General features: G+C 43.9%; 6 protein-coding genes, 1 long non-coding RNA gene, 1 pseudogene and 1 gene segment (V, D, J or C); 3 read left to right on the forward strand and 6 right to left on the reverse strand.

Moving 5' to 3' along the window:
- Positions 1-9,397: 9,397 nt before the first annotated feature.
- Positions 9,398-16,065, reverse strand: APEX1 (apurinic/apyrimidinic endodeoxyribonuclease 1). The gene is made up of 5 exons (XM_040352688.1): positions 15,960-16,065; positions 13,541-13,657; positions 13,286-13,458; positions 11,646-11,838; positions 9,398-10,105 (listed from the first exon to the last, which is right to left on the reverse strand). Exons 2-5 carry the CDS (start codon positions 13,593-13,595, stop codon positions 9,591-9,593), a joined length of 936 nt encoding a protein of 311 aa, XP_040208622.1. The 5' UTR covers positions 13,596-13,657; positions 15,960-16,065; the 3' UTR covers positions 9,398-9,590.
- Positions 16,066-16,088: 23 nt separating this feature from the next.
- On the forward strand, positions 16,089-35,564 carry LOC120940067 (O-sialoglycoprotein endopeptidase). Its single transcript, XM_040352674.1, has 12 exons — positions 16,089-16,203; positions 19,576-19,698; positions 20,175-20,294; positions 24,890-25,065; positions 27,695-27,790; positions 30,013-30,062; positions 31,277-31,355; positions 32,706-32,771; positions 33,029-33,119; positions 34,355-34,430; positions 34,813-34,911; positions 35,026-35,564. The coding sequence occupies exons 2-12, from the start codon at positions 19,584-19,586 to the stop codon at positions 35,063-35,065; spliced, it is 1,008 nt and encodes a 335-aa protein (XP_040208608.1). The 5' UTR covers positions 16,089-16,203; positions 19,576-19,583; the 3' UTR covers positions 35,066-35,564.
- Positions 35,565-53,414: 17,850 nt separating this feature from the next.
- On the reverse strand, positions 53,415-68,816 carry PIP4P1 (phosphatidylinositol-4,5-bisphosphate 4-phosphatase 1). Its single transcript, XM_040352701.1, has 7 exons — positions 68,536-68,816; positions 65,267-65,451; positions 65,043-65,149; positions 61,210-61,315; positions 59,237-59,289; positions 59,051-59,141; positions 53,415-55,033 (listed from the first exon to the last, which is right to left on the reverse strand). The coding sequence occupies exons 1-7, from the start codon at positions 68,690-68,692 to the stop codon at positions 54,890-54,892; spliced, it is 843 nt and encodes a 280-aa protein (XP_040208635.1). The 5' UTR covers positions 68,693-68,816; the 3' UTR covers positions 53,415-54,889.
- Positions 68,817-77,414: 8,598 nt separating this feature from the next.
- On the forward strand, positions 77,415-87,262 carry EMC4 (ER membrane protein complex subunit 4). Its single transcript, XM_040352713.1, has 6 exons — positions 77,415-77,536; positions 81,886-81,977; positions 84,165-84,276; positions 84,382-84,535; positions 86,776-86,936; positions 87,106-87,262. The coding sequence occupies exons 2-6, from the start codon at positions 81,895-81,897 to the stop codon at positions 87,139-87,141; spliced, it is 546 nt and encodes a 181-aa protein (XP_040208647.1). The 5' UTR covers positions 77,415-77,536; positions 81,886-81,894; the 3' UTR covers positions 87,142-87,262.
- Positions 87,263-98,154: 10,892 nt separating this feature from the next.
- SLC12A6 (solute carrier family 12 member 6) lies at positions 98,155-209,077 on the reverse strand. Of its 6 annotated transcripts, none has more exons than XM_040352733.1 (26): positions 208,978-209,077; positions 203,419-203,691; positions 180,330-180,374; positions 180,150-180,238; positions 178,030-178,152; positions 177,801-177,947; positions 177,658-177,712; positions 176,426-176,556; positions 169,171-169,412; positions 167,097-167,311; positions 166,836-166,994; positions 162,065-162,163; positions 145,486-145,543; positions 142,611-142,785; positions 142,364-142,482; positions 138,291-138,389; positions 135,873-135,992; positions 133,513-133,617; positions 133,260-133,428; positions 130,172-130,367; positions 129,853-130,022; positions 129,445-129,576; positions 121,606-121,713; positions 108,320-108,504; positions 108,093-108,226; positions 99,187-99,278 (listed from the first exon to the last, which is right to left on the reverse strand). In XM_040352733.1, exons 2-26 carry the CDS (start codon positions 203,651-203,653, stop codon positions 99,187-99,189), a joined length of 3,402 nt encoding a protein of 1,133 aa, XP_040208667.1. In that variant the 5' UTR covers positions 203,654-203,691; positions 208,978-209,077. The 6 variants fall into 6 exon arrangements, with proteins under 6 accessions (XP_040208687.1, XP_040208667.1, XP_040208658.1 ...); XM_040352724.1 differs by lacking the exon at positions 208,978-209,077 and adding an exon at positions 208,425-208,854; XM_040352743.1 differs by lacking the exon at positions 208,978-209,077 and adding an exon at positions 208,259-208,358.
- Positions 103,542-103,676, forward strand: LOC120925195 (annotated as a pseudogene).
- A 1,249-nt stretch (positions 209,078-210,326) lies between the features above and the next one.
- LOC120924883 lies at positions 210,327-210,979 on the reverse strand. The gene is made up of 3 exons (XR_005746461.1): positions 210,870-210,979; positions 210,492-210,746; positions 210,327-210,369 (listed from the first exon to the last, which is right to left on the reverse strand). It is a non-coding gene; the product is annotated as an uncharacterized LOC120924883 (long non-coding RNA).
- Positions 210,980-225,462: 14,483 nt separating this feature from the next.
- NOP10 (NOP10 ribonucleoprotein) lies at positions 225,463-231,179 on the reverse strand. Its single transcript, XM_040352784.1, has 2 exons — positions 230,976-231,179; positions 225,463-225,800 (listed from the first exon to the last, which is right to left on the reverse strand). Exons 1-2 carry the CDS (start codon positions 231,027-231,029, stop codon positions 225,660-225,662), a joined length of 195 nt encoding a protein of 64 aa, XP_040208718.1. The 5' UTR covers positions 231,030-231,179; the 3' UTR covers positions 225,463-225,659.
- Positions 231,180-280,582: 49,403 nt separating this feature from the next.
- Positions 280,583-288,358, reverse strand: part of LOC120940130 — a 9,689-nt gene continuing 1,913 nt past the window's right edge. Inside the window, 4 exon segments of the C gene segment in view lie at positions 280,583-281,340; positions 283,801-283,905; positions 284,725-284,784; positions 286,616-286,897. Of these exon segments, the coding sequence occupies positions 283,802-283,905; positions 284,725-284,784; positions 286,616-286,897 (446 nt within the window).

Consider the following 288,358-nt stretch of genomic DNA (forward strand, 5'->3'; position numbering starts at 1 on the left):
AATACCCCAATACTCTGCAATACCCATTTTTTTAAAGCGCCTCTGTCCCTGTGTGCTCGCATGCAGAAGCGAACGCATACGTAAGTCCCGCCCACATATGAAAACGGTATTCAAGCTACACATGTGAGGTATCGCTGCGAACGTTAGAGCAAGAGCAATCATTTTGGCCCTAGACCTCCTCTGTAACTAAAAACATGTAACCAATAAAAGTAATTAAAGCGTCGCCTATGGGGATTTTTAAGTAGCGAAGTTTGGCGCCATTCCATGAGTGTGCGCAATTTTGAAGTGTGACATGTTGGGTATCTATTTACTCGGCGTAACTTCATCTTTTACATTATGAAAAAAAATTGGGCTAACTTTACTGTTTTTTTTTTTTAAGCACAAAACAGTTTTTTTTTAAAAACACGCATTCAAAAAATTTTTGCGAAAATACCATGCGAGAAAAAAGTTGTAACGGCCGCCATTGTATTCTCTAGGGTCTTTGCTAAAAAAGCATATATAATGTTTTGGGGTTCTATGTAATTTTCTAGCAAATAAAATGATGATTTTTACATGTAGGAGAGAAATGTCAAAATTGGCCTGGGTGCTCCAGAACGCCTGATGGTGCTCCCTGCATGTCGGGCCTCTATGTGGCCACGCTGTGTAAAAGTCTCACACATGTGGTATCGCCATACTCAGGAGGAATAGCAGAATGTGTTTTGGGGTGTAATTTGTGGTATGCATATGCTGTGTGTGAGAAATAACCTGCTAATATGACAGAAACTCGATTTTTTTTTTTTTCATTCGTTTTTCTTTTATAGCACAAAAAATAAAAAACCCAGAGGTGATCAAATACCACCAAAAGAAAGCTCTATTTGTGTGAAAAAAGGACAAGAATTTCAAATGGGTACAATGTTGTATGACTGAGTAATTGTCATTCAAATTGTGAGAGCACCGAAAGCTGAATATTGGTCTGGTCAGGAAGGGGGTTTAAGTGCCCAGTGGTCAAGAGGTGAAACCAACCCCAACGAGCCTATGGGGCACACGTATACACAAACATACCAAAAAAGCATGAAGTTTAGTGAAACACCAGGAAAAAAAATATTTTTAAAAGTCAGATGGTGCCAGTTTAGTTACCTGTAATGATCGGTATTGTACCTTCTGGCTGGCTGCTGGGGGGTGCAAATATTTTCAGTTGTAGTCCATGCGACCCACAGCAAGACCTTTGATCTTCCTACTATACTGCAGCGACTTCCAGTCTCTTACGAGGATAGCACTTACAGGGGGAGATTTACTAAAAATGGAGCACACAGAATCTGGTGCAGCTATGCATGGTAGTCAATCAGCTTCTAACTTCAGCTTGTTCAATTAAGCTTTCATTTAAAAAAAAAACTGGAAGCCGGTTGGTTTCTCTGCAGAGCGGCACAGATTTTGAATGCTCCAGTTTTAGTAAATCAACTATCTTCTTTTCATTAAATAATAGTCATTCTACGATTGGATGAGTGTAGATAGTGCCATTAATCTTCCCCTCCTCTCCATCTTGTCCAATCAGAAAATGCCTTTTATTCATTGAAATTAATACAGTTTCTGAATGGAGGAGGTGCACACTTACACTATTAGGCCTGAATCACACTAGTGCGTTGCGTTTTGGAGCTCCGTTGTCTTTGCAAATTTCTCTATAAGGTGTTCTGCAGATCAACTGCGTTTTAGCTGCAGATCAGGTGCGAATTTGGAGACCTGGGAGAGGGGAGGGGGAGGGGAGAAGTGTATTGAACTGAATGAGACAAATACTGAAGAGAAATGAACACATCTGCGAATTCAGCTGCGTACCCATAGAAGATAATGGGACTGAATTCGCACCTGAGCCGCACCGCAAGACATAAAAACCGCACACGGTTTGGAGGCAATGCGCAGTGCGGATGCATCGCACATATGTGAACCAGCCTCATTGAAAACAATGTATTTTGAAATGTCCTGCGAATTAGATGCGGTTTAAGCCGCACACAATTCGCATAGGTGTGAACCTGGCCCAAGAGAAGGGAGAAGAATAAATGTATGAGAAGTACGACAAAAAAAAAAAAATGTCTGCACCCTCCAAGCATTACATACCGATCGTTACAGGTAACTAAGCAGCCCCAATCTAATGTTTAAAAAACATTAATCCACTTGATTTAGACCTGGAGTAATTCAAGCCACGGAGAAGCAGGATTTGAATGACTGCCCTATCATTAGATGAATTTGTTGATGCCAGTCTTCTGTGACCTCCTGAACAGCAATACTCAGACTGGAAAGAGAAGGCCAGCACTGGGTCCCAATCAGGCTGCAAACAAGTGTAGCTCATAGAGCGGGCAGAGGAAGGATCCATCTATACATTTCCATTTAAGGCCTGGTTCAGACCTATGCATTTTTTGCGCATTTTCCAGAAACACATGTTCATATATGTGCATTGTATGAAAAGGGCCAGGGACTTTTTTCTGGTTTTTGGTTCCATAGACTTTAAAGGATCAAAAACATGTATTGAAAAACACAAAATGCACCCGAAATATGCAAACTGCAAAGGTGTGAACCAGACCTTAGTATCTGTTCAGCAAGCTGGATTTGTGTTTTGATTCGGCAAATTGTTGCTCGAGTGTTGATCAATGATCTGGATGCGAGATCTGGCAGGTGTGCCTGGCTCATAAACTGTAAAGCCATTGGCAAGGTAAACAATTCCCATTATTCAAATTAATATTTAGCCACTTGTCTGAAGCTTTTCTAATATACTAAACATGTTCACAGACTCTAAACCAATAAAAGAAAAAAATATATATATTTTTAAGTTTATTATGTTGGTACATATTACAGAAATCTCTGTATTTAAAAGCATACAGTATAAAATTCACAGTGCCTCTTTTACTACAGGTTAATCTTTAAAACACTTACAAATGCAACAGGTTAAAAAAAATAAACAAGTAAAAAAAACAAGTGGATGTAAACCCTCCATACACCCAGTGAAGTGTACAGCCTCAGATGATACACAGGGATGAAACCAATTTCCCTACATAGGTTTTACACTTATATACCGTTTAGAAAGTTCATATCATGTTAGGAGATTTTTTTTCTACCTGTTTAACACAGAGTGTGATGTCTGGGCATACAGCCAAGATAGCCAACATTGCTGATTGGAGGAAAGGCACACCCCCTCCCCCTGTCTTCATATGCAGAGACTCTTAGGCCCCATACACACGAGAGAATTTATCCGCGGATACGGTCCAGCGGACCGTTTCCACGGATAAATCCTCTCAAAGATTTCCGCAGATTTCTATGCGATGGAGTGTACTCACCATCGCATTGAAATCCGCGCGGAAATCCTCTGGCGATGACGTGTCGCGCCGTCGCGATTATGACGCGGCGACGGGCGCGACGCTGTCATATAAGGAATTCCACGCATGCGTCAAATCATTACGACGCGTGCGGGGAATCCCTTTGGACGGATGGATCCGGTGAGTCTGTACAGACGAGCGGATCCATCCGTTGGGATGGACTTCAGCAGATGGATTTGTTGAGCATGTCAGCAAATATTCATCTGCTGGAAATCCATCCCAGGGGAGATTTATCCGCGGATAAAGATCCGCTGGCGTGTACACACCATAGGATCTATCCGCTGAAACCCATTTGCTGGGATTTATCTGTGGATGGATTCTATGGTGTGTATGGGGCCTTAGAGGTGTTTTGTAATAGGACCTGCTCCCTGCTAATCTGTTTTAGCAACCTCCCCAGACAGAAGATTCAGGCTGCTTTTGTCTAAAAAGTCTGAGAATTTGTCAGGAGTTATCAAGGCTGATAACAGGGGAGCAGGTCAGCAGAGAGCTAAGGGACTTAGCTCATTGAAAAGAGATAACAAAATACTGCAGATATATGTGCCCAGCTCAAATTTCATGAATCGGGTTTACATCCACTTTAAAGTTTACATTTCAACCAAATGTATCTCTTCATATTGAAAACGGTTAACTAAAGAACAATAGTCAGATGTTAAATCTGCAAATATGGCTGTGTAGAGCACAGAGAATGATGGGAAAGCGGGCAGTATTTTACACTATCTAGATATCGTGAATTTTCAGGTTCAAGTATTAGAAATTACACCAAAAGACTGGTAAAATCTATCCAACAGCCGAGCAAAGTTGCAATTGCCTTCTCTTCTTTTGTCAATGCTCCCTCCAATGTACAGCAGTATACAGGTGTGTATACCGCTTCTCCACCACTCATTCCCATTGAAAGCAATGTGAAACCGCCGGATATACCGCCAGCAATGTGCCTCTACAGAGGCGCATTGCGGGCGCTATTGACCTTTTTCAGCCGCTAGCGGGAGGTAAAACCGCACCACTAGCGGCCGAAAGGCGCCACAATTTTGACAGCAAAGCGCCACCACACCTCCCGCCCCAGTGTGAAAGGGGCCTAAAGACATTTTCCATTTTTTTATTTCTCTAACATAGCTATATTTTAGCCAATGTATGCATGCACATTGGGAGTTTAGAGCAGTGTTCAGGGGCATAAAAATGCCCCACTTACTTTAAATGGAACTTACGGTCACAGCATATGCAGAAATGCATGTACATGTGCACATACATTTGTTTTAGTGGCCAATAGAATGAGTATACACGCACATGCCTCATGCATGTAAATGTGTATACATGTTTAAGCATTAAAAAAATCACTTTAAGGGCTTTTACCCCCTACCTGACATGAAGTCATTAAAGCGGTAGTAAAAAAAAAACTGTAATGCAATTGCATAATGTGCTAGTATGCATCACATACTAGCACATTATGAAATACTTACTGTTTATACTCAAGTATAAGCCTAGGGCAGCAGCTACAGTAAGTGGAAGAGGGTCAACAATGCCCATTTGCAGCCTCACGTACCTGATCTCCCGCTGTGTCATGAAGTCTTAACTGCAGTCGGTGGCCATCCACTGTAACAAAGTCCCGCCTTCTCCTCGACCGTGATAGACGGAACACTGATTCGGTTTCCCAGCAGTGAGTCAGTGTTCAGTATTCTGTCTATCACGGACAAAGAGGAGGCGGGGCTTTGTTGCAGTGGACAGCCGTTGACTGCAGTTAAGACTGCATGACACAGCGGGAGACTCGAGTATAAGCCTAGGGGGGCTTTTTCATAAAAAAAAAATTATAAAAAATATGCTGAAAAACACGGCTTATACTCGAGTATATACAGCACCTTACAAATGAAGCCTTCCGTCAGGCACGCAGGCACCGAAAAGAGGGCTCACATCTTCCCCCGGTCTTTCTTCTGGGTTTGTGCATTCCAGCTATGTGATTGGCCGCAGCCGGGATGACATCACTCCATGGGTGTGGGTGCCTCGTTTCCGGCACAAAGCAGTGAAGTCCCGGGAGGATATGCAGGACCTTCAGAGCGCATGCACCAGTAACGTAACTGGCTGCATCCAGGCTGAATATCTCCTAAATGGTGCATGTTTAGAAGAGACTTTACCTACAGGTAAGCTTACCTGTAGGTAAAAATTTCCAAGCAGGCTTTACTACTGCTTTAAAGTGATACTAAAGGCTCCTTTTTTTTTCTCATTTAAAAATAACAAACATGTTATAATTACCTGCTCTGTGCAGTGGTTTTGCACAGAACAACCCAGATCCTCATCTTCTCAGGTCCCTCCCTCCTGCCCCCACAGCAAGCAGCTTGCTAGGGGGGGCACCCGTGCCAAGCCACTGCTGTGCGTGTCCATTCAGACATGGAACCACCACTCCGGCTTGCCCCCTCTCTCTTCTCATTGGCCCACTGACTTTGATGGACAGTAGCGGGTGCCATTGGCTCAGTCAATGAGGAGGGAAGTCCCAGATAGCCGAGACTCTTGTGCAAAATTGCTGGATCGAGATGGGACTCGGGTAAGTATTGGGGGGAGGTGCGCTGCTGCACAGAATTTTTGTAACTTAATGCATCGAATGCATTAAGATAAAAAACCTTCTGACTTTAAATTTTAGCACCTGGACTACCAGGGCAGGAAGGAGTTCTGTCTAAAGCCTTGTACACACAATCGGATTTTCATCAGACAAAACGTAGGACTTTTTTTCCGAAGGGCGTTGGCCGTGAACTTGTGTTGCATACAAAACGGCAAAGAATTGTTGGCCAACAAAATTACGTGGTTTTTCAGCTCTTTAGCGCCACCCTTTGGGCAACTTCTGCTAATGTCGTGTTATGGTTAGCATTGCTTCTGAGCATGCGTGTTTGTACTTTGGATTATTTTCCGAAGGACTTCTGTACACACGACCGGATAACGATTTGAAAGCATGCTATCCAACATTTGTTGTCGGAAAATCCATCTGATGGGAGGAAAATTGTCAGATAAAGCATACAAACTGTCGGATTTTCCGACAACATCCTGCCATCACACAATCCCCAACGGAAAATCCTATCATGTGTACGGGCCTTAAGAGTCCTCACAGTGGATATTTTGGGAAGCTTCTGGCAGAAAAATCAAGTGTAGATGGAAATATTTTAATACACCTGTATTCATGCAACCCTATACTGTGCAGCTAATGTGGTCGATCTCACTGGAAAGACAGTTTCAGGAGGCAGATAAAAACAAGTAGCTAATAAACCAGGCCACCATCATGATAAATCCACAAGTCATTCCCATTTATTTTATTCACAACAGGAAAATATACAGCTCTTTTCATATGTCTCTTGAGGTGGATGCATAGAGAACAAATGTATACCTTGATGAAAAACCGTAAGGTTCACCCAAAACTGTCAGCGATAGAGATTGATCTTCTGTCATCTGGGAGCCCAGCACAACTAAAGACCTGGCTTAAGAATGAAGCGCGCCCTATTCCACAGAAAGCAGATGCCGTACTATAGTATTTTATATATATAATCAGCAGTAGGGACACATTTGTAAACAACGTTATTCGGTGACTCATAGCACCCAGGTTTTAGTGTAGTCAGAACATTTGATTGGTCTGTACGAGTTAACAAAACTTCACTCTCTCCTGCTAATTATCTGACCAGTCAAATGTATGTTTTAACAAAGAGGACATAAACATTAATATCATTCCTTTGTTAAAAATTCTAACATAGGATAACTTAGTGTGAAGTTGCATAAATTACAAGTGATATAAAACAGTTTGGTCACTAAATCTCAAACTTATTCAGAAAGGGCAGAGACAAACTAGGAACAAGGTAGGATATTCAGGTATTCAGTGCATGTATAAAAACTACAAAGCTGGAAAAAGGCTACAGTAACAAAAACGCATTGGAACAGAGTACCCTAAAACACCCCAGTAAATCAAAAACATTAATAATCTCAAACCAGTCTATGGTTTCATTTACACTAATAGTGTAGCTTTCAAGTGTTAACTACAGCAGCCAATCCCAGACGACGTCAACATATGACGAAACGCATAGGTGTGGCCTGCGTCCCGACGTCATCACGTTTTTCTGAACGAACTGACCCAGGAAAAGGAATCAAAGAGGACGCTGAGATCCCGTTTTTAACCGCACATGGTGCACTTTATTGGGCTTGAATTTCTTCGAATACCTACATCCATTCGTTTTGGTTGACCGCATCTGATCCAAGGCAGCTCCAGCACACAGTCGTTTGTGTGACTTTAAAATAACCCATGCTCAGTCTGACCGCCGTTGTGGTCAGTATATCTGGTAAGGAGATTTTACTTCTGTCACTCGGGTGTGCCCTTGGTGGAAGGTGGTGTCAGTTTTAGAATACCCTCTATTGGAAGACCTGCTTGGAATTCACTTTTCACGAATGTTCTCTATAGACACTTGGGAATTTTTTTATGGACATACACCTTTTTATTTTACCTCAGTTTGGAGCTATTTAATTTTTTCTTGTACCAATTGTTTATTCATATAACTTTACGGACAGTCATAATTTCTTATATTGTTGACACATACTTATGTAGTCACTCAGGATCATTTATTTGTATTTGTAGTATTATTTATCAGTATCAACTTTTCGGATTTGTATATTTTTCACAGCTAATCATGTTCACAGTAATTGGTGTTTAGTGATTCATTCACCACTTTTCTAATTTTGGATTAATATCAGAATCTCACTCATATAGTTTTTGCGCTGTACCTCACTTTTTACCTACAGCATTAAAACCCCATCAGCACTCCATGCAGCTGGCTTCGTTTAAGCTGCTGCAATAAATACTTTAAAAAGCAGTTTGACCTAAAGGAAATCTGTCATGAAACAAAAAGGGAGACTGCCACACGTGACTTATTTTGAAAATGCTAGTTGCCTGGCTATTATACAGGTACATTTTTCATCTGTACATTAGATCCAGGTCAGTGACTATAAGTGACTGAAGTTGGAGACAGCCAGGCAACTAGCATTTACTGATGGTGTTCAGCAATGGCAGCCTTCTTATCCGTCTTGGTACAGGCTTCCTATAACAAAACACAGATCCTCTAATCACCATCAATAAAAGGTAATGAAACAGTTTTAAGCTGCATTATAATGGAAGTGTATGACGTAGCCCAATTGAAGAGAAAGCACCATCAAGTTTGGCTTGTCTAGGGGCTCGGACACTCACTTCTATGACCATATGAAGAAAAGAACTGGCCTGGAAGGACCAAATGGGGGGGGGGGGGGGGGGAAAGAACAAGGGTGTAGATTCACGTAGCTGCGCACCTTTTTACGGCGGCAAAGCGTATCATATTTCCGCTACGCCGCCGCAACTTACAGGAGCAAGTGCTGTATTCACAAAGCACTTGCTTCGTAAGTTGCGGCGGTGTAGCGTAAATGGGGCCGGCGTAAGCCCGCGTAATTCAAATGTGGAAGGGGGGGGCGTGTTTTATGCTAATATGTGATGACCTGACGTGATTGACGTGATTTATGAACGGCGCATGCGCCGTCCGTGTACATATCCCAGTGTGCATTGCTTCCAATGACGTCGCAAGGACGTCATTGGTTTCGACGTGAACGTAAATTACGTCCAGCCCTATTCGCGAACGACTTAGGCAAATTTTAAAGCAGGAACGACGTCCATACTTAACATTGGCTGCGCCACCTAATAGCAGGAGCAACGTTACGCCGAAAACGACTTACGCAAACGATGTAAAAAACTACCGCCGGCCGCACGTACGTTTGTGAATCGGCGTAACTAGGTAATTTGCATAATCTACGCTGAAAACGACGGGAGCGCCACCTAGCGGCCAGCGTGAGAATGCACCCTAAGATACAACGGCGTAAGAGACTTATGCCAGTCGTATCTTAGGCTAATGTCGGCGTATCTTGCTTTCTGAATACAGAAAGAAGATACGCCGGCGCAGATTTGAATTTACGCTGCGTATCTATAGATACGCCGGCGTAAATTCTCTCTCAATCTAGCCCAAGGTCTTGTGGTTATATTTGAATGGGCCCTGGCTAGTCAACAAAAAAACTTTTCTTCATGCTTTATGTTGGTGTATCTAGGAGAAACACTTATTCTTCGAGCACACGTTTAACTGAGAAACTACATTTCTATAACCATGTATAACAGACAATTATCTGGTGCTAGGGCCATGTTATGTCACATTTAAATGGCCATAGTACTAGGTAAATGACCATATACTGAATTCAGGTAGTAACCACTTATTTCCTTTATATAGCAATATAAAGGGTTATAGGACAGTGGTCACTCCCAAGAGCTTTGCTCCTGATCTTGCTATCACACAAGGATGGCCGCAAGGCTTTTGACAGGACAAAATAATCCAATCTCCAGCCAACATTCTTGCCCCGAGCATTCATCATGTAGGTCCAGAAGGTGTAGGCATATGGCTTGTCGGGATACAGCTCACGGAAGCTGTCCAGGAAGCCTTCAGCCAACAGAGCTCCAAATCCCTCTCGTTCCTGTGGGGTGAATCCAGGGGTCTTCTTGTTAGTTTTGGGATTTTTTAGATCAATCTCCAGGTGAGCAACATTTAAGTCACCGCACAAAATAAGTGGCTTTTTGCTGTCCAAATCTTTCAAGTAAGCACGAAAGTCTACATCCCAGCGTTGACGGTAATCTAGACGTACCAGGCCGCGACTGGAATTGGGAACATAAGCAGTTACCAAGTAAAAGGATTCATACTCTGCAGTAATCACACGGCCTTCCTTATCATGCTCTTCAATTCCTAATGAAACAAAAGACAAGCACAAAAAGTTAGGAGCTGCATTAACAAAAAACAATATGCCCATTTTTACAGGGAGGGGGATTACCAAGATTCAAATCAAATATCGTATACAATTATTTTGTGTTTTCCTTTCTAGTAAACAGGTTTAAAATAGATCTAAGCGCCTTCTCATATTTACTTATCCATTCTTAAACTGGCTATACACGGATCACATTTTGGCCAGTTCCTGATTAACTAGATGGAATTTGCACTGTCACCCTCCTGCCCGACATCCTTTAAAAAAAATCAACAGGGGCCAGATGGAAATCCGTTGTATGAACAACGACTGCATACAATGGAATGCAGCCACTATTCTGGTATTTTGACAGGCACCAGCTGTCAAAGCACGATAGCTGAGGTGGAAGATTAGTACATCAGTGCTTCATAGCGTGGATGCAGGAAACATTTATTTTTTTGGTTAACCTACAGGCTAGCGCTGCATGATAAAAAAAAAAAGGAGAATCACAAAAAACCCTGCAAGACAAAAAGGCATAATGAGCTAGTATGCATCGCATACTAGCTCATTATGAAATACGAACCTCAGAGCGATGCCCTGAATCGGCATCGGCACTCCCGAGTACACAGCGAACATCTTCCATCAAAGTTATATTCGGGTCCGTGGCTCCGGCACTGATTGTTAGAGCCGCGATGACATCACTCCTGCGCATGTGCACGGGAGCAGCCGGTCGCGGCACAAGTCCTGAAGAAACAGCACCAGTTGCCCGTTTCTTCAGTGAAGATGCGTCGATGACATCGGCAGCTGCGCATATACTGAATATCTCCTAAACTGTACAGGTTTAGGAGATATTCAAGGTAGCTACAGATGAGCCTTGTTATAGGCTTAACCGTAGGTAAAAGTGGTGTAACAGAGTTTACAATCACTTTAAGATCGTGGGGGGGTTGAATCGAGATTGCAATTTTTTAACGATTAATCGTGCAGCTCTCCTGCAGACACAACGAAAAAAAAAATTGTTAAAAGCGAAAGGCTTTTTGGACCTTGTTGATTACTACACAGGCTATTTTTGTGCATGATTATTATATCAACTTGCCTTTAAAGGACTTTTTGATTAATGCAGACTTTTTCTTGTATGAGGATTATTGGGTTCACGATTCATTTGCTATGCTCTCTAATTTGAATTGTGCATCACTCAATTACTGAATTAGGTGTGTTTTATTGCCATTTTCGTTAATTATTTTGTATACAATAATGTGCAAGCTCCTTTTTGCATAGATTTTTTTTGTTCTGCCAAAAGCAGTGTCAGTTTTATTTTGTGCTACCAACACAATTGAATGAGTCTGATCATTGATCTCTCCTTCTCAATGCTATGTTCAGGCACGCACGCACACACACACACACACACACACACACACACACACACACACACACACACCTTTTGCTGTGGAGGAGGAGGATTAATCCCAAGCCATTGAGGTATCTCTTAAAACTTTTTTTAAACCACACATTACATATGAATTCCACTGTAAAGAAATGTAAACATACCAATGCCATAGGAGACATTTACAGGCTTCTTCTTGCACAGCATTGCCACTCCACTATAGCCTTCCTTTTCATTAGAACAAGCCCAGTACTTGTGAGGGTACTCAGGCATGTCTTTAATGTCTGCAGGAAGGGATTTTTCTGCACACTTTGTCTCCTGCAGACACAGGACATCAGGATCCTCCTCCCGTACCCACTAAAAAATAAATAAAAATAAAAAAGTGTTACTCTGTTATAAGAAATACATAATGCAAATGCTACATTGCAAAACATTTGAATAAACACTGTCCATTGTCAAATGTTTAACACCAAATTTACCAATACATTCACTTTGCCCATTCAGGGCAAAATTAGTCAGTGAGTCCTGCGGAATAAACTAAAATTGCACATGTTCCTGCCATGCAGGCACCTAGCAAAACACTTTGAGTAATATGGATAATGTTGCCCTGCAATCACTCATATCAGGACAGTTTTCAGTGACTTTTATACCCCTTTTATCACTGTCAGCTGTATGTCCACTAATGGTTTTGTCTAAAAAAATAAAAAAATTTTTTTAATGAAAAGGTATTATACTTGCCTGTGCTGTTGCCAATGTCTTGGACCTTTGCTGTCTTGAGGAGCTATACCAGCCAAGGAATCTTCTGTATCTGTCAGTTCTGGAAGTGTGGATGCCTGGCACCCTGGTGCTCACTGTGGTTTCACCAACTGTCTGCTACGTCACTACAGGACAGTGATGGACTGGCCATCGGGACCACCGGGAGATTCCGGGTGGGCCGATGGCTCAGTGGGCTGGTCAGAGGTCTGCGGTGATCTACCCGTCAATCGCCGACAGTTGGCGCCTGACAGGTAGATCAAAATTTAGATAGCATGCAGAGTAGCACAGGAAGCGTGTCTAATAAGTTCTCTCTCATGTCACGGCAATGCACGGCCGTCACACTGCACCCCGGCGGCCCCTCCTCTCTTCTCGTCCATCCCCATTTGCTTGTGACATCCTCTGGGATGGACGAGAAGAGTGGAGGGGCAGCCGGGGTGCAGCGTGACTGCCGTGACATGAGAGAGAACTTATTAGACCCATGCCCTCATGTGCTATGTGCCCCATGCCCTGATGTGCCCTATGTCCTGATGTGCTATGTGCCCCATGCCCTGATGCGCCCCATGCCCTGATGTGCCATGCGCTATGTGCTCCCTGTTCTGATGTGCTGTGCCTCAATGTGGTGGGCCCTGATGTGCTGTGATGGGCCCTGATGTGATGGGCCCTGTACGTGTTGTGCCCTGATGTGCTGAGCTCTGTATAGTGCCCTGATGTGCACTGTACCCTGATGTGTTGTGCCCTGGGTGGGTCTGGATAAAGTCCAGGGCCACATTTCTGTCCCAGTCCAGCTACAGGACACAAATGTACTAAACCAGCCAGCCGATGGAACCACAGAAAGCAGCAGGGTGCCAGGCATCCCACATTCCTGGGAGTATGTTAGACTGAAGATCCTACAGTTGATGTAGCTCTTGAAGAGAAGGAAATCCAAGGCTTGGGTGGCAGGACATGCAAGTATAATACCTTTTTTTTTTTTTGCAGTTAATGGATAAATTAAATAGGAGACTTTTTAATTTTCCACCTTGCTATGAACAGTAGCTATAAACATACTCACATTTACACCTTCTTTTTTGACCCATGCTCTGATGCCATCAACATTCCATGAGCTTATCTTCCATGTGTACTTCTTGTCATCATCAGAAGTCAAATTATCAGGAGCATCCTCGTACACCGGAACAGGTTCTGCATCCTTTGCTCCTCCCTTCTTCCCCTTCTTGTTCTCAGGTTCTGAAAGGCATACAGGGATATATGAGGAAAAGTGAAGAGAACAAGTCCCTGACCAGTTGTACATGGCCATCATTGTACCTACCCTCATCCTGCACAGCTTCACTCTTGACATCCTCCTTCTTCCCACGTTTTGGCATTCTGGCGGTGACAGAAAACAGACGCACACAGAACAAAGCACGGATCGTCTTGAATGCTCTACCTGCACACACAAAGGGAGAATGTTCAACCCAACTTCTGTCTCTCTTCTTAACAAGCAGCAAAACATAACCATAATAAAGTACCAGTATTTTAAAGACCATATCCAGGAAAATGAAAATGATGCTGCCTCCACACTGCAAGGTTTAAATGTTTGTTTAGCTTCAGGGGCCCACAAAAAAAACAATTTTATTTACCTGATCCTCCACTTCCCCCATGCTCTCCTATATATAGGGGTGAAAGGGTTGTAGAGATCGGTTTTACAGTCTGGTGGGAGCCTGAGGATCAGGTTAAGAAAAATGCTTTTTCCCTTTACGGGACTTCATCCAAATTGCAACCCGTCCATGCGGACCGATTTCAAAGTGCATGTTAAGTTAACGACAACCCGCAGCTCGATTTGCAGAATCGGATTGCATGGGTGAGAGCACCCATGCAATCCGATTCTGGTGCAGACAAAAAAAAAGGATTCTGCACCAGCTTGGTGTGATTTGAGCCATACAAATCCATGGCTCAAATCACACCCCAGATACACAGTGTGTAATTCGCACAGGAATGTGCTGCGATTTCTGTGTGCCTCACATGCGGTGTCTCGCACATATTGTGCACGAACCCTTATTCGAGATATTTCTGCCAGCAAGATCCTGTGTATAAACATCAGTTAGGCCCTGTTCAGATCTCACATTAGCACGAACTAGCGTTCCTGCTCGTGACTTACATGCATTTCTGTGTGTTGCACATTCGCTTTAATAGGCTGCCCTATGCATGTTTGTTGCCCCAAAAGAATTTCCTGCACCTTTTTTTTGGGGTGCACAATTTTTAACCACTTCCCGACCGCCTCATGTAGATATACGTCGGCAGAATGGCACAGACAGGAACATCAACGTACCTGCCTAGACGTGGGTCGGGGGTCCGATCGGGACCCCCCCCCCTCCGCTACATGCGGCGGTCGGATCCCCTCGGGGAGCGATCTGGGACGACGGCGCGGCTATTCGTTTATAGCCGCTCCGTCGCGATCGCTCCCCGGAGCTGAAGAACGGGGAGAGCCGTGTGTAAACACGGCTTCCCCGTGCTTCACTGTGACGGCGTATCGATCGAGTGATCCCTTATATAAGGGAGACTCGATCGATGACGTCAGTCATACAGCCACACCCCCCTACAGTTGTAAACACACACAAAGTGAACACTAACTCCTACAGCGCCCCCCTGTGGTTAACTCCCAAACTGCAACTGTCATTTTCACAATAAACAATGCAATTTAAATGCATTTTTTGCTGTGAAAATGACAATGGTCCCAAAAATGTGTCAAAATTGTCCGAAGTGTCCGCCATAATGTCGCAGTCACGAAAATAATCGCTGATCGCCGCCATTAGTAGTATAAAAAAAAAATTTATAAAAATGCAATAAAACTATCCCCTATTTTGTAAACGCTATAAATTTTGGGCAAACCAATCGATAAACGTTTATTGCGTTTTTTTTTTACCAAAAATAGGTAAACAAATACGTATCGGCCTAAACTGAGGAAAAAAAAAATTTTTACATATGTTTTTGGGGGATATTTATTATAGCAAAAAGTAAAAAATATTGCATTTTTTTCAAAATTGTCGCTCTATTTTTGTTTATAGCGCAAAAAATAAAAACCGCAGAGGTGATCAAATACCACCAAAAGAAAGCTCTATTTGTGGGGAAAAAAGGACGCCAATTTTGTTTGGGAGCCACGTCGCACGACCGCGCAATTGTCTGTTAAAGCGACGCAGTGCCGAATTGTAAAAACCCCTTGGGTCATTTAGCTGCATATTGGTCCGGTCCTTAAGTGGTTAAGCACATTTTGCAGCAGTTCTGTTGCACTGTGTTAAGAACAATAACACCCAATCATGCATCTTTGGAATCATAGCGATTCTGCCCATAGTTCCAAATCGCCCTAGTGTGAACGGGACCTCAGTGATTAGGGCTGTGTGCAAGCATGAACAGAACATTTTCTTTTTAGGGACTTATTGCCTCCTGAACATCTCAACCACAAGTCAGCAATCACAATATTGTGTATTCATTTTCTTTTTCTCCCTCTCCTTACCCCAGTTTAGAGATCCATCTCTCTCACACATATATATATATATAAGATCTATATTAGGATGGAAGATATGCAGTGTTACACTACTGTAGTGGAAGCCATTGTTTAGCACATGTGTCTGCAAACTGTATGGCCGCTCAGGATGGAGTAGGAGATCCCTCGGCACCATACAAGCCCCCCTGTTTACACACACAGTACATATATACGTTATATTTCCGTAGCCGATCCCCTATGTACATACCGAACCCGGACACAGATCTCCCTCTGCAGCTTGATCACACAGAACACAATAGACACCGGACCGGAAGTTCCACGCGCTGCTGGCCGGAAACACGTAGAGGCACACACAACACAGACACGTGGGATCGGTGCGCTGGGGGGGGGGGGTCACGTGACGCTCCAGCACCCGGGGAGGGAGGAGAAGGTGCTGTACATGAGGCGTGCTCTGTGACATATCTGAGAAGGAAGGGAAAGGGATATAGAAGGTGAGTGCGTATAGTGATAGCATACATGAAAATGGTGCACAGCATTGTAGAAGAGCTCCAGTTTTGTATATCCTGACTGACATGTGTTGGGAATGACAGAGGGGATACAAGGGCTTATAGGAGAGCTGCTTCCTCTTACTATACAGTATTAGCTAAAGTTGAGGCTCAACACAGCCCTAGGGAAGAGTTCTACTTCTTCAGCAGGTGGCACGCTGCCTTGTTCCAGCTTTGGAATGTTCTCTCTGTCAGAGGTCCCCAAGCAGTGGTCTGTGTACTACAGAAAATGTTGGGGGTCCCCAGGGTTTCTGTCGCAAAATAACATTGTGGCAGGTGTATACCACCTGGTGTTGCTAACAGTTTTCCCAATGCACGCTGACTGTCATTACTGTTAGCGCACATTGATACCCGATGCAGGGCCACCAGCCCTCCTGTAGGGGGCCCGGGCACACAGGGGGGCCCAAACAGCAGGAGGAATTAGTGTAGTTTGGCGGAGGGACAGTAGGATGCCCTGTGCAGCTCTCTGCAGCAGCTGAAAGCCAATTTCTCCCCCTCCTGCCGGCTTTCAGCTGCTGCTGCAGGGAGAGACACTGACGCAGGGCATCATTCCTGTAATTGCTCCCCCGACACTGATTCCCCTCCCTGTTCTGCCTGCTTCTGATACCCGTGTGCCCCCTTGTCACTGTGAATATTATAATTTGTATTTGTAGAAAACAAATAAAAAAGAGCTAATTCACACAGGTTCTCTGTTACGTTTGTGTCTACTAATAATGATTTTAGTGTATTTTTTGTGAAAATATGGTCTTGATATATTGGGGGGGCCCTGCCATGTAGGCTGTACGAGTCCCCATGATTTCTAGCAGCCATGTAGTTTTGGCTCCGTTGGACTCAGAGGGAGGTGCTGGGAGTAATGCAGAGAGCTGGAGGTGGAGGAGGATCGGACTTCCAATGGCAGAGCTAATCGCAGACTGTAGGAGGGAGCACAGAGCTCAAGCACATGGTTGGATATGGAGGTGACAGTCAGCGATGAGTCTGTGGAAGGCAGCAATGTGATGCAGAGAATAAGAGCATTGTGTGTGTAAAAATCATGTAAGTAGTCAGTGGGATTCAAAATTGTGACTTTAGTGGTCCAAAAGTTTGGCGACCACTGGTCTATGTCACCATGTTCAGTGCAGGGCTATGGACCCTCCTCTTGTCCTGATGACGTCAGGAACCTAGACCACTGGAGTTTGGGGGATAAGGGGCTGCAGGGATTGGTCTAGGAGCAGAGGATCGTGTAAGTAAATCTTTTTTTTTTTTTTCTCCCTAGAGCAGGGGTCTCCAAACTTTCTAAAGAAAGAGCCTGTTTACTGTCCTTCGGACCTTGAAGGGGGCTGGACTGTGCTCTATGGGAGTAAACAATGCCCAATCTTAGCTATTAGGGGGAGAAATAGTTGGTGTCAGTGGGAGCAATGGCGCCCCGTGGCTGGTGTCAGTGGGAGCAATGGGGCCCCGTGGTTGGTATCAGTGGGAGCAATGGGGCCCCCGTGGTTGGTGCCAGTGGGAGCAATGGGGCCCCCGTGGTTGGTGCCAGTGGGAGCAATGGGGCCCCCGTGGTTGGTGCCAGTGGGAGCAATGGGGCCCCCGTGGTTGGTGCCAGTGGGAGCAATGGGGCCCCCGTGGTTGGTGCCAGTGGGAGCAATGGGGCCCCCGTGGTTGGTGCCAGTGGGAGCAATGGGGCCCCCGTGGTTGGTGCCAGTGGGAGCAATGGGGCCCCCGTGGTTGGTGCCAGTGGGAGCAATGGGGCCCCCGTGGTTGGTGCCAGTGAGAGCAATGGGGCCCCCGTGGTTGGTGCCAGTGGGAGCAATGGGGCCCCCCGTGGTTTGTGTCAGTGGGAGGAATGGCGTCCCCCGTGGCTGGTGTCAGTGGGAGCAATGGGGCCCCCGTGGTTGGTGCCAGTGGGAGCAATGGGGCCCCCGTGGTTGGTGCCAGTGGGAGCAATGGGGCCCCCGTGGTTGGTGCCAGTGGGAGCGATGGGGCCCCCGTGGTTGGTGCCAGTGGGAGCAATGGGGCCCCCGTGGTTGGTGCCAGTGGGAGCAATGGGGCCCCCGTGGTTGGTGCCAGTGGGAGCAATGGGGCCCCCGTGGTTGGTGCCAGTGGGAGCAATGGGGCCCCCGTGGTTGGTGCCAGTGGGAGCAATGGGGCCCCCGTGGTTGGTGCCAGTGAGAGCAATGGGGCCCCCGTGGTTTGTGTCAGTGGGAGCAATGGGGCCCCCGTGGTTGGTGCCAGTGGGAGCAATGGGGCCCCGTGGTTGGTGCCAGTGGGAGCAATGGGGCCCCCGTGGTTGGTGCCAGTGGGAGCAATGGGGCCCCCGTGGTTGGTGCCAGTGGGAGCAATGGGGCCCCCGTGGTTGGTGCCAGTGGGAGCAATGGGGCCCCCGTGGTTGGTGCCAGTGGGAGCAATGGGGCCCCCGTGGTTGGTGCCAGTGGGAGCAATGGGGCCCCCGTGGTTGGTGCCAGTGGGAGCAATGGGGCCCCCGTGGTTGGTGCCAGTGGGAGCAATGGGGCCCCCGTGGTTGGTGCCAGTGAGAGCAATGGGGCCCCCGTGGTTTGTGTCAGTGGGAGCAATGGGGCCCCCCGTGGTTTGTGTCAGTGGGAGGAATGGCGTCCCCCGTGGTTGGTGTCAGTGGGAGGAATGGCGTCCCCCGTGGTTGGTGTCAGTGGGAGCAATGGGGCCCCCGTGGTTGGTGTCAGTGGGAGCAATGGGGCCCCCGTGGTTGGTGTCAATTGCAGGAATAATGCCTCAAGGGTTGGCTAAAGGCAAGCAAAGGGTTGCAGTTTGGCACCCACTGCCCTAGACCAAAAATGTTTTTATTTTTTAAGCTAATTTTATTATATGTATTTATATAGCGCCAACAGTTTACATCTATATTGTAACATTCACAGCAGTCTCTGCCCTAAAGGAGCTTACAATCTAAAGTCCCTAACTCACATTCATACATATACTAGAGCCAATTGGCATATCTTTGGGGTGTGGGAGGAAACCCATACAGGCACAGGGAGAACATCCAAACTGAACAGATGACACTAGCGCTGCCAGGTGGAAGTGCAAATCACTTGGCCACAAAACTGCTTGACTAGATCTTGGCTTTACACACTCATTTAGTCTAGAGGTACAGGGATAAGCTTCCCTTACTCCTCACTCCATCACTGCTGTCTCTCTAAGGTGCTCTCAGCTGCGGTTGCATGTACAATACAGGCCTCCTAGCCTGTGTGTGTGTAAAAGATGCCACAGCCACCAGCTTTACGTTGGTGGCAGCGAAGGGGTTAAAACCCACCCCAAAAATATTATTCATGAAATTTACTAACATTTTTCCACTTCTTCTTTTCCTTCTAGTGGTAACAATGACTATTGTACTTGGATTTGAAGGCAGTGCCAACAAAATTGGTGTTGGGGTTATTCAGGATGGAAAGGTTCTCAGCAACCCAAGAAGAACCTATATAACACCTCCAGGACAAGGTAAGATTATAATGGTGTGCTTGCTCAGGATGGTAACAGTTACCATGATTAGTGAAAAGTTAGCAGGTAGTGGTCACAATTGAGGAGCCTGGGATTTCAATGCAGCCATGATTGCAAGATATTTTACTATACAGTTTTAGCTGCATATTTTACATTACAGAGGATTATATTACAAAGAAAACTCCAGGAGTGAACAAAGTGCTTCAGAAGCTCTATATGTGTGGATGCGCTCTCAGCTACAACCCTCACATTTTAAATTGGTAGTGACCCAGTATGCTTTTACCCCTTGCCTTCCTTTTTAGCTTTGCAATTATACATATATTTCTATATGTTCTTTTGGATAGAGGATTGAAACCTCTATTTATTTACCCTCTTATTTTAAAATCCTGTGCTAGCCAGTGAAGAGGTATGCTATATATCAGTGTATTGGAGAAAGGAAATATACGGTAATGCTAGATACTTCTACCATACTGCAGGTTTCCTTCCTAGTGACACAGCTCGTCATCACCGCTCCTGTATACTGGAAGTGCTACATGAAGCTCTAGAGGAAGCAAAGATACAACCAAAGGATATAGACTGTGTGGCTTACACTAAAGGTAAGACTAAGTAGAAAAATAAGGGTATTTTAAACCCAATGAACGCCTCCAATGCAGTAAAGATGGTCATAGATGAGATTTTTTTTCCTGTTTCAAAGACTTTCAGCCCAACTGTACAAAAATATCCCCAAGGAGTGTAAATAAATCGGTTAGAAGTTCTCAGCAGACGATCATTGACCTGGAATGAGCTTGTTCAGCTTTTTATAAAGTATTGCTGATTAAAAAGGGGGGGGGAGCAGAGGTGTCCATAGATTGCCCATTACTCCACTTTACTGCCTTACAGGCAGAGTATAGATCCTTCTATTATGGCACAAGCTGATCGTTTTTATGTCTTATTTTTTTATATTCATAATAAACTGTCCCTGCCAATGTAGAAAGTGCAGTAACACTCAGCAAATTAGTGGTTCTGTTTTTTTCCTGTTTGTCGTCCTTATCTAATAATAGTAGAAACCTGATCACCATGGGCTATTGTTCATCATCATCTTACAGTGAGGGTCAGCAACCAGTAGATCGCGGGCAGGTGACTGGTAGATGGCGGCCTGGGCTTGCTGGCCCTCCATCCAAGAGGGTCTACTTGTAAGGTTGAATCTGTAGTAGGGAGCAAGTGCCGCATGAGCAGATGCCTCCTCTGTAGTGCTGGCTCCTGTCCCATGCGGAGTGATACCAACTGCACTCCTCCTCTTATCCCGGCTAACAGTCTCCAGAGTGGTGCCAGTAGCAAGGAAGAAGAGATCTTAGGTCAGTGTGAAACAATACACTGGGCATAATGGTATAGGGCTGTTTCACACTGATGTGCTGCTGTTTACCCACACCGTTGATGCAGTGCAGTGTACCTGCAGTGCCCATGGTGCAAGTAAACAGCAGAACATCCTTGTGAAAGCAGCCTTATAGGGGGCTTAGAACAGCAAGGGTTCATTTACATTTTCAGTTTGGGGGTTGATAAAACCTCATAGTTAAGACGAGTTTTAATCACCCATGCCCCAACCGCACCCCCCTTTGGCTTCAGTGGCCAGGGGTGTACACATGCCGCAGCAAGAGTTATATGCCCTGTCATGGTTGGTGGGTGTAGCACCTGCCAATCATGACCCATTGAAGTTAATGATGCCCCTGCAACCTTGTGCAGTATAGCAAACAAGGGGTTCAAGCAGGCAGCGTTGTTGCTTTTTCACCATTTGTTTTAACCCCTTGGACCCCACAGAAACATGCAGTTGCAGGGCACTTGCAGAGAGGCCCCACTTGAATGGGTTGTGATTTGGCAGGTGGTAGCATCCACCAAAATCACAAGGGGGGACTTAGTTCCTGCTGTGGCATGTGTACTCCTTTTGGCTGCTGCCTTAGCAGCTAAAGGGGGTAGGGATTGGGGGTGGTAAAAACCGCAACTCAACCACAGGGTTTTAGCCACCCCCCTCCTTAACTTTACATGTGAATGAGCACCAAGGGTACTGCTGCTGAATGCACCTAAGTGCACTCATTCACAAGTGTAACAGGCAATGCAGCTCCCATGAAGAGCGATCCAAGTGTGTTTTGACAGGTGGTAAGAAGGCGATGTGTTGCCACCTGATTTAAACCTATAATTGCAGTGCAATTGCGAAACGGTAGTACGGCAATTACAGGTTTAAATCAGGTGTGAGGAGGCGCAAATTAAAGATCGCTGTGCCTGGCGATCTTTGATTTTTCTATGTTCAGGTAGATCTTCACCTCTTTAAGGTTCCCTACACCTGTCTTACAGTAAAGCAACCACGCACACTGCTGCTGCCCCTACTTTGGTTAATCAGCAGTCTGGGACAGGGAAGTGATCTAATCTCACTGGTTACTTTTAAAGGTAAGTTCACTGTTAAAACGGAGGTTCACCCTAAAAACATGTATTTAACATTCCATTCATCATAATTCCAACATTTACACTATGCTGTTTTTTTTTTTTATTGATTTTTGGCTGTACATACCGTCTTATTGTTATTTTCCACCCGGCTTCCGGGTTCTCACTCCCGCGGGAGTAGGCGTCCCTATGCAGAGGCTAGTTGATTGATGCCTTGTGAAAAATTTCCCCCCGGTGCATAAGGCGCGTCACCAGTTTTCCGAAAGTAGCCGACTCTATACGGCACCTGCGCAGTCAGCTCTACACGGCAGGCGCCGTATAGAGCCGACTAGCAGTTTGGCTACTTTCGGAAAACTGGTGACGCGCCTTATGAGCCGGGGGGAAGTTTTTCACAAGGCGTCAATCATCTAGCCTCTGCATAGGAACGCCTACTCCCGCGGGAGTGAGAACCCGGAAGCCGGGTGGAAAATAACAATAAGACGGTATGTACAGCAAAAAAAACGGCATAGTATAAATGTTGGAATTATGCTGAATGGAATGTTAAATACATGTTTTTAGGGTGAACCTCCGCTTTAAAGCGGAGATCCAACCACAATTAGCATTTTTTAAATGTATGTCCTTTCATCCTGCGTTTTTATAATATAAATCTGGTCACTTACTATTTTACAATCCGCCGCCGATCCGCATAGATATTGCTTGTGGACATTGTGAAGCCTACAGGCACTTACTTCCTGGAAGTCTTGGATGGGGAGTGATAATTGGACAGCGCACTGCATCCTGGGAAATGATGACACACATTTCCCAGGAGCATTAGAGGGAGATGATGTCAGAATCCTAGGTGGTTTCAAAGGCAGATTTCGTGGGACCGCATAGCAACAGGCATTTCCAGATGAGTAAAAAAAAAAAATATTATTTTTTGTTTGTCGTAAGCTACAGTTTAAAGCAAAATAGTTTTTTTGATGGAACCTCCACTTTAAGTAAAAAAAAAAAAAAATGCACACATTTTTGCAGGTAAAAAATGTGCCCTTATTATTTTTTTTTACACAAAAGCCTGCAAAGAATTGCACCGACTGTTGGTGGATCGCGGGTGCCGTGTCGGGCTCTTTCACATTCTCCCTCCAGCTTTCTTCCTGTACCTTTTTTGCATGGACTTTCAGTTAGAAACCTGAAGGAAGATTCAATAAACTATGCGGTCCATTGAAAACTACAAGCTGTCTGCCATTGTGGCAGATGAGACTTTTAGTTTATTCAGTCCTACATCCCTAAAGATTTTAAATGTGACAGCAACTGTGGGGAGAGAAACAATCACCTTCTGTCACATAGGATGGGGACTCAGGGGGCAAGGGGGATGTGCTTGAACATGTGACATGTTACACCCCAAATACGGGTGTAACGTGTTCTACTGCAGGGCTCGACAAATCCCGGGCGCCAGGTCGCCATGGCGACTAGAAATGGTGTCCTGGCGACTTGGCTTGGAAGGTAGGCATCTGGCGCCATATGGTGGTGAGCCGTTGGTATTACAAGTTATTACCACCAGATGTGTGAGCTGGCGTCATCTGGTGGTGGCCGTTGGTATTACAAGTTAAGCATTACAAGTTAAACAGCAATTCTAATGTCATTTTTCACAATTTTTCACTGCCATCTTCTTCCCTCTAATTAGAACCCCCAAACATTATATATATTTTTTATCCTAACACCCTAGAGAATAAAATGGCGATCGTTGCAATACTTTCTGTCACGCCGTATTTGCACAGCGGTCTTACAAGCGCACTTTTTTGGGAAAAAATTACACTTTTTTTAATTAAAAAATAAGACAACAGTAAAATTATCCCCATTTTTTTTTTTAATTTTATGAAAGATAATGTTACGCCGAGTAAATTCATACCCAACATGTCACGCTTCAAAATTGCGTCCGCTCGTGGAATGCCGACAAACTTTTACCTTTTTAAAATCTTCATAGGCGACGTTTAAAAAAATCTACAGGTTGCATGTTTTGAGTTACAGAGGAGGTCTAGAACTAGAATTATTGCTCTCGCTCTACCAATCCGGGGCGATACCTCACATGTGTGGTTTGAACACCGTTTACATATGCGCTTCTGCGCGCAAGCTCGTCGGGACGGGGTGCGTTTTCTGGCTCCTTACTTTTTTAGCTGGCTCCTAGATTCCTAGCAAATTTGTCAAACCCTGGTCTACTGGTAGACCTATCCTTTTAAATAGAAAAAAAAAATGAGGCCAACTGGCTATGCACTGTGTTTCCCCGTAAAGAAGACCTACCCATAAAATAAGCTGTAGCAGGATTTCTTGTAAGCATTTGCGCAATATAAGCCATACCCCGAAAATAAGACATAGTGATTCTGTGTGTGTGCTGCAAGCTGAGGCATAGAGGGAGAAATAGAAAGTGAAAGTAAGTCTCCTCAGTGAAGTGAGGAGCAGGACACTCTGCTTTAGGTATTGTGTATCCTCAGGGGAAGAAGTAAAGCTGTGGCTCCCGTTTTACTCAGCAGTGTTGGTTTCTCTCCCCCAGCAACAGTCTGTGGGTCTTTCTCACCCCCCACAACCACCAGTAAAGCTGCTGCTTAATAAAAATAAGGCATCCCCTAAAAATAAGACATAGTGTGTCTTTTTGAGGAAAAATAAATATGACCGTGTCTTATTTTCGGGGAAACACGGTATGTATCAGTTTCAAGCGTAGTTGAATAGAACCAAAATAAGAGCTGCTTTGTTTATTTCTTTCTGGCATTGTTCTGTTTTCATGTTGTCATCGATCCTCTCTTTTTAGGACCTGGAATGGGAGCACCTTTGGTTTCAGTAGCCATAGTGGCGCGCACAGTAGCACAGCTCTGGAATAAACCTCTGTTGGGAGTAAATCATTGCATAGGTCATATTGAAATGGGGCGACTGATTACAGGTGCTGAAAACCCCACTGTTTTGTATGTGAGTGGAGGCAACACACAGGTAGAGTATTGCAAAAATTATCAGTATTTGAATTTTATATATCATTGGTGGGAAAATGTATGTACTCGCATCATAAGTGAGCAGTGAAAGCTAATGTAGTTGAGACCGTGGATAGCCACGCTAATCATGTGTTATTGGGTATAAAAAAATTGACCAAAAGGTGTACCGAACAAGCAGATTTGAATAGATGAGTTACAGTAAACTTAACAGCAACAGGTTAACTTTGATGTTGACAACCACAGCTTACCTTCATTCTGTGATTCCATTCAACTACTGGGATTGAAGAGAAAAAAAATACACTGTCCCATTGGAAGAAGTCACATATGCTCTAAACCTGCAAGTTCTGGAGAGCAGTTAAAAAAAAACTATGTAAAACAGCTGATTGCCATCCTTAAAGGCTGCTGATCCATGATAACTGTGGTCAGCTTACTTGCCTCCATCAGCCTGCTGCTCTCTTCTCTCCCCCTCCCTCCCTGCCTGTCCGCTTGGGAGTCTTTAACGTTACTACTGACAAATCCTGTAATTCCCTCTAGCAGGATGATATAATGTGCAGTAACTGTGTGCATTTTCTCCCTTTTTTTTATTTTTTATTATTGTGCAAAATACTTTATTTACAGTGTTTCTGGGTGCTTATCTGACTTTGTCGTAGCCCCCCCCCCTTTTGGCTGATGTCAGCAGGGAATCTCAGGCCCTCATGTTGTAGTGCTCGGAGCAGGAAATTAGAGAGCCGGCAGGTCACGTGAGCACCAAGTAATGTAATTAAGGTATTTTGAGCAATAAAAAAAAAAAGATACTGCACATTATAGCATCCTGTAAGAGAGGGGATCACAGGATTTGTCAGTAGTGACTTTACAACCACTTTAAGTTCCATGTTCCCCCTACTCTTGGGAATGCTGCAGCTTACAATAGTACCTATGCAATACTTCATATAAATCTGTATATTTGGACTTAGGCATACACTCCCTCCTCATGTCACTGCTCAGGACAGGCATAATGTGCACTTGGTGGAGACAGGTCAGGTAGTATGCATCCTATCCTCATACCCTGAAAGTCAGCAATGCCACTGGAAGGAGGAGGGCACAGAATGAAGAGGTACTTTCATGCATTTTTTAGTGTGCACTGTCCTGGAGGAGGGACCAATTGTATTTACTTTTAAAGGAAATGTTTTCTCAATAGGCAATCTTGTATTTTTTTTTATTTTTTTTTGGTGAGTTAATGATTTTAAACTGGAGCTACGACCATAATGATTTACTTTACATTCTGGATATAGCATGGAAGGGAAAAAACCTAGTTATTATCTGTGTGCCAGTTAGGAAGATTCTACCCTCACTTCCAGTAAGTTTGCATGCGTAGCTCATTGTACAATCACAGTATCTCAAGTGCATGCGCAGGAGTTGTAACATCCTAGCTTGGCCAATCAAGATGGCTGAAGATCAAGAAGCCAGTGAGAAGATACTATTGACTGAGCTCATGGGTTCAGTTCTAACTCCTTCTATTGCTTGTATTGCTGCTTTGCCATTGCAGGCATTGGCTTACTTCATGCCTTGCTTCATGGTCACCAACGAGATGCAGACAGCTTTTAAAATCTGACAGTCTAACCTTTCCTCGCTCTATTGTAAGCTAAAGAAAAACTGTTTTGGCTGCAGTTCCCTTTTTATTGAAATATTATCATTGAATGTTAATGTTGTAAATATATACAGTATGTGTACTTTGGGCTGTCATATTTTCACATTACGTAATTCAGACTCCGATTCCAGCTTGGTAGTACTTCACAAGGATTGTTTTATTGCTTTTTAATATAAGTCTATTGCTGGGTTCACACCATCGCCACATGCGGCTCACAGCAGGGGTCCGGTGTGTCCTGGTTCACCGTTTCAGGTCCAACTTTAGCCCAAATGTTTGGTTAAATTTTGGACCAAAAACATGCACAGGACTCCTATGCAAATTCGCACCCTAGAGGAGATATGTGAACTGGCTCCGGAGCCAAGGTTTGACACAGGCTGGTCTTTAAACATGTCTTATGCTGCGTACACATGATAGGTTAGTCTGATGAAAACAGTCTGATGGACCGTTTTCATCAGACCAAACCGATCGTGTGTGGGCCCCATCGGTTATTTATCCATAGGTTAAAAAAATAGGAACTTGTTTTAAAATTATCTGATGGATAAAAAAACGATCGTCTGTGGGTACGTCCATCGGTTAAAAATCCACGCATGCTCAGAATCAAGTGGACGCATGCTTGGAAGCAGTGAACTTCATTTTATTCAGCACGTCGTTGTGTTTTACGTCACCGCGTTCTGACACGATCGTTTTTTTAACTGATGGTGTGTAGGCAAGACTGATCATCAGTCAGCTTCATCGGATATCTGATGGAAAAATCCATCAGACCGTTTTCATCAAACTAACCTATCGTGTGTACAGGGCATTAGCCTAAAAAAAAAAGAACAAAGGCAGCCACCACATTTGAGGACAGGTAAGCTACGGTATATACAATTTTTGGGAGGTTAGATATGCTTTGTTTGAGCTCATCTTAACAAAGGTGATTAAACAGCTTAATGAAAACAAGCAATGTAAATGACAACCTGCCAGCAAGCAAATGTCACATATTCTGTGATTCCTGTCCCTACAGGTCATTGCATACTCTGAACGTCGGTATCGGATATTTGGTGAAACAATAGATATAGCTGTTGGAAACTGTTTGGACCGCTTTGCTAGAGTTCTAAAGGTAAGACAATTTACTTATCCAACAGCACACATAATGACACAAAAACAGTGCTGTTAATGGCCCCAGATTGTGTTGTAGAGATGTGTAATTAAGGGTATAATACCTGCTGGACTCAACCATTTCCTGGGGCACTGAACTGAACTTTTACTCTGAATAACTTCCTGGAATAAATACAAAGCTAAGGAATGGCTGCTTTAATCTAAGCCCGATCACCTGAGTGTTTTCCTCTTCTTGACAGTGTCACTTCAGGTGAGCAAAAGAGATTAGATATTTTCAGTTTATAGCTTATACATCCAGATTCTTGTTTGTACTGCTAGTACTTGACATTTGTAAGTACTGTAACATTTTTTTAAAGCGCCCCGTCGAGCTCGCGCGTAGAAGCGAACGTATACGCGTGTAGCGCCGACATATGAAAACGGTATTCAAACCACACAAGTGAGGTATCGCCGCGATCGTTAGAGCGAGAGCAATAATTTTAGCCTAAGGCCTACTCTGTAACTCAAAAAATGCAACCTGTAGAATTTTTTAAACATCGCCTATCAAGATTTTTAAGGGTAAAAGTTTAACGCCATGCCACGAGCGGGCGCAATTTTTAAGCGTGACATGTTGGTTATCATTTTACTCGGCGTAACATTATCTTTCACAATATATAAAAAAATTGGCCCAAATTTATTGTTGTCTTATTTTTTAATTTAAAAAAGTGAATTTTTTCCAAAAAAAGTGCGCTTGTAAGACCGCTGCGCAAATACGGTGTGACAAAAAGTATTGCAATGACTGCCATTTTATTCTCTAGGGTGTTAGAAAAATAAATATATATAATGTTTGGGGGTTTTAAGTAATATTCTAGCAAAAAAAACTGTTTTAGTCTCGTAAACACTGAATCTGAAAAACGGGCTCAGTAACGAACTGGTTAACCACTTCCAGACCTTAGGTGTTTTTCAGATTCGGTGTTTGCAAGACTAAAACAGTTTTTTCTGCTAGAAAATTACTTAAAACCCCCAAACATTATATATTTTTTTTTTCTAACACTCTAGAGAATAAAATAGTGGTCATTCCAATACTTTTTGTCACACCGTATTTGCGCAGCGGTCTTACAAGCGCACTTTTTTTGGAAAAAATTCACTTTTTTGAATTAAAAAATAAGACAACAATAAATTTGGCCCAATTTTTTTATATATTTTGAAAGATAATGTTACGCCGAGTAAAATGATGCCCAACATGTCACGCTTAAAAATTGCGCCCGCTCGTGGCATGGCGTCAAACTTTTACCCTTAAAAATCTCGATAGGCGATGTTTAAAAAATTCTAGAGATTGCATTTTTTGAGCTACAGAGTAGCTCTAGGGCTATAATTATTGCTCTCGCTCTAACGATCGCGGCGATACCTCACTTGTGTGATTTGAACACAGTTTTCATATGCAGGCGCTACTCGCGTATGCGTTCGCTTCTGCGCGCGAGCTCGTCGGGACGGGGCGCTTTAAAAAATTTTTTTTTTTTGTTTTCTTATTTATTTTTATTTATTTTATTATTTTTTACACTGAAAAAAAAAATAATAATAATTTGATCACTTTTATTCCTATTACAAGGAATGTAAACATCCCTTGTAATAGAAAAAAGCATGACAGGTCCTCTTAAATATGAGATCTGGGGTCAAAAAGACCTCAGATCTCATATTTTGGGCTTAAATGCAAAAAAAAAAAAAAAAAAAAAAAAAAATGTCATTTTTTCAAATGACCAAAAAAAAAATTTGTCTCTTTAAGAGGCTGGGCGGGACTGACGTTTTGACGTCACTTCCGCCCAGCCGAGCTATGGGGACGGGCGAAGGAGATTTTTCCTTCAGTCTCGTCCCCGCTCACCAGCCGACAGCATCCGATCGCCTCCGCCGCTACCGACGGCTCCGGTAAGCGGCGGGGGGGCCCTCTCCCGCCACCGATAACGGCGATCTCGCGGTGAATCCGCCGCGGAGACCGCCTTTATCGGATTCCAGACCGCGCACACTAAAGATTGATACCTCGGTTGTGACAGCAGCTGCTGCCGTTACCGAGATATCAATCTTTAAAAATAGGACGTACATCGTCGTGCGCAGGTCTGGAAGTGCAAGGTCAAGGAAACCTTGCACTGGGAGAATATGGAGGCAGCTATTTTTAACTTCTCTTCTTGAAATGCTAGTTTGGCTGTCATGGTTCCATTGTGAATTTATTTTTGTTTTTGTTTTTTTCACAAGATCCCAAATGATCCCAGTCCTGGATATAATATTGAGCAAATGGCCAAGAAGTAAGTACTTCATCTAAATGTATTGATGTATTGTATGTATGTTTCTAAAGCATTGTTTTCTATCTTTCCCTATTTTTTTTTTTTTTTTTTGCAGAATTGTATTACCTGTAATTGTCTGGCGACCTTTATAGCTACATGCACACAGACATTTGCAAGCATTAAATATGCCTAGCGTAAAATTATCTGATTTTTTTTTTTTTTTTTTATTATTTTTTTCCCCCCCCCATCTCTGGGGAAGCTGCAGGTGGGGCATACAGCGGACCATAGAAGTGAATGGCTGCACTCCTCTGTATTAGTTTAAACACTGATGCTCCTAAGCCCACTAGCAACTGTTGTTACTGCCAGCCCTTCTTCTGAATTGGAGATGAGCTTGGACATCTACCAAACGCTTCTCTTTTGAAATGTAAAAATAAGTAAATAAAAAAATAGAGAATGCTGGTGACATCAGTGCATAGACATATGTTAATATTTAGTTGATGTCATTGGCAAATTATTAGTTATGAAAGGGGATTTTCAGAAGCAGACTGGTTGCTAGAGACTTTGTTCCCAAACAACCAGCATAGATCAATTCCCAGCATCATGAGCCGCTGGAAAAACAAGCTGATTGATATTATGCTGATACATGCCTTAAAGTGGAGTTCCACCCATAAATATAACATTACATCAGTAGTTTTAAAAAAATGTCATTAGTCCTTTACGAAAATTTTTTTTTTTTTTTAGATGCCTTCAAAGTGTTGTTGCTAGGCAGAATAGTTAATCTTCCCACTTCCTGCACCTAGGTGCTTAATGCTTCCTATCCTACACCGCACAGACTCCTGGGAATGTAGTGGGTGTAACTTTCCATGAGTCTGCATTCCCCAGTCTCAAAGAATCATGTGACTTGGACAGCACAGGTGCTGAAACCTGATCTGACACTGCTTGTGCAGCACTGAGCATGTGCGAGATCTGCAAGGCTGAAATCCAGGAAGTCATACAGTCTGGCTTCATGATGCCCACACTTAAGATGGCCCCAGTCAATTTCTATTTTATAAAGTGTCTAAATGCTGTAACAACCTAACAAAACGGACCTTGGTTTACAGACTAACTTTACTAGAATACATTAAGCTTGTGTATTACAGGGGTATTTATATTTAAAAAGTGAAATTGTGGCCGGAACTCCGCTTTAATCTGTACCTACTTTTCAACTAAAGTTTTTTTAACGGTTTTGAATTTAGGGGCAAAAAATTTGTGGAGCTGCCATACACAGTGAAAGGAATGGATGTGTCCTTCTCTGGCATACTTTCTTACATTGAGGTAAGGACGTTTGGGATAAAAAAAATGTCATGAATAGGATAGAATTCCAACTTAACATTTCTTGATTTATTGATTTATAATCTCTTCTCAGTGTATGACTTATTCATAGAACAAACATTTTAAATTTTTTACTTTAAAACGGTGTGATTGACCCTTTTGAAATGTGCCCTGCGGATTTTCTGTACTTGAAGAGTACTAGAATACAATACCAAATTTGTATTGGAATACATTACTGAATTTTCTTGCACGGTTATATATAATATGTTTTTGTATTTAATAAGATTAACAAAGTACCGTGTATGCAGTTGTGTAGCCTATCAAAAATGCTAATATCCGATAAATAGGTGGTATAGAGGTGACTTAATATAATGAAAGCATAGTTCAAGACAGTCAGATATCTGTGTACAGAAATAGGAACTTTCATATTTATGTTTATGAACCTCAGAAGATTTTTCTTGTAGAGAAGCTCGTTTTGTCTTTTACCAAACTGAGCAGAACATTAGCTGATGTCATATCTGTGATGAGGTGACTTGAGATGCCTCGCCTACAAATTGTTACCATTACGAACATCATCTTCTTTCCTCAGGCATCCCTAGCAGCTAAAGTGGTCCTTCTTGATAGAGATGTTTAGTATAAAGCAGCATGCAGTCTCTCCCAACATGTTGTAAGACAGGGGAAATGCCAAAAAAAGTAAAAGCCAGGTGCCCAATCTCTAACATGTGCATTTGGTTCAGTGGGCTCCCCAGAACTTAAAGTGGTTCTAAAGGCAGAAGTTTTTTTTTTATCTTAATGCATTCTATGCATTAAGACACACTTTCTGTGTGCAGCATTCCCCCCTCTAATCCTTGCCTAAGCCCCATCTCGATCCAGAGATGTTGCAGGACTCTGCTGTCCAAGACGCTCTCTCCTGGTTGGGGCCCGCTGCTGTCAATTAAAGTCAGTGAGCGAATGTGGAGAGAGGGGACGCTAAATGTCTGAATGGACACACAGAACAGCAGCTCGATTTGGATGCCCCCACAGCAAGCTTCCTGTGGGGGAAGAAGCACAGACTGGGTACACGAGAAGAGGAGGATCTGGGCTGCTCTGTGCAAAACCATTGCACAGAGCAGGTAAGCATAACATGTTTGTTATTTTTATACAAAAAAAAAAAGACTTCATCACTTTAAGTATTATTACCTTACCTAATTTTTGCGTTTAAATTTTATCCGCTGATAGGTTCACTTAGAAAATGGTGGTTGCAGAGCTAAGAATCCCTACAGTGACTTTACTAGACGTCCATCTCTTGTAACACTCTTGGCTGTATTTATATTGCTACCATTATTTGAGCTTTTTTTTCCATTTCCTTTATAGGACATGGCTCACAAAATGTTGTCTTCAGGAGACTCTACACCAGAGGACCTCTGTTTTTCTTTGCAGGTTTGTAAGATGCACATGAAAATTTTACCAGTTGTGTGTCTCCAGATTACTATTTGCCAACATCATAGGGATATAATATCTCTGTAGTCTAAGCATCTAAAATTACTGAGATGTTTACATTAATCACTGTGCTGTAATACCATATCTTGTATGCATTGAGATTGCATACATTTCCCATATTTAACTGTAAGCCCCTCTCCCACTCTTAACATCTGTGCTGCTAAGATTTAATTTACTAAGCTTTTCCATTCTGACAGGAGACTTTGTTTGCCATGCTTGTAGAGATCACAGAACGGGCTATGGCTCATTGCGGCTCAAAAGAAGTACTAATAGTTGGTGGCGTTGGATGTAAGTTACATACTGACTTGTATATTTTTGAAAACTGCTCTACATTCCAGCTGTTGAGAATAAGTGGTGTTAAAATGTTGGCTATTTTTCTCTTGACATAGTAGAAAATAACAGTACTCCATTTGAAATGTATACACAAAGAAAGCATGCTTACTTCTAGATATGCACAATGAACATTTAGCAGGGTAAAAAAAAAAGAAAACTACAACATAGGGTTGATTTTGGGTAATTCCTGGAGTTGGGCTTTAAAGTATTCCAAAAATTCACTAAACGTTGAAAACGCCTAAAGCACATTTGCTTTTCAGTGGTGTTTGTCCTTGTAGAATAATAACTTTCTCCTCAGTAGGAGGCTGAGCAATAGCCAAGTGGTTTAGCTGCATAGAGATGGCCCAGTAGCAGAATCCCTGCTGGGAGAGTTTGTTTGGTTGTACTGTTTAACTACACTGCTAGGTATTTCAATTTAGTTCCACTCTTTTTAAAAGAGAAGTTTGGGGTTTACAAAAAAGTATACTTGCTCAGGAGGATGCTGCATCTGTCACCTGCCGCCTCTGCACTGAGAACTAAATGATCAAGCACCACTGATCCCTCAGTTCTCCCCTCCGAGAAGAGAGCTGAGACTGTCAGTAACCATCTCTCTGCTTTGACTCTCCCAACGCTCACTGGAGCGCTGGCGTAGGAGCGGCTAGCTCAATCTCCCAGTGGCACAGCTCAGAAGCCAAGCCAGCTGCCCGGTCCAGGCATCTGGGTGGACCCCGACTGTAAAGTCTGAATCTTCCCCGCCCCAGCCTGGACCAGCTGTGTGACCTCTGCTGACTGGGCTTCAGCCTGCTTATGGCCGAAAATGGGTCACAGGAGTGCAGAACAAACTGCACTTCTGTGATCCATAGGAGAAATACAACCAAAAAAAGCTTTGGCTATACTTCTTTTGATTTTTCACCACTAATTACCTACTCTATGCTAGCTATTTTATGTGTGTAATATACTTGACTGGTTTAATTTTACTAGTGTTATTTGGGAAGGCAGTATCTTGGATGGAATTATAACATTAATCATGCACACTTAGATGACAATTGTCAGACAACATATCTACCATGTTTGAGCGCTTCCTCATTTAACGCCGTTTACAGCAATTGGTAAAGCAGCAGACTCCAAAACGGCCTCTGTTTACTTGAAAGTTTAACTTGTGGAGTCAGACTCTAAATTTAACTTTGTAAATGTTCTGTTTCTACACTTAGGTAACATTCGCTTACAAAAGATGATGGAGATTATGTGCAAGGAACGAGGTGCCAAATTGTTTGCAACAGATGAAAGGTAAGTATTGGCCACTATTCTAATTTTATTAGGCCTCGTTTATGCGGATGCATGGACCGGTAGATCCATACACCCATGCAAAGAGCCATGTTCCCACGGAAAGCATAAATGCTCTGTGCAGCCAGCCTGTCTGTTAGTTAATAACAGGTGTACAATTGCAAGGATCTTCATGTGCATCCCTGAGTGTATATCTATGCAGGACCAATGCACTGCTCAGAACGTGAACTGTCTGTGCTGTGTTTCCAAGGCGGATAAACATGGTTCACTGCATGGGTTTGTGGGTCCCATGTAAATGGGTTTGATTCTCATTTATTTCTCTATTCATGTATTGACTTGAATGTAAATCATGGTTCTTCAGTATATTTGTGTCTGTACTTTTAAGCTTTTGCATAGATAATGGTGCCATGATTGCTCAAGCTGGATGGGAAATGTTTCGCTCTGGTCACACCACACCGCTGCAAGACTCCTGGATAACTCAGAGGTTAGCTTCTGCTGTCAATACTATGTTATGCTCTCATTGGATCGGATTATTTTGTCACCTTTCTAGACTGGTGGTTTTGGTTTAATTTGTTTTTTTTTGCTATCCTCTCTACAGGTTCAGGACAGATGAGGTGGAGGTTACATGGAGAGACTGAAACCTGGAGGGCTTCTAAAAAGATATTGGAATAGTTTATTATTTCAAGTTTGTTTTATTGACCTGTCAAACCCTGAAGAGTCATAGAGGGCAGATCTGTGGATCAGGCAGTGCTGTGAAAAATACATTTTTATTTGTGTATGTGATCTGCCTTTAAAGCGCCTGTTATAGTGAACCCCCTAGATGCTATATGTTCTGCCTTTTGCCTGTGTGTCAGGTTTATAGAGGTGTACAAGGAACTCACAACAGGTGGAAGTGCCCATAATTTTCAACTTGCAGCTTAAAGCATCAGGACCCAAAGAAAACTGCAGTTAAAGGAAATGTGCTGGCTACCATTGCTGACTTTCTGGAAACCTCGCTGTCATGTTGACAGACTAAATGAAGTACTTTGAGTGACCAACGTACAACAAGAGTGCAGATCAAGACTTCACTCCAATACTCCTTTTGTCAAGGTTATTGACTCAAATCGTGAAATTAAAGGATCACAACGACGCACTACACTCCTGTTTGACAGATTTTTAAGTAATGTTGAATGCTCTCGGCTTATGTAGAAAGACAGTGCACAGAGCAGTAGTGCTATGCGATGTACAGGAACCCTTAGAGTGCTTTTACACTGAAAACCCCCTGGGCGTCGGCAGTAAAACGCTGCTATTTTTTAGCGGCACTTTACCGTAGTTTTTGAGGCACTTTTAACCCCTGCTAGCAGCCAAAAAAGGGTTAAAAGTGCGCTTTGCCGGCGGTTCAGCAGGGCTGCCCATTGATTTCAATGGACAGGGGCACTTTAGGAGCGGTATATACACACTGCTCCTAAAGCGCTGCAAAGAAGCTGCTTGCAGGACTTTTTTTTGACGCCCTGCCAGCACAGCGCCCCAGTGTGAAAGCACTCTGGCTTTCACACTGGGATTGCAGCTGAGGCTAAAAGTGCCTGAAAAACACCTCCAGTGTGGAAGGGTTCTTAGTAGGGTTGTACCGATACCGAGCATTTGTACTCGGGCAAATGCTCCGATGCTTCACCCGATACCTGGACAGTCAGCGGTGACCGGTGCAGTTGGGGAGTTACAAGTAGCGATCACCCTTTATAGATTTCAATAAAGCCTGACATCCCTAAACCCCCCCCCGTTCAGCTGCTTTAGTGAAATCTATACAGGGTGATCGGGGCTTGTAACTCCCCCACTGAACCGATCACAGCTGACTGTCCTTGTATCGCTGTGTCCTCCTCCGCCCCCTCTGTCCTCGATCTGTCCAGGATAGTGAGTGGAGGTAAGAGCTGGTAAACCCGGCTCCTTCCTTTTGCGAATGAACAGAGTCAGTGATCACTGACTCTGTCCAGTCACATAACTTAAACATCGTAACCTGTGATTCCAATGTCTCCGTTTATGAATGGAGAGGAGCCGTTGTCTTCTTTCCATTCATTTTCAGTGCTGCTGAGAAAGGGACTGGGGAATCTCTATCCTCAGTCCCTTTCTCTGTCTCAAAGGGGAGATGTCAGCGGTCTTTTAAGACCCCTGATATCTCACCAAAGCCCCCCAACAGGGCTGATAAAAAAAAAATTGCAATAAATTTAATTAGAAAACAAATAATAACATTTTTAATAAAAAAAGACACTGGAGCACCGACTGTAGATGGGGGCAGGACTGGCTGGCAGTCGACCATCTGGGCGGATCGTGACCATATTGCTGGGACCCCTGCAGAGCCGGAACTGTTTCCAGCAAATTCCTTTACCTGTCCAAACCTGGGCTGCAACAGCCATGCCGTTAAAGCCAGAGACTGAGAAGCAAGATGGATGAGAGAGCCCTGAAACAGCAGATCTGGCCTACTGGAAAGATGCCAGAGGTTGTTGGATGTCTGTGTACCAGGTTCTTCTGGGCCTGTTTGGTGGAAGGAGAGTTGTCATTTTCCTCTCTTACTCTATTGTTTTGCGCAGCAGAGGAAGAATTCACACTGGGGGAAATGCATAGATTGGTCTGAACTGAGGCCATGGAATTACCAAGGCATTTGAAGCCAGTGGTAGAGGTTCCTTGCTCCTGGCTACAGACAAGGGGGTGTTTGTTGTTGAATCTGGAGGCTAGGATATCCAAATCCAGTCCTCCATTTCTGACGTTTTAGATTGAAGAGGCTTGGATGAAGGGCTCATTACCCATGGTCCAGGTGGTGGCAGCTAAAGTAGTCCACTTCTCACTTGTCCACTACTTGTATGTAGACTGTAAAAATCTCTGGAAAGTGAGATTGTCTGGCTTGCTTCCTCGAAGGCTGCAACATGCCTGGTGCCCAGTTGATGGTCTGACTGTACTTGTGGCAGAAGTGGAGTCCAGTGTTGCAGAGCAATTTTGTATTTCTCTGAGTTCCAAGGTGTTAATAGGAAGCTTGAATTCCATGGGTGATCATGTTCCATAGGAAGGTCGAGAGAAGCCTAATGTTTGCTTCAGGTGGACAAGATGTTGTATTGGAAAGGTCTTAAATAAAACTGGTCAAGTGGCACAACCCTGAAAGAGGCTACTAGAGCTCTCATGGAGAATTTCATTGTGCGATGTCTCGGAGCTCAAGCATGGGCTGTGAGAGAGAGATTTTTTCCTTTGTGGAAAGAAAACCTTCACTTGGGATGCGTCAAGGACCAGACCTAAGTATTCCCGGTGCAGAGAAGGCTGGAGGGCTGATTTTTGGAAATTCATCACCCAACCGAAGGCCTGGAGCATCTGAATTGTCTTGTGGACAATTGCAGACAACTGTACGGGATAGAAGTTCATCAGGGAAAGGTAACCTAAATCAAATTCATGTTTCGCAACTCCAGTCCTCAAGTACCCCCAACAGGTCATGTTTTCAGGCTTTCCATTATCTTGCACAAGTGATTTGATCAGTTTCACTGCCTTTAGTAATTACCACAGCAGTTTTCATCTGAGGGAAATCCTGAAAACATGACCTGTTGGAGGTACTTGAGGACTGGGGTTGAGAAACCCTGACCAGTGGTTTTCAACCCTGTCTTCAATTACTCCCAACAGGCCATGTTTTGGGAATTTCTCTTAGATAAAATAGCTGTCCAAAATACCAAGCCATTGACTGATTTAAAGCACCTGTGCAAAATAAAGGAAAACCTGCAAACATGCACTGTTGGGGGTACTTGTCCTAACCACTGTCCTAAATAACCTATGACCTGGATGCCCTGAATTCTGGGCAAGAAGGGGTGCTAGGACCTTGGTGAATACTGTGGGCGCAGAAATTAAGTCAAAAGGCAGTGTGACAAACTAGAAATTGGCATCTGCTACAGCACAGTGTAGAAAGAGCTGATGAGTATAAATAAGAATTTGCAGATGGGCACCTTACATGTCCACTATTCTCAGAGAGGCAATTACTGACTTTGCGGTTCCATGTGAAATTTTGGAATTTGAAGTTATTTGTTGAGGCATTTTAAGTCCAGAATAGGAAGAATACCCCTGTTGGGCTTAGGTTCTGTAAACAGTTTTGAGTAAAATCTTTTGAATCTGTCTTGTGGGGGTACCGATACAACTACTTCCTGAAACAAGATATGTCACTGTGAGCCTGCCCCTGTGTTTACTTGCTCTTCTGAATGAAGAGAAAGATACATTGTATCTTCCTCTTCTTGGAGGAGAGGAAATGTAAACAAACCCAAGTGTGTGTGTGTGTGTGTGTGTGTGTGTGTGTGTGTGTATAAAAAAAATAGGATCAAAATTAGTGTAATTGGGTCAAAGGTCATGGTCAGCATGTTTTGGGTGAAATTCAAATTTGTTTTGGGCAGGATAAAAAAATCCTGTTTCTGGGCTGTACTGCATGCCCAATCAACAACTAACATACACATGTGTGGTAGGTAGGGGGCGCTAGTAAGAAAATTAATCAAAGGTGATAGCAATTACAAAATTCATGTGATATCAATTAAAATAAACAACTATCAATCAGAGCTAAATAGCAAAGACCCAGTTGGATCAATAGTGAAAGAAATAGATTCACAAGAGAACCTCTACTTAGAAAAGTCATGTGCTCCCAAAACCTTATATCAAGAAAAAATAAATAAAAATAAATTCTCTAGTGATATTGATAATGTCCATAAATTTCTGTAGTAGTAGTGAGCCACTTAGAAAATAACGGAGTGAATCTTGCAATGGACCAGAAGATAAACATGCAATCTTCTCATTAACTGCAGTGCTTCAAAATCCTTCCACCAATTCCGCAAAACGACACCCAAAAGTGAATATAATATATGCGCTTACCACAGCGCTTTGACTCCTTTAACTAAAAAGAAAGTCAAACACGCTTGTGCAGTTATGAATGTCTGCAAACATACAGGGAGTGCAGAATTATTAGGCAAGTTGTATTTTTGAGGATTAATTTTATTATTGAACAACAACCATGTTCTCAATGAACCCAAAAAACTCATTAATATCAAAGCTGAATATTTGTGGAAGTAGTTTTTAGTTTGTTTTTAGTTTTAGCTATTTTAGGGGGATATCTGTGTGTGCAGGTGACTATTACTGTGCATAATTATTAGGCAACTTAACAAAAAACAAATATATACCCATTTCAATTATTTATTTTTACCAGTGAAACCAATATAACATCTCAACATTCACAAATATACATTTCTGACATTCAAAAACAAAACAAAAACAAATCAGTGACCAATATAGCCACCTTTCTTTGCAAGGACACTCAAAAGCCTGCCATCCATGGATTCTGTCAGTGTTTTGATCTGTTCACCATCAACATTGCGTGCAGCAGCAACCACAGCCTCCCAGACACTGTTCAGAGAGGTGTACTGTTTTCCCTCCTTGTAAATCTCACATTTGATGATGGACCACAGGTTCTCAATGGGGTTCAGATCAGGTGAACAAGGAGGCCATGTCATTAGTTTTTCTTCTTTTATACCCTTTCTTGCCAGCCACGCTGTGGAGTACTTGGACGCGTGTGATGGAGCATTGTCCTGCATGAAAATCATGTTTTTCTTGAAGGATGCAGACTTCTTCCTGTACCACTGCTTGAAGAAGGTGTCTTCCAGAAACTGGCAGTAGGACTGGGAGTTGAGCTTGACTCCAACCTCAACCCGAAAAGGCCCCACAAGCTCATCTTTGATGATACCAGCCCAAACCAGTACTCCACCTCCACCTTGCTGGCGTCTGAGTCGGACTGGAGCTCTCTGCCCTTTACCAATCCAGCCACGGGCCCATCCATCTGGCCCATCAAGACTCACTCTCATTTCATCAGTCCATAAAACCTTAGAAAAATCAGTCTTGAGATATTTCTTGGCCCAGTCTTGACGTTTCAGCTTGTGTGTCTTGTTCAGTGGTGGTCGTCTTTCAGCCTTTCTTACCTTGGCCATGTCTCTGAGTATTGCACACCTTGTGCTTTTGGGCACTCCAGTGATGTTGCAGCTCTGAAATATGGCCAAACTGGTGGCAAGTGGCATCTTGGCAGCTGCACGCTTGACTTTTCTCAGTTCATGGGCAGTTATTTTGCGCCTTGGTTTTTCCACACGCTTCTTGCGACCCTGTTGACTATTTTGAATGAAACGCTTGATTGTTCGATGATCACGCTTCAGAAGCTTTGCAATTTTAAGAGTGCTGCATCCCTCTGCAAGATATCTCACAATTTTTGACTTTTCTGAGCCTGTCAAGTCCTTCTTTTGACCCATTTTGCCAAAGGAAAGGAAGTTGACTAATAATTATGCACACCTGATATAGGGTGTTGATGTCATTAGACCACACCCCTTCTCATTACAGAGATGCACATCACCTAATATGCTTAATTGGTAGTAGGCTTTCGAGCCTATACAGCTTGGAGTAAGACAACATGCATAAAGAGGATGATGTGGTCAAAATACTCATTTGCCTAATAATTCTGCACTCCCTGTATATGCGTCCTCCAGTGGTTGACACAGGCAAATCTTCTCCCAGTATTCTCAGAAATGGAATAAAAAACAGAAAAACTCCATAGTGCAACCGGTTTTTAATAAAAAATAATAAAACAAAACATGGGCCAAGTGGCCACTTACATTAAAAGGTGCCCATCCCGGCACTGGGTCTGCGGGCCTTTGAAATGAGGAGGTAAAACCTCAGTTTGCGTGCGGTGTGTGTCTCCTCTCGCCTCGCCAGCTCACATGCGTCGGATGATGGGGGAAAGTAAAAAGCGTGACCAGGCTACGCCGCCGACGATCGTTTTGTGTAAACGTCTTCAGGGGGGCGTGCCTGGTCACTGGGGTCACGTTTACTTATTTTGGAGCAATCGGATGTACTCCGCTTGATTGACACACAATCTGGCCAGTTACAGCACAGTTGCGGTCTAGATGGAACCCGGAAGTAGCCAAAGTTAATGGACAGATGCTGCGGCCAATTACAGCGCGGCATCGAGACACTGGGGGCCGGAAAGAAAGGAAGAATGATGGACACAAATTCTAGTCAATCACAGCGCAGTCCCAGTGTTGGCTTCGGCACTTACATATAGGAATTTGTTAATTAAAAAAACGACATTGCATAACAATATCTCTACTCATCAACAAACTAGTTCCTGATGATAACCACATTTACTCCTAAGTCTCTATCTAAAAAAATTTGTAACTTTAAACATAAAACGGCGATTGTATTGAAGATATAAATAATGGGATATAAATAAATAGTGTAAGGCTGTCTTCTAGTAAAAAACCACAAGATGACACCCTATATTTCACTAGAAGAAAAACCCCAAATAAATAGGAAAATTGATCTTAAAATAATTTAAAAAGAACAAAATCTCATTAGATTTTAATGTCAATGAAAGACAAAAATTTTTATATATATATATATATATATATATATATATATATATATATATATATATATATATATATATATATAAATATATAAATATAACTAGCTACCTTAATCCAATAAAGGAAAAAGATATATAATATGTAGATGATATTGCACATATGACTATATTATATAAATATAGAAATATATTAAGGGGGCCCACCCAAGAGCTAATAAGGCCTATAGACTAACTCACAAATTGAATGTGGTATTTTAGACAATTGGCTTAGTTTGCGAACTGGTGGCACAAACAAAAAATCAAAAAGATATAAAAGATGGACTTAATGAACTTTATACATAACAAGGAAGAGGCATACACAAAGCTCAGTCGTTGGATAAAAAACAGTTAAGGTCGAGTTCGATGTTCAGGCCCAAGGGCTGCATACTTCTGAGCTTGTGTATCCACATGGTCTCATTCTGAGAGATGGCTCTTCTCATATGAGTACCCCGCCAGTGGTTCGATATCTTGTCAATTCCGTAGAACTGACAAAGAGATGGATCACTTTGATGATATTTTTCAAAGTGTCTAGAAACACTGTGGTTCGGAAATTTCTTTTTAATATTTGCTAAATGTTCGTTTATCCTCACTCTGAGTTTCCGAGTGGTACGGCCTACGTACTGGAGCGAGCAAGGGCACTCCAGGACGTAGGTAACATGATCAGAATTGCAAGTGATTAATGGTTTAATTTTGAACTTATCTTGAGTTACATTAGACTGGAAATGTGTTCGTTTCTTTGTGGCTCCAGGTTTTCTTGTAATCTGGCAGGCCTTACAGCGTGTACAATGATGAAAGCCAGAGCCATCTAAGAAAGTACTCAATTTTTTGGGGGGATCTGGTACATTTTGGGCTATCCGATTTCTAAGCCCCGGCGCTCTTCTGTATATGAATTTTGGTTTTGATGTAATCGATGTCATCAAATCGGGATCTTTTAGAAGTAGTGGCCAGTGCCTTTTAAATATGGTCTCCACCTGACGATATTGTCGATGAAATCCTGAGATGAAAGGAACCTGGCTCTCAAAAAACTTTTTCGGCTTGGTGGTAAGTAAAGATTCTCTTTCCATTGCAGACACTTGGGTCAACACTTTATTTAAATTTACTTCAGAGTAACCTTTTTCTAGAAATGTATTTGTCAATACTTTTGCTTGTGCTTCAAAATCCCTTTGTGTAGCACAATTGCGTCTTAGACGCATGTATTGGCCTTTTGGAATGGCTCCTACCCACTGGGGGTGGTGGCAACTAGTGGTTGGCACGAAGCCATTCCTATCAGTTGCTTTGAAGTATGTTTTTGTTTCAAATAAAGTTGCATTTTTTGTGATGGTGAGATCTAGGTAGTTCACTGTCTCCATACTTGTCTCAGCTGTGAATTTGAGGCTATACTTGTTGGCATTCATCTGGGCAAGAAAAACTTTTAAACCACTTTCTGGACCTTCCCAAAAAAGGATCACATCGTCTATATATATCTCCGGTAGAAATACAAAGACTGATCTCGGTTGGAAAAAATGCTTTCGTGTTCCCATTTATTGAGAACTACATTGGCTACACTGGGAGCGTATCTGGCTCCCATAGCCACTCCGCTGGATTGATTGTAGTACTGTTGATTTGCCCAGAAGAAATTGTTAGTCATAGCTAGTTTAAGACCCTGCACTAGAAATTTGATCTGAGCTTTTTTCAGGACAGATTGTTTGGTCAGTGCCCATTTTATTGCTTGTAGTGCATCTGAATGCGTAATGTTCGTATACAACGATTCGATGTCAACTGTCACTAGAATGGTGAGTTCTGTGGCTGGAAGGTTTTTAAGTGCAATTATAAGGTCCTTGCTGTCTTTCAAGTAGGAGGGACTTAGTGGGACCAGTGATTTGAAAAAACTATCTAAATATTCTCCCAGTCGGGAGAAAAGCGATTCTATGCCGCTGATTATTGGCCTGCCGGGAGGGTGTTCTCTGTCTTTGTGCACTTTGGGCAAAATATACATGACAGGAACTTTGGGTGCATGGATTATCAAATATGCTGCCTCTTTCTGATTGAGAATTTTACGAGCCACTCCTTCTTTAATCCACTCAGAAAGTAGATCTTTTAATTTCATTGTGGGGTTCCCATACAAAGGTTGATACGTTGATGTATCCCTCAGTAATCTATCCATTTCTGAATAGTACATTTCTTTATTCAAGATCACTAGGCCTCCGCCTTTGTCGGCGGGGCGTATCACAATTTGTTTATTTGCTTCCAATAGTTTAATCCCTTCCCAAATTTTATTGTTAGATGCATGTTGGGACACTTTAAGTTCTCGTACATCTTCTTGAACCATAGTTTTAAAGGCCTCAATCTGATGGTTCATACCTTTTTTAGGATTGAACGTTGAATTATTTTTGAGTCCACTATGTTGATAGACGGGGTCCTCATTATTTCCCTCATTCATAGTGCTCTTGCCAGCAAAATATTTTTTTATGTTTAATTTGCGAATATATTTTTCCACATCGATAAAAATTTCAAACTTATCGATGTTTTTTTCAGGTGCAAATTTTAGTCCTTGTTGTAGTACTTCTAATTCGGGTTCCGAAAATTCTACCCCTGCTAGATTGAAGATACCATCATTTAGTCCACTCTTTTTCGTTCTGCCTCGTCCTCTTCTACCTCTTTTTCTTTTTGATATTGAGGAGACTTGGGAGGGATGCGATAGGGCTCTTTCCATCCCCTCCATTCCCCCTGATATTGATTTTGATAGGGGGCTGGTCTCCCTCTGAAATTTCCTCGAGACCCACCTCTTGGAGGTCTGGGCGGATTGGAATATCTATTTGGATCATAGTAACCGTTATCTGTCTGTCGAGGATCAGGAGCAGGATATCTATGATAGGCATCCATAGGATACGGTTGTGGATATGGTTGTGGATATGGGTAGTAGGGAGGAGCCGGAGGTTTTGGAGGGTTCGGCTGAGATCTAGCAGCAGATTTAGTAGGCTGTGGTATCACACATGTGGTATCGCTGCAATTGCCTGGAGGAGAATTTATTTGGGGCTCTTCTTTGGTAAATTCTGATAATGGCAACAAACATACAGCTTCATTTAATGTTTTAACTATTTTGGGCCAGTTTTCCTTTGATATAAAATAAGGAGATATCCATTACTATTTACCACCAAAATAAATCCCAAACAAACTAGGTATAATCCACCTGGATCCACAAAGTAGTTGTGGTGCTATGTACAGTTTTAGTAACACATGTCACATTTTGCCTAGGCATTTACATTTGTTTTACCCTTGGGCGTGAAGGGGTTAAAGACAGAGAGAGAAAAATATTTTGCAGCCTCCTCAAAAACGCTGCGTCTCCATCTCACTCATTCCATTTTTGTGTTTGCCTAGTCTAGGCAAATATGGATCTGACTCGGGTAGACAGAGGAGTTGGAGAAGGAACAAGTGTAATCTGCCGTTTTTTTTTTTCTTCAGATTTACCAAACCAGGTAGTGCAAGGGCCTACCTGATTGCGTACAAATTGAAACTCCTTAAAGAGAAAGTAAACCCTGGTGGGTTTTACTTCCCTGCAAAGGTAAAGCATAATGGGCTACTATGCATCACATAGTAGCCCATTATGTGTCACTTACCTGAAACCGAAGCCTGCCATGTCACCGCTGTCCCCACTAGCAGCGAGCGCCTATCTTCACCCCTCTTCCTTCCAGGGCCGCAAACTCTGGCTCTGTGACTGGCTGGAGTTGCGTGACGTCACTCCTGCCAGTCACGGCATGACCGCGTGATCGCCATTTCTAAAGTGCGCCATCGGCGCATGGCTCTATTGTAAATATGGAGGTATAGGAGATGTTTCCAGCAACTACAGGTAAGCCTTCATATAGGCTTACCTCTAGGTAAAAGTGGTACAAACACTTTAGGGTTTGACCTCATATATGGTGGTTTTGGAGAATCTAAAAAACAAAAATCTGCACAAGGTTCGAGACTATGGAACGCTTTGCCAACCAGCATTCGGTTGGAGGAAAACCACCTGACTTTCAGAAGACAGATCAAAACTCTGCTCTTCTGATGTCATGAGACACGAACAACTAGCGCCCAGAAGCGATTCAGTTCGCATGCGCCGCGCTTTATAAGTTTTTCATTCATTCATTCATTCATTCATTCAAATCTAATGGTGTGTATGGGACCTTAGACAAATATGAATGTAGCAGTTGGTTGTCTGAGAACGTGTGGCAAAGCTGCAGAAAATTAATCTTTTGTCAAGTAGGACACTTGTTGAGTGGCTGAGATGGGGCTAGAATTGGATGCAGAAATCATCACTTCATGTTGTGTGGACCTTCAACAGAGTGAATATTCACTTCAGGATTAGCCATGACTAGGGGGTGAGGATATAATTTACCCCTGTGGAATACGCATTTAGTAGTGTGTGGAATGTAGGAGTTTGTCCGGAGCAACACTCCAGGACACTAGCAAAAAACTGACGGTAGAGTTAGACCCCTTTCACACTGGAGTTTTTTGGGCGTTTTAGCGCTAAAAATAGCGCCTAAATACTGCATGAAAAACTCCTGCCTTGGAGTCTCAATGTGAAATCCCGAGGGCTTTCACATTGGAGCGGTGCGCTAACAGGACCGCTCCTAAAGTCCTGCTAGCAGCATCTTCGGAGCGGTGTGTTTACCGCTCCTTCCCATTGAAAGCAATGGGAAACGGCGACAATACCACCGGCGGTATTAATCCTTTTTTCGGCCGCTAGTGGGGGCTCAAACTGCACCGCTAGCAGCCGAATACGCCGCAATTTCGACGGTATAGTACCGCTATACAGTCAGCGCACCTCTTGCCCCAGTGTGAAAGGGCCTAAGGGTACTTTCACACTGCAGTGTTTTTCAGGTGTTTTAACACCAGAAATAGTCTCTTAAAAAAAGCTTCCCATTCATTGCAATGGGTCTTTTTCACACTGGGGTGGTGTGCATGTGGGACATTACAAAGAGTCCTGCAAGCATCTTTGGGGCAGGTTGGGAGCGTTGTAAATAGTACTCCCAAAACACCCCTTCCCATGAATGCCTGAAAGGTGCTTTGGTCGTGGTTTTTTTTTTTTAAGGTCATATCACATGACCTAAAAAAGGGCCGCTAAAGCAGTGCAAAAACGACCACTGCTTTCGCGGTGCTCAGGTGTAAAAGAGGTCTTATAGCAGGGGTGGCCTGCGGAGCCCTCTGATGTGGCCCGCGACCTCCTGCTCTGGAATGGAATGGAATGGAATAGAATAGAAGACTGTTATAAAAGGTAAGTGGTTACTGGGCTGCTTTTAAACTGATCTGCAGAGCAGTGCACCTGCGGGTTACCTGCACCGAGCCATAGACTTCTATTACCTGTGAGCTTTCTGAAAGTGCACTACACCTACAGGATATAATAGAAGTCTATGGCAAAGTACAGCTAACCTGCAGGAAAGCCACAGGTGAACTGTGCTGCACTTGCCGTGCGGGTAAAACAGTGCATCAGTGTGAAAGCAGCCTTAGGCCCCTTTCACACAGTCATTCCAACCCAATCGGACCCTCCATTTACCTCTAAGGAGTGGCAGATGCAAATAGACTTGTGTCCGTTTACAAACCCCCTACCTCCAATCCGGTCCGCTAAAAAAAGAGAGTAGAGTAGGCTCTATAGCAGGGATATGCAATTAGCGGACCTCCAGATGTTGCAAAACTACAAGTCCCATCATGCCTCTGACTCTGGGTGTCATGCTTGTGGCTGTCAGAGTCTTGCTATGCCTCATGGGAATCATAGTTCTGCAACAGCTGGAGGTCCGCTAAATGCATAACCCCGCTCTATAGCATGGGTGCTCAACCTGTGGCTCTCCAGCTGTTGCGGAACTACAATTCCCATGAGGCATTGCAAGCCGCTGACAGGTACAAGCATGTCTCCCAAAGGCTGAGGCATTATGGGAATTGTAGTTTTGCAACAGCTGGAGAGCCACAGGTTGAGCACCCATGCTCTATAGAGTAGAGTGGGCTGACATCCACCTGCTCCGCTTATTGTGGCCCGCGACCGGTTAGCAAGTCGCTTAAGTGGCTCTTGCTCTTCAAAAGGTTGGGCACCTCTGTCTTATAGGGAAGATGCCCTGGAACGCTTAGCCAGTGTCACTTGAAGCTATGGACCTGAAACACAAGATATATGAATACATTGCCCATGTCCTGTAGTGTACAATTAAGAAAATTGATTATTACTGTCTGTAATTGTCCTTTTCAGGTGCCTCACCATGTCAGCAAGTGTGCTCCCTTTTTTTTTTTTTTTTTAGGTGCTTCCCCATATCAATGGAAAGCATACTTGCTGACAAGGTGAGACGCCTGAAAAGGAAAACTACAGAAAGTGTCTTATAACCCATTATCTTAGTTGTACAGGACATAGGCAATGTAGTCATATATCCTATGTTTTAGGTTCAAGTGACCCTGGCTAAGCTTTCCAGGGCATCTTCCCTATACGACCTCTTTCACACCAGAGTGCTGCTAAAGCAGCGGTTGTTTTTGCTGTGCTTTAGTGGGTTGTTTTTATTTTTTTTTAGGTCATGTGATGTGACCTAAAAAATTATTTTTTATGTCCTGATTGGAGAGATTTGCCATCAGCTTCTATCTTGGCATCTATCCAAACTTTCCCCACTAACAAAATAGAAAGTGGATCCTGCTGCAGTATCCTATGCATTAGCACAGATGATGGAAGTTCCCACCCTCCCATAATCTTTGCTACACTACCGCTTGACTAAATCTATCCAGCTATAGATGCTGGGGAAAGAGAACAAAAAAAAAAAAAACATTACTTTTATAAAAACATAAACCTTTTGTTGCAGTTTTCAGTTACGTTGCTTTTTCCACAGTTTAAAAATTATTTTCTGTGCAGTGCTTCTGGCCTTCACACTTGGCTAGTTTTCATTGGTGATCTTCGAAAGCATGTTGGCAGCGGGATTTTTTTTTCAAGCTTCATTGTAATGGTCGTGGTGAAGTGCAGTACAGCTCACATGATTCTCAAGGAAGTTAATTGGCTGCTATAGACATGAAAGGTGTGTTGGGGGGTAAACCATTTTTATGTTCACTGCTAGGAAGGAGCACTTTTAAGCATGTTCCATAAACCTGAGTGTAATTACTGTTTTGTCAAAGTAATGTTTAACCCTTAGCCAACCGCACGCAAATAGGCTGCCTCTCGTTGGATGGGTGTTAGCACCAATAGAGCTGTACCGAGAGCACGCACCCTGTGTGCTCCTGGCAGCTCACAATTGTGTCCGATGATTGGTAGTTTTCTGATCACATGACTGCCAATCACAAGCCCCGCCTCCCAGAATGCCAAATCCCTTAAAGTACTGGCGCCAAGGGGCTAAACGTACTGCACTGTGCTCATTCTGATTCATTCACGAGATGCTTTGCTGTGGTTAGAGTATCATTAAGTAATAATGGCACCACAAGTGCAATTTTTTTTTTTTTTGTGTGTTTCCCACAAAGGTGTGATAAAATGCTGCCTACAAGTGGATTTTTAACTCGCAGTCTGCCTGTAATTAACCAGTGCTTGGCTGGACACTGATTGAAGTCATAAGACTGCTATATACTTCTGATGAGAAAAGGTATTTAGCAGTTTATATTTGCAAAAACAAAATGCATTTCTGTGTACTGTGGGAAACCAGATAGAGTGACTACATAGTCCTGGTTTTAGAAACACTTAGGGGAGATCCTTGCAAGGGAGCAAGTACCTTTTCCAGAAGCCACTTGCTCATATTTCCTTATTCCTCACTTATCGCAAGGATGACATCTGTGCACTCCAACACCCCCTACCTGCAGCCTCCTGAGGCATGCCTAGTCTCCACCTGTCCGTGCCTCATGCATGTGCATTAAGGGAAATTGCTGTGGATCATCAGGAAGTCACAGTTGCCTTCCAAATCCACTATGCTGTTTAAAGTGGTTGTAAACCTCAGACATGAAATGTGAACAAAGAATATCCTCCTGGAATGGGATAGGCAACATTAAAGAGGTGGAGAACTACCTGAACAACAAAGATCACCAGGCACAGTGTTACCCCCTCACACCTCATTAAAACCCCTAAATGCTGTAATACCGTGTTGCAATCATGGGTTTAAATCACCGCCGGTCAAACCCGCTCGGAGCGCTTTTTGAGAGGAATGGCTTCTGCACTTGTGAATGAGCCTTAGGGCTCATTAACACAAAATTGGGTGGTAAAACCCTGCAGTTGTTACTGTTTTACCATCCCCCAATCTCTACCTCCCTTAGCAGCAAATGTGTAAACATGCCACTGCAGTAATTAACCCCCCCCCCCCATTGCTTTTAGTGGGTGCTACTGCCTGCCAATCGCAACCTATTTACCCAAGTAAACGGGTCCCCTTTGAAAGTGCCCTGCAACTGCATGCTTTCACAGGGTTAAAGCAGGGAGTGAGAACGCAACACAACTCTGCCTGCTTTAACCAATTGATTTCTGTACTGCACAAGGTTGCAGGGAATTTGCAGAGCAACCTCTTTCACTTAAATGGGTCATGCTTGGCAGGTGCTACACCCACCAACTCTGACAGGGCATATAACACCTGCTGAAACATGTATACACCCCTGACCACTGCAGTTAAATGGGTGCAGTTGGGGCAAGGGTTTTAAAAACATCTTAATTAAGTGGTTTTACCACCTCTCAAACTAGAAATGTAAATGAACCATTACTGAGCCCCCTATAAAGGCTGCTTTCACACGGATATGCTGCAGTTCATCTGCACTGCAGGCGGTGTGCATCTGTGACTTTCCTGGGTTAGCTACGCTATGCCATAGATATCTATTGTACCCTGCAGGCATGGTGGACTTTCTGAAAGTGCACCAAAATCTCCTGCATTCAGAAAGTACAGCAACCCCACACGATATAATAAAAGTCTATGACTAAATGCAGGAAAGCTACAGGTACACAGCCCTGCACGATCGGTGTGGGTAAACCATAACACATCAGTGTGAAATCAGCCCTATACTAATATGCCCAGTGTATTGCTTTACATTGACCTGAAGATTTCTTCTTTCCTGCTGCTGGAGACTGCTAGGTGGCATAAGAGGAGTGCAGTTGGTATAGCTCCACATGGGACAGAAGCCAGCTCTACAGAGGAGGTATTGGCTCATGTGGCTCCCCCTACTACAGCTCCAACCTTACAAGTAGACCCTCTGCATTGCAGGACAGCAAGCCAGTCACCTGTCCACATTCTACAGTTAACTGACCCTCTCTCTAGTGTACTTGTCTCAATTAAAAGCACTAAATGTAATTTGTGTCTGCTGCTTTGTTCCTCTGCTATCAGCATGAGTCACTTCAAAATTATTTCTTTTTCTGAAGCCAAGTGCAAAAATGGTGACAGGGGAGGGACCACCAGCAGATTGACAGCCTCAGCTCTGTTCCTGTGTGAAGGGGAGGAGCGTCTCTTCCCTCCAATCAGCTCTCAGGCTTCTCACTGAGCTCTGCTGAGTGAAACTTCAGCTCTCCACCCATTTTTCTGAACGCTCAGACACACTTATAATTTCAGCACTTTGAATGGAAGAGAAGAGTGTAGATAGATACAACTTGTATAGGCCTTATTTCATAGATATGTGTAGCACCTGAGGATCGTCACCTTCACTGGGTATATGAAAGGGTTTACAACAACTTTAGTAAGCCTGTTATAACAGGCTCATGAGGGCAGCCATTCCTCTTTTTTTTTTCACCCTGAAAATACTGTTACCTGGCAATTATTTTAATACAGAACATACCTGTAATCCTTATCTGCAAACATATTCAGTATTAGTGATTCAGAGTAGTGTAGGCAATGGGTAAGCATGGCAGTCAGCATTTTTGCTAGGAATGGTCAACAATTTCAGCCTTTAAAAAAAAAAAATCCCCCTTTTCCTTACAACAGGTTTTCTTTAAAGCAGCATTCTGCCTAAAAAAAAAATAAAAAAAAATAAAGAAGTCAGCAGCTACTTACTGCAGCTGCTGCCTTTTAGCCTAGGTTCACACTGCTGCGAATTCTAAATCGCGGTAAAATGCACAAATTTTACCGCGATTTCGGCCGCAATTTAATGTAAATCGCGGCCCGAAATCGCAAAAAGTAGTACAGGAACTACTTTTTGAAATCGCAGATGCGGCGTCGCACTGATTAGGACAGTGCCATTGCCGACAATTGCCGCCGATTTGAGATGCGATTTGACATGTCAAATCGCATCTCAAATCATTCCAAATCGTACCCAGTGTGAACCAGGGCTTAAAAGAAGGACACTTGCCTACCTGTCCTCACCCAAAGGCGATCCCATCCCCTCAGCTCCAGGTGTCGGCATTGCTAGTAAGCGAATCAGGAAGTGAAGCCTTGCAGTTTCACAGCATGGTTTCCCTGCTGTCTTCTGGGACCTGTGTGTCTCCCAGCAGACAGCAGGGGTGAGCAAATACCCCTATTAAACAGGTATCTGCTCCCCCTGAAAAAGGATTCCAGACAGCGGAAATGCAATTTTTGGGTATCTGAACCCAAATATAACATTGCAGCTTTCCAGTCCTTAGATGGTGTGGCTGCAATTAACCCTTTGGTGCCAGCACCTCCCAGCCCTGAAAAAAGATTTAGGATGCTGGGAGGGGTTTATGATCATGTGACCACCGTGATTGGCGGTCACATGATCAGAAAGCTCCCGAGCATAAGCAGCTTTGCAATAGCCGTCAAGAGTGCGCACTCTTGGCCCAGCTGTATTTGCACCAATGTATGCAAATATGCAGCAGCTCAGTGCCACCATGTACCTACTGAGAGGCTGCATATTTGCACGCTACCATCGACCAAAAAGTTAATTTTCTTTATTTTATTGTTTCAGGCTTGTTTCCCTTTTCACCAGGATAATCCAGAGAATAACACTCCCTTGAGTGGTTAGCGTGTGCGCCCCCCCAATATCCTTCATTATAGTATGTGGAGCAGCGGATGTAAAAACGGACATATGTCTATTTACACCTGTCCACATTCTATCTGCTAAAAAAAAACAGGACAGATAGGGATCTGTTCCCCCATCTAGCAGATCGGATGGCAGAAGAACAGGCGGTCTGTTTACATTTGACCACCCATAGAGGACAGCGCACTGTGTCTGTTCTGCATAAGTAGAGCGGACACAGATTAGACATCTACTTGCTCAGCAGGCAGATTTCCTGTTCAGCAAGTAGACACCTGGCAGTATCCACGCTGTGTAGAAGGGGGCAAAAAAAGGACATAGCCATGGTTCTCATCCAGGCTATACTTCAAACAAGCCTGCATCGTTTCATGTCCATTACATGACTACTGATGGGATTAGTAGTTGCTGAAAATATTCTTAGCCTAAAAAAAAAATATTATAATATAAAATTACAGTTATCCTATCTAGTAAGCTGCATTATATTGCTTTTTGGGTTTAGTTATCCCTTAAGTACACTTTCTTTTTTGAGTGTACTTTACATGGATGGCAAGCAGCAGCCCTAAAGTTCACATTACTACACACCTGAGAAAACCTGGACTTTGCAGTCCCAGCTGAAAGCTAGATTCTTCACTGGATACATGAAGGGGTTTCAAACAAGAACATAGAAATATCAGGAATCTATATCTGTAAATACATGATTAAAAATTAAAGTGGCATCTCCTCTTTAATGTTTTGTCCGCAAAGGCCAAGGAACAATGCTTCACAGAGTCAAAAATAAGAAGGAAAAACAATAACATTTATATTTTCAAGTGAAATAAAATTTGCAGGAAGCACAGCAGCAACAAAAAGAGAAAATTACAATTATTTACAACTCAGCTGCACAGATAAAAGAACAGATTGGACCCTGCAGTAGTCACAATGGATTTCATCTTCGTGGTTACACCGAAGTTACCTCCCACCCCAAAGTCACCTTTTCTGCAATCAAAAGTATTCCTCCCTATAAAATTAGGATAATGCCCTCCTTACAGAACAATTGGATAAAAACATGAAAAGAGGCGTCTAAAGCACCAAAATCTAATGGAGAGTACATGTGGTTCTTCTATGTAGTGTCCTAGAGGTAGCAACATAAAACATTTAGGTTTTCCAGGATTGGTAATGGAGAAGGCTACTAAAACATAAAATTCCAGTGTGTTCTAAAATATTAGCCTAATGCATAACCAAGGACTGAAGTGGTCTTCACACCATTACAAGACACTGCAGCGCATTGGCTTTCCATGTATAATCCTACAACGTCAAATTATTTTTGGTTCATTTGTACTGGCTGCTGCTTTAAGTCACACAGTCAGGTAAATGAATGAACCGGTGGTGAAAAGGACTGGGTAAATGTACTCTTTCTATACCTAACAAAATTAGATGCGACGAGGACTGTTCAATTCATGCAGCCATTTTGTAATAGGTTTCGGAAAGAAAGCAATATTCTACCTCACGCTTCCAGACCGACTAACAGCAGGTCCTTGTCCTAAATAAAAGTTATAGTGTTCTGAAGGCCTCTCTGGAAAGGCTGAATGGGAACTATTCTCCTTTAGGTATTGGAAAAACAAAAAAAAAACCCACACTCTTTCCAGTAAGTAAAAATGGATTTAAGGTGCAACAAATAGGAGGATATGACGCTATGAGGAAAAACATCCTCCCAAGGCTGGCTCTCCATCCTGGCTTCCGCTGCCTTACCCTTGTATATGCCATGACTGTTTTGTACAATTACCCCAAATTACTATGACACATATTTAAAGCCCCCTGCTCCTCCTTCATGTAAACATATCCCTGCATCTGCTACAAGGCGCACGTAACTTGCAGCATGATCAGGAGTTCGTTAGTTTCCCTACAATTGATTTTAAAAACAACAAAATGATTAAAAAGCAATCAACCCCTTTGCAGCTCCAGGATCCTGCAGTGCTTTGCAGCCCCTGGTGGTGAAGAGGTTAACCATGGGCAGCGGTAAACATTAGCAGGTGGATTAAGAATAGTGGAGTTATAGTCAGCACTGCTTCATAAGGCAGCATGGATTCATTCCGCTGGTCAATGGCCACTGCAATGACTCCGCCTTGTGCCTTCCAGAGGTTACTTCCATTCTGGCCACCAAGGGAGGAGCTAAGGGAGGCAGGTCTAGACAGGCTCATGAGAAGCTTTGGATGGGGTGACTGACTCGCATGCATGCCCAATAAATGGCACGCCCAATGCATATCAATGCCAACAGCAGCACTATCGCCCAAGAGGCATAGATTCCACCAAATCTGCGTGCCAACGTCCAAGTGCCTGCCTGCAAGACAAAACAAACACCATAGTGTAAAAATAGGTACCTAAACATAGGAAACATGACAAATGTTGCAGCACCGACTATAGAAGCTATGGCTAAATTCCAACTTATGCCTTTTCTTTAATGTTAACCATTTACAAAGCGAGTATACAATGGATATAAAAAGTCTACACACCCCTGTTACAAAATGTCAGGTTTCTGCGATATTAAAAATTAAATATGAGACAATCATTTCAGAACTTTTTCCACCTTTAATGTGACATATAAACTGTTGCACAGTTGAAAAACAAACTGAAATCTTTTAGAGCAAAAATAAAATTGTATATCTATGCCTTGGAAATAAGTGTGCACACCCTCTTATAACTGGGAATTGTGTAGCCGTGTTCAGAATTAAGCAATCACATTCAAACTCATGTTAAATAGGAGTCAGTACACACCTGCTATCATTTAAAGTGCATCCGATTAACCCCAAATAAAGTTCAGCTGTTCTAGAAGGTCTTTCCTGACATTTTCTTAGTCAAATTCTACAGCAAAAGTCATGGTCCTCAGAGAGATTCCAAAGCATCAGAGGAATCTCATTGTTAAAAGGTATTAGGAGAAGGGTACAAAAGAATTTCCAAGGCATTAGATATACCATGGAGGACAGTCATCAGGGCTTGACTGGGACAAAAATTTGGCCCTGGGCTTCATCCAGACTGGCCCACTTTACATTTTGAGTGTCGTCCCCCCCCCTAGCATCAGAATGTGCCCCCACATGTACTCACTCACAGCTCTCCAGAATGAAGGCAGCTTCTCGTTCCTCTCTCCAGTCATGTGATGAGGGCAGAGAGGAAGGAAAGACTGCCAGCTGTCTATCTCCCCCTGCAGGCTGGAGGGAGCAGAAAGGCCAATACTCACTTCAGCAAGTGCTGGCAGCTGTTCCTCCCGACAGGAGTGAAATCGCAATCAATCACCATCAGAAAGGAGCGGCTCCAGGACTGCACCTGACCGGCACACTAAGCCATCAGCCCACTGGGAAACTCCTGGTAGTCCCGATGGCCAGTACATGCCTGGTCATATAGTGGAGAAAATATGGCACAACAGTGATATTACCAAGAACTGGACGTCCCTCCAAAATTGATAAAAAGAAGAGAAGAAAGCTGGTCAGGGAGGCTGAAAAGAGGCCTACAGCAACAGTAAAGGAGCTGCAGGAATATCTGGTATGTACTGGTACATGTGACAACAATCTCCCATATTCTTCATATGTTTGGGATTTGGGGTAGAGTGGCAAGACGGAAGTAATTTCTTAAGAAAAACATCCAACCCTGGCTAAATTTTGCAAAAACACATCTGAAGTCTCCCAAAAGCATGTGGGAAAATATGCGTTATGGTCTGATAAAACCAAGATTGAAAATTTTGGCCATAATGCCAATAGATATGTTTGGCACAAAAACACTGCACATCACCAATAGAACACCATAACAACAGTGAAGCATGGTGGTGGCAGCATCATGCTTTGGGGCCGTTTTTCTTCAGCTGGAACAGGGACCCGAGTCAAGGTATAGGAAATTATGAACAGTTACAAATATCAGTCAATATTGGCACAAAACCTTCAGTCTTCTGCTAGAAAGCCAAACATGAAGAGGAACGTCATCTTTCAGCATGACAATGACCTAAAGCATACAACCAAAACAAGGAATGGTTTCACCAGAAGAAAATAAAGTTTTGGAATGGTCCAGTCAGAGCCCAGACCTGAATCTGATTGAAAATCTGTAGGGGTGACCTGAAGAGGGCTGTGCACAGAACATGCCCTCGCAATCTGACAGATTTGGAGTGTTTTTGCAAAGAAGAGTCAAGATGTGCCATGCTGAGAGACTCATACCCAAAAAGTATGTGCTGCAATAGAAGCAAAAGGTGCTTAACCTAATACTTTGTTGAAGGGTGTGCACACTTATGCAACCATATTTTATTTCTACTTCCCTCCACCTAAAAGATTTCACTTGAGTTGTACAGTTTATAGGTCACATTAAGGCCACTTTCACATTGAGGCACTTTAGCACAAAAAAAAAAAAAAAAAAAAAAAAAAAAAAAGCACCTTCAAACAGCCTCTCTTTTTTCTCCAATGTGAAAGCCTGAGGGCTTTCACACTGGAGCGGTGCGCTGGCAGGACGGTAAAAAAAAGTCCTGATAGCCGCATCTTTGCGGCACTGTAGGAGCAGTGTATACACCACTTCTCAACTGCCCCTGCCCCATTGAAATCAATGGGTAGCGCCGCTAGCGGCCGAAAAAGCTTTGCCGCTAACGCTACTCAGTGTGAAAGCAGCCTAAAAAGGTGGAAACAGTTCTGAAATTATTTCTTTGTCTCATTTTTTTACATCACAAAAAGCTGATTTTAACAGGGGTGTGTAGACTTTCTATATCCACTGTATGCCTTGCATACTCACTTAATAGTCATTTACAGTGGATATAGAAAATAATTACCCCCTTTAAAATAATCATATTTTGTTGCTTTGCAGCCTGAAATGAAGATATTTTTCATTTTATCCAGCTGTATTTTAGTCATTTAAACATCCAAGTGAAAGATAAAAATAAGAAAAATAAAATCACTGAGTTGGAAAAAAGGATCACCCCCTCCTAAAAACGCCTTGTAAAATCAGGTGTAACTAATCACCTTCTCAATGGCACACAAAGTCATTTGGACTTTCAACTGTGATCATTTTGATTAGCTCAGCATGAAAGAAAGCTTTCATGGAGCATTTCAGTCCCTGGTAGTGCAACTGAAGCAATCAACTATGGGTGGCAAGGCACTGTCAAAAGACCTCTGGGATAAAGTTGTGGACAGGCACAAGTCAGGAGATGGATACCAAAAAAAATCTCAAAAGCTTTATCAATGTCAAGAAGCACAGTGAAGTCTACTATTAAGAAGTGGAAGGTATTTGGTACAACACAGACTCTCCCTGGATCAGGACGTCGCTCCAAAAAAGGAGGAAAGAGACAGCAAATAACAAGATCAGAGAGGCTACCAAGAAGCCTACAGCAACTCTGAAGCAGTGGCAGGAATTTATGACAAAGAATGGTCAATGTGTGCATGTAACAATATCACAAATTCTCCACAAATGTGGCTTGTATGGGAGGGTTGCAAGGAGAAAAAAAAAAAAAAAAAAAAGGGGGAAAGGCCACATGCAGTCATGACTGCGCTTTGCCAAAACACATCTTGAAGATTCTGAGGCCACATGAAAAAAGGTGTTCTGGTCAAATGAGACTAAAATTGAATTATTTGGCCTTAAATGACATGTCTGGTGGAAATCCAATACAGCTCACCATCCAAATAACACCATCCCTATAGTAAAACATGGAGGTGGTAATATCCTCTTATGGGGGCGTTTCTCTGCAGCAGGGACTGGAGCACTTGTCAGGATAGAAGGAACAATCAATGGGGCAAAATATCATCAAATTCTTGAGGAAAATCTGCTGCCCTCCACCAGAGAGTTGTCAGTGGGAAGAAGGTTTACCTTCCAACATGACAATGACCCAAAGCACACAGCAAAAATGACCACACAGTGGTTGAAGGAGAAAAAGATGAATGTCCTTGCATGGCCAACTCAGAGCCCAGACTTAAACCCCACTGAAAATGTGTGGAATGACTTGAAGACTGCAGTCCACAAACATTCACCATCAAATGTAACGTTGAGCAGTTCTGCAAAGAAGAGTGGGCACATATTGCAAAGTATAGATGTGCAAAGTTAGTAGAGACTAAAGGTTGTAATTAAAGCAAAAAAGTGGTTCAACAAAATACCATCACAAGGGGGCGATTCTTTTTCCAACTCAGCAATTCTGTTTTTGAATAGAAAAAATAAAATACAAATTCTGACCTGGTGTTTTATCTTTCACTTGGATGTTATAAGTTGCATTAGATAAATACAGCTGGATAAAACCGAAAATAGTAATTTTATCCTGGTGTGTTAGCCTTGTTAATTGAGCCTTACATTTAAATAAATAATAAAAATGAAACCAAGTATTCCATTCTAGATAAATATTTACCACAAGTCCAGCGGCAGCCACAGCAAAGACGAATCCCAATAAGAAGCAGCACACACATCTCCTTCGTGGGTACCTCAGTCCAATAGAGGAGCTGAAGACAAAAATAGATATGGTAAAATTGAGGGTTAAGTCTAGTGCCAGCATTCTTCCCCATCCTGAACCAGCTTATCATTCTCTGACACTTACACTTTCCGGCAGTGCGGGCAGCGTGCCAGCGTCCGGTCTGAAAAATCTGTCCACTGAGAAAAGAAGAAGGTGGTTAAAAATAACCCTTTAGAATGACAAAAGCAAGAATTCAAGACAGATGCAAACTGCACATGAGAAACGCACTATAGCATTGGTAAAAGCACGCGATTAGCTGCACAATCACCCATCGGGGTCACATAACCCAGCAGACATTAGAATAAATTGTCTCCATTCTATGTAAACCACAAGGCACTCAGGCAGCAACTAGTAGGGGTGGCATAAGGCAAAGTCATTATTTTGGTCCTGCTACCGATGGGGAGTATTCAGAACCATCATCTCAGAGATGCAGAACCCCTGAACCCGATATGACATTTGACACAATTACATTCCCAGTTTTTCCTATTAGAGCAACAAGTGTATTCCCTGAGTGCTTAGAAATATGTCTGCAGCGCAATGCTTTTATTACACTACATCAGGGTTCCATGGAAGAGGGGAATTCTTCTCAATGACCACAAATGTCAGAAGGGTCTTCCCAGAGACCATAACACTAATGTACTGTGAGCTATAGGTATAATTATTTCCAGTTTCCCTCGAAACTGGAAAGTTGTATAGGGGAGGTGAGCTGTCCAACCCAAGCAGCTCAGCAACAACAGCACAGATTATTACCATTATTATTATTAAAGATTTATGTAGCGCCAACCGTTTACGCAGTGCTTTACAACTTGAGGGTAGACAGTGAAAATACAATAGACTTTAATACAGTAGGAATCAGAGGGCCCTGCTTATTAAAGCTTAGTTTACAATCTAAGAGATTGGAATCAGGCCCAAGTGCTCCATGCAATAGGGCTTTCAATAAAACTTCTAGATAATTCTGAGAAAGCTAGAGAAACACTGCATTAGAGGTTTGATTGGCAAGGAAAAAAAAAAAAGCACATGCAGAAACCAGAGGTGCTAGTTTATATGTTGTATAAATACTAATTTGAAAACCGAACACCATTACAGGATCTGTTCCATAGAAGTAAATATAAATAGTAGATGCAAGAGTTCTGCTCCGCACTCTTAATTTATACTATTGTAGAGATCCAGGAGTGAGTAATTGGATGTGACCGTGTGCCGATAAGTTAACACCTAAACATGCACACTACAGCCGTACACAGCACCCCTCAGGCTACATTCACACCAGCGACCAAGTCCGGTGCAAATTGTGGCGGCATTTTAGATTTAGATTCCTGCTGTATCTATGTGCAGCTGGCAGCCCCTATCACTATTACAGGTTGCAGATGGCCACAGATATCTGCACAGACAAGCGATTGCCTACGGTGAACGCTGCTGGACGAACGCAAAGTGGTAGTAGCTGTGGCTGCTGGCGACCTGTTACTAGAGTAAACAGGGGCACCTAACCTCTCACAGCCACAGCTAAAAGATTCCTGCCATTACAGTTCGCATCAGCCTTAAAAAGAGGAAGTTCAGCTTTCTAAAAAAAAAAATTTTTTTATAAAAATACTACACTTTATTTAGGAACCTGTAAAGCATTGCACCCACGATCAGACCAGGCTCCTGCAAACTGTCAATTTAAACTGTCTGTACGGGGGTAGGCAGTTACACTAGTGCCCCGCTAATTCATTGAGATATCTACAAGTCATCAGCTGCAAAGACTGTCAGCACTAGTCGTTCATTCAGTCACGGATCTCTGTGAATGAATGATGCGCCCATGTGGAGAAGCTTCCATAGGTAAACTTATTGTTTAATCACCGGTGTGAATGTAGCCTTAATAAAGCCAAGACAGACCTCTATGGAAAGCAGCCTTATAAAATTAAACGCAATTTAGGCAATTACAAAACTGCAAGTCGCATCATATCCATAAAAATCCACATACAATAAAATTACCCCACACTTGAATTTTGTTTAAAAAAGCACGATTTCCAAAAGGAACACTCCAATTCAATGGCATAACATTATGAAATTTTGCATACCAGAAAATTGTTCTTGCAATGTCCACAAATGACTCGTACTCCGACAGGCTGTGGCTCTGGGCTGAGGGGACCAGCATGGACTGGGCCAAGGTTAATGATTCGTTTACTGGGGAAAAAAATCAGACAAACATTAGTTATTCATTCAAAATTATGCGAGAGTTCATTACATGTACACTGTTATATGTTCAATAAATCTATAGCAAAGGAAGATAGTTGCAGTCTCCAATGCAATCTAACAGTCCTCACTTCAGAGAATGTAACAAACATAGGGCTGCAACTAACGATTATTTTCATAATCGATTAGTTGGCCGATTATTGCTTCGATTAATTGATGAATCGGATAATAGCCTTTAAAAAAAAAATGAATTTTTACATTTTTTTGGGCCAATTTGTTGTTGGGCAGATTATAAAACACAATTGCCGCAAAAAACACATTACATGCTTTTATGCAGCTTCTTCATTGAAGTATATTGAAAAAAAAAAAAATATGGCACCATTTTGTGTTAAAAAGTCCTTGCCCTTTCCAAATACGCAGCAGCTGAAAAAAAATCATGGATGTGAACGTGTCCCATAGGAAAACATGTAAATGAACTGTAGTGTGTTTCTGCAAAAAGCACAAAAAAAAAAACTGAGGTGACCCCGGCCTGAGATGTTTAGTAACATAATGGGGTTAAAAAAAAACAAAAATGTGTACAAAAAGAGCAAATAATTGCTACTGTAAGGGGTTCATTTTTTTACTGTGGGACAGTGAAAGTAATATTTACAGTGGTGATTTGCTTTTTTGTACTATATTTTAGTTCTTTTAACCCCATTATGTTACTGGCCGATTAGTCGATTATGAAAATTGTAATCGATTAATTTCATAATCGATTAGTTGTTTCAGCCCTATATATTACCATCACAAAGCATCCTTTAGAACATGGCATGTACTGCCACTAACAACCAGTGATATACAGCAGCCAAAGATTAAAGAAGAACAAATGGAACAGTCCTATGTGTGCGCAGGTCCCTTCTGCACGGGCACGGTAGCCCATTCGTTTGCATTTCCGGAAGACAAAAAGTGGTTGAACCTTTTTCAAAACGCAGTCTGCAGGGAAAAGGCATGGTCATTTTGACCATGTCATTATCCTGTGGTTCCTGCACCCGCAAACGTGCTGCGGTTTTACATGCATGGGGGGGGGGGGGGTGCCATTCAGAATGAACGGTAGCCCACACATTTTTACTGCAGGTGGTTGAGAGTATCTCTGCAATGATCACCAAACGTTAAAGTGGTTGTAAAATTAACTAAAAAATAGCAAACATGTTATAACTGCGTGATCTGTGCAATGGTTTTGCACAGAGCAGCCCCAAAAAACAAAACAAAATAGCACTGTTTTGCATTAAAAAAAGTCCTTGCCCTTTCCAAATACGCAGCAGGTGAAAAAATCATGGATGTGAACGTGTCCCATAGGAAACCATGTAAATGAACTGCAGTGTGTTTCTGCAAAAAGCAACAGAAAACAGAGGTGTGACCCCCGGCCTGAGTAGTTTATTAACATAATGGGGTAAAAAAAAAAAAAATATATAGTACAAAAAGAGCAAATAATCGCTACTGTAAGGGGTTCATTTTTTACTGTGGGACAGTGAAGGTAATATTTACAGTAGCGATTTGCTTTTTGTACCATAAAGGGATAATTGTAGTTTGTTTTTAAAGGGGTTGTAAAGGGGAAAAAAAAAAAAGTTCCCCTAAAATAGCTTTCTTTACCTTAATGCAGTCCTCCTTCACTTACCTCATCCTTCCATTTTGCTTTTAAATGTCTTTATTTCTTCTGAGAAATCCTCACTTCCTGTTCTTCTGTCTGTAACTACACACCGTAATGCGAGGCTTTCTCCCTGGTGTGGAGAAAGCCTCTTGAGGGGGAGGGGCGAGCAGGCAAGTCAGGACACTCTCTACTTTGCAGATAGAGAAAGGAGCTATGTGTTAGTGGGCGTCCTGACCCTCCTGCTCGCCCCCTCAAGAGGCTTTCTCCACACCAGAAAGAAAGCCTTGCATTACTGTGTGTAGTTACAGACAGAAGAACAGGAAGTGAGGTTTTCTCAGAAGAAATAAGGGGCCGGATTCAGATACGACGGCGTATCTCCGGATACGCCGTCGTATCTCTGAGTGCGGGCCGTCGTATTTATGCGACTGATTCAGAGAATCAGTTACGCATAGATTTCCCTAAGATCCGACCGGTGTAAGTGTCTTACACCGTCGTATCTTAGGCTGCATATTTACGCTGGCCACTAGGTGGCGCTTCCGTATATTTACGCGAGGAATATGCCAATTAGGTATATACGCCGATTCAGAAATGTACGTCCGGTGCATTTGTTTACGTCGTTTACGTTAGGCTTTTTTCGGCGTATAGTTACCCCTGCTATGAGGCGTAGCTAATGTTAAGAATGGACGTCGTTCCCGCACCGAGTTTTGAAAATTTTTACGTCGTTTGCGCAAGTCATTCGCGAATAGGGCTGGACGTCATTTACGTTCACGTCGAAACCAATACGTCCTTGCGGCGTACTTTGGAGCAATGCACACTGGGATATTCCACGGACGGCGCATGCCCACATCATCCCCATTTGAATTAGGTGGGCTTACGCCGCCACACATACGTTACGCCGCCGTAACTAAGGGTGCAAGTTCTTTCTGCATACGGAACTTGCGCCCTAAGTTACGGCAGCATACCGTATCTGATATACGTTACGCCGCGCCGGCAGATACAGCAATGTATCTGAATCCGGCCCAAGGACATTTAAAAGCAAAATGGAAGGATGACGTAAGTGAAAGACTTCACTAAGGTAAAGGAAGCTATTTAGGGAAAAAAAAATGTTTTCCTTTACAACCCCCTTTAACCCCATTATGTTACTGGCCACTCGATTATAAAAATAGTAATCGATTAATTTCATAATCGATTAGTTGTTTCGGCCCTAGCTTCCAGTGATAAAAACTGACCACTGCTCTCTCTCCCTGTCCAGGGTGACTGGTCTTGTGCGTTTCTGGACAGGGTCAGGGACTTTTTTTTTTAAAAAGCAACAAAAATATTTTTTTTTGGTTCAATATACTTCAATGGGGAAGCTGCAGAAAGGCATGTAGTGCATTTTTGCTGCAATTTGCGTTTTTACGCACCACAAAAAAATAAAAATAATGTAGAAATGGATGTGAACAAAGCCTACGTTTCCCTTAAAGCGGGAGTTCACCCATAAAAAAAAAAAAAATTACCCGCCGATTGATGCTCATTTTGTCTAGGGGAATCGGCTAGTTGTTTGAAAATCCGAGCAGTACTTACCATTGTAGAGAGCGATCTTCTCCGCCGCTTCTGGGTATGGGTCTTCGGGAGTGGGCGTTCCTTCTTGATTGACAGTCTTCCGACAGGCTTCCGACGGTCGCATCCATCGCGTCACTCGTAGCCGAAAGAAGCCGAACGTCGGTGCGGCTCTATACTGCGCCTGCGCACCGACGTTCGGCTACTTTCGGAAAATTGTGACGCGATGGATGCGACCGTCGGAAGCCTGTCGGAAGACTGTCAATCAAAATAGGAACGCCCAGTCCCGAAGACCCATACCCGGAAGCGGCGGAGAAGATCGCTCTCTACAACGGTAAGTACAGCTTCGATTTTAAAACAACTAGCCGATTCACCTAGACAAAATGAGCATCCATCTAAGGGTAAAAAATGTTATTTACGGGTGAACCTCCACTTTAATAACAGAGGAAATGTTGTCACCTGACTTTTAGTTCATCCTTGCAAGTCTAGTCAACAGTAAGACATTGTAAATAACATGCATTCATTTGCCCTTCCCGTGTGGTTTCTTCTCACCAGTATGGCCTGGGGCAGGCTATCCTCTGGGAGGTGACTTTACAAATTAGCAGACAGTTGCAGGGACAACGAACATACTTCTTCCCCTGGGGGGCATTCTTTATGGGCTGCAGGAATGAATGAATAACCGTTAGGCAGACATACAGGAATAACAACTCTTCTCACAATCTAAAACGGACAACTAAAACAGATCCTCTGTCCTACTGACATGCTGCCTTACTTACTGTGGCCTCGTTGCAGACTCCACATTTTACTACATGCTGATGCATTTTGCCCTCCACATTGATGAGTGACTGGCACACCCTGCATGTTATCATAGGAGCAGAGCCACTTTCAGGACTTGTCAGTGGTGAATAAGGTGGAGGGTCCTCATTAGGTAACGCATGACCCGCTGGGAACACAGGAAATCCTGATAAGGAAGGAAAAAAAAAAAAAAAAAAAAAGTTATGAACACAATCAAAACAAATATTTAGCAAGAAGAACAAATAGTTACAAAATAAACTGTTTAACTAGCAATCCAGGTATTACAAGAAGATTCAGGCAGTAAAGGATCACAAGAATGTTATCTGCTGATAAAAGGCACTCTACTTTCATAAAGCTAGGAGCAAGAACATAGACACACCTAAGATGGGCGCAGAGAGGCGGAAAACAATATAAAAATGGCTACAATGTCTACACAGTGACAAGCATTCTATACATAGGGTATGACTGTGTGATATTACATAATAATTAGACCAAATTGAGAGAGATATTATGCATGGCTCACAAGTACTTTGCCTAACATACAATAAAGCCACAGCATTACTGAACATGGCTATAAGTGTCATAAAACAGACCTGCATTGTGCAATTCTAAACAGATGGGGGGGGGGGGGACTTCCCTTTGTGGGTGAAGTTTGGCTTTAAAGGGGTTGTAAAGGTTTGTTTTCTTATTTCCTAAATAGGTTCCTTTAAGCTAGTGCATTGTTGGTTCACTTACCTTTTCCTTTGATTTCTCTTCTAAATGTTTTTTTTTTTTCCCCCCCATTTGTCTGTATTTCTCACTTCCTGTTTCTCCTCAGTAAGCTTGCCCCCATTATCCATGGGGGTTAGTCAGCCAGAACAGCCTACTGAGGAGGAACAGGAAGTGAGAAATTCAGACAAAGAAAAAAAACATTTAGAAGAGAAATCGAAGGAAAAGGTAAGTGAACCAACAATGCACTAGCTTAAAGGAACCTATTTAGGAAATAAAAAACTAACCTTTACAACCCATTTAACATACTTAACAAGGTGGGAATCCCCAATTGGACACATCCCACAGAGGGCAGTACATTAAAGAAGAAGTTTATTTTATTTTTTTATTTGCCAACAGGCAAGGTAATGACCCAATCGGTCTCTTCAATGCATCCTCCTGCCTGTCAGCTGTCATTTACACTGAGCAGTGCCTGCGCAGCTCAGTGAACATTTACGGCCCTGACTTGTGCCTCAACGATGCGACTCCTGTGCACATGTGCGGGAATGATGTCGTCATCATCACGGCCCGGCCTATGAAATAGCTGAAGGCACAGAACCTGAAAGGAAGACCGGGTGAAAATGGAAGCACTGGGGGCCCGCCAGATCGGTCCAACCGCATCGCTGGAGGGCACCATCTGACAGGTAAGTTTGTCATAATGTACCAATATGCTGTGCATACTAGCACATTATGGCATAACCCATCTGGGGACCCCTAAAAAGAAAAACAGAGTTAATTACCACCTAACAGTCAGATCCCTTTGGTTAGTAAATAGTTCTCCTGGGTGCTGGACTTCAGCCACCTTGATTGGCCAGTGTGAAATTACATCACTCCTGTACTGAAGTACAGTCATGCTGGCAAGTGTGCCAAAACAAACTGCGCCGCTCCAGTTTAGATACTACAGGGCATTGCTGGTCTCCCTTTTGCAAAAAAAGACCTGTTTACGATTTTTTTACTTTTTGTCTTCTATTGCTTTTCAGTCCTAAACCCTGAGTTGGCATACTCGCCCACACAGAAAAGCCAGTGTGGTGCTGCTGTCTGATCCACGTACTGATCTCCTGTGCCCATCTTCCTCTCAGACATCAGGAACCAGCTGTCTTTGCCCGGTTCTTGCATCCGGCTCCCTGATGATGCGCCGACCAGTACCACCCTCCTCCACATGCTCTCTGTAAGCTGAAGCCTCCTGGGATATCCGATGTGGATATCCCAGGAGGCTACTGGGGCAGAGTAGACTTCATTCTTGCCTAGGCAAGAATGAAGGAAAGGGGGGTGGAGCCAGACTAGAAAAATAAACAAGGTAGGAAAAAATATGGATTATAGGATTGTGGAGGGCATGAGGATTACGATTACCTGCAGGAAAGCATTTCTTACCCCAACACTTCATATTCCTGTATCATGAACTTGTATGAGAGTCTCCTGCTCTCTTTCTATTGCTCTCTTTATGTGAAGTCCCTGGTGTTCCTAAAAACTAACCACACTAAGCAGAAGAGCACATCGTGGTCAGTTCTCAAGCTATGCTGGAAACTCAGCTGACTCTCCTCCAATGATCAGACTTGTACTGACGCGTCCTCACTGCACAGCCATTCACTGGGAAGCTCAGTGTGCTGCTGCCTCTTCTCCAGCTGAGAACAGATTGCATTTCATCTGTTGTATTCTTTTTTAATCTATAAAATGTTTGCCTTCAATTTCAATCTGAATGGGTTGTTTTACAAGGCGATCATTTACAATAGAGTAAAGATGTCATACTAGTGATACTGCCCTTAAACACATACCTGGCTCCTCTCACTGATCCAGTGCGCTCCCCCTTCCTGATCTCACAGGGGACACAGACAGCAGTAGAAGCCATTGGCTGCTGTCAAACCCAAAGAGGGAGCAGGGGGCGGGGCCAAGCCACACTGTGTTTCTATAGACACACACAGCTCGGCTCCAGAACAGGTGCCCCCTCAGCACACTGCTTGCTATGGGGACACCCGTAGGAAGGGGGAGCAGACAGACGATAGGACTCCAGAAGAGGAGGTTCAGGGCCACACTATATAAATTGTACAGGGCAGGTAAGTATAACCACTTAGTCAATTTAAAATTTCTCTTAAACTTTTTTTTTTTTGCCTGACACGATAGATAGATATATATATATATATAACACACATTGCCCCCTGGAAGTGTATTTTATTAGACTGTGGCCTGCCTCCATCTCTTTCTCAGGGCCCCAGTGAGGCACACTTTATAATCCAGCCTGATGACCACTAATACAACCAAATGCACCCCATGCTGCTCACTGACCATTACATACATCCCATAATCAGACCACGCCCCTGGTTTGCTAGGGATCCAGACCCCTTCACCTTCTCCCCACTTGCCCCCATTAGCCAATCACCTCTGCCACTCACAGGCCCCGCCCATCGTGTGTGGGCTTCAGCTGATCAGCAGCGCACACCGACTACGAAGGATGTGGGCGTGGCAGCCAGAGCTCGCCAATAAACAAATGATTTAGGCTGGGTCTTACCTTGCGGCTTGTTGCTGGGGGTGGGTCCAGGACCACCGTACGGAGGAGCAGAGGGAAGACCGCTACCCGGTGACATGGCTCCGGGGCCCACTGCTGCCCCCATGCCGCCTCCATCCCCGAGATCCGAGAGGAGAGGGGAGCGCTCTCCATCCGCCATGTCCCTCTCTCCCACCTATCACCGGCACACTCGACTGCTGCTGCTTCTCCCGTCTGCTGACGCACCTCTCACTGCGGCTGCGCACTACGCTTGCGCAGGAGGTGGATCGGGAGGATTCTAGAGCGCGCATGCGCAGAGAAGGGTTTACGTCTTATCACGTGCTCCTAAATTGCAAACAAAGGTCCCCCGCTCATGTGACAATCACCTGATTTAGTGGGTCAGGTTTTTTTCCCCCTCTCGTATAGCTTTATTTACAACACTAACTGAGTAGCGCATGTAATGTTCTGTGTGCTGAGCTGAACTCTCTGTTATCAGGTTTCGTCTATTGACTACGTAATAACTCCAGGGTGACAACGCTGCTCCTGTATAGTGAGTGAACGTTGTCAGTATCACCCTAGGACAGGAAGAGTGTCACTGGCAGGATCACCAGGAGAAAACGAATGCAGACTGCACATCTAAACACTGATAACATGCAATATATAAAAGGGTTTGTTTACCTTTAATGGTATTTGCAAAAAAATAAACCTTTGCACTACAGCTTGCCCTGAACATTAAAGCAGTAATAAACCCAAGAGCAAACATTTATTATTTTGCAGCTCACCAATTCTGAGATGTGATTGCTGCATTAGTTTTTTTTTTAAGCTCTATTTTCTTTATATCTGATGATCCTGACAGTAATTCTCTTTCTTTTTTTTCTTTTTTTTAAGAGCAAGCTGGTCTGCAAATGTACAGGGCTGAGAAGATTTTTTTTTTTTTAACACAGGCAAGGGTGCTTGCAATAGTCAGCCTTTATTTATTTATGAAAAACCGTCATCCCAAAAGGAACTGTAACGGATTATAAAGTGTTAACTGGAGTTCGGCTTCAATCTGTTAGTGTGTCTAAATCTGCTAGTACATCTAACACTCCCTTTCCCTCCAGACTGACAATGCTGCTGTGCCTCCTGTTCTCCTTCAGGCTCCATTCACACCTAGGCGACAAAACGCCCGACGCTCGATACGATGGAGGGGCGAATTTCCATTGCTGTCTATGAGATGGTTCACATCTCACGCCGAAGCGCCGTACGCCTGCTGCCTGAAAACAAGTCCCGGACCCTTTTTTTCAGGCGGCATTGGCGTTCGGCCATAGACAGCAATGGAAATGATTTGTGAAAAAAAAAAAGTTACACAAATCGTGGCAAAATACGCCGCATACGCGGCGTTACAATGTGAATGCAGCCTCACCCAGAGTGGGGGCAGTCTAATACAGGAGGCGTGTTACTGGCCAGATCACCTAATGCAGCCACCACATCTAAAGCTGGATACACACTATACAACGTTTGTCTGATTTCCTTTAGATTTACATGTAGTGCAAGGGCCTGCCTGATTGTATTCAAAAACAACTTTCAAGGTTTGACCCTGATATTATTATATGGTTTTGGTAAATCTGAAGGAAAAACAATCTACAGAAAATTGTATAGTGTGTAGCCAACTAAATGATTGGTAAGCTGCAATATATTACATTTTTGGTTTGGGAATTAATATCTCTTTAACCACTTGCCGACCAGCCACCGTCTTTATATTGCGGCAGGTCTGCTCGTTCGCGCGAATCGCCATAGCTGTACTTCGGTCCGTTTTACAGCTATAGCGCCAAGTGTCCGCTGTGCGGCGGGGGAGCAGATGCGTGTGGCCGGTAGCCGCGATCGCTCCTGAGAGAGACAGAACAGGAATCCGTCAATGTAAACAGACAGATCCCCATTCTGACAGGAGAGTAGAGAGAGATCTGCTGTTCCTAGTGATCAGGAACAGCAGTCTCTCTCCTCCTCCAGTCAGTCCTATCCCCCCACAGTTAGAAACACCTCCAAGAGAACACATTTACTTCTTCTTTTTTTTTCTCAAAAAAGGATGTTTATTGAATAATATGGCAATAAAAAGACATGGTTACATACATTTTGTTTTTGTCATTATTCATCCATCCTTACACATTCTCATAAAACAAAAAAGGAAATAACAGAAAATCCACACAAAACTTCTGGAATGCTACCTCTTCCTCCTATAAAAGTCACCACAGTTTATAGTACCACAAAACACGACATTTACTTCTTGATCACCACAGGTGTCAACCGCTTCCCTGGCAGTGCCATTTATACAGTAATCAGTGCATTTTTATAGCGCTGATCGCTGTATAAATGTCACTGGTCCCAAAAAAGTGTCCGATCTTGCTGCTGCAATTTTGCAGTCCTGCTAAAAATTGGAAGAGCATTACATGTGTGTGTATGTATGGGGTAGTGAGTGGTTGATACTTTTAGGGGAAGGCCCCCCCCCCCCCTTTTCTTTTTTCCCCTGTCTATTTCTCCTCTCTCTGGCTACTATTACTCTCCCTGGTTTGCCGTCCAAAATATTTGGACTATTTCTTGTTGACGAACATGCTATTCCAACAATGGTCTAGAATGTGTTCTCCTGTTCTGTAATTTTTGATGGGTTCTGCATTCTACTACTGCCATTGTTTAAAGTGAAAATGATAAATAAATGCCTTTAAAAAAAAAAATCGCTGATCACCACTATTCCTAGTGAAAAAAAAATAATAATAAAAATGCAAAAAATCTATCCCCTATTTTGTAGACTATAACTTTTGTGCAAACCAATCAATATACACTTATTGCGATTTTTTTATTAAATTTTTTTGGATATTTATTATAGCAAAAAAGTAAAAAATATTGTTGTTTTTTTTTTTCAAAATTGACTGTGTTTTTTTGTTTATAGTGCAAAAAATAAGAACCGCAGAGGTGATCAAATGCCACCAAAAGAATACTCTATATGTGGGACGTAAATTTTGTTTGTGTACAACGTTGCACGACCGCGCAATTGTCAGTTAAAGCTGTTCTCCACCCTAAAGTGGAGTCCCGCTGATCGGAACCCTCCCCCCCTCCGGTGTCACATTTGACACCTTTCAGGGGGGAGGGGGGTGCAGATACCTGTCTAAAGACAGGTATTTGCACCCACTTCCGGCCACACGCTACGGGCAAAAGACGGGTTTTTCTGTTTTCCCGTCTGTCGCCCGTTGTGTGCTGGGAACACTCGGCTCCCAGCACACAGCGTGTGAGCCAATCGGCGGGCGCAGCGCGACTCGCGCATGCGCCGTAGGGAACCGGGCAGTGGTTCCCTCAGCGTGGATGGCGGGGGGAGCAGCAGAAAGACGAGCGATCGCTCGTGCTCTGCTGCGATCAGCGCTGGACTCCAGGACAGGTAAGTGTCCTAATATTAAAAGTCAGCAGCTGCAGTATTTGTAGCTGCTGGCTTTTAATATTTTTTCCCCATGGCACATCCGCTTTAATGCCACACAGTGCCGATTCGCAAAAAATGGTGGGGGTGGGGAAAATCTTCTGGTCCTTAAGGCCCCTTTTACACGGGCGTTCCGATCAGGTCCGCCTGTCAGCTTTTCCCCTATGGAGCGGTGGATGTCTGCGGTGACATGTCCGCTGACACCCTCCGCTATCCGATCTGATCCTGTCTGTGAAATCCATCCGGGCAGTCCGTTTTCATCCAATCTCCATAGATGGGAGGGCGGGGCTTTGACAGGTTCATCTCTGCACAGTGAGCGGAGACAGGCCTGTCATCCACCGGCTCAGCGGGGGGATCAACTGAGCGATCCCTGCTGAGCAAAGCGGACAAGCCCGTGTGAAAGAGGCCTAAGTGGTTAAATTTGCAGTTTATATACAAAAAGCTCCCTAGTTCTTTAGTCACATCACTTACCTGTAATAAAAGCGGTGTGAAACCCCAAATCAAAAATGTAATATATTGCAGCTTAGCAATTATTAGTTCCTCTCTCTGAACTTCTAGCTCTTCAATGGATAACAGATTTGGGTCTTCAGGCAGAACAGCAGTACAGAGGGTCCGACAGAAGCACCGCCCCTCCTTTCTCCTCCTTCACTGAAAAAGATGTATTTCATGGAATACACTGCTGGTAACAGGATCTGTGAATGGAGGAGAGATTCCTGTGTGATGATACTCTCCCCCATTCACAGATAATTTTACAAGTAATGAAAGAGGAGGGGGCACATCACACCACCTGTACTGCTGTTCTGTAAGAATGTCTGAACCTGCTAACCGTTGAAGTGCTGGAAGCTTGGAGACAGGAAGAGGACAGGCATCCCTGCACAGATCTCTCCAGGATCATACTTCATTACAGCATGCCTCCCAACTTTTTGAGATGGGAATGATTGACACTTATCGGCTAAAGTATGCAGACATAGGACACACCCCTTGCCATGCCCCCTTAAAGGAGAATTGTACAAAAAAACAAGTTTGGTTAAACCCACGAGTGTTTTTTTTTTACCACTACTATTCCTTTATATTGGCTTTTGGAATTTACAAATGCAGCAATTTAGAAATCAGGTGAAAGGTTTAGGGCTGGGAAACACTTTTTGATTGATAAAAAGTGCATTTTATATACAACTCTATAGATCAGACCAAAATGAGGAGGAATAAGGGACAGAGGGACATTGCTCCAAATCAGGGACAGTCCCTCAAAATCAGGGGCAGTTGGGAGCTATGATTACAGTAATGTGACTAAAGCTGTGGAAATCTTTTTTTTTTGTTTTGTTTTTAAGCTAAACGTCAGCTTTAAAGTATAACTAAATGTGTTTTATTTTAGTTTTTCATGGAGTGAAGAAGGATAACAACCCCTGACAGGTTTTTATTACCGCCTGTTTCCTTGTTAGGGAGGTTCACTCTCTTTTTTGTCCTGTTTACCGTAATCACCGAAAGTGATAGAAATTCCCACATTTTGAGTTGTCACCTAAACAGGAATAGAGGACACATCTTCCAATTGTGACACTTATTCTGGTAACATTCCAGGGATTCCCTTCCTGCTTTGGAGGGATTTCCTCTTTTTGTTTTGGCAATGTGACAGGAAGTGAAGGGAAATCTCCCTAACAGAACACAGATAACAAAAATAAATCAATAAATGTCTGTAGGGATATTTTGTGTGTGTGTGCAAATACATATCTTCCAATTTTTTGAGATAAGAACAAGGGACACCTATTAGCAAAAGTATGCAGACATAGGACATACCCCCTGCCACGCCCCTTAACCGCTTGGGATCCGTGCTATAGTCAAATGACGGCTACAGCGCGGATCCGAAAATCCAAGTGGACGTCAATTGACGTCCGCCCCTTTGCGCAAACTCTGTGTTGGCCGTGTCCCTTGGACATAGCCAATTACAGATCGCCACGAACGGCCAATTAGAGTGGCTGTTTGCGATGCGATCTGTGCGGCCAATGAGAGATGATCTCATATGTAAACATATGAGATCATCTCTCATTGCCGTTTTACACAGAGACAGCGTCCTGTCTCTGGAGAGGAGACCGATCTGTGTCCCTTGTACATAGGGACACAGATTGGTCACCCCCCCCCGTCACCCCCCCCTCCACCTACAGTTAGAACACAATGCAGGGAATACATTTAACCCCTTCCTCACCCCCTAGTGTTAACCCCTTCAATGCCAGTCACATTTATACTGTAATTAGTGCATATTTATAGCACTGATCGCAGTATAAATGTGAATGGCGCCAAAAATGTGTCAAAAGTGTCCGATGTGTCCGCCATAACGTCGCAGTCCCAATAAAAATCGCAGATCGCCGCCATTTCTAGTAAAAAAAATAAATAATACAAAATAATAATTCTGTCCCCTATTTTGTAGGCGCTATAACTTTTGCGCAAACCAGTCGCTTATTGCGATTTTTTTTTTTACCAAAAATATGTAGAAGAATACGTATCGGCCTAAACTGAGAAAAAAATGTGTTTTTTTTTTGTTTTTTTTTTTAATTGGGATATTTATTATAGCAACAAGTAAAAAATATTGTATTTTTTTCAAAATTGTCACTCTTTTTTGTTTATAGCGCAAAGAATAAAAACTGCACAGGCGATCAAATACCACCAAAAGAAAGCTCTATTTGTGGGGAAAAAAGGACGTCAATTTTGTTTGGGAGCCACGTCGCACGACCGCGCAATTGTTAGTTAAAGCGACGCAGTGCCGGAAGCTGAAATTTCACCTGGGCAGGAGGGGGGTATATGTGCCCAGTAAGCAAGTGGTTAAAGGAGAATTATTTAAAAAAGATGATTGGTTAAAGTGAAACCCACAAGGACTTTTTTTATCACTACTATTCGTTTATATTGGCTTTTAAAATTTACACATGCAGCATTTTAAAATTGTAAGAAAGGTTTAGCACTGGGAGACACTTTTCTGAAAGATAAAAAGTGCATTTTATATACAATGATATAGATCCGACAAAAATGAGGGACAAATGAGGAGGAATGAGGGACAGGGGGACATTGCTCCAAATCAGGGACAGTTGGGAGCTATGCAAATATCATTAGAAGTGAACCAACTCTTTAACCATTTCCCGCCCGGCCTATAGCAGAATGACTGTCAGGCGACGTCCAGCAGGATAACAGCCACTGCGCGCCCGTGGCGCGCATTGTGGCGAACGGTGGTGCGTTGTATCAGTCTGACACACCACTACACCGATCTCGGTAAAGAGCCTCCGATGGAGGCTCTTTACCACGTTATCAGCCATGTCCAATCATGTAAACAGGAAGAGCTGTTGATCGGCTTTTCCTCACTCGCGTCTGACAGATGCGAGTAGAGGAGAGCCTATCGGCTGCTTTCCTGACAGGGGGGTCTGTGCTGATTGTCTATCAGCGCAGCTCCCCCTTCTCGGATGCCCGCCCAAGACCACCAGGATGCCGCAATGGACCACCAGATATGCCACCTAGACCACCAGGGAAAAGCCAATCTGTGCTCAGGCAGCTGCCAATCAGTGCCCATCCCCAATGCCTGCCAGTGCCATCAGTGATGCATATAAGTGCCACATATCGGTGCCCATCAGTGCCACTCATAAGTACCCATCAGTGCAGCCTTTTAGTGCCCATCAGTGTCGCCTATCAATGCCCATCATTGCTGCATATCAGTGCCACCTATCAGTACCCATTGTCAGTGCCACCTCATCAGTGCCGCCTTATCAGTGCCCATCAGTGAAGGAGAAAACGTACTTATTTACAAAATGTTATAACAGAAACAACAGAAAACGTATTTTTTTCAAAATTTTCGGTCTTTTTTAATTTGTTAAACAAAAAAAAACGCAGAGGTGATCAAATACCACCAAATGAAAGCTCTATTTGTGGGAAAAAAATGATAAAAATTCTGTTTGGGTCCAGTGTAGCATGACCGCGCAATTGTAATTTAAACAGAGCTGGAAATTGGCTTGGGCAGGAATGGGGTGTAAGTGCCTGGTATTGAAGTGGTTAAAGCAGGGGTCTCAAACTGGTGGCCCTCCAGCTGTTGCAAAACTACAAGTCCCATAAGGCATTGCAAGGCTGACAGTTAAAAGCATGACTCCCACAGGCTGAGGCATGATGGAACTTGTAGTTTCTCAACAGCTGGAGGGAAGCCAGTTTGAGACCCCTGCTTTAAATCATTTGATTTTCATCCTTTACCAACTAACGACTGTACATGCACAGTATGTTGCTGCCTGCTTACGGGTTGAGGGTGCACGCATGTACACCCTGACATCTGCTGTGATTGTACAAAGCAGAAGTCTGTCAGCAAGTCCCAGCCATGAGTAATGCTGATTGGCTGTGTCCAACCACAGTCCAGATCCCCATGCTGACAATCAACACAGGGCTCTGTACAGAGGGAACAATCTCTCTGTTTCTTATCCCTGCAAAGGATAGGAAACAAGGAGATCTGTTAGTAAAAGTAGCACACATTACACATAGTTAGGCACATATTTAACCCATTGATCGCCATAGATGTTAACCCTTTACCAGTCAGTGTCATTATGACAGTGATTGTGTATGGTATTAATACTGATCACTGTATTAGTGTCACTGGTGATGTCAGTGGCAGCAAGTCAGTTAGAGTCAGATTGTCCGCTGCACTAAGTCACTGATCACTGCTATTACTAGTATAAAAAATATATATATTACTATATAACCCATAGTTCGTAGACACCCTAAGGCTGCATTCACACCTAGACGTATGTTACCGCGGCGTATTTTGCCGCGACAAATTGCGGCGTTTTGTCCCGCGATTTGCCGCAACAAAACGCGGTAAAATATGCCGCGGTAACATACACAGGAGGGGTGACAACATTGTCAGCTATGGCCGAATGCCGAAAGCCGCCTGAAAAAAAGGTCCGGGACTTGTTTTGGGCTTCAGGCGTTTCATCGTTCGGCGTTCGGCGTGGAGATGTGAACCATCTCCATAGCCGACAATGTAAACTCACCCCTCCAGCGTATCAGGAGCTGCTGCGGCGTCGCGCTACAGGCGTATATACGCCTAGGTGTGAATGGGCACTAACTCTCACACAAACCAATCAATATACACTTTTTTTTACCAAAGATATGTAGCAGGATTTTTTTTAATTGGATAGGTTTTATAGCAGATTGTAAAAAAAAAAAAAAAATTTTTTCAGAATGATCTCTTTTTTGAAAAAAAAAACAAAAAAAACAGTGCTGATCAAATACCACCAAAAGAAAGTTATATTTGTGTGTAAAAAAAATTATAAAAATCTATCCATCCTTTCTATCAATCTGTCTCTCCGTATCTTGAACTTGTAATCACCTAGTAATATGATAACAATGTGATAATGGCAGGAGCCCTCATTCAATCCTGTGCTCATCATCATCTGACTCCGGTAAAATGGCGGCTTTGGAGAAGACAGGAAGTTCCCCTCTCCTTCCTCTAGTGGTGAGGAATCCTCTGTACACTGATTGGAAGGTATAGGAGGTTGTAGTGAGGTCGGGAAGCAGCGTCCTTCCGGAGCAAAGAGCTATCGATAATATTTGTAGGAGCTGCAGTCGGGGGTAAGTCAGGATATTGGTGTATTGTGCGTGTATTTCATCTATAGCTGGGGGGTTTGAGACTACAATAAATATTTCATTTCTACAATGTTAGTGTTTGAAATGGTCTTCCTTTGCTGGTTAGTGCACCAGTGATAGGCAGGCCACAGGCATTGGATGCACAGCCACGGCTATCTACTGAACCAGACACGAGAGCTGTCATTGTTCTCCCCAGGGCTCTCCTACTCCTGCTCCTCTGTGTCCCCAGGATTGCTACAGGGGGAATCGGGATGGAGAGTGGGGGAAGATCAGGGAGCCCCCATTCAATGCAGAGGGTGACCGGGGAGCCCCCGGCCAATGCAGAGGGTGACCGGGGAGCCCCCGGCCAATGCAGAGGGTGACCGGGGAGCCCCCGGCCAATGCAGAGGGTGACCGGGGAGCCCCCGGCCAATGCAGAGGGTGACCGGGGAGCCCCCGGCCAATGCAGAGGGGGTGGAGAGGATCAGGGAGCCCCCGTCCAATGGAGAGGGGGGAGGAGAGGATCAGGGAGCCCCCGTCCAATGGAGAGGGGGGAGGAGAGGATCAGGGAGCCCCCGTCCAATGGAGAGGGGGGAGGAGAGGATCAGGGAGCCCCCGTCCAGAGGAGAGGATCAGGGAGCCCCCGTCCAATGGAGAGGGGGGAGGAGAGGATCAGGGAGCCCCCGTCCAATGGAGAGGGGGGAGGAGAGGATCAGGGAGCCCCCGTCCAATGGAGAGGGGGGAGGAGAGGATCAGGGAGCCCCCGTCCAATGGAGAGGGGGGAGGAGAGGATCAGGGAGCCCCCGTCCAATGGAGAGGGGGGAGGAGAGGATCAGGGAGCCCCCGTCCAATGGAGAGGGGGGAGGAGAGGATCAGGGAGCCCCCGTCCAATGGAGAGGGGGGAGGAGAGGATCAGGGAGCCCCCGTCCAATGGAGAGGGGGGAGGAGAGGATCAGGGAGCCCCCGTCCAATGGAGAGGGGGGAGGAGAGGATCAGGGAGCCCCCGTCCAATGGAGAGGGGGGAGGAGAGGATCAGGGAGCCCCCGTCCAATGGAGAGGGGAGAGGATCAGGGAGCCCCCGTCCAATGGAGAGGGGGGAGGAGAGGATCAGGGAGCCCCCGTCCAATGGAGAGGGGGGAGGAGAGGATCAGGGAGCCCCCGTCCAATGGAGAGGGGGGAGGAGAGGATCAGGGAGCCCCCGTCCAATGGAGAGGGGGGAGGAGAGGATCAGGGAGCCCCCGTCCAATGGAGAGGGGGGAGGAGAGGATCAGGGAGCCCCCGTCCAATGGAGAGGGGGGAGGAGAGGATCAGGGAGCCCCCGTCCAATGGAGAGGGGGGAGGAGAGGATCAGGGAGCCCCCGTCCAATGGAGAGGGGGGAGGAGAGGGTGAGGGAGCCCCCGTCCAATGGAGAGGGGAAGGAGAGGGTGAGGGAGCCCCCGTCCAATGGAGAGGGGAAGGAGAGGGTGAGGGAGCCCCCGTCCAATGGAGAGGAGAGGGGAAGGAGAGGGTGAGGGAGCCCCCGTCCAATGGAGAGGGGAAGGAGAGGGTGAGGGAGCCCCCGTCCAATGGAGAGGGGGAGGAGAGGATGAGGGAGCCCCCGTCCAATGGAGAGTGGGAGGAGAGGATGAGGGAGCCCCCGTCAAATGGAGAGTGGGAGGAGAGGATGAGGGAGCCCCCGTCCAATGGAGAGTGGGAGGAGAGGATGAGGGAGCCCCCGTCCAATGGAGAGTGGGAGGAGAGGATGAGGGAGCCCCCGTCCAATGGAGAGTGGGAGGAGAGGATGAGGGAGCCCCCGTCCAATGGAGAAGAATAAGGAGATGCCCAAATCAGCAGCTGTGGTATGTGCTGATTGGACATAAATCCAGGGCTCATAATTTCAAGTCCCGAGCTACTAACCAGGCCTAAAAGGTTACACGCCACCAGTTGCTTTGCCCCCACCCCTAATTCTGCTCCCTAAACACACCCTCGTAAATTATCTCATGAAATGGCACTTAATGTTTTATGCAGAATTAAGTTTTATATAAATAAATATTAACAACAACTTTATCCGTGCCCACCAATGCAGCCTTCCCGTGCCCACCAATGCAGCCTGCCTGTGCAGGAGAAGAGAGAAGAGGAACAGGGGAGCTGCCTGGATGATCAGAGCTCAGGGAACACAGCGATAACGGCTTTCATTTAAATTTCTGTATGTTCCCACTGCTCTCTGTCACATACAGCCCTAATCACTCGTCCCAGAGGACCCGGCGGACGCCAGTTTGTTTACAAGTGATGGCTCCGTCATTGGACGGAGTGATCACTTGTAAACAAACCGGCGTCATTTGATGATGCTGGTTCCTCCCTCCCCTCTCTGTACCGATCGGTACAGTGTGAGAGAAGAGAGCGGGTGTCAGCGCTGTGGGCTGGATCTGTGACAATTGCAGTCACAGATCCAGCCATATCTGCAAATACCCCAGCCAATACTCTGCAATACCCCGGCCAATACTCTGGGGGGAAAAAAAAAAGCATTTTAACCACTTCCTGCCCGCCGTCATATGACATCCTTGACTTTGTGCAGGGATATCTGAATGATGGGTGCAGCTACAGGCATCATTCAGATATCGTCTTTTTCAGCCAGCGATTCTAGTCTACACCATAAGAATAATCATGGCGACTGTTCCGCCTCCTGATCGTTCTTACAGGAGGCGAAAGGGGACGTCCCTGTCCCCCCTCTCGTCGCCCTCAGGTGCTTCTACCGACTCACCGCAATGATCGAAGCCAGGATCGTTTTTTTTTTTTTTCATTTCAGGCTTCCCAGCCTAGAGGTGAGATGTCATGTCTCACTGTAAAGAGGACCTTTCATGCCATATTCCTATTACAAGGGATGTTTACATTCCTTGTAATAGGAATAAAAGTGATCAAAACATTTATTTTTGTGAAAAAATGTGTCAAACTAAAATAAAGTAAGGCCCCTTTCACACGGGGCGGATCAGTAATGATCCTGCCCCGTGAACCTCCGCTTGCTCAGCGGGGATCGCTCTGTTGATCCCCGATGAGCCGGCGGATGACAGGGCGGTCCCTGCACACTGTGCAGGGACCGCCCTGTCTTTTCTCCGCTCTCCCCTATGGGGGGGATCGGATGAACACGGACCGTCTGTCCGTGTTCACCCGATCCGATCCACCAGACGGATGGAAAAGTAGGTTTTTCCTCCATCACACTTTGACGGGTCGGATGTCAGTGGGCATGTCACCGCTGACTTCCGTGGCTCCATAGAGGAGCACGAAGCGCCCTTTCAGGTCCGCCTAAAAAACTGGCAGGCGGACCTAAACGGTCCGCCCGTGTGAAAGAGCCCTTAAATGAACAATAAAAAAAAAGCATATATAATGTTTTGGGTTTCTATATAATTTTCTAGCAAATAAATGATGATTTTTCCATGTAGGAGAGAAATGTCAGAATTGGTCTGGGTGCTCCAGAATGCCTGAAGGTGCTCCCTGCATGTTGGGCCTCTGTATGTGGCCATGCTGTGTAAAAGTCTCACACATGTGGTATCGCCATACTCGGAAGGAATAGCAGAATGTGTTTTAGGGGGTAATTTGTGGTATGCATATGCTGTGTGTGAGAAATAACCTGCTAATATGACAATTTTGTGGGGGGGGAATCTTGATTTTGCAAAGAATTGTGGGAAAAAATAACAACGTCAAAAAAACTCACAATGCCTCTTTCTAAATACCTTGGAATGTCTTCTTTCTAAAAAAGGGTCATTTGGGGGGTATTTGTACTTTTCTGGCATGTTGGGGTCTCAAGAAATGAGATAGGCCGTCAGTACTTCAGGTGTGATCAATTTTCAGATATTGGCACTATAGCTTGTGGACGCTATAACTTTCACAAAGACCAAATAATATCCACCAATTTGTACTTCTTTTTACCAAAGATATATAACAGTATAAATGTTGGCCAAAATTTATGAAGAAAAATTACTAATTTTCTAAATTTTATAACAGAAACAAGAAAAAATATATTTTTTACAGAATTTTCAGTCTTTTTTCTTTTATAGCGCAAAAAAAAACAAAAAAAAACAACGGTGATTAAATACCACCAAAAAAAAGCTTTACTTGTGGGGAAAAAAAGGACAAAAATTTCATATGGGTAAAATGTTGTATGACTGCGGAATTGTCATTCAAAATGTGAGAGCACCGAAAGTGGGAAATTGGTCTGGTTATTAAGGGGGTTTAAGTGCCCGGTGGTGAAGTGGTTGAGGATGCATTGTGTAACATTGTACATATAAAATCTTGCTTGCCAAAGATTGTTTTAAGACATTTTAGGATTGTTTATTTTTATATATTATTAATTTTGTCATAATAATTTTTTGGTTTACAGAACTCAGAGATGGCATCTGCACCGAATCTGGTTGCAAACCGCAAATCTGGCCGCTTTAAGTGGGCTATTGAGTTTGGGATTGGAGGAAACAGGTAGGAACTTACAAAACTGTTCATTGCTCTTCACTATTTCTTCCCATTCAATCAGTTTTAATATACTGTCAAAAAGTGTTTTGTTTAGTTGTTTTTTTAACCACTTCCCTACCGACGCATTGTCAAATGACGTTGGCAGGAACCCTTTTTCGATCTGGGTGGACGTCATATGACGTCCTGTATTCCCGGCGTTCTAGGGCGCGCGCACCCCGGCGTGCGTGCCTGGTGGCCGCGAATGCGGGTGATCACGGCAGGAGTTTGGATCTGGGTGTGTAAACACACAGATCCACCTCCTGTCAGAGGTGAGGAGACCAATGTGTTCTCCCAGTACAGAGGAACACACATCGGTTTCCTCCCCTTGTGAGTCCCCACCCCCCTACAGTTAGAACACACTATAGGGAACATTTTAACCCCTTCAGTGCCCCCTAGTGGTTAACCCCTTACCTGCCAGTCACATTTACACAGTAATCAGTGCATATTTATAGCACTAATCACTGTATAAATGTGAATGGTCCCAAAAACTTGTCAAAAGTGTCCGATGTGTTAGCCGCAATGTCACGGTCACAATTAAAAAATCGCAGATCGCCGCCATTACTAGTAAAAAAATTAATAAAATAAAAATGCCATAAATCTATCACCTATTTTGTAGACGCTGTAACTTTTGCGCAAACAAATCAATATGCGTTTTTTTTTTTTTTTTTTTTTTACCAAAAATATGTAGAAGAATACGTATCGGCCTAAGGGCTCTTTCACACTGAGCGCCCGTTCAGGTCCGTCTGTCCGTTTTTTTTTTTTTTGCGGACCTGTACGGCACTCCGTGCTCCTCTATGGAGCCGCGGATGTCAGCGGTGACATGCCCGCTGACATCCGATCCGCCAAAGTGTGACGGAGGAAAAACCTACTTTTACTTCCGTCTGGCGGATCGAATCGGGTGAACACAGACAGACGGTCTGTGTTCATCCGATTTCCCCCCCCCCCCCCCCCCCCCCATAGGGGAGAGTGGAGAAAAGACAGGGCGGTCCCTGCACAGTGTGCGGGGACCGCCCTGTCATCCGCCGGCTCAGCGGGGATCAACGGAGCGATCCCTGCTGAGCAAGCGGAGGTGCACGGAGCGGATCATTACTGATCCGCCCAGTGTGAAAGAGGCCTTAACTGAGGAATTTTTTTTTTTTAAAAAAATAAATAAAAAACGCAGACATGATCAAATACCACCAAACGAAAGCTCTATTTGTTTGGGGGAAAAAAAACATAAAGATTTTGTTTGGGTACAGTGTTGCATGACCATGCAATTGTCATTCAAAGTGCAACAGCGCTGAAAACTAAAAATTGGTCTGGGCAGGAAGGGGGTGAAAATGCCCTGTATGGGGGGGTTAAATTAGAGAATATGTGCAGGTACTTATTACTCCCTAACCTGAGTTACCTTTAAAGTGGTTGTGAAGTCACATTGAAGTGACTGGCCTACACACACCAAATCCTCCTACACAAGTTGTACCTCCTTTATCTGCAATCTCTTCTCCATCCAGAATTTATAAAGCTTGTATGAGCATTCAGAAAAAAAGGTGGGTGGAGAGCTGAAGTTCCACTCTGCAGAGCTCAGTGAGAAGAGCTCTAAGGCTGGATTCACACCTGTGCTTTTTGCATTTTGCAGATTTGCTCTACAGAACATGTTCCATAGGAAACTATATTAAATGGACTGTAGTGCAAATCTGAAAAATGCAAAAAGCACTAAAACTGCATAGGTGTGAATCCAGCCTAAGAGCTGATTGGAGGGAAGGGACACACCCCCTTCACACAGTAACAGAACGGAGGCTGTTAATCAGCTGGAGGTCCCTCCCCTGTCGCCATTATTCTCTTGGTGTCAGAATTGATTCATGCAGACAGAAACGACACTTAGTTCTCTGGACTGAGACAAGTACACACTATAGAAGGATGGCCTTTGTTCATATTTCATGTCTGAGGTTTACAACCACTTGAAGGGAAGTTTAAAAATAAAAGACTTACTGGCTGGATCACCAGTTGAAAATAAGAGGAAAGCCTAAATAAAGAAAACCTAATGCAGCCATCACATCTAAGTATATAACATTTTGTCTTTTTGGATTTAGATCCGCTTTATCCATAGCTACAAATCTTAGAAACGTATAAACTGCTTTCAGCTGAAATGTATACACCTTTTGACTCCCTTTTCAGAGGTCGGAGTGACAGAAGTGCTACACAGGACAGTATGTATCCTGTGGGATATTCTGACAAACAAGTGGCAGACACCAGTGTGCAGGAGTCTGACCACATCCTGGTGGAGAAGGTAAGGTCACATAGCTCTGTAATTGTACATTATGTCCTGATAGATGGGTTTAGAAATTATTCAACGATTTTCTATGAAATCTGGTGATTCTTTTTCTGTATGCAGCGTTGCTGGGACATCGCTCTAGGACCTCTTAAACAGATACCTATGAATCTATTCATTATGTATATGGCTGGTAATACAATCTCCATCTTCCCTATTATGATGGTGTGTATGATGGCATGGAGACCCATACAAGCGCTGCTTGCTACACCTGCAAGTAAGTTTTTTTTTTTTTTTTTTTTTGCTTTGTTTTGCTATTATTATTGTTGTTAAGTGACATTTACATTACCTGGGAGGAAAAGGGCACTATAACTGAAAGCCTCTGCAGTTGTGCCATTGGCTTTTATTTTTTGTAATGAAAGTTCATTAAGTTTTACAGGAAGTACTAAGTTCCATAAACGTAACAAGAACCATACAAACGTATAGGCATAAATTCCACATCTGTTATACATAACTGCAAGAATTACAGATAACCTATGTACTGCCTTCATTTGGGGGCGGTAAGTATCGCATAATAAAGGGCACTGAGGTTCTCCACCCATCCCCAAACCTTCGTCAACACTGGTATGAGCAGCTACGTTGGGGGGAATCAAAGTAAAACATGTATCACAACTACTGTATATAAATATACGTGAACTGACCTATGAGGTATGGCACACATGCAGCGAGCAGATGTGACTCGGATGGAACGTTGGCATTATGGGGGAGGAAAGGGGTAATGGGAAAAGGGAAACAAAACCTTAGGAAGGGAAAGCGATAAGCAATCTAATAACCAAAGTTGGGTACGTCCCATAGGGGGATCGTGTAGCAATGACACATCTTGGGTAGGGTATAGGGATGGCGGTTAGATTATTGGGATCTCCCAAGAATAATACAGCCAGCCTGACCAAATATAAAAAAAAAAAAATCCTCCTGGTCTCTGACCATATGTATCCACCACTCTGCCTCCATAATAGCATCTACCTCCCTCTGCCAGTATTGTCTTTTATCTCTATCTGGATCCCTGCCTATGAGGATTTTTCCCTATTTTGCTGCCCTGGAGACCCCTGGCACTGGGACAGGAATTGAAGGAAACTACCCAAAGAGAAATACAGTGGGCAGTAAAAATCTGACAGCAACTGTGCAATCCCTCTAAGCTAAAATAAAGTGTTAATATTGCCGTTTGTGTCTCAAGTGGAGAGGGTTCTGGTATATAAGTGCCATCACTAAAACAGAAAAATGAGGGAAATACTCCCCAATGGGGGTCAATACAGCAAGAAATACCTGCAAGTGGCGCTAACCATTTATCACTTTATCCATAACTAAAAAAGTTTTAGTTGTTGATTTTCTTTTAACCACTTTCCGACCGCTGGCCGTTATTTAACGTCCTGGGCTTTTTGATGGTATATCTGAATGATGGGTGCAGCTACAGGCATCATTCAGATATCAGCATTTTCAGCCGGCGATTCCCTACACCATAAGAACGATCATAGCAGCTGTTCCCCCGCCTTGATCGTTCTTACGGGCGGCGAGAGGGGACATCCTCCGGTGCTTCTACCGACTCACCTGTGCGGTCGGTGACAGGATCCGCCCGCCCCGGATGTTGATCATAGAGTCTCTGATTGTCAGAGGCCGGGCGCAATGTTATGACGTCATGCCCAGCCTCTGCATTAAAAAAAAACGGCGCTGCTTCGGCTGTGATCTTTTTTTTTTTTTTTTTTTTTTTTTTTTTACTTTAGCCTAGAGGTGCGATGTGGGGTCTTTATTGACCCCATATCTCACTGTAAAGGGGTCCCGTCATGCATTATTCCTATTACAAGGGATGTTTGCATTCCTTGTAATAGGAATAAAAGTGATCAATACAATACATTTTTTTTTTTTTTTTTTTTAAAGTGCCCCTGTCCCCATGTGCTCGCACGCAGAAGCGAACGCATACGTAAGTCCCGCCCACATATGAAAACTGTGTTGAGGTATTGCTGCAAACGTTAGAGCGAGAGCAGTAATTTTGGCCCTAGACCTCCTCTGTAACTCAAAACATGTAACCAGTAAAAAAAATTAAAGCGTCGGCTATGGGGATTTTTAAGTACTGAAGTTTGGTGCCATTCCACGAGTGTGTGCAATTTTGAAGCGTGACATGTTGGGTATCTATTTACTCGGCGTAACTTCATCTTTCACATTATGCAAAAAAATTGGGCTAACTTTACTGTTTTTTTGAAGCATGAAACGCGTTTCAAAAATTGCTGCGCAAATACCGTGCGAGATAAAAAGTTGCAATGAGCGCCATTGTAGTCTCTAGGGTCTCTGCTAAAAAAATATATAATGTTTGGGGGTTCTATGTAATTTTTACATGTAGGAGAGATGTCAGAATTGACCTGGTTATTAAGCGGTTAATATAAACATTTCTAAAGCTTACCCCCATCACTGGTACCATATTATTATATTAAATGTTTTTTTTTTTTTTTCTCTGATCTTATTTAGCCTTCAAGCTCCTGGAGAGCTCTGGTCAGCGGTTTCTACAAGGGCTGGTTTACCTGATTGGAAACCTTTTGGGTCTAGCATTGGCTGTTTACAAGTGTCAGTCTATGGGACTCTTGCCTACGCATGCTTCTGACTGGTTGGCCTTCATTGAACCACCTGAGGTTAGTCTACATCTCTATACAGATTCCAGTATTTAATGTTAAATGTTAGATTGTGTTATAAGAACTATTATTGCAGCGTGCAACTAAAAGTAAAATTTCAGGGGCTTAGAAAAAAAAGTTATTGATAAAGATTTGAATCTGTTTACCTAACATATAATGTCTTTTGCAGAGAATGGAATACGTTGGCGGAGGAATCGTATTGTAAAGCTAAAAGATGCACAGAAGCCTTTTTATCATAAAGAAGTTTGTACATTGTGAAAACTGCTAACTACTATTATGACAGCATATTTGTTTTGTCCCTTTAATAAATTATTATTTCTTCGTAAATTGTATGAGCGTGTCCTTATTTTACAATATATCTAAAATAAACACTAGCTTACCTCTGCTGCAGAGCATGTAGTTCTGCTTGGAGGAGAATTATAAGCAGAATTAAACTCTCTCAATCTACATTAAAGCGGGGGTTCACCCCAAAAAAAAAAAATTAACATGACATTCAGCCGAGTTGTCAGAATGACAATCGGCTTTTTTTTGTTTTTGTTTTTTTTTTCAGTGCAGCACATACCTTATTTCCACCGCCGCTTCCGGGTATGTAATGTGCGGGACTGGGCGTTCCCTACTGCGCATGCGCGAGTCACGCTGTGCATTCCCACTGGTCCCTGCTGTCTTCTGGGACCTGTGTGCCTACCACAAGACAAGGGGGGGGGGGGGGCGGAGTAGGCGCCGGAAGTGGGGTAGGCAACCTTGATCACCGGGGTGATCTATGCCCAAAAGTGGGAGCAAATACCTGTATTAGACAGGTATCTGCTCACCCCCCCCCCCTGAAAAGGTGCCAAATGTGACACCTTGGGGGGGGGGGGATACCAAAAAGCAGAAGTTCCATTTTTGGGTGGAACTCCGATTTTTTTTTTTTTTTTTTTTTTTTTAATTCTTACACTGCTACCATTAGGAAAGTATAATATATTTAAAAATAGGAAGAATGTTTGGGGTGGGTTTAGAACAGTGCCAACAAATAATGAAAACAAAAAATAATTTAGAACATGAAATTTATTTTAAACAAATTTGGATTAGATAAAAGCATTATGTATCCTTATATATCTATTTGTGTGATCACACTGAAAGGATTCCAATTAATCTGTGGTTACACGATGGTGTGTTTTCCCAACATGTTTCGCCAACGTTGGCTTCTTCATGGGATTACAAGCCGCAAAAAGGGTATGTTAGTACTGCACAAGGGATATACAAAAGGTACAAACATTAAAAATACAAAAAAATTAACATAAACAAAATATAACCGCCCAAAACACATACAAAAACATAATATAATTTGCCTTATCCACTAAACTCAGAGCTTATCCCAGCAGATCCCCAGGGGATCAACACCACCACTGTGGAGAGGGGGCACCATGCGGCCAGAGGACACATAATGGCCAAGCTAAAGTGAAAAGGTGATTTATAAGAACAGAATTTTTGTATAAATATTTATGTTAAGCAGGTTTTAACAGCACCATGTTACACAGAACATTGGCATACAAGTCTAGCCTAGGTATATTAAATTGTCCAGAATATTTACTTGGAGATAAGTTACAAAATATACACAGGAGGGCGCCTGCAGGTAAAGTAGCTTGTTTCCAGAAAGATGGATAAATATGGCTGAGACAAAAAAGTAGGAATAATAAACTAAACAAATAGGAATAAAAGAAAAGCATCATATATTTTGTCTCAGATTCTGCTAGTGGTCAAGATCTAGTGAGTAATCTGTATGATACAAGAAAAAAGCCCCGTTCTATGAGCTTACTGAGGATTAACATAAATTCTGTCCACAGTTTCTCATTACTTCATATTATACTATAATGGGCCAAGGGACTTATGTCTCACAGATAGACAAAGTAGTTTAAAGAGAAAATGGTAGATTTTTGAAAAAACACAAAAAAATGTGAGTATTGGTATGTCATTGATTTAGAAAAATCGCAGATAAAAGTAAGTGGATGGTTATTTTGTATAAGTAGTTTAGAGCCTAGTTATAAGTACGTTTAGGGGACAAACAATTTTTCCCATATGCTATATTTCAAAGTTCTTATAGGAATCTCACCTCACAAGCACAACAAAAATGTTCCCAGGTGGCCCTCGATCTCTGGCTGAGGAGCCGGCTTTATATGTCCTCCATTCGGCCAGCATCTGACGTCACCGGCCGAATGCGGAAATTAGGGCATCACCGTGCATGCACATGAGCCTGGATCCATCCCTGTACTACATTACCCAAAGGGACATGTGGGAGAAGGTGGCGTGTCCAGTGACAATAATGAACATCGGTCTGACAGCCTGAATGTTCGCATCACCAGATGGACAGCCCTACCTCCAATCTAAAACAGTCATTGGCCAATGGGGCAAAGGAGGTGGGGAAGTATCACCATCCCGAAGGACAGGGAGCTTGGGATCAGATGGATACAAACGGATGCTTGTGGGCAGTCTTAAGGAAGACCCATGGCAAAGTGCAGCGATGGAGAGCGGGGACTGGCGGGACACCCCATCAGTGTCCGTATGGTCGCATATCGCACCCACCACCTCCACGGGTGCATACAGGGGCACAGCAGTAAATTGTAAAGCAGAACCAGACCCATCAATTTAACAGTTTCAAAAAGTTACATTCTTGGAATGCCGGGATTGCCAACTGTCACATTTTGCTTGTGTCCTCAACCAAACTGTCAAACCATCAAATGGCTGGTGTCATAACTGATCACGTGCAGCACCATTACAGCTGTAGATTTATTTTTGCTATTTTTTTCCCCCTTGAAAGTGGAGTTTCCCTTTAAATCAATACTTCCCTTTACATTATTGCTGTAGGTTTGGCTCTTCAAAATGCAGCTTTCCGGTGAGGCCATTCTCAGCCTGGCTTTTGGATTTCTGAGTGGACTTGGGAGTAGGTGCTTTCCAGACTCTGGTAAAAGTTAGCTGTGGGATGCTTTAAAAGTTCAGAACCATTGGCATTGCCTCTGTGCTTGCCCTTTCTGGCGACTTAGTCCTTGGCCCAACCAGCCTACTCACTGAGAGCTACCTAAATTATTTAGGTCCCTGAGCACCCGTTTCCTCTAGTTTTGCCACAAAAGAATGCTGGGGGGACCGAGAGCTGTTGTCATCCACTGGGTGGTATGTCATGCGTGCGCTCTTTCCCGCCATACAGCGTCTGCTGCTACTCCAAGCTTAACCACTTAAGGACCACCCCATGTACATATACGTCCACAATATGGCACGTACAGGCACATGGGCGTATAGGTACGTCCTCGCCTATTAGCGGGTGGGGGGTCCGATCGGGCCAGATCAGAGAGCTTTGTGGAATTTTGATTCATTCCTGCTGCTCACCTACAGTGACTTTGGTGACCTTCAGTCTTCTGACCATCACCTAGTAACAGCTGTATGGATTTCACAGTTCATCTGAGGTTTTGACTTTGCCTCGTTTCGGTCCTCTTTGGCTTTATTGGGTGTGGCTGGGCCCTCCAAGGCGTTCACCATGGTCATGCAAGATTGTGTGACCCAAATTACTTGCCGTTTCTGACTGCAGAGGGCACTAGCGTGCTTCTGCGCCCACTCTTGCAGATTTTTTAATCTGACTTGCGTCTAGCCTTAGCACCTTCCAAGCCATTAACCACAGAGACTGCCTGATTTTGAACTGCACCAGTCCTTGACTTTTGGGCTTGCCCCTGAACAATTGCTCTCAAATGACAGACAGTTTGGGCTCTTGTTAATACAGTGTGCACCACTCTAAAACTACAGGTGTGTTGCTTTTACCAGTGTGGTTTCCTACTCCTAAGGCTGTGTTATGTCCCCTTGCCGCTCTGTGTCTCTCAGGTGCTGCTGGCAATGCTGCCAGTATCTGCTCAGCAAGTTACACACACAGGCCGATGTACTACTTAACCAGAGCAAGGTTTATTACTCAGAACATTATGGCATTCTTACATGGAGGAGTCTTATTCCAAACAGCTTCTGTCCTTATCAGATGTAATCCCTTCTCAGCCTCATGTGTCTGCTTCCAGTTCCCCTCACACACTGTCTGACTTTCTGGTACAGCTCCTCCTCCCCCATCATGCATCAGGAGAAAGAGGATAAAGGTCACAGTGATCTATCAAAAACATCACACCTCCTTTCCTTCCCCCAAAAAAAAAAAAAAAAACATAAGAGAACAAAATGTTGAACACATAACAAGGCAAGTGAGATCAGTTCAGCAAGTAGTATCTCCAACTCAGTTCTGTGATTTCCGCAGCACTTCATGAGCCCTTTGTCTCTGTTCCCTGACCTCCAATGTGTCCCGTAAGATTTCAGCACTTTGCCAGCGAGGCGTTTGACGTCTTTGACGGGTAGACTTACGAAGAGGCACAGCACCGGGAGGGATAGAGTCAGTCAAAGGTTCTGGAGATGTCAGTGGGCGTCCCACAGACAAATCAGTCTCTAACTCCAGGCACATGTCCGGGCTCCTCAGGAATATGGTCACCAACCGGTTCAGGGTTTGGTTGTAAACTTGTGGGATCATGCCAGACACCATGCCATATGTCACCAGCAGAGTTCAGAGTAGACTCTGGTGGGTGGTTAGAAAGAGGGGTCGGGTTTGTCACTAGTGGCCGGCAAATGCGTTTCCTCAATTGTGAAAGGTGTAGCCGAACACAAATGCCTTCCTCCAGGCGGACAAGGTACATTCTTCTGCCAAGAGTTCCATCAATAACGCCAGGAAGCCAAAGCTCTGTAATTCCGAGACCATACAAGATCACCGGCACGGAATCCCAGACGGCCCGGCGGAGGAGGTGTTGGTGACTGTTCCTGCGGACGAACTAAATCAAGTTTGGTGCGGAGATGCCTGCCAAACATAAGAAAAGCCGGTGACAGCCCAGTAGTAGCGTGTTTCGTGTTACGGTACATGATCAAGAATTCCAGCAGCTTCTCTTCTGACAGTCCAACCTGGTCCAGAGTGGACAGTAAGTGCTTCTTAAATGTCTGCACAAATCGTTCTGCCAGCCCATTTGAAGCTGGATGATAAGGAGCTGTTTTGTAGTGTTGGACGCCCAAGCCACTAAGGAAGGATTGAAACTCATGCGATGTAAATTGAGTTCCATTGTCGGAGACTATGGCTGTTGGCAAGCCATATTGAGCAACGAGCTTCCTTAAGACTAGAATGGTAGCAGCTGAGGTAATAGAAGGCATTTGAAAAACCTCCGGCCATTTTGAATGCGCATCTACCACGATCAAATACATTTTACCCTGGATGGGGCCAGCAAAATCAAGATGGAGTCTGGACCACGGTTCTGTTGGCCATGGCCAAGGTTGCAGGGTTCCTCTCTTTTGGGGTCGCTGGGCTTGACAGCACCCAGGACATTGAGCAACATAATCTTCAATTGCCGTATCCATTTGTGGCCACCAAACATAGCTCCGGGCTCGCTGCTTCATGCGCACCACACCAGGATGGCCTTCATGCAGTATCCTTAGCATGGTTGATTGCAAGTACTGGGGTACAATCACTCTATTGCCCCATTGTAGGCAACCAGCATTAGTCACAAGCTCACATTTTCTGGCAAAGTACGGACGAAATTCACCTGAAACTCTCTCTGGCCATCCAGTCTGAACATAAGAGAATATCTGAGACAGGAAAGGATCTGTGGCTGTATGTCTGGCAATCAGGGAGGTGGACATGCAAGATTGTAGCCTGTGTACTTCCACTACACGTATCTCCCTTAGTGGGTGGTCTCCAAGTGGCAATCTGGAAAATGCATCTGCATTGCCATGGGTATCATGGGAGCGGTATCTGATAGAATAAGCATAAGCTCCTAAAAATAAAGCGTACCTTTGTAAGCGAGATGCGGTTGTTGTAGAAATTCCTTTCTGAGGGTTCAGTATTGACAACAGAGGTTTGTGGTCAGTGATAAGTGTGAACTCCCGACCATAGATGTACGCGTGAAATTTTTTTGTGGCCCATACAATGGCCAAAGCTTCCTTGTCAATCTGGGAGTAGTTTTGTTCTGCTGAGGTTAAAGACCTGGAGGCAAAAGAAATGGGGCGCTCCGTGCCATCCGGCATGACATGGGAAAGCACGGCACCCAGTCCATAAGGCGAGGCGTCACAAGCCAGGATGACGGGTTTCTTTAAATCATAGTGGACCAGAACTCGAGAAGACAGAATGAGTTCTTTAGTAAGCCGAAAAGCTTCTTCACATTTGTTTGTCCATATCCATTTAGCTCTTGCATCCAGTAAGCGATGTAATGGGTAGAGCTGGTGTGCTAGGTTCGGCAAGAAACAGTGGTAGTAATTTAGGAGGCCAAGGTAGGACCTGAGCTGGGTGACATTCCGGGGGGTAGGGGCATGGGTAAGGGCTTTAACCTTTTCTTCAGTAGTGTGTAACCCATGTCGGTCCACCGTGTGGGCACAAAACTCCAGTTGAGACTTGAGAAATTCGCATTTTGAAAGATTGACACGTAAACCATACTTTTGGAGTCTCTCTAGCACAGCTTCAACATTCTTTCTGTGTTCTTCATCAGTGGGACCAGTGATGAGCATGTCATCCAGTAGACATTGGGTGAAAGGTATTCCTGCCAGTACCTCATCCATGATCCGCTGCCAGATGGCTGGAGCTGGGGCTATGCCAAAAACCATGCGGTTATACTGGAATAATCCTTTGAGTGTTAATGGTCAACAGATGGCGTGAATCTGGGTGTACTTGCAGTTGCAGGTAAGCTTGCTTTAAGTCTATTTTTGTAAACTTTTGCCCCCCAGCCAGTGAGCCAAATAAATCTTCAAGTCGAGGGAATGGGTATTGATCCACAAGAAGTTGGTTGTTCAGAGCTACCCTGAAATCACCACAAATCCTAATGTCTCCATTCTTTTTCTTGACAGGCACAATTGGTGATGCCCATTCACTTCTATCCACTTTCGTTATGATCTTTTCAGCCAATAGATGGTCCAGCTCTGCTTCCACTTTCTTCCGCAAGGCAAAAAGGTACTGATCTTGCCTTACAAAAACGAGGTGTAGCACCAGGCTTCAAGAGGAAGTGGGCCATCTTTCCTTTTACGGTGCCCAAAGAGTCTTCAAAAACCTCTTTAAAACGTGACTTCAGGGATTCCACCCAATGGTCTACTTTAGAAAGCAATGTACATTGGGCAATGGTAAAAGGAGGCATGCCCAGGGCTTTGATCCAGTCCCTTCCATACAGCGGAGGACCTCCATTCCTTACAACATAAAGGCGTAGACTTTGACTGCGGTTGCCTAATGTAGCAAGGGGTTTTACATAACCCAAGGGCTGTAGTAGTTCCTTGCTGTAGGTTTGTAGTGTGAGCTTTGTAGGTTTTAGCGTCAGGGACAGACCCGATGCCTTTAAATCAGTCCATGAAATGACAGACACAGCTGCCCCTGTATCAACATCCATGGAGACAGGACAGCCATTGAGTGTGACATCCACTTTAATCGCAGGAGTACTCCCGGCTACTCGAAACAGTCCAACATGCTGGACACAGGTCTCCTCATCAGAGCTGAAACCGTTATTGTCCATATCCACACGGAATGTCTGTTTACGTCTCTTTTGTGGTAGTGTTCGGGGAGCGAGAGCTGCGGCAAACGCGCCCAATATGACCAGTCTTTCCACAGCGAAAACAAACGACATCCTTGAACTTGCAAGCAGGCGCACTGTGAGTAGTGTTACCACAACGGTAGCAAGTCGGGGTCCCAGAGACAGAAGAATTAGGGTGGCGAGGTTTAAGCTGAGTGGCAGGGGACTGGCGTCTCGAGCGTTGAGTGATAGCAGTGTGGAATATTTCCTCACCCTGGCTTGCAGGAGTTGTAGGTGGTGCCTTCAGTAGGGTGGCGTCCCGTGTTGCCAACTCCATGACCGTAGCAAGGTCAGTGGCTTTCGTCAGAGTCAAGTCGGGTTCTGTGAGTAAACGTTTCTGTATGGCTGGGTCGCAGAGTCCCATGACGAACATGTCACGGAGAGCCGTCTGCAGGTAGTCTCCAAACTGACAAGTGGCAGCTAGTTTACGTAAAGCAATGATATATGTCTTTATATCCTCCCCGGCCTGCTGCCTTCTACTGTAGAATTTAAACCGCTCTGCGATTTCTAACGGCTTCGGGTTGTAGTGTGTATGTAGCGTCTGAATTAACTCAGGCAGGGGCTTAGAGGCCGGCTTGTCTGGAGAAACAAGGTCTCTGAGGGTTCCATATGCAGCTTGACCCAATGCAGTGAGAAAAACTGCAACTTTCTTTTCAACAGTCACATTATTTGCTTCCATATACTGTTCCAGCCTCTCCAGCCAGGAGCTCCATGACTCAGCTGCAGGATCAAATGGTTGAATAAACCCTATGAAGGCCATGTGTGCTAAAATCCACAATCCTCGTCGCCACTGTTATGTCCCCTTGTCGCTCTGTGTCTCTCAGGTGCTGTTGGCAATGCTGCCAGTATCTGCTCAGCAAGTTACACACACAGGCCGATGTACTACTTAACCAGAGCAAAGTTTATTACTCAGAACATTATGGCATTCTTACATGGAGGAGTCTTATTCCAAACAGCTTCTGTCCTTATCAGATGTAATCCCTTCTCAGCCTCATGTGTCTGCTTCCAGTTCCCCTCTCAACACACTGTCTGACTTCCTGGTACAGCTCCTCCTCCCCCATCATGCATCAGGAGAAAGAGGGTAAAGGTCACAGTGATCTATCACAAACATCACAGGCTGCAAGGACTTTTCCTTTGCACCCACTTTTCTAACTATTAGCATCATCCTAACAAACTGTTTCCTCCACTAAATATGTATTTTTTGCTTTTTATCCATACAGGGAGGATTTTGTGCAGAAGTGACCATTCCCTGTGGTCTCCCAGGGCCACCTCTCCCTACTTGACCTCAGTTTCTCACCTCCAACCTTCATGAATTATCGAATCACCATCAAGCACTCTAGGTTCTTCTGGATCACGGTGTCATTGCCCCAGTCCCTGTGGAAGAAGGTTGCCAGGGGATTTTACTCCAGTCTGTTCACTGTTTTCCCCATTCTGGATTTTAAAGCATCGAGGCCCCCATTTACACCCGGGCATTTGGGATCTCAAAATGCACTACAATGGAAAACGCAAGTTCAGGTGCCATTTTCACTCACACCTAAAACGCAGTGCGATTTTGCCACTCAAGTCGCATTTCAGGAAGCTTCTGCTACTATTTGGGCGACAAGTTTCACATGATGCAATTTTTCTTGTACCAAAACCGCATTTCGTTTTGCCTTTGTAGTGCATTTAGAGATCGCGGGCAGAATCGCAGCTATTCTGCCGCAATCTCAAAATGCCCAGGTGTGAATAGGGCCTAAATATTGACACAAATTGGAGTCTAGAATTTACCAAATTTGTCATCACTGGGGAAGTTTTCTGGATGAAAAAGATAAGTAATTCTGGGAGTTCAGTTAAAATGTTGATGAGGCCAATTTCTTACTCAATTTGTGGGCATTTTTGTGGACACAAGTAACAAAAGATTTGTTGTCAGCACTTCCACAGCATGTCTTTATCCCTTGGAGGTAACTAAACCACTGTGGTGATTTTTATGGAAACCTCATCAATGTCCACTGGGGGCACAAAAAGCCAGACAAGCCCACTATGTTTCAACATTTGAATAGAACTCTGCTGTACATGCTTCACTATTATATTCTTAACCACTTCAGCCCCGGACTATAATGCTGGTCAAAGACCAGGCCACTTTTTGCGATTCGGCACTGCGTCGCTTTAACGGACAATTGCGCGGTCGTGCGACGTGGCTCCCAAACAAAATTGGCGTCCTTTTTTTCCCACGAATAGAGCTTTCTTTTGGTTGCATTTGATCACCTCTGAGGTTTTTAGTTTTTGCGCTATAAACAAAAATAGAGCGGCAATTTCGATATTTTTTTTATATTTTTTTTACTTTTTGCTGTAATAAATATCCCCCAAAAATATATAAAACATTTTTTTTCCTCAGTTTAGGCCGATACGTATTCTACATATTTTCTGTAAAAAAAAAAAAAAAAAATCGCAATAAGCGTTTATTGATTGGTTTGCGCAAAAGTTATAGCGTTTACAAAATAGGGGATAGTTTTATGGCATTTTTATTAATATTTATTTTTACTAGTAATGGCGGCGATCATCGATTTTTTATTGGTACTGCGACATTATGGCGGACACTTTTGACACATTTTTGGGACCATTGGCATTTTTATAGCGATCAGTGCTATAAAAATGGATTGATTACTATAAAAATGCCACTGTCAGGGAAGGGGTTAACACTAGGGGGCGAGGAAGGGATCAAGTATGTTCCCTGGGTGTGTTCTAACTGAAAGGGGGGGGGGGGGTTGGACTGACTTGGGGAAATGACTGACCGCTGTTCATACATTGTATGAACAGATGGTCAGGCATTTCTCCCCCTGACAGGACCGGGAGGTGTGTTTACACACACAGCTCCCGGTCGTCGCTCTGTAACGAGCGATCGCGGGTGCCCGGTGGTGATCGCGCCCGCGCGTCCCTATTGGCTGCTCGGCGAGATGGCGTAGATATACATGATCTCGCCCAGCAGAGCCGACCTGCCGCCGTAAAACGGCGGCAGCTGGTCGGCAAGTGGTTAAAGTGAAACTTGTCTCAATCAAGATTGACTATTTTTAATCCTCATGCTATTAGTCAAGTTCCTTCACCCCAAACTCGCTCATTCATGTCTTTATAGACCTTGCTTTGTGCATGGGTCCAAATCATTTGGTGGAGGGCGGGTTGTTTTTCAGGGGTTGGGCTTAGCCCCTTAGTTCCAGTGAAGGGAACTCCTAAAGGCATCAGCATACCAAGACACTTTGGACAATTTCATGCTCCCAACTTTGTGGGAAGTTTGGAGATGGCCCCTTCCTGTTCCAACATGACTGTGCACCAATGTACAAAGCAAGGTCCATAAAGACATGGATGAGTGAGTTTGGAGTGGAGGAACTTGACTGCAACTGAGTCCTGACCTTAACTTGATAGAACATCTTTGGGATGAATTAGAGCGGAGACTGCAAGCCAGGCCTTCTTGTTCAACATCAGTGCCTGATCTCACAAATGCGCTTCTGGAAGAATGGGCAAACATTTCCATAGACAGTTTAAGTGATTTCTCAGTAAAATAAAACATGGAGGCATGGATAGGGGAGTTTGCTTTTGGATTAAATAGCATTTTTGGTTTGAAGTGCTCAAATTCAAGGTAATTCCACTTTAATATGACAAACACCTTTTTATATAAAACATTTTATTGTTTAGAATAACTCACCCCCCAACAAACAAAAATGCTGACACAAACAATGACAACTGTTGTAGATACATTTGTAGTTCTAGGGACTGGGGTGAGAGGCAGAACGGCTGGTCTATTCACGTGTATCTATGACTGACTCTATAATGGCACCTGCTTCTACTGGTACAATAATGATTCACACTTTTAAAACAACAATTACAGAGATTTAACACATGGAATGCTGGTCAGAGCAATAAATTAAAAACTTGCCGATACCACTTTCCCATTTAAATAAAAAAAAGAAAAAATACAATACATATAAAGCCACTGAACTATTTCATCTCCCCGACATTGGATGGAGATTAGTAAAGTGTTTCCTTTTAACTGCCAGGTCCTCTTGATATCAGAGGTAATACTTCTGCTTTTACAAGACAATAATAAATCAGAACATAAAAAGTGACAAACTTTTTTTTTTTTTTTTTTGAGAATTGTAACATTTCGACAATACAAGTAGGCATGATTTTTTGATGCTCAGCTTTGCGAAAAGGTAGTGGTGGGTAGTACGAGTTAGCATGCTCCCAGCCAAGTCAGGAGTTATTAAGGCGTGCTAAAGCATTATACCCTTTAGTAAATGAATCTCTGTGCTCTGGCCAAAGCTTCATGGGCACACACTGCTCCTAATAAGTGAATCAGATACTTTATCCCTTGAAAGAGGGCTGTTTACTGATATTCAACAGGCATTTGATACCTGCTGGTGCATAGAGGTCTCCCTGTTCAGGGCAAGAAAATACTGTTCTGTCCATCCCTTTTGTTGCCATAGTGCTCTTGAATCACAAACATTAACATTTTGGCATTATTAAACGGTAAAAAGGATTTGACATGTTGCAGGAACATTGGCTTCCCTCTTGTTCGCCTAGATTGAATTGGATAAATGGTTGGTGTGTTCTAGTTTCAGTAATGCATTTTCTTTTGGCCTCTTTGAACACATTCTTGGTTTCTTCAACTTCGAGTGAAGCAGAACATAGACGTCGGCTTAAGAGTATATAGTGATGACTTCCGTTCCACCGCCTCTTACTAAAAGTACGCGTTCCAAGCCTTCAGTCAACACTTCAAGAAACTCCATATCTACAAAGCATATTAAGGACTAAAAGAAAAGTAAACCAAAAACACTACATGTGAAAAGTGACTGATGGAAGCATTCTTCATAAAATAAATGTGTTAGGCGACAATGAAAATGCATCTGGTGCACAGGCAGTTCTTCATGCAGACACTGAAGACAAAGGCCTACCATAACATATTTCTGGTTGATCCTTCCTATTTAATTAAATGAAAATAATACAAATGCTAAATCTTCAACTAATGGTAGAGAGTCTCCTTGCTTGTTTTCCTAGAAACTAGAATAAGCCCTGGTTTCACATTGATGTGATTTGATATGCGATTTGACATATCAAATCAGCGGCAATTGCTGGCAATAGCACTGTCAGCTCACAGCAGGGGTCTGGTGTGTCCCTGTTCACCATTTCAGGTCTGAATTTGGTTTGAATTTTTGGCTGCATTCGGATCTGAAACAAACCAAAAGACACACAGGACCCCTGTGCAATTCGCCCCGGAGATGTGTGAACCGGCTCCATTGCGAGCCGGTAAAAATCTCCTGACATGTAAATTGAATGCGGAGAAACCCACATCCAATTGACAAGAGTGTGAACCCAGCCTTTCATAAGATATCCTCAATCTTCAGAAGAATGAGGTCATCTAGTGGCAGAAAGTAATCACTTCAGGAAACAGAGAAGAGGCAATTAATGCAGCAAGAGCTGATTTTTTTTTAATTTATTTTAAACCTCAAAAAAAATCTGCCCAGAGTTGTCCTTTACAAATGACATTGTACATGGATAAGTGAGCTATTAATGACACGTATTGTCCACAAAGTCTTTAATTTTTAACCCCTTCATGATAGACCAGGCATGTCCAAAGTCCAGCCCACGGCCCAGTTTTGAACAGCCCGCCTGGTTATCTAAACAGATATACTGTATTTATTAGCGTATAACACGCACTTTTTTCCCCATAAAATAAGGGGAAAATCGTGGGTGCGTGTTATACGCCGATCTCTGCTGTGAGGGGAGCGAGTGCTGCCGAAATAGCCAGAGCCGGGTGTACTGTGTGCTCGGCTCTGCTTGCAGTCACACCATTGGACGTGTGTTATGTCCATCATAGGAGCCGGGCCAAGGGGCGGACTGTGAGAGGAGACGAGTACAGCTGAGTACACAGGACATCCGGCTCTAAGTATCTCGGCGTCGGCAACATTTAAGAACCATAACGCTTAATTTTTGGGCACAGCTGCAGATGGACACTTAGGACAGGCTGCAATGGTGAGTGCATTCCTGCCAATGGTGGGGCTGCAATCCTGGCAATGGTGGGGCTGCAATCCTGGCAATTAGACTTCATTCCTGGCAATAGTGGGGCTGCATTTCTGGCAATGGTGGGTGAGTGCATTCCTGGCAATGGTGGGTGAGTGCATTCCTGGCAATAATGGGCAAGTGTATTCCTGACAATAATGGGCGAGTGCATTCCTGGCAATTGGGGGTCTGAAGATGGGCACTGACCCTTAGTTTGCTTCACAGTTCTTTATTTAAAATGTAAAGTTTTTTTTTTTTACTGAAACTTCCCTCTTAAAGTGAAGGTGCGTGTAATACGCAAATAAATACAGTATATCCAAATAATACCCCTGAGCTCATCTCTTTACTCATACAGCCACAAAGGCGAGATAATTCTCGTCGGGCAGTGTATTAATGCTCGGAGGAACACAGAATATCAGGCAAAATGGTCGGCCCTCGCGCATGTTCACTTTATCAAATCTGGCCCTCTTTGAAAAAACCTTGGACACCCCTGTGATAGACGGTAAAACAAATCCTCTCCCCATAACAAAAATTTAGCAACTTTGACGGTGTTGGTAAAACTGTACGTATCGCAACTACTTTATTTATCCAGGTGGATTATACCTTGTTTTTTTTTTTAAATAACAAACATGTCATACTTACCTCCACTGTGCAGCTCGTTTTGCACAGCGTGGCCCCGAACATCCTCTTCTGGGGTTTCTTGTAGGCTCTCCCTCCCCGTATTAGATAACCCCCTTAGAGAAGAGCTCTCCCGAAGGAGTTACCTCGTGGGCATGCTCCCGAGGCATACACTTGGCATCCATAGACGCAGAGTGTATGACTCAGCCCTGCCCCCCAGCGCTCCACGTTGTTGGATTTGATCGACCGCAGTGGCAGCCAATAGCTGCGATGCTATCAATCTATCCAATCAACGCCAGGACTCCGTGGAGAAGAGGACGCCAGGGACGCGCCGAGCAGGTGAACTGGCTCAGGTGAGGGCTTGGGGGGGGTCTTCGATTGCCAGGTGTTTTTTTCACCTTAATGCATAGGATGTTGTACATTTTGTGACATTACCATAACCTACCACCAAACAACAACTCAAAAGAAATTCTCCTACTCCCAACGATTGCAGCGAAACCACATATTTATTTGTTGTTTGTACCTGTAGTAGAGCCCAGAAACATTAGTGCACATTTTTCTTTTTTTAGCCTACCTAAAACACAATGACAATAAAAGTATAACTAAAAGGAAAACTTAAAAAAAAAAAAAAGTTTGGATAGAGTGGGAGGGGAGGCATGCGTGATTAGTACACTTGTCAGTGTGCCCTCGTTAAGGAGATTCACCTCTCTATTTTTCCTGTTTACCATTATCATTGATGGTAAAAGAAAATCCCAAATTTTGGGCTGTTCCCAGAAAAGTCACTCCTATCATGCCTTAGTTGTTTGACAAAGCAAAACAAAGTGCATGATCGTAAGCAAAGAAGTGTGGGACTTGCAACCCCCAGTTTCAAAAAAGTTGAGACGCGGTGTAAAATGTACATAAAAACAGAATGCAATAATGTGCAAATCTAATAAACTTTTTTTTGTGAATAAAATAAGTAATTTTGAAATTGATGGCAGCAATATGTCTCACAAAAGTTAATACAGGGCAGTATAAAGCTGGCAAAGTGGTAATAACAACGAAGAGCTGGAAGAACATTTTGCAACTAATTAGGTTAATCGGCATTAAATATATCATCTACAGTACAGATTATCAAAAAGATTCAGAGAATCTAGAAAAATCTGTACTCAAAGGACAAGGCTGAAATGCAAAATTGGGTGCCCGTGATCTTCTGGCCTTTAGATGGCACTGTAAACAGCCATGATTCTATGATTGGTTCAGGAATACTTGGAAAAATCACTGTCTGAACACAGTTCGCTGTGCTATCCAAAAATGTAACTTAAAGCGCTATTATGCAAAGAAGCCGCCATATCTCAAGCTCATTTAAAATGGTCTGTTACAAAGTGGGAAATGTGATCAGACAAATTGAAATTTAACAGTCTTTTTGGTAATCATGTTGCATGTTACGCCTGAATTATGGCTTGACAGGCTGGCACCCATTATAAAGTCTTCTAGAAGACTAGAAAAGAAGGCTTTCCTGACTCCAGAGCCACCATGCCCAGGACAACCTGGTCTTCAATGCCAGACAAAATCGATCTGTCCAACGATTGGACTTGTCCTGCAACAAGCATGTTGTGCTGTAGGGGTCTGGAGTGGAATTGGGCACCCTCAAAAGGGGGGTACCATGAGCCCAAGTACGCTCATACAGAATCAAAAATAAGGAGAATCCTGGACTGAAGAGTCTCAGTCTGGAAGCTGAGAGAGCTTGAGCTGTGTCTGGGACTAGATCTAGAACTCTCAAGGTTCTGGATTAGTCAAGGCTGCATTGTCCATCAGAACCTATGCTCACTGTTCCCTCAGCAGAATGTCATCTAGATATCCCACAATAGGAATTCTCTGAACGTGCACCAAAGCTATCACAGAGGCAAGCACCTTGGTGAACACCCAAGGTGAAACAGATAGGTGGAAGTTCAGCAGAGCCACAACAAAGAGCAGGAATCACCACTGTGCTGGACAAATGGGGACATGCAAGCATGCATTCTTGATGTCCACACAGACCTGAAAGTCTCCCTAATTAGGGGGGCTATGACAGACTGCAAGCTGGGGCAGATGCCCTTTTTTGCTGTTGGAACTGTAAAAAGGTAGAAGTAGAAACCTTGGAACCTGTCACAGAGACTGGAGCGATGACGCAGTGCTCCAGAAGACCTGTTGGAGGTGCAATGAGATGTGCTAATCTGTATGGTGACATAAGCAGATGGTAAACTTGTAGCTCCTTTTATACATTGAAGATTTGGGCTCTTTGGCATGTTGTAATAAGTTGAAATTCTCATATATGAGGCATGTCCCAGTAACCAGTTATCCAACCATTCAGAGAATGGTATTTGATGTTAATTCTGTATAGCTAAACAGACCCTTTATCGCTTCTCTGCCTTTTGGCTAAGATCAAGTGTAGTATCTGTTCTTATCAGTTGCCAGTAGGGGGAGCTATGCTAACTGTCCTTAGTACACGGCGAGGTGGAAAAGGATTGCGGTGGCAGATGCAGAACCTGCTGGCATGGAGGTGGAAGCTTTCTCATTTGGACGGAGAAACATGCGGTCAAAGCTGAGGGGCCGGGATCCCTGGCCTTCTGGCCTGGATTTGATGCAGTTCCTAACCTTGCCAGTTTTTCGAGAGGGAACGTTGGCCTCACCCTACTGTTAAGGTGGGGCCGTAGAATCAGCTAGTACCTCTCGAATATAATTAGGTAGGGAGCGAAAGAGGCGACGGGGGTGGCTTGTATGCTCAGGCTTTCTCTCTGAGCTTCCGGAGCCCTCGTTCCTTCCTGGTAGGGAAGGGGGCTGTGACTGTCCGGGCTGTTGGTCAGGGCTCGTTGAAAAGCATATGGTGATGTGCTTCTGGAGTGGCAGTCCAGGGGTGCTGTAATTGCACTAGTGTTTTTACCGGCACTTTTGCTTTTTGGCACCTTGGTCACGTCACCATACCACCTTTTTTACACCTGCCTCTAGGGCCGGGACTTTTGGCTAGGACCAGAGGAATTTTTGATTCCTGGCCGGAGGGCCGGCCATCGTATTGCACGATGGTCACCTTTTCACTCCCCCTTGTCTTTCTTTCTCCCCCACTTTCTTTTTCCCTGTGTTCGTCACTTTTATGTCTTTTTGTTTGGTGTTCACGTTTGTCACTGTGTGTGATTAGTAGGGTGCCGACCCTCGGGCCAGCCCTGAACGTCTTGGGAGTGGGTGGGTGGACATGGCCTTCTGGCTTAGTTTGCCTGCTCTCATGGGGTCTCCCTTCGAGGGAGCCCCACCTAGTACTGGGAGGGTTCTGTTTCGGCAGACCCTTCAAGGAATGGGGTACGTGTCGGCTTCGGCTGCATGGACCATGGGAGTACCTCAGTCCCTGTCAGGAGCCTAACGCCCCGGGGGATCAGGGTTGGGTCCTTCTTTATGGAGGACCAATTGACGTAAGCGCCCGTTTGCACGTTTTTGTCGCACCTCTTTATGTATGCACATTTTTTTTGCACCGGGTGAAGTTTTTGGGTGTGTTTTGCACTCCATAGGCTTTTCAGTAGAAAAAAAAAAAAAACAGACCTTTTATGGGACTTATGCTCCTCTTTTATATTTTCTAGTTGTTCTATTATGACTATGGTTTTGGGCCTGTAGAAGTCAAGAGAGCAGGTCTTGTTTTTGAAATTTAAAGTCTAAGGCCCCGTACACACGTCCGAGGAACTCGACGTGCCAAACACATCGAGTTCCTCGTCGAGTTCAGTGTGGAAGCCGCCGGGCCGACTTTTCCCATTGACTAATGAGAAAATAGAGAACATGTTCTCTTTTCGGCCCGACGAGTTCCTCAAAGGGTTCCTCGCTGAAAAGCGTACACACGACCGGGTTTCTCGGCAGAATCCGGCTACGACCGAGTTTCTCGCTGAATTCTGTCGAGAAACTCGGTCGTGTGTATGGGGCCTGAGATTTGAAGATGGACTGGGTGAAAGACTTGGGTTTGGAGCTTGAGGCCGTGGTGAAAATAAAAATTTTCATGGCCTCCAACAAGGAGTGAGTCTTCCATATTGAGGCCTTGGCTTCTTCTGCTGAGAAAGAGGAGTACCCTTACTGTGAAGAGATGTTGTCCCTCAAAGGTCATGCAGAGCAAACAGTTCATCCATGAGGGCTCTCCAGCCCAACACTTAAAGTGGGATTTTAGTTAAAAATAGAAGTCCCAATAAATTACTTCAAGCTTGCAACGTTTTTCAGGTATAGCTATGTAAAATTTCAAAAAGTGCCTATGCTGTTTATGGGGACAAAGACGCATGTGTTGAGGAACGTAGAATACCCAAAATAATGAGAAGTAGGATGGCTAATATTTGGTTATGGTTTTTTTTCTTGTCTTTTGTACTTGGAGGGGTAAACTATGTATTTCTCACCTCATAATAAGGCTAACAGATTAAAAGCATAATCAGGGTTTTGCTATACATGAGATATATATATATATATATATCACTGTTAGCTTTTACTGTGTTTAGTTCACATCAGTTATGTATGAGATTACAGGGTCTGTGTCTATTGCACATCCCCTATTGTTTTTTTCTGTGTGTCATTTTATTTGTGTTGTATGCCAACTGAAAAAAACTTTTCAATAAAAATTATAAAAAATAAATAAAAATAAATCCAGTAATTCACTCTCACTGCTCTACACATGCTGAGCTGCTCTCTTGGCACTGTACCTAAAGTCACACTAGAGGCTGATCAACTTTAATATTTACGGTTGCTGAATGGGGAAAAAAGCAAAAAGGAATGACACAGACTGTGCTGAGAGAATACAGATTAGGAAGAAAGAACAAACTCTGCTGCCAGGAAGGCACAAACAAGTTAAACCTACAAGGATAGTGTCTTATCTGCCTGATAGTTTGTCCCTTCTTCCTCATCGTAGCTTCTGTCAGCCTTCCTCTCTAGATAAGCCAAGACATACAGTCAAGGCTGCAAATGTATATATTTTAATTACAGAATGTTACCTATCGTTTTTGAAACCAAGGAGAGGGGGAGAGTTTCAAATATGGACTCGGACAGAGGATTGACTGCCATAGTGATCAAATAATCCCTTCTGTCCTGGGTTAAGGTCATAGTCAAGACAGGCCAATATTCATGACCTGTCAAGAAAAACAGAGGTGACTGCAGACCCTTGATTCCTTTATCCACCTTGCTTGTGTGAATGGGGGAATCTATTTGTTTGCATCAGTCTGCTGGCTGAAAAAAATTAAAATCAAAGATTCATCTATAGCCAGCCTCAGAGATAGACTTGCTTAGCAAATACTGAAAAGACTCTGCATTATGCCGCATACACACGACCGTTTTATTAAAAATTTAGAACATGCTCTATTTTTCCTCCTCGTTTTTCACGTCTTAAAAAACAGTCATGTGTAGGCTTTAATGACGGGAAAAAAAATGTGCATGCTCAGAAGCAGGTTATGAGAAGGGAAATTTGCATAATCAGCCCAAAGGGTGTTGCCAATCGAATGGAACTTCCCCTTTGTAGTGCCGTCATACGTGTAGTACGTCACTGCGCTTTGCTCAAGCATTTTTTTTCACGATTGTGTGTATGCAAGGCAGGGTTGACAAGAATCACGTTGAGAAAAACTGTTTTTTTCCATGACATGAAAAATGGTCGTGTGTACGCGGCTTTAGAGTCTCTTCAGCAGAGAGAGTATGCAAGAAAAGGGGAGCGCTTGTGGCCTCTGTGGTCAAAATCGGCCAACACTACTGCTATTTGACTGCATTAAAATCCCCTTTGGATAAAGCAGAGGAGATGGCCATGCCCAACTGGCTAAGAAGATTGCATATACTCTAGCAAAGGGCAATATTCCAGGCCATTATGGTCAGGCACCTCAGGAGGCAAACGATGGGCAGCACCGGTACAGTTATTGGTGTGTGAGCTGAAGCCACCTGGTTAAGAGCAACTAGTTCCCCCTATGTCTAGAATTAGACCACAAAGCGGAGACAATATAGCTCAAAGTACAAGGTAAAGCCGCAGGTACTCACAAACCCAACTGCTTGGAAGCAGGTGTAGGCTCAGGTGGCTAAAGATGACTAGGTCATACTCTAAGAAGGGATCAAGGATCAGTGTTCCATGTGGCTCTTGCAAACCAAAGCAGCATCAGGAAGGTGCTTTCTCAGGGTTGAATGGTGGGAAAAGTGCAGAGTGCAACACTCCATCCAGCAGATAACATTAACCCCTTCTGCAGAGACCTGGATGGAAAACAGTCAAGATAGCTCTCGGTGCTCTGCCAAAAAGACCTACTCAATAAGCAAGATTTCAGAGTCAGGGTCAAGTGCTGAGGCAATACAATGGCTCTAGACCCATAAAGCGCTTCAGAAAAAACTTTAATCAGTATGCGAAGGTCTGGAACGACCCGAGATGCGGACCCCAGTGCCCGAAGGCAACATTCCAGGGTAAGAAAAGAAAGCAGTTTGCCTGCTGTATGTGGTCAGGTAATCTACAATGCTGGTGCTTGAAATGGGTTCCTGTTCCCCTTCACACTTGAGCCATTTAGTACATAAAGCTTACATCATAAGGTCTGCACATTCCAGGTTAGCCCACAAGGCCCAGCCCACTGGGGTCCTCATACAGCATTCTAATGTCAAGCCGAAGAAAGGCTGGTCTAGATATCTGCATATAGAGACCAGCTCAGAAGCAATGAAGTAGGAATTTTAATTGAAGAAGAAAAAAAAAAAAGCTAGCAAAAAAGGTAAGGCTTTTCTCAGCAGAGCTGTGAATAAAATATTCATCCACTTAGGACACTGGCACAAGAAAACTGAGGCATGCTGGGAATAGGAGGAGCGATCTCGGGCTTGCCTACCGTTTTTTTTTTTTTTTACATCCTCTTGTATAACCCAACAATACAAGACTGGCACATATAAACTGTTTTCACAAACACTCAAATTATTGTGTTCACTAATTGTTTGGGTAAAAGGATACAGTTTTCATCACCCTGCGGGTTACGTGGAGGTCCAGGCATATTCAATAGTACCAGTTTAGCATCATGAGATTTATTGACAATGACTTCATTTAGTTTTACTGCTGTGTGCATACGCCGTACATTAGACTGATCCCTAAGGAATAGAAAAGTTATCAGTAAAGACGATAATAAGCTACTGTTGGTTGAAAGAAGGTTATTTTGTAAACATTCGTATGCAGAGACTCACGGGCGCATGCTTAGTAAATCCTGAAAGCTGGGCATTGCATTGCTTTGGGCTATACGCAGGGCTTGATGTTTATCCTTGGTCCATGTCATGTGTACTCTTGATGGAACAGCATCTGTGTCCTCATCTTCATCAGAGCCAACGCTAGTGAGCCGCAGCATGGAGTTTCTGTCCTTCACTAGCTGAGCCTGAGCAGAGAAAACAGCAGGGCAAAATGTAGATTTACCAAACTTCTTTCCAAGCACACAAACTACCTACGCTTTGCCATTCTCAGTAAATCATCTCAGCAACATACATTATAATAAATCCTTCCACTGCAGGAACCATGCCACATACATACCCCAAACCGCCTTCAAGCATTTCAGGTGCTTGGGCAACGATGGCACTATATAAAACATTAAAAACCTGATGGCGCTCCACATCCTTCTTTACTGAAATGTTTGGCTGGAGCTACAATTTAAAGCTAGCCTTTAACATGGTGAGGCCAGTTGGCATGATCTGCTTAATCATTTATTTCTTAGATGGGTGCATACACGTACACAAATACACTAAGGCCCTGTACACACGATCAGTCTAAACCAGGGATATGCAATTAGCGGACCTCCAGCTGTTGCAGAACTACGATTCCCATGAGGCATAGCAAGACACTGACAGCCACAAGCATGACACCCAGAGTCAGAGGCATGATGGGACTTGTAGTTTTGCAACAGCTGGAGGTCCGCTAATTGCTTATCCCTGGTCTAAACCGATGAAAACTGACTGAAGTTCAGTTTCATCTGTTAACCGATGGAGCAGACTGATGGTCTGATGTGCCTACACACCATCAGTTAAAAAAACGATCAAGTCCAACGCGGTGACGTAAAACACAACGACATGCTGAGAAAAATGAAGTTCAATGCTTCCAAGCATGCGTCGACTTGATTCTGAGCATGCGCGGGTTTTGAACCGATGCTTTTGCGTACTAACCGTCGGTTTTGAACGATCGCTTAGGCGTCCATTGGTTCAATTTTAAAGCAAGTTCTAAATTTTTCGACCGAAGGATAACTGACCGATGGGGCCCACACACGGTCGGTTTGGACCGTTGAAACTGAACTTCAGTCCGTTTTCATCGGTTTAGACTCAGGGCCGTCTTTACCATAGGACAAACAGGGGCAGCTGCCCAGGGCCCTGTCACTGTTGGGGGCCCAAAGCAACCCCCCTTTTTTTTTTTTTAGGGGTCCGGAGGTCCCCAGGGGCCTGGAGGCCCCCAGATGGCAACCCCCCTTTTTTTATTTATTTTTAAATTAAAAAAATATATATTTTTTAGTATATTTTTATTTTTTATTAAAAGGGCCTTTTTTTTTTAGGGGTCCCCAGGGGACCGGAGGCCCCCCAGGGCCCCAGATGGCAACCCCCCTTTTTTTATTTATTTTTAAATAAAAAACTATATTTTTTTTATATATTTTTATTTAATTTTTTATTAAAGGGCCAATTTTTTTTTTTTTAGAGGTCTGGAGGTCCCCAGGGGCCCGTAGTTCCCCAGGGCCCCGGATGACAACCCCCCTTTTTTTTTATAAAAAAAAAAAGGGATTTTTAATACAGCTTACCTGTAAAATCCTTTTCTTGGAGTACATCACGGGACACAGAGCGGCATATTCATTACTATATGGGTTATATGGAGTACCTTCAGGTGTTGACACTCGCAATCTCAAACAGGAAATGCCCCTCCCTATATAACCCCCTCCCATAGGAGGAGTACCTCAGTTTTGTAGCAAGCAGTATGCCTCCCAAAATGGTCCCCAAAAAGAGGGGTGGGAGCTCTGTGTCCCGTGATGTACTCCAAGAAAAGGATTTTACAGGTAAGCTGTATTAAAAATCCCTTTTTCTTTATCGTACATCACGGGACACAGAGCGGCATATTCATTACTATATGGGATGTCCCAAAGCAATGCTCACAATGAGGGGAGGGAGAACATCTCCAAGACAAAAGGATTTAATTTAGAGAAATACTCAAATCATAATAAATCCAACTTAGTTGAGAAAAATAATCTTAAATTTTAAATTTAACTCAAAAAAGAGGAGCCCCCGGAATCCGAGGGTCTCAAACTGCAGCCTGCAGCACTGCCTGCCCAAAGGCTGTATCAGACTTCCTTCTTACGTCCAACTGGTAGAATTTTGTAAACGTGTGGACAGAAGACCAGGTTGCCGCCTTGCAAACTTGAGCCATAGAGATCTGGTGGTGTGCTGCCCAGGAGGCGCCCATGGCCCTAGTAGAATGAGCCTTTAATGATACTGGAGGAGGCAACCCTTTCAAGCCGTAGGCCTGAGTGATTAATTGCTTAATCCACCTAGAAATGGTGGATTTTGCAGCTGCCTGCCCCTTCTTGGGCCCATCCGGTAATATGAACAGCACATCTGTTTTCCGGGTCTTCTTTGTAGCTTTAAGATAGGCCTTCATGGCCCTGACGATATCCAAGGTATGCAGCAACCCTTCCTTTCTGGAAGTAGGTTTAGGGAAGAAGGATGGTAATACCAAATCCTGGTTCAAAATGAAAACTGGATACAACCTTCGGTAGGAAGGAAGGATGAGGGCGGAGAATGACCCTGTCCTTATGAAAAATAAGATATGGTTCCTTACAGGATAAGGCCGCCAGTTCCGATACTCTTCTTGCGGAAACTATGGCGACCAAAAATACTAACTTCCTTGTCAGTAAAACCAAAGGAATTTCAGCCAACGGCTCAAACGGTTGTTTCTGTAAACTTGACAGAACAAGGTTTAAATCCCACGGGCAAAGCGGGGATTTAACTGGAGGTTTAATACGTAAGACCCCTTGAAGGAAGGTCTTAACCAGCGAGTGGGTGGCCAGCGGCCGCTGAAACCACACTGACAGAGCAGAAATCTGTCCTTTGATTGTGCTTAATGCCAATCCTTTATCCACTCCTAGCTGGAGAAAACTTAATAGTCTATCGATGGTAAATTTGCGAGAAAGCCATCGCTTGGACTCACACCAGCCTACATAGGCCTTCCAGACCCTGTAATAAATCACCCTAGAGACCGGTTTCCTGGCTCTGATTAGGGTAGAGATTACTTTCTGAGACAGACCTCTACCCCTGAGAATCAGGGATTCAGCTTCCAGGCCGTCAAATTTAGATGCCGTAGGGCAGGGTGGAGGATCGGACCTTGCGATAGCAGGTCTGGCCGTAGAGGAAGAGTCCAAGGGTCTCCCACTACCATCCTTAAGATTAGTGAGTACCATGCCCTTCTGGGCCATGCTGGAGCTACCAGGATGACTGGTATGTGCTCCACCCGGATCCTGCGCAGCAGGCGGGGTAGTAACTGGAGCGGGGGAAACGCATAAAGAAGTTTGAACTGATGCCAAGGACAAACCAACGCATCGGTTCAGCAGGCCATCGGATCCCTTGAGCGGGACATGAACCTGTCTAGCTTCTTGTTGAGTCTCGATGCCATGATATCCACGTCCGGCACTCCCCATCTTTGGCAGAGTGCTTGAAAGATTTGTGGATGCAGAGACCATTCCCCCGGCAATAGAGTCTGGCGGCTTAAGAAGTCCGCCTGAAAGTTGTCCACTCCTGGAATGAATATTGCCGATATGCAGGGCACATGAGCCTCTGCCCATAGGAGAATCAAGCTCACCTCTCTCTGAGCGGCTTGACTCCTGGTTCCCCCTTGGTGATTTATGTATGCCACGGCCGTGGCATTGTCTGATTGAATTCTCACCGGGAACCCCTGCAATTTTGACGTCCAAGCCCTGAGGGCTAGTCGAGCAGCTCTGAGCTCCAAGATGTTGATGGGCAACTGCTTCTCTGGCGTTGCCCAAGTACCTTGGCGAGTGCAACCATCCAAAATTGCTCCCCAGCCCGTCAGGCTGGCGTCTGTGGTCACTATCTTCCAAGCCACTGGGCTGAAAGACTTCCCCTTCAGTAGATTCTGAGGGTCTAACCACCAACACAGACTTTGTCGGACTCTTGATGAGAGCGGCAACAGGATATCCAAGGCCTGTGGCCTTCTGCTCCATGCTGACAGGATGGCTGCCTGCAGGATGCGAGTGTGGCTCTGGGCGTATGGTACCGCCTCGAATGTGGCCACCATCTTGCCTAGTAACCTCATACATAGGCGAATAGTCGGTTCCTTCTTGCTTAGAACCAGTAGGATTAATTCCTTGATGGCTTTGACCTTCCTCAGAGGTAGAAACACTCTTTGTTGTTCTGTGTCTAATCTCATGCCGAGATATTCCAACTGCCTTGTGGGCAGGAAAGCTGACTTTTCTCGATTTAGGACCCAGCCGAACTTCTCGAGGTATTGGACCGTGAGGGCCACTGCTCGCTCCAAGCCGGGAGACGAGTGATCTATGACTAGGAGGTCGTCCAGGTATGCTAGGATCGTGACCCCTTGGATCCTTAGTTTGGCTAGGATTGGAGCTAGGACCTTCGTGAACACCCGGGGGGCCGTAGCCAACCCGAAGGGAAGCGCCATAAATTGGAAGTGACGCGAAGCCACCATGAAGCGTAGATATTTTTGATGTGGCTGATAAATTGGAAGATGAAGGTAGGCATCCTTTATGTCTATGGACGCCATGAAGTCGTCCTTTTGGAGTGTGGTAGCTGCTGACCGCACGGATTCCATCCGAAATGAGCGGATCTTTAGGTATGTATTTACCATCTTTAGGTCCAAAATTGGCCTGACATCTCCATTGGACTTCGGGATGATGAATAGGTTGGAGTAGAAACCTAGCCCCTGTTCCAGGACTGGTACCTCTACTATTACTTCCTGGGAAAGTAGATGATTTAATGCCGACATTAATGCGGCTCCTTTCTCCGGATTGTTTGGAATCCTCGACTCCTGGAAATGAAGAGGAGGAAACCTTAGGAAATCTAATTTGTAGCCCGTGGCCACGGAAGACCGTACCCACTCGTCGGGAATGCTGGCTTCCCAAACCTCTGAAAAGAGTCGCAGCCTTCCCCCCACCTTCGTGGGTGGGGGCGCCCCTTCATAAGGTCGGCTTGGGGGCTGGTTTTGCTGGTTTGCGAACCCACTGCTTTCTGCCTCTAGCAGCCTGTCCTTGTGATTTGCTGTTGAAGCCGAAGTTTGCTTTCGCAGGAGGCCGTTGATACTGTTTGGCATTAGAGGGCCCCTGCCCAGGGGAGTACTGTCGTTTAAACGCAGGCCCCTGAAACTTCCTCTTAGTTGGCAAGAGAGTACTTTTGCCATTTGAAATGGTTTGAATGTATTTATCTAGGTCTTCTCCGAAGAGTCGTCCTCCATGGAAGGGGAACCCTACCAGGAGCTTCTTGCATGGGGGCTCGGCCTCCCAGCTTTTTAACCATAAGAGTCTTCTCATATGGATAAGGGATAACGATAAACGTGACGCTTGCTGGATAGAATCCTTAATTGCGTCTACTGTAAAACATATGGCCCTAGGGACATCCGAAAATTCTTCTGCCTGCTGGGCAGGAATAAGTTTAAGCATCTGCTTAACTTGATCCGATAATGCTTGAGCAACCCCAATCGCAGCCACAGCTGGCTGTACTACTGCCCCTGCAGTAGTGAAGGAGTTCTTAAGTAGTGCTTCCAAGCGTTTATCAACTGGATCCTTGAATACCTGTATGTTTTCTACAGGGCATGTTAATGATTTGTTAATACATGAGATGGCTGCGTCCACTGCAGGAGTAGCCCATTTCTTGGAAAATTTATCTTCCATAGGATATAGGGCAGAGAATCTTTTAGGTGGTAAGAAGATTTTATCTGGCTTGTTCCAATCTTGGAACAAAACTCCCTCTAGTAGAGGGTGGATCGGAAATACTGCATTGCTTTGAGGCGCCCTCAGTGAGCCCAAAGCTGAAACCGTAGATACCTGGAGATCTGGTACTGGCAAGTTGAATGCATTATGGACCAAGTCCGTTAAGGCTTGAATCCACCAGCTCTCCCCTTGGGAGACTGCTCCAGACTCCTCTGTATCCGGATCTTCGATCCCTGAACCTACTTGGTCCTTGTCCAAGAGGTCGTCCAATTCCCCTGAGGAAAGGACCTCCTCTTCTGAGGGTCCGCGCTCGGGCGACGGAGATCTAATCCGTTTACTGCCCCGCATAGCTGTGGCTATCATTTTTCCCATTCTTTTCTCCATCTCTCTTAAAGAGGTGAGTAATACCTCGTCCGTGACCATCTTAGGGTTGGACTGACCCGCGCCAGCTCCAGCCCCAGATCCCGATGGCCCCAAGGCTCCCTGTGGGGAAAGCAGCGGCATAGCTTTGTCCGAGACCTCAGACTCTCTGGGGGAATCCCCACCTCTTGTACCCTCTGACCCGGATGCCATGGTAAAATACCGAGGTACACCTGCTACCTATTGGTATTTGGAACTATAAAAGTTAATTGCCCAAACACCTGTTTGGGGGATAAAAAATGCTTCCTCTCCCCTAGATGACTTTTTTTTTTTTTTTTTTCGTTTTTGTTTCAAATCCAGGAAAGAAAAAGCATTCTGTCCCCCTGAGTAGTATTGCAAAGAAAAACTATGAGATGGAAAAGAAACAGCCTATTTCTAGGCTTGAAAACAGTCTTCTGAAGACTGCAATATCCTTTCTGGCCACTGTGTGTCCTCGGCGCCCCGTGCTGCCGCTCTGGTCTTTCCTCCCCAGTTCCAATATATAGAATGAGCTGTTTGGAACGAAAAAGGAAGGGCCGCCCCTTCCTTAAACCACTGACCCGCCCTTCCCCCCTCAGCTAAACGGCGCGAATTGCGCCTATAACACGTGAACGCGCGCGCGCGCGCCCTCCGATGGGGGGGGGGGGGGGTTGGGGGGAAGGGAGCCTCTCTGCTCCAGCCTGGAACCACGAGGAGGTCAGCGTTTTGCCTGCTCGCAGGCTCTGAGGAGGAAGACTGATGGAGCATCGCCTGGAGGCTTGCAGGTAAGCACAGCTCTCTGACACACACATACACTTTATATCACACAGGCCCCACTCAATGCTTTTCCAACACTACAAGGGAGGTCACTTCTTATGGGGAATAATACACATAGAGCCATCCTATCATTAAGATATGTGACTAGTTTGCCAGATGCAGCGCATAACTTTAGGCATGTCCCCTGTGACCCCCCAGAAAAAACCTGCTAAGAACCAAGTTCCGCAAGTTTTCCCCTCACTTACCTGCTCCATGCCGCAGGACTTTGCCAAGCAAGAGGCCCAATCTTCCCCCATCTCCGTGGGGATGTCTAGACCTTCAGGCCCTGGGTTCCTATGAAGGATCCACTGTCCTGGGCCCATATAGCACTCTGGCAACAGAAACATTAGGCACCCAAAGGTTTCTAAGTTCTGGGCCCAGGGTCCAGCTCTCTAAAAAGAAAAGCATTATGGGCTATACCCCAAGGGTTTGGGGTCCGGTTACTGACCACTTTAGCGCTGAGGCCTTTGGACAGAACCGGTAGCTCACCTAATCCCAAGGATGCGGAGGCAAGCTAAACCATGACCAACACCTAAGACACTGGCGTAAAAAACTGAGGTACTCCTCCTATGGGAGGGGGTTATATAGGGAGGGGCATTTCCTGTTTGAGATTGCCAGTGTCAACACCTGAAGGTACTCCATATAACCCATATAGTAATGAATATGCCGCTCTGTGTCCCGTGATGTACGATAAAGAAAATATTTTTTTATATATTTCTTTATTTTTTATATATACGAAGGCATGGCAGCCCATTCAAATCAATGGGCTGCTGTACCTGCACAAATGAGGGCCGCCAAAACACATACATGTGAACCAGCCAGGCCCAAAATAAGCTGGAGGGGGGCCCATAAAAAATGTTTGCCCAGGGCCCAAACCATATTAAAGACGGCCCTGTTTAGACTGATCGTGTGTACAAGGCCTTAGGGGTTGGTTTACTAAAAGCAAAAAGACTGAACTCTGCAAGTGCAGTTACTCCAGGGCTTAGTTAAAGCGGTAGTTCACCCCCCCCGACACATTTTACCATCGAGACAGGCATTGTAGCGCGAGCTACAGTATGCCTGTCCCGATTTTTTTAACCCCGGACTCACCTTGTAATCGGAGATCGTATTTTTCGGCTCCCGCGGGGAATGGGCGTGCCTATGGAGAGGGAGGATGATTGACGGCCGGCCCTGGCACGTCACTCTCCCCGAAGACAGCCGGAGTAGGTCTCGGCTCTTCACGGCGCCTGCGCACAGGCTATGCGCACACGTCGTGAAGACCAAGCCTATTTCGGCTATTTCCGGAGAAGCGTGACGCGCCAGAGCCGGCCGTCAATCATCCTCCGTCTCCATAGGCACGCCCATTCCCCGGTATCTTCAATCTACGAGAACAAGGTGAGTACGGGGGTAAAAAATTCGGGACAGGCATACTGTAGCTCGCGCTACAATGCCTGATTTTATGGTAAAATAAAAAAAATGTTTTTTTTTTTCGTCGATAGGGTGAACCCCCGCTTTAAAGAGGTAAAGCTTCACTTTGCAAAAAGTACCCAATCCAGTACAAGAAAAATAAAAAATGTAAATAATTTTTGCTTGCACATGATTGGATGATGGAAGTTAGCTGTGCTTTTGCTCGTTTACTACGCTCTGGAGCAACTACTCTTTCAAAGTGCACAGTCTATTTGCCTTTAGTAAATCAACCCCTAAGTGTATGTGTTAGGGGAGTGTGCATACATGACTACAGGTTGACAGTTTTATGTTGGGGGAAAAAGTTAAATGAAAAAAACATTAAGACCCCATTCACACTGAAGCGTTTTTACAGCGGTTTAGCGTTAAAAATAGCGCTATTAAAACGCTCATAAAACGCTCTCCATGCATCCCAATGGACCCTTTTACACTGAGTCCTGCAAGCAGCGTCTTTGGAGCAGCTTTTGGGCGCTGAAAAAAAAAAACGCTCCAAAAACATCCCTCTCCATTGAAATACATTGAAAGCGCTGTAAAAATGCCTTACCCTTTCACACTGAGGCACTGCAAAAACGCCCTAAAACTTTAGGGTCGTAGCGGTGTTTTACCAGCGTTTTTCGGGCGCTGGCAGTGTGAAAGGGCTCTGAAAGCACTCGGGCTTTCACATTGGGATTGCAGATGAGGATTCTTTCAGGCGCTTTACAGGCTTTTTTTTTTTAAACGCCAAAGTGCCTGAAAAACGCTTGAATAACGCCCGAAAAAAATGCCCCAGTGTGAAAGGGGCCTAAAAGCGATTTGTAATATTTATTCTAAGGAATTAGGGCTAGCTGTAGGGAATGCCTCCTTTGGACCCAAACGTTATCTTGGTTTTATCTTCAATGCACGTACCCTCCTGGAACTTTACCACATATGCTTTGCTTATTTCACAAGTGTACATGCTTGTGCTATTTCAGTTATTAAAGCAGAGTTCCACCCAAAAATGGAACCCTCCCCCCCCTCTAGTGTCACATTTGGCACCTTTCAGGGGGGTGCAGATACCTGTCTAAGACAGGCATTTGCACCCACTTCTGGGCATAGACTTCCGTGGGAGTCACGCCACTGTCTTCTGGGAAACACACTGTTCCCGGGAGAGAGCGGGGACCAGTTAAGATGCGCCGTGCTTCATTTCCCGATTCCCTCACCGAGGATGGCGGTGGCAGCATCCGAGGGACGACCAATTGCTCGGCCTCTGCTGCTGACATCGCGGGCGAGCTGGACAGGTAAGTGCCCATTTTTTAAAAGTCAGCAGCTGCACTATTAGTAGCTGCTGGCTTTTAATAAAAAATTTCGGGTGCACCTCCGCTTTAACCACTTGAGCCCCGGGCCATTGTCAAATGACGGCTTCACGGTGGCTCTGAAAATCCAACAGGACATCATATGACGTCCTGGATTCCTCCGGCCACTGGGGGGCGCGCAGGCGGCGGCGCGCACGGCCGGCGCGTCCCCGAGATGCCGATGCGCGTGCCTGGCGGTCGCGATGTCCGCCAAGTACCCGCGATCGGTAATGACAGAGCAGGGACGTGGAGCTCTGTGTGTAAACACAGAGCTCCACGTCCTGTCAGGGGAGAGAGGAGACCGATCTGTCTCCCTTGTACATAGGAACACAGATCGGTCACCTCCCCCAGTCACCCCCCTCCCCCCACAGTTAGAACACAATACAGGTACACATTTAACCCCTTCAATGCCAGTCACATTTATACAGTAATTAGTGCATATTTATAGCACTGATCGCTGTATAAATGTGAATGGCGCCAAAAATGTGTCAAAAGTGTCCGATGTGTCCGCCATAATGTCGCAGTCCCAATAAAAAAAAATGGCAGATCGCCGCCATTACTAGTAAAAAAAAAAAAATATATAATAATAATAATAATAATAATAATTCTGTCCCATATTTTGTAAGCGTTTATTGCGATTTTTTTTCTTTTTACCAAAAATATGTAGAAGAATACGTATCGACCTAAACTGAGATTTTTTTTTTTTTTTTTTTTTTTAATTGGGCTATTTATTATAGCAACAAGTAAAAAATATTGAATTTTTTTTTCAAAATTGTTGCTTTTTTTGTTTATAGCGCAAAAAATAAAAACCGCAGAGGTGATCAAATACCACCAAAAGAAAGCTCTATTTGTGGGGAAAAAAAGGGCGTCAATTTTGTTTGGGAGCCACGTCGCATGACCGCGCAACTGTCAGTTAAAGCGACGCAGTGCCGGAAGCTGAAATTTTACCTGGGCAGGAGGGGGGTATATGTGCCCAGTAAGCAAGTGGTTAAGGAATGAATACACATGTACAGAAAAGGAACCTGTAAACATGACCATGATGTTACTAACAGCTGTAGCGAATAGAACATATAGATGGGGCTGGGAGCTGAACAGAATTAACTGTTGATTTTATTTTTTCCTTAAAATTATCTTCTCAGTGTCTTACTGCCAGGAGGCAGATAGAGGTGGTCTATACTGTGTTTGAACACTTTTTGCCAACCCTGAGTTAAAAAGGTACAAAATGAATAGTTGAAGCCTCATTTCAAAAAAAGATACAAAATGTCCCACCATTGAGTGTTAATGTATAAAAGGCTTCTAAAACAAAAATAAAACTTTTGGGCTTATTACTCACTGTAATATAATTTAGCCTAATGGTATCTTAATTTTGTTTTGTCAGACTGACTATTGGCACCCAGATACTAAAAATGTATTATGCAATTTTGGAAATTATATTTCATCCCAATTCATTTCCCTAAGTCACAGTGGTGGAGGTATCATATTAAAAGAGTTTGGCCAAAGACAGATAAGGCAAAATGGAACCCTAAGGCCGGGTTCAAATTGCAGCCAGTTCCTGTGGATTTGAACCGTTAATGGGCAGGCTGAATGTACCAGGTTGATCGATCAACTTGGGTCAGGGTTCAACAAATCCAAGTGCCAGGTCGCAAATGCGACTAGAATTAGAGGCCTGGGGCACGGCACAGCTGGGATAACCTGTCTCCGTGCGAAACCCCCCCCCCCCCCGCGCCTTTGCGGCCTACGCTTATTTCTGGAATCTGGCGCCCTCTTGTGGTGGCCGTTGGTATTACAAGACAACCAGCAATGCTAATAGAGCTTCCCTGCCTATTTTCATTGTCCAACAACCTCCTTCTCTTAGAGCCCCCAAACATTATATATACCGTGTTTCCCCGAAAGCAAGCCCTACCCCAAAAATAAGACCTATCTGGATTATCAGGGTGGGCTGCAATATAAGCCCTACCCCGAAAATAAGCCCTATGAAATCTTATTGAAAACCCTGTAATGCTTTTGTAAATAGCCAGTGTCTCCGTTTGCAGCTGAGTTTAATGTTTTTACATGTTTACAATCACTGCTGACCCGCCGGAGGTCCTCTTCTCTCCTCCCGCATGATGTCTGTGCCCCTTCCTCTTCTGCGCATGGAGCGGGCTGACGTCAGCCGATATCTCGGCTGTTCTTTCCTCCACTCCTCCCACCTACCTCTGTCTTCAGTACACAGACATCACAGACGTCAGCTCTTCTTTTCCCCTCCTCTCCTCCCACTGATGTCTGCGCCCTCTCCCTCTTTACCGTAGTGCTTGGAGCACGCGGACGAAACATTCTCTTTCCTCATCTCCGAGAAATGTTAAGGTACTTTTATACAGTATAAAACAGGACTGACTGAACTGTAATAGAACTTATTACTTTACTATCAATTCAGAATGATTTAAAAAACAGACTCCTGACCTGACAATGTTGTGGTGGGGGAGGGGGGGGGCTGGGGATGCAGGGGGTGAGGGGAAGACGGAGGACACAGAATTTTCAGATTTTAAGAGGAAAATTGAGAGGGATAGATGACACTGCACAAACACTGTGTTGTCTATCATGCTTATTTTCGGGGAAACACGGTATATATGTATATATATTATTTTTTTATTTTTCTTTTCAATTCGAACACCCTAGAGAATAAAATAGCGGTCATTGCAATACTTTATGTCACACCGTATTTGCGCAGCGGTCTTACAAGCGCACTTTTTTTGGAAAAATTAATTTTTTAATAAAGAAAAAATAAGACAGCAGTAAAGTTAGCCCAATTTGTTTTTATATTGTGAAAGATAATGTTACATTGAGTAAATTGATACCCAACATGTCACGCTTCAAAATTGCGTCCGCTCATGGAATGGCAACAAACTTTTACCCTTTAAAATCTCTATAGGCGACGTTTAAAAAATTCTACAGGTTACATGTTTTGAGTTACAGAGGAGGTCTAGGGCTATAATTATTTCTCTCGCTCTACCAATCACGGCGATACCTCACATGTGGTTTGAACACTGCTTTCATATGCGTGCGGTACTCACGTATGTGTTTGCTTCTGCACGCGAGCTCGACGGGGCGCATTCCTGGCTCCTAACTTTTTTAGCTGGCTCCTAGATTCCAAGAAAATGTGTCAAGCTCCGACTTGGGTACAACCAGTCTGCTATAGCCGCTAGCCATAATCACCATCTTCTCCTGGCAGGGACAGCTTCCCCTGCCTGGCAGGGACAGCTTCCCCTGCCCGCCCCTGCCGGGAGAAGACAATTGCTGATTCTGCTGTCAGCACTGTGTGTTGATAGTAGAAATCAAGAACATTTCTTTCCTGGAACCTCTGGTTGCAGGAAAGAAATTTGCACATTGTATGGCTGGCCTAAGCAAGGTAACAATTTTTCCCTCCCATCCCTTCAATTGACATTGATCAGGATTTAAAATAGGCACAGAGAAGGTTTGCATTGTCTGTACAGGCACACTCCTATTCGACAATAACAGCCAACAAGTGTGTCCTCCCTTGTGATGTGACATCCCTGGACATGCACCTGGCCCAATGCTCCTGCTTAGGATGTGTTGTGAATCATCTGGCTTTGGAAAAAACACTTACCTCTCGTTCCCTGTCTGTCTTTGAAAGGCGCATTTGCCTCAACATCTGTGATCTTTGCTCCATCATAAGTGTGCGCTCATAGGTATAGGCAGAAATATCACTGTCATGCTGTAAGAGAAAAATTGATAGCTCAGATTAATCGATTTATGTCCTCTATACTATGCTACCTTAGCACTAGGTCAGTAAAGCAACAAAAAAAAAGAAAAAGAGTATGTAAAGCCAATCAATAAAATCTCAAATTTAAAAATCTGCAGCTTCCATTAAAATAAAGCCTAGTGATTCTGCCATGTAGATCCTTGTTTGGGCACTTCCTGTTCTGGTTACAATGCTCTGTCCCTTCTCCCAATTGCCCCGAGAACTGCCATGAAGCCATCCTTGGAGTGCATGCATGTGTAAATAAAGTAAGTGCAAAGAGGCTGCAGGTGGTCAGCAGTACAAGATGCAACAAAGGGTAAAAAAATATTAAAAACTAGTATTTTGTAAAAAAAAAAAAAATGCAATAGTTTATGATACATTGTGCTTTAACAAACAAAATGCCATAGTTAGGCTTTAGACCTACTTTACCACATCTAACTTCCCACCACACATTTTGAGGTACCAGAAGTGTAGAAAGTGTAGTGCATCATTATAAATAATGTGGAATACCCAATCTCCTCTTCACAGAGGGTATCCAGAGCCATACCCCCCACTAGACGCTGCAACTGAGAGGCTAAATAGTAAGCCCAGGTTCACACTAAGCTGCAGGAATGAAGCCAATTTTACTCCTGCATGGCAGACCCCGATTTCGGCTGCGATTTCACAGACATCTGTGTGGGGTTCTGCACAGTTGTCAATGGAAACTGCACCCCGAAATCGCAAAAAGTAGTACAGAAACTATGGTTTGAAATCGGACAGTGCCATTGCTGGCAATTGCCACCGATTTGACATGTCAAATCGCACTTATGTGAACCAGGGCTAAAGCCATGGGTTAGGGAAAGCTAAGCCCCCCTTTATCCTTTGCCCTTTGCAATTGCTCCAGCTTGCTCCTAGCTACCCTTGCATAACAAGGAGCAAAATATAGAATTGACCACTCTGAATACCGTATACGTAATAGGATGTTGTGAAGAAAATATAGCAGCTAAGGCATCATCATCTTAACCAGATTTGCTCTGCTGGCCATCAAAAGCCAAAGTTTGGATCAAACCTTCACCCTATCTCGAAATCTAGAGAGGAGGGGTACAATATTTAGCTTGCAATATTCTGTTAAGTCTCTGGAGATAATAATCCCCAGATATTTAAATGCTGAGATAACCGGGACATGACAAAATTATGCTAATTGGGAGTTAAGTGCAGAATCCATCTGCAACAGAGCCGATTTTGTCCAATTAATGGTAGGACCGGAGTATTTGCCATAATCTTGTATAATATGCATACCTTTACGTAAGGAGTGGTCAGAATCGCCCAACAATAAAAGCATATTGTCGGCATATAAAGAGATTTTTAATACAGCTTACCTGTAAAATCTTTTTCTTGGAGTACATCACGGGACACAGAGCGGCATTCATTACTATATGGGTTATATGGAGTACCTTCAGGTGTAGACACTGGCAATCTCAAACAGGAAATGCCCCTCCCTATATAACCCCCTCCCATAGGAGGAGTACCTCAGTTTTGTAGCAAGCAGTATGCCTCCCAAAATGGTCCTCAAAAAAGAGGGGTGGGAGCTCTGTGTCCCGTGATGTACTCCAAGAAAAAGATTTTACAGGTAAGCTGTATTAAAAATCTCTTTTTCTTTATCGTACATCACGGGACACAGAGCGGCATTCATTACTATATGGGATGTCCCAAAGCAATGCTTACAATGAGGGGAGGGAGAACATCTCCAAGACAAAAGGATTTAATTTAGAGATATACTCAAATCATAATAAATCCAATTTAGTTGAGAAAAATAATTTTAAATTTTAAATTTAACTCAAAAAAGAGGAGCCCCCGGAATCCGAGGGTCTCAAACTGCAGCCTGCAGCACTGCCTGCCCGAAGGCAGTATCAGTATTCCTTCTTACGTCCAACTTGTAGAATTTTGTAAACGTGTGGACAGAAGACCAGGTTGCCGCCTTGCAAACTTGAGCCATAGAGATCTGGTGGTGTGCTGCCCAGGAGGCGCCCATGGCTCTAGTAGAATGAGCCTTTAATGATACTGGAGGAGGCAACCCTTTCAAGCCGTAGGCCTGAGTGATTAATTGCTTAATCCACCTAGAAATGGTGGACTTTGCAGCTGCCTGCCCCTTCTTGGGCCCATCCGGTAGAATGAACAGCACATCTGTTTTTCGGATCTTCTTTGTAGCTTTAAGATAGGCCTTCATGGCCCTGACAATATCCAAGGTATGCAGCAACCCTTCCTTTCTGGAAGTAGGTTTAGGGAAGAAGGATGGTAATACCAAATCCTGGTTCAAATGAAAACTGGATATGACCTTCGGTAGGAAGGAAGGATGAGGGCGTAGAACGACCCTGTCCTTATGAAAAACAAGATATGGTTCCTTACAGGATAAGGCCGCCAGCTCCGAAACTCTTCTTGCGGAAACTATGGCAACCAAAAATACTAACTTCCTTGTCAGTAGAACCAAAGGAATATCAGCCAACGGCTCAAACGGTTGTTTCTGTAAACTTGACAGAACAAGATTTAAATCCCACGGACAAAGCGGGGATTTAACTGGAGGTCTAATACGTAAGACCCCTTGAAGGAAGGTCTTAACCAGCGAGTGGGTGGCCAGCGGCCGCTGAAACCACACTGACAGAGCAGAAATCTGTCCTTTGATTGTGCTTAATGCCAATCCTTTATCCACTCCTAGCTGGAGAAAACTTAATACTCTATCGATGGTAAATTTGCGAGAAAGCCATCGCTTGGACTCACACCAGCCTACATAGGCCTTCCAGACCCTGTAATAAATCACCCTAGAGACCGGTTTCCTGGCTCTGATTAGGGTAGAGATTACTTTCTGAGACAGACCTCTACCCCTGAGAATCAGGGATTCAGCTTCCAGGCCGTCAAATTTAGATGCCGTAAGGCAGGGTGGAGGATCGGACCTTGCGATAGCAGGTCTGGCCGTAGAGGAAGAGTCCAAGGGTCTCCCACTACCATCCTTAAGATTAGTGAGTACCCTGCCCTTCTGGGCCATGCTGGAGCTACCAGGATGACTGGTATGTGCTCCACCCGGATCCTGCGCAGCAGGCGGGGTAGTAACTGGAGCGGGGGAAACGCATAAAGAAGTTTGAACTGATGCCAAGGGCAAACCAACGCATCGGTTCCGCAGGCCATCGGATCCCTTGAGCGGGATATGAACCTGTCTAGTTTCTTGTTGAGTCTCGATGCCATGATATCCACGTCCGGCACTCCCCATCTTTGGCAGAGTGCTTGAAAGACTTGTGGATGCAGAGACCATTCCCCCGGCCATAGAGTCTGGCGGCTTAAGAAGTCCGCCTGAAAGTTGTCCACTCCTGGAATGAATATTGCCGATATGCAGGGCACATGAGCCTCTGCCCATAGGAGAATCAAGCTCACCTCTCTCTGAGCGGCTTGACTCCTGGTTCCCCCTTGGTGATTTATGTATGCCACGGCCGTGGCATTGTCTGATTGAATTCTCACCGGGAACCCCTGCAATTTTGACGTCCAAGCCCTGAGGGCTAGTCGAGCAGCTCTGAGCTCCAAGATGTTGATGGGCAACTGCTTCTCTGGCTTTGCCCAAGTACCTTGGCGAGTGCAACCATCCAAAATTGCTCCCCAGCCCATCAGGCTGGCGTCTGTGGTCACTATCTTCCAAGCCACTGGGCTGAAAGACTTCCCTTTCAGTAGATTCTGAGGGTCTAACCACCAACACAGACTTTGTCGGACTCTTGATGAGAGCGGCAACGGGATATCCAAGGCCTGTGGCCTTCTGCTCCATGCTGACAGGATGGCTGCCTGTAGGATGCGAGTGTGGCTCTGGGCGTATGGTACCGCCTCGAATGTGGCCACCATCTTGCCTAGTAACCTCATACATAGGCGAATAGTCGGTTCTTTCTTGCTTAGAACCAGTAGGATTAATTCCTTGATGGCTTTTACCTTCCTCAGAGGTAGGAACACTCCTTGTTGTTCTGTGTCTAATCTCATGCCGAGATATTCCAACTGCCTTGTGGGCTGGAAAGCTGACCTTTCTCGATTTAGGACCCAGCCGAACCTCTCGAGGTATTGGACCGTGAGGGCCACTGCTCGCTCCAAGCCGGGAGACGAGTGGTCTATGACTAGGAGGTCGTCCAGGTATGCTAGGATCGTGACCCCTTGGATCCTTAGCTTGGCTAGGATCGGAGCTAGGACCTTCGTGAACACCCGGGGGGCCGTAGCCAACCCGAAGGGAAGTGCCACGAATTGGAAGTGACGCGAAGCCACCATGAAGCGTAGATATCTTTGATGTGGCTGATAAATTGGAACATGAAGGTAGGCATCCTTTATGTCTATGGACGCCATGAAGTCGTCCTTCTGGAGTGTGGCAGCTGCTGACCGCACGGATTCCATCCGAAATGAGCGGATCTTTAGATATGCATTTACCATCTTTAGGTCCAAAATTGGCCTGACATCTCCATTGGGGATGATGAATAGGTTGGAGTAGAAACCCAGCCCCTGTTCCAGGCTGGCCGGAATCCGAGGCGGATCGTTTGGAATCCTCGACTCCTGGAAATGAGGAGGAGGAAACCTTAGGAAATCTAATTTGTAGCCTGTGGCCACGGAAGACCGTACCCACTCGTCGGGAATGCTGGCTTCCCAAATCTCTGAAAAGAGTCGCAGCCTTCCCCCCCACCTTCGTGGGTGGGGGCGCCCCTTCATAAGGTTGGCTTGGGGGCTGGTTTTGCTGGTTTGCGAAACCACTGCCTTTTGCCTCTAACAGCCTGTCCTTGTGACTTGCTGTTGAAGCCGAAGTTTGCTTTTGCAGGAGGCCGTCGATACTGCTTGGCATTAGAGGGCCCCTGCCCAGGGGAATACTGTCGTTTAAACGCAGGCCCCTGAACCTTCTTCTTAGTTGGCAAGAGAGTACTCTTGCCGTTTGAAATGGTCTGAATGTATTTATCTAGGTCTTCTCCGAAGAGTCGTCCTCCATGGAAGGGGAACCCTACCAGGAGCTTCTTGCATGGGGGCTCAGCCTCCCAGCTTTTTAACCATAAGAGTCTTCTCATATGGATAAGGGATAACGATAAACGTGACGCTTGCTGGATAGAATCCTTGATTGCGTCTACCGTAAAACATATGGCCTTAGGGACATCCGAAAATTCTTCTGCCTGCTGGGCAGGAATAAGTTTAAGCATCTGCTTAAATTGATCCGATAATGCTTGAGCGACCCCAATCGCAGCCACAGCTGGCTGTACTACTGCCCCTGCAGTAGTGAAGGAGTTCTTAAGTAGTGCTTCCAAGCGCTTATCAACTGGATCCTTGAACACCTGTATGTTTTCTACAGGGCATGTTAACGATTTGTTAACACATGAGATGGCTGCGTCCACTGCAGGAGTAGCCCATCTTTTGGAAAATTTTTCTTCCATAGGATATAGGACAGAGAACTTCTTAGGTGGTAAGAAGATCTTATCTGGCTTGTTCCAATCTTGGAACAAAACTCCCTCTAATAGAGGATGGATCGGAAACACAGCATTGCTTTGAGGCGCCCTCAGTGAACCCAAAGCTGAAACCGTCGATACCTGGAGATCTGGTACTGGCAAGTTGAATGCCCTATGGACCAAGTCCGACAATCCTTGAATCCACCAGCTCTCCCTCAGGGAGACTGCCCCAGACTCCTCTGTATCCGGATCTTCGATCCCTGAACCTACTTGGTCCTTGTCCAAGAGGTCGTCCAATTCCCCTGAGGAAAGGACCTCCTCTTCTGAGGGTCCGCGCTCGGGCGACGGAGATCTATTCCGCTTACTGCCCCGCATAGCTGCGGATATCATTTTTCCCATGCTTTTCTGCATCTCTTTTAAAGAGGTGAGTAATACCTCCTCCGTGACCATCTTAGGGTTGGACTGACCCGCGTCAGCTCCAGCCCCAGATCCCGATGGCCCCAAGGCTCCCTGTGGGGAAAGCAGCGGCATAGCATTGTCCGAGACCTCAGACTCTCTGGGGGAATCCCCACCTCTTGTACCCTTGTTTTTTGATGCCATGGTACAATACCGAGGTACACCTGCTACTTATTGGTACCTGGGACTTATAAATAGTTAAATGCCCAAACACCTGTTTGGGGGATAAAAAATGCTTCCTCTCCCCTAGATGACACTTCTCTTTTTTTTTTTTTTTTTTTCAAATCTAGGAAAGAAAAAAACATTCTGTCCCCCTGAGTAGTATTGCAAGAAAAACTATGAGATGGAAAAGAAACAGCCTATTTCTAGGCTTGAAAACAGTCTTTCTGAAGACTGCAATATTCTTTCTGGCCACTGTGTGTCCTCGGCGCCCCGTGCTTGCCGTTCTGGTCTTTCCTCCTCAGTTCCAAAGTATTGAATGAGCTATATGGAACAAACAAGGAAGGGCCGCCCCTTCCTTAAGCCACTGACCCGCCCTTCCCCCCCAGCAATCTCAAACAGGAAATGCCCCTCCCGACAGGGGGGGGGTGGGGTTGGGAGGAAGGGACCTCTCTGCTCCAGCAAACTGCAGCCATGAGGAGGTCAGCGTTTTGCCTGCTTTGCAGGCCGTGAGGAGGAAGACTGAATGGAGCATCGCCTGGAGGCTTGCAGGTAAGCACAGCTCTCTGACACACACATATATTTTTATATAACACAGGCCCCACTCAATGCTTTTCCAACACTACAAGGGAGGTCACATCTTATGGGGAATAATACATATAGAGCCATCCTATCTTTATGATATGTGACTAGTTTGCCAGATGCAGTGCATAACTTTAGGCATGTCCCCTGTGACCCCCCAGAAAAAACCTGCTAAGAACCAAGTTCCGCAAGTTTTCCCCTCACTTACCTGCTCCATGCCGCAGGACTTTGCCAAGCAAGAGGCCCAATCTTCCCCCATCTCGGTGGGGATGTCTAGACCTTCAGGCCCTGGGTTCCTATGAAGGATCCACTGTCCTGGGCCCATATAGCACTCTGGCAACAGAAACATTAGGCACCCAAAGGTTTCTAAGTTCTGGGCCCAGGGTCCAGCTCTCTAAAAAGACAAGCATTATGGGCTATACCCCAAGGGTTTGGGGTCCGGTTACTGACCACTTTAGCGCTGAGGCTTTTTTGGACAGAACCGGTTAGCTCACCTAATCCCAAGGATGTGGAGGCAAGCTAAACCATGACTAACACCTAAGACACTGGCGGAAAAACTGAGGTACTCCTCCTATGGGAGGGGGTTATATAGGGAGGGGCATTTCCTGTTTGAGATTGCCAGTGTCTACACCTGAAGGTACTCCATATAACCCATATAGTAATGAATGCCGCTCTGTGTCCCGTGATGTACGATAAAGAAAAAATTATTTTCTTTTGCATGGAGCCAAATCTTAATCCTACAATGGCATCATCAGCCTGAACACGGGTTGCCAAAGGCCCTATAGCCAAAGGAGCTGGTGATTTGACTGATACCAGACATGTGCTTATCAGCATATAAATGATATCTCATGAAAATTAGACCCATAAACGAAAGCATAGCTCTTGTTTTTTGGGTCAATTTCTCTTTAAATGCCATGATGTGATATTAGTATAACAGGGACTGCATTTTAGCCAGCTCTCTTGGTATAGGTATAAAACCATAGGTGTTGAATTTGCCAGGCTTGTGTACCCGAGGGGGAAAGCCTTATTTTTTTGTTTTAAATTTTTACTGACATTTTTTCCCCCCCTAATTTATAGATACACTCACCATTTCTACCACCTCCACATCAGCTTGGATACGTAAATGGTATAGGAATGTGGCCAAATCTTTCTTCATCTGAATGCTGTTGTCTTCCATTTGAGCCACTGTGAAAATACGCATCTTGCACTTCCGCCAAACCTGAATAAATTAGGCCATATAAGTACACACAAGAAAAAAAAAAAAGATTGCCATTATGAGATGCTTCCAATATTTAGCTATATTTCCACAGCTTATTCCTTCATACACAGAATCAAAATGAAAAATAGTAAAACGAAGGAATAGGAAGTTATGCAAAGTAAAAAATAAAAAATAGTCAGAAATGAGAAGTAATAATTACAAAAAATAAAGAGGAAACTGTAGGGACAGGAAATTGATGTAAATGTACAAGATCGGGGTGATGCAATATTCTTTCACCTTGTGCTGCTTTAGGAGGAATGGCAACAGCATTAACATTCCACCATCATGTACAATCCACCACACATCTATGTGACCCTCTGGTAGAATATCCCGAGATCCAGGAAACAGAGACACATTCTTAGCCACAAGCAGGGCTAGGCGGGCAGCTGTGGTGACACGAACAGTAGCTACAGGAGAAGAGTACAGGCTTAAAAATAGAAAAGTCTGGGTTTCATGAGGCAAAATTATTCAGAAAACAAGCAAAACATGTTAAAGGAGCAGTAACCAATTACACATTTTCGACATAAACCGTTTTGGAATAGAATGCAGTGCTTACCGATGAATGTCTTCCATGCCCGAGAGTCATCGCTCTGTCTCCAGCCACTTGGCCAACCCATAATCACAGTGTTGTGTCTCATTCCCCCAAGACCACAGGATTGGATAAGGTGAGACAAACCTTCTCTTTTCTTCTGGGCTACAACCACCTGACAGAAGCCTTTCACTCGTTCTTGTTCCATCAGCTGCTTCAATGCCTGCAGAAGATGAGAATGTAGCTAAAGAGCCTTGTCATCTGGACCGTGTTTTATCCACCACTTCTGCTTCGGATGAGATTTAGAGGGTACAACTTATTTGGGTACACACAGTTTCTATCTTGCTTCTTACTACCAACTGATGATTTAAAGGGTAACTCCAGGCAACAGGCTAGTTATATAAAAAAAAAACTGTGCAAAAGCATTTGAAATACTGCATATTTCACTGCATCTGGATTGCTTTGAGCACCCCATGTGTGTGGTGGGCACGTCCTGCTTCCCAAAGCCTGTGCTTTGTAACTTCCATTCTACTTGATGCATCACCAATCCAATACAAAACAAGGCAGGCAAACAAAGATTTGATGGCTTTGAGGAACATCTTACTTCTGACACAGCAAGGCAACTATAGTGGATGTGTTTGAAAATATCTACATACATAATTAATGTTGTAAAGGGCTGCACAAACTGTTGGCACTATATAAATCCTGTATAATAATAAAACGGCAGTAAGCATAAGGGGTTTCCAGATCACCAAAGGAGTGGGGTGTACTGGGACATTACAGGTACGCCTGGATAAGCTGGCAGGCTTTATTTCTTTATGAATTCTAAAGTTTAAAGTTAACCTCTCAGCCATTTTAAAACAAATGAAACAAAACATTTTCAGTAGAGTTTCAAATGGAATTAAATGTGGTCAAAGAGTGGTGAACCCCTCTTCTTCTAAGTCCATCAAATGACACAAGACATCATATACTGTCAGTTATACTACAGTAGGATTGGACGCTGGCAAAAAAAAATGTTTTGTAGGCTGGCCTAGGAGAACCCTTCCTATTCCCAGTATGCCTCAGTTAGTAGCACGCAGTACCAAGAGCATGATCATAAACAAAGAGGGATGGGACCTGTGTGCCTCAAGGGACTTCCAAGAAAATTATTTTAAGGTTAGTACAATAATAAAAAAAAAATCCTCGTCTGTTGGGGGCCTCAAAGACACATACTGTTAAGATATACAAAAATAGTCCAACTGAGGGGTGGGCAACAACAAGCAACGACTAACAGGCCCAACATGAATGAAACAGGAGGCTGCTGCCTGCAGTTCAAGAGCCCCTCAAAGAACCAACACTTGAAGCTGGCACCAGATGTTGCTAAACTCTACAATATGTAGGAAAGGAAAGACCAGGTGGTAAGTTAGCATAAGAACTAAACATGATGCCAGAAGAACTAGAGAATACTACTACCGTGGAATGACCAAACTTGGGAGAGAACCCTGAAACGTATGCCATAGCAGGAAACTGATGTACCTGATCCACCTGAAGCATTAAATGAAAAAAAACCTCCCTGAAGAAAAAACTTGCAGCCTAAAGCATGGTCAATAAGGAGAAGGGTTGTACACTGGCAAACAAAAAAATATGTAGACTGGCAGATAACCCCTCCTATTCCCAGTGTGCCTCATATAGTAGCAGGCAGTACCAAGAGCATGATCATAAACATAAGCCATAGCAGGAAACTGATGTACCTGATCCACCTGAAGCATTAATTTAAGAAGAAAACCTCCCAGCAGAAAAGGACACACAGCCTAGAGCATGGTCAATATGGTAATTCCTCTTCAAGAACTAAAAAGGATGTCCCAGTAATAAAAAAACAGAATCTCCCTAGATCAAATAAGTCTCTAGACCACAACTTACTTGACCATAAGGACCAAGAGAGAAAAAGGGGGTGCATGTTTGGAATGATTACCAAGGCAGACCTACAACACACCAAGGAAAGGGCTATCCAGGAAGACCAGATGATTTGGTCAGAGGTATCTCCAAGGAGAATAACAGTGGTCGCTGAAGCCCCTTGCAGAACAATCAATCCCACAGAGCCAGCCTGCCCACTTGGGGTTAGGTAGATTAAGGTTTCCTATATAAGCATTAGGCAGGAAATAAAAGTTAGCTCCCCTCATCAAAAACTTAAAAAAGGGAAAATACAGATCTGATAAGGCTGAGGACAAAGCTCACCTTTCTGTAAGAAGAAACAATTGTCCCTGGAGTAAGCCCAAAGAGAAACCTTCCCAAAAAGAACATGAACATGTCCAAACCTGAGTTACAAGGCTAGAGATTCTCCACAAATTCAACGATGCATCATAATCTGTGGAGCAACCATTAGGAGTCTTTTCAAAATGGCAAAGAATATTTGCCTGGGTAATAGAAAAACAAAGAAAATTGCCAGAAGGTCCTTTCCTCTTAAACTTACAAATCTACCAGTGAAAAAAAGTCTTAGACATTGGTGAAGAGATACCATGTAGGATATACAACACACCTTAGTGCGTAAATTGTTCCCCTATTTCCAAAAGTAAGCAGTAATTGCATTTGAATGGCTCGGAGAAAGCAGTGTGAAAACACAACATTTTATCCAAGTCAGATTCCAAACTGCCTCCTACTAAAGGTATGACAATACTTCTAAGTTGTCCAAAATAAATTTGACCCAACAAAGATCCCATGATAATGGGAGACCTACCTGATCTGGAACTGCAGAATGCAGCGCAGAAGAGTGCTGTCCCATGACACGATCTTCCTTAAGGTTTGGAGAGAAGACCTTGTCAGCTCCAGAACTAGAAGGCCAATTAGGCTGGGAACTACCTGATGCTCAATGGCTGACAATATGGTCTGCTAAGAGACCTGATCCACAGCATAAGAGGGAAAGGCTGAGTTTAGGAGAAACTGGAGAGAAGTACTCCCCGACCCAAAGGAAATGGACATAAGGGCAAATGCGGTGTAAACCTTTCCACTGAAGAACCATATTGATTATAACGGTCTGCACTTCTGTTAGATAGATTAACTGCTAAATTGCTTAGTTATGAAATCGTTTGACTGATATGCACAGACATGCATTGCAAAATATGTAATACTGTAACCATACCTGCTCTGCTGCCAGAGCTTCTGCATAATTCTCCAGGTAATCCCCAATCAAAACAGACCCAACAAGAGTTAGGCCTTTCCCAGCTTTCAATTGGGATGCAAAGGAAAGGAGGTGTGGCTGCGATACATGTAGATCGGAATCCAGTTTTACCATAACAAGGAGCTGTGGCCTAGGTAGTAGGGAAAAAAAGGCATAAATGATACAAGAAATCATAAACACACATTATTAACATAAAATGGTTGGCTAGCATTACCTCCAGTTTTTAGTGTGTGGAGGTCCCTCTTCCAGTCTAAGTAAAGCAAAGCGTGCAGCACTCAGAGAAAGACCTCTGATCCCATCTCCCCATTCTTTTTCCGCTCTGTAGAAAAAAGTAAGAGACAAAAAACATCAGCTAGTAAGTAAAAGCTGTACAGTAAAAATGCATTACAGGCAAAGGTGCAGTCATAGGCAAAAATACTGGCACCCATGAACTTCGCCCATAAAATGTTTAGGCATTTTCATGTTTAATTTATTTTCTTTGTATTGGTATGACACAAAAAAGTTGAGAAACAAAAAGCCAAATCTGACACATTCCATGTAAAACTCCAAAAATGGACCAGACAAAAATGATTAGCACCCTCAATTTAATATTTGGTAGCACACCCCTTGTATAAAATAACTGAGATCAATTACTTCCTGTAACCATCAATGAGTTTCTTATACCTCTCTACTAGAATTGTGGACCACTTTTTGGCCAACTGCTCCAGGTCTCAGATTGGAAGGGTTCCTTTTCCCAACCGCTGTTTTGAGATCTTTCCACAGGTGCTCTATAGGATTTAGATATGGACTTGATGCTGGCCAGTTCAGTACTCTCCAGCACTTTCTCTTAAACCATTTCTGGGTGCCTCTGATGGAGACCCAACTTTCTGACACGGGGGCCCTACATAGCACCCCGGAATTCTTTGGTAGTCTTCCGATGTCATAATGCCATGCACACTGTCAAGACATTCAGTGCCTTAAGCAGTAAAGTAACCCCAAAACATCAGTGAACCTCCACCATGTTTGACTGTATTCTTTTCTTTAACCACTTCAATACAGCGCATTTTCACCCCCTTTCTGCCCAGGCCAATTTTCAGTTTTCAGCACTGTCGTACTTTGAATGACAATTGCACGGTCATGCTACACTGTACCTAAATGAATGTTTACCATTTTTTTCCCCACAAATAAAGCTTTCTTTTGGTGGTATTTGCTCACCTGTGCGGTTTTAATTTTTTGTGCTATAAACAAAAGAAAAGTGACAAGTTTGAAAAAAAAAACACAATATATTTTTTACTTTTTGCTATAATAAATATCCCAATTAAAAAAAAAAAAATTTTTTTAGGCAGATATGTATTTTTCTACATATATAAATAAAATAAATAAATCGCAATAAGTGTATATTTATTGGTTTGGGCAAAAGTTATAGTGTCTACAAAATAAGGGATAGATTTATGCCATTTTCTTTATATTTTAATAGTAATGGCGGCGATCTGCGATTTTTATTGTGACTATGACATTGCGGCGGACATATCGGACACTTTTGACACTATTTTTGGACCATTCATATTTATACAGCGATTAGTGCTTTAAAAATGCACTGATTACTGTATGTCACTGGCAGGGAAGGGGTTAACACTAGGGGGCGATCAAGGGGTTAACTGTGTTACCTAGGGAGTGATTCTAACTGTAGGGGGAGGGGACCAATCGGTGTTCCTCTGTACTGGAAACACACGATCGATCTCCTCTCACCTGACAGGACGTTGATCTGTGCGTTTACAGGACGCCATATGACGCGCTTAGGATGGGAGATCCCTCCTGCGGACGTCATATGTCTATGGGTGGGAAGGAAGTGGTTAAAGGCCTAATTTCTTTATCTGAAAACAGAATAATGGGTTTTACCAAAAAGCCGTAATTGTGTTCGTCTGGCCACAGCACATTCTCCCAAAATAATTTTGCATTCCTCAAGTAAATTTTGACAACACTGTTATTTTTTTGTCTTTCCTCCACATCCAGAGAGATTAGCTACAGTGCCATAGGCTGTAAACTTCAACAACGTTTCACACAGTGAAGATTGACTTGTACCCTTGACATTGTCGATGCTTTTCCACAATTTTTGTTCTCAAATTCTCAGACAATTCTTTGCTGCTCTCTTTTCCATGCTCCGTGTGACACACAGACACACAACAGAAACGTTGAGTAAATTTTTCACCATTTTAACTGGTTGCTGGTGTGATTTTTAGATTGTCAACACCAGTTGATACAAGTGAGGTCAATTACAAATTACAGGAGCATCACATACTTGGAATGCAATTATTTCTTGCAATTATTTCTTACAATTTTGAGAAGGTGGCAAAAATTTTGTCCAGTCTGGTTTTGGAATTTTTGCGTGCAATGTGTCATATTTGGCTTTTTGTTTTTCCACTATGTGCCATACCAATACAAACAAAATGAATAAACATGACAATGCCTAAATATTTGTAGTTGCAACAATTTTCCTGGCAAAGTGGTACATTATCTGACAGAAATGCAGGGGGTGCCAATATTTTTGGCAATGACTGTATCAGTCTAAAGACAATGCATATCATATTTGCTCACCCATGATATTCTATGTACTTGTAGATCATTCCAGCAATCACCATGGAAATAAGGGCATAATACCAAGATGATATGAACATTAAGGCTAAGCAAAGAGCCATCCCTAAGAATGATAATGTCCTGTAATACAAACAAGCACAGAAGGCAACAATTAACAAAAAACGGTATACACAAAAATAATTAAATTCTGCATACAAATAACTTATAATTATAAAAAAAAAAATATATATATATATATGAATCAGTCACTCTTGCTACCAACCATATGATGCGGTTTGTTTCTAGAGTAGAGTCCAGGTGGTTTTGGCATCAATCCCAGCACAGGATAATCTGTTATTTTTGGCGAGACGAACTAGTATGGACTTCAAGGTGTCAGCATTGTCATTCTTTAGGGTTAGGTATGGGCAAGGTCAGGGATTAAGGTGACATTTTTGTGAGTTGTCAGAGTAAGTTTTTTCGGTTACCATAAAGTGTCAAGCTTCAGGGTTAGGTTAAGGCGTATTTAAAGCAATTTTTTTTTAGTTCTGGATAAAGTTGGAAAGGGTTAGATTAATTGGTCAATGTTTTTATTAAGACCCCACTCACACTAAGGCACTCAAAAACTGCCCATAAAACGTCAGGAGTTTTTGGGGTGCTTTTGCGGCGCGCTTTTAAAAAAAAAATGTAAAAGGTCATCTGACAAAGTGACATAAAAAAAAAAAAAAAGCCATTTTGCGGCGCTTTTGAAGCACCTCCCATTCATTTCAATGGACAGGGGCGTTTTCAAAGCTCTCCAAACATGCCCCAAAGATGCTGCTTGCAATGACTTATTGCACTGCCCCACCAGTGCACCGCCCCAGTGTGAAAGCATCCATTGAAATGAATGGGAAGCAGTTTTCAGGAGTTTTTTTTAGTGCAAATGCGCTTGAAAAGCACTTCAGCTTTAAAACATACAAAACATGTCATATGTGCTTTTGTCCAGTGCATTTTGAAACAGACGAAACAAAAGCATTTACAGTTTTTTTAAATAGGATTTTCATACACTGAGGGTTTATTTCATAGCTGGAGGTAGTCATTTATACTTGTACTCGTACTTGTAACCAATGTCACTGTCAGAGAAAGCAAAGGGAAATCCAAAATGTTAGATTTGTCACCAGGACAAGAGGTGAAGGTAAGTCTTCAAATGACTTTAATTCCACTTCAAGCATTAGAGAGTCCATCGGTTCACATGAGGAAAGAATTAGGTGTTTGAGGTGGACTAAGGTTTTACTATTTTGGGTTATTCTATTATTACACCTATTTTTGCAACCAAAACGTTCAAACTCAGAACTACTTGAGTTCTCAGCATTAATTATGAACTATGCATGGTAATGTAAATTCATGCAAACTTTAAATAAGTAAGAAACAAGCAAAAGAATAGAAATAGAAAAAAAAAATATATATATATATATATATATATATATATATATATATATATATATATATATATATATATATATATATATATATATATATATATATATATATAAAACTTAAAGTGGTTGTAAAGGCTGAAGGTTTTTTTACCTTCATCCATTCTATGCATGAAGGTAAAAACCTTCTGTGTGCAGCTCCTAATACTCACCCGAGCCCCCTCTTGATCCAGCGATGTGCACGAGAGGCTCGGCTGTCCCGGGACTCCCTATCCTCAATGGCTGAGACAGCAGTAGGTGTCCATTGCTGTCAATCACAGCCAGTGAGCCAACGAGGAGAAAGCGGGGGGGCAGAGCCGTGGCTCTATGTGTCTTATGAATGCATAAAAAATAGGTTCGGGAACGAGCATGCAGTGGTGCCCCCAGGGAAAGTGGCTTTCTCTGGGGGCACTGCTCGAGGGAGAGGAGCCAGGAGCGCCAGCGAGGGACTCGAAGCAAGCTTTACTATCACTTTAAAATAAAACAAAAACAAAAGTGATTGTAAATTCTTGTTTAAAAATAAATAAAAAATAACAAACATTTTATAATTGCCTCCTCTGTGCAGTTGGTTTTGCACAGGGCACCTTGGATCCTCCTCTTCTCAGGTTCCTCTTCGGCTCTTCTGACCCCGCCTTCCTGTTGAGTGCCCCCATAGCAAGGTGCACCTGAGCCGAGACCATTCAGACACTGAGCCCTGACCTGGCCCCACCCACCCCATTCCCTAATTGGCTGACTTTGAGTGACAGCCGTGGGAGCCAATGGCACCTCTGCTGTGTCTCAGGAAATCAGGGGGAGAGTCCCAGATGGCTAGGACACTCGTGGACATTGCTGGAGAGAGATGAGGCTCAGGTAAGTATTAGAGGGTGCTGGGGAGGCTGCTACACACAGAACAGTTTTTATCTTAATGCATTAAGATAAAAAAAACATTCTGCCTTTACAACTCCTTTAAAATCAAACAAAGGTTGAAAGATATGATGGTGGAACTTACCAGTGGTAATACTGGAAACGAGGCCGCCAGTTCGGAGAACGGAGAAGAGTCTGTAACCCACAAGCCAAGTTCACAAAAAGGTAGCACATCAGGAAAAACCTATGAAGAAGGAACAAGAGACTGAGGCATGGATAGGGTCTAGACAAAACAGGCTTCAGCATCTGTAAACTATACTGTATATTGTAACACATTAGGCTTAATTCAAAAATACTTTTACATAAGTATAAGGCTCTTTAATTTTAAGTCATGTGACTGTAATTTTCAAATCTGATTGGAGCCAGCTGAAAATAACTGTCACTTTTTATAAGTAAGTGTACATATCCTGGGGTGATAGCTTGTGAGAATTGAGCCTAGGGTACGCAATTTGTTAAAGACAAAGGAAAGATGGATAAAGATGCATCAGAATTAAAGGTACTGTACTGTAAAATATGATCAGCTATTACTAAGAGTTGTAGTTTATGCAAACCCTAAAAATGAACTTCCCTTATTTGTTCCATTTTGGCCTGTTAAATATACAACCGAAAGTGCTTTGTTTTATATGTTCAATAAAAGGACACAAATACCCACTGATCCTGCCAGAAATCCAATAACTTTGTACATCCTTTTCACTCACTGCACTAAAATATCAGGCAGTGTTATCAGTCCTGTAAAGCTCTCCTCCGTGAACTGCAGTACACCTTTCTTTATGTTATTCATATGATGAGAGAGGAAGGCATTCTGTATTCCTAACACACTAAAGAAGCCTTTCCAGTCTCAGGGAACCCCTGCTAAAAAAATTACTAGATCTACAACACGATACATTAGTGTGATGGTCTGTGGGAAGAATGCTCCCTACACTTGTGGTCTTAAGAAGGACTGACCCCATTACAGATAGCTAAAAAGGATCAATGGTGTCAGTGGGAACTTATCTGAGAAGCAGAAATTGCTCAAGGAACCCCTAGCAACCGCTGGAGGAACCCTGGTTTGGAAACCCTGCAAGTGCTAGTTCACACCAGACGCAGTTCCGTGCGCTTTTTTTCTGCACTAAAAATGCATGCACAGTGTTTTTCATGTATTCCAATGGCTCTAGTTCACACCATGCAGTCAGTTTCCGCTGCAGAAACTGACTGGAAACTGACTGCATGGTGTGAACTAGAGCCATAGGAATACATGGAAAACGCTGTGCATGCATTTTGTGCAGAAGGAAAGCGCACAAGACTGAACAGAACTGCTTCTGGTGTGAACCAGCACTAAAATGGGACAACGCTGCTCTTTCATATTACAGTGAGCGAGTGTTATTACCCCGGAAAAAGAAGTGTGCTACTGGCAGGATCATCAGTTGAAAGTAAAGTGAAGTGAAAAGAAGCCTACAATTTTTTTGTCCTTGGGTTTAGATACATTTTAATAATATTTGGCCCTTTTCAGAACTCTGCGGTACCCGATTATTTCTAGAGTTTAATTTCAGCTCTTGCTTTCATTTGGTGTACTAATTTCTGTTTTAAAATGGTTGCCTATTAAAACTGTGCGGAGACTTGTATCCTTCCTGATAAAAAAACTTATTAGAGCTATATTTAAATTAAAATGTAGAGTAACAGCTTGCCATTCTTTTCAGTGTGATAGACAGTGGTGAGCAGAGAGATGAGAACAAATGCAGCAATGACTTCTCTTAAAGGGGTTGTAAAGGTAAAAAAAAAATCCCCAAATAGCTTCCTTTACCTTAGTGCAGTCCTTCTTCACTTATCTCATCCTTCCATTTTTCTTTTAAATGTCCTTATTTCTTCTGAGAAATCCTCACTTCCTGTTCTTCTGTCTATAACTACACACCGTAATGCGAGGCTTTCTTCCTGGTGCTTTTCTTCCAGGATGCCCACTAACACACAGCTCCTTTCTCTATCTGCAAAGTAGGGAGTGTCCTGACTTGCCTGCTCACCCCCTCCCCCCTCAAGAGGCTTTCTCCAAACCAGGGAGAAAGCCTTGCATTACTGTGTGGAGAAATAAGGACATTTAAAAGCAAAATGGAAAGATGAGGTAAGTGAAGGAGGACTGCACTAAGGTAAAGGAAGCTATTTAGGGATTTTTTTTTACCTTTAAGGCCCCGTACACACGACCGAACATGTGTGTACGGCCGGTCTGACAGGATTCCAGCGTACATTTGCCCGCCAGACCGTTTTCGAGCGGACAAATGTTTCTAAACTTGCTTAGAAACATGCCCGCTGGAATCCTGTCCGTCGGACATGTTCGGTCATCTGTACAGACTTACCGTACATGTCCGAGCGGCCGCCATCCCTCACATGCGTCAAATGACTTTGACGCATGCGTGGAAGCATTGACCTTTCAGCGTCGCCGCGTCATCGTCGCGGCGACGGCGCAAACACGACACTGCGATGTCTGTCCGCGCGGATTGTCTCTCATTTCTGTATGATGGTGTGTACAGCCATCATACAGAAATCTCCGGGCGGGCATGTCTGCTGAAAACGGTACGGCGGACCGTTTTCAGCGGACATGTTTGCCCGTGTGTACAAGGCCTAAGACCCATGAAGGTCAGTGTAATATGACTGAACAGTGAAGTCACATCTGTTATCCTAGACCAGTGATGGCGAAACTTTGGCACCCCAGATGTTTTGGAACTATTTTTCCCCATGATGCTCATGCACTCTGCAGTGTAGTTGAGCATCATGGAAAATGTAGTTCCAAAACATCTGGGGCGCCAAAGTTTGCCATCACTGTCCTAGACCTAGTAGGTGTGAAGTCATACAAACAGAATGGATGTCAGAATGAATTACAGTGTCTGCACAACAGAACACAGCCACTAATAAAAAGAATGGCATACCCCAAAATCCAACAGACATACTAGAAGGAATAAATAGGGGAATTGTATGTAAATTACGCATACCGTATTTATTCGAGTATAACGCGCAAAATTTTATACCCAAAAAAAAGATCAAAGTTTGGGTGCGCGTTATACTCGAGGACTTTGTCCCCCCCGCCGCTACCGCCGCCGCACACGCCGCTGCTACCGCCGCCGCCACCGAAGCCACCAACGCCGCTACAACGTTAATCACGCGGCGCGGGGGAACATTAGACAGCTTTCGTTTGAATAGCCGTTTTCCCTGCCGCGCGTAGACACTCCCCCTTGGACGGATCTGTCCAATCGCGAGCAAGGGGGAGTGTCTATGCGTGGCAGGGAAAACAGCTGTTCAAACGAACGCTGTCTGTAATGTTCCCGCGCGCCGCGTGATTAAAGGTAAGGGGACATGGCTGGACATACGGGGGCATGGCTGGACAGACAGGGGGCATGGCTGGACAGACAGGGGGCATGGCTGGACAGACAGGGGGCATGGCTGGACAGACAGGGGGCATGGCTGGACAGACAGGGGGCATGGCTGGACAGACAGGGGGCATGGCTGGACATACAGGGGGCATGGCTGGACATAAATGATTTTTGGCAATTACAATGATTTTATACCGATTTTTTATTGAAAATTAGGGGTGCGCGTTATACACGGGTGCGCGTTATACTCGAATAAATACTGTACTTAAGTGTATGTCCACAAAAAAAACAACTTTTAACTTTAAAATGACCAACTTTGTCAAATAATCTGGAAGAAAAACTGTGGATGATTCAGGAAGCCAATGTATACATAAGTGAACAAAAAAAGAAACTATGAACCAATATTTCATAGACTTTATAACAAAAAAATATATATAATAGCAATGTAAAGAATCAACCAGCAACTGTCCAACCTTACCTTGATTCCAATAAATGCACATTCTACAAATGCACTCGCATAGTTAAATCTATTGTCAAATGTAAACTTTTATCATATTTTTATTTTGATTATCTATTAATATATATGTTTCACAATGTAAATTATTTGTAAATATTAAAAAAGTAATGAACATGAAAGTTAGTGAGTAGACCAATCTGCTGGTGTGCTATTGTACGGTGCTAAAAACAATACATTGAAAACTACAAACTACTTAGAAAGGCTAATGGTACCCACTTTGAATTGTGCAGTTGTATATCCCCCCAAAAATTATTTGTACCAAATATATATGAAATCACTCGAATTGCAGTTAATTAAATTACATACATGGACAGGATTGGTGCGACCAAATCCAAAGAAGCAATGAGAATCCCCAACTCAGCAATTCCAGCTGTAAGCAACAATGCCCAAGTAGGTTCCCCGTTACTCTTTCCATGACCAAATACCTGTTTTTGTAAAAGAAAAAAAAAAAAAAGATAAAAATGTTATTGTCCACCTTTCACATGTAAATCTATTTTTCCTCTAGGTACAGTATCAAAAAATATCAAAATTTTTCATGTCATTCAGATGTTACCCTCAGGAAAGGGATGATTCCATCTTTGGCAATGGCCTGAAGCAGGCGTGGGGCCCCCGTCAAGCTCTGTAGTCCAGCTCCACAGGTAGAAAAAAATGATCCAATCACTATGACCCAAGGGGAAGGCCAAGAGAGGGCCCCTACTACAAGAGTTCCCTTTACCGCATCTCCAAACCTGCAAGAAACAAGTCCTAGATGTCATACTGAATATATCTGCACAAGCCACCAACCAGTTTCTTCTGCTTCCACAGCAAGAGACTATGAAAGGTACAGTTTATGCCTTCATCACTTTTGCTTTGAATACTGCAACATCATCCAACCCTCTAATAAGATTTGGATGTCATCAGCGTATAGATGGTATTGGAAGCCGTGGGAGGTTATCAAGTGACCAAGGGAGGAGGTGTAGATAGCGAAGAGAAGGGGTCCAAAATCAGAGCCTTGGGGGACCCCCACAGAAAGAGGCAATGAAGAGGAGGAGTTGTGATAGGTAGGAGGAGAACCAGGATAGAGCAGAATCTTGGAGGTCAAGGAAACTGAGTTTATTCAGAAGGACCGGGTGGTCAAAACTATCAAAGGCCACAGAGAGGTAGTAGGTGTACGGAGTAGTGACAATTTGTTTTAGTAGTTAATAAATCGTTAATGAGTTTTAGTAAAGCAGTTTCTGTGGAGTGATGCGAGGAAAAAAGCTGACTAAGAGGTCAACATTGTTATTTTCAACGAGGTAGGAGCCAAGACGTTGTAGACTAAGGGCCAGATTTACAAAGGAGATACGACGGAGTATCTCAGATACTCAGTCGTATCTCTCAGAGTATCTATGCGACTGATTCATAGAATCAGTTACGCATAGATATCCCTAAGATCCGACAGGTGTAATTGTTTTACACTGTCGGATCTTAGGATGCAGTACCGCGGCCGCCGCTGGGGGGGAGTTTGCGTCGTATTCCAGCGTCGGGTATGCAAATTAGGAGTTACGGCGATCCACAACGGTTTTTCGCGTTCGCTACGTCGCTGATAGTCTAGTTTCCCGTCGCAAATTTAGTCGTCGTTTTGGGTGCCCTAACTTTACACAGCACACGTATGTGCTGTATAAAGTATGGCCGTCGTTCCCGCGTTGAAATTTAAAAATTCACGTCGTTTGCGCAAGACGTCCGGGAATACGGAAGTACGCTACGCACGTCGCAGTTCGAAAAAATGATGTTACTTCGCGCAAAGCACGGCGGTAATTTCGAAACGGAGCATGCGCAGTAGGTCCGGCGCGGGATCGCGCCTAATTTAAATGGCACACGCCCCTTTAAATTACGCGGGCTTATGCCGGAGGCCGCCAGCGTAGGTTTTCATTGCAAGTGCTTTGTGAATCAGGCACTTGCGATGAAAACTTGCGGCGGTGTAACGTATCTACGATACGTTACGCCGCCGCACTTCTACGTGAATCTGGCCCTAAGAGTTCTACAAATTTTGAGGTAAGTGGGGCCAACGAGTAAGGTCTTAAAGTGGAGTCCCACCCAAAAATGGAACTTCCACTTTTCGGAACCCTCACCCCCCCTCCGATGTCACATTTGGCACCTTTCAGGGGGAGGGGGGTGCAGATACCTGTCCAAGATAGTCCAGGTATTTGCACCCACTTCTGGAAATACACTACTGCGGCAGCCACGCCCCTACCCGCAGCCCCCGCTGTCTTCTGGGAAACACTTGCCAGGAGAGAGCGGGGACCAGTGACGGCGAGCCGCGCTACTCGCGCATGCGCAGTAGGGAACCGGGCAGTGAAGCCGCAACACTTCACTTCCCGATTCCCTCACCAAGAATGGCGGCGGGTGCAGCAGAGGGATGAGCTATTGCTTGTCCTCGGCTGCCGACATCTTGGGCGCACTGGACAGGTAAGTGTCCATATTTTAAAAGTCAGCAGCTGCAGTATTTGTAGCTGCTGGCTTTTAAAAAAAAAAAAATTGGGGCGGAACCTTCGCTTTAAGTTGTTCAGGTTGGTGGGGTCCAGTGAGGGCTTTTTAAGTATGGGAGTGATCTGTGCATGCTTTAGAGGGGAAGGGAATGTGCCACTAGAGAGGCAGTGATTAAAGATGTGAGTGAGGGAGCATAGAAGGGTGACCGTAGTAGTTGCGAGGGAACAGGAATCAGAGGACAATTGGTTCTTTCAAGGAGCCCTTACATTTTTTTCCCCCCCAAGCCTATACATTTTGCCCTCTTGTAAATCATGTTAAAAAGGACCCAACCATCTTCCTTCCTACCCTAATCTTTCAACATTTTGAAGGCAGGGACCAATGTGAATGTACAATTCATATGCCAAGAGCTGCGCAAGTTGATAATAAATTAATAAAAATGTAATATATTGCAGCTTAACTATCTTTAAATGTAGTGCCTGCATTAGTTTCCTTTTTTAGGCTTTTTTTCCCCCCACCTGGAGATCCGCCCCTGTAAGATAACTCATGTTTTTTAGTGCCCCCAATCTGGATAAAACAAGCATGGGGGGCATCTTTGGACAACAACCTTGCTAGTCTGGAGGGAGAGAAGCGATAGATATACTAGCAGATTTACATACACTATTAAATTGAAGCCAAACTCCAGCTAACACCTAATAAACGGTTACAGCAACAGATTTTTACTTTTGGGATAAAAGGTTTTACATAAATAAATAAAAATTGATCGCTGTACGCTCCCCTGTCAGTGGTAAATTGTTCGTCTTGGCCCTGTAGCTGCTACATCTGCAGGTGAGCTTACTGGCTGGATCACCAGATGAAAAAGGAAAGAAAGCCTAAAAAAGAAAACAAATGCAACTACCGCATCTCAGAATTGGTAAGCTGCAATAAAAATGTTTGCTTTTGGGTTTAATACCGCTTTAAAGAATAAACTTCACAATACTTACTTATCTCTGAGCACTACTCCATCAATGCAGGCTCCAAACAAGAGAACATTACTGAGATCTAAAATCCACAGAATCAAGGAAAGTAACTAAAAGCAAAACTGTTTATGTTCAACATAAGGATTTTAAACATGAGAGATCATATTTTTTGCCAAAAAAAAAAAATCTTGCGTTACAAAATATGAAAATTCTCTGTAGACATTTGATAAAAGTTGTACTCCCAGCAAGCAGCCAAATGCACAGTGAAGAAAATGTGTGTGCAATATATGGTACATAGAAATTTTTTCAGGCCACTCATTGACTTCTATGGGGAGGCGGATGTCAGCGGATATGTGTCCGCTGACACCGGCCTGGCATCCGATCCGGCAAGATCCACTGAAAACAGACGTATTGTGATACGTTCCCCATCCGTCTAGCGGGATGGAAAACAGACAGGCGGTTCATTTTCATCCGCTCTCCCCATAGAGAACAGCAGGGCTCTGACAGGTCCGTCTCTGTACAGTGAGCTAAGACGGACCTATCATCCGCCTGCTCAGCAATCCCTGGAGCGATCTCCGCTGAACAAACCAAGTCCATCAAAGCGGATCCACCCTGTTGGAAAGAGGCCTAAAGCCTTGTACACACGATCAGATTTTCCGATGGGAATTGAGTGATGACAGGCTTTTGTCGGAAAATCGGACCGTTTGTACGCTCCATCAGACAATTGTTGTCAGATTTTCCGACAACAAACGTTGGATGGCATGCTGTCAATTTTCCGACAACAAATGTGTGCTGTCGGATTATCTGATCGTGTGTACAGAAGTACAAACACGCATGCTCGGAAGCAATGCTAACCATGCAAACACAACATTAGCAGAAGATGCCCAAAGGGTGGCGCTAAAGAGCTGAAAAAACACGCAGTTTCATGTTTGTTGGCCGACAATTCTTTGCCATTTTTATGCAAGACAAATTCCTTGCCAACGCCCTTCGGACAAAAGTCCTACGCTTTGCCTGCAGAAAATCTGAACGTGTGTACAAGGCTTAAGACTGACCCAGGAAATTGTGAAGTTATTTTCCGGGTGTTGCAGTGTGATAGGGTTGTGTGGATCACCAGCCTGGATGTACAGGATTGCACATTATTTTTTCACAGGTAAAATTGTTCATAATCACAGTATTTAATCTGTGTATTTAGCTGCATTCGACTTCATTATTTAAACACATCGATTCATTTGCCTGCATGCAAATGTACCATAAAGTCACACAACCATAAAATAAAAAAACAACTTTAACCACTTAAGGACCGCCTCCTGCACATATACATCGGCAGAATAGCACAGCTGGGCACAAGCACGTACAGGTACGTCCTCTTTAAGTGCCCAGCCGTGGGTCGCGGGCGCGCGCCCCGGTTCGAAGCTCCGTGACCGCGGGGACCCGATCGCCGCTGGAGTCCCGCGATCGGTCCCCGGAGCTGAAGAACGGGGAGAGCTGTATGTAAAATGTGTCAAAATTGTCCGAAGTTTCCGCCATAATGTCGCAGTCATGAAAAAAAAAAAAAAAAACCCCCGCTGATCTCCGCCATTAGTAGTAAAAAATTTTTTTTTTTTTTAAAAAATGCAATAAAACTATCCCCTATTTTGTAAACGCTATAAATTTTGCGCAAACCAACCGATAAACGCTTATTGCGTTTTTTTTTTTACCAAAAATAGGTAGAAGAATACGCATCGGCCTAAACTGAGGGAAAAAAATTTTTTTATATATATTTTTGGGGGATATTTATTATAGTAAAAAATATATAATTTTTTTCAAAATTGTCGCTCTATTTTTGTTTATAGCGCGAAAAAAAAAAAACGCAGAGGTGATCAAATACCACCAAAAGAAAGCTCTATTTGTGGGGAAAAAAGGACACCAATTTTGTTTGGGAGCCACGTTGCACGACCACGCAATTGTCAGTTAAAGCGACACAGTGCCGAATCGCAAAAACTGGCCGGGTCCTTTAGCTGCCTAAAGGTCCGGGTCTTAAGTGGTTAATGTCCCAGCTCAACCACAGGACAGTTTTGGGAGTGATAGTCCTGGAAACGTGGCACCCAGCGGCAGTCCTGAGAAACGGTATTACATTAATATGTGAGTACTATTGATTCGGTCGCCTGATTCTAAGACAAAATACATATCTTACATTACATCTAGTGCTGCCATACTTTTACAGAAACATAAAAATGTCCAGAGCAGCTAATGTATTTTAACAAGACCACAGAAAATGAAATAATATGTTTAAGGTATGCTGTCATTTATAAACGGTTTAAAATGAGTACTTGTAACTTAATTTATGAACATTTATTTTTAGAAAACCAAGCACATTTTATCATGTTATGTAACCAGGGACACATACCCTTGCATTTAAGTAATGTCTAAAGTGTTCATGCCAGATTGACCGGCAAATGGAAATTATTATAATGCACAAGCATTTCAGATGGGTAATGGGTAGATTCAATTTCAAGTCTAATTTTCATTATTTTTTCATGCACTCAATATTTATAATGGTTTATTTGCGGACACACTTCCACCAGACGGATATTAACAAATTGATTAAAGCGTTGTAAAATGACATTGAGAAAGTAGGCATGATTTCTTTCTTAGATCAAACGGTGCAAGAACACACACTACTAAGATTATACAATACAGCCAAATACACCTCTAGATTTTACCTGCACCAGGGTTAAGGGCTTGTTCGCGGATAGGGGTTGATTTACCAAAACTTTATTTTTTGTTCGTCAAAGCTTAAAGTAGGTTTACGATTTTTCACTATAATGCATTCTATGCTTTGAGGTGATATTAAAGTCTTGTTTTTTCATTGTTTAAAAATAACAAACATGTTATACTTACCTGCTCTGTGTAGTGGTTTTGCACAGAGCAGCCCAGATCCTCCTCTTCTCTGGTCCAATGCCGACGCTCCTGGCCCTTCCCCTCCTGCAGAGTGCCCCCACAGCAAGCAGCTTGTTATAGGGGCACCCAAGCGGAGCCGCTGCTCTGTGTTCATTCAGACATGGAGCCTGCGGCTCGGCCCCACTCACTCTCTCTCCTCATTGGCTCACTGACTAATTGACCACAGCGGGAGCCAATGGCGCACACTTCTGTCTTAGCCAATAAGGAGGGTGAGTCAAGTCTCTTGTGCAACATCGCTGGATTTAGATTGGCTCAGGTAAGTATTAGGGGGACTGCTGCACACAGAAGGCTTTTTATCTTAATGTATAGAATGCATTAAGATAAAAAGACTTCTGCCTTTAAAACCACTTTAGGTTGAAAAACCTTCTGCAGAATCCCCCCCTCCTTTTTCTTACCCGTGCACCATTCGATCCAGCGATGCGCACAAGAGCAGTGGCCGTCTCCATCCTCCCTGGGCACATTGATGGCAAATGCTAAGACGAAAGAGCCGGAGGTTGGTCCTAGTCACCCAGTTGTGTCAATAGATGCAGACAGGATGGCTCAGAAGTGAGCAAAAGCATGCGCACGCCCCCCTCCCCCCCCCCCCATGGAAAGCCGCTTGCTGAAGAGGAGAGTCAGTAGGGGACTCCAGAGCAGGCAAGTATACTTTTTAAAAAAAAATAATAACAAACAAAGCTTTAGTCTGGGTTCACGCTATTTGTGGAGCGGCTCGCAGTGTATCCCTGTTTACCATTTCAGGGGCGAATCAGCTCTGAATTGTTGCCTGAAGATGCAGCCAAAGACTCAAAAAAGGTGCGCCGCGGCCGCCCCGGAGATGTGTGAACTGGCTCCATTGAGAGCCTGTCACAGTCTCCTGTCATGCGAACTGGATGCGAGGGAACCCACATCGAATTCGCAAAAGTGTGAACCCAGCCTAAATGTCGCTTTAATTGAACAAGCTGAAGTTAGAAGCTGATTGGTTACCATGCACAGCTGCACCAAAGTTTGCACTCTCCAGTTTTAGTAAATTAGCCCTATAGTCTGGTGACTGGTGTTTTTCTGTACTGGATAAACATCAGTCACCACTTGGGCACATAGAACATGTGCTCCAGTCACACTGCAACTCAGCCGGGAGGTGCCCTGTGTTAAGCTGAGGTAAAATGCAGACATGTAGCACTTTACCACAGTGCACCAAGAGGCGCCCCTTGTCACTGCACTGCAGCACAACGCATCGTGCTGATGTGTGGAGATATGAATTAACCACTTGCTTACTGGGCACATAAACCCCCTTCGTTCCCAGGCGAAATCTCAGCGTCCGGCACTGCGTCGCTTTAACTGACAATTGCGCGGTCGTGCGACGTGGCTCCCAAACAAAATTGGCGTCCTTTTTTCCCCACAAATAGAGCTTTCTTTTGGTGGTATTTGATCACCTCTGCGGTTTTTATTTTTTGCGCTATAAACAAAAAAAGAGCAACAATTTAAAAAAAATATATATTTTTTTTACTTGTTGCTATAATAAATATCCCAATTTTTTTTTAAAAAACTATTTTTTTTCTCAGTTAAGGCCGATACGTATTTTTCGACGTATTTTTGTAAAAAAAAAAAAAAATCACAATAAGCGACTGGTTTGCGCAAAAGTTATAGCGCCTACAAAATGGGGAACAGAATTATGATTTTTTTTATTATGTTTTTTTTTACTAGTAATGGCGGCGATCTGCGATTTTTATTGGGACTGGGATATTGCAGCGGACGTATCGGACACTTTTGACACAAATTTGGCGCCATTCACATTTATACGGCGATCAGTGATATAAAAATGCACTAATTACTGTATAAATGTGACTGGCAGTGAAGGGGTTAACACTAGGGGGTGAGGAAGGGGTTAACTGTGTAGCCTGGGTGTGTTATAACTGTGTGGGGGGAGGGGGGTGACTGGGGGAGGGGACCGATGCTGTGTCTCTATGTACAAGAGACACAGATCGGTCTCCTCTCCTCTCACAGCACGTGGAGCTCTGTGTTTACACACAGAGCTCCACGTTCCTGCTGTCACCTACCGTGTCACCGACGATCGCGTGTACCCGGCGGACATCGCGGCCGCCAGGTACACGCATCGGGTCTTCGGCGATGCGTCGGGACAGTTTTTACCCGCTGCGCGCCACCCAGTGGCGCGCGCGGGTAATGCACATAAAGGCCGTTTTTAAACGGCCACTTGGCACTTGAGAGCCGCGCTGCGGACGTATTTCGTCTATAGCGCGGATCTCAAGTGGTTAAGTGTCACTTTTGGACACTTCAAATAAAGTTTACAAAAAAAAAAAAAAAACGTAAACAGTGTGATGTGCTGAATCACACTACTTCCCCACCCCCTTGCCCACTGTACCTAAAAACTGTCAGTTGCATGCAGGCTAAAACAATGCATTAAGCATGTGGGCAGTGTGAACAAGCCCCAAAATGTATGCACCAAAACAGTATCTCAAGGATTTCTACTAAGAGAGGTATCAGCACAAGGGTGTGTGTGCATTCCTGGCTGCTACCCCACATGCAGTGGATCCTCCTGCCAGCTCATATGTCACTACAGAATGTACAAGCCGGCAGGGGTAACCACTGCATTCAACTCACTTAAATGGTGCGTAACATTCTATTGTGAAGATATTAGAAAAGTTGTCATGCCTAGTAACATAGCTCTCCCTGCATAATGTTGTCTTAAATAGTACTACAATATTATAACTATAGAAGGTGGTCAGTTGGCCCACAAGCTATTCCACCTCTGTCTATCTGTTCTCAGCCTGAAATGGTATGTTCTCTATTTACATAGTAGGTGAGGTTGAAGACACAAGTCCAACCTATGTTACCCAATGTCACGCTGTAAACTGCAAAGAGAGCTTCCCAATATTTGTAATCACTCCGCAGCCGTATTCAGCAGTAGGGACAAGATGGAATACTGTGCTGCCCAAAAGACCTAAAATTCCCAGCAACAGGCCACCCTTCCCACAAAGCGGAAAGCGATTGTGTAAGTAGAGATTTCTATCCCACAGTAAATCTGTTTGCAGTAACACATTAAAGTGCTTTGAGAAAGCAGAGAGCAGGACTGTTGTCAGCACTTCAGATGAGGTCACTGGACCAAAGAAGATTGCACACATTCCAGTGTACCAGTTGGGCCCGGGCGACTGTGGCAAAAACAAAGGCCAAAAACAGCTAGACCTCATCTTCACTAAGGTCGGAATTCCTGGTTTTGTTTTCTCAAATACACGGTTTGCTTCAATGAATGTGACAGACAGTCCTAATTTTACACATCCATCCTGACAGTCTTTACAGAGGCAGCTGCAAATACATTCTTTTAAAATGTCAAATCAGCTCTGGGACCCACAGCTCCCAGGGAGTGCTGTTAACCACTTACCCCCCGGACCATATTGCTGCCCAAAGACCAGAGTACTTTTTGCGATTCGGGACTGCGTCGCTTTAACAGACAGACAATTGCGCGGTCGTGCGACGTGGCTCCCAAACAAAATTGGCGTCCTTTTTTCCCCACAAATAGAGCTTTCTTTTGGTGGTATTTGATCACCTCTGCGGTTTTTATTTTTTGCGCTATAAACAAAAATAGAGCGAAAATTTTGAAAAAAATTAATATTTTTTACTTTTTGCCATAATAAATATCCCCCAAAAATATATAAAAAAACATTTTTTTTCCTCAGTTTAGGCCGATACGTATTCTTCTACCTATTTTTCGTAAAAAAAAAATCGCAATAAGCGTTTATTGATTGGTTTGCGCAAAAGTTATAGCGTTTACAAAATAGGGGGTATTTTTGTCATTTTTATTAATATATTTTTTTTACTAGTAATGGTGGCGATCAGCGATTTTTTTTCGCTACTGCGACGTTATGGCGGACACTTCGGACACTTTTGACACATTTTTGGGACCATTGGCATTTTTATAGTGCGCGCGCGCCCCTAGTGGCGGCTCAAAGAGCCGACGTAGAATGACGTGGTCTTGCCCAGGAGAGCCGACCTGCCGCCGTAGAATGACGGCGGCTGGTCGGCTAGTGGTTAAGGACTTCAGAAAATAGACTGACAGTCATCTCTTATAAGTGCCGGTTCACACAGGGGCAACACGACTTCCAGCGCGACTTACAACGCGACTTCAAGTTGCCTCCAGGACAGGCGACTTTGACAGTGGCCAATCAAACAATAATCAGCTCTGTGGGAGGGAGGGGTTTGCCTGAGAAAACTATTTTCTCTTCCTGTAAAGTTGCTTCAGTTAAGAGAGTGATCCGACTTTGGAGGCAACTTCCATTAAAATCAATGGGTAGAAGTCACCTAGAAATCGCCTTGAAGTAGTACAGGAACCTTTTCTGAAGTCGGAGCGACTTCAGTAATGTACATTAAGACGGCTCTCATTCACTTCAATGGAATTTCTCATGCCGTGCGACTTGGGGCGACACAAGTCGGATCCCAAGTTGCTGTAGTGTGAACCGGCACTAATAGTAGAATATGTTGCAAACAATTATAAATTTGTGCAAAATACTGACAACATACAGTACTGTGTGTTGCATTTAACAAGAGAAAGGAGTGGTGTACGAAAGGCACGTGGGGGGAAATACTTTAACATCCCCCTCTTTATACAAAAAAATATATATAATATTTTCAGTAATCGTGAAATAAAGTTATCAATATTAAATAATAATAATAATAATAATAACAACAACAGTAGGAGAACCAATTGAGACAGTGAAAACTGTCACTATGCCTTGGTAAATCAAGAAGAAATGCCCCTTACATTGGCAGTCAGTAGAGTAATTACCCCTTACATTGAAGGTTACTGGAAAAGGGCAAACTTATAATGGTAGTAAGTCTAATGTCTTTGTACATTAGTGGTCAGTGGAAATGTACTCCTCATATTTATGGTTGATAGAAATGATTCCCATTAATATATTAGTTGTCAGTGGAGAAATATCTCTTTGCATTGGTAATCAGTAGAAGAATGCAGACAGTTATAAATATCAATGGTGGCAAAGGTTCTTGCGGGAGGACAAATAGCAGCATGTTTACTAGATCAGCACCACTTGGTCTGTTGAAAGACATTGGTGCCAGAACTATGCAGGTACTATCAGTCGGAAGATCACTCGAGTCCAGCTTCAACTAGTAGCAACTGTTCAACAGTCAGTCCCTCTCAATTGCAGTCAGTGCTTGTGTACAATAATGTTTGAAGTGACATAAAAAATTCTTGGTAAAAAAGAAAAAACAAAACAAAAAAAAAACACACACCTTCAACTATTTTCAACCACATAGGAACCACTATCCCAAGCAGGGGTGCTGCATGGCACTACCCCAGTGTTTCTCGTCCCCAGTCCTAAACACGCCCCAACAGGTCATATTTTCAGGATTTCCCTCAAATGAAACAGCTGCTGTAATTCCTAAGGCAGTAAACCTGATTAAATCACCTGTGCAAAATAATGGAAAGCCTGAAAACATGACCTGTTGGGGCGCCTCGAGGACTGGAGATGAGAAACACTACACTACACGGTTGAAACTACCATTCTTTTACTCATTTATTGTCTTTGTCCTATGTTAGGGCATTATTTTACAATGTTACATGTTACCTGACATTCTCTGATTTGACACCTACAGTTATTGACATGTATACTGTCCTACATACTCTTATCTACTTGTTCTAAAGTTGAACATAAACTTCTGGCCCTCCAACCTAAAGCATTGTACACACGATCGGATTTTTCGTAGACAAAGCCTCAAACTTTTTGTCCACGAAATTTTTTAAAGCATGCTATCCAACATGTTTCCGCGGAAAATCCGACAACAATTGTCCGATGGAGCATACAAACGGTCGGCTTTTATGCCAACAGGCTGTCATCACACAATTCCCGTCGGAAAATCTAAACGTGTGTATGAGGCTTAAAGGGGTTGTAAAGGAAATTATTTTTTCCCCTAAATAGCTTCCTTTACCTTAGTGCAGTCCTCCTTCACTTACCTCATCCTTCCATTTTGCTTTTAAATGTCCTTATTTCTTCTGAGAAATCCTCACTTCCTCTTCTTCTGTCTGTAACTACACACAGTAATGCGAGGCTTTCTTCCTGGTGTGGAGAAAGCCTCTTGAGGGGGGAGAGGGCGAGCAGGAGTGTCAGGACGCGCACTAACACACAGCTCCTTTCTCTATCTGCAAAGTAGAGAGCATCCTGACCCTCCTGTTCGCCCCCTCGGGAGGCTTTCTCCACACCAGGGAGAAAGCCTTGCTTTACTGTGTGGAGTTACAGACAGAAGAACAGGAAGTGAGGATTTCTCAGAAGAAATAAGGACATTTAAAAGCAAAATGGAAGGATGAGGTAAGTAAAGGAGGACTGCACTACGGTAAAGGAGAAAAATAAATAAAGTCTCACCTATGGAGACAATGTCGTGTAGTGAATAATACCTATGTCCCCATACCTAGCTAAGGCCTTATCTCTGTCCAATATTAGACACACCCGCTCTATTTGGGGTACTGAATGTCACTCCATAGTATTAAAGTTGTTACAAAGTTTGTATTACCTTTTCCATAGTATCGATTTCCATGTTAGTTGAAAGCGGTTTGCCTACTTAATCAGAGTCAGAATATGTGCTCTACAATTTGCAGCTTCCCATGATATCTTTGCTAGAAACTATGGGGGTAATCCACAAAAGGGATACGCCGGCGTATCTACTGATACGCCGTCGTATCCCTGTTTCTATCTATGGAACTGATCCACAGAATCAGTTTACCATAGCTAGGCAGAAGATCCGACATGTGTAATTGAATTACACTGTCGGATCTTAAGGATGCAATTCTAGGCCGGCCGCTAGGTGGCGAGGCCATTGCGGCCGGCCTAGAATATGCAAATGAACACTTACGGCGATCCACGAACGTTCCGACGGGCCCGTCGCGCTAAATCTACGTCGTTTACGTCAAGTTACGCCGCGTAAAAATAGGGCTGAGTCCTATTTGACTAAGCCCTATTAAGTATGGCCGAAATTTTAAACTCTACGTCGTTTGCGTAAGACGTTCGTGAATGGCGCTGGACGCCATTTACGTTAACGTCTAAGCAAATGACGTTGGAGCGACGTCAGTTAGTGCAATGCACGTCGGGTAAGTTACCCGACGGAGCATGCGCAGTATGTCCGGCGCGGGAGTGCGCCTAATTTAAATGGGACTCGCCCCATTAGATTCGGCATGCCTTGCGCCGGACGGATTTGAGTTACACCGCCGCAAATTTCCAGGTAAGTGTGTTGTGGATCGATACCTAACTTAGGAAATTTGCGGCAGTGTAACTTAAATCACTTAAGTTACGTTGCGCTGCGGGGCTGTGGATTTGGCCCTATGTACTGTACTGCTCTAATATTTTTGGTACCGTTATATGAAATCTGCATACCTAAATCGTGGACTATAATCCCTACAGTCCCAATTCTGTTATACAATTAACCTATTCTTTTTTATTTCAGTTTTCATCAGTTAGACACCAGATAGCTGAAACCTGTTCAGTCAGTCAGTCAGTCAGTCAGTGTCAGCGGTGGAGTAGGGCGCTTCGGACCTTCCGCTTACAAGCCTGCTCTCACCCAGACCTGGCAGTCAGATGCTAGGCAGACATTAGGCAGACTCTCCAAGAAACAGCTCCCTGGAACCAGGAACCAGCACCTCTCTCTCCTCGAGGACTCCTCTTTTCTTCCGCAGGTAAGACCCTGCCTCTCAGGGCCTGACATCCTGGGGAACCACTGACGGCCGTCCTTATCAGGGCAGCCGTCTCACAGACCCCACACTGCGGCTCTCTGCACTATCCTCTCGCCGGCATCACCGCCCGCACGGCCACCCCTCGTTTGTGGAGGTCCCAAGGCACCCCCCCGGGTGTATTTTTCGGCGCTGCTTGGCGTTTCTTCACCCCCGCGCCAGCCTGCTTCTTTTCGCGGCCGCCGCACCTTAGGAAAGTCCGCGGCTTCAGCCGCGGCCTACCGGCGCGCCGTTCGTTTCTCCCTGCACTAATACTTCCAAAAGCACAGATTGCTCTGGATTTTCACCCCCACACCCCCTGATGCCCCCTGTTCAGCAACCTCATCGGTAAATTATTGTTTTTACCAAGCTGACAGCCCCCCCCCAGCCTGGGTCCTGTGCTTTGCCTGGCGGCCATTTTTTTGGTGCACCCCAGCCGCAGTGACACCCAGCATCCCCCCCCCCCTTTTCCCCTCCATAGCCGTCAGTCTTTTGATCCAGGGTTTTGAGCCGATCGCCTTCTGGGATCAGGAAGGAATTTTTTTCCCTGCCGCAGCACATTGGCCAGCTGGCCCAGGGTTTTTTTTGCCTTCCTCTGGACCAAAAACATAATTCCCTTGAGCAAGGATTCTGTGAATCCTCTCTCACCCAACACCCACACTCCCGCCCACGGTGACTGGCAACAATGGTTAAGTTGCGATACTCTGCGGAAACCATTTGGGGTCTGAGACAATTCGCAACTATATTACCTGCCGTCACCGCAATAGCCTTAAAATCAGATCAACTTTTGAGATTCGATCATCGATCGATCATCAAAAATTTCAATCATTCAACACAGCTCAAGCACATATCTTGTGCTTTGCTTAACACTAGATCGGCAGTTAAACACCGATCAGAAATCCATGATTTCTTACTACAAAACGATCTCGACTGCCTCTTTATTACAGAAAGTTGGCTGTCGGTCGATTGCAACACCATTCTCGGAGAACTGGTACCAGCAAACTACCGCATCTTAACGGAAAATAGAATAGGGCAAAGAGGAGGAGGCCTGGCGGTGATTCATAAGTCTCATATTGCAATCACCAAACCGGTCCTTCAAAATCCTCTACCCTTTATGGAAACCCTTACGCTTCAACTTCAAGCTCACTCTCAGGAGACCGTTCACATTCTCCTCTGCTATAGGCCCCCTGGGCCCAAATCGCAGGTGCTTCCAGCATTAACTGAGTTCTTATCCACTTACGCCCTTAACAGCAATCATCTTTTGCTGCTCGGGGATTTCAATCTGTGGGCCAACTCCTCACAGGATCCCATCGCGGAGGCCTGCATCAACCACCTGGAAGGGATAGGACTTCAGCAACTCATATGCGGACCCACGCATGCTTCAGGTCACACACTCGACCTAATTTTCAGACAAAATCTGAAAATAAACATTGTGGGCAATGAACCTTTGCCATGGACAGACCACCATGCAATAAGCTTCACAATTCCCAGAATTCCACTAGCTATGAAGGTTCCCAAGCCGGTTACAATACACTGGGCTAGATCTCAGAAAAGGCTCCACTCAGAACTTTTCAGATCCACCCTGGTAAACCGAATTGAGGGTATTCCGCCTCAGCTAGCAGCCTCAGATACACTGGATGCCATAAATACAGCTCTGCTACAGTCAGCCGACATAGCAGCACCAAAGCGCAAAGTCCGCGGCCGGGCAAAAAAGTCCAGCTGGTTCAATAACCAGCTGTCACTACTGAAGCAAGAGCGCAGAAGGGCGGAAGCCGCCTGGAAAAGAAGTCCTTCAGATGACCGCCTCAACTTCTACAAAGCAGTAACAACACGATATCACAAGGAAATTTGTAAAGCCAAAAAACTTTACTTTTCCATGATGATTAACAGCGCAATGAATCGCCCACGCGAACTCTTCAGGATGGTCACCCAGACCATGAATCCGGGATGTCTTGAAGTCCACACTTCAGACTCCCAAGAGTTCTGCAATGAACTATCGGATTTCTTCATCAACAAAATTGAAAAAATTCGGGTAAGTATTCGGCAAAACAATACTCCACTCAGTCCCCTCTTCAATCAAAACACCGACGGAACGCCTCTACAATCAACTAAGTTCACTTTGGAACCCATCTCCATCGATACCACCAAAAAATTCATTGGTGCGCTGTGGAACAGCACTGCACCCAACGACATCATTCCCACCAAGCTACTGAAGGAATGTGCCGACATCCTGGCGCCTCCAATCACTCAGCTTATAAATCAGTCATTCAAGGAAGGCATAGTGCCTTCCCTGCTGAAAGAGGGCACAATCCTGCCGATCTTGAAAAAACCTAATTTGGATCCTATGGACCCAACTCACCGCCGTCCCATCACAGGTCTAAATGCTCTGTCCAAGATAATGGAGAAAGTGGTGGTAAATCAGCTGCAACAGCATCTGGATACCCACAACCTACTTGATCCATTTCAGTCCGGGTTCCGCCCCGGACACGGGACAGAAACGGCCTTACTGAAAATATGGGACGATGCGCTCGAGGCCGCAGACGAAGGAGAATCGTGTCTCCTGGTTCTGCTGGACCTAAGCGCAGCCTTTGACACAGTAGACCATAGATTGCTACTGAGACGACTCACAGAAGTCGCCGGAGTCACAGAAGACGCTTTACCATGGTTCTCCTCTTTTCTCGGAAACCGATCACAAACAGTGAAACTGGGATCTTTCACGTCAGAAAAACGCACGGTGCCTTGCGGGGTCCCCCAAGGATCCCCCCTATCACCGGTGCTGTTTAATATCTATCTTCGTCCTCTCTTTGATATTATCAGTAGCCAAGAACTACTTTATCACTCTTATGCAGACGACACGCAATTGTATTTTCGCATCTGCCACAAAAAGGATCATCATCTCAGATTAGAGAAATGTCTCTCTTCAATAGAAAACTGGATGACTAAGAGTTATCTCAAACTCAATAGCGCTAAAACAGAACTGTTCATCTTCGATGCCAGTCGGAAGAAACTACCAGCAACTAACTGGACACCATCGCCCATTCTGGGACAAATCATCGCCCCTAGCTCCAAAGTCAAAAGTCTAGGAGTCACGTTTGACACCTTCATGACTATGGACGCACAAATAGGGTCAGTAGTCAGCGGGGCCCACCATTTGATGCGCCTACTACGCAGACTCATTCCTTTTATCCCCAAAGAAGACGTAGCAGTCGTGGTGGGAACAATCGTGAATTCCAGACTGGACTATGCAAATGCCCTTTACCTCGGGCTCCCCAAGTACCAAATCGCTCGTCTTCAAGTCGTACAGAATACGGCCGCAAGACTTGTGACTGGGAAAAAATCTTGGGAATCAATCTCACCTTCACTGAGATCCCTTCACTGGTTGCCAGTGAAAGACAGAATTGCATTCAAAGCACTCTGCCTGACACATAAGTGCATCCATGGGAAGGCTCCTAGATATCTATGCGACAAGATCAAACCGCACAATTGCAACCGCATTCTGCGTTCCACCGACCAAAAATTGGTCATGGTTCCTAAAACCAAATACAAATCTAAAGGAGAAAGAAGGTTTGCTTTCCAGGGCCCCAGGCTTTGGAATGCTTTACCAACCAGCATTCGGTTGGAGCAAAACCACCTGTCGTTCAGAAGGCAGATCAAGACCCTGCTTTTCTGATGGCATGAGACACAAACAACCAGCGCCCAGAGGCGATTCAGTTCGCATGTGCCGCGCTATATAAATTTTTCATTCATTCATTCATTCAGTGGGTTTTTGTGTACATACCAACACCAATTATGTTCTGTGATCAGCACAGTTCATAAATCATATGTTGCATACAAACATTAAAACGTTTTTGGGTTTTTTTCCAGTTCAAAAATACCAACCATTTTCTTTCTCCCATGAAAAGTTTTTTTTAACCACATCCCACTTATATGACAGCCGAGCGAGAGCGCTGCTATCTTGGGTGGATGTTATATCATGTCCTCCCAAGATTGCACCTCACTTGCTCCCCATAAATCGTGCTGCAGTGTGGTCTGTCACACGCTATGTCCACCAAATACAACAGATGACAGATCAGTGTACCAGGCCCCTGCCAGTAACCAATCACATCAGATCACATGCCAATACTACACAATGAATGGCTTTCATTCATAGCCGTTTATTGTGTACCATCGTGTTGATCCCTGTGATTAGTCACAGTGATCACATAGTACAGACCGGGCAAATCACAGCCTATCTGTACCATGCGATTAGCTGTGGTCAAATCACAGCTAATCACAATAGTACACACTGGATTAATGGATGTCATTCATAAAAAAATGGTTGCTTATGACAGTGATAATGCCAGTGATTAGCACTGTCATAAGCAATCAGTGTGTAAAAATTTTTTTTGGGTCTTTTGTTTATTTTGCAAAAAAAAACCCAGTGGTGATTAAATGCCACGTTTATTTGATTGAAAAAAAAATGTAATTTGGGTAGTGTTGCATGGCCGAGCAATTGTCATTCACAGTGCGACAGCACTGATAGCTGAAAATTGGCCTGGGCAGGAAGGGGTTAAAGTGTCTGGTAATGAAGTGGTTAAACACTGTCACAAACAGCCCTGGTCATTCCAGGGAATAGTCAGGGCTGGGGTTTACCTGATGCACAGGGGGTTGTGGCATTTTGCAATATAAACAGTGATAGATTTCTAGCACAGGGGAATAAGCACTGGCCAAAACTTGTTCCTCATCTGGGGTATAATTTGTCTTTTCCCTTGGATGATCAGGGTTTTTTAGGAAAAAAGAATGCATTGTGGGCTGCGATGGAACACAACTAGTAGTGGTCTCACTATTAGCCAGGAGGCTAAATAACTTTTCTTGTTTATTGGATTGTGCTTACTTACCCCTTCGAAGGAACATCTCCATTTTTGCTTGGGTTTCCTGCAATTCTAACAAATAAACATTGGCAGGGAGCCCTTAAACACACTTTGTCATTTAGAGTATTACTCTAATGCCGTGTACACGCGGTCGGAAATTCCAACCAGAAAAGTTCGATGTGAGCTTTTGGTTGAAAATTCCGACCGCGTGTAGGCTCTATCGGACTTTTTCTGTCGGAATTCCTGACAGCAAAAATTTCAGAAATTTGAAAGAATTGTTCTTGTCGGAAATTACGGAAAAAACATGCATGCTCGGAATTAATTCGATGAATGCCTCGGAATCATTGAACTTCATTTTTCTGGGCTCGTTGTAGTGTTGTACGTCACTGTGTTTTTGACGGTTGGAATTTTGTGTGACCATGTGTATGCAACACAAGTATGAGCCAAAATTCAGTCGGAAAAAAATCTACAGTTTTCTTGTCTGAATTTCCAATCGTGTGTACACGGCATAAGAGCTTTCTGCTTAAAGATGAACCCCTACAAATACACTAACTAACCATTGCCTCCCTCTAGACAGGTGGCCTTTTTATCCAAAGGTCCTATTGTGGCACTCAGACTCTGATGCAGCTGTATATGATAGCCAATCAGCTTCTAACTTCAGCTTGTTTAGTTAAGCTCTGGCAGTAAAACTTGGAAGCGGATTTGTTTATATACAGAACTGCACTAGATTTGGCACACTCCAGTTATAGTAAATTCCCCCCCATTGTGTCCAGGGGCAACTGGCTCCACGTGCACTCTCTCTCCTTTCCTCTACGATCCATACTGGGTCACAATAAAGCCGGCAAGAAATGACACGTGTCAAACCGTGACAGGTACAAAAGGGAACTCTGCTGTTGAGCAGAGAGGGGGCAGTTAGCTTTGGAAATGGCTGCCAGGAAAATAACCACTACACTTATGGAATGACCTCATCTTGTTCGAACGTGTGAAAGGTGTGGTTCTTTCATTGCATCAGGGACAAGGTCAATGTTGTAAATGTCACCGCCTGATTGCAATTGTATGTTGTAATGTTATAACTAGAACATAAGTTGGCTCTAAATACAAAAAAGGATACAAACTAAGGAAGTGGTAAGGATGGCAAGAATTGTGCCAATTGGGATAGACTTTTGAGCATCTTTGAGGTCCCCAGAGCGATTGGATCCAGCCATAATTCCTGCAAGAGAGTAAAGAGAAGAATATAGCTGACTAGAACATTAAGAAGATTAATCTAGCAGAAGTTCCCTATCCTGTCATGGACCATAGGTACATTTATATCAAATCAGTGTTTGGATCACCAAAAATTAATACACACACACTATATATATATATATATATAATCTTGCAGCATGTATACTATAGTAGAAACTCATGGTTTGATGTACCTAACACCATGCCTTTTTAATTGTGATGTGATACTCAATGTGATCCAACTGATTAAATTATTATCAGAATAAACTCTTTGATATTACCTCTTGAGTTTATAATTTTTGGGATCAGGATCATTTAAGTGCAGCCTACAGTAACCCCTTTTCTTTTCCAATGACCTTATCTAAGATCAATTTTCATCTTCCCTTACCCCTGATCTTTATTACCTGCTAATTTTGATATAGTAGAAACTGCCTACTAAAAACATATACAGAGAGGCCAATGATAATATTCCCTTTTTTAACAGAAGTCTAAATAAAAATGTTTGTGTTTAATTTTTCCTAGTCACGGTCTTACATTTTTTATATTTTTTATGTATATGTCACATGCTTAAAGTGACTCTCACTATAATACAGTTACTCAGGAAAGGTATACCTATAAAAGAATAGTGTAAATACCATACTTGCCTCTTTTGCTGCCCATGCTGCCAAACACTGCTCCTTTAATAAGAAAACTTCCCCTGAAATCCATAGGGGAGACTTTCGAGAAGCTTTGTCTAACTGGTTTTCCTATGTTAACTTTTTAGTGCCAAGGTGAAGTTTAGTCCAACATTCGTGCCTCAGTTTTTTAAAAAATAAATAAAAACAGCCAATAAAAAAAAAAGAGGGGTGATACAGGTGTCCCTCAATGGACTTCAAGAAAAAGATTTCATGGCAAGTACAACAATATTCTTTTCTTTATCATCCATAGAGGGACACAGGACTATTGGAGTTCTAGTCTGGAGGTCCAAAAGCATTGAACCTGAGGGATGGGCAAGAGCCACTGAGAAAACAAACATGTGGAGCTCACCTCATACTGCAAAACAGCATCTGGAGGAATAAACTCCTCAATCAAAGCAAGAGGAAGAAAGGCCAAACCAAATGAGAAAAATGCCATGGCCAAGTGGAGGGCACAGAGGATCAACCTGGTGCTCCAGACCAGGACTGATAATCACAGTTAAGAGGAGAATGCCACTTGAAGGATCTATGCATCTCCAATCAGCAAAGGGAAGGATAAACCAATCATTCAACTAAAAACAGGCAGAACAGCACACCACCCAAACAGGAGAAAACCAGACCAACAAATAACTTGAACAACAAGAAATAAATGTTTACTGGGCTAAGTCCCGGAGAAAAAAAAAACGATTCCTAATTGGTCAGTCAAAAAGACATACCATGGGGTTGATTTACTAAAAGTTAAATCCACTTTGCATTGCACGTGTACTTGGAAGTGCAGTTGCTCTAGATCTAAAAAGGGAAAGACCAGAAATGAGACGACGCTCTGCTGATTTTATTATCCAATCATGTACAGGCAAAAATGCTGTTTTTTTTCCCTTGCATGTCCTCCTCAGATCTACAGCGACTTTACTTCCAAGTGCACTTGCATTGCATAGTGGATTTGCCTTTAGTAAATAACCCCCCCCCCCCCCCCCAATCTCATAGAAATAACAATTCTGTTGTTACTGCAGGAAAAACATAAGCCTAGCATACCTAACTCTTGATTTTAGGGAAAGTGATTTGATAAACAACATATCTGGAGAAATAACAGCCAGTTAACAGTAGGAGGCTTAAGCTGAAGACTCCTAGCCCTTGATTTCAGGGAAAGATAAGGAAGGATGTTACCAAATTAGACAACTAATCTCCCAAGAAATAGTCATGGATGTGGGAACCATCAAATCTAAATAGGTAGAGGGAAAGAGCACTTAAAGTGATTCTAAATTTTTTTTTTTTTTTTTTTTACCCTTAATGGATTATCTGCGCTAGGGTAAAAAAAACTCCCCACCCACCCCATCCCTAAACACTTACACGAGTCACCAATCCAGTGGTGTCCTGACTGCAGCAGCACTGCTCTCACTGGAGACACAGGCTGCCAGTAACACTCCCCTGAAGAGGGAGCAGGGCATGGCTTACCAGCGCTGTCTGTGTCTTTGGATGCACACAGCCCAGCTTGGGAGCGCTACCCACATGGGTGCCCCCTTAGCACCAGGCTTGCTGAGGGGAGGAGCAGAAAGCTCCCACGGGGGACTGAAAGAGAGAAGATAAGGGGTCGCTCTGTGCAAAATAGCTGCACAGGGCAGGTAAGTAGAACATGTTTTATTCTAGTTTTTAGAAATGTAACCTCTACTATCATTTTGGGAAGATAAAATAAAGGGTACTAACCCAGCATCCTCAGAAAGTAGAGGGTAGGGAGATTACCAAAACTCACATAAAAGGGTAGACAGGGCTAAGAATATATCGTAACCCAAGGTTGTGTGCAAGAACATCAGGACCAGAAAAGATACACAGGACTCCTCCTAACCAACAACAGTAGGTGCTTCTGGGGAGTGAAAGCGGCAGAATCATCCAACCCACCCCTGTAAGGATCAAAATACTCCACCAAGGAATGAGGGTTACGAATTCTAGGAAGTCCTTACCAGGAATATTCATGTTAAAAAACAGGAGAGGGGAAGGAATCTAAGGAGACAACAGCTCTGCCACAGAATAGACCTATACCCCAGGAAGGCCTTCAGACAACACTTAAGAGGAATCTGCAGAAGTGAATCAGTGCATCCTGCCTGCTGACCTTCCAGTGGAGTGCATGACCTTCTAGCTATGGATACCTCTTCCAAAAGAGGAAAACAAGGAGGAAAAGGAAGGGTAGTCAAGACTGAGCTCTCACTCGTCAATGTGTGGATCATCAGTTGAAAGAATCTGGAAAGCAGAGAAAACTCTAGGAAAGACAGAGAAGTAAAGAGTGACACATGTCCAGCAGAGATCAAGGCCAAGTCAGAAGACCGAACCAACAGACAAATTCCCAGATGACTCAAAAGCGGTTTGCTCTACAGAATCAGGAACAAATGGCTGGCAACAGGATCTATTAATGGGGTCTTCCCCTTCCTCCTGGTCAAAGTATGGTGAGTAACGTCCAGGTTTTCTTGGCTCAAAGAGACCAGCATGGAGCCTTGGCCAAATTTCTGGCTCCCTTCCTAGTGGGAGAGTTTGAAAGGGATTGATGAACAGCACAAAAGAAGGGAGCAAGCTAAATAAAGCCCACAAGTCTCAAAAGACGTTAACAGGGAAAAGTCTGTTATACATAAGCAAAAAGAATCAAAGGTCCACAGGGAGTGGACTTTTGTTAGTATAGAACCGAGCCAAACAACTCCAGATTACTAGCTCTAGATAGTTGGCAAACGGTATTTAGACATGGTTTGCAGATTATAGGACCCTCTGCATTGCTTGAACTATAAGAATTGGGAAGGCAGACTTTTCAGGAGAGGTCTCCAGATCATTCCATAATAGGGATGCAAGAAACAGAGGGAAGCCATAGGGACTGATCACTGTTGACTTTGTAGGTCATTAAGTCGCTTGAAAGGGGAACAGGTTCAAGGTGCGCAAGCGTGAGTAGCTGAAAGAGGTGCCTGACTACAATGTGGAGGGTGGAAGCCTGAGCATCCTAACTGGGAGGTAAACTACAATGGATCCATCATGACGAACAAATGCTTCCTACTTACAGAAGTGGAGGAGACGGATTAGGGGATCTATGGCTAAAATGGGAGGTAGGCTTACAAGGTATTACAGTAATAGTAGATGAAGGCTGGGGCTCCACTGCTCTATCAACAGATCTCAAAACAACAGAGACAAGAGAACACTCAACCAAAATGTTCCATCACATTATCAAGGAGGCACCCAGGACCCTATGCATAGTTATCATGAGGGGAATGTTTTTTTTTTTTTTAAATATGGATGTTATAGGTTAAGTGGGAAGGTTTTTTCATCTGTAAAAGCTCAAAAAGAACCTAGGTTCATCCTCTAAATGCATGGTAGTATGTACTACATCAGTCAGGCTAGAAATAAACCCTTGTAAATCTGAGTCATATAGAGTTTGTTAAACAAAAATCTCTAAAAGGAGTTGAATCTGCAGGGCTCTGTAAGCAGATTGCTCCCTTATACCGTATGTGCAGGAACTGACAAAAAACTTAAGTGGACATAAGGGTCTAGGAAACACAGGGGAGGTCTCAGTCTCACCCAGTGGAGCTGCAGATTTTCTGTATGTGTACACCCCATTTTACTACCCTCTCGCTTGACAACACATATGCAGGCACCTTGCCACTTAGGTATACAATGTTGTTGTGGGGGCTGGGGCGGGAGTTTTCAGCCATGTGAGCTCAAACAGAGCAATAGGGGGAGTGGAGGGAATCCAAGTATAAGCTACTGGTGGAGCCAGCATTAAAATCAACCCCCCCCCCCCAAAAAAAAAAAGTGTGGGTTGTGAACCTGCATAATTCCAGGCAGAGACTTACAGTAGACTTAGCAAAAATAAGCATATTGATAACTTCAGGGATTTAAGCATCAAGGCAGCTAAAAATACAAACCAGTCAGTGTCAATGTAGACATGTATGGCTAGGAGTTATTGCAATTTTACATATTAGTATGGGCAGTAAAGATGTTTAAACAATACTGTACCTGTAACTGATGGGAAAAAAATGCCAACAAGGAGGGTGAACGATGTTGTAATATCAGTCAGGACATAATCATGGGAGAGGGACCCAACCACTTCAGACGAAGGTAAAGAAGCCTTTTCTATGATCTCCCCTTTTTGAAGGTAACTGCTCCATAGGTTCTCTAACACCGAGTAAGAAAGCAGAAAAACTGATCATCATGGTGTTCCAAAGCAAACAGTAAAACAAAAAAAAAAAGTAGAGGTAACAAAGCAATTGTAATTACCAGATATGATGCCACTACTCAGTCCAGGAATGCCTGGTTGTTCTGTAACATTATTATGAAAAAAATATTCATCACAGGTAGCATTTAGGAGCCCAAGAGGATGACAGAACAAGTCCCACAAGTCAGACACTGAAGTTATGTTGTCCTTCTGCATAGTCTTAGCACAAGTGCTAAACCCTAGCCTAGATAGTGTACGGTTCCCAAGCAGACAGACGCTATACAGGAAAGAAAAAAGACAAGTTTACAGCTGTACACATTCTCTACTGTCTTGCAGACATATTCCTTTCTCTAAAGTCTAAATATATATTGGAGCGGATTACCTAAGGCGCCAGTCAGACTAGTGCAATTTCAGATGCAACTTGCACAGAATTGCATGACCATGGAAATGACTCAGTTTTCAATGGTGCCCAATCACATCAATGCTCAGTTTGGTGTAATTTTGGAAAAGGTTCCTGTATTACTTTGGTGTGGTTCCAGTTCTATTTTTGCCCCATAGAATATGCAAATCACATCCAAGTTGCATTACATAATGGCACTGAAAATCGGATCGAAGCAGTGTCAACCAGTCTTTAGGAATTATTTTTATGCTAGCCTAGAAAATATCCATTTACTTTAAGGGAAATTAAAAAAAAAAAAATCCGAATATACATCAACCTGCTGAATAAAGTAGAAACAAAGCTCCTGTTGTCTGGATACGCCCAAGATTCTGAACTGGTTAATGTAGCAGTCTCCAAACTTTTGGCGCCAGTGGAAGGAATCTCCCCACCAAGGGTCGGATAAAGGCAAGCAAACGGCCGCATATGGCCCCTGGACCGCAGTTTGGAGACCACTGGGCTAGAGTTATTGCTGTGATCTTTGACAAGCAATAACTTTAGGTTTACACTATAGCATAGCAATAACAGCATATTTTTTAAAGGCTTCCCAATGCAATTTTCGCCTGACTTGTGTTGCAGTGTAACGTATGGAAACACACCAGCGTGATTAATGGTATTCTGCCCAAAAATGATGCATGCAACTCTACAGAGTGAATGGGCCCTAGAAGCCTCTAGAGAGGTCAGGGATGACCCTTTTAAAGCAATTGTATTGCTTGTTAAGAATATGTAAATAGTTGAATGTCCATAGTCTGGGCACAGGCACACTTTATTATTTACAGATAACAACGCGCACCATCTGCTACTGTAAAGTTTACTACATTTTATTAGCATTTGTGTAGTTGTGGACTTTGTGCTGGCATGTGGATGTTTGTCACAGGTCACCGTTCTGCTGTTTAGTGACGGTCTTGAATTGCTGAACACTGGCCAAATTAAGTCTGTTAGCACTGATACCTATATAATTCTTTATTTTTTTGGAGTCAGGTAATGTAAACCATGGACCAAAAATAAAAATACCCTGTCTGTCTCAGTAGGTAAATAGTAGCGTAATAAAAATATTCAATCATTACAGCAAGAATTTCAGGTTTTTGTTATAAGATCCGTTAAACTGAATCTATACACCTTAAGGCTGCATTCACACTACAGTGTTGTCAATCGTGGGCAGATCTGACTGCGTTTTGAATCGTGGGCAGATCTGACTGCAATTTGACAGCACTGATATGTGAATAACTAAATGCGGAACTCACATTGAGATGCCATTCATTTGAATGACACCTCAAAATTGCGGTGCGGTTCTGCTGCGATTGTCGAGCAATTAAACATGCTGCAATTGCGACAACCAGCATTGTGGGACGCATGTCGCCCAAAAATAGTTTAGGAGCTACTTAGGGGCGACATGCATTGCCGCAATTTCAGCACATTTTATCGTGCAGCAGACCCGCCCCGCGATTTGAGGTGTCAGTTAAATGAATGGCATCTCAAATGCGAGCTCCGCGTTTTGTCATTCACACATCAGCACTGTCAAATCGCGTGCAGATCTGCCCGCAATTCAAAACACTGTAGTGTGAATGCAGCCCAAGTTAAAAATACAGCTCTGCACAATCTGCAAGAACAATGTTTACAGCTTCTTAATATGGCTCATTTATGTCTTTTTCTATTGACAAGTTCTGTTGAACATTAACTAAGCATGGCTAGATACTTACGGGAATTCAGGTGGAGCAAAGGCAGATTTAAGTGCTCCTGCATAGATAGCGAGAATAGACAGTACAACGCAGGCCAGGAAGAGTGATGCCAACTTATTCACATAGCGTACTCCAACAAAAACAATGACCGACATAAGAATGAGAAATACTGTGCCATAAACACGCATGTTATTCAGCATTGCTGCCGAGTTCTCCGCCGCACCTTCACCTCTAAAAATGACAGCGTCAGGAGCAATGTATACCTGCAGAGAAAGATGAACGGTCACTAAATGCCACATTAAATGAATAACTTAAATTACTACACAGGCATTTACTAAAACTGGAGAAGCTGTGCATAGTAACAAATCAGCTTCTAGCTTCAGCCTGCTCGGTTAAGCTTTGAAAATGAAGATGGAAGCTGATTGGTTACTATGCACAGCTACCCCCAATGACTTTTAAAATATACTGCACATGCTAAAAGTGTCTCCTGAAGCCTAGTACACACGGGCCGAGTGTCAGGCGGCATTGGACTGTTCAATAGAAACCACCCGACATTTGGCCCGTGTGTACTGCAGCTGGTCCGACAGAAGCCGAGTATTCGGCCGAATTCTGTCGATGGGGCATGACTGAAATAGGTCTGCCGATCGGTTCCTGATCAGCACTCTCATCCAATGTCTGAGAGCGCCAACCGGAGTGTTCTGAGGGGGGGGGGGGGCGTCCCTCTGTCAGAACACAATAGCTCAGTGGGGGAGATTTTTGTACCAACATCAGATAGTTAGTACAGAGGCTCCTCCTGAGTTGAACTAGTAGTGTGTACCGAGCTCAAGGCTAGGTTCACATCTGAGCGGGTGTGGAATCGCATGTAAAACCACACGCCTTTCTTGCACCTACAGCAAAAACGTGCTGCTGTCTAGAATTTCATGAATCCTATTGGCACCCTCATGCACTGGATACCGCAGTACTTTCCTTGCAGCTGCAATTTTGGAAAAAGAGTGGGGACCTTTTTCCTGCGTTTTCTGTAGGCACAGCTATGACTGTGCAAATGCAAACGCCAGGGAAACTGGCATAGTGTGAACCTAGCCTTATACCAAAAGTACTTTATGTGTGGCATTATTTTTATTTATTTTGCTTTTGAAAAATAATTTCAGCAATCTAATTGAAAGTTAGAGCCGGTTCACACGGGGGCGACTCGTCAGGCGACGCAGCCGCCTGACAAGTCGCGTCCCATTTTAGTGAATAGAACCGTTCTAATAGGAGCGACGCAAGTCGCTCCGACTTAGAAAAAGGTTCTTGTACGACTTCGGGGGCGACTCGGGACAATTTGCATTGACTTCTATACAGAAGTCATTTTGCAAGTCGCCTTGGAAGTCGTCTTCAGGTCGCCTGGCCGAGTCGCCCCCGAAGTCGTGCCGCCCCAGTGTGAACCGGCTCTTAGTGAATACTCAACCTTAAAGTTATTGTAAACAATCACCTTAAAAAACAACACATTCATTTAAAAATAAAAGGCAAAATATTTTTGTATACATTATAAATACCCTTTGTCCCCCCTTTTTTTTTAATAAGTGATTATATTCCCTCAGTTCTCAGCTGCATAAGAGCTGAGGGAATTGGAAGGAGAAGCAGCAGCACACTGAGCTTCCCAGTAAATGACTGTGCAGCAGGGGTGTGTCAGTACAACTCTGATCATTGGAGGAGAGTCAGCTGAGTTCCCAGCACAGCTAGAGAACTGACCACAGTTCTCCTGCTTAGTGTGGTCACTTTTTAATAGGAAAGCACAGGGTCTGGCAGGAATACCAGGGACTTCACATAAAGTAAGCACTACAAAGAGAACAGGAATCTTTTTTTATATACAAGTACACGGTACAGCATGCACATATCAGGAATATGAAGTGTTGGGGTAACAAACGTTTTAAAAAAGAAACACACCAATCTATGTTTCAAACTCATTGCTAAATAGTTAGAGGGGAAATATTAGGAACACTTAAAGCAAAGTGGTAGCTGCAATAATGTTCAGTTTTTTTAACTGGTGATCTGGCCTGTAAAACATTTTTTGCTTAAGCAGCCTATAGATAAGCAATTTTCTTTCCTTTTACCCATAGTGGAAGGAAAGACAATTCAGTAGATTCCCTCCTACGCAATTGTGTTCTGCTTGCGGGGAGCCTCCTCTGCCGGCAGAACACAATTGTCATTGTTGTCGGCTATAGTCACCAGCAGTGATCCCATGAAAATAATCTGACAGGTTGGTTGTACTGAAGTCAATTGATGGATCAACCCTGCTGAACCAGCCGAGCTTTAATCCATCTATGACCAGATTTAGTGTGTCTCCCCATCTATGGTGGAGCATCAGAGCTGCCCTTGGACAGCAACACTGTTTGGATAGGTAAATGTTAGGTGGGCTAAAACATTTAAGGGCAGATCCACGTAGATCGGCGCTTCTCTCCGTATCCAAGATACACTACGCCGCCGTAACTTATTTTTTTTTCAAACTTACAAAGAATGTGCGCCGTAAGTTACGGCGGCGTAGTGTATCTTTGGCGGCATATTGGCGTGGCATTCAAATATCTGTGATGGGGGCGTGTTTTATGTAAATACGTTGTGCCCCGACGTAAACAATGTTTTTTTTTTTTTAACTGCGCATGCACCGTCCGTGGGGGGGATCCCAGTGCGCATGCTCAAAATGAAACCGGAACAAGCCAATGTTTAAGACCGTGACGTCATTCTACGCAAATCCCTATTCGCGACGTAAAAAATTCAAAAATGCGAGGCGGGAACGATGGCCATACTTAACATTGAGTACGCCTCATAATAGCAGGTTTAACTATACGCCGGAAAAAGCCGAACGCAAACGACGTAAAAAAATGCGCCGGCCGGACGTTCGTGGATCGCCATAACTAGCTAATTTGCATACTCGACGCGGAATTCGACGGAAACACCACCTAGCGGCCGCCAAAATATTGCACCTAAGATCCGACTACGTACGCCTGTCGGATCGATTCCAGATGCCGTCGTATCTTGTTTTGTAGATACAAAACAAGGCTACGACGCGCAAAATTTGAAATTACGTGGCGTATCAATAGATTTGCCGGCGTAATTGTTCTGTGGATCTGGCCCTTAGACAGACTTTACATAAATGACTAACAAAAATTAAAATCTAGCTCTTTTTAGCAATTATAAAAAAAAAAGAAAAAAAATCCTTTTAGGATAAAGGTTTTACATAAATGAATAAAATATGACCATTGTAAGGCACCCCTGTCTGTGTTAAATGGTTTGTGTCAACCCTTTAACTGCTACATTTACTTGACGGCAGGATTAAAAATTTAATAGTGGGGGGAGCCTGGTGCTACAGTTTCATGAAGGAGGTTATTTATCACTTAGTTTCGAGAGCAGGATAGAGGGAGGAGGTTAAAGATTTCATCATAAGCCTGTCTTAAAAACAAACAGTTTGTATCTGAGTCTTGGTCATCTGTACCTTCAGGCCAGTACCAGCCGCATACATATAAAACAGGGATTAGCGATACCTCACTTGACCTTTTTCTTAAAAGGGTAATTTCCCAACACATCAGCAGACAACAATGAGCGCCATGGATGCTGTAAAGATATAAAAGACTACACTACATCTGAAAGCATTCCAAGGCTGCAGCCCTGGAATTCAGCCCTGGATAATAGGCGACGTCAATTGCCACAGGTGTGCATGTGTACTGTATACAGGCAGAATATGTTAAGTGCAAACACATCATAGACAAGTGGTATTTAATTAAATGTTTTAAATGTAAAGTGAATACACAAGAATACTGAAACACCATCTGTCCCTTTAAAAAGGGGTCAATGGATATAAAAATACAATGTATACATTTATCCTAATTAACGGTTTCCTACAACAGTTAACGAGTACAATAAACCTAATGAAAGTCACTGCAGGAAGCCTTAATTAGCATGAAAAAAAATAAAAAAAGCAAAACAGAATAGAACAAAGGACAGGACACAAAGACCTGGTTCACACAATTTCAGATGCGACTCGAGCTGGACAGAAATGCATGACAATGGAAATCATATTGTTTGCAATGAAATGCAAGGTCCACTTTTCAAATATGCCCCCTCCCCCTTGCTAAAAAAAAACAGTGACTGGTGAAATTTTTTTTTTTTATAATATATATATATATATACACAAAAACAAACACTCCCTCACAGCCCCAAAGATGCTGCTTGCAGGACTGCAAAAGCGTACCACCCCAGTGTGAAAGCACTCAGGCTTTCACACTGGGGCTGCAGAAGAGGCAGTTTACAGGCGCTATTTTTAGCGCAAAACGCCTGTAAAGCGCCTCAATGTGAAAGGGGTCTTAAAGCTGTTGTATCCACGACCAAAAGAAAACCTGTAGGGCAAAGGCATAATGAGCTAGTATGCACCGCATACTAGCCGATTGTGAAATACTTTAGAACGAAGCCCCCGTACCGCCTTCCAGTCATCGCTGAGGGAGCCGACATGTTCCCCCTGCATTTCTTCCGGATTCACAGCTCCAGCGATGTGAGTGGCCAAAGACGCGATGAAGTCTTCCGTTCCGGCAAGGAGCTCCGATTTTCCGGCAGCAGCCCCCAGACCTTCAGAGTGCATGTGCCGCTGACGTCAGCGGCTGAATGCAAGGTGAATATCTCCTAAACCATACAGGTTTAGGAGATATTCATTTTACTTACAGCCAAGCCTTATTATAGGCTTACCTGCAGGTTAAAAAAAAAAAAAAAAAAAAAAAAATCACAAAGCGGCGTATACAAACGCTTTAAAAAAAATGCTAATACTGTGCTGCGGTGTCTTCTCATGAGTCTCAGGCTCCATTCACACGTGTAAGACTGCAAAGTTGCACAGACTTTGATGCAACTTGGACACAACATTGGCTTTGACCAGTGATAATGGACAACTGTTGCATTGTATACCAATCAGGTACCACTTTCATGCAACTTTTGAGGGTTAACATTGACGTCTATGGCCCTTAAGTTGCATCAAAGTCAGACCAAAGTAATGCATGAACTACTTTGAAGTCACTGCAACTTTAAGTCGCACATATATGAATGGTTATTATTGGAAGACATGGGGAACGACTTGTCATGCAACTTTGATGCCCAAAGTTGCATAACAATTTACACAAGCGTGAATGGAGCCTTAAATACCTACCATTCTTGGCATCTCACCATCAGAATGATGGCATTACCCTTTGAATCACAGAAGCTGGTGGAAAAAGAAGTATAATATCTATTTTTTTCCCCTACACAGGAATTTTTACACTTTAAACCAGTATTTTTGGAAAGGGGGCACAATTAAAAATCTGAGCTTTCTAAGTGTTGAGGGGTCTACAGGCAGAGAAAAAGTTGACGCTTTGGGCGGGGGGGGGGGGTTACTAAAACTGGAACACTCAGAATCTGGTGCAGCTGTGCATGGTAGCCAATTAAGCTTTAACAATAAAACAGGGAAGCCGATTGGTTTCTATGCAGATATGCAACAGATTCCGCATGATCTGGTGTTATTAAACCCCCCCCACACACTTTCTGGGCAATTATTGTCACGTCAGTCTACATCTTGTCTATAGGGCCCACTCTGACCCCTGGCAACATGCCCTGGATAAGCCTGCTTTGAGAAAGACAAGATCCAGTTGGAATTTCCAGGCAAATTACTACTACGATCCAGCTGCCAACTATGGTCTGTGGGCATTTTTAAACTGGCCATACACTGAGCAAATTTTGGCTGGTTTCTGATGAATTGGCCAAATTTGATCACTGGATTGCCCTGTTGGCACCACTTTTTCCAGTATCCTTTGATAGATTTAAGAAGCTGGGCAGAGAATTATCAGCCACACAGAGCTTGCATCCAGATACAGGCACTGCTCGGGTATTCTGACAGCCGGCGCCAGCTTTCAGGATACAATAAGCATAGTGGGAGTTTGTGCTGTTTAGCATGGACGGAAGCTGAACAAAATAATTCTATAAAAGGTGTATGGCCAGCTTTAATTTACCTATAGATGACATTAAAGCAGTTGCATGTGTGTGCTCAATCCACCTGCCCTCAGGCATTCCTGCTGTGTGCCACTACCTGCAACGTGAATGTTTGGCTTTGATAAAGGTTCATGTTTAATTGAATGGAGATAATGGAGGAAGGCGACACTGGCAGACTCTGCTGGATCCGCTTATTGGCAGGAAGAAAAAGCATGCAGGACAGGTTTTCTAACCTGTCTGATTTTTCCCACACAGCTGTCAGACCAGCCAACAGGTTGGAGACCTTAGCTTCAAGACTGATGGCCAACCACTTTAGATCACCCTACGTCAGTCTACTATTAGCTATGTTACCTTTCATCTATTTCATTACACAGCAGAAAAAAGAAGACAAGTATAACAAGTTTCTTCCCACCTAGTGGAATTTTTATAAATGTATATTTTTGACTAATACACCAAATCTTTAGCTTTTACGTGTTAAAATGTTGATAAACACTCAGCGATTACGGTTGCTCATAAAAAACCCTACAAAGTAACTGGAAACGTTTGTCCTAAAACACAAACCTTGGATGCCTCTTCTAAAAAGGTGTCAATACACTTTAAAGGCTTGTTATTCATCCAGGCATGATCTTAATGCCCTCAGGGCAAGGTGTCTGTGCATGGTGCACTCTATAATCTTGTAGGGTCAGTTGTTTGTGAATAAGGCAGGCCACACATTTTACTATTTTATACAATTTTCTTTCGTTCAACCACAGGTTGAAGGGAAAAAAAGTTGTTCAATTCCCCCCCTCAACAAGTCATTGTCGATGGGGGAATCCCTCTCGCTGCGCTATTGTATTCTAACAGCGGGAGGTTTCCCAGCCATCAGAATACAATGATCACTGCTGGCGGTTATAGCTGCTGACTGTAATTGAACAGAGAAAAAAAAAGAAAATCGATTTTTTTTTTTTCTTCAGCAGACCCCAAAGAAACTTTGACCAGTGTAGTGGAGGTTCCTACACAATTGTTGGACGGGTTTTATTTTTTTCTAAATATCTATTAGGCAGATTTACAAGCACCTGATGTATACGTGTGGCAATTTTTTATTTCAACCACTTTCAATTAATAGACAGCATAGAGATTTGCAAGTAATCGTCAGAAACGAATCAATCTACTATCAGATTTTAGACAATTGTGAGAAAATGCAATTTTATCAACAGAGATTCGATATTTCTGCAGGCCATGGCCAGCTTAAACCAAATTTACCTTCCAGTACAGCATATTAAAACTACAGTCTGTAGAAAATGTCATCATGTCTTACCAGGAATATCTCAATTGCTCCAAGGATATACATAGCCGTAGCAAAGGTTGTTCCAAGGTAAAAGCAGAGACCAACTGCACCTCCAAATTCAGGGCCAAGTGCCCGGGAAATCATAAAATACGAACCACCCGCTAATATAAGGGAAAGAAAAAATAGTGACATGAATGAGATTGTATTACCAAAAGATCATTAGAACTCGACTAAAACGAGATATATAGCTAGATTCACGTAGGGTGTTCTAACTTTGCGGCGGCGTAGCTTGGCGTGTTTAGGCTACGCCGCCGTAAGTTAGCGAGGCAAGTACTTGATTCTTAAAGTACTTGCCTGCTAAGTTACGGCAGCGTAGCCTAAAGCGGGCAGGCGTAAGGGCGCCTAATTCAAATTTGTCTGAGGGGGCGTGTTTTATGATAATGTGGCTTGACCCGACGTGATTGACGGTTTCTTTAACTGCGCATGCGCCGGGCGCCTACATTTCCCAGTGTGCATTGCGGCTAAGTCCGCCGCACGGGCCTATTGATTTCGACGTGGACGTAAACAACGTAAATCCCTATTCACGGACGACTTACGCAAACAACGTAACATTTTCGAATTTCGACGCGGGAACGGCGACCATACTTAACATTACTATTCCATCTATTTGATGGAATAACTTTAGGCGGCCTATCTGTACTGCGTCGGCTGGGCGTACGTTCGTGAATAGGCGTATCTAGTGATTTACATATTCTACGCCGACCGCAATGGAAGCACCACCTAGCGGCCAGCCTAAATATTGCACCCTAAGATAGGACGGCGCAAGCCGTCGTATCTTAGATAGGTTTAAGTGTATCTCTGTTTGAGAATACACTTAAACTTAGGTCAGCGCAGATTCCGAGTTAGGTCGGCGTATCTACTGATACGCCGACCTGAATCTAGCTAATAGTTTTAATAAATGAAAAAACACATAGGGAGTTATTTACGAAAGGCAAATCCACTTTGCACTACAAGTGCAAATTGCACTTGGAAGTGCAGTCGCTATAGATCTGAGGGGGACATGCAAGGAAAATAAAAAACAGCATTTTAGCTTGCACATGATTGGATGATAAAATCAGCAGAGATTCCCCTCATTTCAGATCTACCCCTCAGATCTACAGCTTGTAGTGCAAAGTGGATTTGCCTTTTGTAAATAACTCCCAAAGATCACAAGACTTAAATAATTCTGCACAGAACACAGTCTGACGGAGATAGGACTTTACCTGGTACTACCCCATTGGTCGCTATAGCACTCATTGAGATTGCTGTAAGCAAGGTCTGAAAAGAGAAATTGACATCAAGTTTGCACTTGTATCCATAGTAACTATTACATCCTAGGAATAGGACATAATTCAACACTACTTACACAGCAGCAGCAGGAAAATACAATGCAGAAGGCATGTAGTATCCCAGCAGTCCCCACTACCCAAGGGAGACGAAGAAACAAGATAACACCAAAAATGTTTTGTAAGCACGGAAGGTACACCCCCATAATTGTTCCCATTCGAGGTGCCTAAAAAAACACAAAGGTAGGTGCAGTGAATATAATGTACTGAAGAGGTAAACTCAGATCTGCAGTGAAATACTATTTGTACCTTAGTTTGCTTTTTCTTGCCCTCGCTCTCCTCCTCATGTTCTTTTGCACCTTGGGGGAGGTTTGTGTAATTGGCCAGACGGTTTAAGAGGGAGGAAACTTTGGGCCGTGTGTCCATCTCTTCCTGCATGGAAAAAGAAAGACATACATGTACATTATATTTAGCAGTGAACATTGCAAGAAAAAAAAAAAAAAAAAAACAAGCAAGAGCTGTCACTCTTGAAATACAATTCAAGGTTACACAACCCATTGTTGAGGGCCACACACAGGCTGTGATGTTGAGTCAGGGACATAACTAACCCTTAATTATTACTGCCTATTTAAAGAAATCCTAAAACGGCGAAGGGATTACAGCCTTTCAGTGCCGTTTTAAAGAATATCCCAAAAGTAGGGTGTACAATACAGATCCCAGAACCACCATTCATTCTGGGGGTTGTTCCTGATGTTATAGTCTACACCAGTGTTTCTCAACTCCAGTCCTCAAGGCGCCCCAACAGGTCATGTTTTCAGGATTTCCATTACTTTGCACAGGTGACTTGATCAGTTTCACTGCCTTAGTAATTATCACAGCCATTTCATCCGAGCGAAATCCTGAAAACATGGCCTGTTGGGGTGCCTTGAGGACTGAAATTGAGAAACACTGGTCTACACAGACATACAGGGCCAGATCAACGTAGCGCGGCGCTTTGTTACGTCCGGCGTAGCGTATCTCAGATACACTTTGCCGCAGTAACTTACAGCGTATTTCCCGTATCCACAAAGAATTTGCGCCGTAAGTTACGGCGGCGTAGTGTAAATGTGTCGGCGTAAGGGCGCGCAATTCAAATCACTAAGTTGTGGGCGTGTTTTATGTCAATACGTCTTGATCTCACGTAAATGACGTTTGTTTTAACGGCGCATGCGCCGTCCGTGGGGGTATCCCAGTGCGCATGCTCCAAATTAACCCGCAACAAGCCAATGCTTTCGACGTGAACGTAATTCTATGCAAAGCCCTATTCGTGAACGTTTTACACAAACAACGAAAAATTCTACGCTGGCCCGACGTCCATACTTAACATTGCGTACGCCTCTAAGACCCAGGGGTAACATTACGCCGAAAAAAGCTTTACGGAGACGAAGTAAACAAAATGCGCCGGCCGGACGTACGTTTGTGGATTGGCGTATCTAGCTAATTTGCATACTCGACGCGGAAATCGACGGAAGCGCCACCTAGCGGCCAGCGTAAATATGCACCTTAGATCCGACGGCGTACTAAGACGTACGCCAGTCGGATCTAGCCCAGCTTCAGGCGTATCTTGTTTTGTGGATACAAAACAAAGATACGCCGGAGCAACCTAGAAGTTACGCGGCGTATCAATAGATACGCCAGCGTAACTGCTTCGTGGATCTGGCCCACAGTCTCTAGAGCAGAATTTCTCAACCAGGGTTCCGTGGAACTCCCGGGGTTCTTCCAGAGGTGGCTAGGGGTTCCTTGTGCAATGAGAAGTTTATTCCCTGCAAATAAGTTCCCACTGACACCATTGATCTTTTAGTTATTTGTAAGGGTCAATTCTTCCTAACGACCACAAGTGTAACGATCATTCTTCCCACTGACATCACACTAATGTATCTTGATATGGTAATTTTTAGCAGGGGTTCCCTGAGATCAGAAAGTTATTTCAAGGGTTGCTCTGTGTTGAAAAACTTGAGAAATACTGCTCTAAAGAATATGTGTCACTAAGGCCCCTTTCACACCGGGGCGGGAGGTGCGGTGGCTATACCGTCACAATTGCGGCGGTATTTGGCCGCTATCGGTGCGGTTTTAACCCCTGCTAGCGGGCGAAAAAGGGTTAATACCGCCAGCAATGCGCCTCTGCAGAGACGCATTGCCGGCGGTATTGCCGCGGTTTCCCATTGCTTTCAATGGGAATGAGCGGTAAACACACTGCTCCTCTCACCGCTCCAAAGATGCTGCTAGCAGGACTTCTGGACTCAGGCTTTCACACTGGAGAAACAGCAGCCGCTGTTTAGGGTCAGTTTGCAGGCGCTATTTTTAGCGCAATTGAGCCTGCAACCCGTCCCAGTGTGAAAGGGGCCTTAAAGAGAACTGAGGATTGTATAACATGACCACCTGTCTCTTACCTCAAACAAAGCCAGATTTCTGTCATACGAATCTTCCCCCTCTTCATTGTGATTCTGGTACAGAGCGGAGTTCTTTCTGCGGTCAATCTCTAGAGAAGACAATATTCAGTCATGACAACTGTCACACGTCTCACTGAGCATAATATCAGAATATCATTTCAAACCAAACAAAAACTGTACCTAGAAGCTTGCTGTTTTCCTCTGTTACTGATGTCTGGCTTCGATCTTTTGTGGAAAACAAAAGAATTAAAATGATCTTTAGTATCTGAAGACTTTATAATCATCTAGTAATGATGTTTAAAAGTCAAATCTATTTAAACTGAAATGTTCAATAATTCTGAACAAATTATTCTGAGCCATACACTTCTTAATCCAACCATATAATGTGAGCCTAATGACCTGGTTACACAGATAGAGGTACTTATCAGATGATCATTCAGTTATTGACAATTGGGATTTGAAATATTTATATATAATAATAATAATAATAATAATAATAATAATAATAATAATAATAATAATAATAATAATAATAAATGTATACACACACACACACACACACACACACACACACACACAGTATCTCACAATAAAGTGAGTACACCCCTCATATTTTTGTAAATATTTTATTCTATCTTTTCATGTGACAACACTGAAGAAATGACACTTTGCTACAATGTAAAGTAGTGAGTGTACAGCTTGTATAACAGTGTACATTTTCTGTCCCCTCAAAATAACAACACACAGCCATTAATGTCTAAACCGCTGGCAACAAAAGTGAGTACACCCCTATATGAAAATGTCCAAATTGGGCCCAATAAGCCATTTTCCCTCCCCGATGTCACGTGACTTGTTAGTGTTACAAGGTCTCCGGTGTGAATGGGGAGCAGGTGTGTTAAATTTGGTGTTATCACTATCAATCTCTCATACTGGTCACTGGAAGTTCAACATGGCACCTCATGGCAAAGAACACTCTAAAAAAAAGTATTGTTGCTCTATATAAAGATGGACTAGGCTACACTAAAATTGCCAAGACCCTGACACTAAGCTGCAGCGTGGTGGCCAAGACCACACACCAGTTTAATAGGACAGGTTCCACTCAGAAAAGGTCGACCACCGAAGTTGAGTGCACATGCTCAGCGTCATATCGAGAGGTTGTCTTTGGGAAATAGATGTATGAGTGCTGCCAGCATTACTGCAGAGGTTGAAGCGGTGGGGGGGTCAGCCTGTCAGTGCTCAGACCATACGCCACACACTGCATCAAATTTGTCTGCATGGCTGTTGTCCCAGAAGGAAGCCTCTTCTAAAGATGATGCACAAGAAAGTCCACAAACAGTCTGCTAAAGAAAAGCAGACTAAGGACATGGATTACTGGAGTCATGTCCTTTGGTCTGATTAGACCAAGATAAACGTATTTGGTTCAGATGGTGTCAAGCGTGTGTGGTGGCAACCAGGTGAGGAGTACAAAGACAAGTGTGTCTTGCCTACAGTCAAGCATGGTGGTGGGAGTGTCATGGTCTGGGGCTGCATGAGTGCTGCCGGAACTGGGGAGCTACAGTTCATTGAGGGAACCATGAATGGCAACATGTACTGTGACATACCATAGCAGAGCATGATCCTCTCCCTTCAGAGACATGGCCGCAGGGCAGTATTCCAACATGATAACAACTTCAAACACACCTCCAAGACAACCACTGCCTTGCTAAAGAAGCTGGGGGTAAATGTGATGGACTGGCCAAGCATGTCTTCAGACCTAAACACCATTGAGCATCTGTAGGACATCCTCAAATGGAAGGTAGAGGAGTGCAAGGTCTCTAACACCCACCAGCTCTGTGATGTCGTCATGGCGGAGTGGACTCCAGTGGCAACCTGTGAAGCTCTGGTGAACTCCATGCCCAAGAGGGTGAAGGCAGGACTGGAAAATAATGGTGGCCACACAAAATATTGACACTTTGGGCCCAATTTGGACATTTTCACTTAGGGGTGTACTGACTTTTGTTGCCAGCAGTTTAGACATTCATGGCTTTGTGTTGAGTTATTTTGAGGGGACAGCAAATTTAGGCTGCATTCACACCTAGGCGTATTTACTCCCGACGCTCGTGCCGCTGGAGGGGCGAATTTACATTGATGTCTATGAGAGAACGCCGTACGCCTGCCGCCTGAAAACAAGTCCCGGACCCTTTTTTTCAGGCGGCTTTCGGCGTTCGTCATAGACATCAATGTAAATGTTTTGTAAAAAAAAAAGTTTACAAATCGCGGCAAAATACGCCGTGTTATAGTGTGAATGCAGCCTTACACTGTTATACAAGCTGTACACTCACTACTTTACATTGTAGCAAATTGTAATTTCTTCAGTGTTGTCACATGAAAGGATAGAATAAAATATTTACAAAAATGTGAGGGGTGTACTCATATTTGTGAGACAGACAGACACACACATTTTTTTTCCCATACAGGGCTGATATACCGTATATGGTGTACATATGTGTGTGTGCATAAATATATATATACACACACACACACGTACATTGTTTATATACATACAACATATTACCTCAAACAAAGACAGATTTCGGACAAAACCGATGAGAATGGACCGAGGTTCAGTTTCATTGGTCCAAACCGACGGTGTGTATAGCCCATCGGTCTGTTTTCCTTCGGTCCAAAATTTTAAAACATGCTTCAAAACCGAACCGATGGCCCGCTGCCCGATCGGTCCAAACCGATGGTTAGTACAGAAAAGCATCGGTTCAGAATCAAGTCGACGCATGCTTGGAAACATTGAACTTCGTTTTATTCAGCACGTCGTGTGTTTGATGTCACCGCGTTCTGACCCGATCGGTTTTTGGAACGATGGTGTGTACACACATCAGACCACTTCAGCGGTGAACCGATGAAAACGGTCCGTCAGACCATTCTCATCGGTTTGGTCCGACCGTGTGTACAATGCCTAAGTGTTTCTGTACGTAGAATCTGACACTCAGATTCTAGGGGCCAGCAACCTCAGCACCATGTCTGCTATGCTTGATGCCCTTTCCAATAGGATTTTGTTTTTTATGACGTAGGCTGCCAGGGTGTTCCTCAGTACCCGCAATTACCCAAGCTTGGGACTGGCAAAGAAAATGTGTTAAGACATGTGCATACCCAATTTGTACACATACTACAAACGCTATGTTTAGTGTGCAGGCAGCTGTCAGATTCAGCTGCAGTGAGCTGTGGTGATGGGGTGGTGTAATGTCCTTTTCATTGCATCACACAGTTCCCTTTTTCTTTTCATTTTTTGTTGACTTTATTTGAAGTGCACATCATTTATGCGGCTGCACTGCTGTGCCTACTTATATGCTGCAATAAAATGTAGCACATGTGCATTTTATCACAGCTCACTGCACCTCCGGGCTGTGTTGCAGTGTGAACAGGTCACATATTGTTTTTTATGTGCCCTAGGAGTGACTGGTGATCATCCAGTGTGGAAAAACAACAGTCACTGTGAACAGACCTTCAGTATCAGATTTTCCGAAGCGAATTGTGTGATGACAGGCTTTTGTTGGAAAATCTGACCATTGGTATGCTCCATCGGACAATTGTTGTTGGATTTTCCGACAACAAATGTTGGATAGCATGCTTTAAAATTTTCCGACAACAAATGTGTGATGTCGGATTGTCCGATTGTGTGTACAGAAGTCCTTCGGAAAGAAATCCAAAGTACAAACACACGTGCTCGGAAGCAATGCTAACCATAACACATTCGCAGAAGTTGCCCAAAGGGTGGCACTAAAGAGCTGAAAGCCGAAACCGTAGTTTCGTATTTGTTGGCCGACAATTTTCTGCCGTTTGTATGCAATACAAGTTCATGGCCAACGCCCTTCGGACAAAAGTCCTACATTTTGTCTGCAGAAAAAACGATCGGGTGTATGAGGCTTAAGTATGCATGAACAGAAGATGCTGATGGTTGGTTCACACAGGAACGGACAGCTGCCGGCCTGCTTTACCCTCGCAGCTCGCTGTTCCCAACTGAGTTAGTGGTCAGTGTGGTGCACGATTCACACAGCTCCCTTTTTTTCCTACAAATTTTATTTGAAATGTACAAAAGTAGTCTTCATTCATGTTGTTACGAAGGATGAGCTCTGGCATGTTCGCATAGTTCATGTGCAGTTTCCGCCAGGAAGTCTGCACGGCGCTGCGCTAATCACAGCCAGGGAGGCATTGTCCCAATGCTCGGCTGCAGAGATCGGGAAAGGTCTCCCTGGCTGTGATTAGCGCAGCGCCGTACACACTTCCTGGCGGGCTCTGCACGTGTACTATGCGAACATGCCAGAGCTCATCCTTGGTTGTTACGCTACTATACAGTGCCATGTGATTCTGTGTGCCGCCATAAAATGCAGCATGTGCAGCTCTATACTGCATTGCTACGTGAACAGAACACACAGAAAAACAACAGTTTTTTGTGTGTCCTTGAGATGACAACGCAGTAAAATGCCTGTCACCTCACTATGTGTGAATTCACCCTAAGGGTTCAATCACACTATGAGCAGTGACCTGTGTTTTTCTGTATGTAGAAAACAATTGGTATCTATGTGCCTTGTTCCACTAGCGTCGGTGGCACCACACTGCAGTACAACTTAACACACTGTGCTGCCGTGAAAAGACATGAAGCAAGTTCAAAAATAGTAAAAAATGTATTCAGTATCATGTGCTAAAACACTCATTGCACCACTCCCTGCCGGAGCTGACATGGCTATGTTTGCCCACACAGTAAAATGCTGCTTTTATTGAGCTAGTTTAAATATAACCTTAAACCATTTTAAGTTGTTTATTTTTTATTCAAAAGACAATGTCGTTTTTGTGTTTATAAAAGCCATTGTCACAGCCAAAGCAGTATGTGTTTGTAGAAAACAAAGCTGACAAATACTGAAGTATATCAAACCTTGTCACCATGGAGGTGTGGGCTGTTCGCATCCTAAACTGCGTCTGATTAGAGAAGTACATTCTAAGATATGAGACGCACATCGGGGTATGATGGCCATTTTTACTTAAACCCTTTTCAATATCCAATTAAGCAAACAGAACACAACTGTTAGAATTCCTACTCACTGGCCTTACTATCGATTGTTTACAGTCAATAAACAAATCATGAAATGAAGACACTCAATAAATCACGGCTTGTAGGGATCCATTGATAGTTGTGGTCACAGTGATTGGGATTCCCTCCACATCTCCCACTGATCAGGAAAACGATTGACTTACCAGCCCCCCAGGAGTCTTCATCCTCGCCTTCTTTTAGGGCCATGAAGCTGTCCTCCTCTATGTCATCCTCCGGATCGGGCACCTTGGTGACTGTAAAATGTGGCATGTTCACACCGTGGGCTCCACACTACTAAGGTGAATCTTGGCACTCTGGCTCACTTGTTTATTCTGGATTCAGCGCTATCTTTAAGCCTTTAGTTTAAACTTTCCATTTTTAGTCCCCCCCCCCCCCGATTCCCCTCCCTGCTTCCTGAACGTTCGTTCAAATATGGAACCACTCTGTATTGTATGGTCTCCCTTGTAATTCCTGACTTCCTATCCAACTTGTCCTGTCGTCCAGCATTCCTCCAAATCAGCCCAGCTTTGTCTGTTTGTGTGCTGCTTGGAATTCCCACAACTGTCTGTGTGCCTGCCTTCCTCCACCCCTTGCTATGGCTTATCTGTGTACTGTGCGCTCTCCTATTTTGGAAAGTTTTGTCCTTTCTGTTCTCCTCCGGCAGGCACTTATCTTTCTCTCTTGCTGCTGGAACACAGACACTAGCAGTGCTTCCCTGTCACGTGTTCCTTTCCCATCGAAATGGGAGGTGCATGCTCTTAAAGGCACAGCACCTAGTAAACCTGGCAGGTACACAGCCCTACCCAAGGTGATGTAAAGTCATCTTCTCTGCCCTGGCTGTGGGTGTTCCAGTACACACTTCATTCCTGAGCAGTACAATAGATGCCAAGCCGAGCGTCTGTCATTAGGACATTCCTATAAACTGCTTTCAGGCTGGGGTGTGACTCACAGGTGTACAATAAAAGCAAATGTCATAGCAACACCATTCTATACTTGGTAGTAGTGTGTCTGCCCCGTTTAGCCTGACGATAGCCAAGCATGAACCCAAAGTAGAACTAAACACAAAACCTTATGGATAAAGGAAAGGTTATAACCCCATCAGGCTTTTTTTTTTTTGCTACCTGCATCCCATTGGGGAGATCTGCCTTCACTTCCTGCCCTTAAAGCGGTAGTTCACCCCCCCCCCGACACATTTTACCATCGAGACAGGCATTGTAGCGCGAGCTACAGTATGCCTGTCCCGATTTTTTTAACCCCGTACTCACCTTGTACTCGGACATCGTAGATTTCGGCTCCCGCGGGGAATGGGCGTGCCTATGAAGAGGGAGGATGATTGACGGCCGGCCCTGGCACGTCACTCTCCCCGAAGACAGCCGGAGTAGGTCTCGGCTCTTCACGGCGCCTGCGCACAGGCTATGCGCACGCGTCGTGAAGACCAAGCCTATTTCGGCTATTTCCGGAGAAGCGTGACGCGCCAGAGCCGGCCGTCAATCATCCTCCGTCTCCATAGGCACGCCCATTCCCCGGTATCTTCGATGGACGACTACAAGGTGAGTACGGGGGTAAAAAATTCGGGACAGGCATACTGTAGCTCGCGCTACAATGCCTGATTTTAAGGTAAAAGAAAAAAAAATTTTTTTTTTTTCGTCGATAGGGTGAACCCCCGCTTTAAGTCAAAACAGGAAGTGATAGGAAATCTCTTCAAAGTGAGCAAATCCCAGGGGTGTCACCAGGGTTCCCCCAATTTATTGTCCACATTGGAAGATTTCTCCTCTATTACTGTATTAGCGACAACTCCAAATTCTGAATTCATTTTCTTTCCCTTTCAGCCTAGGTTCACATTGATGTGATTTGGCATGCGTTTTGATGTCAAATCGCATGCCAAATTGGTAGCTATTACCGGCAATGGCACCGTCCAAATCAGTGCTGTGCCCAAAAGTCGTTTCGTTTTTGGCGACCTCAGGGTGCGATTTGTATAGACATTTGTGCAGGAATGCGCACAGCTGTCTCCGAAATCACCCCCGAAGTCGGATTGACGTGCGGGAATGAAATTGCGCGATCTCCGCTGAAATATATTTCAATCCCGCTGTCAGTTTGAACCTAGGCTTAGTCTCGGTGATGCACAATTTCAATCCCGCTGTCAGTGTGAACCTGGGCTCAGTCTAAGTGATGCACAATTTCAATCCCGCTGTCAGTGTGAACCTGGGCTCAGTCTCGGTAATGCACAATTTCAATCCCGCTCTCAGTGTGAACCTGGGCTCAGTCTCTGTGATGCACAATTTCAATCCCGCTGTCAGTGTGAACCTGGGCTCAGTCTCGGTGATGCACAATTTCAATCCCGCTGTCAGTGTGAACCTGGGCTCAGTCTAGGTAATGCACAATTTCAATCCGGCTGTCAGTGTGAACCTGGGCTCAGTCTCGGTAATGCACAATTTCAATCCCGCTGTCAGTGTGAACCTGGGCTCAGTCTCGGTGATGCACAATTTCAATCCCGCTGTCATTGTGAACCTGGGCTCAGTCTCGGTGATGCACAATTTCAATCCTGCTGTCAGTGTGAACCTGGTCTCAGTCTCGGTGATGCACAATTTCAATCACGCTGTCAGTGTGAACCTGGGCTCAGTCTCTGTGATGCTCAATTTCAATCCTGCGGTCAGTGTGAACCTGGGCTCAGTCTCTGTGATGCACAATTTCAATCCTGCTGTCAGTATGAACCTGGGCTCAGTCTCGGTGATGCACAATTTCAATCCTGCTGTCAGTGTGAACCCGGGCTCAGTCTCGGTGATGCACAATTTCAATCCCGCTGTCAGTGTGAACCTGGGCTCAGTCTCGGTGATGCACAAAATTCAATCCCACTGTCAGTGTGAACCTGGGCTCAGTCTCTGTGATGCACATTTTCAATCCCGCTGTCAGTGTGAACCTGGTCTCAGTCTCGGTGATGCACAATTTCAATCACGCTGTCAGTGTGAACCTGGGCTCAGTCTCTGTGATGCACAATTTCAATCCTGCTGTCAGTTTGAACCTAGGCTCAGTCTCGGTGATGCACAATTTCAATCCCGCTTTCAGTGTGAACCTGGGCTCAGTCTCTGTGATGCACAACTTCAATCCCGCTGTCAGTGTGAACCTGGGCTCAGTCTCTGTGATGCACAATATAAATCCCGCTGTCAGTGTGAACCTGGGCTCAGTCTCAGTGATGCACAATTTCAATCTCGCTGTCAGTGTGAACCTGGGCTCAGTCTCAGTGATGCACAATTTAAATCCCGCTGTCAGTTTGAACCTAGGCTCCGTCTCGGTGATGCACAATTTCAATCCCGTTGTCAGTGTAAACCTGGGCTCAGTCTCGGTGATGCACAATTTCAATCCTGCTGTCAGTATGAACCTGGGCTCAGTCTCGGTGATGCACAATTTCAATCCTGCGGTCAGTATGAACCTGGGCTCAGTCTCTGTGATGCACATTTTCAATCCCGCTGTCAGTTTAAACCTAGGCTCAGTCTCTGTGATGCACAATTTCAATCCTGCTGTCAGTATGAACCTGGGCTCAGTCTCTGGGATGCACATTTTCAATCCTGCTGTCAGTTTGAACCTAGGCTCAGTCTCGGTGATGCACAATTTCAATCCCGCTGTCAGTGTGAACCTGGGCTCAGTCTCTGTGATGCACAATTTCAATCCCGCTGTCAGTGTAAACCTGGGCTCAGTCTCAGTGATGCACAATTTCAATTTTGCTGTCAGTGTGAACCTGGGCTCAGTCTCTGTGATGCACAATTTCAATCCTGCTGTCAGTATGAACCTGGGCTCAGTCTCTGTGATGCACAATTTCAATCCCGCTGTCAGTGTGAACCTGGTCTCAGTCTCGGTGATGCACAATTTCAATCACGCTGTCAGTGTGAACCTGGGCTCAGTCTCTGTGATGCACATTTTCAATCCCGCTGTCAGTTTAAACCTAGGCTCAGTCTCTGTGATGCACAATTTCAATCCTGCTGTCAGTATGAACCTGGGCTTAGTCTCTGTGATGCACAATTTCAATCCTGCTGTCAGTATGAACCTGGGCTCAGTCTCTGTGATGCACAATTTCAATCCCGCTGTCAGTGTGAACCTGGTCTCAGTCTCGGTGATGCACAATTTCAATCACGCTGTCAGTGTGAACCTGGGCTCAGTCTCTGTGATGCACAATTTCAATCCTGCGGTCAGTATGAACCTGGGCTCAGTCTCTGTGATGCACATTTTCAATCCCGCTGTCAGTTTAAACCTAGGCTCAGTCTCTGTGATGCACAATTTCAATCCTGCTGTCAGTATGAACCTGGGCTCAGTCTCTGGGATGCACATTTTCAATCCTGCTGTCAGTTTGAACCTAGGCTCAGTCTCGGCGATGCACAATTTCAATCCCGCTGTCAGTGTGAACCTGGGCTCAGTCTCTGTGATGCACAATTTCAATCCCGCTGTCAGTGTAAACCTGGGCTCAGTCTCAGTGATGCACAATTTCAATTTCGCTGTCAGTGTGAACCTGGGCTCAGTCTCAGTGATGCACAATTTAAATCCCGCTGTCAGTTTGAACCTAGGCTCAGTCTCGGTGATGCACAATTTCAATCCCGCTGTCATTGTGAACCTGGGCTCAGTCTCGGTGATGCACATTTTAAATCCTGCTTTCAGTGTGAACCTGGGCTCAGTCTCGGTGATGCACAATTTCAATCCCGCTGTCAGTGTGAACCTGGGCTCAGTCTCGGTAATGCACAATTTCAATCCCGCTGTCAGTGTGAACCTGGGCTCAGTCTCGGTGATGCACAATTTCAATCCCGCTGTCAGTGTGAACCTGGGCTCAGTCTCGGTGATGCACAATTTCAATCCTGCTGTCAGTGTGAACCTGGTCTCAGTCTCGGTGATGCACAATTTCAATCCTGCTGTCAGTGTGAACCTGGGCTCAGTCTCGGTGATGCACAATTTCAATCCCGCTGTCAGTGTGAACCTGGGCTCAGTCTCGGTAATGCACAATTTCAATCCCGCTGTCAGTGTGAACCTGGGCTCAGTCTCGGTGATGCACAATTTCAATCACGCTGTCAGTGTGAACCTGGGCTCAGTCTCTGTGATGCACAATTTCAATCCTGCGGTCAGTATGAACCTGGGCTCAGTCTCTGTGATGCACATTTTCAATCCCGCTGTCAGTGTGAACCTGGGCTCAGTCTCTGTGATGCACATTTTCAATCCTGCTGTCAGTTTGAACCTAGGCTCAGTCTCTGTGATGCACAATTTCAATCCCGCTGTCAGTGTGAACCTGGGCTCAGTCTCAGTGATGCACAATTTCAATTTCGCTGTCAGTGTGAACCTGGGCTCAGTCTCAGTGATGCACAATTTAAATCCCGCTGTCAGTTTGAACCTAGGCTCAGTCTCGGTGATGCACAATTTCAATCCCGCTGTCATTGTGAACCTGGGCTCAGTCTCGGTGATGCACATTTTCAATCCTGCTTTCAGTGTGAACCTGGGCTCAGTCTCGGTGATGCACAATTTCAATCACGCTGTCAGTGTGAACCTGGGCTCAGTCTCTGTGATGCACAATTTCAATCCTGCGGTCAGTATGAACCTGGGCTCAGTCTCTGTGATGCAGAATTTCAATCCTGCTGTCAGTATGAACCTGGGCTCAGTCTCTGTGATGCACTATTTCAATCCCGCTGTCAGTGTGAACCTGGGCTCAGTCTCGGTGATGCACAATTTCGATCCCGCTGTCAGTGTGAACCTGGGCTCAGTCTCGGTAATGCACAATTTCAATCGCGCTGTCAGTGTGAACCTGGGCTCAGTCTCGGTGATGCACAATTTCAATCCCGCTGTCAGTGTGAACCTGGGCTCAGTCTCGGTGATGCACAATTTCAATCCTGCTGTCAGTGTGAACCTGGTCTCAGTCTCGGTGATGCACAATTTCAATCACACTGTCAGTGTGAACCTGGGCTCAGTCTCTGTGATGCACAATTTCAATCCTGCGGTCAGTATGAACCTGGGCTCAGTCTCTGTGATGCACATTTTCAATCCCGCTGTCAGTTTGAACCTGGGCTCAGTCTCGGTGATGCACAATTTCAATCCCGCTGTCAGTGTGAACCTGGGCTCAGTCTCTGGGATGCACATTTTCAATCCTGCTGTCAGTTTGAACCTAGGCTCAGTCTCGGTGATGCACAATTTCAATCACGCTGTCAGTGTGAACCTGGGCTCAGTCTCTGTGATGCACAATTTCAATCCTGCGGTCAGTATGAACCTGGGCTCAGTCTCTGTGATGCACATTTTCAATCCTGCTGTCAGTTTGAACCTGGGCTCAGTCTCTGTGATGCACATTTTCAATCCTGCTTTCAGTGTGAACCTGGGCTCAGTCTCGGTGATGCACAATTTCAATCACGCTATCAGTGTGAACCTGGGCTCAGTCTCGGTGATGCACAATTTCAATCCTGCTGTCAGTATGAACCTGGGCTCAGTCTCTGTGATGCACAATTTCAATCCTGCTGTCAGTATGAACCTGGGCTCAGTCTCTGTGATGCACAATTTCAATCCCGCTGTCAGTGTGAACCTGGGCTCAGTCTCGGTAATGCACAATTTCAATCCCGCTCTCAGTGTGAACCTGGGCTCAGTCTCTGTGATGCACAATTTCAATCCCGCTGTCAGTGTGAACCTGGGCTCAGTCTCGGTGATGCACAATTTCAATCCCGCTGTCAGTGTGAACCTGGGCTCAGTCTAGGTAATGCACAATTTCAATCCGGCTGTCAGTGTGAACCTGGGCTCAGTCTCGGTAATGCACAATTTCAATCCCGCTGTCAGTGTGAACCTGGGCTCAGTCTCGGTGATGCACAATTTCAATCCCGCTGTCAGTGTGAACCTGGGCTCAGTCTCGGTGATGCACAATTTCAATCCTGCTGTCAGTGTGAACCTGGTCTCAGTCTCGGTGATGCACAATTTCAATCACGCTGTCAGTGTGAACCTGGGCTCAGTCTCTGTGATGCTCAATTTCAATCCTGCGGTCAGTATGAACCTGGGCTCAGTCTCTGTGATGCACATTTTCAATCCTGCTGTCAGTTTGAACCTGGGCTCAGTCTCTGTGATGCACAATTTCAATCCTGCTGTCAGTATGAACCTGGGCTCAGTCTCTGGGATGCACATTTTCAATCCTGCTGTCAGTTTGAACCTAGGCTCAGTCTCGGTGATGCACAATTTCAATCCCGCTGTCAGTGTGAACCTGGGCTCAGTCTCTGGGATGCACATTTTCAATCCTGCTGTCAGTTTGAACCTAGGCTCAGTCTCTGTGATGCACAATTTCAATCCCGCTGTCAGTGTGAACCTGGGCTCAGTCTCAGTGATGCACAATTTAAATCCCGCTGTCAGTTTGAACCTAGGCTCAGTCTCGGTGATGCACAATTTCAATCCCGCTGTCATTGTGAACCTGGGCTCAGTCTCGGTGATGCACATTTTCAATCCTGCTTTCAGTGTGAACCTAGGCTCAGTCTCTGTGATGCACAATTTCAATCCTGCTGTCAGTATGAACCTGGGCTCAGTCTCTGTGATGCACAATTTCAATCCTGCTGTCAGTATGAACCTGGGCTCAGTCTCTGTGATGCACAATTTCAATCCCGCTGTCAGTGTGAACCTGGGCTCAGTCTCTGTGATGCACAATTTCAATCCCGCTGTCAGTGTGAACCTGGGCTCAGTCTCGGTGATGCACAATTTCAATCCCGCTGTCAGTGTGAACCTGGGCTCAGTCTCGGTAATGCACAATTTCAATCCCGCTGTCAGTGTGAACCTGGGCTCAGTCTCGGTGATGCACAATTTCAATCCCGCTGTCAGTGTGAACCTGGGCTCAGTCTCGGTGATGCACAATTTCAATCCTGCTGTCAGTGTGAACCTGGGCTCAGTCTCTGTGATGCACAATTTCAATCCCGCTGTCAGTGTGAACCTGGGCTCAGTCTCGGTGATGCACAATTTCAATCCCGCTGTCAGTGTGAACCTAGGCTCAGTCTCGGTGATGCACAATTTCAATCCCACTGTCATTGTGAACCTGGGCTCAGTCTCGGTGATGCACAGTTTCAATCCCGCCGTCAGTGTGAACCTGGGCTCAGTCTCGGTGATGCACAATTTCAATCCCGCTGTCAGTGTGAACCTAGGCTCAGTCTCGGTGATGCACAATTTCAATCCCGCTGTCAGTGTGAACCTGGGCTCAGTCTCGTGATGCACAATTTCAATCCCGCTGTCAGTGTGAACCTGGGCTCAGTCTCGTGATGCACAATTTCAATTCCGCTGTCAGTGTGAACCTGGGCTCAGTCTCGGTGATAACCATACACAGGAAAAATTGAGAGGTGGAATCTCCCTAATGGAGTACCGAACACAATAAAAATTTCAAGGTGTTCTAAACCACTTTCACTCTATCCAAAACTAAAAAAGCATTTGATATACTTGAATCGGTATGGACAGGCTCTGACAATGGCGTGCTTATACATCATCTACAATAATGCTCTGAATATAGCCAATCAGTAAGGTTCACCATACACGTTACAGTCTGACCAAACAATTGTTGTACAATCTAGAACTACCAAAACTATGAAATACGAGGACCTACCTACACTATCCAAATAGTGTTTATCCAGTCAGGCAGGCCCTTCCACTATATACTTGTTGGTAGATCATTAACAGATTGTACTAACCATGCAAGGTTAGTCCAGCGATCTCCCCCGCTGAGCTGTTGTGTTCTGACAGGGGGGCGGCCTCCCCACCAGAACACTCAACTGCCATTGGCTGAGAGTGCTGATCAGAAGTCAGTAGGCTGCTGATTTTCCAGCATGCATGTCCAGACAGACTGACATACACACAGGGAGAATGTCGGCTGTTTTTTTTATTTGAACTGGCAAATGTCTCCTGACATTCTGCCCGTGTGTATGAGGCTTAAAGAAAAATAAAGCCTGCTATACCTAATTTCAGAGCTCTTCTCAATAATCACATGATTCTCCTCTCCCCGTCTGAAGGATGCAGTGGGCAGGGCTGAGACTCCCCCACTGACATCACTTGGGAGATGAGAGGAGAGGAGAGAAGAAAGCCAGCCGATCACGTGATCGCTGAGAACAGCTGTGAAATGAGGTATAGCAGGCTTTTTTTCTTTTTTCTTCTTTAAGCCCCAAACACATGGGCAGAATGTCATGAGACATTTGCCAGTTCAAATTATTATTATTTTTTTTCACTCACACAGGGGCACACAGGATTAGAAACACAGAGGGGATGTTACGTAGATATGAAAGTTATTTGAGGAGCAGGAATTGAAGGGGCGGGCACTGTCACAAGCTGATAGGCAGGGAGAGGAGGGGGAGAGAGCACAGAGTAACAGAGGTGACAGATAGCAGGCTGCGGAAGACGGAGGCACGTACAGATGACTCTGGTGTCAGGGTTCTGCAGCCCTGATATATTGGAGTCAGCACACAGGGGGTAGGGTATAGCCACATGTCCGTTGCCACCCGCCGCTGCACAGAGGGCAATGATGGTCCGATTGGGTCCACCTGATTTCTCATAAGAAATAAGGACATTTAAAAGCAAAATGGAAGGATGAGGTAAGTGAAGGAGGACTGCATTACGGTTAAGGAAGCTATTTAAAGCGGGGGTTCACCCTATAAAATAAAAATAAAAAATATTTTTTTCTTCTAGCCTAAAATTCGGCATTGTAGCGCGAGCTACAGTATGCCGGTCTTAATTTTTTTATCCCCGTACTCACAGTGTAATCGTACATCGTAGATTCCGACTGCCCACGGGGAATGGGCGTTCCAATCCAGACGGAAGGTGATTGACGGCCGGCTCTGGCGCGTCACGCTTCTCCGGAAATAGCCGAAATAGGCTTGGCTCTTCACGGCGCCTGCGCATAGTCTGTGCGCAGGCGCCGTGAAGAGCCGAGACCTACTCCAGCTGTCTTCGGGGAGCGTGACGCGCCAGAGCCGGCCGTCAATCACCCTCCCTCTTGAAAGGAACGCCCATTCCCCGCGGCAGACGGAATCTACGATGTACGATTACACTGTGAGTACGGCGATAAAAAAATTAAGACCGGCATACTGTAGCTCGCGCTACAATGCCGAATTGTATGCTACAATGTTGTTCTGCAGGGTGAACCACCGCTTTAAGGAAAAAATGTACCTTTACAACCCCTTTAAGTTGATTGTACAAAGATTGTAGGATAAGATTGTAACATGCATGTGACTGTTACACTAAACTCACCACAACAGGTTATCAGTGTTTTGTCCTTATAACAAAAAGTTTTATATTGACGCTGCACTACATCTAAAGATATCAGCATGCAAAATCAGGATACTCATAAGGTGGCTTATTTCCCCACACAATACAGGCTTCCTGTTTACACATGGATATGAGGTTTACAAAATATGTGCAATCTGAACTCCAGCCAGAAATTTTCTCTGTTTGGAGTCTTCACAGAGGACATAGGCCTTTCACTCAGGCAGGCGCTGTCTATTCTGATCAGCAGAGGTCCCGGAAGCAGATCCCTAGCTAAATTAGAGTCAAATGGAAGAGATGCCACTTTTGGGATATCTGTGCCAGTTTATTGCCTCCATCTTGTAACAGACGCATGTTAGGTCTATGAGCAGCGTGGATATATACAGACATGCATCCATTTACATCCTTTTACCTTCAACTAGTCACATTTAGAAAACTGAAAAGGTTTGTGCCTATATGGACTTGGAGGTAGTCAGATGTAAATGGACGCACATCCATATACCTCTGCCAATTGACTAACATTGCGCTGCTATTCAAATCCACCCAAAAACCTGAGAGATTTAACTGATCAGACAGTCCTTTAGAACGGACCTTCAGGAGTATAGGCCCAGTTATAGGAAATGCAAGAGAGCTGCAGCATGCATGTGAAGTAGGCGCAGGGCCTGACCTAATTTCAATCCAAAGCATTGTGGTACTGGGCAAGGCTGCACAATGAAGAGCTATGAAGTGTGGCTGTGGGTATTTACCATGGGCAATGCACTGGAGGGAGAGGGGCATGTATAAGGCCCCTTTCACACTGAGGCGCTTCTAAACAGTCAGTAAAAACATTGAGAGCTTTTGAAGAGCTTTTCAGGCACTTTTGAAGAGCTTTCCATTCATTTCAAGGGAAGTTTTTTCATTGCCCTGCCAGCACACTGCCCCAGAGTGAAAGCATTCATTGATTTTAATGGAAATAGGTTTTCGTGAGCTTTTTTTAGCGTGAAAGCACCTGAAAAGCGCCTCAGTGTGAAAGTGGTCTAAGACAACTTCATTAAATAGAAAGCTACCCTTTAAATGTTGGGTTATGTTTCAGGGTTAAAGTGTATCTCTAGACAAAACTTTTCTTTTTTTTGTTATGGATAGAGAAAGAATTGATGAAAACCCCTGTGTCAGTTTTCTTTGTTGCTGTCTGTATTCCATTTGGGAGATTTCCCTTCACTTCCTGTTACAGAGACACAGCAGAAAGTAAAAGAAAATATCTCCTAATTAAGAGGAAATCCCCTCTGACTCAGCTGTTACCAGAATAGGTGTCCATATTGGAATATTTATTATCCCATTCTATTCCAGTGACAACTGTAACATTTTGGATTTTCCCTTAGGCCCCGTTCACCCTATGAGATTGCGGGTGTCAGCGGATGAACATCCGCTGACACCCAATCTCGTCCGCAATGATCCGATTCTGCAGACGGAAGAAAACTCTACAGACAGTCCATGTTCATCCGATCCCCCCATAGGGGAGAGCGGAGAAAAGAAAGGGCGGTCCCTGCACAGTGTGCGGGGACCGCCCTGTCATCCGCCGGTGCCGCGGGGATCAACGGAGCGATCCCCGCTGAGCATACAGAGGCGGATCATTACTGATCCGCCCCGTGTGAAAGGGGCCTTACATTCCATCCCTGTGACAATAGTCAGCAGGACAAATAGAGGGCTTAAAAAGACGCAGAAAAAAGACCAGTAAAATCAAGTATTTCAAATGCAAACTTGCAGCATTTTTCCTTTCCACAAGTAATTTTTATCAACTTTAACAGGCACTGAACTTGCTAGAAAACCTACTCTAGGAGACAGACCCTTGCCTCCTTGAACATAAGGGCTCTTTACACTTCTTGGAGTGTCTAATTAATCTCTGTGCTGACCCAGCTCCACCAAACCTCCTCCATCTCTGTAAATAACCTTTTATGAAGCTGACAGGGCAAAGAGGAATACTATGGAGTGTCTCTTTCGGCTGCTGGAGCTTCTGACATCACATCCAAGATGACTGCACCCAGCAATAGTCTCAGGGTATTTGTAAGTCTACACAAGGGAGGCTTTTAAGAAAATAAAATGCAAGAAATATATAAAATACATTTAACGGCAAATTAAATGTTATGGTTAGATTGCTGTTGAAGTGATTGGTATTGTAACAGGGTCTCTTTAAATGTTAAGGGTTAAAGTATATGTAAACCCAAACACCTAAACCAAATACATTGTTGCACATGTATTCCTTTAGGGCCAGTTCACACCACGCCGTCTGCATTTTTTCTGCACTAAAAATGCATACACAGTATTTTCCATGTATTCCAATGGCTCTAGTTCACACCATACAGTCAGTTTCCGGTCAGTTTCTGCACTGGAAACTGACTGCATGGTGTGAACTAGAGCCAACTAGAGCTATTGAAATACATGGAAAACACTGTGCATGCATTTTTAGTGCAGAAAAAATGCACACAAAACTGTACGGAACTGCGTCTGGTGTGAACTGGCCCTAAATGTCCAATTTTTTATTTTTATTTTTTATTTCCTGCTTTTAAGTGTTTTTAAGAGTTAAATGTGTCATATCTCCTCCCAGCCCCATGTCAACCACCCTCTGAAATGCGATCCATCGTTGATCACTGTCTAGAGGAGTGGTAAGGGCTGAAAAGTGCGTAAACTAGACAGATGCTCCAATGCAAGCTAAGCAAAATAAAATATACTTGACAAGTACTGAAGGAAACCTTGTGACAATGTGGGCTGCCCAAATAGCGGATGTGCCTGATAAGAGAAGTACAATGTCACATTTTCAAATATGAGACATTGTATAAGTGCATTTCGTTATGATGCACACTGCTGCTTTTTCTCACCACTGAAAGCTTATTCAGCAGTTGGAACTTAGAGGCTGGAGAATTTCATAAAAATTAATGTCCAGAATTCAGCCACTTTGTTAGATGTCCTGGCATATTATGAGTTAAAGCCCAGTTCCACCCATCTTTTCATTAATCGCTACAATCCCACAAGTTTAAACAACATTGGGTGTTTTTTGTTTGCTTGTTTTTTATCTCTGTTTACCTCCTTGCTAGGGTGTTTTCTTATTTCTTCCTCTTTCTGCGCCGTGGCAAGATACATCATATCCTGCGGCGCATTGGCTCCAGGGAGATGTGTGCCATTGTTCCCAGAAGTCAGTGGGCATCGCCGCCTGTTAGCATCGCTTTATTTCCAAACCGGAAATGACGCGATGCAAGGCAGTGCTAAGCACCATTGTATAGCTTACATTTGGTTACATTTTGCCATAACAAAGAGGCGTGACCTTCCTACGATGACGCCGTTGTGATGGCATTTATTCATAAATAACAGATGGTACTGTTAATTTACTAATAAATAAAAATAAGGAGAAAAGAGACATTGTTCCAAATCAGGCACAGTCCTCTAAAAAAAAGGGACAGTTGGGAGCTATGTATAACTATCACTACACTCTGGGGCTCTGACAGGAGAGGCATCCATCTTTTTACACACAGCAGTTTTGCCCACCCCTCCCCTCTGCTGTCCATTCACAGAAGCCTTTGTATTTTGTGAAAGTGTTTGTCTAAAACAAAGCACTATGTGATTGGGCAGGAGGAGGGGAGGAGTAGGCACAGAGGCTGTATGTTATGCCTCGTGCACACGATCGGTTTTCCCGTCGGAAAAACTGCAATGAGAGCTTTTGGCCGGGAATTCCGACCGTGTGTATGCTCCATCACAGGATCTCCCTGAAAAAATCCTAGCGGGAAAACCGTTCGTGCATGCTCGGAATCAAGTATGAGACGAGAGCGCTCGTTCGGGTAAAACTTGCGTTTATAATGGAGAAAGCACATTCGTCACGCTGTGACGGACTGAAAAGCGCGAATCGTCTCTCATCAAACTTTTACTAACATGAGGATCAGCAAAAGCAGCCCAAAGGGTGGCGCCGTTGGAATTGAATTTCTCCTTTGTAGTGCCGTCGTACGTGTTGTATGTAACCACGCTTTGGACGGGCGGAATTTAGCCTGACCGTGTGTACGCAAGACAAGCTTGGCCGGAATTCCGTCTGGAAAACCATCGTTTTTTTTTTTCCAATGGGAAAACCGGTCATGTGTACGTGGCATAACTCTGCAAGTGAAGGTGCTTAGAGCAGAAGGTCCAGTGTCATAGCTCCAGCAACGTAGCGATAGCTATCCTCCTGGTGATCCATAAAACTCCCAGAAGTAAATTAATAGCTGGATTCAGGTAGGGCCGGCGTATTTTTGACCCGACGTAGCATATTATATTTACGCTACGCCGCCCTAAGTCAGAGAGGCAAGTGCTGTATTCAAAAGCACTTGCCTCCTAAGTTACGTCGGCGTAGCATAAATGGGCTGGCCTAAGCATGCCTAATTCAAATGAGGAATAGGGGGGCGTGTTTTATGTAAATGATTCGTGACCTGACGTGATTGACGTTTTTAACGAACGGCGCATGCGCCGTCCCTGGACATATGCCAGTGTGCATTGCTCCAAAGTACGCCGCAAGGACGTATTGGTTTCGATGTGAATGTAAATTACGTCCAGACCCATTCACGGACGACTTACGCAAACAATGTAAAATTTTCAAAATTCGACGCGGGAACGACGTCCATACTTAACATTGGCTAGGCCAGCTATTTGTTCGACTAACTTTAACGCCTGAAAACGCCTTACGTAAACGGCGTATCTTTACTGCGACGGGCAAGCGTACTTTCGTGAATCGGCTTATCTCCCTGAATTACGCATTCTAGGTGTAAATCAGCGTTCAGGCCCCTAGCGGCCGGCGGAACTAGACAGCTAAGATACGATGGCGCAGGCCGTCGTATCTTAGCTACATTTAAGTGTAACTCAATTTGAGAATACATTTAAATGTATGACGGCTTAGATTCCGAGATACGACGGCTTATCTACTGATACGCCGGCTTAAAGGATCACTAAAGGAATTATTTTTTTTTAGCTAAATAGCTTCCTTTACCTTACTGCAGTCCTGGTTTCGTGTCCTCATTGCTCGTTTTTGCTTTGATGTTGCTGTAAAACTGCTCTGATCTCCACAATTCCTGGTTGTCTATTTCCTTATAACCATCGTACTGGGAGCTTTTCATGGTGGTCTAAGCTGTCATTACTGTGTGTCTAAAACTTAACAGAACCAATCAGATTCATTTTAAAAACAAAACACTGCCCTGGATTTGTTTGTTTTTGTTCTGTGGGTCTCTTTACTTCACAGAAACATGAAACCAGTTTAAAAACGAAAGTGAAACTGTAGGCACATTATATGATTGAATTTAATCTATTTTTAATCATTTTTAAAAGGAATCAGTTAACTTTTATGTCTCTATACCCTGTAAACAGTCATTTCAGCAAAACATTTTTTTTCCTTTAGTGACCCTTTAACTCTTTGTGAATCTAGCTATTAATAGATAAGTACAAAAGGTGGCATGCACATACTTGGACCTAACTCATAGTATGCCAGCACATTTTATGAGGTGGCTGAATTTCTGAAGTTCAGCACAAAGAATTATGCATATATTAAAGCGGAACTAAAGTAAGTATACTTACCTCTGTTTCAACGGTCAAATGACTGCAAGGTGCCTCACTGGTGCCAGCATCTTCTCCCCAGCTTTTGCCAGATGCCTGTCTTCAGCCGTCAGGATGACATCACCCTTTCACGTGAACAGGGGCTCAGTGTTCCCAGCACACAGGCACTGTGCTAAAATGTAAACTTAGCTGTGGTTGTGCAGCTCAGTGTACATTGTACAGGGAATTGCAGAACGGCAAGTGTATTTTATTGAACAAGAAACATAGCATGTCTCTTCTGCAATAAAGGGCCTGTCTGTTTGCATTTTAAACTTTATTTTAGTTTTAATTGCTCAGTATGACACAGTTACTTGCTGTTAGGGCCTGTTCACACCAGCCCACATGATAAAATGCATGTGTGCTAGTGTAGGGACAGTGAGAGGCAGTGTGATGCGTTATTAAACCAAGATACGCCTAGCACTGTTTATTTTAAGTTCTAATACAAAATTATACTTCATTCAAGCCTATGCATGTAATTAATTGGAAGGCACTGTAGTGCTGTGTGGTGTACTACGTACATTTGCAGCACGTCTGCATTTTAGTGTACTGCACTGCCACCCAGCTAAATGTTTTTTTTTCCTTTATACCCTTGATTTGAGCCTGCGCTGATCTTTGTAGATGAACGCAGCTCAATTGGTATAGTGTGACTGAGCGTACAGTCATGCCCTGCATAAAAAGAATTTATTGCATGTGATCACTCTCCTGCAAATTAAATATAGATCTGCTTGTGTGCCCTAATGACATAATAAAAAGCGCAGGGAAACCACATGGAGAACATCAGTTATAGATATGCAAGTGTTGTTTCCATTGCTAATGCAACAATCAAAGCTTTTTTCTGTATCTCAATTAATGTGTAAATAACAAAGACTGGGTCTCTGTGATAGAGAAACGCTTATAGTGAACAAAAAGTGAAATTATGATTTATCCTCCAGAATGCTGCATTAGTGGTGTCAGGAGTAGGACAGGAGATACAAAGTGGCCTCTTGCTGAACACCTAACCAAAGCTTGTGGCTAGCGTGTTACCATGGTCAGGGGAGGGCTGGCAAGGGGGGCAGGGTGGAAATCTCCCCCTGGGCTGACACTATGCACAGCCACCGGCCGCCACACCAAATGCTGTTTTTGAAGAGCAGGAATATGCCTGCTGGAGCTCTGTTAACACAGGTCACAGCTGCTGCTCACCTCCCACTTTGCAGCCGTGCCTGTGTCAGCTCCGAGGTAGATGGCTGCAGAGCTGAGCTATGTCTCGTCTCACACATAGCTCAGCCTCAGCGCACACCAGCGCTGACATCCCCTTCTCTCTCTGCACAGACACGAGGAAAGATAGAGCTCATCTGCTCCTCCTCCTTCTGAGTCTGCCCTGCCCACACTCCCCAGGCATGTGTGGGCACTGGACAGGAAGTTTGAACCCAAAAAAGCATCAGGCAGCCTGCCTGCGCCTCAGCCTCCATCCTGGTAAGCTCACCCTCTCTAGTCTCTCCTGCCTCCCAGTGTTTAAAAAGGGGTGCTCTGTGGACTTTGTTAGGGGAGGGGGGCAGGCTTTGGTGAGCAGAGACCCTCTTTTCACTCCACAGAACTTTATTGAAATTCCATTAGTGACATTTCAATAGAGTTCTATTCACCACTGTGTTGCAATGTGGTACTTTGCTTCGCAATACATGCAGTATTTTTTTATGGTAACTCCTTCCTCCCTGGTAACTCTTCCATGCCTGCCCATATAAACTGCTATTCTAGTTACCTATATTGTAACAACCTTTCCATATCAGTCACTGACCATTTGCTCCTACAATGTTAGCCCTCCTGCATTTGCTTTTTTTAAATGTAGGAAAAACTAATATGGAAATAATAAACTGTACACTTTACAGATCAATTTCTACTGCTTTAAAACTGTAGTAAAGTCCGCTTTGTGATTTTTACCTACAGGTAAGCCTATAGGGCTGACTATATATGGACCAATCTTTGGAAGGATTTAAAGAGATATTAATGCCAAAAATGTATGATATGGCAGCTTTTACCAATCCTTAAAGTGTTACTAAACCCACAACAGTAAAATCAGTCTGTATATGCACTAAAGCAGGTTTGTTATACTCACTGTGGAGTCTAAGGGGTTAATCCTCTGCATTGCGTAAAAAGGCTGTTTGATTCTGTCTTATCTCATTTTTTTACATCACAGAACCCTGACATTTTAACAGGGGTGTGTAGACTTTTTATTTCCACTTTATCTGCATTTGTCCAAAGACCAATTCCCTAAGTACAATATTATTGTATAAAACTATCAGATTATATCCACTCAGGATGTTTAATATAATGAATTATTATGTTTAACATGTAGTCAAATTATTATTTGATACAAGATTAGTTTGTGTCTCATTGTTTCACATTGTGGCTTACCTTCACCACTGTCCATTGGGTTTGTTGTCCTTTCACTATTTGGATCCACAGCAGTGGTGGCTAAAGAGCTATCACTGTACCCATCACTTCGACTAGCATCACGAACGCTGTCCCTTGAGCTGAATCGGACTCGAGAAGAGGAGCTGAGATCTGGACTGGTATCCGATACACCACCTAGATCATCCATCTTGGTCGGGGTTACAGTAAACCTCACGGACGCCATTTTGGGAGGCATTGGCGCCAACTCCTCGCTGTTCGCGGCCACCTTTCCACCTAAACAAGTGATATATAAAGATGTTATTAAACGCTATATATGAAATTAATAAATGCAGCCTTTCTCAACCATTTTGTCCAAAGAAACCCTTGAATTTTTTTTTTAGGTCTCAATAAACATCTGCTAAAACCAATTCATTGGGGGTCAGAAAGAAAACTGCCATTTACATTGGTGGCCATTGAGAACAATGCCCCCCTTACAGTGATGGTCAGATTGTCACCCTTCCAGACACCTAAAAAGATCACTGGTGTCATACAATTGGTTCTGCCAAGTTGCGTTGGATCCTGTAGCGATCATACGGAAGGTAATCAGCCACCACTCCTAAAAACCCTAGCAACCTGTGCGGTAACCTACATTTCATTGAACCCTGGTTGACAATGAATGAATAAATGTAACTAAATTATATCATTTTCAGAAACAAATAAGCACAAATGAATCACTTTCAAAATAAAAGCAAACTAAAACCTAATTTATAGCCTTGGAGAAAAACTCTTAAAATATATTCCTTAGGGGTCAGAGGAACAACTGTACTTTACATCGGCATCCAGGGGAAGAATGCCCCCTTTGCAGTGATGGTCAAGATGCCACCCTTACATATAACTAAAAAGGTGTCATACAACTTGTTCTGTCAAGTTGAGTTGGTCCTGAAACTATGCAGGCAGAATCAGATGGGAGGTCAATAGGCCACAGCTTGGTAAACCCCTCAAAACCTCTGGAGAAATGCCTGCAAAAATCTAATTATTAGGGGTCAGAGGAACAAATGCCCCTTACATTGGTATCCAGTGGGAAGAATGCCTTCCTTACAGTGGTGGTCAGAATATCATCCTTACATACAGCTAAACTGATTGTTGGTGTCATACAACTGGCTCTGTCAAGTTGTGTTGGTTCTGGAACTACCCAGGCAGCATCAGATGGGAGCTTAATAAGCCACAGCTTGGTGAATCGTGGGAAACCTCTAGAGGAACCCTAGTTGAGAGTGGCAGGATAAATCTAACGAAAAGATATCATTTTCAAAATCATTTCCAACATTAATGCAAACTACCACCCAACATCAGCCCTGGGGGAAAATGCCTGCAAATATCAATTTATTAGGGGTCAGAGGAGCAAATGCTCATTACACTGGTATCCAGTGGGAAGAATGCCTCCCTTACAGAGGTTCTCGCTCAGAGTGCCATCCTTACAAACAACCAACAAGGTCATTGGTGTCATGCAACTGGCTCTGCAAAAGTGGCTTTGGTCCTAAAACTATCCAAACGTCATCAGATGGGAGGTCAATCAGCCATAAGCCAAGAAATCCCTGGAGGAACCCTACAGTTCCCTGCAATGTTAATTTAGTTGACAAAAATATTTTCATCTACACAATTACCACTATTTTATAGTCAACTAAAATACAGTATGACTAAAACAATTGAGATGACTAAAACAATTGAGATGGCTAAAATATTTCTAAAACTAAAATGGCATTTTAGTTAAAAGGACTATGATTAAAACTAATTGGAAATTACATCAAAATTAACACTGGTTGTATATCACAGCGGCTAAATCTGTGTCTGTAGTACATGTTCAAACCTTAAAGTGATTGTAAAGTCTCGTTTTTTTTTCCCTATAAAATAACAAACATGTTATACTTACCTTCCCTAATGCAGTGGATTTGCACAGAGCAGCCTGAATCCTCTTCTTCTTGGGTCCCTCTTCTGTGCTCCTGGCCCCTCCCTCCTGTTGAGTGCCCCCACAGCAAGCAGCTTGCTATGGGGGCACCCAAGCCGAGTCACAGCTCCCTGTGTCCATTCAAACACGGAAAAACCCACCCGGCCCCGCACACTTTTTCCCCTGATTGGCTGGCTGACTTTGATTGACATCAGCGGGAGCTAATGGTGCCGCTGCTGTGTCTAAGCCAATCAGGAGGTAGAATCTCAGATGGCTGAGACACTGGTGAACATCGCTGGACAGAGAGGGACCTCAGGTAAGTATTAGGGGGGCTGTTGCACAGAAGGGTTTTTATCTTAATGCATAGAATGTATCAAAGCGGAGTTCCACTCGTTTGTAGGTTTATTACAAGTCAGCAGCTACAAAAAGGGTAGTTGCTGACTTTTAATAAACAGATACTCACCTGTCCCGATGCGGCCGCCCGAAGCCTCGCTCCTCTCCCCCTCCTCTCTGCCGGGCTGTCATTGCAAGTGTAGGCACCCAGCTTTGACACCTTGCGTCTTCACAGCCAGGCGTGCACTGCACATGCGCAAGTCACGCTGCGCTCTCCTAGTGGCCAGGCAATCTTCTGGGACCTGTGATGTGTCCCAAGACATTGTAGAGAGGGAGGGGCCATCTATGGGGAAAAGAGGAGTCACCTAGGAAGCGAGATGACGGAAGCAGGAAGTGAAACAGGAAGTACCTGTCAAAACCAGGTACCCACTCCCCCCCAAAAAAAATTACATGCCAAATGTGGCATGGGGCAGCACAGTGGTGTAGTGGTTAGCACTTTCACCTATCAGCAAAAAGGGTTGCTGGTTCGAATACCGACCACGACACCATCTGCCAGGAGTTTGCAGGTTCTCCCTGTGCCTATTTCCTCTGGTTTCCTCCCACACTCTAAAGACATGCTTGTAGGTTAATTGGATCCTGTCTAAATTGGCCCTAGCATATGTATGAATGTGTGTTAGGGACCTTAGATTGTAAGCTCCTTGAGGGAAGAGACTGATGTGAATGTACAATATATATGTAAACTGCTGCGTAAATTGACGGCGCTATATAAGTACCTGAAATAAATAAATAAATGTAAGGGGGCGAGAAGTGCTTAAAGCAGAAGTTCCACTTTTGGGTGGAACTCAGCTTTAAGATAAAGAACCTTCTGTTTTTACAATCCCTTTATTACCATAAATAATAACATTGTTATTAGATTTTTACTCCAGAAGTATATATAATTAGCTTGGCAATTCTATAGAGAATATATAACTATATAAATAATGTAGGGCTGTGGAAATTAATGATTAATTCCTCGATTGATCGTTAATTTTTTTTGATTGATCAAAATTCTTTTGATTGGTACTCACCTCTCCGCCGGCTTATGGGTCTTCAGGGAGCTCCGTCGGAGATCCGGTGACGTCACGTACACCGGTGGGGCTTGCCGTGTCCATCTGAAGGTGCTCCTTTGCTGTGCCTTCATATCTGCATGCCGGCGGGACCTTACTATCTGCCACACGCAAGGGCTGTTACACTTCCCTCTATCAACCTGGGATTCTACAGCCATCCACTGGGAGTTGTGATAGTTCCCTTCACGGGACATCTACATGCCGACGGACTGATGTTAACCCCTCCTCATCTGGATTCAGCAGTAGCATCGTTGTACACAGGGGTCAAGTCCTGGGGAAAAAAGTGTGGGAACTCCCACCCAAGATCCACTCCCCCACCAAAAAATAAATAAATGATACGCTCATTGGCATATTTACTAAACCACATGTTTTTTTTAAAAAGAAATCCCGCGATAACTCGCGGCAGACCTCCGCAATGTCTCCTGGGAACAATGACAAAAGCTCCCAGGAGACATTGCGACATCGAGGAAGTGACGGAATACCCGTACACTACCCGATGAATCCATATACAGGAAGCGGCCAGTAACATAAAGGATTACTAAGGTTCGCCTGCCCCTGACAGTGACTCGAGCTGGGCATCGCCACTTAGTGAAGGATTGGCTCAGACGGCTCGGCTGCTCTAGTCCTGCAAAGGGAACTGAGTTCCTGCTGTGAAAAAAGTGCAGGAACTCCGTTCCCACGCGTTCCCGTAGGACTTAAGCCCTGGTTGTACACATTTTTATACCGGTATCATACTTAGCTACATGTTTTTATGACTGCTTTTGCTACCGTTTGGTATTACTCGCATCATTTTTACAGTTTATGTAGCTACATCGATTTTATCTCCAGTGCAATATTTATTTTGTTACCTACTTGAAGACTATAAAAGTTTTAATGCTATTCCCATCGAGCGCTGCCTTTGTGTGTTTTGTGTATCCTGCTATGCATTTTCCCAGTGGTTGGTTGCTGCACTGGGAATCAGCCTGCAAGAAGATCAGCTAAAAGTAGTTGGATCTGTATGTGCGTTATAATTAATCAAAATTAGTCGATTAAAAAAAAAGAAAATCGATTAATCGAACAGGAAAATTTTAATCAGTAACAGCCCTAAAATAATGCATTACAATTTTGACTAAACCCATTCGATCTTAGTTGACTAAAGTGTACTGGAGGTTTTAGTTGACTAAAATACAACAAAAACAATTCAGATGACTAAAATACGGCTAAAACTAAAATGGCATTTTAGTCAAAAGACTAGGACTAAGAACTAAAAACTAAATTGAAATTTCATGTCAAAACGTACAGTGGTTCCATGGAAGCCTGGTTGAGAACGGCTGAATACATGTAATTCAATGGTATTCACATAAAGACAAATGAACATTTTCCAACATAAAGAGCAAACTAAGACGTAACGTCAACCTTAACCACATAGTACACATATCTACGCAACGTATATATAAATATATATATATATATATATAAATATAAATATATATGTCATTACCACACAGGTCCTTAGTGGACAACCAAAGACGTAAGCTAACCTGTACTCTAAAGAAAGACAACAAGAAGCCAATATAGGAGATTAAAGAGGAAAAGCGGTTTCTGGAAAGACGGAGAGCTGAAGGAAAGAAAGAAAAGCCATAAATTAGACAACAAACATGCATTACCCCAAAAGAAAGCGAAAAAGGGAAGTTGTTGGAGCGGAAGCACCAAGAGAACAGCTTTATCCAGCAATCAGAAGAGTGAAGAAGATGAAGAGGAGACCAATCCAGCCTGGAGCAGTGATGAAGGATGACAAGAAAGAAAGTCCCATACAAGGGGCAGCCAATGAGAAGAACACTTGTCTCTATTTTGGTAAATAAAGGAAGGGGGTGACTGTAGGTTGTGGGTGGGGTGTCCAGTATATTAGAAGGTAAGGGGGCGTGTATAGAAATACACTAAACAAGGGGATTAGTAGACAAGCAATGAAGGAGGGATGATAGGGACGGGAGAAAAGAAAAAAGCCCAGGAGGAAAAGAACAATACAATAACAACACGCAGGGAAGCAGCTGCAGAGACGGCCGCGCGCATGCCCGCTTTTATATGCATAAAATGCTGGACGGAGCCCGGTGCAGGAGAAGTGCGTGGGCGCGCCTGTTAGAAATAATGATAGGGGAGCGCGCTTCGTTAGTCGAACGTGGTCGTGTCCGCGCAGGTCGGGGGCGCGCTCAGCTGGTGTACCGTAAAGCGGCCTCGGAGTGGGGGGGTTCCCGGATGGAGGAGAGGATGGGGCTCCCCTCTGAAGAGCTGCTTGCTGTATAGATTGTGTCAGTGAGAGATAAATGGTGCCTGAGGAAGGACAGGAAGTGGGGGGGAACGCCTGAGCTGTCAGTGAAATGACACTTCTAGTTTATGAGCAGACACAAAGGGAAATGCTCCAACACAAGGCACCAGATGGAGGGTGTGGCTGCCTTGGCCTGTGCACTCAGCAGAAGGCAATGTTTAATGAATAGCTCAAGTGTGGACACAAATCCTTCTGTACATGTGAACAGTATAAATATGGTGGCTGACGATGTCTGCACATCTCTGGCTGCTGCGGGCTTGTTTTATACCCAGGCAGCTCTCTCCGGTCAACTCTCAGCAGAGATTTATTTAAAGAGAATAGGTACAGAAACTCCCAGGCTTCTAAGCCACCCCTTGTCTCCGCCCCATACCCACCTCCGACAACCGTCCCTTTGTCTCCACCCCATACCCACCTCTGAGCACTCTCCCTTGTCTCCACTCCCTACCCACCTCCGAGGACCTTTCCTTGGTTCCACCCCCTATACACCTTCAAGCACTGTCCCTTGTCTCCACCCCCTACCCACCTCAGAGCACCATCATACCCACCTTTGAGCACTCTCCCTTGTCTCCACTCCCTACCCACCTCCGAGCACCTTTCCTTGGTTCCACCCCCTATACACCTTCAAGCACTGTCCCTTGTCTCCACCTCAGAGCACCATCATACCCACCTTTGAGCACTCTCCCTTGTCTCCACTCCCTACCCACCTCCGAGCACCTTTCCTTGGTTCCACCCCCTTTACACCTTCAAGCACTGTCCCTTGTCTCCACCTCAGAGCACCATCATACCCACCTTTGAGCACTCTCCCTTGTCTCCACTCCCTACCCACCTCCGAGCACCTTTCCTTGGTTCCACCCCCTATACACCTTCAAGCACTGTCCCTTGTCTCCACCCCCTACCCACCTCAGAGCACCATCATACCCACCTTTGAGCACCCTCCCTTGTCTCCACTCCCTACCCACCTCCGAGCACCTTTTCTTGGTTCCACCCCCTATACACCTTCAAGCACTGTCCCTTGTCTCCACCTCAGAGCACCATCATACCCACCTTTGAGCACTCTCCCTTGTCTCCACTCCCTACCCACCTCCGAGCACCTTTCCTTGGTTCCACCCCCTATACACCTTCAAGCACTGTCCCTTGTCTCCACCCCCTACCCACCTCAGAGCACCATCATACCCACCTTTGAGCACTCTCCCTTGTCTCCACTCCCTACCCACCTTCCGAGCACCTTTCCTTGGTTCCACCCCCTATACACCTTCAAGCACTGTCCCTTGTCTCCACCCCCTACCCACCTCAGAGCACCATCATACCCACCTTTGAGCACTCTCCCTTGTCTCCACTCCCTACCCACCTCCGAGCACCTTTCCTTGGTTCCACCCCCTATACACCTTCAAGCACTGTCCCTTGTCTCCACCTCAGAGCACCATCATACCCACCTTTGAGCACTCTCCCTTGTCTCCACTCCCTACCCACCTCCGAGCACCTTTCCTTGGTTCCACCCCCTATACACCTTCAAGCACTGTCCCTTGTCTCCACCTCAGAGCACCATCATACCCACCTTTGAGCACTCTCCCTTGTCTCCACTCCCTACCCACCTCCGAGCACCTTTCCTTGGTTCCACCCCCTATACACCTTCAAGCACTGTCCCTTGTCTCCACCCCCTACCCACCTCAGAGCACCATCATACCCACCTTTGAGCACTCTCCCTTGTCTCCACTCCCTACCCACCTCCGAGCACCTTTTCTTGGTTCCACCCCCTATACACCTTTAAAGCACTGTCCCTTGTCTCCACCTCAGAGCACCATCATACCCACCTTTGAGCACTCTCCCTTGTCTCCACTCCCTACCCACCTCCGAGCACCTTTCCTTGGTTCCACCCCCTATACACCTTCAAGCACTGTCCCTTGTCTCCACCCCCTACCCACCTCAGAGCACCATCATACCCACCTTTGAGCACTCTCCCTTGTCTCCACTCCCTACCCACCTTCCGAGCACCTTTCCTTGGTTCCACCCCCTATACACCTTCAAGCACTGTCCCTTGTCTCCACCCCCTACCCACCTCAGAGCACAATCATACCCACCTCTGAGCACTCTCCCTTTTCTCCACTTCCTACCCACCTCCGAGCACCTTTCCTTGGTTCCACCCCCTATCCACCTTTAAGCATTGTCCCTTGTCTCCACCTCCTACCCACCTCAGCAAACCATTAAACCCAACTTTGAGCACTCTCCCTTGTCTCCACTCCCTACCCACCTCCGAGCACCTTTCCTTGGTTCCACCCCCTATACACCTTCAAGCACTGTCCCTTGTCTCCACCCCCTACCCACCTCAGAGCACCATCATACCCACCTTTGAGCACTCTCCCTTGTCTCCACTCCCTACCCACCTCCGAGCACCTTTCCTTGGTTCCACCCCCTATCCACCTTTAAGCATTGTCCCTTGTCTCCACCTCCTACCCACCTCAGCGCACCATTATACCCACCTTTGAGCACTCTTCCTTGTCTCCACTCCCTACCCACCTCCGAGCACCTTTTCTCGGTTCCATCCCCTATACACCTTTGAGCACTCTCCTTTGTCTCCACCCCCTACCCACCTCAGAGCACCATCATACCCACCTTTGAGCACTCTCCCTTGTCTCCACTCCCTACCCACCTCTGAGCACCTTTCCTTGGTTCCACCCCCTATACACCTTCAAGCACTGTCCCTTGTCTCCACCCCCTACCCACAGAGCACCATCATACCCACCTTTGAGCACTCTCCCTTGTCTCCACTCCCTACCCACCTCCGAGCACCTTTCCTTGGTTCCACCCCCTATCCACCTTTAAGCATTGTCCCTTGTCTCCACCCCCTACCCACCTCAGAGCACCATCCCTTGTCTCGACCCCATACCCACCTCCAAGCACCGTCCCTTGTATTCACCCCATACCCACCTCTAAGCACTGTCTCTTGTCTTTACCCCTTACCCACCTTCAAACACCATCCCTTGTCTCCGTCCCATACCCACCTCTGAGCACTGTCCTGTGTCTCCACCCCATACCCACCTCAAAACACCATCCCTTGTCTTCACCCCATACCCACGTCTGAGCACTGTCCCTTTTCTCCAACCTCTAGCCACCTCAGAGCAACGTTTTTTCTACTGGCAAAAAATTTGCAAGGTGAACTTATCTGACTGCTGTGCCTTTGAAGCAGGTTGTAGACAGGTGCAGTCTGTAGTCTCCGCTGCAGGTGGCACTCAACCGCAGAGGAAATGCTATCATTTCCTCGGTCACAAGCGGGCAGGAATCAGATTGGATGTGGACGCTGGTGGCCAAAGTCTATTTAGGACTCCGGCTCCCGGGCTTGGCACACTTTGTGTGAGTGGCTAGCATAGGGAAAGCTTCCCCGGTAGTGTGAGACTTACCACTTCAGTTCCTACATGACTAGGCCATTTTTTGCGATACGGTACTGCGTTACTTTAACCCAAATACATTTTATGGCTTTTTTTCCTCACAAATAGTGCTTCCTTTTGGTGATATTGTTTTTCGTGCTATATACAAAAAAAGACAATTTTGAAAAAAAAAAAAAAAATTCTTTCTGCTATAAAACATTCCCAAATAAAAAAAATGTAAAAATCGAATTTCTTCATCAATTAAGGCCAATATGTATTCTGCTTCATATTTTTGGTTAAAAAAAAATCTCAATACTTGTATATTAAATGGTTTGCGCAAAAGTTATAGCGGCTACAAACTATGGTTTATTTTTATCTTGTTTTATTTATTTTATACTAGTAATGGCGGCGACCAGCGACTTATAGTGCGACTGTGATATTGCGGCGGCCAAATCGGATATCAAATCGGATACCTGACACTTTTTGGGAACCAGTGACACTAATACAGTGATCAGTGCTAAAAAATATTTGCTGTCACTGTACTAATGACAGGAGGAGTTAACAGGGGTGATCAAAGGGTTAAATGTGTTTTCCTAGGAGTGATTACTAACTGTGGGGGGTGTGCTTCGACTGGGTGAATGTAAAGATCCGTGTTCCTGCTTAGCAGGAACACAGGATCAGCTCATGCCCCTTTCACAAAACAGCGGTCTGTCTTGTTTACATAGGCAGACTACTGTTCTGCCTTTCTCTTGAACGATCGGTGGGTCCCACTGATTAGTTCCCACTGTGTCTAATCACAGCGGGAGCGGGTCACCGGCAGCATGCGTGCATGCGCCCTGACCCGGAAGTGTCAGACCCTCTTTCCGGTAACTGACGATTGGAGTCACTCTACTTCCTAAAAGGAGCAAGAGTACAGCAGATCCGCCACTAGAGGACAGATCCGTTCCTCTAGATCTGTATGTTCTGGATAAACACCAGACAGACCAGGACTGCCAGCATAAGGCGTTGTACTCATGGGCCATGTGACCTTATATTCTACTGAGAATATAGCCTCCGAGACCAAGTCAATGGTGCAGGATTTATAATACGCTCACTCTAACTCCTGGGAGCCCATTTGGTTCATGGGGCCTTGACCTACGCATGTGTGCGGTGGATGGACTATCTCTTCCTTTGTTCTACCTTTGCTTGAATTATCGTCCATTGGTCTGTGAAACGTTTACAGCGGGGGTTAGTATTATCAGATGTTAACCCTCTTTCAGTTGTGTTTATGAAATATAACTGCTAATATGCTAAGGTGACCAGATTTTTTTTAAATGAAATCCGGGTACATATTTTTTCTTTACTAGTAATGGCAACAATCAGCGACTCTCTGCCCATCGCCGCCCACCTCACAGTCTCAAGTCTTACTCTTCGGGCCCCGGTTACTACTGGATGGGGAGTGGAGGAACATCACTCCGCCAAGGAAGACAAGGAGATCGGATTTGAGCCAAGGCAGAAGAACATGCGAGCGAAGTTGAATGGGCATGTGTCGGAAACAGAAGAAATATTCCCTCCGCTCCGGCCAGCACAGGATAATCAGAAAGAGGCACAGATAATGGGAAAAATACAACCCCCCTATGCTAGTAAGCACGGCGGAGCGGGGGTGTATAATTCAAATATTTTTATTTTTATTCTGCACCGACTGTCTTTGAAATTGCCCGTGCCCCCTATTAAATCCAATCTGGGGACAAAACCAGGGACAGACTTGGTCCGGGGACAGTGTCCTCAATCAGGGGACTGTCCCCTGAAACTGGGGATGTCTGGTCACCCTATAATATGCACATTATTGTACTGTAGACTGTGCTGATGACATACACTTTATCATCATAGATCCAAGCTACAACTTTGAAAGTATTAAACCCGGATCAGTCCCTGAAGAAGATTCAAACCATGTGTTTTTTGAAACGCGTTGGATGGTCTGTCGTTTGACAGCTTCTGGGCTTCTGTTCTCAGCTGGTTTTTATATATCCCCAGCTGTTTGTTTTTATTCAAATCACTTCTGTGCTTGATGTTTCATCATGTATTAGCTTTTTGTATATGTTAATACAAATTTTACTTTGCTCATTCTTTGAAGAAAATTTTTTTTACCAGATCACGTACTAGGTACATGATCTGGCACAGAGCGGCTACCCTGCTGCAGTAAATCTATGGTGGGCGGGCTGCAACTGGTTAAGGAAGCCTTCCCTTTTGGGTATGAACTGCCAGGCCACATCACACTCCTGTCGGCATCTTCTACTGTACTGTAACTTTCTTCAAACCGCTGTTCCATCGTTGTCACAGTTGTAAGTGCCCCCGGATGGGTTTGCTCCCCCATGTGTCTTTCTAAACTTTTTTTACAATATATTGCTATTGCCAAACTTGAACTCGGTGTGTTCACTAGGGTTGCCTCCTGCCTGGGATTCACCCAGACAATACAGGTTTTGAGTGATTTTGAATCATGTGTCCGGGTCTCCAGACCAGACTGTGGCTTTGGGCTCTATCTGCTCTGCTGGTGGCCAGGGGAGGAACATGACTAGTTAATGTTATCAGGCACAAGTTATTATCTTTATTCAGCAGTTCCAACAATGTAATCTGAGTCCCGAAGTTCTCTTCTGTACCAATCTACTGGGAATGACCTGCTTAAAGTGCAGACTATAGACAAGAAACACTATTGCCTGCCTGGCATCCAGAAACACCATCAACAGGAAATTGCAAGAGGAAAGGGGGCAACAGCACCTGTATGCTGTGTTATACTGGATCATGGGCATAGGTGTGCACAGCCTATTTCATTAGGGTGTGCACCTTCAAAGCTCAAACACATGCACATGTATACATACCTATACCTCTACAATAGTGAAATCACTGTGCCCCGTACAGCCTACCCGACCCATCAGGTAGGCTGTATGGGACCCTGTGATTTCTATCAGCGGACTCTGGTGCCTGTAAAAAAAAAACTACACGCGAAAATATCAAAACAAGATTTTCACTAATAATACATGAAAATCCTTAATTGTAGACATAAACATTCTGTCATACCTAAAAAACATCAATTCTGCCTGCAAGCCAAAATTCTCCCCAAACAATAAGGCTACATTCACACTGAGACACTTTGCAGGCACTATAGCGCTAAAATTAGCGCCCTGAAAGAGCCTCCTCTTTCACACTGGAGCGGTGCGCTGGCAGCGCGCTCAAAAAAGTCCTGCCAGCCGCATCTTTGAGGAGCTGTATACACCGCTCCTTAAGTGCTCTTGCCCATTGAAATCAATGGGCAGCACTGTCGAATCGCCGGCAAAGCGCGGCTGCAGCAGTTTTAACCCTTTTTCGGCTGCTAGCGGGGGTTAAAAGTGCCACGCTAAAAATAGTGGAGCTTTACAGAGGACGGCGCAACGCTCCAGTGTGAAAGTAGCCTTATGCACATGCAAAAGGGGGGGAACTAATGCGCAAACCAACCTAACCCGGGCACAATAAATAGATAAATTAATAAAATAAACAATAAAATTAACTGAGCAGCAGCCACAACTAATAGTGCTCACGCACTGGTAACAGATATAAAATGGGGGGGTGTAATGGCGCTTGCAAGCAATGAAGAATAAGCTGATAACAAATTACAAAATTACAACCAATAACGACTATAATTCCTACAACATAAGAGTGCGTCCATCCCCTGCTGAGGTTAAATCGTGTTCCACTCTAGGTCTTAACCAAAGTTACCACCCAGCATCGATGGCTAGATGTGGAAGGTAATGCGAGTGAATAAATACTGAAATCAAATGGAACGATGTGCCTAATGACAGCACAATGTAGATGAGATGCTGGCAATCATCATCAATGAGTATCATGTAGTGACTAGAACAATAAAATATGCGGTGCAATCAAATCCTTAAAGTGCTTCATCCAAAGAAAGTGCAAAGTGCAAATAATCAAACAATGATAATAAATGAGTGAAAATAAAGTCCAAATTCCTGAAAAAAATGCTCAAAAAAACATGCAGGAAAGATACAAAAAAAACACATACATAGTCCTGCAGTGCAAGTGTCCGTATGAACCAAACACAAGGGTTAAACCAAAAAAACGTGCTGCGTGTCAATAAAAAATAGGATCTAAAGATAAAAATAACTTACAAATATATATATCCAATATATAGATAAGTAAAGACAAAAATGTGAAATACCAGTAAAAATTAATAAAAATGAATAAATAGCTGTGTCCAGTGCACAATCGTGCAGAAATGAAAATGAAAGTCCAAAAGTAAATTCAATCATATAAGTGCAAGGTGCATCTGTGCTCCATTCATAAATGAAAAAGTCCACAAGTGGTTAATTCAGTGTAAACTGTTGAGATGTGCCCACATGCTTGTACATACAAAAGGCAGACTTTCCTCAGTGTAAAGATGTTTGTACCAGCCTCTTACCTTGATGAGGCTTTTAACAAGCCTGTAACAGCAGCTGCTCAGTAACTGTAATAATCCACTCCAGAACGGCTCACAATCTCTCAGCGCTGGCTCTCAAAGTAAAACACAGGGAAGCCTCCATAGCATAAAACCATATGGTAACATTTAATGAATAAAACAACAACAATTGAACTCACAAACAGTGCTGTTTGAGACAGTGTGTGTAGCGTGTGTCTCCGCTCTGCGGCCGCGAGCGGATGACGTCACCAGCAAACCCTCCGAGTCCTCACGCGTATCGTGACAGCCGACGTCACTTAATCATAGGATCCTATTTTTTATTGACACGCAGCACTTTTTTTGGTTTAACCCTTGTGTTTGGTTCATACGGACACTTCAGGACTATTTATGTGGTTTTTTTTGTATCTTTCCTGCATGTTTTTTTGAGCATTTTTTCAGGAATTTGGACTTTATTTTCACTCATTTATTATCATTGTTTGATTATTTGCACATTGCACTTTCTTTGGATGAAGCACTTTAAGGATTTGATTGCACAGCATATTTTATTGTTCTAGTCACTACATGATACTCATTGATGATGATTGCCAGCATCTCATCTACATTGTGCTGTCATTAGGCACATCGTTCCATTTGATTTCAGTATTTATTCACTCGCATTACCTTCTACATCTAGCCATCGATGCTGGGTGGTAACTTTGGTTAAGACCTAGAGTGGAACACGATTTAACCTCAGCAGGGGATGGACGCACTCTTATGTTGTAGGAATTATAGTCGTTATTGGTTGTAATTTGTTATCAGCTTATTCTTCATTGCTTGCAAGCGCCATTACACCCCCCATTTTATAGCCTTATGCACATATTCTACCAACTCCCAGTTCCAATCCCCCCTCCCAGCACAAATTTTTGTGCCCCCCAGCTTAAATCACGCCCGAATCCCCCCTCTTAGCAAAAATTTCCCTCACCGCCAAAAAATCACCCTATCTAGCACACATTCTTTTTCTTCTCAAACTTAGTATCCTAGCACAAGTCTTCTTCCTCAAATCCCCCCTCCAAATCCCTCCTATTAGCAAAAAATCCCCCACCCCCTCCTGGAACAAAATCTTCGTTCTTGCATTCCCCTCCTGGGACAAATACCCACAAATTCCTCCTCCCAGCTCAACCCCTTCTAAATGACCCTCCCTACCTAAATTCACCCCCCCCTAGTAAAAATACCCCGCGTACTGACTCAAACCTCCCCAAACCCTCCTCTCCTAGCACATATCCCCCTCCCTAACCTACAGGGGAGGCCACTACAAAGCCAGGAGGAGGTGCGCTGTGTTGTGCTCTTGCCTCCTGTCAGAAGAGTGTTCATCTATACAGCGGGCCAGCGGCTCTGATAGGCTTTCCGAGTACAGCCCTCAGGCTCCGGAAACGTATCTAAGGAACGTACGGGGGGTGCGTTCCTTAGATAAGACTGACAGGCGTCTTAGCCAATCAGGTTCACTGGTTCTGGTTACCGGTAACCTGATTGGCTGAAACGTCATCGAGGGCGGGAGAGGACATCGAGGGACGTGGAAGGAGGATAGCTGAACTTAGCAGAAAGGTAAGTGCCGGGCTGGGGGGGAGGGGAGAGGCATTTTACTGGGCACAGTGGCGACAATGGGCACAGTGGCATCAATGGGCACAGTGGCGACAATTAAAGGGCACAGTGGCGAAAATTGGCACAGTGGCGACAATTGATGGGCACAGTGGCTGAGTTTGATGGCATGGCACAGTGGCTGCGTTTGATGGCATGGCACAGTGATGACAATTGATGGCACAGTGGCTGTGTTTGATGGCATGGCACAGTGGTGACAATTGATGGCACAGTGGCAGCGTATGATGGCATGGCACAGTGGTGACAATTGATGGCACAGTGGTGACAATTGATGGCACAGTGGCTACGTTTGATGGCATGGCACAGTGGCTGCGTTTGATGGCATGGCACAGTGGTGACAATTGATGGCACAGTGGCTGCGTTTGATGGCATGGCACAGTGACTGCATTTGATGACATGGCACAGTGGTGACAATTGATGGCACAGTGGCTGTGTTTGATTGCACAGTGGCTGCGTTTGATGGCATGGCACAGGGGCTGCGTTTGATGGCATGTCACAGTGGTGACAATTGATGGCACGGTGGCTGCATTTGATGGGCCCAGTGGCTGCATTTGATGGGCCCAGTGGCTGCATTTGATGGGCATAGTGAGGCTGCAATTGTTTTTTTGTTTTTGTTTTTTCGCTTGCGCCCCCCCCAAAAATTTTGAGCACCAGCCGCCACTGGTCGTGGGACACAATGAAATGAAATGGTCTAGAATTTTTTTTTTGAATAGCAAGAGTCCTGTATGATATTGCATGCGATTCACACCGCACTGCAGTGGAAATTACATGCAATGTCTGTGCAATGCAATTTCAGCCATACAGATAGTATGGCTGAATTTGCATCACATTCGGCCAAACTCGCATAGGACCCTTTTTTTGGTCCACGTGTCCCGGATTGCCCGGGACAGTCCCGCATTTTTCAGGTCTGTCCCAGGCACCTTCATTCCAGAACAATACAGTGTCCCGGAATGAAACTGACACAGCTACCCCTGGGCCAATCTGATACCCCCAAAGAAGGCCACCACATCACTGCTTTACTCACTGACAGTACTTGCCCTGGCCTGGAGGAGCACAATCCCTGCCCCTAGCTGGTTGTGATTGGAGAAATCATAAATCCCGCCTCTTGTGTCCAATCACTGTGCTGTGATTCGTTACAGCACAAGCTGATTTTTGGGAAGGGGGGGTGTCCCTGAATGGTAGTTTGGAAATGTGGTCACCCTAGTTTACCCACTGTTTAATCACGATCACATTTTTTTATTAACCAGATCACCATTAATCCCACTCTTGCACTCAGGTTTGACCAGCCAAATAAGCTTTGCAGCCATCCAATGAATTGCCAAAACAAGGACTGTGGACAATCTAAAGCAACAGACCAGGACAGCGCATGCCCTATTAGTGCAATAAACTTCTTTAGTAAGCAAAGATAAAATGACACATAATGCACTCACATGCTCCAAGCTAATTACACAACTGTGAGAATCCACCTTCAGAACTCCTGTATGGATTTCACTAGATGTAATCCATTTGGTTTGTGTATAACAGCCACTGGGATTATGGAGGACCTGCAATCATTCAGTAGAGCGATGTGCACCCGAAAGAGGCTGTGCGGGTTACCACAGGTTTGAGGTCGTGGGCCACAACAGACAGCTACGTGGACCACATTTTGCCCACGCACCATGAGTTGAGCATGCCTGACCTACAGCAGTCATCCTCCTTTAATGGGTTATTGTTCCCATCAATCAGATGTTTCTCTTTTCCCCACCATATTTTGACCTATTTTTACTTTCTACCATTTGGAGAATGGCGACAACATGTGATACCTTGTTTTGGCACAGTTAGCTGGTATAAAAATGCAAGAACAATGGATGTCCTTGGACATGCATCCATCTGGAAACCAGTCACTTTGTGTGCACAGGTGATTCGCAACCCCTTTCCTCCTCTGAGGGATATGGAGAGGCAATGGTATGACCAGTTGCTGTGTGATAAAAGATATGATGAAAGATAATATTTGATCTGTATGCTGAGACCTCCAGCACTGTGTTACCATTTCCTTTGGAGATCATGTTACCCATCAAGATTTCATATGAGCAGCCACTAGGGTTCACCCAGACAGTACAGGTTTTGAATCATGTGTCCGGGTTTCAGGCAGGCTGAAACCCGGACACATTATTCAGACTGGACTGTGGCTCCCCAAGTAACCAAGATAGTTGCACACTAATCTGTTGCGGTTTTGGAGCTGCGGGAGGCTGTCTGGGGGCAGGTTTGGCATCACTGAGGGGAGGGGGGGGGGGGGGGCAGGGCGATGATGTCAACAAGAGCAATTTGGCCACACCCACTGATTGCTGTGGCATGCTATGCACACCACATTACTACTCTCCTTGGGGCACCCAAAGGTGTCCCAGGTCGCTAAAGATTTCGGGTTTGGCTTGAAGAAAAGGTGGGCAACCCTAGCAGCCACCTGTAGGTGGATACCTGGAACCAGCCATGTAACTCCTGAAAAAGCAGGGAAAAAGGCACCTAGCTTTGTTGCAAAAATTTAAGGACTACTTTTAGGTGTTTGAAGTTATCAAAATGAACATGTGTCCTTTAAACATGTGGAATGAATTTGGTTTTATAGTTTATAAGGTTGGGGGAAAAAAAGACGACAGGGAAGGAGTTCTACTTGGTAAAGAGCCCTTTAATTAATGCGAGTGTACAGTTACATGGACACCAAATCTGATCACCTTGTCCTCATACTTATAGTATTTTATCCTCTCAAACATGACAGGAAATTATCTATGCTTTTTGAAAGAATGGAAAAAGAATTTCACATCAGATACATTGAATATCATACTAACCAAATGAGGGCCAGTTCACACCAGAATCGCACATGAATGTGTTATTGTGTGTTCCTCTACAATGCGATTTGGTAGCCCAACCTGTGAATAGCACCAGATCAAACAAAACGCACCACACCAGATCACATTGTACTGTGGTACCATGCGATCTGCATTTGGTGTGCTGTTAATAATGAAATGGCACTCGAAGCAGATCACAAAGGCAGTGCAATTTGTTTATGGTGCGGGAAACGTGCACGGAACACGCCTTTCCCGCACCTCGTTTTGTGAGCCGGCCATTAATCAGCAAAGCTTGAAGAAAACAGGGGTTGTCTCTTCTGATAACAAGGTCAGACTGGTACAGAAAAGGAGTTCCTTATACCAATGACGTCACTTGGCGCAGCCATAAAAGCAATACAGTTCATCCCTGTCACTGCCAGCAGACCGCCCCTCTCTGACATGTTTCACCATTACGGGCTAAAGCCTGGTACACACGATGAGATTATTGGATGAATAACCATACGTTTTTGTTTTTTTTTGCATGCTAGTCTCATGTCGAAAATTAAGAGGTTACTCAACTTACAAAATTTCTCATACGACAATACAACTTCAGAAGTGATCTAACGTGTTCAATTGTTTTTAATGTATTATTTTTCCCGAACATGCATAGTCTTGCACATGATTTTTTTTGCACAAAAATCGAACGTTCTGTTCACTTACGATAAAGATTTTGACATCTGAAAAGTCAGAAACGGCTGTTGAAAGCACTATACTAACTATAACCGTCCTACAAAATGTGTCTTCTTTTCGTATGTATGGTCCCTTTAACCACTTAAGCCCTGGACCAAAATGCAGGTAAAGGACCAGGCCCCTTTTTGCGATTCGGGACTGCGTCGCTTTAACAGACAATTGTGCGGTCGTGCGACGTGGCTCCCAAGCAAAATTGGCATCCTTTTTTTCCCACAAATAGAGCTTTCTTTTGGTGGTATTTGATCACCTCTGCGGTTTTTATTTTTTGTGCTATAAACAAAAATAGAGCGACAATTTTGAAAAAAATCCAAAATTTTTACTTTTTGCTATAATATCCCCCAAAAATATATATATATATATATATATATATATATATAAAAAAGTTCTCAGTTAAGGCCGATACATATTCTTCTACATATTTTTGGTAAAAAAAAAAAAAAAAAAAAAAATCACAATAAGCGTTTATCGGTTGGTTTGCGCTAAATTTATAGTGTTTACAAAATAGGGGATAGTTTTATTGCATTTTTATTAATTTTTTTTTTTTTTTTTTTACTACCAATGGCGGCGATCAGCGTTTTTTTTTCGTGACTGCGACATTATGGTGGACACTTCGCACAATTTTGACACATTTTTGGGACCATTGTCATTTTCACAACAAAAAATGCATTTAAAATGCATTGTTTATTGTGGAAATTACAGTTGCAGTATGGGAGTTAACCACAGGGGACGCTGAAGGGGTTAGGTTTCACATAGTGTGTGTTTACAACTGTAGGGGGGTGTGGCTGTAGGAGTGACGTCATCAATTGTGTCTCCCTATAAAGGGGATGACGCGATCGATGCAACCGCCACAGTGAAGCACGGGGAAGCCGTGTTTACACGCGGCTCTCCCCGTTCTTCAGTTCCGGGGACCGATCGCGGGACCACAGCGGCGATCGGGTCCGCGTCCGCGACCCACGGCTGGGTAGATGTAAAGGACGTGCCGATACGTCCATCGTCGTGCGGCGGCCGTTAAGTGGTTAATGATAGAGACTAAGGGGATGAATTGCTAAAGTGATTTTAACGTTTTTTTTTTATAAATAACAAACTTGTTTTAATCACCTCGTCTGTGGAGTGGATTTGCAGAGCAGTTCTGATCTTTTCGGGTCCCCCGCTGGCGCTCCTGGCTTCTCCCCCTTGACATATGCCCCCAATAGTAAGCAGCTTGGTATGGGGGCAACGGTGCATGCTCACTCCTGGACCCCGCTCTATGCGTCCATAAGACACAGAGCCATGTCTCAGCCCCAAATTCACTCTCCTCATTTGCTGCGATTGACAGAAGTGGAAGCCAATAGCTCCTGCTGCTGTGTCTCAGCCAATGAGGAGAGACTTGGGACAGCTGAGTCCACCTTGCACATCACTAGATTGAGAGGGGGCTGTGTAGGTAAAAAAACTTTCAGCCTTTAACCACTTATAGTTGGTGCGCATAGAATCTGGTGCATTATAATTATACAGGATTTATATAGCGCCAACAATTTACACAGCGCTTTACAATATAAAAGGGAAACAATACAATAAATTACAAGAGGATTAAGAGGGCCCTGCTCAGAAGAGTTTACAATCTAATAGGGTGGGGCAGGTGGTACAAAAGGTTGCAACTGTGGGGAATGAGCTGATGGAAGTGGTAAAAGATTAGTTGAAGACGTGATAAAGGTGAGTTTTCAGGGATCGCCTGAAGGAAGCAAGAGTAGGGGATAGCCGGACAGGTTGAGGTAGTGAGTTCCAGAGGATGGGAGAGGCTCTGGAATCTATGCATAGTAACCAATTAGCTTCTAGGTTTTCTTGTCAAAGCTTAAGGCCTGGTTCACACCAATGCATTTTTTTGTGCGTTTTCAGTTTTGCATTAACACACTACAGTCCATTCATAACATGGTTTTCTATAGGTCACATTCACATCTGTGCATTTTATGGAAAGGGCCAGGGACCAGCAGGTTGTGTTTGTTTCCATAGACTTCAATGGATCAAAAATATGTACAGTGGAACCTTGGATTACGAGCATTATTCGTTCCAGGAGAATGCTCGTAATCCAAAGTACTCGCATATCAAAGCGAGTTTCCCCATTGAAGTCAATGGAAACGAAAATAATTTGTTCCGCATTGACTTTAATGGTATGCAATACCACATGCGGCTAGAGGTGGGGGGCGCTGGAGAGCCTTGGAATCGGCCGGAAAGGCCAGAAGACAGTTCGGCTGACCTTGGCAAGACTCAGTTCACGAGCCTTTCCAAGGTTTTCCAAGGACGGTACTTTACACAGCTTTGGCCTGAATCCTGCTCATTTTGAAAGACAACGTTCGCAAACAGAGTTATGGTTTTAGGAAATATAGTGCCCGTATTGCGAAACGCTCGTTAACCACGTTACTCGCAATCTGAGGTTCCACTGTATTGGTGTCTTTAACCACTTAAAGACCCCTTCACGCCGATATACGTCGGCAGAAGGGCACAGCTGGGCACAAGCATGTACCTGTACGTCCTCTTTAAGAGCCCAGCTGTGGGGTCGCGAGCGCACAGCCAGCGTGCTCGCGACCCGGTCCGAAGCTCCGTGACCGCAGACCCGATCGCCGCCGGTGTCCCGCGATCGGTCTCAGGAGCTGAAGAACGGGGAGAGGTGTGTGTAAACACACCTTCCCCATTCTTCATTGTGGCAATGTCAATGATCGTCTGTTCCCTGATATAGGGAAAGACGATCAATGACGTCACACGTCCAGCCTCGCCCCCTACAGTTAGAAACACATATGAGGTCACACTTAACCACTAAGGGGCGCTGAAGGGGTTAACTAAAAAAAAAAAAAAAAAAAAAAAAGCTGATCGTCGCCATTAGTAGTAAAAAAAAAAAAATATTAAGAAAAATGCAATAAAACGATCCCCTATTTTGTAAACGCTATAAATTTTGCGCAAACCAATCGATAAGCGCGTATTGCGATTTTTTTTTACCAAAAATAGTTAGAATACGTATCAGCCTAAACTTTGGGGGATATTTATTATAGCAAAACGTAAAAAATATGGATTTTTTTTTTCAAAATTGTCGCTCTATTTTTGTTTATAGCGCCAAAAAATAAAAACCGCAGAGGTGATCAAATACCACCAAAATAAAGCTCTATTTGTGGGTAAAAAAGGATGCCAATTTTGTTTGGGAGCCACGTCGCAAGACCGCGCAATTGTCTGTTAAAGCAACGCAGTGCCGAATAGCAAAACCTGGCCAGGTCCTTAAGCTGCCTAAAGGTCCGGGTCTTAAGTGGTTAACTTCACAATTACAAGTTCATGCTCAAAGCATTGAAAAAGAATGACCCGTATTAGTATGTCTGCATTTGCTGCAACATTAAACTGAAAAAGTACCATGCAAATATAAATAAAAAAAACTTTTCCTTCACAATTTTACTAGATTGAAAAATCAAAACGGATTTATTAACACAAAGGGTTTAACATCTTAAAAAATAATAAAAATGATGTGGGACAGTGTAGATTTGGGCTTATCCACAAAGTAAAGTCATTCGCAATGCTTGATCCTTCCGAGTCCATCAGACATTAGTCTTTCTGCCAAAATCAACCGACTGACACTTTTTCTCCCACAAGGCTCACAAAACAGGTCTTGGCTGCTGTGTCAAGAGTAGGCAGAACCGTTTCTTGATAGTTATGCGGTGTCGCGAGTACTTATCATCTGGGGAGAACCGTGCAGGATGTGCTGAAGAAGTCGGCTGTCCATCTGGACATACTTTCTATTGAAGGAGAAGAAAAAAAAAATATTAAGTTTTGTACACCAGATCTGAAGCATGGGTTGGGTGCAGTTTATTTTGTGGTACCTGCTACTAGGCAAATACATCACATTCATTAGTTTACAATGCTGGCAGGTAGGTATACTCCATTTAAATTAAGCCTGGAGTTGTATATAGGAACATAAAGACTATCAGCCCAGGCAGGGTTTTTTCCCCCCACTCATACCAGCACCAGGCCAATCCAATCCTTAAAGGGTCACTAAAGGAAAAAAATGTTTTGCTGAAAAGACTGTTTACAGCATGGGTCTTCAAACTATGGCCCTCCAGTTGTTCAGGAACTACAATTCCCATCATGCCTAGTCATGTCTGTGAATGTCAGAGTTTTACAATGCCTCATGGGATGTGTAGTTCAACAGCTGGAGGGCCGTAGTTTGAGGATCCCTGGTTTACAGGGTATAGAGACATAATAGTTAACCGATTCCCTTTAAAAATGATTAAAAATAGATAAAAACCAATCATATAATGTGCCTACAGTTTTAGTTTCATTTTTGCTGTCGTTTCCTGGTTCTCTGATGTACAGAGCCAGAGAGCCAATAGAGGGCAGTGAAGGTTTTGTAAAACGAAACTGGATTGGTGCTGACACACAGTAATCACACCTCCTTGATTAGTCACCACAGTGAGAAATCTCCCAGTACTGTGGTGATCAGGAAACACACAACCAGGAAGTGTGCAGAACAGAGAGGAATTACAGCAGCATCAAAGCAAAAACAATGAGGACATGAAACCAGGACTGCAGTAAGGTAAAGGAAGCCATTTAGCTAAAAAATAAAAATTTCCTTTAGTGACCCTTTAATGCAAACCTAGGTTATGCCCAATCAGGGTAAAATAGCAGGTTTGCTAGCTCACCTCCATTGCTTATATTTACTTCCCTCTCATTCTGATGCATCCCTCTAACACCTTGTTAAATACCAGATATTTCTGGCTATGGAGATAGCACGTACCTTCTCCCATGGTGCATCATTGAGTGCTCTAATGAGGGAATGCACAGAGAATTCAAAAGCCTGTGTTTTTTAGTTATAGGAGGAACTTAAAGCGGATCTCCATCCAAAAATGGGAAGCTCCGATTGTTCCCACCCTCCTCTGTCACATTTGGCACTTTTGGAGGGTACCTGGTTTTGACAGGTACCTGCTCCAACTTCTGGGTAAGATCGCAGCGGCGATCTCCAAATATTTGTTTTCAAACACTTTTTTTGGCGTATCTCATTCCTTGAGACCATAAATGTGTCAGAAAAGTACAAATACCCCCTTTTTGGAAAGTAGACATTCCAATGTATTTAGAAAGAGGCATGGTGAGTTTTTTTGGTTTAATTTTTTCCCACAGTTCTTTGGAAAAAAAAAAAAAAAAAATCAAGTTTCTTTTCCCTTTTTCACACAATTGTCATATTAGCAGGTTATTTCTCACACACACAGCATATGCATACCACAACACATTCTGCTATTACTCCCGAGTATGGCGATACCACATGTGTGACTTTTACACAGCGTGGCCACATACAGAGGCCCAATATGCAGGGAGCACCTTCAGACGTTCTGGAGCACCCAGGCCAATTCTGACATTTCTCTCCTACATGTAAAAATCATCATTTGCTAGAAAATTACATAGAACACCAAAACATTATATATGTTTTTTAGCAAAGACCCTAGAGAATACAATGGCGGTCGTTACATATTTTTATATTGCACGGTATTTGCGCAGCAATTTTTCAAATGCATTTTTTTGGAAAAAGGGATAGAATTATGGCATTTTTATTTACTAGTAATGGCGTCAATTTGCGATTTTAATTGTGACTGCGACTTTATGGCAGACACATCGGACACTTTTGGGACCATTGACATTTTTACAACCATCAGTGCCATAAAAATGCACTGATTACTGTGAAAATGTCACTGACCGTGAAGGGGTTAACCACTAGATGACGCTGAAGGGGTTAAGTGTGCCTAGGGATGTGTTCCAACTGTAAGGGGGGGGGGGGGGGGGTGTGGGCTGTGTGTGACACAACAGTGATCACCGCTTCCGATTACAGTAAGCTGTGATCACTGTCCCGTCACTAGGAAAACTGGGGAAATGCTTGTTTACATCAGCATTTGCCCTTTCTTCCTCACTGTGACATGATCGCGGGTATGCCTGTGGACATCGAGTCCACGGGACCCGCGGTCGGAATCATGGAGTTTGCGGCGGGCGTGCCGCATGCGCATCCACAATGCCGCTCTTAAAGGGCAACATTATATAACACACACATTGATCTGCCAACTTATATCGGCACAAGACGGTCAGTAAGTGGTTAATGGACAGCAAACTTAAGTGTACGCAGTGCACATGTGCCGGTGATGTCACCAGCTGCTACGCACAGGAATATATCCTATATGGTGCACACTTTGGATATATTTTATTTACAGAAAATATATATATATATATATATATATATATACACACACACACACACACACACACATACATAAACACACATATACACATACACTGATGGGCACAGATTGGCAGCACTGGTGGGCACTATTGGGACTGCGCTGATAATCAGTGCCCTGATTATCAGTACACATGTCCAGGGCCGAAACAACTAATCGATTAATCGACAACTAATTGATTATGAAATTAATCGATTACAATTTTCACGATTAAAGCGGAGGTTCACCCAAACAACATCTATAGAAGAGCAAATTCTTTATACTACCAACATGTACAGTAGGCACTTTTTTTTTAGGCTGTACATACCTTATTATCGCTATTTTAAATTCGGCTTCCGGGTACTCACTCCCACGGGAGTAGGCGTTTCTATCCTGAGGTGCAATGTAATCTGGGAGTTCGCCCAGATGAGTGATGTCCTTCAGAAAAAGTTAGCCCTGGCAGATAAGGCCCCCCCCCCCTGTATTGCGTAGGCGCGTCACAAACCTCAACAGAGTTTCTGAAAGCAGCCGAACATGTAGAGCTGCGAGTCAGCTCTACACGGCGCCTGCGCACCGACTAGGAGCTGTGTAGAGCTGACTGCGCAGGCACCGTATAAAGATGACTCACAGTTCTACATGTTCGGCTACTTTCGGAAACTCCGTTGAGGTTCGTGATGCACCTACGCAATACGGGGGGGATGTTATTTGGGTGAACCTCCGCTTTGATCGGCCAGTAACATAATGGGGTTAAAAAAAAAAAAAAAGCCCTTTATAGTACAAAAAAGCAAATCGCTATTGTAAATATTACTTTCACTGTCCCACGGTAAAAAAAAATGAACCCCTTACAGTAGCGATTATTTGCTCTTTTTGTACTTATTTTTGTTTTTTTAACCCCATTATGTTACTAAACATCTCAGGCCCGGGGGTCACACCTCTGTTTTCTGTTGCTTTTTGCAGAAACGCACTACAGATCATTTACATGTTTTCCTATGGGACACGTTCACGTCCATGATTTTTTTCAGCTGCTGAGTATTTGTAAAGGGCGAGGACTTTTTAACGCAAAACGTTGCTATTTTTATTTTTTTGGTTCAATATACATCAATGGAGAAGCTGCAAAAAAGCATGTAATACGTTTTTGCGGCAATTTGTGTTTTGTAATCTGCCCAAAAAAGTTTAAAAATGCTAATTTTTCTTTTCTTAAGTCTATTATCCGATTAATCGAAACAATAATCAGCCAACTAATCGATTATGAAATTAATCGTTAGTTGCAGCCCTACACATGTCCCTTTTTAGAGAAGCTGTTATCAGCTCTCTTCATGCTGTTAGCATGAGGAAAGGAGTTCCGATAACCGGCTTAATATCCATGATCATCTATGATTGGGCACAGCTGACCAAGTGGTAAAGAGCCTCTGATTGGCTCTTTACCTCAGTGATCACAGGAGGCCATCACATGATGGCCTCCCTGTAGCTGCCATTCGGCTACAACAGGGCTCGTCGAAGTCCGGGCGCCAAATCACAATTGCGACTAGAATTAGCGACATGGTGCCTGGAGAAGGAAGCATAGGCCTGCAGAAGGCCGCGGCCTCAATTACCGGCCAGCGCACGGAGACACAGGATACCCCATCCTGTGTCTCCATGCGCCCCCACCTACCCCTAAAATGGCGGTCGTTGCAATACTTTGTCACACCGTATTTGCGTAGCGGTCTTACAGGCGCACTTTTTTGGGGGGGAAAAAAAATATTTTTTTTTTAATTGAAAAAATAAAACAGTAAAGTTAGCCCAATTTTTTTTTTATATTGTGAAAGACAATTTTACGCCGAGTAAATTTATACCCAACATGTCACGCTTCAAAATTGCGTCAGCTCGTGGAATGGCGACAAACTTTTACCCTTTAAAGTCTCCATGGGCGACATTTAAAAAAAAAAATCTACAGGTAGCTCTACCAATCGTGGCGATACCTCATGTGTGGTTTGAACACCGCTTTCATATGCCGGTGCTACTCACGTATACGCGTTCGCGTCTGTGCGCTTCCTAACTTTTAGCTGGCTCCTAGATTCCAAGCAAATTTGTCAAACCCTGGGCTACAGCACAGTCAGCAAGTGGTTAAAGTATTTAAAAAAAAAAATGCATTTGCAAGACCTCCATGCAAATACTGTGTGGCGAAATTGCAACGATCGCCATTTTATTCCCTAAGGTCTCTGCAAATAAAAAGATTTTTTTGGGGGGGAGTTCTAAATTTTATAGACAAAAAATACTGATTTAAACTTGTAAACGCCTGAAAGAGGCTGGTCTTTACAAAAACCTGGCTAATAGCTTCAACATTTTGTATTTCGCCTCACTAAGCCTAACACAGGCGTTTTAGTTTCCCCAGCAATGAAAACCCGACAGAGGGTCCAACTCTTCCCATGTTCTAAACCAAAAAAAAAAAAAAACTTTGTTTAGAGATACACGTTTAGTTAGCTGGGCACGGAGCGGTGACACATTCTCTTGAAAAATGTACGCCAAAGGGCCAAACCTGCCATCAGTGATGCGTGCACTCTGCAGCGGCGGACAGACTAGCACGTGAACTATGAGTTCCTAATACACCTGGCAAGCAGAGCCCCGGATGCGAGGACTGTCTTACCACGAGAAACTCCGGGCCCTCCACACGTTGTATGAACCCTGAGGAGAGTTAGACCACCCACAGCTGCTATTTTATGAGACTCTCGTCCTCACCTTCATGGTGTACACCCGCTCTCCTAGCTCGTTCAGGTAAAATTGCAGAAACATCTTAATACCGAGCACCGTTTGCCTCCTGGAACACCGCTTATCCTCGCTACAACAGCGTGCTTCTGTCCGCTCAGCGCTACTTCCGGTTATGGGCGTCACTTCCGGAGCCGCTTTCTGATCCGTCCCATAGGACGAGGGAGGGGGGTCAGGTTTACACGTGGCTGGTGGATCAGAAAACTTGTTGGTTGTACTCTGTTTAATGTAGTATTCATTATTATAGGTTATGGAGTTTTGGGAGCTTCATTGCAAAGCATTTACCGCTGCTGTGGCTTGTTACAGCCCACTTTGTATGGTGATTTCCATAGAGCAGTCCCAGGTTGTAGCTGAGCAGACTGTACTATAGTCCTCTTGGGTACACACATTAGTTGGAGCTAAATGTGCTTTGCTAAAAGAGCACATGTATGGTTGTGGTGGAAATAAGCTCACTGTAGTGAAAGCCGTCCCTTATAATGTCAGAACATGAGTAAGAAGGACATCTGGAATATGAGAAAGCAAATGGAATGTTCTGGGGGTGAGAACTGGTCCTAAAAACGACTTTCTCTTATTACACTGGCCCCCCACATTACAATACGATTATGCCTATTAGGTTTTTTTTTTTATGCTGTACATACCTATGTACAGCTAATTCACCCGTGGCTTCCGGGTTGCGAGTCCCGCGGGAGTGATTGACGTTTTGACAAAAAACGAGCTCCCCCCGTCGCGTAAGCCGCGCCACGATTGGCGAAAGGAGCCGAACGACGAGTCGGCGCTATACTGCGCCTGCACATCGCCGTTAGGCTGCTTTCGCCAATCGTGACGCGACGGGGGGAGCTCGTTTTTTGTCAAAACGTCAATCACCAGCATGTTAGGAACGCCCACTCCCGCGGGACTCGCAACCCGGAAGCCACGGGTGAATTAGCTGTACGAAGGTATGTACAGCATCAAAAAAAAACTAATAGGCATAATCGTATTGTAATGTGGGGGGCCAGTGTAATAAGAGAAAGTCGTTTTTAGGGTGAACCTCCCCTTTAACCTAAGGTGACCAGATTTTTAAAATGAAATGCAGGGACATATTTTTTCTTCACACCCGCCGCGTTACTGGGAACACGATGCGCGTGCCCGGCGGCAGCGATGGCCGCCGGGCACTCGCGATTGCCCATTAACTGAGCAGGACCGTGGATCTGTGTGTGTAAACACAGAAATCCATGTCCTGTCAGGGAGAGGAGACCGATGCTGTGTCCCTTGTACATAGGGACACAGATCGGTCATCTCCCCAGTCAGTCCCCTCCCCCTACAGTTAGAATCACTCACTAGGCTACACATTTAACCCCTTCCTTGCCCCCTAGTGTTAACCCCTTCCCTGCCAGTCACATTTATACAGTTAACAGTGCATATTTATAGCACTGTTCACTGTATAAATGTGAATGGTCCCAAAAAGGTGTCCACTATAATGTCACAGTCCCAATAAAAATCGCAGATCGCGTTATAACTTTTGCGCAAACCAATCACTAGACGCTTATTGCGATTTTTTTTTTTTACCAAAAATATGTAGAAGAATACGTATTGGCCTAAACTGAGAATATTTTTTATTTTTTTAATGGGATATTTATTATAGCAAAAAATAAAAAATAGTGTTTTTTTTTTTTTTTTAAATTGTCGCTCTTTTTTTGTTTATAGCACAAAAAATAAAAACCACACAGGCGATCAAATACCACCAAAAGAAAGCTCTATTTGTGGGGAAAAAAAGAAGTCAATTTTGTTTGGAAGCCACGTCGCACGACCACGCAATTGTCAGTTAAAGCGACGCAGTGCCGGAAGCTGAAATTTCGCCTGGGCAGGAAGGTGGTATATGTGCCCAGTAAGCAAGTGGTTAAAATACTATGGCCTAGATTCACGTAGGGTGGCGTAAGTGTGGGCGGGCGTAGCGTATCGTATTTACGCTAGGCCGCCTTAACTTAGAGAGGCATGTGCTGTATTCACAAAGCACTTGCGTCCTAAGTTACGGCAGCGTAGCGTAAATGTGCCGGCGTAAGCGCGCCTAATTCAAATTGTGAAGAGGTGGGCGTGTTTTATGTAAAAAAAGCCTGACCCCATGTAAATGACGTTTTGAACGAACGGCGCATGCGCCGTCCGTGGACGTATCCCAGTGTGCATGCATCGGATAGAATGCCTAAGATACGTCGAACACTGCCTACGACGTGAACGTAACTTACGCACAGCCCTATTCGCGTACGACTTACGCAAACAACGTAAAAAGATACGCTTGTTCCGACGTCCATACTTTGCATGGGCTGCGCCACCTAGAGACCTGCTTTATCTTTACGCCGGCGTATGTCTCACGTAAACGGCGTAACTAAATGCGACGGGCGCACGTACGTTCGTGAATCGGCGTATCTAGCTCATTTGCATATTCGACACGGAAATCAACGGAAGCGCCACCTAGCGGCCAGCGTAAATATGCACCCAAGATACGACGTCGTAGGAGACTTACGCCGCTCGTATCTTGGCAGAATGTATGCGTAACTGATTCTATGAATCAGGCGCATACATACGACGGCGCTCATTCGGACTTACGACGGCGTATCTGGAGATACGCCGTCGTAAGTCTTTGAGAATTTGGGCCTATATCTTTTTTTTTTACCAGAGATCCTAGCAAATAAAATGGCGATTGTTGCAATTTGTTATGTCACACGGTATTTGCACATTTTGTTTAGAAAAAGAAAAACACTTTAAAAAAAAAAAAAAAAAGTATTCACGCTTTAAAATTGCGCACACTCCTGGAATGGTGCCAAACTTCAGTATTTTTACACTGTCCCTTTAATTAATTTTTTTAATCACTTTTATTCCTATTACAAGAAATGTAAACATCCCTTGTAATATGAATAAGGCATAACAGTTCCTCTTTATGGAGACATCTAGGGTCAATGAGACCCCAGATAACTCCTCTACCCTGGAAAGCATGAGAAAAAAAACATTGATCTCTGTATTTCAGCCAGCGCCAGAACTGACTTCATGACATCGCTTCCAACCTCCCAGGGTCATAGAGATGGCCAGGTCCATCCGGCCCACGGCCAGCTCTATGGTAATCCCGTGCCAGATTGTTAATCCGTCCTCCCGATCGCACAGGAGTAATCAGAGAGACACCGGAGGGAGTCCCTTCCCACTGCCTTTAAAAGCAACCCAGTGGCTGATTAGTCACTAGGGTGGCTTTTACATGTTAGAGAATGGTGATTAAACGATATCCTTCATTTTTTTTTTTTTTAACAGAAAGGTGATATCCTTCATTTTAAAAAATCATCCACTATGCAATGACCCTGTTATCTTTTTTTTATGAAATCTTTTATACTGTGTTTTTCTGCCTCTGTGAACTCCTGAGCCTCTCCCTTCTCTCCCCCCCCCCCCCCCCCCTTCTGTTGTCCTCTCAAAATAGCTCAACACACAGCCATTAATGACTAAACTGCTGGCAACAAAAGTGAGTGGAAATTTACAAACTGGGACCAAAGTGACACTATTTTGTGTGGCCACCATTATTTTCCAGCACTGCCTCAACCCTTTTGGGCATGGAGTTCACCAGAGCTTCACAGGTTGCCACTGGATTTCTCTTCCACTCCTTCATGACGACATCACGGAGCTGGTGGATGTTAGAGACTTTCCGCTCCTCCACTTTCCCTTTGAGGATGCCCCACAGATGCTCAATAGGGTTTAGCTCTGGAGACATGCTTGATCAGTCCATCACCTTTACCCTTAGCTTTTTTAGCAAAGCAGTGGTCATCTTGGAGGTGTGTTTGGAGTTGTTATCATGTTGGAATACTGCCCTGCGGCCCGGTCTCCGAAGGGAGGGGATCATGGTTTGCTTCAGTATGTCACATTACATGTTGGCATTCATGGTTCCCTCAATGAACTGTAGCTCCCCAGTGCCAGCAGTACTCATGCAGCCCCAGACCATGACACTCCCACCACCATGCTTGACTGTAGACAAGACACACTTGTCTTTGTACTCCTCACCTGGTTGCCGTCACACACACTTGACACAATCAGAACCAAATAAGTTTATCTTGGTCTCATCAGACCTCAGGACATGGTTCCAGTAATCCCTATCCTTAGTCTGCTTATTCTCAGACTTTCTTGTGCATCATCTTCTGGGACAACAGCCATGCAGACCAATTCGATGCAGCGTGCAGCGTATGGTCTGAGCACTGACAGGCTGACCCCCCCCCCCACCCCTTCAACCTCTGCAGCAATGCTGGCAGCACTTGTACGTCTATTTCCCAATGACAACCTCTGGATATGATGCTGAGCACGTGCCCTCAACTTCTTTGGTCTTGGCAATCTTATTGTAGCCTAGGCTATCTGAATGTAGAGCAACAATACTTTTTTTCAGATCCTCAGAGAGTTCTTTGCCATAAGATGCCATGTTGAACTTCCAGTGACCAGTATGAGAGAGTGAGAGCGATAACACCAAATTTAACACACTTGCTCCCCATTCACACCTGATGCCACGTACACATGAGCAGTTTTCCTGTCGGAAAAAAAAACAATGGTTTTCCCAACGGATTTCCTCTCAAGCCTGCCTTGCATACACACGGTCACACAAAAGTTCGGTGAACTTTTGACTGCCAAGAACGTAAAAGACTACGACGAGGCAAGAAAATGAAGTTCATTGCTTCTGAGCATGCGTCAAATTGTTTCCGGGCATGCGTCGGAATTTTGCGGGTCGGAATTTGTACACACGATCCGAAATTCCGAACAGTTTTTTTCCTGTTGGGAAAAAAAGAGATCCTGCTTCTTTTTCCAGCAGTTTTCCTGTTGGAAAAAGTCTGATGGAGCATACACACGGTCAGGATTCCCGACCAAAAGCTCTCATCAGACTTTTTCCAACAGGAAAACCGATCGTGTGTACGGGGCATGATACCTTGTAACACTGATGAGTCACATGCACCGGGGAGGGAAAATGGCTAATTGGGTGCCAATTTGGACATTTTCATTTAGGGGTGTACTCACGCTTGTTGCCAGCGGTTTAGACATTAATAGCTGTGTGTTGAGTTATTTTGAGGGGACAGCAAATGTACACTGTTATACAAGCTGTACACTCACTACTTTACACTGTAGCAAAGTGTAATTTCTTCAGTGTTGTCACATGAAAAGATATAATAAATATTTTCAAAAATGTAAGGGGTGTACTTACTTTTGTGAGATACTCTATCTATCTATCTATCTATCTATCTATCTATCTATCTATCTATCTATCTATCTATCTATCTATCTATCTATCTATCTATCTATCTATCTATCTATCTATCTATCTATCTATCTATCTATCTATCTATCTATCCAGTGGATTAAAAAAGTCTACATCCCGGGTGTCAGGTTTCTGTGATGTGAATGAGACATATAGCTAGATTCACCGACCTAACTCAGAATCTGCGCCGACCTATGTTTAAGTGTATTCTCAAACAGGGATTCGCTTAAACATATCTAAGATACGACGGCTTGCGCCGTCCTATCTTAGGTTGCAATATTGAGGCTGGCCGCTAGGTGGCGCTTCCATTGCGGTCGGCGTAGAATATGTAAATCAGTAGATACGCCTATTCACGAACGTATGCCCGGCCGCCGCAGTACATTTACGCCGTTTACGTAAGAGATAGGCCGCCTAAAGTTAAAACTGCCCCCTAGGTGGCGTAGCCAATGTTAAAGTATGGCCGCCGTTCCCGCTTCGAAATTCGAAAATTTTACGTCGTTTGCGTAAGTCGTCTGTGAATAGGGATTTACGTTGTTTACGTCCACATCGAAATCAATAAGCCCGTGCGGCGGACTTAGCCGCAATGCACACTGGGAAGTATAGGCGCCCGGCGCATGCGCAGTTGATAAAAAACGTCAAACACGTCGGGTCAAGCCTCATTGCCATAAAACACGCCCCCTCAGACAAATTTGAATAAGGCGCCCTTACGCCCGCCCGCTTTAGGCTACGCCGCCGTAACTTAGCAGGCAAGTACTTTGAGAATCAAATACTTGCCTCGCTAACTTACGGCGGCGTAGCCTAAACACGCTAAGCTACGCCGCTGCAAATTTGCGGCCATCTCTCTGAATCTGGCTAAAAGATTTTCTTTTAGGTGGAGGGAAGTAAAAACAACAAACTAAAATAATATGGTTGCATACCCTTAAACTAATACTTTGTTGAAGCACCTTTTGATTTTATTACATCACTCAGTCTTTTTGGGTATGAATCTATCAGCATGGCACATCTTGACTTGGCAATATTTGCCCACTGTTCTTTGCAAAAACACCCCAAATCTGTCAGATTGCGAGGCCATCTCCTGTGCACAGCCCTCTTCAGGTCACCCCACAGATTTTCAATCGGATTCAGGTCTGGGCTCTGGCTGGGCCATTCCAAAACTTTAATGCTCTTCTGGTGAAGCCATTCCTTTGTTGACTTGGATATATGCTTTGGGTCGTTGTCATGCTGAAAGATGACTTTCCTCTTCATGTTTAGCTTTTTAGGAGAAGCCTGAAGGTTTTGTGCCAATATTGACTGGAATTTGGAACTGTTCATTATTCCCTCTACCTTGACTAAGGCCCCTGTTCCAGCTGAAAAAAAACAGCCCAAAAACACAATGCTGTCACCACCATGCTTCCATGTATGTATGGTGTTCTTTTGGTGATGTGCAGTGTTGTTTTTGTGCCAAACATGTCTTTTGGAATTATGGCTAAAAAGTTCAACCTTGGTTTCATCAGACCATAACACATTTTCCCACATGCTTTTGGAAGACTTTTTTTAGTAAGAAATGACTTCCGTCATGCAGGGCTCAAGTCCTGCGGGAACGCGTGGGAACGGAGTCCCTGCACTTTTTTCACAGCAGGAACTCAGTTCCCTTTGCAGGACTAGAGCAGCCGAGAGCAGCCGAGCCAATCCTTCACTAAGCGGCGATGCCCAGCTCGAGTCACTGTCAGGGGCAGGCGAACCTTAGTAATCCTTTATGTTACTGGCCGCTTCCTGTATATGGATTCATCGCGTAGTGTGCGGGTATTCCGTCACTTCCTCGATGCCGCAATGTCTCCTAGGAGCTTTTGTCATTGTTCCCAGGAGACATTGCGGAGGTCTGCTGCGAGTTATCGCGGGATTTAGAAAGAACTTGCTTCTAGTAATTAAAACATGCGGTTTAGTAATTATACATATAAATGTATCATTTATTTATTTTTTTGGTGGGGGAGTGGATCTTGGGTAGGAGTTCCCACACTTTTTTCCCCAGGACTTAACCCCTGCCGTCATGCCACTCTACCCCAAGGCCCAGACATATGAAGAATACGGGAGATTGTTGTCACATGTACCACACAGCCAGTACTTGCCAGATATTCCTGCAGCTCCTTTAATGTTGCTGTAGGCCTCTTGGCAGCCTCCCTGACCAGTTTTCTTCTTGTCTTTTCTGGTACAATGTTTTTATTGACATAAAGAAAAAAAAAAGGAGAGAAACCAAATAACAAATTCCTACGCGGGGATATGGGCATGGAGCATAAGACAGAAGATCACATGTAGATATACAATAAAATAAACAATAAAAACGTAAAGGTATAAATTATAGACTAACACTGACCTGCAGGCCAAGGCCGGGGGTCCGTGCTTTATGCCCGAGCCTATAGGCCCAGGGGCTAATGTAGGTAAGGGGGGCAGAATTTGTCTTTGTACTCCTCACCTGGTTGCCGTCACACACACTTGACACAATCAGAACCAAATAAGTTTATCTTGGTCTCATCAGACCTCAGGACATGGTTCCAGTAATCCCTATCCTTAGTCTGCTTATTCTCAGACTTTCTTGTGCATCATCTTCTGGGACAACAGCCATGCAGACCAATTCGATGCAGCGTGCAGCGTATGGTCTGAGCACTGACAGGCTGACCCCCCCCCCACCCCTTCAACCTCTGCAGCAATGCTGGCAGCACTTGTACGTCTATTTCCCAATGACAACCTCTGGATATGATGCTGAGCACGTGCCCTCAACTTCTTTGGTCTTGGCAATCTTATTGTAGCCTAGGCTATCTGAATGTAGAGCAACAATACTTTTTTTCAGATCCTCAGAGAGTTCTTTGCCATAAGATGCCATGTTGAACTTCCAGTGACCAGTATGAGAGAGTGAGAGCGATAACACCAAATTTAACACACTTGCTCCCCATTCACACCTGATGCCACGTACACATGAGCAGTTTTCCTGTCGGAAAAAAAAACGATGGTTTTCCCAACGGATTTCCTCTCAAGCCTGCCTTGCATACACACGGTCACACAAAAGTTCGGTGAACTTTTGACTGCCAAGAACGTAAAAGACTACGACGAGGCAAGAAAATGAAGTTCATTGCTTCTGAGCATGCGTCAAATTGTTTCCGGGCATGCGTCGGAATTTTGCGGGTCGGAATTTGTACACACGATCCGAAATTCCGAACAGTTTTTTTCCTGTTGGGAAAAAAAGAGATCCTGCTTCTTTTTCCAGCAGTTTTCCTGTTGGAAAAAGTCTGATGGAGCATACACACGGTCAGGATTCCCGACCAAAAGCTCTCATCAGACTTTTTCCAACAGGAAAACCGATCGTGTGTACGGGGCATGATACCTTGTAACACTGATGAGTCACATGCACCGGGGAGGGAAAATGGCTAATTGGGTGCCAATTTGGACATTTTCATTTAGGGGTGTACTCACGCTTGTTGCCAGCGGTTTAGACATTAATAGCTGTGTGTTGAGTTATTTTGAGGGGACAGCAAATGTACACTGTTATACAAGCTGTACACTCACTACTTTACACTGTAGCAAAGTGTAATTTCTTCAGTGTTGTCACATGAAAAGATATAATAAATATTTTCAAAAATGTAAGGGGTGTACTTACTTTTGTGAGATACTCTATCTATCTATCTATCTATCTATCTATCTATCTATCTATCTATCTATCTATCTATCTATCTATCTATCCAGTGGATTAAAAAAGTCTACATCCCGGGTGTCAGGTTTCTGTGATGTGAATGAGACATATAGCTAGATTCACCGACCTAACTCAGAATCTGCGCCGACCTATGTTTAAGTGTATTCTCAAACAGGGATTCGCTTAAACATATCTAAGATACGACGGCTTGCGCCGTCCTATCTTAGGTTGCAATATTGAGGCTGGCCGCTAGGTGGCGCTTCCATTGCGGTCGGCGTAGAATATGTAAATCAGTAGATACGCCTATTCACGAACGTATGCCCGGCCGCCGCAGTACATTTACGCCGTTTACGTAAGAGATAGGCCGCCTAAAGTTAAAACTGCCCCCTAGGTGGCGTAGCCAATGTTAAAGTATGGCCGCCGTTCCCGCTTCGAAATTCGAAAATTTTACGTCGTTTGCGTAAGTCGTCTGTGAATAGGGATTTACGTTGTTTACGTCCACATCGAAATCAATAAGCCCGTGCGGCGGACTTAGCCGCAAAGCACACTGGGAAGTATAGGCGCCCGGCGCATGCGCAGTTGATAAAAAACGTCAAACACGTCGGGTCAAGCCTCATTGCCATAAAACACGCCCCCTCAGACAAATTTGAATAAGGCGCCCTTACGCCCGCCCGCTTTAGGCTACGCCGCCGTAACTTAGCAGGCAAGTACTTTGAGAATCAAATACTTGCCTCGCTAACTTACGGCGGCGTAGCCTAAACACGCTAAGCTACGCCGCCGCAAATTTGCGGCCATCTCTCTGAATCTGGCTAAAAGATTTTCTTTTAGGTGGAGGGAAGTAAAAACAACAAACTAAAATAATATGGTTGCATACCCTTAAACTAATACTTTGTTGAAGCACCTTTTGATTTTATTACATCACTCAGTCTTTTTGGGTATGAATCTATCAGCATGGCACATCTTGACTTGGCAATATTTGCCCACTGTTCTTTGCAAAAACACCCCAAATCTGTCAGATTGCGAGGCCATCTCCTGTGCACAGCCCTCTTCAGGTCACCCCACAGATTTTCAATCGGATTCAGGTCTGGGCTCTGGCTGGGCCATTCCAAAACTTTAATGCTCTTCTGGTGAAGCCATTCCTTTGTTGACTTGGATATATGCTTTGGGTCGTTGTCATGCTGAAAGATGACTTTCCTCTTCATGTTTAGCTTTTTAGGAGAAGCCTGAAGGTTTTGTGCCAATATTGACTGGAATTTGGAACTGTTCATTATTCCCTCTACCTTGACTAAGGCCCCTGTTCCAGCTGAAAAAAAACAGCCCAAAAACACAATGCTGTCACCACCATGCTTCCATGTATGTATGGTGTTCTTTTGGTGATGTGCAGTGTTGTTTTTGTGCCAAACATGTCTTTTGGAATTATGGCTAAAAAGTTCAACCTTGGTTTCATCAGACCATAACACATTTTCCCACATGCTTTTGGAAGACTTTTTTTAGTAAGAAATGACTTCCGTCATGCAGGGCTCAAGTCCTGCGGGAACGCGTGGGAACGGAGTCCCTGCACTTTTTTCACAGCAGGAACTCAGTTCCCTTTGCAGGACTAGAGCAGCCGAGAGCAGCCAAGCCAATCCTTCACTAAGCGGCGATGCCCAGCTCGAGTCACTGTCAGGGGCAGGCGAACCTTAGTAATCCTTTATGTTACTGGCCGCTTCCTGTATATGGATTCATCGCGTAGTGTGCGGGTATTCCGTCACTTCCTCGATGCCGCAATGTCTCCTAGGAGCTTTTGTCATTGTTCCCAGGAGACATTGCGGAGGTCTGCTGCGAGTTATCGCGGGATTTAGAAAGAACTTGCTTCTAGTAATTAAAACATGCGGTTTAGTAATTATACATATAAATGTATCATTTATTTATTTTTTTGGTGGGGGAGTGGATCTTGGGTAGGAGTTCCCACACTTTTTTCCCCAGGACTTAACCCCTGCCGTCATGCCACTCTACCCCAAGGCCCAGACATATGAAGAATACGGGAGATTGTTGTCACATGTACCACACAGCCAGTACTTGCCAGATATTCCTGCAGCTCCTTTAATGTTGCTGTAGGCCTCTTGGCAGCCTCCCTGACCAGTTTTCTTCTTGTCTTTTCTGGTACAATGTTTTTATTGACATAAAGAAAAAAAAAAGGAGAGAAACCAAATAACAAATTCCTACGCGGGGATATGGGCATGGAGCATAAGACAGAAGATCACATGTAGATTTACAATAAAATAAACAATAAAAACGTAAAGGTATAAATTATAGACTAACACTGACCTGCAGGCCAAGGCCGGGGGTCCGTGCTTTATGCCCGAGCCTATAGGCCCAGGGGCTAATGTAGGTAAGGGGGGCAGAATTTGCCTCTATAATGAGAAAAAAAAGAAGGGAAAAAAGAGAGGGGGTGGGGGACACGAAAACGAACACACTTTTTTCTTGTATTTTCATCAATTATGGAGGGACGTCCAGTTCTTGGTAATGTCACTGTTTTTCATGGTATATCTAATGCCTTGGAAATTCTTTTGTACCCTTCTCCTGACTTTTTTAACAATGAGATCCCTCTGAGGCTTTGGAATCTCTCTGAGGACCATGGCTTTTGCTGTAGGATGCGACTAAGAAAATGTCAGGAAAGACCTACTAGAACAGTTGAACTTTATTTAGGGTTAATCAGAGGCACTTGAAATGATGGCAGGTGTGGACTGACTCCTATTTAACATGAGTTTGAATGTGATTGCTTAATTCTGAACACAGCTAAATCCCCTGGTATAAGAGGGTGTGTACACTTATGAAACCACATTCTTTTAGTTTTACCCCCTCCCCCTAAAAGATTTCAGTTTGTTTTTCGATTTAGTTGTACAATTTTTAGGTCACATTAAAGGTGAAAAAGTTCTGAAATTATTTATCTTTGTCTCATTTTTTTACATCACAGAAACCTGACATTTTAACGGGGGCGTATAGACTTTTTATATCCACTGTATCTGCAGCGATCTACGCCATGTCTGGCCCTTCCTCTGCCTCTCCCGCTGTCTTCTGGGAGACACACAGGTCCCAGAAGACAACAGGGACCAGTGAAATAACGCATGCACAGTAGGGGACCAGGAAGTGAATCCGCAAAGGCTTCACTTCCTGATTCCCTTACCGAAGATGGCGACGGCAGCACCCGAGAGCCGAGGGAACGATCAGCTTCGGGTGTTGACATTGCGGGCGCCCTGGACAGGTAAGTGCCCTAATATTAAAAGTCAACAGCTGCAGTATTTGTAGCTGCTGACTTTTATTTTTTTGGTGGAACTTTGCTTTAAGATATTAAACTCTATTTTCGGTCCTGTAACAAACAGCCCCTATGGGTTTAGGGCAGAGTCTTGGTTGGGATTTACTTAGTAAGTTAGTGGTAGTGGTAGGTTTTTCTAGCAGTATGCAGGGTTAAAGCCTAAGTTTAGTAAAAAAAAAAAAAATTATAAATCAGCACAAGGGATATTACTGCTTTCCTTGAAGTCTTCATCCTTTGACATCCCCCCACCCCTCCACTGCAATCTGTTAGTGCAGCAGAACTAAGGGAGCAGTGACAGGTACTCATCAAGAGTACCCGACTATGTGTGCCCTTTCTGCACAGCTTCTCATTTCTGCAGTAAACTCAGGCTGTTTGCCAAATGAACCTCTGATTGCTGCAGGAAGTCATGCATTTTTGTAGAGGTATTCCTACTGCCACTAAATGTGACAGTTTCTTGCTTAAAACCACACATCCTTCCCCTCTTGTTGGTTGCTAGGACCCTGGTGGCTGCCTGTGTTCTAGAATCCAAACACCTTGTGTGAACTGTCTGTATGCATCCTTGTAACCGATGATGTATATGGTTGCTAGGATCCCAGCGGCCCTAGATAGGATGGTTCACCCCAAACTCCATACCAGTCCCTTGTCCCGCATAGGGGTCTGGTATGGATTTTAAAGGGGGGACCCCAAGCAAAAGAAAAGAAAATGCCATGGGGTCCCACAAAATTCATACCAGACCTATTTTTAGAATAAGGGTCTAATGGATTTTGGGGGGGGGGGGGGAACCTCACATAATTTTTGATCATTGGCATCCCCCAGGATACCTTACCCCTTTGATTACATTCAGCTGCCGGGCTGGAACATGTCATTCACGTTAAGAGTCCATTATGAGCGCATTGTGTTCATCATGACTGATGTGGTTCTGGACCAAGTGATTGACAATAGATCTACACCATGGTTATATTTTATTTATTTATTTTGTAACAAAGGTATTTTGTGAGTTAGTTAGTGCTACTGTATGTACCCCTTACTTATTCACATGAGGGGGAAAGTAATCTTGGTTGCCATGCCTTTGTTTAGGGATCTTTCTTCAGCTTGTTCAGGTAAAATATAGAAGCTGGTTGGTTGCCATGCATAGCTGCTCCAGAGTCTGTCTGCTTCAGCTTTGATAAATTATTTGAAGTGTGTTCATCAAACCTCATTACACATCAAACAGATAGTGTATCAGTTTATATGATAGAAGTGTTATATTGAAATTTGGTATAAGATTTATGCAACTTGTATTTGGCCCAGAAAGGGTTACATTTATGGCAGGATGGGTGAAATCACAGTAACGGTTAAATGAAAGATGGTATAGGTTTTTAGCAAAATGCTATGTAAAGAGAGTGGTGAAATGTGTCCTATAAAAGTCTGTATGATGAATCGCATTGTAAAGGATCTATGGACATACAGTGTATACTCAGAAAGCTCTTGGCTTGATGTTGGAGCTGAGTTTAGGAGACTGCTGGTTTGCATAATCCAGAGGGCATTTCTAACACGTAAGTAAACCTTTTTTTAATAAAAAACATGTCATACTTACCTCCACTGTGCAGCTCGTTTTGCACAGAGTGGCCCAGTTCCCACGGCGGCTCTCACCGCTCCTCCCCGCATTAGCCTCTGGGAAGCTCTCTCCCGAGGGGGTTAACTTGTGGGTGCGCTCCTGTGTCATACACTCGGTGTCCATAGATACCAAGTGTATGACTCGGCCCCGCCCCCCCGGCGGCCGCATCATTGGATTTGATTGACAGCAGCGGGAGCAAATGGCTCCGCTGCTATCAAGCTATCCAATGAAGTGCCTAGAAGCCGTGGAGAGAGCGACGCAGGATCGTGCCCACGGAAATTCAGGGCTCACAGAAGGAAAATGGGGGGCTGGGGGGCCAGACACTGCAAGGTGTTTTTTCACCTTAATGCATAGGAAAAAACACAAAAAAACAAAGCTTTACAACTCCTTTAAGTTTTGCACTAAAATCCACAGAATTGTGCTATGTGATTTCTCTTTCTGCATTCTTTTATGACGCTCTTTGTGAATTTGTAAATACTAAGAGGCCAATAAAAGTTAAAACAAGTCACGGCAGTTATTGCTGATCTCATTTGACCTTCTTTTTATAAGGGGTTCTACTCTCTTTAGTGAATTTGGTATATCAGATGGTAGAGGAACACGTGGTATATCTACACTATGGTTTCTCAACCAGGGGTCCGTGGAACCCTAATGCCTAGTACACACGAGAGGATTTATCCGCGGATGCGGTCCTCCGGACCGTTTCCGCGGATAAATCCTCTGAGGATTTCGATCCGCTGGATTGTACTCACCATCGGATCGAAATCCGCGCCGAATTCACACCGCGGTGACGTGTCGCGCCGTCGCCGCGATGATGACGCGGCGACGTGCGCGACGCTGTCATATAAGCAATTCCACGCATGCGTCGAATCATTACGACGCATGCGAGGGATGGTTTCGGACGGATCGATCCGGTGAGTCTGTACAGACCACCGGATCGATCCGCTGGAGCCGATTCCAGCGGATAGATTTCTTAGCATGCTAAGAAATTTTTATCCGCTGGAAATCGGTCGGCCCGAGAAAAATCAGCGGAAAAATATCCGCTGGGTTGTACACACCAGCGGATCTATCTGCTGGAACTGATCCGCAGATAAATTCCAGCGGATAGATCCTCTCGTGTGTACGGGGCCTAAGATTCCTTCAGGAGTTGATAGGGGTTCCTTGAGCAATGAGCAATTTCTGCCTCTCAGTAAGGTTCCCACTGACACTATTGATTCTTTTTGCTATCTGTAAAGGGGGGGATTCTTCACAATGACCACAAGTGTAAGGAGCATTCTTCCCACTGACCATCACACTGATACACACCTATTGGTTGTGGCCTTTTACAGTGAAATTGTGTTTTCATGCAGAGACTTTTTACATTTATTTATGCATAGGGAGATTGATTGTAGGAAATATCTGTGTAATGTAATAACATGTTTATGTATGAGTGCGGTTTTTGTTTAGGTATAAACCTATTTTCGTATTACAGTTTTACTACTTAGGGTCTATTGTTTTATAATGTTGAAAATATTGGACTAGCATCAATATAATGTTTTGTTGTAGCCTTTAAATTCCCCACACATTAATGAAATTGTGACAATGACTCGAATTACAGTTCCTGGCACTGATTATTTGTGATTATTGTTCTTTTCAGTGCTTTCAAAAGTAACTAAAGGTGCAAGTTTCAGTAGGACATAAATCTCATGAGGATGGAAAGTTATATAAGGGGATTAAAAAAGGAATCTGTGCAGACTGTGCATCTGCAGACCAGTAAAAATAGAATTCAATTACTACTCTATCCCAAAACATATCATGTGTTCTACACATTTTCATTTTTGGAGGTCTTGATATTAATTCGAACACCAGCTTTTCTGCAGTCCATGTAAATGATTTCCATATGTACAGTTCTATGTGTCACAGATAGTTCATGTACGGCCTGGCAAAACCACTGCTTCCTATTATTGCAACTTGCTTTTAAATCTACTATTTTCTGTGCTGTCACTAGAGCCCCGTACACACAAGCAGAATGTCAGAAGACAACGGATGGTTCAAGCTGACTTCTGTCGGACATGCATGCTGGAAAACCAGAAGCCTATTGACTCCAGATCAGCTTTGAGCATTAGCACTGTGTGTGATGATTGCATCAGCCTCAGATATTTTCCAGCTATCAGCTCAACAATCTAAATTCTGGCAGACTAAATTGATCATCACTGGAGATGGTTAACTCCTCAGGCAACTCTTTATCAACTACAACAATAGAAACTAGCAAACTCGCACTATTCACAGCATATTGTAACCTTGCCAGCAACAGATGTCAGTGTGGCAGCCACGCAATTCAGGCACTGACATTGAGCCACCCTCGCAGCTGTTATCTCCCTCTCCCCTGCCACGATAAGGGGAGAGAGAAGGAAGGACAGTGTCACAGGCTACTGCCACATTGCCAATAAACCTACCCTCAGGACTTGTTGGGCAGACTACAATATACAGGAAGCAAGGGAAACAAGCGCTCCTATAGGTCATTGGCTGCTCATTAATTCCAGGAACTAGAAGAGCATTTTTTGAGATGTAGTCTCCATGGGGAAGCCTCTAATCAGGATAAAGTCTGTGTGCGACTACAAGTTCCAGGAATCCCAGGAGAATGGTGCTCAGAAAGGGAAGAAGACAAGGAAAGGTGCCCTGCTACCAGGGGTAGTCTCAGGTGGAGAATCAGAATAGAGTTGTGTTGCGTCCAATGTGAGCTTTTGAATGGAAATTCTGACCTTGTGTATGCTCCATTGGACTTTTGCTGGAAATTCCGAAACGCAAAATTCCAAGGCATGCTCAGAAACAATTTGACACATTCTCGGAAGCATTGAACTTAATTTTCTAGTCGTAGTGTTGTACATCACAGTGTTCTCGACGGATGAAGGTTCAGAGAACTTTTGTGTGACCGTGTGTATGCAAGCCAAGCTTGAGCGGAATTCCGTCGGAAAAACTATCCAATGTTTTTCCAACGGAAAATCTGATCGTGTGTACGGGGTATAAGACTTAATCTGTCTTTGTATTTAGTGTTCTGTGTGCCCACAAGAGGGAGGAGACTTCACAAGGGACTTCAAAGAAATGAGAAGCCCTTGGCCACCACCTTTTCTGTATTTATTCTTTAAAGAGACAGCACCACCTCTTTCTGGGACACCCAGGGATTCATTCTGAGAATTATTCGCCTTTTTCCATTGAAACTTTAAAGCACTCTAACATAGTCTTGGGCAACAACATTGGCCAACAACAATTATTTTATTTATCATTGACCAGTGGGAGGGAAAGTAGTGACTTATAGCCGCCGAGTGTATATCTTCTGTATTTAGGGAACACCCAAAAGTTAGGACCTAGATGTCATACAGTAAACAATGCCACCATGAATTAAGTTTTGGGTACCCTTTATAAATGGTTTTAATAATATCTCATTTGCAAACTGTGTTGTTGGTGTTACTGTTATTTGCCACTTGTTGCCATTATTTATAAATATTAATGCTGTTATTTTCTCTGCTTGGAATATTGCCTAATAAACAGCCTTTCTTTCACACTTGGTCGGTCAGAGTTTGTGGTGCTTCCTGAAGGGTTGATATCACCTGGAACCAGGGATGGACTGGCCATTGGGACTACAGGGAGTTTCCCGGTGGGCCGATGGCTCAGTGGGCCGGCTGCTCCCCTTCGCTCCTCTGTCTTTCCCTCCCTGCAGAGCTCACCTCCTCTCCCTCCCTGCAGCGCTCACCTGGGGGGAACAGAGAATCAGGGGGAGGAGCAGGGGGGACGACAGAGGAGCATGGGGGAGGGGACAGACAGCTGACTCAACAGATATGGCCTGGGAGTTTCTCACTTCTGCCTAAACTTGTCCCATAAGGGGGGGCACCGAACTGATTCTTTGCACCGGGTGAAATAATGTCTAGCTTCCCCACTGGTGCTGCCTATAATAGTACCAGTACCAACCGTTCTATTCTAATAAAGTAGAACGGCTAGTGAAGGGGGAGAGGGGGCTTGGGTGGCCGGGGTGGGGGGGGGGGTGCGGGAGTTGTCCGGCCGCCATAGGAGAGACATGTCAAAGTGGGCCAGTCTGGATGAAGTCCAGGGCCAAATTTTTGTCCCAGTCCAGCCCTGCCTGGAACAAGGGAATCAAATATCCTCCTTTGAGGGTGAGCAATACAAGTTGTTATAGCAGATCTGACCTTTAAGAACTAGGAAATGTCTGTGACACCCTTTGCAATGCCAGACAGGGATAAAACATAAAAAATGGTAGACTGATAAAAAAAACGTTAGTGTTTTTTTTTTCACAAACACCAGTTCCCAAAAGACCCCCTTTTTTTTTACAGTTTATGGAAGACATCCTCAGCTCCCTCTTCCTATGACCTGTTCTCCAGACATTCCAGCTTTGGCTACAGCTCAGGAATCTTTCAATTCTATTTGGGGTGACATTCATTATTTCCTCCGGTCAGCTGCTGACAAAATCAAATGTTTTCCCAACCATCGCAGGCGTAAACCGCCTTCTCTACAACCAGGGGACAAAGTCTGGCTTTCCACCAGAAACATCAAGCTCAGGGTTCCTTCTCTGAAGTTTGCCCAAGATTCATTGGCCCGTACACTATAACCTCTAAACTGAATTTGATTTGTTTCGAACTTCAGATTCCCAAAAGCCTCAAAATCTCTAACTCCTTCCATGTCTCCCTTCTGAAGCCTTTAGTCCTCAATAAGTTCTCTCATCCTCTCCCTACCAAGGTCCCAGTTTCTGAGGATAATCAGGAGTACGAGGTTACTCAAATTCTGGATTCCCGGCTCTTCAATACCTTGTGCAAATTTGGAAAGGGTTTGGTCCTAAGGAGAGGTCTTGGATCACTGCATCTGATGTCCTTGTTTGTGCCTCATCTGTTAAGGAGTTTTCATCTGAGGTTTCCCTCCAAGCCTGGGCCCAAGAAGGGGAGGGGGAGGACTCGTAAGAGGGTGGGGGGTACTGTTATGGATCTGAAGTAATGTTCACGTCTGTCTGCTTACCTCTCCGTGTGTTCAGCTTAAGAGACCAGCCGCCCTTCACCTGGCTGCTTAAAAGGTGTGAAGGATATGTCAGTGTAAATCTCCCTGCTTGGTTAAATTGTGGGTTAGAGGTAAAATGGATTCATGTGTTACAAGCTATTGACATGTTAATGACCCGTCTGCAGCTAGCTCCTTATTTCAAAGGGATGTTAAACCTGTTACTGTGATTAGAGGTGACTCATGTTATGTATTCTGATTGCTTCATTATGCGGTGCCAGGCTGCCCAGCTAATGTGTTCTGTACACCTTGTAATTAACTTCCCTGATGTCATTATTTAAAGAAAATGTGTCTCAGGTCGGCTCCGAATTGTCTGGCTATATTCTGTATGAGAAACTCCAGAGTGGGTGAAAAGGGGGTGGAGCTCCCATTGTTCCTTGATTAAGGATTTAGCTTGTAAAACTGTATTTATAACCAGCAGCAAGCTGCCAATAAATCAGTCTTGGTTCCAGCATTCAGTCTTGATTCATGTGTGGATGATCCTGTGATGTTCTTGTATGGAGAGGAGGGAATGCTTGACGGGGATATCATACCGATACCGTCACAAAGGGGTTGCAAAGGTTCATGTTTTTTCACCTTAATGCATCCTATGCATTAAGATGAAAAAACATCTTACGATCACTGGCCCCCCAGCCCCCCCATTTAACTTAATTGAGCCCTGGAAAGTCCCGCGTCGCGAACGCGTCCTTCCATTGCTCGGTCTTCTATGCTCTTCTCGTCTCTTCATTGGATAGATTGATAGCAGCACAGCCATTGGCTTGTCAATCAACTCAATGATGTGAGGGCCGGGGAGGGGCAGCATCCTGTAGTCGGCAACTATAGACGCCAAATACAGGACTCGGGAGTCTGCCCGCAAGGTAAGCGCCTTGGGAGAGCGCTTCCCAGAGGGGGTTATCAGAAGCAGGGAGGAGCCAACGGGGGACCCTAGAAGATGAGGATCGGGGCCACTCTGTGCAAAACGAGCTGCACAGTGGAAGTAAGTATGACATATTATATATATATGATTATATTTTACAAACGTTTTTATTGATACATACGGTCATAGTATAAGCATTTACCAGTTATTTAAAAAAAATTAATTGGAAGCTTCAGTATCACTTTAAGTAATCTCCCCTCAAGCATGGCTCCACCCCAGCCTCTGACTGGGAACACTATATTATGCACTGCAAGTCAGTCTTGCTGATCAAGTATTATGTGTTTGGCTTCCTGCGTGTGTGTCTTGCCATGTGCTCTATGTCTCATTCTAGTTACTCACCTTGGCCTGTTCTTAACTGTCCTTGTCTGCTTCATATCCCAACCTTTGGCGTGTTATTGACTATCCCTATCTGCTTGTTGCTCTAACCTTTTGGCCTATCCCTTGTTGTATCAAGCTGCTGCTTCCTCTCTATCCTCCAGTAGCCTACTGTGAGCAAAAGCTGAGAGACCCTGGGGGCCGCAACCTGGAGCCAGACTGCAGAAAAATCCATCCCCACCTTCAGGGGCTTCTGGTGAACACCTGCTGGCTCTTAGATTCCGTGTCCTGGGAAAACTCAAGCTCTTGCTTCTGGTGTGATCCATGTTGGTGTTCCAGAGTACCTGCTTTCCTGAACCACCCAGAGCTCCATCTGCAGCAGTCAGCCGTAGGGTCCACTACCTTAGCAGTGCACTCCTGACCCCAACGTGGTGCATCTGTCACCTGGCTTCATAGAACGGGGATCTGTCAATGTAAACCGACAGATCCCCATTCTGACAGGGGATGAGAGAGAGATCTGCTGTTCCTAGTAATTAGGAACAGCATCTCTCTCCTTTCCCTTCAGCCCCCCCAGTTAGAAACACTTCCCAGGGAACACATTTAACCCCTTGATCGCCCCCTAGTGTTAACCCCTTCCCTGCCAGTGACATTTACACAGTAAAGGGTCCACTACCTTAGCAGTGCACTCCTGACCCCAACGTGGTGCATCTGTCACCTGGCTTCATAGAACGGGGATCTGTCAATGTAAACAGACAGATCCCCATTCTGACAGGGGATAAGAGAGATCTGCTGTTCCTAGTAATTAGGAACAGCATCTCTCTCCTCCTCCCTTCAGCCCTCCCTCAGTTAGAAACACTTCCCAGGGAACACATTTAACCCCTTGATCGCCTCTAGTGTTAACCCCTTCCCTGCCAGTGACATTTACACAGTAAAGTGTCCGATCTGTCCGCCACAATGTCACAGTCCCACTAAAAATCGCAGATCACTGCCATTACTAGTAAAAAAAAATAATAACAATTAAATTGCCATAAACCAATCAATATACGCTTATTGCAATTCTTTTACCAAAAACATATAGAAAAATACATATTTGCCAAAACTGATGAAGACATTTGTTTTTTCCCATACATTTTTTTAGTTATTTATTTTAGCAAAAAGTAAAAAATATTGTCGCTATTTGTTTGTTTATAGTGCAAAAAATAAAAACTGCAGAGGTGATCAAATTCCACCAAAAGAAAGCTCTATTTGTGGGAAAAAAATGATGTAAATTTTGTTTGGGTGCAGTGCCGCACGACTGAGCAATTGTCAGTTAAAACGACGCAGTGCCGTATCGCAAAAAATGGCCTGGTAATGACCATTAAGGGGTAAATCCTTCCGGTCTGTAAGTAGTTAAAGAGGGACTTTTTATGTTCTGTTTTTAGAACATTAATAGTCAACAACTACAAATACTGTAGCTGCTGACTTTTTAGAAACAGATACTTACCAGACCATGAAGTCCAGCACTGTTATCCCCAGTGTCGGTTCTTTGCCTAGGCTAGAATTGAGTACATGTCCAAAAAAGGTACCCACGGCCTACATTTTGTTGCTAATTTGTTAGAGGCAGAGGTCAAGAGAGTCAAGGTCTGCTTTAATTCTGGATAGCCAATTTGTATATTTGTGTAGGTCACCAACTCCCGTCTGTGTATTGTGGAATCACATCAGACAGGAGTTTTACAATTGCTATTAGCAGGCCTGGATTAAGGGATATCATCTTAATGGTTTTCATGGCATCTAAATAGCCATTTAGGACTGGGCTCATTATTGCTAGACTGTGTAGATTCTGGCCTTCCAATAGACAGTGGGCCAGATTCACAAAGGAGATACGACGGAGTATGTCAGATACTCCGTCGTATCTCTCAGAGTATCTATGCGACTGATTCATAGAATCAGTTACGCATAGATAGCCAGAAGATCCGACAGGTGTAATGGACTTACACTGTCGGATCTTAGGATGCAATACCGCGGCCGCCGCTGGGGGGAGTTTGCGTCGTAAACCAGCGTCGGGTATGCAAATTAGGAGTTACAGCGATCCACGAAGATTTTTCCTGTTGTTACGTCGTCGCAAGTGTTAGATTTCCGTCGCAAACATAGGGCACCTTTAACATGGTGTAAAAGTACTCCACCATGCCTGTCTTTCCCGCGTCGCTTTTGAATTTTTTTAAATTTTTTTATTTTTCCTGGCACAAGTCTTTTTTTCACGTCGCGATTCACAAAATGTCGGCGCGTCGTAATTTCGCGCAAAGCGCGTCGGGAAATTTGCGACGGGAACATGCGCAGTACGTCCGGCGCGGTAGCGTGCCTAATTTAAATGGTACCCGCCCCATTTGAATTGGGCCGCCTTGCGCCGGACCTGTTTACGATACACCGCCGCAAATTTCCAGGTAAGTGCTTTGTGGATTGGGCACTAAATCGGAAAACTTGCGGCGGTGTAACGTAAACGGGTTACGTTACGCTGCGCCGCCTGTATGTGAATCTGGCCCAGTATTTCCATTTTTGATCCTTTGCTGTTACTCTGTGATGTCCACACTAGAGAACTGCCATTTTTTAATTCCACCTAAAACACTTAGGGCCATATTCTCAGAGAAGTTACGATGGAGTATCTCAGGATACTCCATCGTAACTCCCTTTTTTGGCCAGTGTATCTATGCTCCTGATTCTCAGAATCATTTTTGCATAGATACACTTAAGATCCGCCATCTGTAAGTCACTTACACTGGCGGATCTTAAATGCAATGACGCCGGCCGCCGCTAGATGGCATTTACGTGAAGGAGTCATTTGCATATGCAAATGATCCTTCTACGCTGATTCCCGAACGAGTTCGCGTCGCGTAACCGTCGCTAACGTCGTTTGCGTAAGCGGAAACTTACCCCTGCTATATGAGGGGTAAGTTTCCGCAAGTCTCGCGTAGGCCATGTTACGGAAAGGCGTCGGGTCCCCGTCGTGTTTTTTCGTCGGATACGTCGTTTACGTAAGTCGTTCTTGAATACGACTTTACGTCAATGATGCACACGTCGGCGTCATTGACGTTTTCCGCCGAAAACTGGAGCATGCGCACTGGGCTTTTTGCATAGTTGCTACGCCGGGACACTTACACTCCGCTGTCCCAACTTATGGAGCAAGTGGTTGGGGAATACAACACCTGCTCCAGTAAGTTGGGACAGCGGAGTGTAAGTGCCCTAAGCGAAGCAGGCGGAGATTCTTTGAGAATATGGCCCTAAATAACTAAAAAGTCTGAATCTACACTGCATGTTTTGCAGATACCCAACAATAAATACTGCCTGTAGTTATCCAATTTCTTTTTCTCCACAGCATCTCCTCTTTTTGCAAGCAACACTTTTTTTGTAAAAGACTTAAAGCGGAGCTCCACCAAGAAAAAAAATAATCAAAAATGCTGCAAAAAAAAATAAAATATATATATATTTTTTTTTTATACATACCTGAAGTGGCTGTTGCTAGGCAGATCGTCCTAATCTGCCACTTCCTGATCCGCGGTCCATCTTCTTTCTTCTCCTCCTCGGCTGCCTCCTGGGGAATGGGGGAGCGGTGTCTTCTGGGACCTTATGTGTGTCCTAGGAGACATCACCCATTCACGTCGCGCCGCGTGGCTTGCGCATGCGCAGTAGGGAATTGGGCGGTGAAGCCGCAAGGCTTCACTTCCTGATTTCCTCACCAAGGATGGCGGCGGGGCAGCCGAGACACGAGCGTTTGCTCGACTTCGGCTGCCGTCACCGTGGGCACCCTGGACAGGTAAGTTTACTTATTAAAAGTCAACAGCTACAGTTTAGTAGCTGCTGACTTTTAATTTTTTTATTTTTTTAAACCGGACCTCCGCTTTAAGTGGGGTACACACTATAAGAAAATCGGGCAAATGTTTGTCCAATTTTTGTCAATGTTTCACAGCAAATTGGAACCAATGAAAGAAAATGTGTACAAAAATTCTTACAAATATTCTCGTACGACAAAGGCTTTTTTTGTTATTTGTTGTTTCTGATCATGCGCAGTCTTTCTTTTCAGATTTTTCTTGTATGAAAATTGTAGGAAAACAGTACACATTCACGGTTCTGATCCCGTACGAGAATTTTTTTGGCGTTTGTTCCTTCCCGAAATTTTTATACCAAAAATTTGGAATCGTCTGTCGAAAGTTGTGTACACACTGTACGAAGATCATACGAAAAAGTGTACCAAAATTATTTGGACGAAAATGATCGAGGAAAAAGAAAAAGGTATTTAGAAGATGAATTTAAAAAATGGGCATACAGTATATACTATAGGTTATACTAGCAGTGGGGCTGGCAGTGCTTGTGTGCACTGCCTTAACAACACCTTTGATATACAGTGCAATAATACAAACTCTACTAATAAAGTCCAGTAGAGAAATTTACAGTCCCTAAGTGGATGCAGCTAGTACATAGCTGGAACAACAAGAAACAAATTGTGGGACTCTGGAACAGTAGCACAGTCTGTAGAAGAACAGTGGCAATAACAACAGCTTGTGCCTGTCCTCCTGCCATTAGGGTTGCCACTTCATCCCTTTAAAACCAAACACATATTAATTACACAGATTTTTGGTCTAATTTAATAAAGATAAGGGCACTAAGTGCATTTAATTACCACCTTAATTAGCCACAGAACCTGTGTTATTAATTTGTGTTCGGTTTTAAAGAGATTATGTGATAGGTGCAGGTTCCAGCCAAACTCTCCCGGTTAATGCGATGGGCTAAACTTCCATGGGCTCTGCATCCCACTTGATGGTACATTAAAAAAAGGAAGAGAAAGAATGACAGATAGGGGCATAGTAGAATATTATAAGGAATCCTTATAAAACAAACACAGAAAAAAAATCCAAAGTGCGATGAAATAGACCTGTGGATTCATAAGGGGGCCACTGGGTGTCACTGTGCACATGTTTATGTCACTGAATGTATCCAAGTCATAAAAGTGATTACAGGTGGTCCCCTACTTACAAACACCCGACTTACAAACGACTCCTACTTACAAACGGAGGGAGACAACAGGAAGTGAGAGGAAATCTAGAAGGGAAATTCTCTGCTGTAAGAGTTAATTTGGGGAAAAAGGTGTCTCCACTGATGCTTTATCACCAATCCTTGTTTTCCTAATAACCCCAAATTTTCTAAATCCAATTGTCATTGGGACAGAAAGTGAGGTGAAATCTTCTGAACAGGGGCACAGACAGCAAAACAAATGTTACAGGGGTGATAACCCTTCCCTATGCTATCCAAAAAGCTTAAAAATTGTTTTCTTTTTTTAAATGTACCTGTTCCAAATTACAAACAGATTCAACTTAAGAACAAGCCTACCTGTCTTGTTTGTAACCCGGGAACCGCGTGTATACTGTAAGAATAAGCATGTTATGGCCCCTCCGAAAATTGTAATATTTCATGCAATAAAAAAAAAAAGGATTGTACATAGAAAAAAATCGGACCTCTGAAAAGCAGAAGCATGCATATGTACTCAGTACTTGGTTTGGGCCCCTCAGTGCGGCGTGGCATGGAAGTGATCAGCCTGTGGCACTGCTGAGGTGTTATGGAAGACCAGGATGCTTCAATAGTGGCCTTCAGCTCTTCTGCATTGTTCGGTCTCATGTCTCTCATATTTCTCTTGGCAATGCCCCATAGATTCTCTATGGGGTTCGGGTCTGGCGAGTTTTCTGGCCAATCAAGCATACTAATCCCACGGTCATTGAACCAGGTTTTGGTGCTTTTGGCAGTGTGGGCAGGTGCCAAGTCCTGCTGGAAAATGAAGTCAGCATCTCCATAGAACTCATCTGTGGAAAGAAGCATGAAGTGCTCCAAAATATCCTGGTAGACGGCTGCAGTGTCCCTGGACTTAATGAAGCACAGTGGACCAACAACAGCAGATGACATGGCTCCCCAAATCAACACAGACTGTGGAAACTTCACATTGGACTTCAAGCTTCTTGCAGTGTGTGCCTCTCCATTCTTCCTCCATACTCGGGGTCCTTGGTTTCCAAATGAGATGCAAAATTTGCTCTCATCAGAAAAGAGGACTTTGGACCACTGAGCACCAGACCAGGTCTGTTTTTCTTTAGCCCCGGTAAGACACTTCTGACATTGTTTGTTGTTCAGCAGTGGCTCGACAAGAGGAATATGACATTTAAAGCCCATGTCCAGGATCCGTCTGAATGTGGTGGCTCTTGATGCACCGACTCCAGCCTCAGTCCACTCCTTGTGAAAGTCCCCAACACCTTTGAATGGCATTTTCCTGACAATTCTCTCCAGGCTGCGGTCATCCCTGCTGCTTGTGCACCTTTTTCTTCCACACTTTTCCCTTCCACATAACTTTCTATAAATGTGCTTTGATACAGCACTTTGGCAACATCCAACTTCTTTTGCAATTACCTTTTGAGGCTTTCCCTCCTTATGGAGTGTGTCAATGATGGCTTTCTGCACAACTGTCCGGTCAGCAGTCTTCCCCATGATTGTGATTCCTACTGAACCAGACTGAGAGACCATTTAAAGGCTCAGGAACCCTTTGCAGATGTTCTGTCTCAATTAGCTGATTAGAGTGGGACACTGAGCCTAGAATATTGCACCTTTTCACAATATTCAAATTTTCGGAGATTGTGGATTTGGGGTTTTCATGAGCTGTAAGCCATAATCATCACAATTATGACAAATCATGGCTTGAACTGTCTTGCTTTGCATGTAATGAGTCTGTCTCATATATATATATATTATTTCACCTTTTAGGTTGCATTAGTGAAATGACATTTTGCAAGATATTCTAATCTTTAGAGTATCACCTGTATAGCAGTCTTGTGGCTTCTATCAGTGTCTGACCATGCACTGACCATGCACTGGTTAAAGGTTGTAGGAGAAGTTTTCATTTTCTCTTACTGTCCTATGAGGCTGCATGACCCCTGACGTTCTGTCTTGACAGTGTTGATTGGCCCTATGTTGATCACATGCACTCTCCCAAAAGAAAAAAAACAACCTCTCTAGCAATCTCTCTAGTAATAGGCACTAAACTGAGCATGTGCAGAGTGCCTCCTAGGGCTCTGTTCTATCAGCAGATGGATTGGTGACAGTAAAAGAAGGGAAGGATCAAGGAAGACAGGACCAAACAGCCTTTTTACACAATGTGGATTATTAACCCCTTAGGGTCCACGGTGAGTATATCAAACATGCTTTGCTACATATACAGACTGATTTTACTGTTGTGGGTTTAGTAAGACTTTAACTGTATAATTATGGCACTAAGCACAAGGGTCAATCATTTTGATAGCAATAATTAACCTTTGACGATACTCCTGTAGTTTATTAACTCCTCTGTTGATGGCACTGTTGTGATATAGAGGTGTACATAAATACATGTTCCATTTGTGTACCCAAAAAAAGGGAATTATTTGGGGTTACAGAAGTTTTCCATCACTAAGTGATTATTTTTGTGATGTTGGTCAATGCTTTTAACCTTTCAACATATTGCTTATCAGTTATGAAAAAGTAAAACGTGCTGCCATTTAAAATGATGTGTGCTCTTTACTAATGTCGTCCTTTACAAGTAAAGTCGTTTCAAAAACAGTTAATTTACAGAGCTAGTGTATTTTATGTGTGGCTCAAGACAATTCTTCTTCTGACCCCTTAAAGGAAAATTATCCCCAAAAAAAGATTAGTTAAAACCATGAGTGCTTTTTTTACCACTACTATTCCTTTATATTGGCTTTTCAAATGTACAAATGCAGCAATTTAGGATTTGGATGAAAGGTTTAACACTGGGAAACATTTTTTAAATTTTATATAAAACTATATAGATGAGGGGGAAAGAGGGACAGAGGACATTGCTCGAAATCAAGGACAGTCCCTCAAAATCAGGTGGCGGTATAGCAGCGAGATTTTTAGCGCCGCTATACCGTCTTATTTACAGCGATATTCGGCCGCTAGCAGTGCAGAGGCGCTTTGCCAGGGGTATTACCACGGTTTCCCATTGGTTTCAATGGAAAGGAGCAGTATAGGAGTGGTAAACACCCCGCTCCTATACCGCTCCAAAGATGCGGCTAGCAGGATTTTTGGAGCGGTCCTACTAGCGCACCACTTCAGTGTGAAAGCCTTCGGGCTTTCACACTGAAGACTGCAGGGCACGATTTTTTTAGGCAGTATAGCAGCGCAGCAGCTGACGTTATCGTGTGACAGTCCGAGCGGACGGGCGTTCGCTTAGCCGGCCGACTTTATTTTATATGCTGATCTTACGATCGTTTTCTTGTAAGTGTTTTTTTATCCCATTAAATTTGATACTACTTTTACAGTATTTCACTATTGTGAGTCCCTATTATTTTCTGGGTATTCCTCTGCCTAGGGACAGCCGTGTCTTGAGGATTCATTGATTGCCTTCATTGGCCAGTGCTGCAGCTTATGTTAAAGGCCCGGGCTGGGGTTTACAGCCGCAAGCTATCCTTGCTTGCCATCTGGTAATGCCCGGTACACACGATCCGATTATCAGACGAATGATCGTCCGTTTTCTTTTGTATGCTAATCTCACGTTGAATCTGATGAGTTTACTAAAGTCACGAAAATTCTCGTACGGCAGAATAAAACATTGGAAGTGATGTCATGTGTTGTAATGCATTTGTATTGCATTTTCGAATGACAGCTGTACTGATTAAACGAAAATCGTCCGATCTGGCATCGTACAAAATCATTTTTCGTGCATGTCCGATAGAATAAAATCGGATGAACTGTCCTGATCGGCTCTCGAAAGCTCTGTACTAACGATCCGATTATCGTACGATCGTTTCGAAAACTGCATTTTTCGTACGATTTTCGGATTGTGTGTACGGGCCTTAAGCCTGCATTCCTGTTGTTGTCTTCACTTTTGGTGGTGGCTTTCTTAAATTTTTGAACCCCTAGAAGATTTTGCACTAATTGTGTTTTCTCTTCCATTCATGGAAGGACACAGCAGCCTTTGACCTTAGGGTTATATCCGCTTCCTTCAGGAGAGTTAGGCAGAAACAAAGCACTTTAAGTGTTAACAACACTTTCCTCAGTGCAGCACCTCCCAGGGGGCGTGGTTTCCCGGGTATAACCCACACCCTGCTCTAGCAGCTCCAGTTTCTTTCTGCCTAACGTCAGGAGAGGACAGGTACTCTGGAGATTTTTTTGCGATTTTTGCGCTTTTTATTATTTTGTTCCTGCATTTTGAATCCTGTGATTCTTCTATTAACAGCCGACTGCGTGACAGGCTGGGTCTTGACTCTTGTAGACCCCCCATGTTCGGCCATCGAGCGTGTGCCGGCCCTCAGCTCAGCTCTGGGTCGTCCACGACCGGCCCCATTGCTCCAGGGGCGGCCGGGGAACTACATGTTCCAGGACACACATATGACCGGTCTCTATGGCCTTGTCACAGTGTGTCTGGCCGACAGCCATGCCGTTAGTGGACGTTGGTTCTGTCCGGGATACCTCCAGCCGGTAGTCGCAGGATGGGTAAGTAGTGGCCCCTTGCCCTGGCAAGGTGGTTTGGCTGGTGTTTTCCCTGGGGAGGTCGACTGAGGGTCCGCCCTTCTTTCCTCTCTCCCTTTCCTCTCCCTCCTTCCCCTGACTGGGTAGCGGCTGTGAGGGGGGGCCTCCTGGGGTTTCTTTATTGCCAACCGGGGGGGACTGTGTTTTTACTCTGGGGGTGCTACTGTATGCTGCTGTGTAGTGTGAGGTGTTTGGTGCATCACTGGGGAATTTAAACTGCGCCACAAACGCCATTTTGCCGTGGTCGTGGTTTACATAGCTCGGCGGCCATTTTCCTGTAGCCCGCTGGTGATTTTTACCTCAGACGGCGGCCATCTTGGAAATATCTTGGCCTCTTGTGTCAGTTTTAGCGCTGCAAAACGCTGCAAATCTTCCCTGAGGTGACAGACGCAGCACAGCCAGCACATCAGAGCACACCTCGGGTTTTCAGCTCTCTCTGCAACCGGGTGGGGTGGTGAGTCCCTGGGAGGCCTCTGCTTCTATTTTTGCAGCCGGGAGGTGACCGGTTGGTTGTTCTGCCTTGCAGTACACAGTGGTGGGGCAACATGGAACCTGAACCTGGTGTTTCTGCCCCAGCAATGCCTGAGTAATACTTTAATCCACCTGCCCCTGCCGCATCTGTTGAGGCAATTCCGGCTGTCCTTGAGGCGTTTCTGCCAGGTTTGAAGCAGCTAGTGCCCAGAAGGAGGGTACAAAGCACCGCCTCCCTGAGCCTGCTTCTGGGGATATCTCTGACACAGATCTGGTTCTGTCATGTCGGGTGATGCAGGCTTAACCCACACGGACTGTGAGGATGACTCTGCCTCAGGGTCAGTAAATGATAGGGAATTTGTTGGGTGCGTGATATTCATAAACTTGAGGATTTGGCGGGGGCACCGGATGTGCGGGTCACTTTTGGGTTCCGCAAACCGCCCAGCACCGCAAAAGTATTTCCCTGTATTCCTTATTTGGAGCAATTGCTATGTAAGAAATGGGACACGCCACAGAAAGTTTTTTCTGTTCCTAAAGACTTTGCGTCCCGTTATCCCTTTGAGGAGGACTTTTTGAAAAAGTGTGTCTCTCCTCCATCAGTGGACCCTCCCGTGTCCAGACTGAGTAAAGCCACCACATTGCCTGTGGAAGGGGCTCCCGCTTTTACGAACCCCACTGATTGGAGGGTGGAGGCTGTGGCCCGCTCTATGTTCACAGCTGTAAGACCGGTTGTGGCCGGGTCTCTGGTGTCGCAGACACTGACTGAATGGGCAAAGTTGTTGCTGCAGAAGCTGGAGGAGCAGGATGCTTCCGAGACCTGCAAGGACCTGGCTGAACAATTGGTTTAGGGTCTAAAATTTGTCTGTGAGTTGGCCCTTGCTTCCCTTGCTTTCCAGAGCCTCCACCTATATGGTGGTACTACGCCGCCTTCTATTGGCCAATAGAAGGAGCAGTGACCACGAGCGCGTAGCCCAATCAGCCTTTGTTCTCCCTGTCTGACCCTCCTCCCAGAAGTGTTCCTCGGAAGTAATCACGTGACCTGTCACGTGACCTGTGAGGCTGGAACAGGCTTCATCCGGATGGCCACAGGACAGGCCTGAAGACTCCACACATTCTGCTCTCTTCACTTCTAAGCAGCCCATGGATCCGGGACGAGGACTACAGGATGTTACAGATGAGCCTTCTTTCCTTACCTTCTTGTAAGTGTGTTTTGTACAATGTGTCATTAAAAGAACCTCTTTAATACTGCACTTAGGTGGCCCTTTTTTTCTCTTTCTCTTTTTTCTCTCTCTGGGTCTGATGGTGACCTCTTTTGAGGCTGTTCCTTATGCCCAATTCCACACCAGGGAACTACAGAAGGAGATTCTGTCACATTGGGACAAGCTCCCGTCTTCTCTGGATTACCAGATTCAGATAAGTCAACTGGTCAAGTATTCCCTGATGCTTCGGACCGGGAAGTCTTTTCTGCCGTGCCAGTGGTGGACAGTGGTCACGACGGATGCCAGCCTCTCCGGCTGGGGGGGGGGGGCGTTTGGGGCACCCAGTCAGCCCAGGGGCGCTGGACTCTGGAGGAGTCCCGCCTTTCAATCAATGTTCTGGAGCTCCGAGCAATCAAGCTGTGCCTTGCCAGGTGGTCCCTGGAGCTGCAGGGCCGACTGGTCAAGATCCAGTCCGACAACGCCACGGCCGTGGCGTACGTCAATCATCAGGGAGGCACACGAAGCTCGGCTGCAGCGCTGGAAGTCGCGCAATCCTTCGGGGGGCCGAGAGGTCCGTTCCAGCTCTGTCGGCCGTGTACATTCCGGGTGTTCAGAATTGGCAAGCCGACTACCTGAGTCGCCAAACACTGGACCCAGGAGAATGGTCACTTCACCCGGAGGTGTTTCGGAGTCTGTGCCTAAAGTGGGGCACTCCAGACGTGGACCTCCTAGCGTCCTGTCTCAATTGGAAGGTGCCACGGTTCGTGGCCAGGTCAAGGGACCCGTGGGCGGACGCGTCAGACGCGTTGGTGGCACCTTGGGGTCACTATCGCCTGATTTACGCCTTCCCTCCTCTGAAGCTTCTTCCTCGTCTGCTGTGCAGAGTGGAAGCCGAGGGGATTCCAACAATCCTGATCGCCCCAGACTGTCCGCGCCGCTCCTGGTACGCGGACCTGGTGCGTCTGGTGGCAGACGCCCCCCTGGCGTCTACCCCTGAGAGAAGATCTTCTGTCGCAGGGTCCGATCTTCCACCCTGCTTTACAGTCGCTGGCTTTAACGGTGTGGCTGTTGAGAGCCAGGTACTGAAGGACGGAGGCCTATCAGACTCGGTGGTCTCTACCATGCTGCGTGCACGGAAGTCTACCTCACGTAGGATTTACCATCGTACGTGGAAGGCCTACATCTCTATGTGTGAGGAGATGAAGTGGCACCCTCGTTCTTACGTAGTGTCCAGGATTCTGCTGTTTTTACAGTGGGGAGTGGATCAGGCTCTCGCCTTGAGTATGGTTAAGAGTCAGATTTCGGCTCTGGCCGTTTTCTTTCAGCGACCCTTGGCGGCGCACTCCTTGGTGCGTACGTTTGTACAGGGTGTCCGTCATGTGGCCCCTCCGGTGCGCCATCCGCTGCCCCCATGGGACTTGAATTTAGTCCTTTCAGTGCTTCAGGATGCTCCCTTTGAGGACATCCATAAGATCCCTTTGTTGACACTGTCACAGAAGGTGTTTTTTCTGGTAGCAATTACCTCGATCAGACGAGTATCTGAACTGGCGGCCTTGTCTTGCAAGGCTCCCTACTTGGTCATCCATAAGGATAAGGTGGTACTGCGACCTCAGCTGTCTTTTCTCCCGAAAGTGGTTTCGGCTTTTCGCATTAATGAGGACATTGTTCTTCCATCCTTATGTCCTCAGCCGAAAAAACAGAAGGAGGCCACTTTACATTCCCTGGATGTGGTTCGGGCCCTACGAGTGTACTTATCTGCTACGGCTCCGTTCCGGAAGTCGGACTCACTGTTCGTGTCGGTGGCTGGTCCCAAGAAGGGTCTGGCAGTCTCGTTGGCCACCATTTCTAAGTGGATCCGACAGGTTGTGCTTCAGGCCTATGCCCTGAAGGGGCGGGCGCCTTCCTTTCGGGTTACGGCGCATTCGACCAGGGCGATCGGTGCCTCTTGGGCTTTCCGGCATCAAGCCTCTGTGTTACAGATGTGTAAGGCAGCAACCTGGTCGTCGGTCCACACTTTTTCAAAGTTTTACGAGGTGGATGTGAGTGCATCTTCTGTTGCCTCTTTCGACCACAAGGTATTACAGGCGGCAGTTTAAAGTTGGAGTTCCTCCGTTTTGAGTAACTCCGGTTTTGTTTGGGGTGTAAGCTTGGTTTGCTGTGTTGTTTTCCCACCCCTCAAATTTTTAGACACTGCTTGGGGATGTCCCTAATGTCAAAGGCTGCTGTGTCCGTCCATGAACGGAAGAGAAAATAGGATTTTTGTACTCACCGTAAAATCCATTTCTCCGAGTTCATGGATGGACACAGCACCCACCCCTCCTTTTGTTTGTACTGCTTGTTATGAACTGGAGCTGCTAGAGCAGGGTGTGGGTTATAACAGGGGAACCACGCCCCCTGGGAGGTGCTGCACTGAGGAAAGTGTTGTTAACACTTAAAGTGCTTTGTTTCTGCCTAACTCTCCTGAAGGAAGCCGATATATCCCTAAGGTCAAAGGCTGCTGTGTCTGTCCATGAACTCAGAGAAATGGATTTTACGGTGAGTACAAAAATCCTATTTTCTTGGACTTCACTGAACTTTATTTCAAACACAATTGTTATAGTTTAATTTAATTTGTATGTTTTATTACCACTTGCTGCTTATTATCACTTGTTGTAGTGATTTGTTTATATATTTTATCACAGCGCAACTACATTTTTTCCATTGTATATTTTGTGTGTATATCACTTTTTAGTTGCTGCTTTTTGTAATTGTTCACTTAGCGCTGTATTTTTTTACCTATTATTCCCTACTATAGCAGCGTTATTTTTAGCGCTGAACCGCCTGAAAAACTTGTCAGTGTGAAAGGGGCCTTAGAGAGAAGGCAGGCTGCTGTGATGTTTTTAGGAAGCTATGTACGGCACACCGCTGGACTCTCCAACTATTATCTTCTGCATTGCAAAGGGAAGCAAAAGGACTTGATGATGATGTTACTGGGTTTATAATAAGGTTTTATTTAAAAATACTGTTAGCATGCTGCTGAGGGGAGAAAAGAGGAGCCAGAGAAAAGAAAATATAGACATAATAAACTTCAGCTTTAAATTAACTGATTTTAAAGGCATTTACATCTAGGTTGTTTATAAAGATCTCTAATTTTAGAACCCTTAAAGTGAAAATAAAATTTAGATTGCTGTCCCTAGTGAGTTGTTGGGTTCCTTGCTTAATTTTTCTTTTATAATATATAAAAATGTGGTTGGTCACTATGCGCTTGTTCCAATTTTTTTTAATGGAAGTTTCTATAGTTACATAGTTACATAGTAGGTAAGGTTGAATAAAGACAATAGTCCATCCAGGTTAACCTGTGTAGGTGCACATGTGTCAGTGTCTATAATTATTTCCCATATGCCTGTATGTTGTGCTCTTTAAGATGCACATCCAAGAGTCCCTTAAAAATATTCATTCTCCCCGCAGCCATCATCAATTGTGGAAGAGAGTTCCGCATCCTTATTGCCCTAACAGTGAAAAACCCCCTGCGCAGTTTAATCTTAAACCGCTTCTCCTCCAATCTCATTGTGTGTCCCCATGTCCTCCTTCGCTCCCTGAGACTGAATCATTTTTTTCCTATGCTGGGATTGTCATTGAGGTATTTGTAAATCGCTATCATGTCCCCTCCTATTTTTTTTACGAAGTGTTAGTATTATCAGTGCCTTAAAATTCTACAAGAATTCTGGGTGTTCTGTCATAGCTCATTAATGCGTACACTCTGCACTATATTTGTGGCCTAACACCTGTTCTGCTTCTCATTTCCTGTTGATGATAGTTAGCTGTTTTGTGATATTTTCTTACCTCTTTATTTTCCAGAGGAAGTGGGTGTCAGAGCGAGAAATGCTTTAAAGACTAGCTTTATTTTTTACCCACAATAACATAGATGCACAAACCTATCTACACCTGCCTTGCCTTACTAAATCATGTTTTTTTTAATTGTGAGAAAATGTTAAAAATATGTCAGTAAACTATGGTGCCCCCTGCTATAACTACCTACCTTCTTGTTTTTTTTTCTCTCTGCTATTCATAGATATAGTCAACTGAGCCATATCCAACAAGAATTTTAAAATGGACACCTACCTAAAAGTTAACCCCTTCCAGCCATTAGGTGCTGTCCCTTTAAGGGGTTCCTAATGTCGGGTGACCGAAGTGGGCTTTTTCCTATCATGTGTTCACTGTGCTGCAGAGAAACTATATTGATTCACTCAAGGCAGTTAACCCCTGCTCCACCTATCAAAAGGTGATGGTTTCAAACGGTTCATTGCCCATTCCAAAATCAAAACCATCCAAGAAAGAAAAAGATGCCACTCTTCATCAAAGAAGCCCAATTTAAAGATTTATTGGTATCATTCATACAGAGGATTTTCCACCTGCACCTCTAATGCAGTGGTTCTCAACCCTGTCCTCAAGTACCCCCAACAAGCCATGTTTGCAGGTTTTGCTTTATCTTGCACAGTTGCTTTAAATCAGAGTCAATGGCTTGGTATTTTGGACATCATGTTTATCTAAGAGAAAATCCCAAAACATGGCTCGTTGAGGACGGGTTTGAGAACCACTGCTCTAATGTGTTTGACTCTGTCAAGAGGTTATTCATAGAGCCTTCATTTCAGGCTTTTATGATGGTAAGCGGCGTGTGTTTTGGTTGAAAGGTTATGAATGTAATCACTGTGATTGGGTCTATTTGGATATATCAGGATTGTTTACAGCATGACTTAAATTGCTCCCCAAAATAGTTGTTTGTTTTTCTAGTTGGCATTTGGCCATCAAGCGATATGCTCTTTCCTCCTGAAAGGTTTTTTTTATCGTGTAGGAATTTCTTGTCTTCTTTAATTAGCACCTCTTTATTACATTTCTCAAGATGGCTTGGTTTGGTGGTTTGGTTTCTAGTTCAACAAATAGTGCATGTGTTTTTAGTTTAGTCAATTGATTGTTGAGGATGTCAATCTTACTGTTAAGATCTGAGATCCCTTTATGATATTTGTGTATTAATAATATCATTAGATCGGTAAAACATTGTTTTAGGACTTTTTCCCATGGGGTTTTGAAGTCTGGTTTGATCTTTTCAAATGAAGGAAATATCTGAACTTGTAATCCGAAGGGATTTATACCTTCTTTATTATAGTCCTCAAAGGACTTGATATGCCAAAAACAGAGATGCTTTTTTCTCCACCAATTGAGTGAGATGGGAGAAGACAAAAGCTATTTCCTACTTAATCGATTCTTTGGATCCTTTTGGGATTTGGACATCAATGCCTCCCATTCTTCCACAAGAAAGTTGGCCATTGGTAAGGTATGTACAACAAGGAAACTTCAACATATATGTGTAAATGCTCAAAGTAAATTAGCATTCATATACACAGTGATACTAATGTAAATACAGCAAACAACCAATACTAAAAGACATATGTAGATCATATATATAATAATTATGTAAAAATATACAAATCCCAAAAGGAATTTGACACTAAAGAATCAATTGAGTTGGAAATTGCCTTTGTCTTCTCCAATCTCACTCAATTGGTGGAGAAAAAAACATCTCTGTTTTGGCATGTCAAGTCCTTTGAGGACTATAATAAAGGAGGTATAAATCCCTTCGGATTATGAGTTCCGATCTTTTCTTCATCTGAAAAGATCAAACCAGACTTCAAAACAGCATAGGACAATGTCCTAAAACTATGTTGCTGCAGGTGGATGCCACAGCCCTCAGGCTGGGTCTTGCTCCCCAGTAACAAGAGAGCTCTGCTTTGGGTTCCACCCAATTTATACCCATCTCAGCCCCCTACTGGTCACTCGTTAAATTGACCAGGGATTAGCTGGAGAGGCATTAATATGCAGGCTGGAGTCTGTATTCTTTTATCAATTTTTTTGTCCCAGGTCCCTGGGATACAGGGGGAAGTAGCTGATCCCATACCGAGAGAGCCCAGAGCAGACCTAACAAAATAGTTGTTGCTCTCCCATTACAGAAAGGTAAAAAACAAAAATAACCACTAGCAGCCTAACGGGGTGCTACACTGAGTAAATTCTCAAAGGAGTGGTGACCACAGGTGGCCCTATATTTTTTGTAATGCAAGAGTAATTTTACATGTAAGTTAAAGGAAACTTCAGAACATTTTTAATTTTTACTATGTTTTTTGGATAAGTACCAAAATACTTGTAGCTCTTGGCCAAAAAACACTGGGGTAGATTCAGAGAGCAATTACGCCGGCGTATCCATAGATACGCCGCGTAATTGCTAAGTTGTGCCGGCGTATCTACTTTCTGTATTCAGAAAGCTAGATACGCAGACTGTAGCCTAAGATACGACTGGCATAAGTCTCTTACGCCGTCGTATCTTAGGGGCATTCTGACGCTGGCCGCTAGGTGGCGCTCCCGTAGTTTTCAGCGTAGAGTATGCAAATTGCCTACGTACGCCGATTCACAAACGTACGCGTGCCCGGCGTTCGTTTTTTTACGTCGTTTGCGTTAAGGCTTTTCCGGCGCAACGTTGTTCCTGCTATTAGGAGGCTCAGCCAATGTTAAGTATGGAAGTCGTTCCCGCGTCGAAATTTGAATTTTTTACGTCGTTTGCGTAAGTCGTTCGCGAATAGGGCTGGATGTAAATTACGTTCACGTCGAAACCAATACGTTGTTGCGCCGTACTTGGAAGCAATGCACACTGGGATATGTACACGGACGGCGCAACGTCAATTACGTTGGGTCACGTTGGGTCAATGTAAATAAAACACGCCCCCCCTTCCACATTTGAATTACGCATGCTTACGCCGGCCCCTTTTACGCTACGCCGCCGCTACTTACGGAGCAAGTGCTTTGTGAATACAGCACTTGCTCCTGTAAGTTGCGGAGGCGTAGCGTAAATACACTACGCTGCGCCGCCGTAACTTTAGGCGGAGATACCTGAATCTACCCCAGTGTTTTCTTTGTCATATGCAATCTAAAGTGTAACCGTAAAGTGGCAGTAAACTCTTGTATGTAAGTGACAACATTGTCATAACATTTTTACTGTGGGTGTTTGGAAGGTTAGAGCCAATTGGCTCTATATTTTACTAAATTTGATTTACCTTTGTTCCAATAAAGATTTATTTTCTACATTTGTATACCATGGTTGGTACTCCATATTCAACTCTTTGGCCCCATACACACGAGAGAATTTATCCGCGGATACGGTCCAGCGGACCGTTTCCACGGATAAATCCTCTCAAAGATTTCCGCAGATTTCTATGCGATGGAGTGTACACACCATCGCATTGAAATCCGCGCGGAAATCCTCTGGCGATGACGTGTCGCGCCGTCGCCGCGATTATGACGCGGCGCCGGCGCGACGCTGTCATATAAGGAATTCCACGCATGCGTCAAATCATTACGACGCGTGCGGGGAATCCCTTTGGACGGATGGATCCGGTAAGTCTGTACAGACGAACGGATCCATCCGTTGGAATGGATTCCAGCAGATGGATTTGTTGTGCATGTCAGCAAATATCCGATCTGCTGGAATCCATCCCAGAGGAGATTTCTCAGCGGAAACAGATCCGCTGGCGTGTACACACCATAGGATCTATCCGCAGAAACCCATTTGCTGGGATTTATCTGCGGATGGATTCTATCGTGTGTATGGGGCCTTAGGAAGGGTGACCCATATGTGTTTGCCCTAGCTAAGCTTGTAGTAAACTCTTGCAGCAAAAAAAACCACAAACTTCTCCCTTCAAGGGAAGCTCCTACTTTGCACCATGAGGGAAGTGTCCCCATATGGGTCACATAGCTCTTCCTCTTGGACAAGTGCATGCTCTCTCCCGTGCAGCCTTGTCTGCGTCTATTGACACAGAGCAGCCGGCTCGTCCCTGTCCCCTGCTCGCTCGGGACAGCATTTGATTGACAGCAGCGGGAGTCAATGGCTCCCACTGTTATCAATCTGCCCAGGGAGGAGGGAGACAGCGGCGAGAGCCACTGCTCTCATGCACATTACTGAATCGGATTGAGTTTAGGTAAGTATCTGGGGGGGGCTAGGGGGGGGGGGGATTCTACAGCACAGAAGGTTTTTCACCTTAATGCATAGAATGCATTAAGGTGAAAAACCTCCAGGCTTTAGAACCACTTTAATCCTGTTTATTTTGCTGTCGCTTATTGCCTGTTTTGTAATGCCTCTCTGTGTTTTTTTTTTTTTTACCAGAAAATCAAGAATCATCACTTCCGTGAAGACTAGCACATTTTAAAACTGTCATATTCCTGTTTGGAAGTAAAAAAGACATTTCCTAGAATTATAACAGCAGATGGATGATTAATGTGGCGGCTACCTTTTGTGTGTGTAAAAGAATAACTTTTTTTTAGGGGTGCTTTTTTACTGCAATTTCAAATAAGGACAAAGGAAGTCCAGTTGATTGAACATGAAACCTGGAAACTCTGACCCTGCATAACTCCTTCTTTTGAGCTTGAAATGCTCTGCAATAGTTGTTTTTTTACACCTCAACAGCATATTTTTAGATTTGTAAATAAAAACAGAAATACATATTTTACTCACTTCAAGTGTTATCTTGCCTCACTGCAGCATTCTGGAAATGCTTGGAGGTAGAAATACCCTGAGCATTTGTGCAACACCTTGTAGTGCACTTTGGACATCCACATATAAAAACATGTCCAGGTGACCTCTCAGATCCCTTGATGGTCAAAAACTGGCCTTTATTGTCATTTTCACTCAGCTAATAAAGACCATTTTAAAGTGTATGTCAAATGAACTACATATTTTTTGTAGTTTTGAACAGTGTTAGTAAGTATTAGAGCTTCTGTTGGATTTTTATTGCTCTTTCCAAACTCCATTATTTAGATTTACCCTCAAATCCTGTCTTTCCAACAACAGTTTCAGTCAAAAGAAAGTGAGAGAAAATCTGCAAAAGAGGCACAGACAGAAATATAAATCTGACAGTCGTCCCAGCCTTAACAGAGGCCCTGAATAGCAGTAAAAACATGACAGGAGTTCTAACCCTTTTCCCACTTTATGCAAACTTTTCACAGAAAAAAGTTTTGGTTGGACATATGCTTTTATAATGTGGTTGCATTAATTCTGTAATTTTGAACAGTAATAATAATACATTGATTTATCCAACCCGCATCCCGACCTTCAAGACAATCTGGCATTTTAGTGCTCCTATTTATGGCTTCATAAGCAGAAAAATGCGCAATCACCCAATGTAATTTTGTGCATGAATGATCAATAGTTAGCTGACTGCACAGCTCACTGTCATCTAGTGATTGTAGGTACCTTAAAGTGATTCTAAAGGTTATTAAAAAAAAAAAAAGTAAATGTTGTATACTTATCTACTCTGTGCAATGGTTTTGCACAAAGAAGCCCCAATCCTCCTCTTATCGGGTCCCCCGCTGGCGCTCCTGGCTCTTCCCCTTCTCCAAGTAGAATGCACGAAGGTAAAAAATAGGGTTGTCCCGATAACACTTTTTGGAGACCGAGTACAAGTACCGATACTTTTTTTCAAGTACTCGCCGATACCGAATACCGATACTTTTTTTTTTAATGTCATGTGACAGTATTTTTTTTTTTACACAATTTTTATTTTTTTACAGTGATTTTTTTATTTTTTTTAGGGGGGGGGGGGGTAGTGGATTGTCAGTGTGTGTTTTTTTTCTATTATTATTATTGTTATTATTATTTACATTTTATTTTTTAAATTATTTATTGCAATTTTTTTTCTATTTTTTTAACTAGCCCTGTTGGGGGGCTTGGGTGAGATGTCAGGGGTCTTAACAGACCTCGGACATCTCCCCTTTAAGACAGAGAAAGGGACTAGGGACACTGGAGATTAGCTGCACTGGAAATGAATGGACAGGAGACAGAGGCTCCTATCCATTCATAAACTGAAGCATCGTAAACACAGTTTACAATGCTCAGTCATATGAATGGACAGAGTCAGTGATCACTGACTCTGTTCATTCAGAATAGGTAGGAGCTGGGTTTAGCGGCTCCTACCGCCGCTCTCCATCCTGACAGAGGGGGCGGAGGAGGACATGGAGGGGGGACACAGATCACGGAGGGGGGAAGCAGCGGCACGGAGGGGGGACACAGATCACGGAGGAGGGAAGCAGCAGCACTGAGGGGGGACACAGATCACGGAGGGGGGAAGCAGCGGCACGGAGGGGGAGAGCAAAACAGCGGACGGCAGTGGCAAGGAGCGGGAGAACAAAGGACGGCAGCGGCATGGAGGGGGAGAACAAAACAGAGGATGGCAGCGGCACGGACTGGGAGAACAAAGGACAGCAGCAGCACGGAGGGGGGGGGAACAGAGGACGGCAGCGGCACGGAGAGGGAGAACAGAGGACGGCAGCGGCACGGAGGGGGAGAACAAAACAGAGGATGGCAGCGGCATGGAGGGGGAGAACAAAGGACGGCAGCGGCACGGAGGGGGAGAACAAAGGACGGCAGCAGCACAGAGGGGGAGAACAAAACAGAGGATGGCAGCGGCACGGAGGGGGAGAACAAAGGACGGCAGTGGCACGGAGGGGGGGGGGACAGAGGACGGCAGCGGCACGGAGGGGGAGAACAGAGGACAGCAGCGGCACGGAGGGGGGGGAACAGAGGATGGCAGCGGCACGGAGGAGGGACACAGGAGCATGGAGGGAGAGTCAGGTATCGGTAAAGTATCGGTATCGGGACAACCCTAGTCAAAACCGATGGTTAGTACACAAATGCATCGGTTCAAAACCCGCGCATGCTCAGAATCAAGTCGACGCATGCTTGGAAGCATTGAACTTCGTTTTTTTCAGCACGTCGTGTGTTTTACGTCACTGCGTTCTGACCTGATCGGTTTTTGAACTGATGGTGTGTACGCACATCAGACCATCAGTCTGCTTCAGCGGTGAACCGATGAAAACGGTCCGGCGGACCATTCTCATCGGATGGACCGGTTGTGTGTACGCGGCCTTACAGCACACTTTTGTGAACTTGATTTGGAACTTGTAACATGCCCTTTACTACTGTACTGACATCGGCATTCTGGAGAGCAATAGCATTACTCTACACAAACCTGCTAAAACTCATAAAATCTCTTCTTTTTTCTCTTCTGATATGTTAAATTAATTTGTCTTTCATTACCCAAATTAAAGTCAAGCTCTATGAGAAATAAAACAGCAGAATGATTGTGAAATTCGGAAAAAAAGGGTATGCTAATAGAAGGTTTGCATAGGCTGCCAGCAAAGAAAGACATCCCCAGAGGTCAAGTGTCATATGTGAAAGAATGATGTAAAGACTTGTATATACATGTACACATATACATATTTATGTATAAGTGATCATTATTTTACTTTGCATTAGGTCTCTCTGGTTTCTATATACTTAAATAGGAATGGAACAAAAATGTGAACCCCTTATGTACAAGCCTCTTCATTGCTCTTATATCTTAGCAGGGATCCTTACACTGAATATGATACATTCAACCTTTGGTGGGATTTACAACATTGCTTCTATAATTTATTATACTGTTACTACCTTGAATGCCTTACAACAAAAATATTAGAACTTACTGGGCATTACAGATTGCTGTGTCCCTGATCCAAATGTAAATCTGTAGTTGGCATTAACACACTAACAGAAATCTTTACAAAATGTTTCACCCTCATAGGCACAAAGAATCCTACTCATTTCAGATGGGGAAAGCAAAAATTTGTGTTGCAATGGTTTGCATGAACACGTTCTAGGTAAGCACTGTGTAGATAAACATTCTTTCTTTCTCGTTTCCAGCAGAAACATATACAGTATTAGAACTGATTTCCATTACAGCCATATTGTGACTGTGTTTGTTTCTTAATAACATTTGGCAAGAAATGTGTATTGGAAGTGCTGTGTAGAAGATGGCAAAAAAAGGAGGCAGCTTTTGCAATGCTCTTGCTCAATAATACCACTTTTCCATTATTTTTTATGGAAATAATGTTCGAAGCCAGGTAAAATGGTGGTGTAAATCTTAAGATGTATTTTAGACAAAAAAAGTCTTCAACTGACAAAACAAATTTTGCTAGGTACATTTTTGCTTTGCCAAATATAGTGAAAGTAAGTGAAGACATTGCCAAAAGAGAAACAAAACAATTTGAACTGATATATTTATCCTAAATATTTTCTCAAATGGACAATCCATGCAACTCTAACCATACAGTTTAGTTTGCTATTGCCAAACTTAATAATCTACCATCCTCTCAAAACTACAAGGATACAAGTAGGAACATTTACTTCTAAGGCCCCGTACACACGGTCGGACCAAACCGATGAGACTGGCCCGTCGGACCGGTTTCATCGGTTCACCTCTGAAGTGGCCGTACGGCCTGATATATGTACACACCATCAGTCCAAAATCCGATCGGGTCAGAACGCGGTGACGTCAAACACACGACGTGCTGAATAAAACGAAGTTTAATGCTTCCAAGCATGCATCGACTTGATTCTGAGCATGCGCGGGTTTTGAACCGATGCTTTTCTGTACTAACCATCGGTTTGGTCCGATGGGGCAGCGGTCCATCGGTTCGGTTTTGAAGCATGTTTAGAAATTTTGGACAGAAGGAAACCAGACCGATAGCCTATACACACGGTCGGTTTGGTCCTCTGAAAATGAACTTCGGTTCATTCTCATCAGACCAAACCGACCGTGTGTACAGGGCCTTAGATGCCAGTGCCAAAGTTCCAGCACACCTATGGTGCATTAAAAAATTCCTGCTGGATTTTCCATATGAATCTAGAAATATCCTGCTAGATAAAACAGCATACAGGCATGGGAGCATACCGTGAAAACCATAAGACCCCTTTAGACTAAATTCACAAAGCTTTAACACATGAGGGTAAGGTTCTATACTTTAGCAATATGACTGTATTTTATTGGATGTAACTTTTTGAACAAAGCCTTAGTAGCCTGTATAGAATTTATTAGGAAACAGATAACATTCAAGAGAGTTCATCCTCATTAATATATAAAATCTATGCAGTTTTAGAAAGAAAGTAAGAAGTACTCATCTAGATGTATAAACAGTTTGGTTCCTGTTCCAAAGATTCATTTGCCGAGGTTCTTATTACACTGTAGCTTTTGGCTTTGAAAACTTTGTCTTAGCATTTCTTGGTTTCACAAAAAAATACATCTATTTTACATGCCAAGCTTTTCCTAAACTGCACTCTATACTACAGTCTTATATGTTTACTAATCATGTGAAAAAAGGTTTAAATAAACACACAGAAACATTGTAAACTATAGATATGAATAATCAATCAAAGTGTCACAAATGTATATTGTATAATAAAATATATAATTTGTAATTAAAGCCATTATGGAGTACACTAAATTATAAAGTAACCATGCCAATCATACTATAAGGCCCCGTACACACGACCAGTTTCCTCGGCAGAATTCAGCTTCCGACCGAGTTTCTGGCTGAATTCTGCCGAGAAACCCGGCCGTGTGTACACTTTCGGCCGAGGAAGCCGACGAGGAGCTCGGCGAGGAAATAGAGAACATGTTCTCTATTTCCTCGTTGTTCTATGGGAGCTCTCTCCCCGCCGAGCTCCTCGGCGGCTTCAGTGCTGAACTGGCCGAGGAACTCGATGTGTTTGGCACGTCGAGTTCCTCGGCCGTGTGTACGGGGCTTAACATTAACTGCAAATTATAACCATTACAATAATTATGAAGTCAGCTGTATATTACACTTATAATAAACTCACATTTCAAAAGTATTTATTCTTCTTCTTCTTTGAGATGTTCAACCTGACACAGGTTTGCCATCTACTGTATGCCACACATTTTTGAATAATAATACTAAGAAAAGTTTGTTACAGATTCATATTTATAATTAGAATAGTATCAATTTCTATTTCCATGATTCTGATTTTGATGCCCAATCATTTTGGAATCTCTGAATTAATCCACCCATATTAATTCCAAAGCAAGCAAAGTCCTTTCTTGTATTAGGAGAGGTATGGACTCCAGAGAGAGAGAGAGAGAGAGAGAAAGATAATTTTGCCCCTGTTCAAATCATTATTAAGACCTCATCTGGAAATGCAGTTCAGTTTCTGGCCCCAGTTCTCAAAAGGGATATTGGGGAACTGGCGAAAGTGCAGCGAAGGGCAACCAAACTGATAAGAGGCATGGAGGAGCTCAGCTATGAGGAAAGATTAGAGGAACTGATTTTATTCACTGTTGAGAAGAGGAGAATAAGAGGGGATATGATCAACATGTACAAATATATAAGGGGTCCATATAGTGAACTTGGTGTTGAGTTATTCACTTTACGGTCAACACCAAAGACAAGGGGGCACTATTTACGTCTAGAGGAAAAAAGATTTCATCTCCAAATATGGAAAGGTTTCTTCACAGTAAGAGCTGTGAACATGTGGAACAGACTCCCTCAAGAGGTGGTTCTGGCCAGCTCAGTAGATTGCTTTTTTTCCACTGCTGTAGCAAATTGGACCATGCTCTGCTGTTTTTGTTTTTTTGCCTTCCTCTGGATCAACTGTGGGTTTATGGGATTGTACGATATATATATTTTTTTTTTATGGTTGAACTTGTGTCTTTTTTCAACCTGACTAACTATGTAACTATGTTGGTAAATTTTTTTCCCGATATTTTGGCTAACTTTATGTGTCTACATGGTTAAGCAGGTGCTCACCATGGAATGCAGTAGCTAAACAGATAATAAGCTGTTTTACTGTACTATGCACAATATGCATACAAATTATTAAGCAGCCTTAAAATAAAACATAAACATTGACACAAATAGCAATGGCCCAGATTCAGGTAGATTTGCCCATTAATTACACCTGTGCAGCTCAGCTGAATTTCTCTGCGCCGGGGCAATTTGGCAAGATTGCCACCTGATTCAGGATGCCTTTTGTGTGGTAATTTGCTCCTGTGTAAGGCAAAATTGAGGGCGCAAGCCAGCGCAAGTGAAAGTGGGTGTGCCCCTATGCAAATGATGGTCTGTCCGCTCAGCAGTGGCTTGCGCCCGGCGCACGCATGCGCAGTTCGACCGCTCCCGTGTGCGCATGCGCCTGTCCTACTTTCTGGGCAAATTCTGCCCACCTGCTTGCACTGAGCAAATAAATAGGGGCAGACCTGCGCAGGTCCTGTGCAAAATTACATCCTGCTTTTTCCACCCCCCCCTGAGCAAGGTAATTTTGTCCTTTATTGGAGATGGCACCTCCTCAGAGGGAAAAAAAGAGGAAAGCGAACTTTAACTCCGCTGAGATGGAGGTAATGCTGGCGGCACTCACTCGCCATACTACTGTGCTCTATGGTGCCAGCAAATACTGCCAGCAATAGTTTTCCATAGTGCTCAAATAATATTATTTTCAGCACCATGGAGAGCTATTAAAAGCAGGAAAGTGTGTCTCACTTCTGCCCAATGCTCACTTCACATGCTGTGACCAGTGAGGAGAGAGCAGAGAGAGCCGCTGCTCTCAGGCACAGCACTGGATCAAGAATGAGCTCAGGTAAGTATAAGGGGGGGAAGCTGTAAACAGATTTTTGTTGTTTTTTTTACCAGAGAATGCATTAACCTCCCTGGCGGTATGATTTTTTCAGAAAAAAGGTGCTGAAAGCGGTACCATTATTTGCAAGGAAATTTGGCGTTTTATACTGTAGGCCTGTAATTTTTAGGAATAACTCACTTAAATCTGACCAACCAAGAGTCTTGTAGGCATCCCGGGTATGACATTTTTTTAAAAACAAAATTATAAATTATAATATAATAAATAATTATAAATAATTATAACAAATAATAATATAATTATAATAAAAATTATTCAATAATGTAATCAACTCAAAATCACTGAAATTTGCTCAGTTGCAGAATTGTCGCTGTCATTACTTTTATTTTTTTATGACAAAATCGCTATCGCACAATTCTGCAAGTGATTATAATTTATTATCGCTGTTTTCTAGCTGCTCTAAAACCATTTTTGACATAAAAAGACACTTTTGGTTGCTATGGACAATCTACAGTTTGCAGTCAGAAAGAACAGTTTTTATTATATAAAAGAACATGTAGGACACTGGGCAGACTACTAGGGACAAGGGGGGTGCGTATTTTTTACATACAGTACTGTAATCTATAAGATTACAGTATACTGTATGTAATGTGTTTAGTTACGTTTTTGAATTTGGCGCCGTTCTCCGCTCCCGTGCGTCGTAACGTCTCAGGGAACGGAGATCGGCGGCACAGGAGGACGCTGTGTGAATCGAGCGAGGTCCCGCTCGCTCACACAGCGCGGTGGCATTGCTGGATCCAGGGACAAGGTAAGTAAACACTGCCTGTGGATTGAGCGAGGCGAGCCAGAGTCTGACTCGGGGTTACCGGTCCTAGCACAAAAATCTAACCCCGAGTCAGACTCGGGAATACCGCCAGGGGGGTTAAGGTAAAAACCTTCTACCTTTAGCCTATTAACAGCAAAATGTATATATATATATATATTGCTAATCTTGGGGGGAGGGAAGTGTTAAATGTATTAGCAAATTTAAAGATACTAACAAATGGAAGCCAAACTCCAGCTCACACTTTATAATCCATTACAGCAGAAGTTTTGTTTGTCCTTTTGAGATAAAGGCTTTCCATAAATAAATAAAAGCTGATCCTTGTAAGCATCCCCACCAGTGTTTAATGGTTTGTCTTATACCATTAACTTGTTACATCTGCAAGAGCCTGTTCTTTAAAAAAATAAAAACAACAACCGTACTGGCCAGATCACCAGATGAAAATAGAAGAAAGCCTAAAAAAGAAACGTAATAAAACCATTACATCTAAGAATTGGTAAGCTGTAACATAATTAATGCTTGTTGGGTTTAATACTGCTTTAAAATTTATTAATCAGCCAAATTATCAACCCTGCACCCCTAATTCAGGTCCAGTTACCAAAATTAAACACTTTTAGAACCTACATAGATCTGTATCTACATTTTTAATTGAATTGATTCTTTGTATTTTTTATATTTCCTCACAAATAATCATACTTCAATTTGGTGTGGTGTTAGAGAAAGTGGTGTATTATTTGCATTTGGTAGTTTGATTGTATGTTTTAATATGTGTTATTTGTTATATTTTAATTGTATAGATGTTTTATTTGTAGTGTAGTTTTATTTTGTGCTAATAGCTGTTATTGCTAATTTTGTTGTGTTTTTGTATCTTGTTCAGTTTATTGTTGTGATCTTGTGTTGTCTTTGTTAAGTGTGTCTGTATCGCAACAATTTCATAATTTCCCTTTGGGATTAATAAAGTATTCTGTATATTCTGTCAATACCTGTCCCGAGTGCAGTATAAATATTAACATAAATGACCTTAACTACATGAAAACAGCAAATACTCTAAGAACAAAATATGTCTGTTTAATCATTTGAGCATTTGAGTAGATCAATACCTGGCTTACAGCAACAAACATATATGTTCACTGTGCTTTGTAATCTTCACATTACTTATTCTATGGCAGTATCATCTTTAAAGAGCAAATTATTTTGCACTGGCATCAAGCAAACATTCACCACAAGTGTTGAACACAAACATTTTCCTTAAATCTGTTAATCTCCTGGAGCATTTATTGAAAATTTCACTTTTGTGTAAAAAATAGTTACTTGCCTCTAATATTTAATTGCAAGATGTCATCACCAGGAGGATATGAGTGTTTTATATTCTAAAAACGTGTTTCACAATACTTTACTAGATCAGCAGGGTCGGCTTTACTAAAATATAATCTCATTATTTTTGGTGTACTCAGAGCTACTGTAGGTGCATAACTGTTGATGGCCATGGAGCTGATGTGCTGCTGCCTTTCTCAATAAGCCTGCTAGTGCCTATTGACAGTGTTGACTGAAAGATATACTCCTTCATGTCCGATACCTCAGTCAGTGGCAGAAGCACTAACTAGTCTGTGGCTGGGACTTGAGAAGTAGCACTGACAAGGAGAAGAAGACCGATCAAAATCCAAAAAAAGCTATAGGATGGCCAAAGAAATTTTTAAAAATATGGGATAGATGGGTGGATTCGTCTGACACAATGGCTACAAAAACCCATAAATAGAGCATGAGTGGATCCTGAACAATTTAAACACTTGGGAACAGTTAAGGTAAAGGGATACCCTGTTGGGTTCTCATGATTTCCTTTCTTCAGCATTGGTGTGCTATAAGAGCATTGTTGAATATTGACTTTATTGAGGGATGGGGGAGTACACTCTGTCAACATTTTTGGGTTTGTTTAGTGAAAGTTTGTTTAGCCGTTTCTACTTTTCTTGTTTTATATATATATATATATATATATATATATATATATATATATATATATATATATATATATATATATATATATATATATATTCATTTACGATCAAATGCGAACAAGAAAATATGAGAAATGTAGATGATTCCCGCTCTTACTTCTGTCCTCAGAGTAATTAGTTCTGGTATACTTGAAACGTATGTATAACTATATCAACTTTCATGTGTTCAATGTATACTTTTTCGTACGTGACAAAAAAAAAACTTAAAAAAAAAATCCAAAAGAAGCCACCACGTGTACAGTACCAGCCACCCTGTCAAGCCCCTCTGTGTCACATGTGTATGATATGTCTGTTTGGGGTGATTTTCTTATATTGTGCCAATATTTTTTTCTTATCAGCCTTACAATGTGCAGTTGATTTACTGGCTAAGCAGGTGAAATCCCAGCCATCTGCTAACCCAAACCTTTCTGAAAGCTCCTGAGGCTGCAGGATTTTTTCAGCCCCTGCGATGACATCATAGGGGCCAAGAAGAGAGAATAACTAAATCCAGGGGCAAGATAAGAAAAAAAAAGCACTGGGTGATAGTATAGAGGGGGAAAGGGAGCATTGGAGTTATTCAGAACTGCTGCCTAGAGGTGAGCTCTAATGCATAGTTAACACAGTAAATGATAGGCGAATCTTTGTTTTGTCATACAGTCACTTTTAAAGGACAGATCATAACTATTATCATAATTGATCATTATTCAATATGTGTATAGTATGGTTGCCATTGCATTGATGAAGAAAAATCCATTTGCAGTTCATTGGCTTCGGGACATCTAAAGAAAAACATAAAAATCATTGTATAATGTTATATAAAATATATACAGTACAGTATGCACAAATAACACTTAACTTTGTATAACACTAACAGTAGAATACCGTGGTGCTTCAAAATAAGAGGTGCCATAAAGCCAAGAAACCAACTATTGGAAGTTGAAGAGTAATTGCAGAGTCAAGAAACTTAGAGCCAAATTTACCAAAAACAAATATAAGGATCTCCCATAAGACTCGCTCCATGTATGATATGAAAAAGTCACTATTACAGTAAAGCCTTGGGTTGCGGGCATAATCCTTTCCGGAAAAACCTGCTTGTAATCCAAAGCACTCGTATATTAAATTGAATTTCCCCATAAGAAATAATGGAAACTCAGATGATTCGTTCCACAACCATTTATTCATAAGTAATTTCATTTATAATCCATATAAAATGATTATTTGAATGCGATAGGTTGTGTACCCATAAAATGTCCATCCACAAATGGCGGACTCCACAAGAAGATTAGAAGAAAAATCCAGCAATAGCTACAGAGTAAAAAAAAGGGAAGTGAGGAGCCTCTAAGTGTAGCAATATGGTTACATTTAATGAAGGTACAACATTTAGCAACTCACATGGTTGATGATTTAAAGAGGCACATCTAAGTATGCAGGGATCTAGGGTAAAGCTGTCCACATAGATCATCCCCCGCACCGCCGGCTCTCACCGCTGTCAGTCTGCAATCGTAACCGGGAAGATTACTCTGCAGTAGAGCGATCTGAAAGTGAGGCTTGAATTGTTCGTAGAGCGTTACATGGAAGGGAATGACGTTAATGGCGGAGGACGGTCTATGTGGACAGCTTTACCCTGGATGCCTGCATACTTAAATGTGCCTCTTTTAATCATCAACCATGTGAGTTGCTAAATGTTGTACCTTCATTAAATGTAACCATATTGCTACACTTAGAGGCTCCTCTCTTCTCTTTTATACTCAGTTGTGACGTGGCGCTACTCTTATATCAAGACATCGCTTGTTTATCAAGTAACAATTTATAAAAAAAATAACTTGCCTTGCAAAACACTCTTAAACCAAGTTAGTCTCAAACCAAGGTTGTACTGTATTTCATTTTAAAAGGACATATTCTCCCTGGGGTTAATTATGAAATTACTCATTTTGGGAAAGCTTATTTCACTGACTGACAAAGGACCCAGGTCTATACTATTTTTTTTGAATGTATACCTCTATATTTTGTTGTAATAAAGCACAGTAAAATATGTCATGAAATAATCTAAAGACGATGCATATTAATTTAATGAGGTTCTTTTACTAAAGACAAATGGGCTGTTCACTTTGCAAGGGAATTTTCTCTTAGCGTAGTGAATGAAATGAAGCTCTGCTGACTTCCATCATCCAATTATGTACAAGCAAAACTAGTTGTTTTTATTTATTTTATTTTCCTTGCACATTATTAGGTATCCTTAGCAAAATGGATTTTCACCACATTCACCAAGCTTAAAGCGGAAGAGGAAATTTGCCTTTATGAAATCAACCCCCATGTTTTAACAGCAAAAAAAATTGTTGTGCTGGAATAGTGACTATACAAAGTTTGGTGTCTCTACCATAGAAAAAAGAGAAAGCACGTCATAATCAAATTCCAAACTAAGCATGGAATTAAAGTTGAATGAAAAATGTATGGGAACTATACATTAACTGGGGTTACATAAAGAGGTAATATAAATTAAGGAAAGTTTATAATCAGTATGTTGCTTGTGAAAGAAGCAGCACTACCATGTAAAATTGATAGGGCAACTCAACATTTATAAGGGCAGGGCAGAGGGAGTTGGAACTAACTGAATAGGGATAATCAAGGAGGGTGATATAACATTTGAAGAAATAAGGGAGAAAACAGGCAAAACATATCTGTGGTGTACAAAAAGACACATACCAAGCCAGGTAATTAGAGAGTGCTCACTCGTGCCACGAGACCTCAATGAATAGGAAAGAGACTGTGTATTGGATTGGGTATAGGGTAAATAATTTGACATGCTGCAAAGGAAGGCAAGAGAAGAGAGAGAGGGCACGATACCATAGCATACACACATTAATAAAATAAGGTGGCACTTGAATAGCACCTTAATGCACTAAGGCAGCGGCCTTGTGTTACCGCACATCCCAATTCACAGTCACGTACTACTGTGCGTTGTGGTACCGTACCCTACATTGAAAAAAAAGGCCACATCCAGTTTTTGGTGCACTGGGGTTTATTGGCAGCCTACTCTAAATAAATGAGCTGCCTCATTGCATGGTAAAGTACTGAAAAATTGTTGTTCATACCACAAATGCCATTCTTGGAGCAGTTTTGATCCTGTGTGTACCGTACGTTGTAAACATTGCAGTTTGCGTAGCAAAGTTGAGCACCATTATGTATTAAACACAGCTTTAATGTATTTATTTATTTTGCAAACATAATTTATATCTTACCTCACAGCATGAATAACTTGGCTGTCATTATGAGACTGAAGGCTACAGCTTTAGAAAATAGCACTCTAGCTCCCAGGACAGTCAAGGAAAGCATATTCAGTTTTTCTGAAATATAGAAAACAGTCGATGACATTATTTAATTATGTTGTTTCAACATGCATGGTGAAATCATTAAACTTGTTGTACAATGTTTTATTAATGTCACATTAGTGTTTCCATAAGTATTGCTATACCATTGGAACTGTTCCTAAATTCAGATTGTGGATAATAATTATTCTCGTATTTTTATCCTGCCATTAGATTTTTTTTGTTACACTAAAAAATGACCATCTCTTGATGATATAAACTGCTATGCATAATAAGTTATTTCATGCATGGTAACTATTTTAGTAATAAACCACTGGAATTTTCAATTGCTCAGCAAAGTCCTTAGCCGTTATGTCAGCAGAGAACATAATCATTGACATGTATGGCTTTTGCCAAAATGTTATTTTTTAATTTGACTACGTAGATGCTTTATGGTAAAATTTAAAATCTAATACTGACAAATAATACATTTTAGCATCAACTAGACTTAGGTAACTACAAATGTTTTTTATTAAAGTATCTGAAAATAGAATTATCCGTATTGGCCCAAAGTTGCATTTAGATTTTCACATCTATTCAGATGCAGACTAGCTGTGGTAAAGAGTTATGTTTTCTTTCTTATTATATTAACAGACCCATTAGTAAGAAGCGCCCAATTTTTAAAGACCAAGAAAAATCTGTTCATATAGCAAATGGCCAAGGTTGTTTTGTGGGCTCTATTGGCAAATGCATTTATGAATGATAACTTACACTATCCCCTAAACAAGTTTGGATTTTGGCCACCCATATATATTGAATTTGATCTAATATTTCAGAAATAAAGTGTATTTTACTAACCAAATTTGTCACATTCCATTTCTTCTGACCTATCTTCACCTTCAGATGTAGTAGTAATTTCTGTTAGCACAAAGAAAATTCAGATTATTTATATTTTTTTCACATTATTTGGTATTTTTAAATACCGGTAATACATTATTAGCAAATTAGCTAATAAAGGACAACCTTTTCACTATATCTTACTATAGTATACACATTGTAGATAGATAGATAGATAGATAGATAGATAGATAGATAGATAGATAGATAGACAGACAGACAGACAGACAGACAGACAGACAGACAGACAGACAGATAGATAGATAGATAGATAGATAGATAGATAGATAGATAGATAGATAGATATTTAATGGCATATGAAATAAACCCTTAATATGTTTGAGGTATTAGTCTGATCAATTTTAACATTACACTATATCTACATGGTCACTGGTGACAGAAGAATATCCAGTGCCTATGGTGAACCCACATTTCAGCCACTCTCCTAATGAGGGGAGCAGACTGAGAGTAGAAATTCTATATCGTTGGCCTCACTTGAGCATTAAACTGGGGTTGCTGGGTATGTCAGCGTAAACTCCTAAATGATTTATGCTACGTTTTGCCATAAATGATGCTGCAGTTTTGTGCACATGAAATCTGAACTTCTTTTTGACAAAGAACATTTCTGATTAAATCAGTCATGTACTTGCACAAAAGGTTCACAGTTTAAATTATTGGCTTATCTTAGACAAACAACATTCATTTGTTAAATGAAAATGGTTTCCTGTACCACAATTGTCTCCCCCTTTTTCTCTTTATGAATCAAACCTGTGGGGGCACCTGCCCAGAACTTTCTGGAAGCATATACTGTAGCCCATCTTGGCATGTGGGCCCCATCTTTTCTTTTCTATATATTGGCTATTCATTTGTTAAATATTGGTTTGTTATACAGTAAAAAAAAAGGCTTGAAGTTAAAGGGATTGTAAAGGTTAGTTTTTTATTTTCTATATAGGTTCCTTTAAGCTAGTACATTGTTGGTTCACTTTCCCTTCGATTTCCCTTCTAAATGTTTTTTTTCTTTGTCTGAATTTCTCACTTCCTGTTTCTCCTCGGTAAGCTTCCCCCCATCATCCGAGCCGTTCTGGCTGGGGGTAAGTCAGCCAGAACAGCTTACTGAGGAGGAACAGGAAGTGAGAAATTCAGACAAAGAAAACAAAGAAAAAAAAATTTAGAAGGGAAATCGAAGGAAAAGGTTAGTGAACCAACAATGCACTAGCTTAAAGTAACCTTATTAGAAAACAAAAAAACTAACCTTTACAACACCTTTAAACACCAGGTTGGTAAAAATAATAAATACATGCAGATATGTATTATTAAAATTCACTAAGTGAATTTAAAAAAAAATAGTACAAGTACCCAAATTTGACTTGGCACCAGTCTCTTGTAATCCTCTGTAGAGTAGAACTCGGAGATGGAGGGGCAACACTAAGAGCCAATTAGGCATGCTATAGTGTTCATATGCTGACAAAGGATATGCTGACTGAAAGAATAAGCAGAGTGAGCAATTAATCTGCTTCTGCCCCTTCAGTGTCCAATTAAAAGTTTAGGGCAGGGTGGTGAGCTCAATATATTTCTCAATTAGAACAGAGAAAAGTCAGGTCACTAACCTGGCTGTCTGGCTAGCCGGGCCATTTAACTTGAAAAGTTAGGTCAATAACCTGGCTTGCTGTCTGGTTAGGCTGTATAAATATCAAGAATAGATGGGTAGAAATACAAAATCTTTTTCAGGTAACCACTTCCCTTTGCATTTTAACCATTTATTTAGCTTTAAAATGTACTGTATAGACAAGGATGAAATGAAACATGGCATATAGTTATATAAGTACTTGCAAAGGAAAATAGAAGAGAGCACCTCTTGATCCTAAAGTATTATCCTGAGTTGTCAACCATATGTTCTGGTGCTTTGCTTGACACTGCACATTCTTGGTTCCCAGGTTAGCCACTAAGATGGCACTGTACTTTCCCTGCCGCGTCAGAACTGGGGAGACTTTCGCTGGCCCAGAGCTGCTTTTAGAGGAATTCATGTAGATCTCAACGTTCTTAGGGTAAAAATCCTTCACAAAACAGGCTGTAGGAGAATTGGTTTCATCAGACTTCAGCACAAACACTGAGGGTGAAGAGGGATTTTTATTGCCTAGAAGAGAATACATGTTAAGGGGTAACAGGCATAACAATGTATATAAGAGAGCAACGTCAGCAACAAAAATAATTTAAAGTAGATCTCTATAACTGGCAGTCACTGGACCTAACGAGTCTCCCATACCACCCATTTTTTTCCAGCTCTATTGCTTATAAATGTGTAATTACTCCACCAATGTTTCTAAACATGATATTAAACCTAAACCATTGCTGGAAAACATTGCAATTGATGTATTTATATCATTTGTACCTGATTAAGCTCATATACTGCAATATGAATCATTAGGTATCTCAGCCACTCCATGCTCACCTGTTTCCACTGCCAGCCTGGTACCCTTTCCAAAGACCAGAGATCTCGCTTCCACATGCACAGTGAATCAGTGCTTTGTAGAAATAAGTTTGTAGGTACTTTAAAACAATATCTGACTTATAGCAAAAATTTACTTTTGTACACAGCAAAAAAGAAAAACGCCATTACTTAATATTGTCTTTATAGCAGGTATTGTTTAGTACTAAATCCATACCTTAAAATTACTGGAAATCTGGTAAAATTGGGATAGTAAACTCGTGTTAAGTGTAAATCTTATTCTAAATTATATATTTTTTTAACTCCATTAAAATGAACTGGCCTCTTTACAAGTTACAGTCAAGCTAAGCGAATACTTTTTATCCTGTACATCACAGCCTTCATGTGGTCTCCTGAGCATCAGCACTGTATCCTGGATGTGGGATAGACCGTTATAAGTCAGGAAGCATGTGATCAGATGAGTTAACTAATGCAGTACCACAGAAAAAGTTGCTTTTATGATGTGCTACAGCTTCATTAAATATAAAAGCATGGTTTCATCAAAAGTTTATTCTTAATCCATAAGGCAATTCTAGTACTGTAATTCATTGGGACATTTTGTATAAGTATAACATGCATTATATATATATATATATATATATATATATATATATATATATATATATATAAAATTCCTTCATATTAATTTACATTATGAGCAAGGGGGCTTTTTGATTAAAATACAAGATTTCTGCACTGGAACATAATGGGGTCTATTTAGAAAGGATATAAGGGTTGATTTACTAAAGGCAAATAGACTGTAGACATTTCGTCCGAAAAATAAATTTATTAAGTTACTCCTGAAATTCGTTTTTTATTTATTTTCTTTCGTTAAAAAATTCATTTGTCTGAAAATCCGAATTAATTAAGTGCGAATCTTTCATTGAAGGCTTATGGTGTCTGTCGAATTTTCTAAGAAGATTTGACGGAGAAGCTAAACTGTACAACGCTGCAATTTTACATTTCCGGTCGAATGTTCCGCCTATAAGCTATAGAAGAATTCTAATGTTGTATGACACTAGTAATAATTATATTTATAAATCATTATTACTAGTCAACCAACATTCGATTTCTTCTATAGCCTTTGACCAGAGCATTTGACCAGAAATG

Source organism: Rana temporaria, chromosome 1 (assembly GCF_905171775.1).
Source record: "Rana temporaria chromosome 1, aRanTem1.1, whole genome shotgun sequence".
NCBI lineage: Eukaryota > Metazoa > Chordata > Amphibia > Anura > Ranidae > Rana > Rana temporaria.

What these genes read in the sequence shown, in the direction of transcription:
- APEX1 (XM_040352688.1), bottom strand. Translation starts at nt 13,595, where the DNA reads ATGCCAAAACGTGGGAAGAAGGAGGATGTCAAGAGTGAAGCTGTGCAG. An exon ending in TGAAGCTGTGCAGGATGAGG is followed by an intron (nt 13,459 to 13,540) that starts GTAGGTACAATG and finishes TATGCCTTTCAG; the next exon opens with AACCTGAGAACAAGAAGGGG. An exon ending in AAATGTCTCCTATGGCATTG is followed by an intron (nt 10,106 to 11,645) that starts GTATGTTTACAT and finishes TTGTTTCATTAG; the next exon opens with GAATTGAAGAGCATGATAAG.
- PIP4P1 (XM_040352701.1), bottom strand. Translation starts at nt 68,692, where the DNA reads ATGGCGGATGGAGAGCGCTCCCCTCTCCTCTCGGATCTCGGGGATGGA. An exon ending in CCCCAGCAACAAGCCGCAAG is followed by an intron (nt 65,452 to 68,535) that starts GTAAGACCCAGC and finishes CTTCCTTATCAG; the next exon opens with GATTTCCTGTGTTCCCAGCG. An exon ending in TGCCCGCACTGCCGGAAAGT is followed by an intron (nt 59,142 to 59,236) that starts GTAAGTGTCAGA and finishes TTTTGTCTTCAG; the next exon opens with CTCCTCTATTGGACTGAGGT.
- NOP10 (XM_040352784.1), bottom strand. Translation starts at nt 231,029, where the DNA reads ATGTTTCTGCAATTTTACCTGAACGAGCTAGGAGAGCGGGTGTACACC. An exon ending in AGCGGGTGTACACCATGAAG is followed by an intron (nt 225,801 to 230,975) that starts GTGAGGACGAGA and finishes CTCCTTCAATAG; the next exon opens with AAAGTATGTCCAGATGGACA.
- EMC4 (XM_040352713.1), top strand. Translation starts at nt 81,895, where the DNA reads ATGGCATCTGCACCGAATCTGGTTGCAAACCGCAAATCTGGCCGCTTT. An exon ending in GCTGCTTGCTACACCTGCAA is followed by an intron (nt 84,536 to 86,775) that starts GTAAGTTTTTTT and finishes GATCTTATTTAG; the next exon opens with CCTTCAAGCTCCTGGAGAGC. An exon ending in CCTTCATTGAACCACCTGAG is followed by an intron (nt 86,937 to 87,105) that starts GTTAGTCTACAT and finishes TGTCTTTTGCAG; the next exon opens with AGAATGGAATACGTTGGCGG.
- LOC120940067 (XM_040352674.1), top strand. Translation starts at nt 19,584, where the DNA reads ATGACTATTGTACTTGGATTTGAAGGCAGTGCCAACAAAATTGGTGTT. An exon ending in GCTTTGCTAGAGTTCTAAAG is followed by an intron (nt 27,791 to 30,012) that starts GTAAGACAATTT and finishes TTTTTTCACAAG; the next exon opens with ATCCCAAATGATCCCAGTCC. An exon ending in GCATACTTTCTTACATTGAG is followed by an intron (nt 31,356 to 32,705) that starts GTAAGGACGTTT and finishes TTTCCTTTATAG; the next exon opens with GACATGGCTCACAAAATGTT.
- SLC12A6 (XM_040352753.1), bottom strand. Translation starts at nt 203,653, where the DNA reads ATGCCTCCCAAAATGGCGTCCGTGAGGTTTACTGTAACCCCGACCAAG. An exon ending in AGACAGACAGGGAACGAGAG is followed by an intron (nt 108,505 to 121,605) that starts GTAAGTGTTTTT and finishes TTCTCTGCTCAG; the next exon opens with GCTCAGCTAGTGAAGGACAG. An exon ending in GATTTACTAAGCATGCGCCC is followed by an intron (nt 108,227 to 108,319) that starts GTGAGTCTCTGC and finishes TCTATTCCTTAG; the next exon opens with GGATCAGTCTAATGTACGGC.